This window comes from Callithrix jacchus, chromosome 6 (assembly GCF_049354715.1).
Source record: "Callithrix jacchus isolate 240 chromosome 6, calJac240_pri, whole genome shotgun sequence".
Classification (NCBI taxonomy): Eukaryota; Metazoa; Chordata; class Mammalia; order Primates; family Cebidae; genus Callithrix; species Callithrix jacchus.
Genome location: NC_133507.1, coordinates 78,658,521 through 78,892,515, shown reverse-complemented (window position 1 = coordinate 78,892,515; position 233,995 = coordinate 78,658,521). Strand labels below are relative to the sequence as shown.

The following is a 233,995-nucleotide window of genomic DNA, read 5'->3' as shown; positions in this document are numbered from 1 at the left end:
TCGTCCCACCATCACCAGCGCTTCCTCTGCAGGACCAAGCACCTTGGTGGCAGCCGAAGAAAAGCTCCATAGTTACAAGAAGAAAAAATTCACAACAATGAGGTAAACAGTGATGTTGAAAAACTATATTAGTTTCCTAGTGTTGCTGTAACTACCATAAGCCTAATAACCAAACAAATGTCTCAGTATTGAATGGTAGTGTTCTGAGATATGGTATCAGCGGGGTTTGTTCCTTCTAAGCACTGTGAGGAAACATCTGTCCCATACCTCTCCCCAGCTAGCTTTCTGGGGTGATTTGCTGGCCATTTTTGGCACATAGAGGTATTTCCCCAATCTCTCATCTTCATATGACTTTTTCCCTGTGTGCCTGTTTATTTGTCCAAATTTCACAAATCCAACAAACACCAAAGCTGTTGGATCAGGGCCTCATCTTAATTAACAGCTCTTTGAGGATCCTATTTCCAAGCTTGCATTCTGAGGCCTTGGGGGTTAGGACTTAACATGAATTTGGGGGGGCGGGGGAGGGTGAGACAGCATGCAGCTCATACATTTTAGTGAGATCTGGTTGAGATGTAACCCATAGACATAATTCTCCTTTTTGTAGTTTCTTGAAGATGGCTCTTTGTAGCCTGCGTGTTAGTGGAGATACATACGAAGGACTTCCCTGTTATCGGATCAACTAGCACAAGCAGATGGCAGGAAGATTAGAACATTGGATATTGATTGCCAGTTTTTAAGGTGTGTTAATTTTGTTGTGATTAATGTCGTAGGAGTCCTTTATAAGATACACACTGAAAGGTGACTAGTAGGATTCACTAAGATAATGAGAGGAGGGCATTGGTAGGGTGAAGAAGAAAGATTAACCGTTGACCATTTTTGAGGCTAGTTGGTGAATGCAGGATTCTCTACTTTTATATATACAGTCATCCCTCAGTATCCAAGGGGTATTGGTTCAGGACCACCCCCACCCTATGAATGTTCAAATTTCTAGTGTAAAATGATGTAATGTTTGCATATAACCTATGCGCATTCTCCCATATACTTTAAATCAGGGTTCTTCAACCCACTGGCTGCTGAGTGGTACCAGTCCTTGGCCTGTTAGGAAATAGGCTGTACAGCAGGAGGTTGAGTGGCTGGTGACCAAGCATTACCACCTGAGCACTGCCTCCTGTCAGCTCAGTGGCTGCATTAAATTTTTCATGAACTGCATATGTGAGGGATCTAGATTACGTGCTCCTTATGAGACTCTAATGCCTGATGTGGAGTAGAATGGTTTCATTCCCCACCCCTGTCCCCGTTCTATGGAAAAGTTGTCTTTCATGAAACCTGTCCCTGCTGCCAAAAAAGGCTGGGGACCTGTGCTTTAAATCATCTTTCTGTATAATACCTAATATAATGTAAATGTTACATAAATATACTGTATTGTTTAGGGACTAATGACAAAAAAGTCTGTAGCTATTCCGTACAATGTGACCATCTTTTTTTTCTGAATATTTTGGATTCATGATTGGTTGAATCTGTAGATGTGGAACCCAAGGATATTGGAAAGCCAGCTGCACACTGAACATTTTCCAAGCTTTAAAGAAAAGTCTATGAGGCAAAAGTTCTGTTTTTCTTTGCAATAGCAACTGCAAAGTGTACCTTGGCAAACTGATAAATAGGAAATTTAAAACTAAACCAGCCAGGCCAGGTCCAGTGGCTCAGGCCTGTAATCCCAGTACTTTGGGAGGCTGAAGTGGATGGATCACCTGAAGTCAGGAGTTTGAGACTAGTCTGGCCAACATGGTGAAACCCTGTCTCTACTAAAAATACAAATATTAGCTGGGAGTGGTGGTGCACACCTATAGTTACCTACTTAGGAGGATGAGACACGAGAATCACTTGAACCCAGGGGGTAGAGGTTGCAGTGAACCGAGATTGAGCAACTACACTCCAGCCTGGGCGGCAGAGCGAGGCTGTCTCAAAACAAAAAACCAGCTCATTGTAATGGAGATAGCATATACTGTAGTGTTCTGAAAGATTGGGAGTTGGAAATCACACTGGGATTGTTGCCTAACTTGCATTTTTATCCAGTTTAAGGCAAGATGGAAGACTTGGGAGCAGGAGAGTAGCAATCTCTCACATTGTTACCATGCTTAGGCATAGTCTGCCTTTTCTTGGGTCTGTAAATTCCCTAAGGGCACCAGCTGTCTCTTGTTCTTCAGATGAGCTTCAGCGTCTAACCCGGTGCCTGGTGTACAGGTGTATTTTGGTCATTTGCAAGTAAATGCACTCTTCGCAAGATGATTTTCTCCCTGTGAATCTCATGAGACACACAAGCTTGTAGACCGCTTTACCATAGCTGTAAAGTTACAGGGACTTAGCTCCCTTCTAGGAAGAATAGTCTGTAAGCTTAAGCATTAAGCCTACAAAGGTTGTCTCTCCTCCCTTTGCCCTTGCCACATGCTGCCATCCTACTGGATACAGATGGGAAAGCTCCCTTGAAGTTAGGATTGGAGTCCACAGATGTTCTTAAAACTGTAAGAGAAGCTTGCTGAATGCAAGTATAGATAAGAGTTTTGAGACTGTCTACTCTTGTGCATAACACATTTTTTAAATTTAGGTAATTTTTTGTAGAATTTGATCCATTGGATTTTTATAAGTAGATATTGAAACCATTAAAAATAATGCTCATTCCATCCACAGAGTGTTGCATATTTAGAGGTTTTATTAGTTGCTGGTTTGTATTGACTATAAGTTTTATAATTTCAGAACTGAATTAGAATAAGCATAAGCAATCAGTAGGCAAGGAAAAAGTGACTATTTCTGCTATTTTTCCTTTAATGTTTTGGCATATTCAAAAATCTGTTTTAGAAAAGAAATGTTAAAACATGTTTATAATGGAGAAAGACTCTAGGCACAGAAATAATATTGCAGAAGCTTTAAAAATGTCTATTCTGCAACTTATTTTCAAACCCGAAGGAAAAAGGATGGTACTACCATGAATCACATTGACACAAAAACCATAGGCAGCTTGAGAACTCAGGTTACAGTGGAGAGTCTAAACTGAAACATTCACTGCATAGGTCCTGCAGACAAGTGTGATGCTTTGAAATGTCTAAATAGCTTCAACGTAGTTGGCTGGGAGCATTCCGGTCCTGCCAGTCCTCTGCACAGTGCCATACATCCAACCTTCATCAATAGCTTGAACATTTATAATAGCATCTCCATCTTTGAAGGACACCTCATCTGCATCAGCAGCCATGTAGTCATACATGGCACGAAAGATTTTCTATTCATGGAATGGAAAAAGGGGAAATATTATATGTTGGATTTGTAACAATTAACACATCTATGTGTAAGATCTCTCATGACTTACTCCACAAACTTAAGTTGAACAAAAGTAAAAGGAACCCACAAAATAGGAAATACTTGCAAATCATATATCTGATTGGTGATTAATATCCAGAATATATAAAGAAATACAACTCAATGCCCGCCCCTCCCCACCAAAAGAGACAAAGGATATGAATAGACATTTGTCCAAAGAAGATAGACAAATAGCCATAAAGGACACAAAAGGATGCTCAAAATTTTTAGTCATCTGGAAAATGTAGATTATTTTTTTCTTTTTCTGTTTTTTTTTTTTTTTTTTTTTTGAGACAGGGTCTTGCTCTGTCGCCAGGCTGGAGTGCGGTGGTGCAATCTCGGCTCACTGCAACCTCCACCTCCCTGGTTCGAGCAATTCTCCTGCCTCAGCCTCCTAAGTAGCTGGGACTACAGGCACCTGCCACCACACCCAGCTAATTTTTGTATTTTTAGTAGAGATCGAGTTTCACCATGTTGGCTGGGATGGTCTCAATCTCTTGACCTCATGCCTCGGCCTCCCAAAGTTCTGGGATTACAGGCGTGAGCCACTGAGCCCAGCCAGAAAATGCAAATTGTTAAAACCACAATGAGATACTGCTTCACACATGCCAGTACTGTGATAATAAAAAAGAGACAATAACAGATGTTAGGATGTAGGAAAATTGGGTCCTTCATAAACTACAGGTGGGAATGGAAAACAGTGCAGCTACTTTGGAAAAGAGTTTGGCAGTTACCACGTTAAATACAGCATTACCATATGACCCAGCAATTTCACCCCTAGGTGTATACCCAAGAAGAATGAGGACATAGGTCTGTGCAGTAATTTGTACATCGATGTTCATAGCAGCATTACTCATAATAGCCAAAAAGTGGGAACAAATGCCCACCAACTGATGAATGAATAAGCAAGATGTGGTATATTCATACAAATCTATTATTGGATAGTAAAAAGAATGAAGTACTAATACATGATATAACCTGGATGAACTTCAGAAGTGAAAGAAGCCAGGCACCACAAAGTATATTGTATAACCACACAATTAGATGAATTATTTATATGAAATGTCTCAGCCAAATATATAGTGATAGGAAATGGATACCTAGGATTGGATGGAGCAGTAAGGGATAAGTTGGGGATGGAGAATGAATGCCAGTGGGTACCAGCATTTGTTTGTTTTTAATTCACCAGAAGAGTTTTGAATACAGCTTTTTTTTATGGTGGTGAAAATACTCTAAAATTAGATTATGGTGGTGGTTGAACAAAAAATCACTGAATTGTACACTTTAAAGTATGAACTTCATACTAAGTTATGCATCCATAAAATGTGTGTGTGTGTGTGTGTGTGTGTGTGTGTGTGTGTGTGTACTGACAAAATAATCTCCTAATTTGATTTGTGGCCTTTCTCTCCCATTTGAAGAGGTCAGTCTTGTACTTTAGAGAAGAATTTGAAAATCCATAGCACTATTGCATGTCATCTTTCACTCTGGGAATTTGGGAGGGTACCAGTAGTAAAAGTTCCTCAAAACTATCCTCCACACTGTTAAAACTGTAATAATTTGGAGGTATATAAGAAGTGATAATAACAAAAGTTTCTTCGTGGGAGCAGCCACTGGTTAGTAGTTTAGGATATAACCTATGTTTTTTCTCACATTCTGAAATACACATGCATATATTCATATTCACAGATAGATTTCCTTTCTCCTCTGCATAAGTGGAACATTAATACTGTAATTTCTTCTTTACATTTAATATAGCTTGGAAGTCTTTTAATATAAAAATATCTGTTTTCTTTTTGACTGCTACAGAGAATTTAGCATTTTAGTAATATGAATTATTCAGTCATTTTCATTTTTCTGGACATTTAGTTGTCACCGTATTATAGTGTTCTTACACTATAATAAGCATCCTAGCGTTTATCTTTGGGTGTATAATTTCTGAAGAAAAAGCTTTTAAAGGTGAAAGTCTTGGGTCAAATGATATGTGTGTTTAAACTTTTTTTAATATATAAAAAAATAATTTTACAAATAGAGATGAGGTTTCACCATGTTGCCTTGGCTGGTCTTGAGCTCCTGGACTGAAGCACTCTTCCGACCTCCGCCTCCCAAAATGCTGGGATTACAGGCGTGAGCCACCATGCCTGACCTAATTTTTTTTGTTTGCTATTAAAATGTTCGAATGTGATACAGTATGATCATATTTGATTCAAAATGATACCTTATGTACTTTATTACTTTTATTTGCATATACCTGGTTACTAGTCATGGTAAACACTTTTTTGGCCATTTTTTTTTAATTTTGCCATAAATTATCTATTAGTCTTCCAGGACTTATTTTGAGGGGGAAGGGAATAATTTATCATTTAACTTAAGGTGCTTTATTCTTTTTCGATATTAATATTTTTATATGTATGCTGTAAATGTTTTCTCCCAGTCTGACATGTTTGTATTTATTATAGAAATATTTGAAATTTTATGACCAAATTAGCCAGTCTTTTATACTTCCAAATTTTGGAATTTGCTTAGGAGGGCTTTCCCCTTTATATTTTAAAATTATTGTGGCCGGGCTGAGTGGTTGATGCCTGTAATCTCAGCATTTTCAGAGGCCAAGTCGGGCAGATGGCTTGAGCCTAGGAGTTGGAGACCAGCCTGGGCAACATAGTGAGCTTCTACTGAAAACAAAAAAAATTAGTCTGACATAGCACACACTCCTGTAGTCCTAGCTACTTTGGAGGCTGAGGCTGGAGTATTGCTTGAGTTCATGAAGTCAAGACTAATGAGCTGTGATTGTGCCACTGCACTCCAGCCTGGGTGGTAGAGGGAGACCCTGTCTCTAAATATAAAAGTATTCTCTGTTATTCTTTATACTTTTACAGTTTTGGATTTTACATCTAAATCTTTGGTACAATTTATGCCTTGAGATGGGTATCTAATTTTATTATATTACTAAATGGTTAACTAGTTACCTCAGATAATATAATTAAATAACATCCCTTTCCTGCTGATTTATAATTCATTTAGGGTCTATTTCTGGACTTCATCTATTTTTGTGTCTATTACCATGCTAAATCCATATTTAATTTTAATAGCTTTATTGTATGTTTTGCTCTTTTTTAGTGAGTCCTTATCATTTTTGAATTTTACTTGATGATTATTGCATGTTTTTCCACATACATTTTAGGATTAGCAGAATTTTTTAAGTGCTATTGGGATTTATATTGGAATTGAATGTATTGGTTTATTTCAGGGAAAATTAGAACTTTATAATATTCCCTTCCGTAAATATAATAGATCTCAACACTTAACTTAGATCTTCTTTCATGTCATTTAGTAAAGACAGTTGTCTTCATACAAAGATTGTTCATATCAATCCTAAAGTATGATGTTTTGGGGGTATTATTAATGGGATCTAGGGTTTTAAACTAAGAGTTGTAAAGTAGTCTGGTGAACTGCGAAGATGATCTGGCTTACCTTTTCAATTTATACTAATAGGCGAGATCTAAGATAAGGCATGTAAATATTTGGGCACATTGCATACATTTGTACGTACTTATTTTATTTTTGAGACAGGGTCGCCCACTGCAACCTCAATTTCCAGGCTCAAGCAGTTCTCACAACTCAACTTCCTAAGCAGCTGGGACTACAAGTGCACCATCACACCCCGCTAATTTTTAAATTTTAATAGAGATGAAGTCTCATTGTTGCCTAGTCTGGTCTCAAACTCCTGAGCTCAAGCAATCCTTTCGCATCAGCCTCCCAAAGTTCTGGCATTATAGGCATGATTCACTACACCCAGCCTATAAATAATTCCAGGCAGCAAATGTTTAAATAAGCTAGTAGGTGAGTCCAATGAGCCAAAACTGATACCTTGCTCTAGGTTTGTTTGTTTTTTTTTTAATTATTGAAAAATGCTTTTCATTAATTTGAGTTTGGTAATGAAAGTTTTCTGATATTAATATGAAACGTGTAATAAAAGAGCATTATATAAAATAGGAGGTTTGGTTTAAAAAGACCATAATAGCTATAATCATGTTTACACATAACAAAAATTAAGAATAATTTAAGTTATTATTTACTTACTCCAGCAGTAGATGGATGAGATGGGATGGAAGATACCGTTGTCTGTTGGGTAGCAACTGAAGATGATCGTTGTTGTGGGAGCACCGTGGTTTTTGCATGTTTGTAAGCTGAAAAGAAGGGAATAAATTGTTTACAAGAAGAAAAATGGCTAGTTATCCTTTAATCTGTGTTTAGCAACTGAGTGATATCTTTTTCCCCAATTTAGAATGATTTTCAAGAAGAGAAATCAAGGAAAATGAAACATCTAACTTCATGCAACCCTCCATAACTCTAGTCTTTTTCTCATTTAAAAGGATCAAGATTAAAAAATGTTTTTTGTTTTTACTCAAAGCATCTCTTTAGTAACTGTCACTGAGCTGGCTGCATGGGACTGCCAGCGTCAGTGCCATCCATTTTTACCTGTTGAGGCTGCGAAGACACCCCCGTCGCTGTAAGTTGAAAGGTGGTGGTCTGGCGCTTCTGAATGCTCAGACTTCTCCTCACCCCCACTGATGCTCAGTGCACTGGCAGATCGTGACTGCTCCCGGCTTCGGCGCTGAGCTTGGACTGGGAGAGATGCAGTTGGGAGAGATGTAGTAAATAAACACATTTCTATGGTAGTAATGCCTAACAGTGAGTGAGTATCAGTTATCGTTATTTTTTGCCAAGCATGGTTTTCAGTAGTTTCCCATGGGTCAAACCCTCACAATTATTCTGATATAGGTTTGTCTTCTTTATTTTGCAGATGAGAGCTTAAGCAAATGACCAAAGGTCATGGAACAGTTAACTAGTACAGCCAGGTTTCAAATCCAAGAGTCTATTTGTAACATCTCCCCTCCAACCTGCCAATTTTCCTGGCTCGTCAGAATGAATAAATAGTAATATTGACATTCAGTCTTTAACTTCTCCAAGGTCCTCCCTAACTGCAAATCAATTTAGAGTCTTTCTCTGTGTTCCCAAAATACCATTGGCAGACCTTTAAAATTACACGTGTCAAGATGCAACCATGGATTTACTTCTCTCTCTTAAGAAATCTAGGGTACACATCCTTTCTGGACTGTCTCTACATGATATTGTTGTTATTATTATTTGAGATGGGGGCCCTGTTGCTCAGGCTGAAGGCAGTGATGCAGTCATGTTTTGCTGCAGCTTCGACCTAGGCTCAAGCCATCCTCCTACCATAGCCCCCTGAACAGCAGGGATTACAGGCACATAACACCACTCCTGGCTATTTTTTTTTTTTTTTTCTATTGTAGAGAAGGTCTCTCATTCTGTTTTCCTGGCTGATATCCTACTTCATTCTGTTTTCTAGGCTGGTATCCTACTTGTTAACATGAATAAAAGGCATAAAGTTGTGCAGCCTGCTTTGTTGAATGAATAATCTTTATTGATGGAATAGAGCTCAGGCAGTTCCTAAAGCTTAAATCCTTTCTCTTCCCTTTGCCTGTGTATTTTATTTTTATTATTTCTCCAATAGAAAGATTTACTATCATTTTTTCTTTGGAAAAAAAATAGAAATAATGGGCCTGAAGGAGACATGCACTGAGGCATGAAACAAAATTTTTCTTAACTTGAACTTGTTTAGAAAGTAAGTTTTGCTCACTATTTAACAAGGTTTTTTTGTTTTTGTTTTTGTTTTTGTTTTGAGATGGAGTCTCTTTGTCTTCCAGAATAGACTGCAATGGCATGATTTTGGCTTAACTGCAACCTTCACCTCCTGAGTTCAAGCAATTCTCTGCCTTAGCCTCTAGAGCAACTGGGATTACAGGTGCCCACCACACCTGGCTCATTTTTGTAATTTTTTTTTTTTTTTAGTAGAGATGGGATTTCACCGTCTTGGCTACACTGGTCTTGAACTCCTGACCCTGTGATCTATGTGCCTCGGTCTCCAAAAGTGCTGGGATTACAGGCATGAGCCACTGTGCCTAGCCAACAAGGTATTTTTATGCCAAATGGGCAACTCAGAAAATGGAAAACCCTGGAGGGAAGGAATTTCAGAGCCCAAATAAAAATCATTGACTCTAGCGTACTAAATGGTGATGTTTATGTTGTAAGCCTTTTTCAGCATAACACACCATTAATCATGTGTAAGCTTCGGGACTGGATGTTGTCTTCTGCTGGATCATAGTCAAAAACTGAACCAGGATTAGTACGCCAGACACGTAGACCTGAAAGGGAAAATAATGATCAGAACAAGTGTTCCTGGACTTTTCCAATAACTTGAAAACCAAGGAATGAATTTTAACAACCACCAGAGGATTGAATCACATTTATGCCAGCTTAGGTTCTGGGTCATGTCTTTTCACAGGAGAACAAAGGTAGAAGAGATACCAGCTTTGTAAACTGTGAAATAATAGGAGCTTTCTTGCATCCCTAATTAAAACATTAAAGTCCTTTATATTTTGACTTGATGTAGATAATATTACTTTTCATCTACCCCTCAAAGTTAATCCCCTTCCCCAACCCAGGCTCAGTTACCTGTAATAGTCTCCTGATCTTGGTCATTCCGTTTTTGTTCCATTTCTACCACTTTCCTCTGAATACCTCTGTAGTTAATGTCACTGAAGTCCTGCATGTTCTTCTTTACTCGTTCAGTGATAGGATCTGTCACCACTGGTGTGAAGGAACCCTTGTGTTTCTCAAAGTCTTCATGATATTTCACCTGAAATGTCATGAATTTGCTTTATGAAAATATGATGGTGTGACCATTTCCCTTTTTAAACATTCCAACAGGCAGCCAGCCCATCCTAAAGAGGTCCTGACTCACCGTTGAAATGTGCCGTTGGATCTCCCTCACCCGCCTCATCTCAGGGGTATCCAACACATAGGCAGCTTTGCCTTGTATTTGTTTCCGGAAGCTATCAGAATAAAGAACCTGATCGAGGAGAGACCATGAATGAGTGGTGCTGTTCTAAATCTGAAACCTCAAAGCTTTTCCAGCAGATGGAGATGGAAGAAGCTGGTGAGGGAGACTTGTCAGCTGAAGGGGCCCAGTGAGACACTTGACCAACTGTGGATCACGCTAACCTGGGGACCAGGAGGGCTCTTAGAAGAGAAAGGACTTGTTTTGACTTTGAAAATGAAACTCATTTTCAAAGAAGGGGCATAGTATAATTTTGAAAAAAAGAAAATGACCTCTTGAAATTTGCTAGGAATTACAGCATCAACATATTCAATGGTATTTGGCTCTACATCTGATATTGAAGGGAATTTGAAACAATGTCCTAAAAGAAGTGATCATTTTCCTTAGGTTATGTTCAGATTTCCTAAACCAGTATGCCAGTATAGAAATCAAAGTCCTCCAGATACTAAAACCCCAAAATATAGCCAAGAAGACATCTGTTTCAGTGTATTACCCATGTCATAAAGTATCTTTAAAGGAGAGAAGATTGAGGATGTTAGGAAGTAAATTTGTTATAGTTGGTTATGTAGAACTACCTCAAGTAAAGTGAAAGGGGAAGGAAAACATTGGCAATTAACTTGTTTAGTATGATGGTTTGGAATATAAAAGCACACTTAATGGCAATTTTAGTGTAAATTTTCAGTTGAATAAGAAAGTGCACATTTTTACGGTGTTATATAAAGTATTACTTTCCAATATGTTGCATCTTTCTCTAAGATTTTAGTGTGTTTTTCAGTTGCATAAGAAAGGCGTGTTTTTATGATGTTAAGATGTTATTTTCCAGGTTGTTGCACTATTTCTTTTTAGTCTTAGAAAATACCGAGCTAATGTTTTCTTGGTTGCGCTTAGCTCTCTCCATCTCTGGAGTAACAGGTGTCGGAGTTGCTTTTCTCATGTTCTCTTTGTACAATACCTAGGGAAGCCAAAAGAGCATCCAGGCATCAGACAGCAGAAAACCAGGTCTGAAAATCATCACTTAGCTGGTGTTATGGCTCAATTATATCACACCAAAGGTAAAGCCATTAAAATGTTACAGTAGGAAGCAAAAGTTTAAGAAAGAAGTAAAATCACTGTAATCTGGTGGGGTAGGTTTGTTGTTTTTAAGTGGATAGGGAAGAATTTTTAAGATACACAAAACGTTTTGGAAACGCTAAGATAAATTAGTGGTATAACCATGTGTGCCAGGCCTGTTAAGATTTTAAGGATTTATTTTTCCTTTCTGAAATACCGAGCTAAAGATTTCTTGATTGCGTTTCACTCTTTCCATCTCAGGAGTAAAGGGTGTGGGGGTTGCTTTCCCCAGGTTCTCTTTGTATAACACCTGTGAGATACAAAGTTACACCCAAAAGTCACTATGAAGTAATAATCACTGTTAATTATATTGCAAGTTGGAAGGAAACGCTATGTTTATTACTATTAGAACATCTATCAAGAAGCTTAAAAACAGTTAATAGCTACAGTAAATACAGTGTGATATTCAGAGCAAATGCAAATATAACTGGCATTTTGTTTGTTTTTAACCTGAGATAGGGTTAGGAGCAGGCCAAACCGCAGGAGTTATTTTGCAAAATTAAAAGCACTTCTGTTTCTCAAGACAATACCGAGCTAATATTTTCTTGATTGCGTTTGACTCTCTGCATCTCAGGAGTGACAGGGGTTGGGGTCGCTTTCCCCACATTTTCTTTGTACAAAACCTATGCGAGTCCAACAGATCCAAAAAGAAAGAGAGTTACAGTTACCAAAAATGGAAATGGTACAGATAACTTTTGATTATCCTCAGGGCCCCAAACCATTTGGGCAATAAGGTTAGATGGAAAGCAGGATGTTTTTCAAGGAAGTTAAGTGTAGTTACAGGAAGACACAATGTGTCTAGGATAGGCCCCTGCCCTGAAACCCTTGAACACTGCAAGAGAGATCTGTGGTGTTCCTCAAAGTGATGAGAGACCACCATCATTTTACTGCTAGTCTTTGAATGTCAAGCCCGAGAGATGATTTAAACAAGAATTATAGGCATGAGTGTCAATCACACTTGAGAAGGTTGAGGCTGCTCCTGATACAGCAGCTGGTTTTTTACTGTTTTGCAGCACTTAAACTCTCATAGATGCATCAGTAAAACTGTAGGCCCTCAGATAAGGCAAAGGGTTTCCCCTACTCACTTTTTCTTTGCTATCCTCTATGCTCTGCCTCTTGCTTTAGTTTAATACCACATCAAGCTTATCATTAAGGAAAAATGTTTTTGGCTCTTATATCACTATCATGGTCAAATAGAAAATGAGAAACATAGTAACAAATCGTGATAAATCTTCAATCTCAGTATCTTTTCTCAGTATCTTTTCTCAGTATCATTCCTTGAAACATTGGATGTTTAGGAAATGACATTCAAGAGGAAGAATTCTGCTGAAGTAATGGTTCTCAAATTGGGGTCCCTGAACAGCAAGGTCAGTACTGAGAACTTGTTAAAAATGCAAATCTCTGCCCCTCTCTGTACCAGACCTACAGAAGGAGAAACTAGAGCAGGATCCTGCAATCTGGCTTCACAAACCCTCCAGGTTATTTTAATATGTGCTTATGTTTTACAACACTGCACTCAAGTACTGGAGAAACCTAATGAGAGTGGAAACATGGAGGCCACAAGGTTGTTTGCTACTGGAAGCTGAAGTCCCCATGCAAACCTCAGTCCCTGGTAATTTACAACCACATACAATGTCATAGAGCACAAGTTTACAGGAAATGGTTTACTAAAGTTTGCAGTTAAAGACTACACTAAAACTAAAGAACAAAAATGAAAATCAGTAAAACAAAAAGCTATTCTGGTGACACTCAAGTTTTAAGTTGACAATCAATTGCCAAAACTACTACTGGATCATAATTTATATCATTATTCTTGAAGGAGGGGATCAGGAATCATTTTTCCCAAGGTCTCTTTGTCCAGATCTGACAGGGTAAATTAGAAACTGAAGTCATAGACACAAAAACAACAAAATCATGACTAATATTCAAGAAAGAGCCCCATTGGGCCTACTCTACCACCCCACATATACCCATCCTAAATTCCCCATTGGACCTACTCTACCACCCCCGATATACTCCATCCTAAATTTCAAGCACATGTAAAACAAAGAGACCTTGGGGGAAGTGGATAGAAAGTTTGAGGAGAGAGAAGCAAAAGGATGTTTTATAAGAAAATCTGTTACTTGTTGATATTAGAACTTCAAATTATAGATTAAAGCAATCTTGTTGTTAAGGGGTTAGGCTAGAAGTAGCCCAAAGGAAAAAGGATAAATTTGCTAAAGAAATTCACAAATTTAAGTTGTCTTTTAAAAAGCAGGATTAATATGTATTATTTTAAATCATGGAAGTAGTTTTTAAAATCATTAAATAGTTTTTTTTTCTTTTCTTGCGAAAGTACCGAGCTAATATTTTCTTGATTGTGTTTGACTCTCTCCATCTCGGGAGTGACAGGTAAAGGGGTTCCCTTGCCCATGTTTTCTTTGTATAACACCTGTGTGATGAAAAAGCATCCAGAAAAACAACCATGAGTAACATTTCATTTGTTGAGAGGTTTTAAGGGTGAGGGCAACTTCCTTGTTAAGAAAAAACAAAGTTGTCCTAGGAGCCAGAAGTTATATGCTGACAAAATGCCACCAACTACTTTAGTGGAAGTCACTGTTGGGTTGGGGAATCTGCACCCTCTAGAGAAGCAGGGACCTCAGCTATTGGGGAAAGGCTGTCAGAGTTATCCATGTTGTTATTTTTTTTTTTTTTCATTTTTGTGAGTATGGTGCCTTCTAAACAATCAAACGAGGATTTGAGACTGTTAGAACTTGGTGGTGTTACCCACGCAAACAGAAAAACTTATTATTTTTTAAAGAATGTTTAAAAATACCAGATGAAATAAAAAATCGAAGTTAACTGTATTATAGAACCGGGAATGGTGTTAGGCTAGAAGTACGCCAGAGGAAAAGGATAAATGTGCTAAAGGAATGCACAAAATTCAAGTTGTCTTTAAAAAGTAGGATTAATATGTATTATTTTAAATCATGAAAGTTTCTAAAATTATTAAATGAGTAGTTTCTTTCTTTTCTTTCAAAAGTACCGAGCTAATATTTTCTTGATTGTGTTTGACTCTCTCCATCTCGGGAGTGACAGGTAAAGGGGTTCCCTTGCCCATGTTTTCTTTGTATAACACCTGTGCAATGAGAAAGCATCCAGAAAAACAACCATGAGTAACATTTCATTTCTTGGGATGTTTTAAGTGTGAGGAGAAAACAGTCGTCCAAGGAGCCAGAAGTTATTTGCTGACAAAATGCCACCGAATACTTTAGTGGAAGCCATTGTTGGGATGGGGAATCTGCACCCTCTAGAGAAGCAGGGACCTCAGCTGCTGGGGAAAGGCTGTCAGAGTTATCCATGTTATTTTTTTTTTTTTTTTTTCATTTTTGTGAGTATGGTGCCTCCTAAACAAACAAGGATTTGAGACTGTTAGAACTCGGTGTTGTTATCCACACAAACAGAAAAACTCATTATTTAAAAACATTTTTGAAAATATCAGATGAAGTAAAAAATCGAAATTAATTGTATTATAGAAATGGGAAAGTATGTCATTTTGTAATATAAAATATATTAGAAGCAAGGGAAGGGAAATGAGTTTAAAACAAAAGATAAATGTAAGGATCAGTTTAATTCTGAAGTTAAGTGGCATTTTTCCCCTTTTCAAAATACCAAGCTAAGGTTTTCTTGATTGTGTTTGACTCTCTGCATCTCAGGAGTGATGGGGATTGGAATTCCTGTCCCCAGGTTTTCTTTGTATAGCACCTGTATGGTAAGAAAGCATCCAGAACAAAAAAAAAAAGCAATCAATCAATCAATCATTTTTCCCCTGCTTTGGAGCAGTTAGGAGTGGGAAGGGAGGAAGAGAGTGAATTAGAGGAAGAGAAGAACCAGAAGCTTTTAGACTCAACCTGTTTGAGCCTTTTAAAAACATCTTCAAAAGCAAAGGAATGCAGGAAATAGCAAAAACTAAGAAATATGAAAATAAATTTTTGTTATTTTCCTTGTTTGAATTAATCTCTGCAGCACCGAGCAACCATGAAAGAGAGGAATTAGTCTTTCCCAGCTTGTTACACGGAAGGAAAAAAAATAGAAACAGACAAGAGTCAGAAACAAAACCAAGGAAGTTATTTTTGACTTGAAAATGCTATTAATAAATGACGTAAGGATATTTGGGTTTTACAAGCATTTTATATATGGAGATATATACACACAAACCTTCTTTTGTTCACTTTCAAAAGAAGTCAAAGTATTTAACTTTTAGTTTGGGTAAACATATTGGGAAGAACAATGTTTAAGGCAAATAGAGAGCAATGATAAGGTGCTTAAAAAAAAAACTTCAAAATATCTGTACAAATACCAGTAGAGACAGAAAAGGTTAGAATAATAAATGAGCCTAATAGTCGGATCTTTGCAGAATACATTTGTTTTAAGCTTTAGGTTCAGATCAACTTTGCCAAAGCAGAATACGTGTGGATGCTTAGACACTGAGAATGTTAAATTTGTAAAAGCAGGAATATAATCATGAACACTTTAAAAAAAATTAAGTTAAATGATTGTATTAATTTTTACCAAAATGGGGAAAGCCGATTCGTGGGAAATGGCAGCATTAAGTTGGGAGAAAGAATGACAGGTCAAATTATTTATTGGAATGAGTTGATTAGATTTTTAAAATCTAGCCATTAATATTTTTTAAACTTTTAAAAAGTAGTTAAAGGGATTTTTTATTTTTAAATACCGAACTAAAGTTTTCTTGATTGTGTTTGACTCTCTCCATCTCTGGAGTGATGGGGATTGGAATCCCTTTTCCAACGTTTTCTTTATACAACACCTGTATGACACAAGAAAGGATCCAGAAGAAACAAGAGCAGTCAAAACAGCCCTTTCGTCTACCTTGTGGAGAATCTAGTGTGAAACTACAGACATCAGACAGAAAAGACAAATTCAACAAGTCAACCTCTCTGTTCAGGCACAGATCTGGGTGAGAACATGTTTTGTATTTCCTTAGTGAAATATTACTGTATTTGATATTCATCTTTTTAACTGTAACTTGAATATAAGTATTTCCTGTGCCAGGAATTAAGGAAAAAAATACAAATAATTTCCTAAGACCATTAAAATAGTCGGTGTACAATAGAAAAATTGTTTAAGTTAGATTAGCAAATATTTGTTTTCTTTACAAAAGACATTTGTTTTACAGTATAAGAAATATTTAACAGGCCAGATCTATGCAATATGGCAATTTGGTCTTTGTCATTAAGATCAAATTGTAGAGATGGTCAAGTCTAAAAGTCAATATATGGCATTGTCTACTTTCCACAGTATCTAACTAATAGGCTTATCCACCACTTGACAGTTTTGCCTAGGTGCAATATGTGTAAAAATGCAAATGGTTACTTTAAAAAAAGTCCAGAATCATCAGGATCATTAAGGTTTCAAATAGATACAAAAATAATTTACTTATTCTAATACAGAAGAAAATAATTAGAAAGTAATTTTGAAATTGTTGCAAGCCTTTCAATAAAAGGAATAATAATAATGAGCCCACAGGGAAAACAATGAATATAACATTCCAAAAGACATACTAACTTACATTGAAAATTTAACAAAATTGAAGGATTGTTAGTGAATAGTAATTAAAAACAAAACGGAACAAAAAGACAGTGGGACCAAAGAGAGTTACTGATCTAATTATGTCAAAGAATCAAACTTTTAGAATATATTTAAACTGACAATTAAAAACATTTTGGATTAGTTTCTACTCCCCCCCCAAAAAAAATCCAACTAAATTTTCCTAATGACATTTGATTCTCCATCACAGGTCTAAGTGAACCTAAGATCTTTATATAGAAGTTTCAGAGTTTTGTATTATTTTATAATATACAAATAATTTTTGTCTTGAGTTTTTCAGCAACAATATTAATAAAAGAAAGTAACATTAAATATAAGCTTATGATATGATTTGTATATTTAAAAAAATCAGAAGGACTAGATTTCTATTCATGAAATGGCTAGTTTAGAACAAGTATCAAAATAAGATTTCTTTCTTCCTTTTTTTATTTTTACTTTTTGAGACAGGGTCTCACTCCTGTCACTCAGGCTGGAGTGCAGTGGCACAATCACCACTCACTGCAGCCTTGACATCATGGGGCTCAGACGATCCTCCTACCTCAGCATCCCGAGTAGCTGGGACTACAGGCATGCACCACCATGTTTGGCTAATTTTTTTCTATTTATAGTAGAGATGGAATTTCACCATGTTGCCTAGGCTGGTCTCAACCTCCTGTGCTCCAGCAATCCGCCTGTCTTGGCCTCCCAAAATGCTGAGATGACAGGCGTGAGCCACCACGCCTGGCCCAAAATAAGACTTCTTTTGGTTTCAATATTAAGCAATTTTCTTTCTTGGTGCTACTGTTTATCTGAATAGGGTCTATGTTGAGATGATTCCTGTTCCCAAGCAAGAGCCATCATTTCTACATGTGGCTTCAAGTCCAGTATCTTTTCTTGCATCTCTAACCCAGAAACATTAGATAAAAAGAATTCAAAGTAAATAAGAGCTTTAGTGTTTGGTTTTTCTCTTCTGGAAATCAATTAACTTCAACAGTCCCAATAGTAACAAAGGTGAAAAGAGAAGGAAAGAAAAAATTTTAAGGGACTATTATAGAAGTATAAAGTGTTAGAATCAAATGGTGAGTAGGAGATCTGGAAAACAGAAGGATTCAGTTGGTGTGACTTTAAAAAATTTTGTTAAATTGATTATTATAAAGGGATGAATAGTGAGATGTTCTGTTTTATAGAAATTATTATTTTTTTTAATATGGAGTTAAAGAGCTTTCTCTCAAATACCGAGCTAATGTTTTCTTGATTGAGTTTGACTCGCTCCATCTCAGGAGTGACAGGTAGGGGAGTCCCCTTGCTCAAGTTCTCTTTGTACAATATCTGTGTGCACAAAACCAACAAACAAATCAACCTGGACCCATCTTTTAGGTAGATTTAACCTAAAAAAAAAAAAGAGCCTAAAGTTATTTTTGTTGTTTTATGATGAAGTAAAATAGACCTAAATAACTTTAAAAAATAGAATAACTATAGATCCCCTTTGGACACTTAGTCACACACAGGATGTCTGTCTCTAAAAGACATCAGTAAAACACAGCTGCCAGGCTACCGGCAGGAGTGGCTTGACTTATGTAGGCCTTCTCTCAAAGACAGGAGTACAAACAGCATTCAAGCTAATTGAAATTAATATCCATGAGTTGTTGGTAACATTAAATTAGGGAACCAAAGCAAGAAAGGAGAGAGAAAGGCAGGCATAGGGGAACAAAATAAAGAATAAATACTGAAAGCTAAATAATATTAGCTTTCAATGATCCTGAAGGCTTTCCAAAGGAAAAAATTTATCTTGCATAGCATACAAAAAAAAGCTGAGAAGTAAATTATATTTGAGTTACTGTGAATTGCTGTGTTGTCTTTGAATGAAAATGTTTAAGAATGACATTCTTTTAAGAAAAGCTGCAAACACAGTGACCTCCAATGAGATTGGAGACTATTCTTCTAAGTGAAGTAACTCAGGAATGGAAAACCAAACATTGTGTGTTCTCACTGATATGTGGGAGCTAAGTTGTGAGAACACAAAGTTGTTATAAGAATGATACAATGGACTTTGAGGGAAGAGTGGGAGTGGGGTGATAAAATACTACAAGTATGGTGCAGTGTATACTGCATGGGTGGTGGGGTGCACCAGGATCTCACAAATCACCACTAAAAAACTCATGTAACCAAATACCACCTGCAACCCCAAAACTTATGGAAAAATAATAAACATCTAAACAGAAAAATCTTCAAGAAAAGCTGCAAACACAGAATACATCAAAAAGCCACAATAAATGCAAATAAAATTCTAATTAACATTGTCCTTTGAAGGGGTGTTAGGTTTTCCTTTTGACTTGTGCCACACCAGGTAAAAACACCTACTGTTATTAAAGGAGGGATGGAGGAAGAAAACATTGAGTGTTACAGGTTTTTAAAGAAAGTGAGAAATATCTATGTTTTAGAGAAAACACAGTTAAAATTTCACACCAGAACTAAATACTAAATTAGATTTGGGTTGAAAACTGAGGTAATATTTGGTACCATTATTTTCATTATATGAATTTAGTAATTTTAAATTTGTAAGGTGTTATTATTTTAAATAAAATTGAGGATTTTTTTTTTTGGTCCCCTAAGAAATACCGAGCTAAAGTTCTCTTGATTGCGTTTGACTCTCTCCATCTCTGGAGTGATAGGTGTTGGGATTCCTTTCCCCAAATTTTCTTTGTACAAAACCTGTGAGATACAAGAAAGTATCCAGAGGACATTTAAAACAAGCACAGAGAGTAAGGAAGGGAGGAAATTGGGGGAAGGGGTTGTGTGTGAGGAGGCAGTTTTTTAGTAAGTAATATTTAGTAAGGATAATGTTTTTACTTTTTTACTTCACAGTTTTTAGGATGAACTCTACAGTGCTAATTCTGGAAATGAAAAAGTACAATGGAAAGCATTAAGTTATAGGACATAACGTTGAGGAATCTTGTTAATTCTACTTAAAGTATTTCACATCTAGTCAAGTCACTGAAAATATTAAAGCATAATTGGAAATGTGAGTCATTTTATATTAAGATGGCTTTGGTCAGGTAATATACGTCACACACAGACACACACAGAATTGTTAAGATGTTACTTTCTTTAAAAAAGGTGGGTTATTGTGGTAAATTTTTTATGGGAAATAGTTTTTTATGTGATATATTCGTAAATACCGAGCTAAAGTTCTCTTGATTGCGTTTGACTCTCTCAATCTCTGGAGTCACAGTGGTTGGAATGCCTGTTCCCAAGTTTTCTTTGTACATAACCTGTAGAAAATAATTAGAATACCCCAAAAGGTAAAAATGACCATGAATCCTTTAGATAGCAGCTACATCATGTGGGCTATTTGGGGGAAACTCATAAAAACAATCTAGCTCTCAAATACAACATGCAAGGAATGGGGGAGAAATTCCATAAATATTTGTTCTCTTTTCAAAGGTAGTAAAAACTTTTACTACTTTGAAAACTGGGCACTAAATTAGCATTTTCTATAACCACTTGGTACATACCTAAAATGCATTAAACAATAATAAATTTACCAATGAAAAAAATCCAGCCATTCTGTTGCATCTAGCATTGGTTCCTTGAATATAGCAGGCCTGTAGTAGACTTGTGCTTAATGAATAGATTGCTTGGTTTAAAATTTTCAAATCATGGGATACTCTTATTCCTTCAGGCTTATTGAGAATTTTGTTTGTTCTGTGTATTCTAATGAATGTTCCTAGCTGGCTCCTCCTCTATAGGAGCCTAGTCCCTGAATATGAGGAGGTTTAATCAGTTTATTTTTCAGGAGGAGCATCTTTACCTGAAATTTTTATTGCTGATTGCTGGATGAAGTAAACTAGTGTTTCCTGAATTGGGAGAAGTCCATTTTTTTAGTAGTAGCATCAAAGGACTAGGAATTTTAATGAAAATGGTAAGGAACCTCCACTTTCCAAGCTTCTTGCCTCCTCCTCAAGTTTTCAGCCTAAAGGACTGAATGGGTTCTTTTAAATGGATGGATTCCCTGCTGTGTTAGTGCATGGGATGGGGAGCAACATAATCAGATTTTAATTCTTAAAAATCAGTGACAAGCTAGGGGCCATAGTATTGTTTTGCAAGGAAACTTTTAGGAACCTTTGAACATCTACCTTCTTGGTAACAAAGTTGCATTTCTTTACTCTTTACCCAACAAAGCAACAGAATTGATAATGGACAACAGCACAAAACATAATTAAAAGCAAGAAGTTGTAATGCAAAGTGACAAAGGAGCCTGGGCTAACTTTCTCATATTACAGGACACAAAACTCTAAATGAAATTTGGACCACAAGGAAGCCAGAGTATAAGCAGGGAGTGAGAAGGGAATGAGATCTTAATAATATGAACAACCTGCAAGAAAAATGTCAAGTAACTCTTAAAGAAAATCAAGAGTTCAGTCCTCCAGTGACCAGGGAAATCCCAAGTCTAAGGTCCTCACCTTTTCTTGGCGACAAACTATTTCCCAAACTTCACAGTCTCTTGCTAGTAGCCAACACCTGCCTAGAATCTGCCTACGGACAGGAAAGCGGGGTCGGGTGCAGAGCCAGGGCTTGACAAAAGCTCAGGAGAAACGTGCTGATACTTCAGGTGTGGGACACCTGACCCTCAATAAACTGTACACAGGTGCCTGGAATTCCCATGAGAGCACAGGCTTAATGTATTATATACCACTGTAGGTAGATCACAGCCTGTACCACTGCATTTACAAGATGAAGACAGCAGAGAATACAGGATAAGAAACCTTGAAATTGAGGAGGGAGAAGAGACTTCACAAGTCTGCGTAGGGTCTTTTTTCTACACTGGGGAATCCTGTCATTCATGTGATATATCATACATACACACACACACACACACACTTTTTTTATATATACATAAACCAAAGTATGCTATACTACTTATATGTATATGCTTTGGTTAAATTACTTGATATCATCCCAATAACCTTATTACCACCATCAAAAAATTTTACTTTGGAAACGAATGGCATGATAATTAAGAAGCCAAGTCCATGAGCTTCAAGTAAGTGACAGGTGAGGAAAAAAAGCCAAGTCCCTTCTCCTTTATTATTAGAAGAGAGGTTTCTTATCTACTTTTGCAATCAGTAATGACCCCATCAAGTCTAAGGAGGGTTCACAACATTCCCCAAGGCATGGAAGCTCTTGGTAGGAAGCAGAAGGGATGAGAGAGAGCAGGATAGCAATTGGAAGATGGCCAGTCACACAAATGCAAGCGGAGAGTATGGCCACTACCGAGCTAATGTGCTTCTGCGTCTCCTTCACACGTTTCACTTCAGGCAGGTCAGGGATTGGAGTTCCTTGTCCTATTGCTTCCTTATACTTCACCTGCAGATTTTAAAATGGGAAAAGAAAGGTATTATTACGTGCTGGACAGTTACTCTTACCAACATGTATATATGTTTGATTAGTATTCCCCAAATTTAAAAAAAATCACAATTTAAATAACACAAGCTTTATACTTAGTGTGAATGGGACCTCATTCTAATATTGGGTAAGAGGAGAACAATTCCGAGGACAGGGACACTTTGTCTCTCTTATATCTTTGGGGCAGAGGTGGGGCCCCTATATAGACTGCAGCCCTTTCCTGTATACATCAATGTGTTTATGCCCAACAGGTCATTTGACTAGGACAAATAGATTCACATACATGTATCTAGCAAGTTTGGTTCTTTGACTGTACCGGATTTTACCTTCTCACAAGCCTCTCTGTTTTTCATATCTAATCTCTCCCTCATGAAAACCACCAAAGCACTGCACTGAATATGAGATGACTGTAGCCACTGGCGCACACTGTGTGTTGGTGGTGGCACACAGGCACCTATTTTAGCAATATAAGCTGTTTCTAGTGACAAAGGCTTTGAGTACAACTCAGGGGTCACTGTAAATTATCAAAGGGAGGCAAAAAAATGTTGGAAGTGCACCCACTGTGTCTTTACCGAGCTAATGTGGTCCTGTGTTTGTTTCACTCTCATCATCTCGGGTGTCTTTCCAATTGCCGTTCCTGGTGAGACATCCTCTTTATATAAAACCTGGGCATTCAGAATTATGACAAGGTTACAAAGAAGGGTAAACCCAGCAGTTTCTGGAGAAAGACTAGGACACACGACTTCTGTGAAAACAAGACACTAAATGATGTTCCCAGGCAAATGCCAGAGCATCACACCTGACATTTCCACATCGGTATCAGTGACTCATACCAGATATGCAACGTGGATCATCTTCCAGATCTTAAGATTTCTTTTAAGATTATGGTACCATACTAACACAGATGAGAAAAGCCAGGAAATGTTGACTAACAACAACAAACACAAAATCCATTAAAGAACTGCAAAGTCAGTCAGTTATTTGGGGGAAGGATAAAATCACAATGTCAAAAAGAAATCCATCTTCTTGGAGCAAGACAATACACGTTTCTGCTCTGGGATGAAAAAATTTAAAAAGTTACTTTGTTAGCAGATTTAAAGTTATTTCAAATGGTCTCTGGAGAGATGAATTTGGAGCAAAGTATGGGGAATTTTGACAAGTCACTGCTGGTATTCCTGAGGAGATTAGATGTTAATTGTCAGTGTAAGGCTAGTATATTTTTAAAAAGGAGAGTGAAATTACTAGGTTAGCATTAAATGGAAAGTAAATAGTAAATATACCGAGCTGAAATTCTTCTGATTTTCTTTTACACGCAGTATTTCTGGCGTGTCTTGAACAACTGTAATTTTTCCTTTACTGTTTTTAAGGTCACACTGGTATTGGAGCTATAAAGAAAGAGTAAACATCTTGTTAAGATTTCAATATTGTTTTATTTTCTTTACTTGTTCTATATTGTGTAAAGGAAAATAAAATCCTCTATCTTTAAAAAAAACTATGCCACAATAATCATGCTCTGGTAACCCAAGGGAAATTATTTGATAAGAGTTTTCTGGAAAAACTAATTTTAAAAAACATACAAAGCTAGGGGTTTGTATTTAAGTATCTCTTGCTTAGATTTAACTTTGAAAAAGATAGATGTCACCACTAATAGAAAGCGATGATAGTTCACATTCAGTAAAGGAAGCCCACTGACAGGGTTTAGGATACACTACCCCAAAATATGGCACCTTGGCATTTCAAACAACAGCAGAAGCAGGAGGGTCTCTGGTCTTCTCTCACCATTTTTTCCTAAAGCAGATAATAATTCTCTGACCTTCCTCTAAAGTAGGCGATAAGCCTCTCCTTCCCCAAGGGTCCTTTCTAGACCCAGAGGAAGGAGACAAAGACACAGACACTAGGAGAATCTGAACAAACAGCCTTGCTAACCCTGTTTATTACCATTGAATCATACCCTCTCTGTCCAATCACTCTCTGCATCTCTGTCCATAAAAATACAAGCATTTCCCTGTTTCTTTGGGTCGTCATTTCTGAAGGTTTTATTAAATAAATTGTATGTGTTTATCTTGTTCATTTCTTTTTTTTACAGGGGTTTTAGCCATGAACCTTGCCATGGGTGAGGAAAAGATACTACATTTTCTCCCCTACACCACCAAGGAAGTAACAGATGAGTCTTTCATGCTGTGATTTGGGATTAATACAGAAGGTGAGCACAGAGATGAATTGAGCACACATTTCCTGGGTCAGGATGGGAGTTGTAGAAAGCTGTACAAAGCCCCACTGCAGGCCTGGGGCATCCAGAAACATCCTCCTCAGCACCTCCAGGGGCCTGTGAGCTGTGCCTTACATTTAATACAGACTTACAAGGCTGAAGTTCTTTTGGTTCTCCCGGACTCTCTGCATCTCTGGGGTATCCAAAACGGTCTCATAATATGACATGGACTTTTCAGCATCTTCCTTGTACTTTTTCTGGGAATAGATTCCAAGAAATAAGGAGGGTAAACACCACAGGGATATAGGCCAATGGAACCTAAAATAGCCCTTCCAGCTCAGCAGAGGGAAAGTCCTTTGTATTTCCTTAACTGTCCAAGGATGTTAGGGCATTGCAAGGCAGAACCCTTTCAGTCAAAGAGCACCACACTTTTTCTTTCTAGGAAAGCTGAGCCCAGACATTGAATAGGACCTACTGTCATGGCAAAGCTGGCAGAGGGGGAACCTTCCTGGCTGGTCCACAGAAGGGAAGTCACAGCTAGCAAAGCCCAGGAAGGGAGATGGGGATGCCTGCAGTGGCAGTAGTCATTGCTGGTCTGGATGAAGCTATGTAGTTGGGCTACTCAACAGGCCGGCAGAGAGAAGCTGGAGGGTTAAGAGCCAAAGACATGAACTCTATAAAGTCTTAGCTGGTGACAAGGAGATGTTCTCTAAGCCATGAGCAGGTGCAGTCACGGCTCCCCTGCAGAACTGAGCAGGCAAGTAGGCCCAGAGGCATTTCCAGAATATGGCTCTGAATATGCTGCAGAAAGCAGCTGACAGGACTGGCAGCTCTACTAAACAGACACACCTGGAGCAGCACTGAGGCCAGCTGACTGGCCAAGAACTGCTCAGAGCCAGACATCACTATCCCTCGGGCTCCCCTGTCCTGCCCCAGCCTTTGGCTGGAGAGACATGTCCATAGGCGCTGCTCTTCCAGACACCAGTAGGCAGTCAATCCCACCACCAAACTGATTGTTTTTATTCTCTGCAGCAGAACACTTACTGTGCCTTTAGAGCCTTATTTTTCTTTCATCGCTTGTCACTATGTTCTTTCACTTTTCTCTCTAGCTTAACTTAGCTCCAGTTTCTCCTACTTTTCAGGGAAGTTTGGGTTTATAGGGCTGAGGAAAGAGACTAGCCGTTATTACAATGGGGATAAAATTATTCTATCTATCTCTATTTACATTGTTAATATAGGAATTACATTTGTAAGTATTGAAATTTTTAATCCTCCCAAAGACGACAAAGAAGCAGTTTCAGCCAATGAGAGATTTAGGCCTAGATTTGTTCATCTAAATGGAAGCAAATTAAAGCCAAGATTTTTCTGGAAGGAAATGGTAGTTCACAAGAAACAGATGTTTTGTTCATGAAAAAGTCACCTGGATGACGCTTCTTAGCTATGTAGAGGTAAGGAAAACAGTTCTCATTGTCCTGGGAAAAAAATAGAAACAATCCTCCTTTTCTTCTGTTTTTCTTTTATTTTTTTCGAGATTAAGCAAAAGCTGCCTTTGCCGAGCTGGTGCTATTCCCTGAGAGGGGTGATCAGATTTGGACATGGACTTGGACATATTCTGGGAGAAAGGGACCCGAACTCCCTGCTGTTCCCAGACCAAATTGAGGGTTGGGCTATTTCTCATGGCCCAATAATGAGATGCAGATGAACTGGGGAGGAAGGTTTTTTTTTTTTTTTTTGAGATAGAGTCTCGCTCTGTCACCAGGCTGCAGTGCAGTGGCGTGATCTCGGCTCACCACAGCCTCCGCCTCCCAGGTTCAAGTGATTTTTCTGCCTCAGATTCCTGAGCAGCTGGGATTACACGCACACATCACCACACCCAGCTAATTTTTGTATTTTTAATAGAGACAGGGTTTCACCATGTTGGGTGGTCTGGATCTCCTGACCTTGTGATCTGCCTGCCTTGGCCTCCCAAAGTGCTGGGATTACAGGCATGAGCCACCAAGCCCAGTGGAGAGTTTTTATTTCTGTAACCAGTTATAGGGAGAAGGCTGGGAAATTATCCCCAGACCAACTCAAAATTATAAAGTTTTTCAGAGCTTATATACCTTTTAAGCTATATGTTTATGCATAAACATTCATCTAAAGACATAAGTGATTAACTTTATTAGGTCTGAATTCTGAAGGCCTTCCCTTGGAGCCTTAGTAAATTTACTTAATTTAAATGGGTTCATGTGCTAGGGTGATCACCCTTAAGTTGTCTCCTGCTAAATCAGGAAGGTTTGAGGAGTTTCTTCAGACCCCCAACAAACTTGCTTGTGGAGGCCTGGGGAGTTTTCTTAGACCCACAATAAAACTTGTTTAATTCTAAATGAGTCCTGTTAAGAATTCCTTCGTTATTTTGTTACGCTTTAAGGCCCAGGAAAGGTCTAGGCGAAACTTTTGGTGGGCTTTTCTTAGATCCCAGACTCTGTATAAAGGTCGCTGGCTTTTAATATTTAACTTAACCACTCAGGTAGTACTGAAGCAATTGTTAGTGAGACCTGGCCTGCCACACTGGCATTAAGAAGTATTCAGTACAGCAGTCCCCACTTATCTGAGGTTTCACTTTCCACAGTTTCAGTGAACTGTAGTCAACCTCAGTCAAAAATAGGTGAGTACATTACAATAAAATGTTTTGAGGGAGACCACATTCATGTAACTTATTACAGTATATTGTTCTATTTTATTAATCTCTTACTGTGCTAATTTATGAATTAAACTTTATCCTAGGTATATATGTATAGGAAAATAGAGTATATATAGGATTGGGTATCGTCTGTGGTTTCAGGCATCCACTAGGGGTCTTGGAACATATACCCCTCAGATAAGGGGAGACTACTGTATAGTATCCTAAATTTGTGAGTCAGCTCACTTTCTTGCATTAACCCCCAAGTATGAGGTTTAAGAGTTATAAATACAGATTCTCCATTGGAAATCGAGAGGCAAGTTTGTAAAAACACAAGCACCATCTCACCAGTATTTACCATTCTACTGTAAATACTGATCTGAATTGGGGAGGAAGTAACTTGCCTGGCTGTATTTTAGGCCTTGAGGAACCAGCCAAAAAGAGCTGCAGGAGAGCAGAATAAGTGACTTGATCCCACACTGGGATAGACCCACATACTGAAGCTTTCGTTAAAGATCAGCCATGTCAAAAGCAGAAGGCAAAAGGCTGGTGAGCCTCTCCTAACCCAAAGAATGTTGGCCTCCCTGGCTCCCTCAGTGAACACAACATGGTAATTTGGAGCTCATATAATTTTGATAATTTTTTAAAAGCTAATTATTCTTCCCCATCCCTACCCTTCAAAGAAACATTTCTCCCATTTGAATACACCTGTTTCCTAATCAAACCACTCTCTAGTGATAACTATTATTTTTCATGTGTAATTTTATAACATACAACTAACTATGTGTTGCTAATCATGGTTGAAATAACTGATTCCTTAATCTGATTGGTCATTAAGAGATTATCTGTGAAAATTAAAAACAAAAATAGATTTCCAGAGCCTAACACAGATTTACTAGCATCAAAATTCCAGCGTTGGACCAGGGAATCTACATCCCCAGGTGTCTATAAAGCACAGCTGGGGAAGGTTAACTACTTCTCTGGAGCTCATTGCTCAGAAGACAAGCACAAATTCTAATCTGGTGCCATTCAAATTGCAGACTCTTGCCCATCACTGATGATCATTAATACAAATGAGGGCATATCCTGGGGTGTGAAAAATAGCCTACTTTTCTTCATCTCTCTCTTTGTAGGAGGATGGAGAGTTATTCATCATGGAGGAGTCAGGGTTAGACTATGTGGTCTCAATCTCAGAGATTAGTAATTCAAATGTGGGCTGTCTACTTTGTTTCTTCCAGATTTGCACACATATTTTAAAGCCACGTTATAAAAGATTTTACATATTAAAATATTGATTCATTACTTATGGGTTGTACCATGTAAGAGTTCTTTAGGACCTTAAAATTCCTGCATCATAGGTGAACCTCTCTCTCCTCTCTCTCTCTCTCTCTCTCTCTTGAGACAGAGTCTCAGTCTGTTGCCCAGGCTGGAGTACAATGGCATGATCTCTGCTCACTGCAACCTCCGCCTCCCAGGTTCAAGCGATTCTCCTGTCTCAGCCTCCCAAGTAGCTGGGACTACAGGTACATGCCACCACACCCAGCTAATTTTTGTATTTTTAATAGAGATAGGGTTTCACCATGTTGGCCAGGATGGTCTCTATCTCTTGACCTCATGATCTACCCGCCTCGGCCTCACAAAGTGCTGGGATTACAGGTGTGACCCACTATGCCTGTATTCTCTCTTTTTTTTTTTTTGAAGAATCTTGTTCTGTCGTCCAGGCTGGACTCCAGTGGTGTAGTCAAATCCGACTGCAGCCTCGACCTCCTGGGCTCAATCAATCTTCCCACTTCAGCCTTCCTAGAAGCTGGGACTACAGGCATGCACCACCACACCTGGCTAATTTTTGTAGAGACAGGGTTTAGCCATGTTGCCCAGGCTGGTCTCAAACTCCTGGACTTAAGTGATCCACTTGCCTTGGCCTCCCAAAATGCTGGGAATACAGGCATGAGCCACCGCGCCTGGCAAATCTCCTCTTTTTTATTGGGAAAAATTGATTTGAAAAGTCTCTTAAGATATTAATGGAAGGACTTCCATTCTTTCATGATTGAGGTCTGTGAGTGATGGCATGATGAATGTCCTTACCTGGCTTGAAAGATTCTTGACTTGTTGGGCGTGAATGATCTCTGGAGTATCAACCACAGAAGTGAAATTGGCTTTCTCCATTTCTGCTGATTGCTTGTACTTAATCTGTAAAAGGACACCCAATAGTTGGGTAAATGTTTACAATGTGCACAATGGTTGTTGGCTTGATTTGATTAAGAGGTGATCTGTATTTCTTTTCCAAGAGGGACTCATTCAACATTCAACAGACATTTCTTCCTAGTGTGTTCATAGTTGTATACCAAAGAGTGAGATTCAGCAAGAAAGGTCAAGTCCTAGCTGTTGAGAGACTATCTAGTTGGATGCAGGATGGGGCATGGGTAAGGAGGGATCATCAACAGATAGAAAGGCATGGATTGTTTACATAAGAGCTGGGAGGATGACAAGTAAGCAAAAGACCCATACCAATGAGCATTAGACAAGGTAAGATGCCTAAAAATGGTTGTAAACTTAGGGCTTGAAAGGAGAGAAAGAACTCCCAAGATATTCTAACCAAGGAATTCTTGGTTAGAATCAAATGAGGAGTGGATTGACTCAAAAACAAGGCCAGGATGTCAAGTCTGCCCCAACTCCAAACAGCTACTTAGTTCCTTAACTTCTGCCCTTTGCTCTGAATGTCCTCAGTGCCTATAAACTCAGAAAGGCAGACAGCAACAAGCCTGGCAAAGGGTCCTCCGTCCTTTCATTGGGGTGGATTCTTCCAGGCAGATGTTCAAGAATGCCATTTTATGCATGTGACTGTCAATCAGATTTTATTAATCAGATGGCAGAGGGGCACATCATGTCCTTAAACTTACAACCACTTTCCTGAAAGATTGACATGGAATAGCAGCACTGACCTGACTGGCAATATCAGTAGCATTCCTGGCCCTCACAAAATCTGGAGTTTCATTGGCCATGGCATTCAGGCCTCTTCCTTTGACTTCCAGTTCCAGGTCTCGCTTATATTCTTTCTATAGTAACATTAAAAGAAAAAAAAGGTACCTAAATTATACTACTAGGTAATGAACGTACAGAGTGAATATAAATCCACATAACACGCCACCTCAGTTGTCACATATAGTGTCTCTTACTACTGTTCACCTTCACTCTTCCATGCAGTAGGATAAAGTGGTGTCTGCAGAAGACCCCTGAAGGAAACTATTCTATGCAAGTCAATATGAGTCAAGAGGCCTCCTTTTGAATACTTTCAGCATTCTCTGCTTAGAAAATTAGAGTGTAAAATAAATTGTACATCTGGTTCGGTACATGACCAAGATTACACTTAGGTGCATACCACTCTGGTGTAGTGTTTTTATATAAATGAGCACACCAAATATATCAAGTTAAATCAAATAATATTATATAATAGGTTATGATAACCACTACAGAAACATACTGTTGTAATATCCATTCATCAGAAATTGAGATATATTTTATGTAATGGTTAACAATTATGTTGGATATGGAATCTGAAAATCAAAAGCTCTTTTTCTCTATTCTCTGTTTTTGTTTTGCTTTTTTTGGTGTAACGTGGCTAACAAAGCAATGATGCTCTATGAATTATGTGCAGTCAGTCAACTGTGGGCCTACCTCATTGAGGATCTGAGTGGCATTCTTTGCTCTTAGCATGTCAGGTGTATCTTCCATTTCAGTGAGGCCCTTCCCACGGATGCTTTCCTCTAGATCTTTCCTGTACTCTTTCTATATCATGAAAGAAAAGCAACAACACTGAGAAGAAAGCTCAGATTGATCCTCTTAGGCAAAGGGGAGACAAAAAAAAAAAATAAAAACAGTTCCATTTTTAAAGGGTTCACAGTTTAGTAAGTAAAAAAATGAATAAAGGCAGGGTATAAGCATGATCAGTTAACACTAAATATCAAATAAAAACTTGAAGTTAATAGAATGCTAAGGTAATATTCAAATAAAAAAGTAGAAGAATTAACATGGGTAATAGATTAGGTAGTAGTATCAAACACTTGAGAACCCAGTTTGAAACCCACAGTTAGATGGTGATGCAAATGGTGGGAGGAACACATTAATGAGTGTCATTAGTGCAATTATTTAGATTAAGAGGGAAAGAAAAGACCAAGTGGGCACTACCTCGCTTGCTATTTTGGTTGCATATTTGACATGTAACAAAGCTGGCGTGACCTCCAGGCCAGTCAGGTTTCTGCCTTTAATGGACTCTTCATAATCTTTCCTGTATTCTTTCTAATTGTAAGTAGGAAGGAAAGACAAGTTAAAAAAAAAAGAACCTTTATTACAATTTATCTCTCAGTCTCAGGAAGAAAAAAAATTACAGCATTTTCTACGTATGGGCTGTTAACTTGATCATAGTTCTGCTAATGGTCACACATTTGAAACATGCATGATTGTTCTTGAAAGACTTTGTCTGGAGCAAATGGCCACAAGGAAACTCAGAGACTGAGACACTTTGATGGGCCCCTCACTCATCAGTCTAACATTGTGACTGGGGCAGGCCCTTCCCAGAGCAGAAGGATGGATGTACCGTCAAGACTCTGAATCTTCTGTCGTCTCGTCTGAACTTTCCCACACCTTTGTTAAGGTGACAAAAGATTTTATTTCAGAATTATGAGTCAGTGACACAAAAGGAAAAAAAATCCCAGAGGAAGGAGAGCCTAAGGCTACCAATTGCTAACTTTTTTTTTTTTTTTTTTTTTTTTTTTCATAATCATGACCTATTTCTTTTGAAATGGGGTCTTGCTATGTTGCCTAGGCTGGTCTGGTCTCAAACTCCTGAGCTGAAGTAATCCTTCTGCCTCAGGATCCTGAGTAGCTGGGATTACAGGCACATGCCACCACACTCAGTTTTGAGCTATTTTTTTTTTTTTTAATATTCACTGAATAGACAAGGTGGGCAGTGAGGCACAGAGGAATTCTGCGATTTTGTCCACTCTGCCTTCCTGCCCCATCTTCTCTCCAGTCTCCAGACTTGGCTGACTCACAGAGGGACTTGGAATAGATGTTGGAACTCTACTTTTGTAATTTTGTTATTTTAATAGAATTTTAAATTTACAGAAAAGTCGCAAGAATAGTATAAGAAACTCCCATAGATCCTTTACTCAGATTCACCAATTGTTTGAAACCATTTTAAAGTTTTGATGATCAGGCATTCTTTCACCAGAAAGCTCTACAAACTGCTACTTTTACTTAACCCATTTTTCTTTGTAGCTGGAGAAAGAGAGGCAAATAGAAATTCCAAATAAGCCCATTTCCCATTGAAAACAGACTTCTAAGATTTAAAATAAAATTCAATTATTCTCTACTTTTGGTTAAAAATGAAAAAAAATTAATGCTTCTGTTTACAATTCTAGAATAAGAAATATGGCATCTTAACTTTTGATTATCTGGGGTCTTGATAAACATCTCGATCATGGATGCCGTTTTGGCTTGGGGCATTCTACTAAGAGTAGAGCATTTCAAAGTCAAAGGGGTATCTGTGTGGAGGGAAGTTTTCATTCACAAAGGAAAATTCAAATTACATTCAGTACAACTTGTTTGTGTTAGGAATAGTTTTCCATGTTCTAATTTTACAAAAATGGTTGTTGAAATAAAAACATATGGTAAGTATCTACTACCTAGAGCATTTTTAAAAAATAACTGAACCATGGGATTTCTGAGATGGAGAAGATTTTAGTGATCACATGTTAAGTTTCATCAGCTACCACTTTTGGATGACAGGAAACTGGCTTACGTCATGGGCAGAGCTTGTGTTCATTAGTGTGACAGAATCATTGTTGTGTGGTGTGTTTTTTTTAGGACTTACTCCACTCTGCATCTGCTGAGACTCTTTGGCAGTGATGTAAGTTGGTGTTTCAAAATCCAGCATTGGCTTTCCTCGTTCTTTTTCATACTTTTCTTTGTATTTCACCTGGTGATAGAAAGCCATGTTAGATATCTCTCCTCTGGTCAATTCCTAGACAGCAGTTTAAGGATAGTACTTTTTAATTGATACATTCTAACTGTTGGATGGCATCTCATTGCCACTCAAAACAGTTTCCTGTTAAGTTTCAGATCTAGAACATTTTTGTTGTTGTCTGGGTGTTGAGGGGATGGGTACCATTACTGTCTGCAAGGCATAATTAGGATTTGGATTCAATTCAAGGAGACAAAAGAATCATTGACAAGAACCAGTGAGAGAAATGCTGATGTAAGAAAATGCATGGGGAAAATTACCCATAGATGATGTAGGTCAATAATTGATGGGTAGCTGTAAACACTTTAAAATTATTAATGCTATTAGCATTAATCAAGATTTCTGATAAAAATACTCAGTTTTTCTTTCATGAGAACTTTTTTTTTCTTTCATCAGAACTAGATTGAATGGATAACACATGGAGCTTTATTTATAAGTAAACAACTCTATCTGGGTCCTGACTGGTCATATATTTTATCGAGCCAATAAATTGGTATAAAAATGAAAACTAGTTTACATATTGACCGACTTGTTAAAAAACCGTACATTCTGAAAAGACCCTCAAGGCTGTTGTATACATAAAATTTCCTCATCCTCATAACATGTGGTTATTAGGAAAGAGGGGAGCCACATCAATGTTCATATGTGACAGAGGAGAACTGGAAAGACAGAGAGGCGAAGACCATCATGCATGCAGCACCTTGATGGCAATGCTCAATCTCTGAGCTCTTGGGTTGTAACAAGATGTTGGAATAAAGGCCTGGAGCATGTACTGCTTCACAGAAGATACGAAGACATTTCTAACAGGAGACCTAAATAATGCTGAATTTGTGATATAGGAGGCCATGTGATAGCAAGTTCTTCCCTCTGAGGATCTTTAATTATAGTCATGAATTGCTTAACACCAGGGAAATGTTATGAGAAAGGCATTGCATGCAATTTCATCATTGTGTGAACATCACAGAGTGCACTTAAACAACCTAGATGGTGTAGCCTATCACACACCTACACTACATGGGATAGCCTATTGCTGCTAGGCTAGAAACCTGTACAGCGTATTACTGTACTGAAATCTGTAGGCATCTGTAACACAAGAGTAAGTATTTGTGTATCTAGGTATCTCTAAACATATAAAAGGTACAGTAAATATATGATATTAAAGATTTTAAAATGGTACACCTGTATAGGGTAGCTCCATTATAATCTTATGGGACCACCATCATATGCGGTCTGCTGTTGACCAAAACATCATCTAGTATATATGTCTGTATCTGGGAATTTACAAAATTACAAATTTAGTAATTTTGTAAATTCCCAGGAATGCTTTCAGTAGATCTGATCATATCACTTCTCTGTTTGAAATCTTCCTGATAATCCTCTGTAGTGTTCTCTAACCTGGGACACGAATCCATGGGGCATATGGGGATTACCATGGGAGATTCATTCCCTCATAACACACTCTTTATGCTTCCAGCCCCTGTTAGTACATATACAGTTGCATGTATATCTCTTATCTCTCAACTATAGGTAGATGTTGCTATAATGTATAACATAAGAATTTGTTTCAACAAGTTACCAAATTCAAAACCCCTTATATCTTTGTGCATTTTCTCAAACAATGACTATTAAAAATAATACACCTCCTATCCTGGAGGGAATCTATGAGATTTTTTTTTCACATTTTTCATACTGTAGATGAATGTGTGCCAGGGGAAAAATTGGTCTTGATCCACTTACTATACTCTGTAATTCTGTGGCCTCTTTTAGGTGAAGCTGCTCCAGATTATCGGGTATTGTGTGGTAGTGGCCTTTACTCTTCTCATACTTCTTCTTGTACTGGTACTGAGGGGAAGGAGGCAAAAAAAGGCACATTGGTGGAAAAGCTTCTCAGCATTCCTATTTTTCCTCTTCAGATTAGACATTTACACAGCAGCATTGTCAGGATCAAACAAAAATTGGCAAACACTAACCAGGAGGTTAAGAAAAAGCTTTAAAAGATGAGAATCCAAGTTCAGTATTGTCAGTTAAGACATCAACATTTAGGTTACGTAGTTTGTTCAAAGTAGGTGTTATAAGTAAAAAGTTAGAAGTGAAAGAAGCTATTCCAGAGTTCTATGTCTTTAGAGAAAATGCGATGGTTAATTGGAGGGGAAAGTTAAATTTTCTAAAAAAGAAGCGTTTATACATTACGAGAGATACTACAATCAACGGAGAATTGGTAGATTAATGTTGTCATTGCGAAGAATACACACAAATAAGAGAACAGTTTTGTAATAAATCTAGTGTTTTGATAGCAGAGAAAAAGATGCATGTGGGCTCAGAGAAAGAGTTTAGTTCCAAATTGGTGAAACAAGCTGTTTCTGGAGTAAATGACTGAGCTTACAGAACTGGCAAGTTGGCTTGTATTCAGGACATGATTCATGATCAGAGACTCCTTCATGTCAGTCACAGGTTTGTGAAGTTTCTTTAGGTCAGCCTTATATTTAACCTATGTGTTAAGGGGGAAAAAAGGAAATCACATAAATAGGAAATGGAACCACAGTAATGGAAATCAAAGTGAGATGGCCCATCGTCAAACAAACGCTGGAGATGGTGATGAAAAACCACACTTTCTTTACAGTAACCAGAAGGCAGAAACAACCCCAGTGTTGGTCAGCAAATGAATGGGTAAACAAAATGTGGCATATATACACAATGGAATATTATTTAGCCATAAAAAGGAATGAAGTTTTGACATATCCTATAACATAGATGGACCTTGAACATATTATGCTAAGTAAAATAAGCCAGACACAAAAGGACAAATGCTGTTTGATTCCATTTATGTGCACTCTCTAAAACAGGCAAATGCATAGAGACAAAAAGTAGGTTAAAGGTTCCTGGGAGTTGACAGAGGAGGGAATGGGGAGTTTTTGCTTAATGGTTATAGAGTTTCTGTTGGTATAAAAACATTTTGGAAATAATGACAGTAGTTAGATAACATTGTGAATATTATGAATGCTACTGAATTGCACACTTAAAAATAGTTAAAATGACAAATATGTTATATGTTTTACCACAATTTTAGAAACATACCTCACTTGCAAGATTATTAGCATCTTTCATGACTTTGTAGAGCTGGCTGTCCTTTGGATTGTATTTTGGTGTTTTGCCCTTTTCTTTGTCGAAATTTTCTCGGTATTTAACCTAACAGCAAATGAAAACACCCAAATTATTCCTGGATATCAGTCAATTTGGGAATTGGGGAATAGTAGAAGCACAAAGGCCAAAGAATATGCATTGTACATGGAGCGATCATATGATCTATTATCCAAACTGGGACATTTAAAGAAGACACTATTAATAATTAAGAATGACAAGACAACAGGCATTCAAATATACAATCATGTGATATATATTGCATTGGCTTTGCTCACTTTTATACTATTCAGAGGTATAAAAAATAATCATCTCTTTCCAATGCAAAACAAAATATAAATGGAAAAGGCTTCAGGCTAAATTCAGAGACATGATTTAATGTACTTGATTTGGAGCATTTTGTCACTCCTAAATAGCAAAACGAACAGCATTTTAGGTCTACTGTAAGAAATCCAGAGAGGGGCTGTAAATGATCAAGAAGGTTGAGACAGAAGGAATCTGTTAAATTAGGAGAATTTGTTATTTTAAAATATTACTTTGGATATATTATTTAAACTTTTCAAACTTGGCCCAAAATTGTATAATTTCTGAGTAAACAAATATTAGAGTTTGGGGTTAATGACTTGAAGTGTGATTTCACACTAGAAGTAGGAAAAAAGTGAGATATTTTAGAATAATGAGGAAAAATAAGATTGAATATACTTTTAGTATACATAAAAATAAGTTTAGATATGCAAAGGGCTAAATAACTCCAATTTAAAAAATAAGCACAATGCCTTGCACGAACAGTTGCTCAATAAATATTATTTGATTGAATGAAAGGAAGAGATGGTCATTATGCCAAAGTAAAATATCTAAAGCAGATGATAGCTGGGTGCAGTATCTTACGCCTGTAATCTCAGCACTTTAGGAGGCCAAGGCAGGCAGATTGCTTGAGCCCAGGATTTTGAGACCAGCCTGAGCAACATGCCAAAACCCCACCTCCACTAAAAATGCAAAAATTAGCTGGGCATTTTGGTGCACCCCTGTAGTCCCAGCTACTCAGGAGGCTGAGGCAGGAGGATTACTTGAGCCCAGGAAGTAGAGGCTGAAATGAGTCAGGACTGCACCACTGCATTCTGCCTGGGCAACAGAGCAAGACCCTGTCTCAATAAATAAATAAATAAATAGATAGATAGATAAATAAAATTTATTTATAGAATTCAACAGAATAATGGAAAGTGACAGAAACACCCCCTAACTGAAAAACAAACATCTCTTTGTCAACAATATTGTAGAAGTAAGGCCAGAAGTAGAATTCCACTAGGTATTCACTCTAGGAAGATTGAAAACTGAACTGTTTCTAGATGTTAGCCAACTAAAAGGGCAATACTTGACCCTCAGGGAATTCTAGAGTTTCTGTTGTTTTGAAGATGAAAGACTCACTAACACCAGTACCCCTCATGCTTCATCACTGCTCTTCACCTCCCCCAACTTGACACATCCTGCACAGCAGACACAAAATGAGACCACTCAAATGCTAAAAACAATGAAATTTGCCACATCAGAGAAAATGCATTCACAATGCTGAGACTCCTTTACTTTGAATAAAATCCTCAGTGGAAATGCAGAGAAAAAATAAGCATGCAGAACAGTTCAGCATGATGCAGGCACACTGAGACAGACACACAAAGTAAAGGAAAATGCAAGGTAAACAAATGCTACAACGGCTCTTCTCTGAAAAAGTTTCACTCTCAACATAAAGAAGTGGAAGGTCTGCGAAGGAAAGTGTGAGGTGTGAGCTGGCGTCTGGACCAAAGGCAACTTTTCCTAAGAGATACAGAAGTCCATAAAACTAAGAATGTTTCCAAGAGCCGTGAAACAGAAAAACAAAGTAAACCAGATATGCAGAGTCAGAGTAGGGAAGAAAAGATGCAAAAGCCCATCTCAAATGAGAATAAAATCTTCTTTTAGAAGCATGCTAAAACTCCTCCTATCTTTTAGAAGATATTTGTTTCTGAAAAAAAATATTTTTAAAGCAGCAATCCCATTGGTTCTACCTCAGTTTCTTTTTCTTCTGATGATTTCAAGTTAATTTCAACTTTTTAACTGAAAAAATTATGGCTTCCTTCTCCACAGGAAGTCCTCTAAATAAATGCATCTTAGTACAACTATTAATATGAATCTGAGTTCAGCAGCTTTGGCCTTCCTTTTTGACTGGATCTTCTTAACACTAGTATAGTTTGAAAGGGAAGGACGCGTACCAGATTCAGGACTCCAGGAATTCTGGGAAGTGTTTGACTAGGCAGTAATGTAGTAAAACTACATATACTGGCATTAAGGAATGGTGAAGCTTTTTCCCGTTAGCCATGGAAGCCAAGAGGCAACTCTGCAATGCCATGTATCAGCAAGTGACAGCCCCCAGGGCTTATAATCCCATCAGGCTCAGATATTGGGCCTATTATGGATGTAGTATAGGAAGTTGATTTTGAATTAATTCTATTTTTAGGAGTTTAGTTGTATTTAAAGTTAAAGATCTAATTGTTCAGCTCCTTTTTACTGAATTGACATGTATACTGGTGCTTCTAAAGACTGAAGAACAGTCCCAAGTATTAGAAAAGCTATTAGAAGTTTATTCTGTTGATTCATAGTAGGCCTGAACTGAGAAACTATATTAAATACCAATCTTCAGTGTATTAAAAATCAATAATGGCAGATAACTTCAGAAGAAGCAGAGTTTTCTTTGGTTGAAGATGAGATTCTTTGTTTTCATTCCATCATTTAATCAGTGTCAGCAAACTAATATACTTTGGGAGGCCATCACCATGTCTAGTCCACCTTCCTATTCCAAGTGGTATGTTCCAGATGGAAAGTTTCATGCAGGAAAAGAGGGATGTGTGCAAAAGTAAATCCTTTGACAAATGTCCACAGCAATCTACACGTTCCAACACAAAATCAACAGAAAAGAGTACAACCTGGTCAGTCCCCTGACCAATGCCAAGAAAGTAGGTAAGAATCAGAGAAAGACAGAGATAATGGCTTTCTGTTCTCAGTCTTACATCACTGATGAGTATATTAATTTTCTTAAGATGTCTCATCATAGGGGTGTCATAAGATGCAGCGCCGTGCCCTCTCCTTTGGCCTTTCAGGTATTCCGCCTAGAGTACGTAGTAAGACAGCAAAGTCAGAGCAGGGAAAGCTCACACACAGCTGAAGCTCCCTTGGGCGAGGGGCCATACTATGAAGCTGTCAATCCGGAGACCAGCCTTTCACAGGAAGCTGAGCTCATAAAAGGATCTTGTGGGGTCTCATTCTCCATACCATAGGGTTCACTTAGGATTAGAAATAGGAGCCTCTTCATTTTCAAAAACATGAAAGTTTTCAAAATTTCAATATCATAGTTTCTTTGCTTTTAAATTATAATGATATGACATTGTACATTTAAAAACATTAACTTTTTGCATTAATAAGTCCTTGTTACATCTTATTACTCTTAGAGATTCCGTTTGTTTTTTTGTTGTTGGTAATCTATCTTGGTTTCAAACATTTATACAATTCCATTAATTTATAATAAAATATGTCACATGAATTTTAAGTTTAAAAACTTTTAAAAATAGTATTTGCTTTTCATCAGTCATCTAAACCTTTTGTGTTTTCATAATTCTAACTTGTTCTATCACTTGACATTACTGCATTATATCTTCCAAAAGATTGGAATCTCATGTTTGGTATTGCTGAAGTCAGTCATTCACGAGGACCAAATTTATATCCCAAACCTATTTCTTCAAACAAATACCTGAGAGAACAGACAAGGAAAAAGAAGGTAGGATCTGTAAATTGGAGAAGAAATAAGATATTCTTAAGCTAAAGTCCTATAGGATCAAACTTGTACTCTACGGATTTGGTGGTAGATGATGGGTTCTCTGAGCTAAAGTCTAAAAACCTCTCAAGCCTGTAATCCCAGCACTTTGGGAGGCTGAGGCGGGTGGATCACGAGGTCAGGAGATCGAGACCATCCTGGTCGGCATGGTGAAACCCCGTCTCTACTAAAAGTACAGGAGATTAGCTGGGCATGGTGGCGTGTGCCTGTAGTCCCAGCTACTCAGGAGGCTGAGGCAGGAGAATTGCCTGAACCCAGGAGGCGGAGGTTGCAGTGAGCCGAGATCGCGCCATAGCACTCCAGCCTGGGTAACAAGAGTGAAACTCCGTCTCAAAAAAAAAAAAAAAAAAAAGTCTAAATACCTGTCATAACTTGGGGAATTTTACATAATTGGTCTAACAAGGGAAAATAAGTCATGTGGTAACTGGGTTTGGGCAACACGTATCTGAGTCCATTTGCTTCTCAATAATATGAGATCTGCAAGAATGTGGCATTCTCCGTTAGCACCTGGTGTATACATTAATCAAACACTTGCCAGACCGAATTTTACATTATTTATCCATGGACAAGTAATCTGAAGACATGTGCTCATCCCTACTTCCTAGTCCAGGCTGTTAATATATGTATATTTAGTGAAAACATATGAATATTTTTATTTGGTTGGATTCTAGAAGTCAGAATTACCTGGCTCTTCATGTTAAATCTACCCCAGGTGACTCAAGTATGAATCAGACCCCAAGGATGAAACTCTTAAGGCCTGGGAGAAGTTCCAATAGGACCTCATAAGCTGATGTTTTTGTCACATAAAGATAGTTAAGCACACAAACACCCAGACAAATGCCCATAAATGGAAAAGTGGAGAACAAGAAAGGTCTAGACAGCTTAGAGGGAAACGAGAAAAGGTCCTCAGGGTACTTTTTATAACTCTTGGAAGCTTTGCAATTTCAATCTGGAAATCACTTCTTCCTGCAAGGTCTGTATAGTCTCACATGAGAGTCACCAGTACACCCATCTGCATTACCTGGCTACTCAGCTTGGCTGCCTTCTTGGCCATTTCTATGTCTGGGCGACCGAGCATGCTTAAGCCATGGCTGCCTTCCTTGCGGTGCTTGGCTCTATACTCCACCTGAGTCAGAGAAAACCAAAATGGGCAATAGGTGATGGGTGCCCGGCATGCCTTGGCAGTGGCCACTGAGGACTGGGGACATTTTAATGACACCCTTACCTCACTGGCTTGTTTGGCTGCCTGTGTGGCTTTCTTGATGTCTGGTCGATCAGCCACTGTGGTGTAATGCAGGTTCTCTTTGGCATCTTTTCTGTAAGCAACCTTTATTGGGGAAGAAAATGTTTACTCAAGAGATGCACTACCTTCTAAAAGTCCCCATTAAGTTCAATCTTTTTGCACTTAATTTTTTCTTTAAACCCAACCCAATTCTCACCACTAACTTTTTGAGACTACCACCTGGAGGAATTAGGGTGACCACACACTGGAACAGGAGAATGCACCAATTTGGGATCCACTGCTTCAATTGGATGAGAATGCCGAGAGGGAAACTTACATCACTTTGCTTCTTGGCCACTTCCATAGCATGTTTCACCTCTGGTGGCTCCAGCATGATGGAATAGTTGGATTTTCCTTTCTCCTTAACAAACTTCTTTTTGTAATTTGTCTAAACAGAGCCAGAATTACTTCTATGAGCAGAGGAAGCTGGGAACAGAGTTGGTTTACTGGAAGAACTGTGAAATCTCCAGGAAAATCCATGCTCCTTTTTTTGGGCATCAGTCTGAGACTTAGATCTCTGACCCATATTCTATTTGTTTTCTGTCATTTGTGTCCTGCAGCCCAACACTAGAACCACCTGCAATCTTTGGAGAACTGGGTACAGGCAAATTAAGCTCCTTTATTTACCATTTCTACCTTTTAAAAATATATAGGACCATATGGGACTCATGTAATACCAAGGTTACTACAGCATTATTGATAAGGATAGAGTGGACAGAGATTACTGAGGCCCAAAGAGGTGGTTTTACCTTTCTAGAATTGTGTAGCAGTTTAATAATAGGAGAGGCCACTCCTAATCAGCAGTGTTTGCTCCTGTTATTAATAGGTTAGTAACATCTGATATGTCTAGATTACAAGTCCTGTAGCAAAACCTGCATTTGCTGTAATTGCCAGAAATGGAAAGCCAAGAAATACTGGGTCATTTTAAAAATCAGAGTTTAAGATTCACATGTAGATATTGATGGTAAGAGTGAAGCTACATAAAGGAAGCAAAAGGCAGCTGGCAATATTTCACCGAATTCTGTGGTCAAGTGGTATTGTTGCTGCCAAGAGACCTGCAGTTGATCACTTACATCACTGACATGCTTGGTCACTTCCTTGACGTGAACAGTATCCCGGGTCTCTGGTAGTGTTGTGTATGAGCCCTGGGCCAAGTGCTTCTTGACATGGTCCTTGTACTTGTTCTGGGGGAATCCATAGAGAGCTTGTTAAGGCATCTGCCTAGGGAGTTCTCCCAAGAGGGAAGCAGAGATCATAGGTGGCTGGGGAGTTACCTCGGACACCAGGTTGCTGACAGTCTTTGCCAGCAGGATCTGAGGTGTGTCAGGTACAGCCTGGCAGGTTCCTCTTTCCTTGACATGTTTTTCTTTGTATTTCAGCTGTAGGGACAGGAAAAAGGACATTTATTTAGCTTCTCTGGGTATCCTACATATTTTTATTACACCCCCAAACCACTGGAACAGCATCGTTGACAAATAATACTAAACTCAATAAAAGATTTGATGCTGGCAAATCCTGGGAAATATTCAAGAGGGTTTTTTTCTTTATCTCTAGCAAGTTGTGGTTTTAATAACAAAGTAGATCTCATGATGAATGTTTATACAGTCAGACTTATGTTCACAGCATTCTCAGATACATGGTTTAACCCTCCCATAGGCCTTGGGAAGCATTATTATTCCTTTTTTACAGATAAGGAAACTGTAGTGAAGGGAAAGTATGATTCCATAGAAAACAAATCATGGAGTTTCCATAAAGAATCCAGCCAGGACTTCAGGGTCCTAATTCCTGCTGTGTGAACTCTGGTGGTGCAGTATAAATCGAGGACTGTCACCTGGATTTAATGGCCCTTGCACTGCTGCTGCCCTGCTTGACTGCTGGTGTCCATCGCAGGATAGGCCATATTTCAGGACCCATACCTGAGCCCTGATGGAAGCACTCTTCTCCATCCTTCCCTGGGTGTCCCTGGGGACTGTACCATAGAACACGGCCCTGAGTGAGATTTGGCATCATGGAAGGAACTAGATACTTACATCACTTTCTATTAAAGTATTCCTGAGGGCCAGCACCGTGTTTTTGTCATCAGTGACAGAAAGCTTGCAACCCTTGAGGAACTCCCGGTCCAGCTTATATTCAAACTGTTAGAGAAGAAACACAGAAGGAAAGGGAAGGGTCACAGCACAGGAGGAAGCTGGGCATTTGATTAAACCCACAAGGAGTCCTCTTAAGGAGAAGACAAAGACTTGCTACCAGAATGAGGGGAAGGGCTTCTTGGTCCCTCACTGCATTTTAGGTTCCTTCTTTCTAGCCCAGCTGCCAGGACCAAGCCCCTCCATCCCCAGTCTTCCCCCAGAGCCTCCCAGCCCGTCAGAACTCTGAGCCATTGGTGTCCAGGCCAAGCCTTAGGAAAATAGGGTCTGTGGCCACGTTTGGGTACTGAGCTTGCTTACTGCTCCCCCAACCATCCTCCTCTCCTTCTTGGGTCTCAAATGAGCAAGGGTTAACACCCATGACAGTGGTTATTATAAATTATTATTCATTGTATTTCTCAGGCGCAGCATGTAGTTACGATCATCTATGTCTCTCCTGTCTTACATCACTTTGCTGCAGGGATGACTTGGCAGCCTGGAGGAAGTCCGGTCGGTCAGGGGTCCACTTCCAGTGGGCTTTGTTGGCTTCATACTGTTTCTTATAGTCCAGCTGTTTTTAACAGGAGAGAAAGAAATCACTTGATTCATTAGGCTAAATTCATAAACACATACATGGCACAGAGGGGCTCCTGCATTTTAAAACATCTCAAATCATGATTCCTAATGCAAGAGGGAGCCCTAATTAAAATTTCTGTACAATTTATGCAGCTAGTCATCCACTCAGAGGTCATCTGTTGGGACCTTGTGATCCAAAAATAGAGGCTAAAAATTTTAAAGGCCTCCAGGTGAAATGATTCTACAGTCTCTCTAGCTCTTCCAGTCCAGCCTAATCATCTTCAGAATCGATTACTTTTGATTTCTGACTAAATTCAGATTTAATTTTTAACAAAAATGATCAAACACTAGATATTTATTTTGTGCCAGGCACTTTTCTAAGTTCTTTACAAATTACAAAATTAATTAAATGAATTATAAAATTTTATAAAATTAATTCATCTAATCTTCCTAACAATTGCATGAAATAGACAGCTGAAGAACTGGATAGAACGGTTAAGTAAACTTCCCGAGGTGAGGCTATTAACAATTGGTGGAGCTGGAATTTAAACCCAGGCAGTCTGGCCTCAGAAGTGCTTGCCCGCTTCCTACACTTTTGAGGCCTCGAGAACTGGCTGCCTTGGGCCAAATCTGAGCCACAGACATGTATGTAATTTAATTTGAGTGTCCATGGGAGGGCCCTATACTATCAAGGCCCTCTTTCACATTTCTTTCCTCATCCTTTCTCTTTTTTAAATTGAGGTACAATTTATACACAATATAATGCACATGCTTTTATGTAAACTATTTGATAAAGTTTTTTCCCTTATTGTGAAAAATTTCAAATACACAAAAAAGTTACAAGAATATTACAGAAAATACTTATACAATCTGGATTTTGCAAGGTACATTTTACTGCATTTGCTTTATCTCAGGTCTATGCTATCACTCTACCCTCAATCCAACCTCAGGATACCTGCAAGCTCCTTGCCAGCTCCTGCAGGCATTCCAGTTTGCCAGCCCTCATAAATATATGTCCCCTCTGGCACTAGTGGGTACTAATTGGGTTATAATGGTTTCATTGTATAACCATTGAATGTATTTTTAAGAAGCTGGTGCTCATCTAAATGCACAAAATTATTTCTGTAGTTGAGGCCTTAAGATGCCACACCCAGGAAAACAGTCAATGCAGGGAATATCTGAGCAGGAAGAAGGTCTAGGCCAATGCCTGATGGCACCAAATGCCTCAATGTTTTCATCAGATGAAGCAGATTATAGCTTGAGGCAGGAGAGCACAGGGGAAGAGAATGAAAAATGCTCAAGCACTTCCCAAAAATGCAACCTACATTTCAGAATTCAGTGTCCCATTTCTCAGCCACCCACCACAATGGCTGGGTGAGTGTAGCATCCATGGCATGGGATGAGGCCACCCTTGCTCTTCCCCATGCTCCTTTGTAAGGACCAAGGCAGGATTTATATTTTAGCATCATTGTTCCTGCTCCTGGGGCCTGACTCTTGCTTTGGAATCAATCACTAGCGCTCAGTTGCCTGAAGAGATGTGAAAGAGGCCATGTGTCCTGCAGAAGCTGGTGAATCCCCCACCATGCTTGGGGAAGTTTCTGGAACTTACATTGGTGTTGACTCTGTAGGCATCTTTGGCTGCTTTGATATGAACAGCATCTGGCTCAATGGTGCAGTTGGATTTATTTCTTTGGTATACTTCTTTGTATTTCAGCTGTGGGAGGAAACACAGTGACAAAATTAATTTTTTTTATAGCAGCATACTGAGCATCTTAAAAAACAAGAAATTAAATCCATGCATGACTATAATACACAATGCTCCTTCAGACAGAATTTTAAAAATCTGCTGTGGAGCAAGGATATAGACATGCAGAAATGCACCTTCCTATCTCAGATCAGGGCACACTGGCTATGGTCACTAGTGTTGCCATATAATGTTTTTTTTTTTTTTTTTTGAGATGAGGCTGTCTGCCATCCAGGCTGGAGTGCAGTGGCACAATCTTGGCTCACTGCAAGATCTTCCTCCTGGGTTCAAATGATTCTTCTGCCTCAGCCTCCCGATAAGCTGGGACTACAGGTGTGTGCCGCCACACCTGGCTAATTTTTGTATATTTAGCAGAGACAGGGTTTCACCATATTGGCCAAGCTGGTCTCAAACTCCTGACCTCATGATCCACCCACCTCAGCCTCCCAAAATGTTGGGATTACAGGCGTGAGCCACTGCACCCAGCCAAAATTTTTTTTTTTTTTTGAGTCTCTCTCTGTCACCCACACTGGAGTGCAATGGTGTAATCTTGGCTCACTGCAACCTCCGCCTCTCCCAGGTTCAAGCAATTCTCCTGCCTCAGCCTCCTGAATATCTTGGAACTATAGGCATGCGCCACCATTCGTGGCTAATTTTTTTTGTATTTTAGTAGAGGTAAGGTTTTGCCATGTAGGGCAGGCTGGTCTCAAACTCCTGACCTCAGGTGAACTGCCCACCTCGACCTCCCAAAGTGCTGGGATTACAGGCATGAGCCACTGTGCCCGGCCTGCCATATAATTTATGCTTCTGTGTTTGTGCTGAAGAATGAGTTGGACGGCTATTCATTCAGCTTTTCCCTTCCCCAAATCAGCAAGTCCTAAGTTCAGAACATCTTGATAACTGCTGATAGAAGAGAAGCCTTCCTCCACCAACTGACCCAGACAGAATGAGTCTTGCTCTCCCTCTATGCTCCTACAGTTCTAGCTGTCATCATGTCATGTTGTGATTATTTGTTTATCTGACTATTCTTTCCATTAAAAAGAACCCCTTAAGGGCAGAGACTGTGTCATCCATCATCTTATTCCTAGTGTCAGGCACATAGACACTCAATAAATATTTGATGAATGAATGAACTGATGGATATAGTCATCATTCTGCCTTTTGAAAATATATGGAACCATATATTGTCATTGTCATTGCTAGAGACATGCCTAGCAAGTTTGGATATGTGCGGGTTTGGATAGGAGGGAGAAGCACAGGGAAGGCTTAGCCTCTGCAGGCCCAACAGGCGGTTTTTCCATCCTGAGCCTGGGAATTCCAGCTTCACTCACTTCTGCTCTTCTTACATTTCAGGGTTGAGGGTGTCGATCTGTACTCTCTCATTAATCCTTGGGGAAGGATCCTAGGTTTTAAAGTGACTAAGGCCAAAGTAAACTGTTCCAAGGAGGCCATCATGGGGTTTACTAAACTGATCATAGGAATCACAGTTTTCTGGGCTTCACCATAGACTTAGTTTACTAATTTACTGATCACTATATTTAGGAGAAAGTCATGGAAATTCAGTTTTCAAAAGTTAGTACCTCAGGATACGTTTAAGCCATGTGGAGAGCGATCTGGGGAGAAGTCCAAGGCATGTGGAGAGGCCACATGAAGGGGTTCCTGTCTCATCTGTACAATAGCCCAGCTCCCAGCCCACAGCCATCACCAATGGCCAGCCATGGGGGTAAGCCATCTGGATGTCCTGGCTTGACTGAGCCCCAGGTGTCTGCCAGCAACATGGTGAGTAGGGCTACTCAGCTGTGTCCAGTCAACTCAAGGAATAATGAGCAAGAGATGACTGTTATTTTAAGTCACTAAGTTTTAGGGTGGTTGTTACATAGGAATAGATAAGTGGACCAGGGTTTGTTATATCACGTTAGAAAGAGGTGAAGATGAGTGAGACTGCTAAGCCATTCTGGTACTTACATCACTGACTTCATCTTTAACCTTGCGGACATGCAGCAACATGGGCGTGTCGTGGATTGTGGTGTAGCCTCTGGGTTTGGCCTTGTTGTATTCCAATTTATAAAGGATCTGAAAGAGATTAGAAAGCAGAGAGACATCATGTCATGCTTCTCAATGAATAATATCAAAATATAAATGCAAAGTGTTTTTCTGAGTGGATAAAAAGGAGAGAATTCTGTGAATTTGACAGGTGCTTTGATGCTCTCTGCTAAGACCTCAGTGTTTCCATCTTGCATGTGGTCACAACAATTCTTTTTTTTGAGACACTCTGCCACCCAGGCTGGAGTGCAGTGGTGTGATCTTGGCTCACTGCAGTCTCCATCTTCCAGGCTCAAGAAATTCTCATGCCTCAACCTCCTGAGTAGCTGAAACCACAGGCGTGTACCACATCTGGCTAATTTTTGTATTTTTAGTAGAGGTAGGGTTTTGCCATATTGGCCAGGCTGGTCTCAAACTCCTGGTCTCAAGTGATCTTCCTGCCTCGGCTTCCCAAAATGCCGGGATTACAGGTGTGAGCCACTGCACCCAGACATAACAATTCTTTATTGGGAAGGAGACTCCTGTGCATAGTAGGACATCTCACACCCCTGCCTTCCTCCCACTAAATGAGAGTAGTCTCCAATGACAGTAGTCTCCCAGACTTTGTGACAACTTAAAATACCCCTGCATGTTTGCAGATGTCCCCTGAGTCTGAAAAGCTATACGGTGTTTTTTGCACTTACATCGCTGATTTGTTTGTTGACTTTCGTAGTACGCAGGTGTTCTGGGGTGTCCACAACTGAGGTAAATTTGTCCTTTGATTTTTCATAGTTTTTCCTATATTTGATCTAAATTGTGGAATAGAAGAACGAGTTAGCTCTAAGAAGTTGTAGAGAGGGCTTTAAGGTATCTAACCGTCCGTTGAAAAACACTAGAGTGGGAGGTGGGGTCCTGGTAGCTGTGTCTTTAAATCCTAACTGGAAATGTTTAATATAAATTTGTGTCTTATAGCAAAAATGTAATGGAGCAGATAATACTACTAATAATAATTTCCAATATGTTTTATACACATGGATTCGGAGGTCCCCAGAGGTTACAAGACTGATCCAAGAGCACATTTAGAACGAATCTCAGAGCAAGACTAGAACCTGTTCTCTGGAGTCTGACAAGTGTTATTTCACTCACAACATATTGTATTGAATATGTACAATCTCTAAAAGTGTTTTGCCATATCAAAGATCAAACAAGCGTGTAAAAAATAAAAAATGAATATATATGAAGTATTTATCATTAAAAAAATTCATTTGTGTTTGCAATTATCAAGTCACAATTATTTTCATGCACATAAGCTGTTGTAAGCAGGACAGATACAGACAGCATTATAAAATTTCATGCACAACTATTTGATGGTCATATAAAGACAAATGAGGAAGTTCAGGCAAACAGGATGTTTACAGGGAGAGCTTAACCTCTTCATTTCACATATGGATTTGACGGTAAACTAAAATGACAAAACAAGTTGCTAATAGAAAAGCTTGATTAATAACTTTTTTTTTGGTCTGGGAAAATGGCATTTTACTAACATTGTGTCTGGTAGTTAACCAATTATCACTGTTTATTGCTGAGTCAAATTTACCTTTGAGCATATGCTGGAAAGTGCATGCTTCAGCTGGCCTTCTAAAAAGGCATGATTATCAGAGACACTGTTAACAGGTGTGTGTGTGGGATTAGATGTGCTGGAAATAACCTAGCAATTTAGCTTCAAAGTCAAGAGGCACCAGGAATATATACAATATTCATAGAGCTGCACAGCAATCCTCATTTCCCCACAACAGTTGTAGTGATAATTGAACAAGGGACACATTAGAAGAAAATATTAAATATTCAGACCTTTTACATTCTGTTGAATCTACTTCTATCTTCAATCTAAGGAATCTATTTCTTTGAGGCAAATTCCAAAAAGTATAAATTAAAGTTAAACCAATTTGGAAATAACACTTGAAAGAGTTGGTTGATTTTATTAAGAGTTCTGAAAGCATTAGACGATGTACAGATGACTGCTGTCCCATTACCTTTGGCCACATTCAGAGGTCATTTACAAGGAATGAATATTTATGTAGCTTTACCATGTGAAGCCAGCATGGGCAGGGAGTGGGAGAGGAAATCAATGAAAGCATACAAGGGAATGCACCCAAGATGTCTAAACCTCCTTCTTCATATCCCATCAGACATTACCTGGCTCCACATGTGTGAATTGTAGAGAGCAGTCAACATATCTGGACGTAGAATTTCATTACATCCATGTTGCAGAAACATCTTGGCACTAGATTTATATTTTCTCTGTCCATGCAAAGAGCAGTGAAGCACAAAAGAGACTCATGAAGACAGAAAAGAACATGGCTCTATATCCCAGTCACCTCTGAGTGAAGAGATGTAGGCATACACACTTTATGTACTCACATATGTGTGGGTGAAGACATCAAATACATTATAATGTGAGGCAGAATGATTGCAATGCTTGTTGTTGGCCATTCATAGCCCTTGTGAATGGGGAATGATATAGCTAGTTTCACTTATGTTACCACCAAAATACTTGTATAGGAAAGAAGACATCTTTGGAATAGAAGGATATATAGTAAGGAGTTCTGTCTTCCTTCCTTCCATTAATTTTTGTTTGTTTTTTGTTGTTAATTTGTTTATTTTTTGCTTTTACAACTCAATCTACAGTTTAAATTGCAGTTTTCAAACAGGTTCTCTGGAAGAGTAAAGGATGAGGGGACTCAGCTTTTCTTTTCATCTTCACCACAGCACAAGTGAGAACACAGAGCATGGACTGGCGCACTCAAATAGCTGACAGGCTTTTTGGGTGGCTAGACAGATATTTTGAAACAGAACGGCCCAATATCATAGGCAGAACCTATGACATCCTTGCAGCAGACGGGACGACATCTCATGAGAAACCGGGAGCACAGTCCTGCCTGGGCCACCGGCCAGCCCCATCACAGTACCTGACTGATCTGGTCGCCTGCAGTCTTAGCCAGCAGATGTCTAGGCTCATCGACTACCAGGTGGTATTTATCTTTCCGCTGCTCATAATCAGCTCTGTATTTTTTCTGCTCAAACATCATAGCATATTATAGCAAGAGTACAACTTCAAGGCTACACAGAAATATCTCAAGGTAAACACTCCAGAGAGCCAGAATATGTCATCTCTAGAGGCGGGCTCCCAACATACCCAAGACAATAAAAACAGGGAAGCAAAGAAGGCTGGAGTATGGGATAGGTCAGATTTATGACACTGAAATTGGAGTTTCTTGTGCCTAAACATTTTCCATCTTTATATATGATGCCATTAGCAATGTTAGGTTATGGCATCTAACGGTGTATTTAAAATAGGGTACTGATAAGCTACAGGTTTACTCTCTAAGGCTGTGAGAATCTGAAAGCATAACTGATGCCAGAATATCCATGGGAAATTTGTAATAGTCTTCTAATGCTAGTTAACTTATTGGATTATAAAAGAGACCTGGAAATTCTTCATGAAATAGAAAAAAAGAAACAAAATATATCAAGATTATACTCATATGAAGCTACTGACAGTAATTCTTCAGGGTGGTCCAGTCTGGAAATCTACTGAAATTTAACTAAATCAAATGTAAAGACAACAAACAAAAAAGTCATACATTTAAGCAAATATGCCATTGCCTACATTTTCATTTTTAGGTACATTTTACTAATTTTCTAACATAATTTTTGACCTTATATAAACCTGTGAAAACTGTGTAAATAGGAAATTAAATACAACTTTAACTATAAAACCATCCCAACGTTGTAAAACCATCCAAACTAAGTACATTCATAGCTTGCTTATTTCAGCCATCTTGAGCTAAATTTAAATTATTGCAAAGATAATTTACAGAAAGGCTAGATAAAATAGAAAAAATTTAGGTGCAAATGGATACTTCTGTGCATCAATATATGTGGGAGTAACCATGGCAAGAAATTTGAAGCATGAATCACAACTATCCCTTCAGGGTGGCTCTTCTAACCACTGACATCTTGGTGCCTCAGTAGAGGATACTAAATTAACCTTGGACTTGTGTGTCTGCCAAGTCTATACAATATTCTATATAAGGGAGTTCCACTGACAGTCAAGAAAATCCTTTACCTCCCTGGTCCTGTCACCTGCAGGGCTGCACTGCCCTGCGTTTGTGCAGAGGTACTGATGTTTGCAGGGCTCTCCCACCACTGAACGGTCCCTTCACGTGTTTGTAGTTCGGCAGAGCTTGTTGGACGGTAATATCATAGAATCTTTTCCAAATCTTTAGTTAAACTGAAAACTTAGGATGGCTTTTCTGTCATTCTCTGTATTGAGCTTTAATTTAGAAACCTCAAAGACTTCTTAAGGAAATGAGTAGACTTAATTGGAGCAGTTCATACCTCATTCATCAGTTGAGTTGCATACTTGAAATGCCTGTTGATCGGACAGTCTGCAACATACTTGAAATCTGACTTTGTCCTTTCAAATACTTCTTTATACTTATACTAGAAAAAATGGAACATGTTTACTTGATAGCAGGTAATTGTGGTAATTCAAAGAGCTAAAATATGTTTGTCTTGAGACAGGATTTCGCTCTGTTGTCCAGGCTGGAGTGCAGGGCACAATCATAGCTCATTGCAACCTCCACCTCCTGGGCTCAATCAGTCTTCTTACCTCAGCCTCCCAAGTAGGTGGGACTACAGGTGGTACACCACCATGCCTGGCTAATTTATGTATATTTTGTAAATATGAGGTTTTGCCATGTTGCCCAGGCTGTTCTCAAACTTCTGGGCTCAAGCTATCCACCTGCCTTGGGCTCCCAAAGCACTAGGATTATAGGCATGAGCCACAGAAGCCAGCCAAGCTAACATGATTGCTTACTCTGCTTCCAAGGTAATGAAGGGCCTGGATGTCTTGAAAACTAGCCCAAAAGTATACACTAGAAAACACTTCCACTGAATAGATGCCAAATAGGTTTATTTTCCATACTGGGCAAAAATCTAAATCAATGTTAAGTTTGTTTCTATACAATTATTATTTAACTTTGAAAGTATTTTTATGTACACTTGAAGTAGGTTTTTAGTACATTAATTTGAAGATAGTTTTCCAGTACTTAATCAGATAATCATAATCTTCTAGAGCAGGTGTGGCGTATGACCCATCTAGCATGCCACCTGATTTAAACAGCTTCATGAATTAGAATGGGTTTCACCATTCCACGGTGTTGTAACAAACAAAGAAGAATATTCCCTAGAATGAATTTAGCCCATGTCTTCTATGTTCTATTTACTATTTGGCATTTAAAAAAAATTGCTGGATTCTATTGTGGAGCTCAAAGGAAAGTGAACTGAATTGCTTTATTTTGTAAATAGGAAAATGAGGCCATAAAAACTAGGTGGTCTGCCTCATGTCATATATTATTTGTGGATTAAAATAACCCCATTTTATATTGGCTATCATATTATCTTTAATAGGAGAAACCACCCAGAGACATATTAATAAGGAGAGAGTTCTAGAAGGATCATGAGGGGTTGTCCTGAGATGACTTTTCATCAAATTCAAATAAATGCCTTTGGTCAACGAGGTTAGCATCCAAGAGTTTCCTAAGGAGTGAACAACTCAGCATGTACTCAAACTATGAGGTCTAGAAGCCAGGATAGGGATGGAAACAAGAAACACTATTTCTTCAGTGCTAATTCTCTCTGTGGGTACAGGTATATGTTGAATGGATGTAGCCAATTCTCCTTGAATATATATATATATACCTTGCTGTATAGAGTCTTGTTCTTTTCAGCCAGAGTGAAATCAGGGGTATCATAAGCATAGCAACCAATGCCTTTAAGCCAGGTCAAGTCTTCTTTATATTTTACCTGGGAGAAGAAGAATATCATCAGAGAGTTCTAAGAAGCCACCTCTAAACAGCAGCAAGTTAATATCTATACAAGTGGAAAAAACAGAAGCCTTACCCCTTGAGGCATATGAAATAATAAAGTATTAAAACAACGATTTAAAAGAAGTTTCCGGTAATACTGACCTCTGCTCATTTTATGGTATATTGTTTTATAACATATGGAAGTTTTCCATTTTTGATACTAATTAAAGCAATTCAAATTTAACAGGCATACTTTCCTAGAGAGTATATCATTAGCTTGGCAGCTATATTTTCATACAGAGAGATGAACTTTCTAAGTGAGCATTGTTATGTATCTTAATTGCTTCATGAAGTTGTCACTTCAGTGGATCAAAAATAGGCTATTTCCTAGATGATGTGTATCACTTTCAGTCCTGTAATATGATATCATACATATAGGAGAAAAATTAATTTATAAATTTGAATATATATTTCCTCCTCCCAAATTGAAATTCACTCACTTAGCAATTGTTATGATTTAAACATTCACATACAAAATCTAAAATCTAGCCAAGTGTTTCTTCAGTTGTTATGCAGTGTATGATTTCAGAGCTTATATAGGAAGATGAATGAATGAATGAATGAATGAATGAATTTTTTTTTTGAGACAGAGTCTCGCTGCAGGTGCCAGGCTGGAGTGCAGTGGTGCGATCCTGGCTCGTTGCAACCTCCACCTCCCAGGTTCAAGCAATTCTCCTGCCTCAGCCTCCCGAGTAGCTGGGACTACAGGCGCGCGCCACCATGCCTAGCTAATTTTTGCATTTTTAGTAGAGATGGGGTTTCACCATGTTGGCCGCGATGGTTTCGATTTCTTGACCTTGTGATCCACCTGTCTTGGCTTCCCAAAGTGCTGGGATTACAAGTGTGAGCCACCGCGCCTGGCCGGAAGATGAATTTATATGTGAAAATAGAAAATGTCAACACTCACATCACTGACTGCATCGGTGACTGCTCGGTGATGGAAATGCTCCGGACGATCAGGAATGGACCTCCAGATACCCAACTGGCTCATGTAGTTCTCCTTGTATTTTATCTGTTATAAAAAAACACAAAGACAGCTGTAAGTCTTACCCATAGTTAATGTAAATATGCCTACTTCTCTCTGGAGAATTTTAGAAGATGGAGATTGCTAAAAATATATATGTATATGGTGAGGTATTGAGCGCAACACAAGTAGAAATATTTAGGGACATACTTTACTGATGTCATCAGTGACTTTGCGATGGTAGACAATGTCCAGGGCATCTTTCACCGTGTGGTATTTCCCTTTGGTCTTTTGAAATGTTTCTTTGTAGCGTAGCTAGAAAGAAAAAAAGCACATGAATTACAAAAAACTATCAAGTTAAATAATTGAGCTCTTTTAAGCTTGAACTCTCATCTTCTCTCTTTGGTTTTCCCATGAATACATTAAGGAAAAATTTAAAAGCTTATTTCAGATCCTAGAAGAGAAAAAAAAAGCACTAGGGAAAACTAACGAAATCCAAAGCAACTATGGAGTTTAACTGATAATAATGTATCAGTTTTGGTTCACTGGTCATGACAAATCTATGATGGCGATATAGGTGTTGGCAACAGAACAGGGGTGTTCCCTGGGTGTGGGGCATGTGAGAACTCTACTATCTTTGCCACTTTTCTATAAATCTAAACTACTTAAAAAGTTTATTTAAATGTAAAACATAAACCAAAAGCTCATTTGAGAGGAAAAAAAACCCAGACAAACTCCTAGTCTTAAATGCCTTCTGCACTAAGCAGTCTTAAAACTTTATTTCATTATAATCTTTATTTTTGTGATATTTCAAGAGAAAACAGCTCTGATTCTAACGTGAGAATATCATAGAAGAGTCATTTCATCTACACAAGATGACAGCTTATTTTCAACCTCAAACAGTTCTTTTCTTTTGGGATAGATGAGCAAATACACAATGAAAGATTTTCTTTTCTTTGACTTAGTAATTTTGTTCATCTCATAAGATTGCCTAGATCTACTTGTGGGGTTAGCCATGCTTAATACACTGAATTAAATGCCAGATACTACCTGTTACATTAGACTATTATAAAGATTAGAGTTACCAGATTTGCTACTGATAAAGCCCTAGGGATGGAGCTGTGCAGTGGGGCATAATGAATCCCAGGGCCAATTTCAGTGTGTGGCCACCGCTCTACAATATTAATTCAGCTTGGTTCAAATAAATATTCAACAGTAACCTTGAAGTGATAATGATGAAGGATATCACAAGAAGACAAAATATCCTAGAAGGTAGACTTTGAGGGGAGTATATGATTTTTTCCCAGCTTATATTTTAAGCACTAACTGGCTTTTAAAAATTGCCTTTTTCTAATTAGTAGGCTCTTCTCTGCTCCAGATAAAAAAATCCTAACAAAATTACGGAACTGAGCTATTGTTCAGATTTGCTGTACCTGTTCTTTTCTGCTTAGGGCCTACTGCAATTACCGTAAGATGCCTTGAAATCCTAGAGCTATGTTGCTAAGTTGGGTCATGAAGTTGGCTTGATTTTTTGCTCAGTTTAAGTCCCAGCATATCTAGTCCTATAAGGGTGTGGTTCTGGTAATGGGTACAGTGAATTCCTGGTTGGGTTCTGAGACACAAAACCCATAAGGAATGGCCATTTACCTCGAATTCACTATTTCACATCTTCATTAACAGATAATTGTTTACCATTAAAAGGCAATCTTGCCCTCAGTTGTGTGATATAGAAAATTAACGTCTGTCCCCCCTAATTTTAACCACTGTGTCATGCATCATTCAGATGATCTATATACAATTAAGAGAAGAAAGGGAACAAACATCTTCTATGTGTCAACTAGGAACCCAGCAGCATGCTGGACACATACATTATCTTGTTTGGTTTCATTTAATTATCACAATTCTCATGGTCATTCCACATATAAGAAAAGTGACTTGGAAAAATCAGACAAATGATATAGAATCATACCACAGGCAAATAACAGCATCAGGATTTGAATCCATGTCTGGCTGACTCCAAGACCATAATTTTATGGATAAGTAAATTAACTGTCAAGTATCCCCAGAAAATGCTACCGAAGAATTACAATAAAGGGTCCTATTTTTGCTCAGGAGAGAATTGAAAAGGATAGGCTTCTGGTATCTCTCAACTCTTTTGCCTGGCTCATATTATTTGGGCCATATTTTTCTCTTTAAAAAAATTTGTCACTTATTTTTATTTTATTTTATTTTTTTAGAGACTGCATCTTGAGATGTTGCCCAGGCTGGAGTGCAGTGACTATTGACAGGTGTGATCCCAATACTGATCAGCATGGGAATTTTGACCTGCTCCATTTCCAGCCTGGGCCGGTTCACCCCTCCTTAGGCAACCTGGTGGTTCCCTGCTCCCGGGTGGTCACTATATTGATGCCAAATTTACTGCAGACACCTGACTGGCATAGCGCACTTCAGCCCAGGACTCCTGGGCTCAAGTGATCCTCCCACCTCAGCCTCCCAAGTAGTTGGGACTACAGGCACACACCACCTTGCCCGGCAAAATTTGTGGTTTTTTTCCTGGGCCATGACTTAGAACTATGGATATGACTGAAATACGTTCTGTCTTAGGTACTTCAACTTCAGCTCTCCCTATCACAACAGAATTAAAAAGGAAGGGATGCATACGTCACTGGCATTCCAGTAAGCCCTCTTGGCTCTGATGAGGATTGGCGTATCTGGAACTGGAGTGTACTTGTCCTTCATCTTTTCATATTGAATCTTGTACTTTTTCTGAGAAATAAAAATAGAAGAGAGAGAGACAAGCTTGTGTCTTCCCAATTCCCAACCAAGCCACAGGTCTAGTGGAGGGTCACAATGTATTACACTCTTTAAGAGAATAGCTCTCTCTTTTGTGCTTTGATGATGCTGAACACCATTTATAGTAATGAGCTCTCTGATCGGAGGTGGCAGGGGAAGGTTTTAACAAAGTATTTTTCCTTTTACCTGGTGCCTCAGTGCTGAATTCCCATCTTACCTCACTGACCATGTCCTTCACGTCTTTAGCGTGCTTCAAGGCTGTGGTCTGGTTTCCAGCGTGATGGTGGGGTCTCTCTTTGGTGGCAAGTTCAACATACAGATACTGAATAATAAGAGAAGAAAGTGAGGTGTCATGGAGATAAAACGTTTAGTATTTAGCATTCAGTCCACTTCATTTCTAACCATTCAGTGGCTAGGTGGTATCTGTTTATAGTCCTGATGTTTGCTTGTTTTTTTCTTATACAGTTTCTGTTAATTTGCTTCTCCCTGTGTCTCATGTTTGAAAACATATATACATACCCCAGTTATCTAATATGCCTACTGCTGAGTACAATCCAATCAAAGCCATGTGATAAAGAATGCTAAAAGAGAGAGACAGGATTCCCATAGATCCCTCAACATATTTTCCTCTCATTTTTGCTTGAATGAGTGAAATACAGCTTCATTTATTTGTGGATAACAGGAAGATCCCACAGAATGATCAAGCAATCATTTTCATTACTTTGAGTCCACAGACTCCAAAACACAAGTTTTATAGCATGTAGGAAAGATGTGGCATCCCTTGCCTGAGTAAAACACAACCATAATTATCATGACCCCAAAGAGAACTGCTTCTTCAAGTGCAGAGTTAATGGGCATGAGGTTGCAGCCAGGACAACCAAGTGTGTGTCTGCCACTGGCCAAGAGAGGCCAGGCACACATAGTAGCCCCCTGTGATGCCTGACTGGCAGGTTTATGAACCTCTCAGCTTACCTGACTCTGAAGTTTCTGTCCTCGCTTGGCTCTTAAAAGATCAGGAGTATCAGGAACTGAAGTAAAGATTGACTTCTGCTTCTTGCCTGCAGCTCTGTAGACGAGCTAGACATAAACCAAGTCATCAGCATCATTTCTGCTTCATGGCCATGTCATGTTCTCTGCAGATGCCTTCACTGCTTTTCCATAGAAAAGGCAGGGGCCCTCCCAATGCAACAATTGCAGTTTCTTTCCAATAGACCAACCTTTTATTTATCCCCTGCACCTTTCCTCTCTTTTTTTCCTCTGTATCAAAACAAGAGACATTCTCTAGCCTATCCAAAATGCAAGCCTCCTGCTGTGTTCTTGGTCCCATTCTAGCACCCTATTCCAGCAACTGTCTGCTTCTCTTCTGTATCATTTATCCTTCCTGTTTTCCCAACCCTCTCTCCTCATTTGCAAACAGACTCAAGACCTCTCTCTACACCCCCTGACCTCTGTCATTAATTAAGCCTTTTCCAGCCTCCAGCCAGTGGACTTCATTCTTCTTTTCTCAGTCAAGTTGCCTGTGTTTCTTCTTTGCCTCTATTTTAATTAATTTCTCAAGACCACAGTTTGGCTCCCACCTACTCACATCAATGAAGTCACTCTCGTTGAGACTACCAAGAACTTCATGATTGCCAAATACAATAACCCTTCTCTGTAGCAACTGAAGCTGCTCAGTGTTCATTCCTGAAAACTCTCTTCTCTGGCTTCCATTCCAGCATGCTTCCCTAGGTGGCCTCCTGTCTTTAGGTCTCCTCCTCAGCCTCCCTCTATGGTTCTGCCCTTATGCAAAGGCTGCTGTTGGCTGGAGTGAAGGATTGGCCTCTTTTACCCAGTATATTCTCCTGCAGTGATCTCATCTGTACCTGTGATCTCAAGCATCACTTTGAGATTGATGACTTCCAAATCTACATATCCAGTGCCTCTCCTGAGCTCCAGATCCAACTTCTCAACAACTTTCTGAATTTGGGTGATTTACCATGTTACAATGTATAGTTCTTTATATTGCCTCCATCTCTATCTCAAATTACTGCTTCTCCTATTTCCTCTGCTTTGCTAAATGACTCATTGATACCCCAGTTACTCAGGCCAGAAACTGGGGGAGTCATCCTAGGCTCCTACATCAAAACGGTCATGAATCCTGGGCTCCTAACTTTGTGATTTTCCTGAAATCTGATTGTTTGCCAACACCTCTGCCCTAGTTCAGCCTTCCATCTTACTTTCTACATGTCAAAACCATCTGCTCAACTCCTCTATTGGACCACTCCACGGTTCACCCATCTTTCAAAAGTCTGAGACACATATTTTCTTAATGCTCAAATCTATTCTTCCTAGAAATAATTCTTCAATGATTTTTCATAAAGTCCAAGGTCATTTACATAACACCTACAAGTCTTTATAACCTGGCTCCAACCCATGTTTCTATAATTTCCCAGCGTTCTTCCACAGCCCTCGTGTGCTATGTAAACAAGTCCCAGTTCCTAGAACTCATTATGGCTGTTTTCACACACTGTTCTTCCTGCCTTGAGTGTTCTTCTCCCTCTTATTTGCCTGGAAAACTCCAAGAGTCCATGCTGTTTTGACTGTTCCTACCTGAGACCATTTATTACACTGTTGCCTGTTTCTTCTCCAAGACTAGGGTATGGCTGTTTAGTGCTATGATCCTTTCATCAACTAGAGCTCAAAGGGTCTAAAAAATAGCAGTTCCCTAATAAATGTTGAAGCTATTTAACATAATGAAGCAAATGAGAAAGAACAAGTGGATTCCAAATAGGTTCTAATCATGGATATAAATACCAGTTGAACAGATTAAATGTAAGGAATATTTTAAACACACACACAGAGGTCAATTTCTTTAAATCCAAATTATATACCACTGCAAGTTAAAAGTGTAGCTCAGTGTTTGGGGCTTTTTTGTGTGTTACTACTGAAAAAAAAGAGATACACTAAATGAAAACTTAATGTTTCTTCATGCTCAATTTTTAGTAAAGTAAATCAACAACTCAGAATTTTATGGTTAAAAAGAGCTCAAATCATCATTTACTTCAATTCTTTAGGAAATTAGGGTGCTAAAGTTGTGAATTACATAAGGTCATATAGCTAACTGAAAGTAAATCTGGGACTAAAACCCAATTCTCCCAAGCCATTTTTTTCTTATTTTTATTTTATTTATGTAGTTTTAGAGACAGGGTCTCACTGTATTGCCCAGGCTGGCCTCAAACTCCTGCACTCCAGTGATCCTCTGGTCTCAGCCTCCCAAGTAGCTAGGACTACAGGTGTGTACCACAGTGTTTGGCCTCTATGCCATTTCTAGAATTATACATTTCTCTGTGTATTTTATTTCTCCTGTACTTAGGTATGCATCGTTTATCTTCTTGAAACAACATCCCTGCTTCCTAGTACTACAAATGTGTACATGTCAAGAATCTATACAATTGAAAGACAGCTCAGAAGTCAGTAACTTGAACTTCTTTTGGCCATCAAACTTTTTACTAACTCGATGTTTTCCAAACATTCCTGATATTAAAACCCAGCAAGGTTCTTATTAAAAACAGATTTGTAGGCTCTATCCCAACCCTTCTGAATTCAGCATTTTATCAAGCCTGGGTCATTGTGATGAAGAGACAAAAAAAACCCTGCACTACTGAAAAGTATCTATTCTTCTTCCTCAGTGCTGATGCACAATTGGCACAAAATCCCCCTAGGAATTGAGAAGAGGAGAAACTAAAGTTTTAGATAATTCTGAACCCTGAAAGCCAAAAAGAGTAAAGGTATTTCAGAGTTATCTTTACTCTGAAGCACTGTAAGTTACCAATTTATTATTATTATTTGGTAGCTGGAGAAGAGATGTGGTGCAGTGGTTTTCAACACAGGCTGTGTATTATTAAATAGAATCTCTGTGGAGCATCTAAAAGTGTACAGACACCCAGACACAGAAAATCTCAGTCTGGTGTGGAACTAGGGGTCAGAGCCCTCTCTGGGTTGTTTTTAAATATTCCACAGGTGATTCTCATACTGAGCCGGAGTGGAAAAGCACAACTTTACTGGGATAAAAATAACATAAGTGTTCAAGTCTGAGTGTAAGCACTGGCTGAAATGACACAGAGAAGCTTTCAGGAATGCAAATGGGCGCAATGTTGCATTTGCAAAAGCTGAAAAGTTAGTCATCCTATGTCTGGCTCACTGAGTATAGGAAGCTGCATATCCCCTCCACTAAGGGCAACATGTGGTATTCCAGGGCATCGCTAAGAGCACACATTCCTAATCAGCAGCCATCAGAGCTACTGAGAAGGGTGAAATGGCCTAGAAGCCAGTGCTCAGCTGGGTGAAGCCACAATACAGAATGGTGAATGTACAAACTGATGAACAGAGCTACAATACCAGAGTGACGTACAATGGGAATGGCCAACTGACCCATATGAGGAGCAATCATTTATACTTGTGAAATGCCCTTTGGTAAACATGCACATCTATTATAGCCAAGGTACTATGGGACACATGTAAATAACATGGGGTCCAGTTATCAAGGAACCAGCAGTCTAAGGAGAGGATCAGATCTATTCACAAATAACTGTAATGTATCAGGAGCCTCAGGGCCAGATGAAAATGAAACTAAGTAGCCTACAGTGTATTGAATGGGCAGCAGAGCAAGGAGCTATTGAAGACTTCTCCTCCAATGGCACTGCCGTGCTCAGGGCTCCTGATGGCGGAAATCAACACGAAAGAAAATTTTGAAATAAGATCGGTTTGGAGACAACAAAAATAGGTAAGAAGGTCTTTCTAATCTATAAAATCAAGTAAAACACCTCATCAGCCCTAGATATAGGAAGAGCAAGTATTAATATGCATAACTTAACAAAAGGGACAAAATAAGTAAAGTGAGGTAAAGTGCAGTTGACTTGCCTAGACATGGTAGCCATTCCACACTTACGAGGGGAAATATCTTACCTGCTGCAGCTGCCTGAACAGCGATCACTTGTGGAGTAATTCAGTTTGTACTGGTCAATTTGGTTGACTTTAGTGACAAGTAAGGTGTCCTTACCTCACTCAGATGTGTCTTCAGTTCTTGCACTTTTCTGTATTCTGGAGTGTCAAGCACCACTTTGTATTTGTCTCGCATCTTCCTTGCCTTATCGGTGTACAGGTAATTAGACTTGAAAAAAAACAGAAATACAAGTTGATCAATCACTTAAGAAATTCATGTCATACTGTCTTTCAAATGTCTGGCATGTGTAAGCTGAGCAGGGCCTTCATGTGTCCTGGGTGACTTCCCAGGCAGAAACAACAATTGTCATTTAACTAAGCTCAGCACTTTTCACAGGAGGCACAGATCATAATAAGCAGGTGATAACCTGCTCATGTGGGTTAATGGTAAATTTCCCCTTAAAAGTAGCTGCAGGCTAAGATCCCTTCTGCCTAGGCCTGGAGGCTGGATGATGGGCACATCCAGCTGTGCAGGGTTAATTATGCACTGTGACGATGTGCACTCACCCAGAGCTTCCGCAGGTGCCGGGAGCGGACCATGTCAGGAGTGTCATACAGGAAGCAGCCAAGTCCCTTCAGGACCTGCAAGTCCTCTTTGTATTTAATCTGACAAGCAAACACAGAAATATAGCTGGTCATAAGCAAATGTAAATCAGGAAACACAAAAGATAGAGTAGCAACACTTCTTTATTACTGTATCTTTCATTTTGGGTCATCTCCTTTTTTTTTTTTGAGACAGTTTTACTCTTGTCACCCAGGCTGGAGTGCAGTGCCAACACTGAGCTCACTGCAACCTCCACCTCCCAGGTTCCAGCAATTCTCTTGCCTTAGCATCCCAAGTAGCTGGAATTATAGGCGTGCACCACCATGCCCAGCTAATTTTTGTATTTTTAGTGGAGATGTGGTTTCACCATGTTGGCCAGGCTGGTCTCAAACTCCTGACATCAGGTGATCCACCCACCTCAGCCTCCCAAAGTGATGGGATTACAGGCATGAGCCACCATGCCTGGCCGCCAGTTCATCTACCTTGTACTCTTAGTTTATTTGCGTCCAAATAAGTCACGTTTGTTCATTAAAGTCTCTAGCCCCGAGCTGAGGAAGGAACACTGCTATTTTATTACTATAATATTGATTGAAGAAAAGAACAGATTGAATAGATTGGTTTTTTAGAAGGAGAGAACATACAAGGAGAATGAAAAAATGGCAGCAAGAAATTGCTAATGGGGGTTGGAGTAGGGATGAGTCAGAGGCAAATACTCAACATGACCTGGGTTAGAGGCCACTTAGGGAGTGAGGAGTTGGAATAATTCCATGTTGATCGTAGAATGGTGGTCACTGGGTGATCAAAAATGATGGCAATTCTGTCTTCCCCAAGTGGTCCTCTTATGACTGTTTCCATAGATGGAGAACTGTGGCATCCTCCTTCCACACTGCCTTACCTACAACTTGTACTCTTGGTTTAGAAGTGCTTATCAGAAAAGGCTGTTCAAAGACCACTGGTTGCTTTACTTGCTGAAAGCAAGCATGCCTCTTGGTAAGACTACTCCAGAAAGACCCCTACGAGATGCTTACATCACTGGTGATGTCTCCCACATAGCGGCAGTGGATCACTTGGGGTGTGTATGGCAGAGAGATCATGTGACCCTGCATCTTGAAGAAGTCTGATTTGTAGATCAACTAAAGAAAAAAATACCCAAAAACACATGCATTAGAGACTAAACGATTGACATTCATCCCAGGTCTCCACTCCCTGTCTTTCTAAGAAAACACCCACCTCACTGACAGCCTCTTGTGTCTTCTTGACTTGGCGGATCTCAGGGGTATCGGGAGTTGTGTGGATCTTGTCTTTCAGTTTGTGGTACAATTCCCGATACAGTCTCTACATTGGAGAAAATATCATCACAGGTATTTAGTAGGGGACTGTTGAGAGCATCTACTGACTAATCAACAACAAAATATTTTACATAAAGAACCAGGGGAAGAAATATCAAGGGTATAGAAAATAATTTGAGATTAGGAAAAAAAGGAGAAAATGAGAGTTATTTCATTTAGGTAAAGAATTCTGAGCACAAAGCCTTCCACTTTCTATCGGATGGTTGCACAGCAGGATCAGATATGCAAACCAATAGTTGGTATAGAAAACCAAGGTCATGAGTCAGACTAAAATGGAATCTTATTAAAGATTTTTGAACATGAATGTCAAAAGAAGAAATTGTTTCTTTAGAAAAGTTTTGCATTGTAATCTATGAAACTGAGTCTCTGCAAGGCAATGCCAAATACAAAAACAACAACAAGAAAACACTGCCAAGAAATACCAGCATCAAAATGTGACAATAAGGACTTTCTTCCTTTATGATGGTATGTAAGTTTACAATGGAAATACAATTAATTCTTTTTTTTTTTTTTGAGACGGAGTTTCACTCTTGTTACCCAGGCTGGAGTGCAATGGCGCGATCTCGGCTCACCGCAACTTCCGCCTCCGGGGTTCAGGCAATTCTCCTGCCTCAGCCTCCTGAGTAGCTGGGATTACAGGCACGTGCCACTATGCCCAGCTAATTTTTTGTATTTTTAGTAGAGACGGGGTTTCACCATGTTGACCAGGATGGTCTCGATCTCTTGACCTCGTGATCTGCCCGCCTCGGCCTCCCAAAGTGCTGGGATTACAGGTGTGAGCCACCATGCCCGGCCCAATTCTTAATGCATTTCAAACAAAGCCATGGCCATTGAAACGCAATATGTCTCTCATTCAGATACCTCGCTGGTAACGTTGTTGACTCTCCGGACATGGACAAATGGAACATCTTTGGGGCCGAGTGTATACCCATATGCCTTGGTGTGTTCATAGGCTTCTTTGTACTTGAACTGCAAAAGCAAAGTCAGAACGAGATCAATGATGGGTAAACAAGGAGCGACATTACATTTCTCCAAATAGAAAAGAGATATCACCTTATTTGAAAGATTGCTCTTTTTAAGAATTAAGTATGAAGAAAAGCATGAGCAAAATTTCAGTATTAATCCAGACCTTGAAAATTATATGCTGAAAAATAAAACCAGTCCCAGAAAGGAATAAAATTCAACCTTTCCTAGGTGAAATCTGTTTGTAGAGAGGTATGCAAAATGACAGAGAAAAATCTGTATTTTTAGCCCCAATGTGGCTAGAAAATTAGAAAATACAAAGAAACAAGAGAATATATTTAGGACTGATGAGTGGCTTTGTGGATTGATTTTAACACATCCTTTAGGTGTTAGATTATTAAAGCTGTGACTGTCTACTTTGGAAGTACATTATTGAACCATAAGCTATTGGGTCCTTTATGGCCAGCAGGTTTGATTTCCAGGACTATGAAGGGTGGTGTGGAGGGAGAGCTGATTATTTACCAGTGGCTGGTTGTGGGACACAGGCCAGTCTTACTGGGATGGCCACAACTTCCCTAAGCCTTCTCCATGTGGTAGATGCATCAAGTCCCAATTGGGTACTTGTAAAAAGTGGAGAAGGGCAGCATGAGTGTCGTTATCTGAGCAAGCTGAAGGTAGTAAGAGCCTATCTACCCGTCTAGTCTTCTATGAACTGGTCACAGAGGATAAGTACTGAGATAAGTATCAGAGCCAACAGCTAGGAAAGAAGTCTTCTTTTCGAAGGAACACATGGGGACGTTATAGCTTCTGCAGTTAAACATAGCAGAAGGAAGACAATACTATCACCACACCTCAGTAGTACGTGTGTGAAGTTGCATTTCTAGTAAATGGCTTGGGATAATTCAGGGTGCTTCTGTGCTAAGTAAGGCCAGCAGAAGCAGAAGCATCATGACAGCCGTGCACCCTCAGCCAAGGTGCCCACAAACATCCTATTCTAACCCACAGGGCTACCCAGGCACTGCTGAATTGCAGAGGTGGTCAATTCCACAGCACCACTAAAAATGTGCTGCCTCTCCTCCCCAGCTCCCATTATTTTACCAGGTTGAACCTTTAGGGTATGACTGGAGAATTAGAACAGGCTATTAATATGAGTCTCCTCCTACCCCTCCTTCAGACCCATCTCAACGAGGAGACTACTCACATAACTGCTCATGTAACGGGTATCCTTGATGTGTTTGAAGTGAGGAGTATCACCTGGAAGTCTATATCCAGTGGGCAGGGTGCGCAGGCTGGTTTTGTAAAGATTCTGCAGGAATGAGGAACAGCAGGTTAAATGACATCTGGCATGAAGTAACTGATCTGAGCTCAACAAATCACATACAGCTCATGTTAGGTTTTGGACTAGATACTTAATATACTTATGCTCACTGAACTGATTTCAAGAAAAAATTAAATACATTCTAACTCATGAAATAAGTCAGTTTACTCTTCACCTATTGTTTTGGAAAAATAGAACAATGGTTTATTGAAAGTAGTTCCTGGCCAGGTGTGGTAACTGACATCTGCAATCCTAACACTTTGGGAGGCCAAGGCAGGAGGATTGCTTGAGATCAGTATTTGAGACCAGCCTGGACAACATAGCAAGATCTCATCTCTACAAAAAATTTAAAAATTAGGCATGGTGTGTGCCTGTAGTCCCAGTTACTTGAGAAGCTAAGGGAGGAGGATCGCTTAAGCCCAGGAGTTTGAGGTTGCAGTGAGCTGTGACTGCACCATTGCAGTCAAGCTTGGGAAACAGAGGAGACCCTGTCTCAAAAAAAAAAAAAAAAAAGTAATTCCTGTATGCTTCTGAACATATGCCAAGTTGACTGTATGGCATCTAGCAAGAATTTGGGAACTGAAGAGAAGACAGGTAAGTGTCACCTTTGTCACTGCTCCATATCAGGTGATGATATTCAAGCTATCACCAAGATACAGTCAGGCACATGTTTGTTTGTATTACCCTTTCCTGCCCCCTCCAAACACAATGTCTTGACATCAGGCTGTGAAGTGGTCAGGATGCACATGTTCATGGCGAAAGGGAGGACAAGAAGGAGTGTCTGTCTGTAACCTTAAATAGTCTGTCTCTTGGAGTTTAAGATTGAGAATTACATTTAAAATATGAACAACCAAATTATTTTTATTTTGTTTTTGAGACACGGTCTCACTCTGTCACCAGGCTGTACTGCAGTGGCACAATCACAGCTCACTGCATCTTGACTTCCCTGGGCTCAGGTAATCTTTTCACCTCAGCCTCCCAAGTAGCTGGGACCATAGATGCATGCCACCATGCCTGGCTAATTTATTTATTTTTGTAGAGATGGGGTTTCACCATGCTGCTCAGGCTGGTCTTGAATTCCAGGCTCAAGCCCTCTCTGCCTGCCTCAACCTCCTAAAGTGCTGGGATTACAGGCATGAGCCACTGTGCCTGGCCAAAGTAATAATAATAATAATTGTTGTCATTATTATTAGTTTGAACAGACTTTTGCTCGTTACCCAGGCTGGAGTGCAATAGTGCGATTCGGCTTACTGCAACCTCCACCTCCTGGGTTCAAGTAGTTCTCCTTCCTCAAGTAGCTGAGATTATAGGCATGTGCCACTATCCTCAGCTAATTTTTTGTATTTTTAGTAGAGATGAGGTTTCACCATGTTGGCCAGGCTGGTCACAAACTCTTGACCTCAGGTGATCCGCCTGCCTCGGTCTCCCAAACTGCTGGGATTACAGGCTTGAGCCACTGCGCTTGGCCCAAAATTAGTTTTAATGCTCAAGACGGGAAATCTTGAAAAGCTGAGACCAAATCAGCACCATTGGGTAACATAGAATAGGTAGGTGGGATCTAGGTTCTTTGTCTTCTGAATACCAACAACAATTTCTAGTTTATCTCTTATTGAGGTTATAGGCCTTATCTCTGTCATCTTATTTTCAGCTTTTTGAAAGCTGAGAAGGTATACTGGCTTCCTTCTTTGTAAATTGTAAATATTGCTGAAAAATGCCCATTTATGTTGGTTTGATTGCTCCACAGGAGGATCCTGACAGCCAGGAGGGAAGACAGAGTATGCTCTGCTTGGTGTTTTGGTTTTCTTCACCTCATATGAATGGAACAGCATTTATATTTTACAAGGACACGTCAAGAGGAAGCAAGCTCAGCTTGCTTCCACAGAGGCTGATGGAACGGATTTCTGCTGGGCACTCTCTAGCTCTCACTGCTCACCGCACTCTGGAGCTTGTATGCATGAAGGGCCCGGTCCAGATCCACAGTTTTGGTAGTTGGAGCCACTTTGCCTCTGACACTGTGCACATAGTCATAGTGGTAGACAGCCTGGTGCAGGGAGAAGCATTATTAGAAGCAAAGAAAAGGGAAACCCAGATCTCTCTTTAAAAAAATAATGGTAGCCTGCTTCCCTTTGCCTGGAGAACTCATCTGACATATTACTGTGGCTTGTCCAATAGGATCAGAGCCAGGGTGTGGACACTCATACTGAGGAATAGAAGAGATGGCCCAGGCACAAGAAGAGGAAGGGTGAGCATTTTACCACTAGAAGTTCCAAAATACTAGGTCTCAATGTTTGCTTTCACTGGTGGGATCCGATATTGACTTATCATCCTGTAGAGTTAACAAAGAAAGAGCAGCTTTGTGCCTGCCCTGCCTGCTCCACGTCAGGCATCACAGTGGGTGCTTCCTTATGACCCCATCTTATGCATCAGGATGGGAGGCTCAGATGGATTCAGTGCTTTTCACAAGCCTCATAGATAATGTGTGGTAGAGGCAAGACTGCGCTCCACATCTCTAACCTCAGAGACTGCCTGCTTCTTATTCTACCATAGTTGGCTCTAATTTATTAAATGGCTTAGACAAAAATAAACTTGCAATGACCCAGGGCACAGAAAACAATGTTGGAAGCGCTAAGGCCCAAAGTTACTTCACAGACTCAGATCACTCACAACTCCACCCCAGCAAACTGCTAGAACACATCACGTTTTAGGAAACAGCAGCAGCAGCATCAGTACCTTCAAAGGTACCAACTCTGGTTTCTCAGTTAGAAAAGACTTGGCACTGCCCAGCCTGTGGTTTTTACCCCTCTGCTTGAGTGGTGGCCCTGTCTTTATTACTGTCCACTTAACTTCCCCAGGGAGCACTTACGTCACTTAGCTGTTTCCCACTTTTGACAGCCTGCACGTAGACTGGTGTGTCTGTGACAAGCTTGTAGTCATTCCTTGTTTTCAACATGTGAGCTTTATACTTGATCTGCCGAGAAGAAGAAAACAAGCCCATGTTGGACCATTCCTTATGCTTGAAACTGCTGGTTTTCGTAGAGGGTTTGGTTGCTTTTAACTCATGAGCTTTATGTTCATCCGCACTTGTTTGACAGACCAAGATGCATTTGAATTTTATAACAGCGATATGAGGCTTCTGGCATCTTATAGGACATTTGACAACTAGGAAAGTTTAAGCTTTCTTACTGAAATCCTCATTACAGTATTTAATTTGCCTGAAAATCCTCTCTTTACAAATAGATCTTGTCTATAGCATTGCAAACACTAACAAAAGGCACTTTCCTAAAATGATAATTAAGGGCTTGTTAATATATCCAAAATAGTTTAAAAAGTAGAAAGAAGAGCCAGCAGTCCCTTCTCCACCAGAGGACGATGGCATACCTGGACTGCATTGTTCAATAAGAGTGCCATATGCTTCCCCAAGTGATAGTTGCTCTGCTCCTAGCATCCTTCTTCAGCTCAGCCACTCCCACAGCTGATCTGTGACAATGTCCCTGTTTTAAATAATTTCCTCTTGACTCTAGACTACGCAAAAATAGAAATATACTAAAAACGAGGCAGACTCACATCATCACGTAGATCATAAGCATGCTTGGCATGGAGGATTTCGGGAGTGTCCCAGACATAGCAACCAATGCCTTTCAGCCAGTTGAGGTCATCCTTGTACACAATCTAGAGGGTTTTGATAGAGAGGATCAGAAAAAAAAATTGACCATAATAACTTTAACACTAAAAACATAGGCACATTCTGGACCCAGAAGCCTTTGTAAAATGATGAGCAAAGACATTATGCAAAGAGGCTCAGGGAAGCCACAGAAACATCCATACACAGAGCCCTGCTTCCAGAGATGGCTCCTCAGTCAAGTCAGACCATGGACATAGAGAAAAGAAATAGTGGGAAAAGGCTAAGGTAAAGAAATGGGTAAGACTGTTGCTCTTTTGGGTGGGGGCGTGGAGTAGGGCAGTGGAGGGGGCTTCTTAAGTCACAGGCTTACGTCGCTGATCTGATCTGTGACTTTCCTGACATGATCATTGACTTGCAAGTCAGGATGGCAAATCCATTCGTGGAGATGCAGGCGGTAATCAATCTCACTGACTTTCTTCTGAGAATCCTTGGCGGTAACCATCTCTACCATGTCGGGGACGATGTGGATTTTCATCTTGTTCTTTTCATAAACTGATCTGTACAGGCGCTGTGAAGTTAAAATCACATGCCAGTTATACAGGAAATTGTGCCAAGGCAGCATGGCCAGACATGAGAGGTCAGGCTAACCAACTCCCAGCAAACAGCTGGGGGCAGGGCAGGGACTGGTATTTTCTGACATTTCCTACAGATTAATACCAGGGAAAATTTTTAAAAAATAAAACATTATAGTTGAAATAATGTGTAGTATTTTTACATGTGTACAATCAGTGTCATATGCCTTGGTAAACAGAAAACGTTCAGTCTGGGCACGATAGCTCACATCTGTAATCCCAGCATTGTGGGAGACTGAGGCAGGAGGATTGCTTGAGCCCAGGAGTTTGAGACCAGAGTGGGCAACATAGTGAGATCCCATCTCTATCAAAAATTAAGACCTTAGCTGGGTATGGTGGTGCATGCCTGTAGACCCAGTTACTCAGGAGGCTGAAGTGGGATGATTCCCGGAGCCTTGAAGGTAAAAACTGCGGTGAGCCATGATTGCCCTATTGCCCTCCAGCCTGGGCAACAGAGTGAGACCCTATCTAAAAAAAAAAAAAAAAAAAAAAAGAAAGGAAGAAAGAAAGAAAGAAAGAAAAGATATGTTCCTATTAATAATACATGGTTATTTTACTTGACTTCAATTTGAAGTAAGGTCTTTGGAGTTACAGTCATGTGTTACATAAGAATGTTTCAGTCAAAATATTATAATACTGTATTTTTACTGTATCTTTTCTATGTTTAGATACACAAATACTTCCCACTGTGTTATAGTTGCCTACAGTATTCAGTACAGTAACTGTGCTGTACAGGTTTGTAGTCTAGGAGCAACAGGTTGCACCAACGAGGTATGTGTAAGTGCACGCTACGATGTTAGCACAATGGAATCCCATCACGAACGGCACAGTTCTCAGAAGGTATCCTAGTGGTTAAGGGACGCAGGATGGTACTTACATCGATGTTAAGCTTGCCAACTCGGAGGCACCGTGCTGTGTTCGGATCGTCTTCAACACTTCTTGGTAACGTATAAAGAGCTTTGAACTTTTCATATTCTTCCCGATATTTGATCTATAGAGAAAAGAAAGAAAGAAACAAACATAGTTTTAGAGAGTAATAGATATATATTGCTAAAAGAGTGTAAGATTTAATGGGAAAAACAACTCTGAGATCCACCCAGCACTGGGGACACTACTTCTCTGAGCTCATTTCCCCACCTGTACAAAGAGGTACAGCATCAGTGCCTGCCATGGGGTTATTGTGTGGCTGAAATCAGACTGTATCAAAAGTACTTTTAAACTGTAGAGGACTCTGAAATTTTAGAGTCCTATGCCAATACTAGCACTTTTACTGTTACTACAAGTAATTCATTTTAAAGAGTATGTAACTTAAAAATATTGTCTTGTGGTAATGGCTTTGTTTTTCTCACTACTATGAACACAAGATTAAAACTGTGCTCAGGAATTTCTTTGTTTTTAATAACTGAAAAGTCTGCTGCTAAGAAGACACAATCCTTGGATTTCAGTTTCTACGAGGCTTTCAAAAATGCAGTGCAATCAACTTCTGTGGGATAACAATTAGTTCTTAAGTCATGTTGCCTATTAATTAGTGTTCCATGATTACATAAACCAGGTTAAGACAGAGACTGAGATCCAATCTCATAACACATGATAATAAAATAACAATTTCCCCACAACTCAGAGACCTGCACCTCCATAACAAAAGAGAGATCAAAGTACATATTTGTATCAGAATTTCAGCAATGCCTTTCATTGACTGGAGACCAACCAAATTTTCCACCAGATTTTTCCAGAACAGAAAAGCAGCTTCTTATATCTAATCTATTTCTCAGCTTCAAAGATGATGGCACTTAAAGGCACCCTTTAAAAACAACAACAAAAACTTTTTTTTCCCTTAAATAAGGTCAGAATACTTCTTTTACAGGATTAATTTCTCTATGTTTTACCTTGCTCCAAAACCAATTTGCCAAGAAACTTGCCTCTATAATTTTGTTCATGACTCAAGGAAAAAGCATCTATTAAGTTATGTAAATCTTATCTATAACACTTTTCTTCCCAAATGAAAAGTTTTCTCCTTTTTTCAATCTTCCAAATAGAGTTGGGTCTGGGTAAAATCATATAACTTACTTTTTCCTCCAGGTAAAAATTAAATCACTCCATAGGTTGTCTAATGAATGTTTTTTCTAAGCTGTGCATCTCTAAGCCCAGTAGAGTAGTGAAATCAATTTACTGTGTCACCAGCATTTAAATGAGTAGAACAGAATAGAAATGATCAGAGTACATTGTCTCTAGCATAGCAGTCACTACTCTTCTGTGAGACAATTATGCCAGAAGAAACTCACATAAACTTCAGGGGTGTGTGTGTGTGTGTACTTGAAATAAAAAAATTTCCCACTGTGAGTCATGATCAAAACATGTTTGAGAAATGCTAATTTAAAGTGTTATATAAAATGTTCACAATTAGGAGATCAAGTCTCTAATTTTTTGAAAGATAACTGGGCCAGGAATTACAATAAAGGTTACAGGGATTTTTACAATAAAAGGTTTTACTTTAGTGCATTAATGGATAGAGGTCATAAGACATAGAAGTGTAAAGAGTTAGAGGACATATGACCTTCTACTATATTTAAACAGCTCATGAAATTTAGGGTTTATTTTTTAATACAGTTATGTTTATATCTAAGAAGAGTTATACCTTAAAAAAGTAGAATTAACATTTTTAATGTTTTCTATTTCATTGCTATAATTTATATTAACTGGGCATGGAGTAATAACCAGTTATATTCACTGGTTTATTTTTGCCCTACGTCCAGGTAATTCTACTGAAAAAGTCTACTTTTGTAGGGTGTGTTATGTCTTCAGCCCATCCTTACTTCTGGCTCTAGCAGAGACTATCCGTGCAAGTCCTGTGCAGACAGGCAGCCTGAAAAGTCACATCCTGTCCTTGCAAGTGCTTGTGATTCTCTCCAGGCAGCAGAGAGAGAGGCAGTGAGCACATAGACTCTAATGACTGAGCATTTAGAATTATTTCCTGGACATGCCTATGGGAGTGCTGGGGATACTTCTGGACAACATATGAATCAGGCTGAAAGATTCTTGGAGTGGAGAGCAGGGGAGAGGAGGGGAGGGGAAGGAAAGGGAAGGAAGGGAAGGGAAGGGGAAGGGAGGGTGGGACAGCTGTCATGTTTTTGCTTGACTTACATGGCTGGCCAGATGCTTCTGGTTCTTGGCGTGTGTCAGGGACAAGGTGCTGGTGGGCAGGAGGTAGCTGGTGGCTTTCACTCTATCCCAGGCCTCCTTGTACACGTTCTGCAGGAATTAAAGACCTTCTTGTGAATATGGGAGAATGCATTCTGGTTAGCTTCTGAGTAGCAGGTTTTCCTTATGTTTCTGTCCTCCTCACACACTCCCTACTGACTCCTGGGACTCCTCTTTAATTTGGGGCTTAATTAATTGTGCATACTAGAATTTCATGAGGTAAAGTAGGATCAAAGGTCCAGGAAAAACCATAGAAAAGCCTCTGGGGATAGAAGTCCATCCCATTTATTCTCTTACTGTCTCGGAAGAGGGAAAGGTGGCTCATATATAAGAGGGAAAAAAAAAAAAAACTCAACTCACACTGCTGTACAGATTCTTCAGGTTTCTGGTTCTGTCATGATCCACTGTCTCCAGAACTGTTGTGTATTTGTCCTTAATCTGATGATAATTCTCTTTATATTTCACCTACAGACAAGCAACAACAGGTTATTCACCCCTGTTGCTTTGAAAATATATAAAGACAAGAAATAGTTTGTCCCAGGAAGAGAAGTATAAGACGACGCACCTCACTGGCATTAATGCCACTCTGAACAGCAGTCATATAGAGGGGCGTGTCTGTGACCAGATTATAGTTTTGTAGATTTTCTTTACCTGCTGCTGTATATTGTAGCTGTGAAGAAAAACAAAAGTCACCAAAAATGGTAACATACAGGTCTGTCATCAGCTTTAGCTGCTTGTGCCAACTTAGATGTGCCTTTCTTTATTTCTGGATTTCTGCTTTACTCCTAACAAACAGGTTGTCATTCTAGAGTCCTGCAGACTTTGAACAGCTGCCAGAATTAACAGTTTCACTTGACCAAGACTGGGGTCAAGATTGTGGCCACTCTGTTGCCTTTTCCATGTCTATCCTCCACCCCTGACAGCAAGCCCCTCACTTCTAACATTCTATTATATCTGCCCCATCAGAGCTGAACCATGTGCTGAAAAATTTTCCAGATAGTGATTTTTTCCTGTAGTCGAAGGATGCTTTTGCATTCTACTCTGTAAGTTAACCTGATCAACTAAAGTACAGATGCTTGAGAGTAGTTCACTACGAAACACCTCCTAGATAAACTTCCAGTTATAAATGTTCACTGCCTTAAACTGCAGGAGAGACTCATATGGGAAGATCCAGCCCCAGAGCAGGCCACTAGAAGAGGTTTGACTAGGAGAGGAGGGTCTTCAGTCAGTCAGAGCCTACACTGTTACAGCAGCTTTCTTAGCCTGACCATCAGTCCACTGGCAGCACCATGGATTCTGATGACCCATGGAGAGCCAGTCCTTCTAGAAAGGTGGCTCACCTGACTCTGAAGGTCATATGATTTCTTGGCATGGAGGATTTGGGGTGTATCCCAAACGTAGCAACCAATGCCTTTCAACCAATTCAGGTCATCTTTATATATATTCTGCAAGAAAGAGAGAACAGTGAAATGTGGAAGGTATTCTGAATTTACAATTGAGCATCTGATAATTTCCTATCAGTCGTTGGCTGTGCTTATTGCTTAGAGGACATAGGGTACACCTTTCACCAGCTGGAAGGTCTTTAATTCCCAAACCTAAAGAAGCTGGAGCTCAATATCAAAGTCTGAATCTAGTGTTAAAACAATCAAATATTTAACATATATGTTCTATGGCTTAGAATGGATTCTTACACCAAAAGGTGGTTACTCATGCCACGTTGTGTTGAGAAGCAACACAGTTTATAAATACAGGGACAAGGGGAACATGGTGGTCAGGGTTGGGGGGGTGGCCAAGACAGCGTCATGGAAGCTATAGCTAAGTCAAGCTGCAGAAGGGACATCATACATCACTCAAGATCTCCTGGGCGTTTCGGACGCGTATAACATTAGGTTCTTCCGGAAGAGAAGTCCACTGGTGGAAATAGTGTCGATACTCCAGGTCACTGAGGATGTATTGGCACTTTTTAGCCAGCACATGATTCATCATATCGTTAGGGATATGAACATTTGCTTTGGTATCCTCATAATGTTTCCTGTAGTTCAACTAATACATTAAAGACAAAAATAAGAAAGGAATTTAAATGTAAATTATTCAGATCAATCTCTTTTAGATCCTTATTCCCCATATAGATCAGTATCTCTAGAATAAACTGAGGTTAAAAAATCATACTTTAATATATTCTTGTTCTTTTGAAATTTCCCATCCCCCCCCCACCTTTTTTTTGAGATGGAGTCCTGCTCTGTTACCCAGGCTAGAATGTAGTGGCGTGATCTCCACTCACTGCAATCTCTGCTTCCCAGGTTCAAACAATTCTCATGCCTCAGCATCCCGAGTAGCTGGAATTACAGGTGTGTGCCACCACACCCAGCTAATTTTTATATTTTTGGTAGAGATGTGGTTTCACTGTGTTGGCCAGGCCAGTCTCGAACTCCTGACTTCTGGTGATCTGCCTGCCTCGGCCTCCCAAAGTGCTGGGATTACAGGTGTGAGCCACTGTGCCAGGCCTGAAATTTCCCATCCTTTTATCACACAGGGTAAATAGTCACCTAGTTGATTTTCCCATTTCCCAACACAAAGCAGTCACAGTATTTAGTAATGGGGAGAAAGTGGCAGGGAGAAAACACAGCCACCAAGAGTCCACAGGCTGACTGGCAGGGGAGAGGAAAAGCTCAGGAAGGACTCTACACCACTCCATTTCCCAACCAAACTGAACCAAGGGCAAATTATAAATAGGCAGACATGACAGCCCCCTTACAGGGCACAAATCCTGTGTTAAAGTGGACATTTGCTTACCGCACTCCTCATCTTTTGGAAATCCAGACAGTGAACCACACCAGGGAATTCACCGATCACTTTTCCAGCCAGGTAGTGACCTTTCTGCTTCTCATATGTCTCTTTGTATTTAAGCTGTAAAGTGGGTTCAACAGTGAGAATCGCCGGAGTTTTCTAACCAGTCCCTTGATCCCCAATAAAGACTCCCAAACTTAGGAGAGGAAAAGGTCATACTGACCTCACTGTTCACCAGATCGGCATGCTTGGCTCCAACAATGGGAATGTAGCGCTCATCCAGGGTGTAGCCATAGGCCTTGGTGCCCTCCCACGCCCCTTTATACAGGATCTAGCACAAAGAAATATGTGGCAACAAAAGTTTGCATCCAATTTATTTCAGATGCCACTAAAACAATGGGTCAAATTAAGGTGAAACATGTATGTTCAAGGTAAGGCTGAAATCTTTATCTATAGCCGTTAGTGTGGCTACCTAGAACAGGGCAATTATTTAGTTTATTGCAAATTAAATTTACAGACTCTAGGTATTTTATTTTAATTTTTATGTTTTTTTTTTTTTTTGAGATGGAATCTTGCTCTCTCACCCAGACTGGAGTACAGTGGCATGAACTCAGCTCACTGCAACCTCTGCTTCCTGGGTTCAAGAGATCCTTCTGTCTCAGCCTCTGGAGTAGCTGGGACTACAGGTGCATGCCATCATGCCCAGCTAATTTTTAGTATTTTTCATAGAGACGGGATTTCACCATGTTAGCCAGACTGGACTCTAACTCCTGACCTCAGGTAATCCACCCACCTCGGCCTCCCAGAGTGCTGGGATTACAGGCGTGACTCACCATGCCTGGCCAACTCTAGGCAATTTGTAAGAGTTGATTATATTTGCGACCCTAGTAAAAGTGACAACAAATTTGCACACAGAGAGAGAACTGGCAAAGATTCTTTCCCATTGGGTGCACACATGCACACCGTCGTCCTCCTTTAAATTAGTTGAATGAAATTTTGGAGGGCAAGTTTTCCTCTTGTTGGCTAGAGATGCTAGCGCATGATTGCTAAAGAGGGACCAGGCTTTTCTCCCTTTTCTCCATTGATAGGTGCTCAATCATACGTGCACACAGAGCACTTGTTAGATTATTATTCTATCAATTTAGTCTGTTCCTTGCCTGGGCTCACTTGCATGGGCTCCTGCAGGGCTTGTCTCATTGAGCTTGAGGCTCTCAGTGCCTCCCGAAGTGCCTGGCACATCACAGGAGCTCTACCCAAATAAACGCAATTTGCCTTGAATAACATGCTACTTCTAATAAACAAGACTAAGAGCAATGGGAAAATAAATAACAGGTTGCCTTATAAGTTCAGCAGTTCATAAAATCAGCCAAGAATATGGATGCAACAAGAGCTTAAAATTAGAAGTTGAGTGGTTATTATATAAAAGAGAACTTACAGTACTGTAGAGTTTTCCCATGTCTTTGGAGTGGGAGATATGCGGTGTGTCTGGTGAAAACGTATACTTGCCCTTTGCTTTATTAAATGTTTCTTTGTATTTTACCTAAGGAGAGAAAACAAAAGCAAACCTTTTATTACTAGAAATATAATTAAATTTTCATAAGATTACCTAGAAATATAATCAGTCCACGTTTAGAGATTAAAATTGACCAACTGGTTGAATTTTAGTCCATTTTAACTAAAATAACAGAATAATTTGGATAGGAGTATAGACAGCCAAAAGTAGATACAATTTACCACCTACTAGATTTCTTTTTTTTTTTTTTTTTTTTTTTTTTTTTGAGAGATGGAGCTTTGCTCTTGTTACCCAGGCTGGAGTGCAATGGTTTGATCTTGGCTCACTACAACCTCCGCTTCTCGGGTTTAAATGGTTCTCCTGCCTCAGACTCCTGAGTAACTGGGATTACAGGCATGTGCCACCATGCCCAGCTTATTTTTTCTATTTTTAGTAGAGACAGGGTTTCTTCACATTGGTCAGGCTGGTCTCAAACTCCCGACCTCAGGTGATCCACCTACCTTGGCCTCTCAGAATGCTGGGATTACAGGCATGAGCCACTGTGCCCAGCCTACTAGTGACTTTTAAGACACCCCCAAAGATGATAATTTACCACCTCCCTTTTTTTTTTTTTACAAGCAATTATCTAAAGTTAAACTTATCCACTCAATGATACAATAAACTCCCCAGTCTATGCACTTAAGCATGCACAAAGCAAACTTACATCACTTTGATTGACAGAATTAATCTTGGCTAAAACAATCTCTGGAGGATCCACCACACTTGTAAAGTTAGGATAGTTGTCAAGGGCATTTTTCTTATATTTTATCTGTAAAGAAATGGAGACAATTAAGACAGGTCTACCACTATAGGTTATCTACTCCAACATGGCAGGTAGCAGGGCAGGCATTAGGTTAGAAGGAGAACAGGCTTTGCATACCTGATTGACCATTTCCTGGTTCTTAGTAACCCTCACATGGTCCACAGAATCCAGGGGAATCCAGCCAATGCCTCGGAGCCATTCCAGGTCAGCTTTGTAGACATTCTGAGAGCAGGAAGAGAAACATAATGGAGGAATAAATGACTGAGACACAGGCTTACAGATGGCAGATTACATTTTTTTTTTCAGAAGCTTTTTAAGGATTTCTCTCTAGTAGTTGTCGTCTCATTCATTCAATAGTGATTTCACCTGAGCAGTATTTCTTGACGCTATGACTGTGCAAGAGGCACTATGCTTGGTGCTTTGATGAATAAGTATGAAGAAGGAGTTTTAGGAGTCAAGATAAGTAATTTATAAAACAGGAAGTACTGTTAGATCAAGTGCTCAAATGCTATTGGAGTTGAGGGGAAGGGGCTGTTATTTTTTGCTACCGTCATAAGAAAAGGCTTACCTAGGAGGTTGTACTTTTAGATGGATTTGGTACATTTAGTCATGTAGGAGTATGCGGGTAAATGAGGTAAACTACACAAGTAGATGTTCATGTATTGGGAAGAGGGAGGCATCTCCTGGGTTCCGGCCAAAACTATTCTCGCCCTTACTGCTTCCAGCACCTAAATTCTCCCAGCCTATCCCACACAAAAATAAGAGGAATTGCTATTCTGATTAAAGTTTCACAACAGCTATTTTGCTGCAGCAACCAGTGAGGTGGGATATTCAAGTTCAATATCTATGCTACAGCAGTCTTTGACTTCCAGCTTCCCTTTTGTTAATAGTGAGAAGACCCAGGTAGCATTAGCTTCACTGGGCAACTGAGCAGCTAAGTTGATGCTGCAAGTTACTGTGCCGCACAAACAGAAGGCTGGTGGCCTGATTCAAGCAAGATCTCGATTCAGGCTTCAGTGGGAGGTGGCTTATGTCATATTCTCTACTCTAGCTTTATCAAAGCTCTGCATGAGGCATACTGGGTCCTCATGCAGCTTAATCAGTATTTTCTCTTTTGCTTTGGAGACAACTTCATTGAGGAATGAGATGCTTAGCAAAGCAGGAATAGGGCATGTTTAGGTCTTTAACTGTGCTATCATCCAATATTGTTAAAACCTCAACTCATTCTCAGTTCCCACTCAAGCAAATTATTATTTTCAATCAGCTAACACTTTTCCATGTGAATGCAAGTGAGGAGTTGCTGATTGCCAAAATAGTACAAAAGCAGATTAAAAAAAATTGATTGAAAGTTATTCAGAAATGCAGTCAGTGGGCAAATCTATCAGTCGGTCACTGCTCCTGATCTTTCTCTATTTCATATCCGGCCTCAATTCCCTTCAGGAATAAATTAAATATCTGTGGCTTCAAATTTCAAGCACTGGTGGATCTGGGATGTTGCTCATCATTCCAGAATGTACCATGCGCTTCTAGATAATGAAGAAACAAAAATCACTTACATCGCTCTGTAGGTCATAGGCCTTTCTTGCCTGAATAACATCGTTCTGGTCAGGATGACATGTCCATTGATGCAAGTAATTACGGTAATCAATATCACTGACAAGGGTCTGCCCCTCCTTGGCAGCCAAGACTGACACCATGTCAGCAGGTATATTGATTTTGGCCTTTGTTTTGTGATAGTCCTCTTTGTATAGTCTCTCATTCTGAATCTGGCCTGCATGCTCAAACCAAACCAGCTTAGGATCATCTCTCATTGTCGGGACACCAACATAATGACCTTTTTGCTTCACGTGTTCAGCTTTGTATTTCAGCTGGTGAGAAGAGCAATACAAATTACATCAGTTTTGACAAGCACACAAGGCAGAGGGGGCTTGACCATCTATCTACTCAGGGGTATCAGCAAATTCCGCCCCCACCCTCCCCGCCAAGCTTTTTGTTTGACACCCACCCCCACACCCTGAGAACAAATAATAGAAAGCAAATAAATCCATGTGAAGACACAGCTATTTAAAAACAGAAAAATATTTTGCTGAGATTGAGATAGCCCTAAAAATAATAAAAATAAATTTTTAAAAATAAAAATAGAAAAAATATACTTGTTCTCCGATTCTTGATTTTTATTCAAAGGCCTAAAGATTTTAGGAAAGGCAGAGAACATAAGAAAAAGTGAAGAATCTGAACAATTGCTTTTAAAGAAGCCAAGCAGGGGTAAAGAAAGAAGAAAGCCTAGAGCCCATGGAAGAAGGACCAGTAAGGAGCAGGTCCTCCAACCATCACCAATCCTGGCCAGCTCTGCCACACTGAAACTGGACACCTGTAAGGTAGTATCTCTGCCTTCAGCATAACTGGAATCCCTGTGAGCAAGGTTCCCCTTTTGCAAAATGCACTCCCTTCAGGATAAATTACCTCACTCTGAACGTCACCAGAGTGATGGGCATGAACGAATGGCACAGCATCTGGAGGCAAAATGTAACCTGTGGCTTTTTGTCTCTCCCAGCCTTCCTTGTAGAGATGCTGAAAGACAGAGCCACAATAAAGGGTTAAAATGAGAAGTCAGAAGGGAGGGGTATGTTGTGTGCCTAATTATCCTACAGTTCTATTAAGGTCCTCCACTCCTACACAAATACTAGGCATTCGGGTGAAACCCATACCTGATCCAGTATCCTAGCAGCCTCCTGCGCCGTGTGCAGCAGGGGGGTTTCTGTGAGAGTGTACTTTGATTTGGTGGCATTCCAGTCTTTCCGGTATTTAATCTAAAAAAAAAAAAAAAAAAAACGAGAGGCAAGGGGGCAAGTTACTTGCTGGTAAGAAAACGTCGTGTTGTCCAAGCAGTTGTTAGCATACATCGTTTCACTGATTAAAATCTGTATTTCAGATGATCGCATGCTGAGTGTAAGTAGATGGAAAAGCTTTGGAAGTCTTATCTGCATGATTGTGAGACTTTCAAACAGCCATATTCTTACATCATCAAGGATCTCGCCACTTTGTTTTGCTGTCACATAATCAACTCTGTCATCCACAGGAGTAAAGTTGAGAGTTTCTATTTTGGTGCGGTACTTTTTCTATGGGAAAGAAAGCATCTTTTAGATAGTTGTAATTCCTGGACGTGTGTGAGCGGAGAAATACACACTAAATTTAGGGTCCTTCTCTACTAGAAACATACAGTGCCGCATTTGAATAGCATCTTCTTGGGAATTTGGCTTTCTTTTTAGCATTTTATTTTTTAAACAAATGCATTGGCTTCTTATGCCTCCCACAGATTTTAAAATAGGAAGTCTGCTTAGTTCTCAAAGTTATATACTGTATAATTATGTGTATCATAATATACATTTTTCCAAGGGAACAATCTTTTCCCACGTATATTGTTATTGCTCACAAAGGGATTTTTCCATTTATGCAATCCCAAGTATTGGTGAGTGTGCTGGATATTATATTACAGATGTGGTCCCACAATGTGATTGGGACAGTACATTTTCAAAAATATATATGTCTGGTTTAAATTACAGCAATCAAAATGGTTAAAATTGCTGATATTAGATGACTACGTTTTAGTTTGTGTATTTTGTCACTTTCTTGGGAAGTGTACTGAATGTCAGGGTAAAATCTTGGAATACCTCACTGAAGATGTCTGCAGCATGTTTGGCATGATTGACGGACACAGAGTCATTTGGCATCCACCCAATTCCACGCAACCACTCCAAGTCAGCCTTGTACACATTCTGTGAAAACAAGGCCAGAATGAGTTCAGCAACCCTTGTCATGTGGTCCTAGTTAGCCCACCCATTGGTCTGATGAAGAAATACAATGTAAATGCTGTATAAGCCAAGGAGGACATACTCAAGCAGCCACACAGGTAATGTAGGAAAATTAACTAGGTGGCCAGGCAGTGTGACAAACCAGTGCATATATTTTTATTTAAAGGGGGTTATCCTCAATTCTGTTCTGGTTATTGTTACTAAAGGATAATTCAGAGCTTCACTGTCTGAATTTTCAAGAGAAATGGGAAATCCTATATTTGTACACAAAAGTTTTTGGATTTTAAAAACTTGGCAATTTAATCACTTGAACCTGAGAGGCATGTATTTCAAATGTATCAATTAAAAAAGCATGTCTGTGCCTGCAACCTGTCCATGGACTGTCTGTGGGCTGCTAATATCTTACTGGCTATAAGCCTCTATTACTACCTAAATTCTACAGAAAGAATATTTTCAGTTTTCTTTAACTGATACAATTAAGACCTGTATTCACACTACCATTCATTTCTTGATATAAAGTCTAGGTCCTTCTTGGATTTGATGATTTTGATACCATACTATAAGGTCTCACTAATACTAAATTCTTGGTGATATGAAGTTGTAAAATGATGACAAAGGCTTTAGTGTCATAAATTCTCTGTGAGTCATGGCCAAGTGAGAAAAGAGTTCATTTATCCCCAGATGCAGCCCACTCACGTCACTCTGCAGTTCGTAGGCCTTCTTGGCCTGAATCACATCATTCTGGTCGGGCATGCAGGTCCACTGGTGCAGGTAATTGCGGTAATCCACATCACTGACCAGAGCCTGGGAATTTTTCGAGTGCAGGATGGAAAGCATGTCCGCGGGGCTTTGGATCTTGGCCTTCCATTTGGCCCAGTCCAGCCGGTACTCCCGTTCATTCTGGAGCTTGTCAGCTATGAGGGCCCAGCGGATCTTGTTGTCATCCCTGGCTGTGAGGGTGCCCACGTAGTGTCCCTTCTGCTTCTCATGGTCAAGCTTATATTTATACTGGAGATGCAAAAATAAAGCAGATGGGTCACAGCATGTCCTTTTGATATACCTAGGGCATTGGCTAAAAAAAAAAAAAAAAAAAATTGAGAAGTTAAAAATGGCCACTCACGTCACTGGCAATCTCCCTGGAGGCCTTGGCAGCCTGGATGGGGATAGCATCCAGCCGGACATCACAGCCTGCCTTCACTTCATCCCAGCCCTCACGGTAAAGTTTCTGAAAAGGAGAAAAATAAGGTATCCTCCTAGATTCAAATTTATCAATACCTTCAATGGCTCAAGTGAAATTAATATCACAGGGGCACAGTTTTGAAGCCAAAGGACTTGAGTCTTGAACTTCTGGTCTCAAGTGATTCACCCTCCCTGGACTCCCAAAGTGCTGGGATTACAGGCATGAGCCACCATGCCCAGCCATTTTCTCTCTCTATATATATATTTTAACTAACAACAACGAATAATGCTGGGCCTGAGACCCAAGGTTTTTTAGCTACTAATAACTTTGAGAACATGGGAAAATTTCTTAATATTTAAAAATCTCTATTTTAAAAATCTGAAAACAAAATAACAATATCTTACTCATATAGTGAGTGTGAAGATTAAATGAGTCATTTTAACATGAATTTGCTTTGTTACCCATAAAATCAAAAACAAATATTCTGCTAAAATTGTGCTTTCTAAATCATGGCAGCAGTTTTAAATTGTGGATTTAATCAAGATTGCAGTAATGGTGATACGCGTGTAAAGAAAATGTCTTTACAGTTTAGTTAGCATTCACATGGGTTGTTTGATTTCTTCCAAAATGGAAGTCATTCTCATTAATATCTAAATAAAGTTAATCATTTTACTTTTAGCATAGTTTTGAATATTGGTCTTGCTTATATAGGGTTCTGGTGTTTTCAGCTGAGAAATGTATCATGCAAGAGAGCATATGAGACTCCAGATTTCTCCTGCCACAGATGCCTATGGATTGAGTGGGAAGAGGAGTCTATGCTGCAACAAAGAACTGACTAACCCTTGATTCAGCCTCTTGACAAGAATGCACTGCACCATGATATTAATATCTGGTCCAAAAGAGAAAATACATCAGTGCCCTAAAATTGTGTTTTCTTCTTAAACATTGGAAAAAATTGGTCCCCAAGTGGCTCATTACAGTAGAATTATAGAGCTGTTTGGCACATGGTAAGGAATCTTTGCTGGCAGCCTCCTTCTTTTCAAAAGACTTATTATTCTTTTGAAAGAAGGCAAAGTTCCAAGCCTTGGCAAATTGTACTAAGGTAGTATCCTCCTTCTGAGGTCATACTATTCTACACACAAGCAATCTGTGTGATCCATGAAGATGGCATCTTCCTTGAACTTTCTTGAATTGTGTAGCCAGCCATGTAATTGTCTTGTACTCACTAATAGGTTTTTTTTTTTTCAGTTGATTCTCTTGCTATTTTAAGGCTTAAAATGATATCTTCTGCAAATAATAATAATTTGGCCTCTTTCTTTCCAATGTTTATCTTCTGTTCTTATTCTTAAATAATTATATTAGCATCAGTGAGAGGCTTGCTCACTTGGCCAAAACTTTCAGGAAGTATTAAATCATGATGACATTAGGGGCATCCTTGTTTGAATCCTGATATGAATGTTTGCTCACTGAGGATGAGTTGGCCTTTGATTTGAGATTTATTTTTCAGTCATGTCAAGAAAATATTTATTCTTTCTTAACTGAAATTTTATTAAAAAAATAAGAGTGGATATTGGATTTTTGTCAAATGCCATTTAAATTTAATAAAATTAGGTCTCTGAATATCGGGCCCTCTTGGCATTCCTGCATGAACCCCAGTTGATTTTACCATATCATTTGAATGTAAAGCTGAATTTGATTTGTTAATATTTTATTTAAGATTCCCCCCATAACTACTGGCCTACAGTTTAAATTTTATTTATTTATTTATTTGAGACAGGGTCTTGCTCTGTCACCCCGGCTGGAATGCAGTGGCATGATTATGGCCCACTGCAGCCTCTACCTCCTGGGCTCAAGTGATCTTCCCACCTCAGGCCCCCAAGTAGCTGGGACCACAGGTGCATGTCACTGTGCCCAACTAATTTATTTATTTTTTATTTTCTTGCAGAGATGGGATCTGCCAATGTTGCCTAGGCTGGTATTGAACTCCTGGGCTCAAGCCATCCTCTGGCCTTGGCCTCCTGAAGTGCTGAGATTATAGGCATGAGCCACCATGCCCAGCCAGTCTAGGTTTTTAATTTGTGACTCTATCTTTGTAAAGTTTTGGTAATTTCAATGGATTTTTTTCTTTCACTAGGCTCCTGGTAATTTATTTATCGAAGTTTTGAAAACATCAAGAGGACTCTGACATTTGAAAGTAAGAAGCAAAGTGTTTAAATTTTCTCCTTAATTTCTCAATTAAGAAACCTCTTAATTTCTTACAATATGTTTTTTGTTTTTTTTTTCCTTGGGTCAGTATTTGTCACTTATAATTTTCTAGAAAACCTCCATAGATCCACATTTTAAAATTAATTCATATATTTTTGCAAAGAATTCTCATAATTATTTTGAGTTTATCTGAGTTTTATTTATTTGAGTTTATCATAATTAATTCTCCTTACTTGTTTGTGCATCTCTTCATTCCTCTTTCACCTTCTTTGTCCCCTTATTCAAAAAAAGACAACTCGGGAGACCTTTGTCATGGAGATATTGACTTACCAGTAATTGGCCTTGCTCAGTTAATCACCAGGGATCTCCTTGCCTCACTCCTAGTCAAGGCTGACTGCAAGAGTCTTCCCCATCCCACCAAGTCCATCTTCCCTCCCTTGGTGATCCAGAGTTCCATGGTCATAGTATAGCACCGACTGGGAAACTTTTCAAACAAAAGGGAGTCTGTTGTGGTACTTACACTGCTCACATTGAGAGCATTTGCTCTAGCGAGATTAATTTCAGGAGTATCTGGCATTATGTGGATTGAAGTTTTATCCTTGTCCCAAAGCTCTCTGTACTTTGGCTATGGAAAGAAATAATGATAAAATTACAATTTTCATGTCACTAGCCCCGGTATGTAACTTTTAAATTTTATTTCAGATCTGATCCAGAATCTTTTCATATTAGGGCAAAGATGTCTGGAATCTTTTCACATAAGTTACTCAGATTTGATGTAAGAGCTATTATTATTCCCTATTTTTAACACTTTGAGTTTTTACTTAAAACTAATAAGCAAACCAAGACAATACTATCAGTATTAATAAAATTTGTTATTAACAACATTATTATTATTCTATAATAGATTACTAGGTTTATTATTTCTCATTTCTTTATAGCATGAATTCAATTTTAATACAGAAGAAAACTGACTTACTATACTAATATTTTCAGCATTAGCTTTAGCGAGGACCACTTCAGGAGTGTCAACAATGCTTGTGTACTTAAGGTTCACCACAGGCGTCCGATAGACACTGTCACAAAGGATCTCCTGGGCATTTTTGACTCTCAGTACTTCAGGAGAACCTTGGGGCATCCAGCCAATGCCACGCAACCACTCCAAGTCAGCCTTGTAGAGGGCCTGAAAAAGAAAACACAGGTAGAAGCAGGATTTGTGTTTTATTGTATATGTGTGTGGTAAAATGAGTAAGGTTTTATGACATACATATATACATAATTTTTTTTCCTTTTTTGAGACAGAGTTTCATTCTGTCACCCAGGCTGGAGTACAGTGGCATGATGTCAGCTTACTGCAATCTCTGCCTCCTGAGTTCAAGCGATTCTCCTGCCTTAGCCTCCTGAGTGTCTGGGACTACGGGCATGTGCCACCATGCCCAGCTAATTTTTGTATTTATTTTTTAAGTGGAGATGAGGTTTTGCCATGTTAGCCAGGCTGGTCTCAAACCCCTGACTTCAGGTAATCTTCCCACCTCAGCCTCCTGAAGTGCTGGGATTACAGGCATGAGTCATCATGCCCAGACTCTTATATTTTATCTTCCACAAAGAATAATTAAAACAGAGCACTAGCCTTACAAACATAATACTTTAAATGCACAAAGGCATTTTATTTTGCTTATTTTCTGTGGCAAGGGTCTGTGTGGAAGTGTCCACATGCATTGTAAAAGGCAAGGTGATGTAGCAGCAGCTCCCCATTTGAGAGAATGCATGGAAGACTTTTGAATAATGTTTAGGCAGTCATCACACCATAACCAAAGTGGACTTTAAAGCAATAATAATGGGCTTTCTAGTAAGTTTTCCACACAGCAGCAAAAATGATCTTTTCAAAATTCAGAATTCAAATCAGCTGTCACAACTTTCTCCCTAATCTGTGGCTTCCCATTGGTCATAGGATAAAGGTACAAATCCCTGACGCAGACTAGAAGGGGATGAATGGTCTGGCAGCAGCCCCCACGTACTCTTCCAGCCTTGAGTCATCTGCACTTCCAATGGCCCTGTGTGTCCTGATGACACAGCCTAGCTTTCAATTTATAATCTCATCAGCCCTCTTTGCATATGTTGGTCACCCTGAAGGAATGCCCCATGTCCTCCTAACTGACCCGACTCCTAATTTTTTTTTCATATCCCTGTGAAATTGGTGCCTTCTCAGAAGAACTTTCTTGATCTCTCTTCATAGCACCTTGGATCACTCTCAGTCATTCCACTTTTATTCTTTGATGAACATCTAGGTCTCAGTTATCAATGTGAACTCCCTAAAGTCAGGAGCTGTGTCATGTTTTTTGTGGGGTTTTTTTTTTTTTTGCTACGGAGTCTCACTCTGTCTCCCAGGCTGCAGTGCAGTGGCGCAATCTCAGCTCACTGTGACCTCCACCTCATGGGTTCAAGTGATTCTCCTGCCTCAGCCTCCTGAGTAGCTGGAATTACAGGCACGTGCCGCCACACCTGGCTAATTTTTGTATTTTTAGTAGAGACAGGGTTTCACCATGTTGGCCAGGTTGGTTTTGAACTCCAGACCTTGTGATCCACCCACCTCAGCCTCCCAAAGTGCTGGAATTACAGGTGTGAGCCACCACGCCCAGCCCTAAGTCATGTTTTCTCTTCTTCTTTTTTCACCATTGTATCTTTAGTGCTTACCACATGCCTGGCACAAAGTGTGTTCAATAAGCATTTTTTTAAAGGATGATTAAGAATTTGATCACTAGTTTTACAATTTTGGTCTTAACTGAGTTTTCTTTTTCTAAGATAGCACTCCTTTTTGAATTGTGATTTCCACATTCTTAGTTATCTAAACATGCTTCCTCAAATATAGGCAAAGTGGTTAAGGAGATAAAATTGTTATATTTTAAACAGTAGTGTTATGGTTAATTTAATTTTTCATTTTTAATATTTAGAAACAGGGTCTTGCTATGTTGCTTAGGCTGGACTCAAGTGATTCTCCCACCTCAGCCTCCTGAGTAGTTGGGACTACAGGTGTGCACCACCACTCCCAGCTTGTGATGCAGGTATCAACTTGGCTGAGCTTACCATACGGCTGGTAAAGCATTATTTCTGGATGTGTCTGTTACAGTGTTTCTGGAAGAGATTGGCATTTAAATCAGTGGACTGACTGAGGAGGATCCACTCTCACCCAATGTAGGTGGGCACCACTCAACTGGCTAAGGGCCTGGATAGAACAGGAAGGCAAAGAAAAGGCAAATTCTCTCTCTCTTCCGGAGCTGGGATACCCTTCCTCTTCTGCTGTTGGACATCAGGACTCCAGGCTCTCCAGCCTTTAGAATCTGGGACTTACACCCATAGACCCCCAGGTTCTCAGGCTTTTGGCCACAGACCGAGAATTCTACCCTTGGCTTGTCTAGTTCTCAGGCCTTTGGACTTGGACTGAGCTATAGTGTGGACTTCCCTGGTTCTCCAGCTTACAGATGGACTACTGCGGGACGTCTCAGCCTCCATAATCACATGAGTCAGCAACACAAATAAATCCCCTGTTACATTGTATTGGTTCTGTTTCTCTGCAGAAACCTAATAAACCAGTTATGCATTTTATAAAAAGCCATTGTGGGCCAGGCATGGTGGCTGACACCTGTAATCCCAGAACATTGGGAGGCTGAGTTGGGTGGATCGCTTGAAGTCAGGAGTTTGAGACCAGCCTGGCCAACATGGTGGAACCCCATCTTTACTAAAATACAAAAAATTAGCTGGGCACAGTGGCAAGGGCCCATAATCCCAGCTACTCAGGAGCCTGAGGCAGGGGAATCATTTGAACCAGGAGGTGGAAGTTGCAGTGAGCTGAGATTGCTCCATTGCACTCCAGGCTGGGCAACAGAGACTCCTTTTTTTTTCCTTTTTAAAAAAGCAATAGTGCTGCTCAGCTCAGAAATGGTATTTTGATAGCTAGTTAATAGGATAGCTAGTTAAAAATATCAGGGGAAAAGTATAGTATGAGGAGTAAAAAATGTTGAAACATTTCTACCTTAATAAAATGACACTATATGTATTAATGTTTAAAGTATGATGAATACTTAAAATTCAAAAGAACGTATTTTCAATGAAAATTACATATACATCCTGAAATTTCCCTTTCTTATTCTTTAAGAACTTAATTGATGTATTTATCTCTATACACTAATATGGTCCAGGTTAATGAAGAGACTATATTTCTCCAGAAACTGTCTTAAATCCACCACTTGTCAATGCATTTTAAAGCATGAGCATACTTTCCTGTAATGAATTCATTCATTATTTTAAAAAAAGTATCTCTAGAAGCTTAAGGGAACCAAGGTCAGATAATTTTTAAGTTATCCATTCTATACAGGAAATAAGTAACCTTCTGGAATCCATCATTTTTAAAAGTTTGAAGGGGCCGAAAATATGAGTAAATCTAAAAATGCCTTAGGTGAGTTCATGAAAGACTACAAGTGGTCTGGAGCGTGCTGCTAACTTTTCTTTTCTTTTTTTTTTTTTTTGGAGACAGAGTCTCACTCTGTAGCCCAGGCTGGAGTGCAGTGGCGTGATCTCAGCTCACTGCAACCTCCACCTCCTGGGGCTTGGTTCAAGAAATTATCCTGCCTCAGCCTCCTGAGTAGCTGGGATTACAGGCATGTGCCTCCATGCCCAGCTAATTTTTGTATTTTTAGTAGAGATGGGGTTTCACCATGTTGGCCAGGCTTGTCCTGAATTCCTGACCTCATGATCCACCTGCCTCAGCCTCCCAAAGGCATAAGCCACCATGCCCGGCTGCTAACTTTTCAAATTAAGTTTGAGGAAGATGGTCCTGCCCTTCTTCGATACATAGCTGAAGGACCATGGATGTTCCAATGTTTAAGAAAAGGCCCCAGGACTTTGGGAGGCTGAGGCAGGTGAATCACTCGAGGTCAGGAGTTTGAGACCAACCTGGCTAACATGATGAAACCCATCTCTACTAAAAATACAAAAAATTAGCCAGGCGTGTTGGTTGGCCTACAATCCCAGCTACTTGGGAGGCAGAGGCAGGAGAATTGCTTGAACCTGGAAGGTGGAGGTTGCAGTGGGCCAGGATTGCACCACTGAACTCCAGCCTGGGTGACAGAGCAAGACTTCATTTCAAAAAAAAAAAGAAAAAGAAAAAGCACTTTGGGAGGCTGAGACAGGTGGGTCACCTGAGTTTTGGAGTTTGAGACTAGCCTGGCCAACATGGCAAAAACCTGTCTCTACTAAAAATACAAAAATTAGCCAGGCGTGGTGGCGCATGTCTGTAATCCCAGCTACCCGATGCAGGAAAATCACTTGAATTTGGAGGTGGAGGTTGCAGTAAGCTGAGATTGTGCCACTGCACTCCAGCGTGGGTGACAGAGCAAGCCTCCAAAAAAGGAAGAAGGAAGGACGGAAGGAGGGAAGGAAGGAAGGAAGGGAGGGAGGGAGGGAGGGCGGGTGGGCGGACAAACATAATATACATTAACAAATTTATAGCAAAATTCTGGTAGCATCTTTAACAGTGAAAATGAAAATGAAAACTTTCTGAAGAAATCTGGCTGTGGGTAGGCCATCAATAACTCTGATAAAATACTAAAATGGAGTACTTTATGTTTTCAGAGCTGTAGAAGGAGCCATCAGGCAAAGCAATGGGGGACTGGTTTCCTGGGGGACACACTTACGTCACTCTGCAGGTCGTAGGCTTTCCTGGCTTGGATTACATCATTCTGGTCAGGAAAGCAAGACCACTGGTGCAGGTACTGGCGATAGTCCACATCACTTGCTAGTGCCTGGCCTTCTTTGGCAGCGTGGATGGACACCATGTCCCCGGGGATGGAGATCTTGGCCTTGTGGTCATTGTAGGCCTTTTTGTATAGCCTGTCATTCTGCATCTTCAACACATTTGCTGCCCAAACCAGTTTAGGGTCTTCCTTAGCATTGCGACATCCAATGTAATGGCCTTTCTGTTTCTCATAAGCAGTTTTGTACAGATACTGGTAGATGTGAACAGAGAAGAGTAGTTACTCCAAACTCACTTTTTCTAGAAAGCCTAATCAAACTCCATCTCCCTTAGTTTACCTTTTTCTTTTTTTTTTTTTTGCGGGGGTAGCGGGGGATGCTGTTTTTATTTAAATTCAAGCCACAGCCGGGCGGGGCGTGATGACTGGCGCCTGTAATCCCAGCACTTTGGGAGGCAGAGGCGGGTGGATCACTTGAGGTCAGGAGTTCAAAACCAGCCTGTCCAACGTGGCATAACCCATCTCTACTAAAAATACAAAGTTAGCTGGGGATGGTGGTGCATGCCTGTAATCCCAGCTACTCAGGAGGCTGAGGCAGGAGAATCGCTTGAACGTGGGAGGCGGAGGTTGTAGTGAGCCAAGATCATGCCACTGCACTCCAGCCTGGGCAACAAGAGCAAAACTCCATCTCAAATAAATAAATAAATAAGTTCAAGCCATAAGTTTTGACACATCGGTTTTGTCTTCTGTGTCTATGTGCATGAAAACATTGAGGGCACCTCTTAGGCAAGAACCTTGTTGGATTATCTCCCAGTATAACCTGGCCACCTTCAGATGTTTTGTCACACACAAGTACCAATTTTACTCCTTATTACTTTAAATCAAATTAATTATTTATTGAAATATATTTTTTCTTTCTTTTTTTTTTTTTTTTTTTTTGAGATGGAGTCTTGCTCTGTCACCCAGGCTGGAGAGCAGTGGCATGATCTTGGCACACTTGCAACCTCTGCCTAAACAATTCTCCTGTCTCAGCCTCCCAAGTAGCTGGGATTACAGGTGCCCACCACCACATCCAGCTAATTTTTGTATTTTTAGTAAAGATGCAGTTTCACCATGTTGGCCAGGCTGGTCTTGAACTCCTGATCTCAAGTGATCCACCCACCTTGGCCTCCCAAAGTGCTGGGATTACAGGCATAAGCCACCTCACCCAGCCTGAAATAATTTTTAATTATAAGCTTATTTTAAAATTATACTTAAAAATGTATAACCCTATCTAAATGGAGAAAAAAAGTATTTTTCTAGAACACGTTAAAACAACCATATAACCATTTAAAAAAATATTTGTGCACATATTACATAAAATTATACAGGAACCACCAGTAGCATGCAGGCCACACTTTGAGTAACAACAGAATTCTTTGTACTATGAAATTAAATCCTTTTAGTACGTGTAAATCAAGTGACATTGTGAAGATATTGAAAAGAAAACCAAAATCTGTGATTAAACATAAGAGTTGTAGAACCAAACATAGATGCAAAAGGATTCTCACATTGTAAGAGTTGTTCTTGAATTTAGGATTTTAAAATATACTAGTAACAATGACCCAATTCTATTTAAATATAATTTATAGGGCATTAAGTTAAACTCCCTCTGTGTCTACTAGGTAGTGTTTGTTCCGGTTAGGCAAGGAGGAGCCCTTACATCACTGGCAATATCCCTGGAAGCCTTGGCATGCTGGATCCCAATGGCATCTGCTCGCAGGTCATAACCAGTCATCTTGACATCTTCCCAAGCTTGCTGGTAGTGTTTCTGCAAACAGAGTGCAATACCACAGTCAATCTGAAAAGGGAGCTACTGAGTCAGCATTACCTATGAGTTTAAAAACAGATATTAACAGTTACACTGAACATTAATCTCTCCTTAAGATTCATAAAATAGTCTGGTTTCATACTGAGCTTGAATTTCAGTAGATTTTTAATGACATTTAGTAAAGCTCTCTCCCAAAAATTATTTTTTGAAGTAGGAAACTTAGGAGATAATAAATCATGTAAAACCCAGTAAAAATATATATTGTTTGGCTTTTAAAAGGAAAAAGCAGTGATGGATGGCCTACTAAAAAATGAGAACTAGATATTACTCTACATGTCTGTAAGTTTTACACTGTGTTTTTGGAGAAACCATTCCATTTCTCCTTCCAACAAACATTGAGATGTACGTTATATAGACAGACACAGACCCACACAGCTACTTATCATTAGCTTACAGCTAGAAATAAAAGGAATGGGAAGAAATGCCTTTTGCCAAACTCCCTTTGGGGTATATAATAAAAGGTTTGGTTAAGCAGAGAGCACTCTGAAAAGCAAATGATGTGTGTGTGCTGTCTTACATTGCTGATCTGCAGAGCATTGATTTTGGATTGCAGCATCAGGGGTGTGTCAGCTGGCACGTTGACATTCACCTTCTCTTTCTCCCAGGCATCGCGATACAATGGCTGGTAAAAATGAAAAACAATGGGATGATTGATTAGTAAAGTCAATTACCATATGAACAAAATTATAAAGTCAGAAAACATACTTGAATAAATGGATGATGAATAAAAGTGTAACTGAATTTTATAATTAAAACAAATAATAAGTAAATTAAAAAATTTTAAGTAAGATTAAATAGGTAAATCTAATTTTATATTTAATTAATAAATAAAATGAAAAGTTCTTTTTGGATGTTCTCTGACATAAACATAGATCACATCGTCTACATTTGCCTTATTTTTTTAAAAACAGAGATGGGTCTCACTATGTTGCCCAGGCTGGTCTCAAACTCTGGGGCTCAAGTGATCCTCCTGCCTTGGCCTCCCAAAGTGCTGGGATTACCGGCCTAAGCCACTGCACCTGGCCTCATTTGCACTTTTATTTAAAAGGTGCCAATAGTGACTTCAGTAAGAACACATTCATGTGTGATACAACATAAATTTAAAATGAGTCAGAAATACAGTAATAAAATTATGGAAAAGCATATAATACTTACCTCACATCTAATTATCTGACAGGTAAGTACACATTGCAGATAGCTTTGATAATCCCCATTGCTAAGCAGGACCTAGCTTTTTTGGGTACAAATAACTGCCATAAGGTCTAATATTGGGGTTGTCCCTAGACTTCTCAACCCAATAAAAAAGTGGCAATTTTGTGAGTATAGTACTAAGTGGTGGGCCTGTATTATGGTCTGGCTCCCTAAATGTGATCGAAGTGTATATCAGGGTGTGTAGAACATAAAGATGCTCACCACATGTGCATTGACCAAAGATTTATCAAAGCAAATGAAATACAGAGGCTGCTAACAGACTCACTACACAGAGATCTATCTAGATACATGCGTGTTTCAGATCTTGATGCTGACATGAAGAGTCTAAAGTTCATATTTATAATTCTTCTTGACTGAGGAGTCAATTTGTGTCAATTTGTCTGAAAACATCATCCACCTGGCTTACCTCACTGATCTGGACAGCATTGATCTTTGCCTGGATTACTTCTGGGGTGTCAACAATGCTGGTGAATTTGAGGGCCTCCGGCTTTATACGATACAACCTTTCATTCAAGAGATTCTGGGCATTCTTCACTCTCATCACTTCCACAGAACCCTCTGGCAACCATCCGATACCCTTCATCCATTCCAGGTCTGATTTGTACAAGTTCTACATGAAAGAGAGAAACACAGAGTGGGGACGAGTCACAGTTGCCCATAAGAGTTTGATGCTTGCACACCACGCATCACCTCTATTTAAATCAGTTAGGTGGCTAATCTCATAAAACTCAAGGATCTATACTAAATGTTAATATTGGATGTTATCTCTCTGGCACACATGACAGAAGTTCAGAGTATCCTGTAGGAATTGGAACAGGGCTCACTCACAAGTGACACTTGGTGAAATGACAGCCAGCAATGGCACCTAACTTTGTATACTTAGATTAGTTTTTACACTCACCACTTGAAGTCTGCCTTTTATATACCACTGGGAATAACATCAGTAGGATTTTAGGAAAAGAGCCTTAGATGTATGCATAATGAGAAAAAAAATACATACCTATATCTATATCTACTCTGCCCCCATCTCTCTCTTTTTCTTTCTGTGTCAAGTAAACATGAAATTCGACATTTCCTTATACTTACATCTACTTCTGAAATATTCATCTTGATTTTGCAAAGGTAATGGCTCAGAGCAGCTGCAAATTTTCTACCTAATTACATAGAATAAGAGACTGATTTTCATCTTGGTGAATAAGGTCTTGCTATCATAAGCAGGAGTCCTCTATAAGATAGAAAATGTTTGGGGAAACTCTGCTATCATGAATTGTACAGAATATGTTAGATTCTATTAAGATTATCATTTAGATTATGCCTCTGGGGAATGCACTGGGATTAAACACACAAATACACATCTCCCTGGTTCTAGTGACAATATACTCACATCGCTCTGCAGGTCGTAGGCTTTCCTGGCCTGGATCACATCATTCTGATCTGGCAGACATGTCCACTGGTGCAGGTAATTGCGATAATCAATGTCGCTAACTAGGACCTGGCATTTCTTGGCTTGAACAATTGACATCATGTCCAACGGTGTGTTGTGGATTCCTTTAGACTTCTCATAAGCCTTCTTATATTCTCTGTCACTCTGGATCTTGGCAGCATGTATAGACCACACCAACTTGGGGTCGTCTTGTAGGGTGCGGAAACCCACGTGGTGGCCCAGTTGCTTACGATAACCTTCTTTATATTTGTACTAAAGTTGTAAGAAATCAGATTTAAAAAATACATATGGAAATAATGTATTAAGACGGGCTTCTTTAAATGGTTTCAGAATGATTTCTTAGCCTTGGTATAAATTGGCTCAACACTGGCAGTTGTTATATATTTCAGTTCACTTTAAAGAAGTTAGATAATACTATTTTAGGTAGTTTCAGAGAGGACATGAGTAAATCAGGAGGGAGATGGTATGGAGAACAAGAGTAATAAAAACAATAGCTAACATTTACTAAGTAATTACTCTATGCCAGACACTATTACGACTACTTCACATGTGTTTGGTAGATCCATATGAAACTACTGTGTTTTTCAGTCAAAAATCATTGACTAGGGGCAATTACAATCACAATTAATCCCCACAATGTGTCTATAAGGCAGATACCATTATTAACATATATTCCAGATGGGGAAAACAAGGCACATGTAATAATCTCCATCACCAAGGTTGCCTGACAAGTGCAACATTAGGTCAAATGATCTCCTAAAAGTACTGAAGGAACCTTAGGTGGGGAGAGGGCATAGGTGTGTGGTTTTGGAAACAGGTAAGAAAGACGCATGTTTCAAGGATGGAAAGCAAGATTTTTGGCTTGAATCAGAAGATAACAACAAATGTTCTGTGGACAAGAGTTTTTGTCTGATGAGTGTCTTAGGACTAGTAGAAGACGCTTTCTGCTTCTTTCCTATGTTTGGATAACATAGGCAAGTTTGAACACAGAGAGAAAATTGGGAATAAAGCAGGGGGTAATGTGATAATGTGGACCAGCTATGGTTATGCAAAAATAAATGAGGAGGAGGAAGCAACTGGATACACGAGACAAAAAGCAGAGAAGAACTCAGATAAAGGGAACAGGGTGGCTTAAAGAGTTGGAGCTGTGGGGAGGGTGGGCTTGGTAGCATAACTATTTTATTTTTATTTTTTTGAGATGCAGTTTCACTCCTGTTCCCAGGCTGGAGTGCAATGGCATGATCTCTGCTCACTGCACCCTCTGCCTCCCAGGTTCAAGCCATTCTCCTGCAACGGCCTCCTGAGTAGCTGGGATTACAGGCTCCTGCCACCACACCCAGCTATTTTTTTTTTTTTTTTTTTAGCAGAGATGGGGTTTTACCATGTTGGCTAGGCTGGTCTTCAACTCCTGACCTCAGGTGATCCGCCCACCTCAGCCTCATGAAGTTCTGGGATTGCAGGCATGAGCCACCATGCCCAGCCAGTAGCATAATTATTTTGACCACTAGTAAGTTTTAAACTTAGAATTAAATGAACTTCAAAAGATTACTAAGAGTATTCTGCATAAGCCTCCAGTATAAAATCTTATATATAAATGTGATAACAGTCTTAAGTCTTATGTGAAACTATTATCTGTGATTTATATTTGTGGAGAATGTTAGAAATATTTTAGGGACAAAATGACATTGTATTGGGTCCTGAATTTTCCCAAGAATTTCATACAGACTCTTCATAATGTTTTATTTTACTTTGAAACAGCATCAAAGTAAGTTGACACATATACCTCATCTATGCTAACTTTAATGTTTTCCATTCCACTTTAAAGGAAACAGAAGGAAGCATACCTCACTGGCAATTTCTCTGGAGGCTTTGGCGTGCTTTATTTCAATGGCATCTGCCCTTATGTCGTAGCCTTTCTGCTTGGCCTCGTTCCAGTCTTTCTGGTAGAGTTTCTATAGAGGGAAAATATAGGTTTGTTTACTCGAATGGGGAAATAAGCAAATATACTCAAATTTATCATAATAGAATTCATAATATAGTCAGTATAAGAAAAAAGCATTCATTTCTGGGCTCTTTTAATTGTTGGCTATTTCCTTTGTGGTGTATAGGATACTTCTGGTTAAAATTTTAAAGCTAAATGCAAATCTCTATGAATGTTTGAATATCTATATTCATTACAATATGGTATGCATTTGAAAATATCCCCCTACAAGAATATGGAAGCTAAGGATCAATGGGAAAGCCAGCGAACTTTATCAAGGTACCAGAGAAGATCTGCTAAGATTTTTCTACCCCCAATTTTGCCCTTTGACTTTTCAGAAGTTTCTGCTAAAGCATTGTGACATAGATATCATACATCACCTGCTGTTTGGATGTAATTAAAAAATGGTCTTTTGACTTTGCTATGGCCTTGAAATGTCAAATGAAAAAGTCCTGGATCAATTAAAAAACTGAAGGTGATAACAGAGACTGTTAAGAGTGAAGGAGGGCACCAAAAGGATTCAGGTGTTCCAACTCCTGCAGTCTAGGCGCCCAGCCATGTATCTAACGACACATTTAAAAGAGAGAAATTCCATTCGTATTGCATTGGGACTGGTAGCTCCAGAGAAAATGTCTAGCAGCAAAAGCCACAAATATTCCAAGGTAGGTAATTTGTCTGTTACAACACACTCCATGAGCAGAAAGACGTTGCCCATAAAGGCTTTTGCACTTCATGTTCGTGCCACTTACATTGCTGATTTGCAAGGCATTGATTTGGGCCTGCAGCATCACCGGAGTATCAGAAGGAATGCTGATGTTGACTTTATCTTTATTCCAGGCTTCTTGATACAGTTTCTGTAGAGAGAAGGGAAATAGGAAATCAATATCTGAAACATTAAGCCTTAGCAACTATTCAATCTGGAAAAATGCTTTTACATATGTTTGTAATAGTTAATTTTATGTGTCAACTTGGCTGGGGCACAGTACCCAGATATTTAGTCTAACATTATTTTAGGTGTTTCTGTGATAGTATTGTTAAAATGAAGTTAACATTTAAATCAGATGTGGGTAAGCCTCATCTAATTAGTTGAAGACCTTGATAGACAAGCTGAACCTCCCCAGCAGATGGTCTTTGGGATTGAATTGCAGCACAGCCCTCAGTCTCCAGCCTGCTGGCCTACCCTGCACACTTTGGACTTGCCAGCCTGTACTATCTCATGAGCCAATTTCTTAAAGTCTATCTCTCTCTTTCTGTGTGTGTGTGCGTGTGTGTGTGTTTGCACACACATCCTATTGGTTCTGTTTCTCTAGAGAATCTGGACTGATACAATGTTATATTATTTATTATGTAGCATGACACTACATGTCTTAGTATTTAATATGACATCAACAAATATTTGTGTTCCTGAGTTGTCATGGAGTGACATTTTCATTGCAGTGCTTCGAAGTGTGTATGTGTGATAGAAAAAAAGCCATGTTGGTGTTTGTCAGAGTTTTATTTTCAATGTAATGTATCTTCACTAGTGAAGACATTCTTTTTTTTTTTTTAAGACAAAGTCTCGCTATGTCACCAGGCTGGAGTGCAGTGGCATGATCTTGGCTCACTGCAACCTCTGACTCCTGGTTTAAGTAATTCTCTTGCCTCAGCCTCTCAATTAGCTGCAATTATAGGCATGCGCCACCACGCCCAGCTAATTTTTGCATTTTTAGCAGAGATGGGTTTCACCATATTGGCCAAGATGGTCTTGATCTTCTGACTTCGTGATCCACCCACCTTAGTCTCCCAAAGTACTGGGATTACAGGCATGAACTAGTGAAGACATTCTTAGAGTTGCTCCTCTCACTAGAATTCTTTGAGGAAGAAGTCTAGTCTACATGCTCAGTTTGTGTGGTATCATCGGAAAAAAGAATCCAGAACCAGGAAAGCTTGATAGTAGGATGGTTCTTACCTCACTTATTTGCAGAGAATTGGCTTTTGCCAGGACAACTTCTGGAGTGTCGACAATGCTGGTGAATGACAGAGCTTCTGGACGTGTCCTATAGAGTCTTTCATTCAGGAGGTCTTGAGCAACCTTCACTCTGTTCATTTCCACTGAGCCTTCTGGCATCCAACCGATGCCACGCATCCACTCCAGGTCTGCCTTATATACATTCTATAAAGATGTCAGACAAAAATACCATTTCAAGTGTTAGACATACCACCCCTTAGCTGAAAAATAAAGCACATGGGGTTGAAGGGAGGATAAGCGGAGATTGCACTTCCAAAAAGTAAGACCTGAGACCTCACATGATTCAGGGTTTTTAATACTGATGACAGAAGTAATTTGTAAAAACATAATTATTTATACTAGCCATGAATAATAATATATAGTAATAATGCTGATTTCCGTGATATAGTTGATATTTCAAAAAATTTTATAATTGAAAATTTTTAAGGGAAATTTTGCTAAATCAAATTCCATTTTAATCCTGTGATAATTGATCCAAGGAAATGCTGTTTAGTGTTTTGGATCTAGCATAATAGCAGCAATTTTTTAAAAAACATTCAGATGATTTCTATTTGTCTGAAATATATTTTCATTGCCAGAAGCTACAAATGACATGGGAAAAAAAAAGTCTAAACTAGGCTGGGGAATAAAGGACATGACCTCACTAATAGAAATGACCTCATGTCATCTCTACTTTTGCTTCTCACAACATAACTACTAAAGATGGATTTTATATTAAACAATGTAAATGGTTCTCCCACATCCCTGCCCCCAGGTTTGTGCAGTACACAGCCCAGGGGCTTGTCCACAGTGGCACTGACAGGACAATTAACAAATCTACATCTTCCCCTTCCCCTTTTCCCAAAATTCATTTTACGTACATCACTCTGCAGGTCATAGGCCTTCTTTGCTTGGATAATGTCGTTTTGATCAGGCATGCATGTCCAGTAATGCAGGTAATTGCGATAATCAATGTCACTGACCAGCGTCTGACATTTCTTGGCCAGCAAGATGCCCAGCATGTCCACAGGGCTAGAGAACTTGGTCTTCCACTTCTGGAATTCCTTCTTGTACTCCCTTTCACTTTGAATTTTTCCTGCATGTATGGCACACATAATCTTGGGATCATCTTCAATGCTCTGGGCTCCAATGTGGTGGCCTTTCTGTTTCTCATAGGCTTCCTTGTATTTGTACTAAAATGCCAGAAATACAAGTGTAGACATCCCATTTTAAAACCATGCTCATGCTGACAATTACAGGTAACTTTAAAAGTGATGTTTTATATCATGATAAAAATAATTATAATGTAATCATTTATCTTCATTGGTGGAAACTTTCCCTGCAGTAACTCTAACTATAATGCCAAAATGTATTTTTATTCTCTGTAACAACAAAGGGAAAGGTCTTGGGAGGTAGAAGGTAGGACTGGAAGGTACATGTGGCAGTAACTATAGAGTGTGGTCCACCAGCCACCCTCTGGGTTGTTCAGCTTGGTGGAGACCACAGAGAGTTAGATGGAAGGTACTCACATCACTGGCAATGTCCCTGGAGGCCTTGGCACTTTTGATGGAAATAGCATCAGCTCTCAGATCATAGTCCTTCATCTTTGATTCATCCCATCCTTTGGTGTAAAGTTTCTAGGGAAGAGATAATAGATGACAGAAAATAAAAGTGTTTGAGGAAGGCAATAGGCCGATTCCAGAAATGAAACTGTTAAGGTGAAAAAAGCATTTTAATTATTCTTAGAAAGGTTTAAGCAACGATTAGGAAATCTCTTACTTGGCTGATATTGGCAGAGTTGCTCTTGGCCAGCAGGATTTCTGGGGTGTCTGGCATCACATGGATGGAGGCTTTGTCGGCATCCCAAGCTTCTGTGTATAAATGCTACGGGGCAGGGTGGCGGGGGTGGGAGAGGGAGAGTAAGAGCTTTTGTTAAAGCCAATCACATCATTACAGTTAACAAATATAACTCACATTTAACTATAAAATAGCTCCTTCTAATGCTTTTAGAAGGAGGTGAGGAAAACAAAAGGATCATGGGGAAAATAAAATATAACAATATTTAAATAGCTGTACAGTGGTTTCATAATTAATATGAAGCAATATAATGGTGGCTATTATTAATTCTTTTCATCCAATGAATCACAAGCTTATTCAGACATCCAGAGATGGAGCTCAGTTATAGAACTACGAGACAGTAGAAATCCCTAGACTTCAGAGTCCATCCGAAGTGCAAACCCAACTCTACTATTTCCAAGCTGTGTGATCTTGAGAAAGGTATCAGAGATACTCCTCACATTCCTCCTTTCTGAGAGGAGGATAATCATTCTTTTTTATCGAGTATGTTTTGAAGATGACCCATAACATATATAAAATGGCCAAGTCATAGCTGATACTCAGATATTTTTATGGTGATTCCTATTGCTGTTATCATTGTGGTTGCTGTTGATGGATGTGGTATAAAAGAGTTTCTAGAGTCGTATACCCCAAACTCTGGAGTTTGCGGTCTGAAGCCACTTTCATATTCTGCACTGAGCACTCAGTTGTACTAGCCTAACGACTGGAAGGCTTCTAGGCAGGTGAGGGAAATTCAAGTTCAAGTCAATCTAAAATATGCATATTAAGGGCTGACTCATTGGATTAAAAATAAATAGACTAATAGAACTTTGGATGAAACAAATGATCATCTATCTTGTGTAATAAAACTGAAAGCAGAAATAGCAGCTAGCTTTCAAAAGTGTATTTCCATAACCTAATGTGGAGGAGCAAACCCAGCAACCAATTTTAATGTATACCAGCACCGCTATGAAACAGTATGTGTTTCACAGCACTCAGAATGAAATATAAATGGCTTATATTCCTTACCAGATGGCTAAAGACACATCAATGGCCTGAGTCTGCTCTGCCTAGGAGAATGTGCAAGGAAAGGTAATGTATTTGTGCTATCTCCAGGTCACTGCTCAGAAGGGTGGGTGCATCACTCCAGGGAAATCATCCCAGGCTCTGTTCCCACATGCACATAGAGAATCAGGGGGCAGGGTGTTGAGAAGAGCACACAGCGTCACCTTGAATTCAAGCAGATTCTCTGTAAAAGGCCTACATGAGAATCAGGCCTAAGACATCTCCTTTCTCAGCCGACACTTAGAGAATTTCCTACTTTATGAACCAAATCTGTGGAAGGTATGTTTCTGGCAACAGGAAACAGCTGGAGACTCACCTTGCTCATGGTCAGGGCGTTATTCTTGGCAAGGACAATTTCTGGAGTGTCTGTAATGCATGTGAATTTGAGCTGGTCTGCAGGCTGGCGGTACTTCCTTTCACTCAGAATTTCTCCAGCCCTCTTCACCTTCTCGACCTCTACAGAGCCAATGGGAACCCATCCGATGCCTCTCAGCCACTCAAGATCAGATTTGTAAAGAGCCTGAAAATGAAATAACGTTAAATATTTATAGAGTTACTGTTTTCAAGTTTCTTAGAAAAATTGTCTCAATATGTATAATTCATTTTTAAATTTCCATTCAAAAGTTATAATAGATATGTCCTATGAGTTAAATAGACACATAATTATAATGAAATTGATTCATTTGGAAAATTAAGTTGTTTAAAACAGGAATTTTTTTTTTTTTCTTTTTTCAAGACAGAGTTTCGCTCTTATTACCCAGGCTGGAGTGCAATGGCACTATCTCGGCTCACCGCAACCTCCGCCTCCTTGGTTCAAGCAATTCTCCTGCCTCAGCCTCCCGAGTAGCTGGGACTACAGGCATGCGCCACCATGCCCAGCTAATTTTTGTATTTTTAGTAGAGACAGGGTTTCACCATGTTGGCTAGGATGGTCTCGATCTCTTGACCTCGTGATCCACCTGCCTCGGCCTCCCAAAGTGCTGGGATTATAGGCATGAGCCACCGCGCCTGGCCTAAAACAGGAATTCTTAACCTGGCATCAGTGAACTTGGAAAGAAAAAATATACAACATCCTCATTTTCATTAACCTGTAACTGAAATATAGCATTTCAATCATTATAAGTATAAGCAATAGATTATAGTAGTATTGCTACTACACCTGAGTTTGTCAGCGATAGAAATCTCAAATCTTTTTATATCCTATTATAGTTTGATATAGTTTGGTTCTGCATCTTCATCCAGATCTCAAGTTGAATTGTAAACCTCAATGTTGGATGAGGGGTCTGGTGGGAGGTGATTGGGTCATGGGGCTTGACTTCCCCTTGCCTTGCTGTTCTTTTGACAGTGAGTTCTCATGAGATCTGGGCATTTAAAAGTGTGTAGCACAACCCCCTTTGCTCTCTCTGTCCTGCTCTGCCATGTGAAGATGTGCCTGCTTCTCCTTCACCTTCCACCATGATTGTAAGTTTCCTGAGGCCTCCCAGCCAAGCTTCTGGAACATCCTATGGAACTGTGAGTCAATTAAACCTCTTTTCTTCATAAATTATCCAGTCTCACATAGTTCTTCATAGCAATGTGAGAACAGACTAATAAAGAGTTGTTGCTGATGTCTTGAAATATTTATGGTCATCACTTCTTTGAAATTAGTTATTACAGTCACTGCTAGAACTTTTTACTTAATGTATGAATAAAAAGCATATTACAGGTTTCGTTTAATACTTTCATAATGATATTTCAACATGATTGGTTTTGTTTGAAACTAAATACATATTTTATTTTGTGCATTTCAGAACATTATCCTAAAGAGTTGTCTGTAGGTTTCACCAGACTGAGGAAAGATTCTATGGCACAAAAGAGTTAGAATGCTTTTCTAAACCTTGTCTGAAGATTTTAGAGCCACTCACATCACTCTGCAGGTCATAGGCCTTCCGAGCTTGAATGACATCATTCTGATCAGGCAGGCAGGTCCATTCATGCAGGGGGTGCTTGTAGTCTATGTCGCTTACAAGGATCTGGCACTTTTTGGCCAGCACCACCCCCAGCATGTCCACTGGGCTGCTGAACTTGGTCTTCCACTTCTCGAAGTCCTTCTTGTACTCCCTGTCACTCTGGATCTTGGCCGCATGGATGGACCACATCATCTTGGGGTCATCCTTAATGTTCCGAGCCCCAATGTGGTGGCCAAGCTGTTTGCGGTAGCCTTCCTTGTACTTGTACTAAAAAAAGAAAAAAGATACGAGTCTAATGACAAGAACCTCTTATATACTCACGTTTCACAGGTTCACACACACATTGTTTCTTTTTCTTTTCCCCATCACTATCGCAAAGGGGAAAGGTGAATACCATCAACCCTATTTTTAAAAGTCAAAATGTGAACCTAGCAGGGGTTTAGTGATGTGTACAGTCACACCACAAGCAGGTGGCAGCATGAGCCTAGAATGAAGAGCTTCTCGTTCTTAATATTTTTCCTCCTCATTATACTACATTTCTTAGTTTACATTTGATTCCTTAACAAGTAGAGGCAAATATATTATACAATCTAATGGAGCATCTACTTAAAGACATGGTTGTTTTCCCAAAACTGTTTGACATTAAGAATATTTTAGAATATTTCCCTTATTAGAACTTATAATAGACATCTCAGTCAAGGATATGTGTTATATTTAGATGGAGTTTATGTGCCGCCAGGAAATGGTCCCCTTATTAGCCTGCCAACATCACTGAGCTTTCACTGCGAGTCAGTTTATCTACCTTTAAGATTCAAGAATAACACATTATGGTCCATTTCACCATGAAGCGATTATGAAATGATTATGGTGTGGGCTTCTCCCACTTAACAGCAAGAAAAGTTTTGATAATAGGGTGTGTATCCTTAACCTTGACAAAATGAATTTCTAAATTGATTGAGATCTGTCTCAGAGAGTTTTTGGTTTACAGAAGGATTGAAGCATATGTGTAAGGCAGGGGACCCTTCCAGAGGAGGGAATGTCTGGATTTGAGTCCTAAGGAGGCTTGTTGCAGAATGAGGACACTAGGCACCCTTAGGAGGTGTTTCACATGTGAAGAAAAGGAGTAGAGAAGAGGCAAGTGGGCGCTGAGAAAAAGCCTTGCTTACTTCACCATCTGTTCTTGTGTCCACTGAGGGACATCTCACTAATTAGGAGTTACAAAGGACAAAACAAATCTCTAAAACATATGCATCTAGTTTGCTTTTAATGCCAGAATAGATAGAAGTAGTAAGGAAGAATTTACATGTATATTGGCTGTTTCCCACATATTAATTCCCACAAACATCTAGGTCAACTGCTGCTCAATTTCCTATTTTTTTTCTTTTTGGAGACAGAGTATCCAATTTTTGAGGCTCAAAAATATGAACCCATTTTTGGTGTCCATAAAAAACTCTTTTAAAAATAGTATGTCTCTATTTTTGATTGACTGCCAGGTACATCGGGTCTAGAATTTCATGCTTTTCTTTTTTCCATTTACAATTCTATATACGGGAAAATCACTAAAGGGAATTGAGACTTGTAGGGGCAACTAAATTTCTGGCAAGAAAAACTCTAAAAGCTTTTGTTTGTCAACATCTTTGAGTAAGAAATGTCTTTTTCAAAAGCATCCACTTACATCACTAGCAATTTCTCTTGAAGCCTTGGCTGCTCGGATTGGAATGGCATCCAGACGCAAGTCATAGCCTTCCTTTCTGGACTCTTCCAAAGCAAGTTTATAGAGTTTCTGTAAAAAGAAATTAATTATTCATTACTTCTTCCATAAAAAATGAATCTGTTTATTATTATATTTTGTCTGTCCTAATTTAAACTACAGACATAATCCACAAAGTCAGGCATTAGGGTGGGTTTATAGATAGCTTTGTCTCATGGGTGCTTAAGGATTTTTAAGGCACATTTCCAAACTTCGGGATTTTTATTGACTTGTAAATTTCAACAAAAAATGTGGGAGAAAAAAATCAACATTTGGTTGACAAAATTTTATTTGCCAAACAAACAGATGTAAAAAAAATTATTTATTGGCCAGGCATGGTGGCTCACACTTGTAATCCTAGCACTTTGGGAGGCTGAGGTGGGGAGATCACTTGAGGTCATGAGTTTGAGGAGAGACTAGCCTGGCTAATATGGTGAAACCCTGTCTCCACTAAAAATACAAAAATTAGCTGGGCATGGTGGTATGCACCTGCAATCCCAGCTACTCAGGAGGCTGAGGCAGGAGAATTGCTTGAACCTAGGAGGCAGAGGTTGCAGGGAGCCAAAATTGTGCCACTATACTCTATTCTGGGTGAAAGAGTGAAGCTATGTTTCAAACAAAACAAAACAAAAACAGAACAAAACGAAACGCTATTTATTATTGTCATCGTAATATAAAAGACGGGCCATCTTAATACCAAAGAAGGACAATATTTTAAAATGTAATCATTTAGTTTTATGAAAAGCAATGCCTCGTGCTTATTTTTTCTTGTTTTGCTGTGGACTATTAGACAATGATCCCTTTGTGGACTGGGATTTTAGGATCATTCCACATATGAAAATGTTAGTTTGGACAGAGATGCCTGGAAAAATGTTTGCAAGTTAACATCAAATGATAGCAGAGCCTACTGAAGCAGCAAAATAATATGTGGCTTACTAACTCACCAGATTCCAACCCACTCCTTACCTACTCACTAGCTGCTGAAAAAATAATGACTTGCTATCCACACTGACCTTCAGGGGGAGGCTTTAAAAGTATAATTCCTACGGGAATATTTATCCATAATCATTCAGTTCCCGAGAACCTGTTAATAAAGAGGTAGCCTACTTTGTGGACCCACCACAAAGCTTAAAATTGAATCAAACGAGAACTATGTCTTCTGCTGAAAATGGTAGTTTGGAGTATGTGTAATAAATTAGTCAAAACATTTTCCTAAGAAAACAGCTACAATAGTTCATTTTCTCCTTTGTGTTCATTCCAAGACCAACAGTTTACTCACATCACTGTAGTTTATTCGGTTGAGTTTGGCTAACATGATTTCTGGTGTATCAGGCATGACATGAATAGTCTTCTTGTCATTGTCCCAGGCTTCAGTATATAAGCGCTGCATAAAAAAATTAGAAAAATATTTTGGTGTTCACAGACTTTATTCTTTTGATTATGCGCCAGTCGTCTCTCTTGTATTCAAGGTAGAAATAAAATTATTAAAGCTGCATGAATTCCTTTGTTTCTTACTAAAATTCTTTCAAGAATCTAATACTTTAACTGTTAAAGGACTTGTCAGTTATGAAAAGTATAATAGGATTGAAGTATTTAAAATAATTTCTAGGAAAGAGTTATAGCACACATTATTTTTTTTAACAACCTGCTATTCCAATCGGAAGCACACAGTACTTTTAACATTGGTTTAATATTTTGAGGTATCACTAAGTAACAATGGCATTATAGTGGGAAAAATCATTTTAAAAGGTATCATGATTCTTATTATAATCTTTAAAATGCAATAATGCATCAGAATTTTTGCAATGTTCTATGGTAACTTTCGGTATCCAACAGTGAGGATCGAAGACTCACCTTATTCATGTTTATAGCATTGTTTTTTGCCAGCACCTGCTCCGGAGTGTCTGTTATACTGGTAAATTTCAGTGTGTCTGGATGCTGACGGTAGATATTATCACTAAGTATTTCTGCAGCTCTCTTGGCCCTAACAACTTCCAAGGAACCAATCGGAACCCAGCCAATGCCTTTCATCCATTCAAGGTCTGACTTATACAAATTCTGCAGATGAACATATAAGAAACACATTTATTAATTAGCATTTCAAATTCATAGTTACAAAATGGGTTATCCTAGAGAAATACAAAAGTACTGAATAGATAAGATTCCCAGCATAGTCAGTCACTCACTACACACATTATTGAATCCTAACACTACACACATCATTGAATCGTAAGCATATTTTTTCCTGAGCATTTTTTGGGTACAGAGGAGTACACCAAGATTGGTTTTTTTTTTTTAAAGTAAAAGACACGGTCCTGCCCATGAGAGTATTACAAGATTTTTACACAGGAGCATGCTTTCTTAGCCTTGAAAATGTATTCTAATAGCTCCAAATAAAACCACATACTCAGACTGATGATGTGTGAGCACTGCAATCAAAAAATTCTGTTATTTCCATCTTCAAAAATCACAAAATTTCAAATGTATAAAGGAAATGTGATGTTGCAGAGATCTGTTTGATATTTACCTAATTATTCATTTTCTTTTACTCTCAATAGGGCATGATAAATAAGTATTAGATAACTGGACTGGTTTTTAAAAACATAAGAATGACAGAATTTTCTCATTGGTAAGTATAAAATGTAAATTAAAATAACTTAGCATAATATGCTTTCCCTCTTATTATCTCTATACTACCCTCTGCCAACATGCACACACACTTTTTACCTCCTTAGCCAAAAGTTTGCAGTGATGCATCTTTAAGGGTTAAATTTCATCTGATTCAGACAGAGGAAGCCTGAATCCCTATGAAGACTTATACCTGTATAGAATTGATAATATTTACCTTATTTCCCCTCCTACAGAGAACTTTTGGAGAAGAAAACAAATTGTAGTACTTCCAGTTGAAAAGTCCTTTCCGACACTTAATTGTAAATTATTTGAAATACACAAATAAATTGCACTTCATTGGCAGTAGTCGGAACCCACAGACACGTTTCAGACCCACTTTTAACACTCAGAGCTAATATCAAGAAAACTCACGTCACTCTGGAGGTCATAGGCTTTCCGTGCATGAATGATGTCATTCTGGTCAGGCAGGCAGATCCATTCATGAAGAGGATGTTTATAGTCCACGTCGCTGACCAAGGTCTGACACTTCTTGGCCAAAACGATACCAAGCATGTCCACTGGGCTGCTGTACCTTGTCTTGTATTTCTCAAATTCTTTCTTGTACTCACGGTCACTCTGCACTTTGGCAATGTGGAGGGACCACATTATCTTGGGGTCATCATGTACTGCTCGGGCACCAATGTGGTGACCCAACTGTTTACGATATGCTTCTTTGTATTTGTACTGAAAGAGAGAATCCAGTAAATAAGGAGGAGGCACAAAGGGCCATTCCCTGTCGTTCTTTCTGTGGTGGTGCTTTCTACGAAATCTTTAAGGCAACAGAGGAGTTTCACTGGTCATGCTGCTGTGATGCTGCTTATTGGACTGTTGTGTTCATTGGCACATTCCCACAGAATAACTTCACAATGGTTCTTTTACATATGCTAGAGAATTATATGTTGGCAAAAAGTGATAAAAAGTGAATACTGAAACGAAGAACCCAATTACAGTAATAAACCATGACAGTGTCTCAGAATTCCACCATGTGAGTGAGCCTATTTAAAAACATACCTGGGGTGTGTGTTTACATGGATCATTAAAATTTTCTAACGTAGTCTGAGAAATAATTTCCTCTTCACAAACAATTTGGGAGGGTTAGTTTAAAAATAAAAATATTCTGTTATTTAATAGATGGAGAGTTTCAGTTTTACAAAATGAAAATCCTGGAAATCTGTTGTACAACAATATGAATACAATGAACCCTACCAAACAGTATACTTGAAAATGGTTAATATGGTAAATTTTATATTACATATCTATTTAATCAGAATTTAAAAATTTAAAAACCTATAAAAATGGACAATTTTATTACTCTTGGATTAATTTTTAGGATGTCCAGGCATATGTTTTCATTTTTAGGGTAAAGAAATACTGATTCTGTGCACCCCATGGCAAGAAAACTTTTAATTTTTTTGCTATCCTATGTTCTTTTTCAAGCTATGGGGCAAACTAAGTTAAACCTCCTTCTTTTCTGGCGTTTTTGCCTTGAGTATATTCCAAGGAGAGCTTCTGAGATTCTGTGAGTAGCTCAGCATACATACATCTAACTTTAATCGAGGCATTCACTCCTATTGAGCAAAGATCAAAAATAAGGAGTCAAATGAGCCACATTCCAGTCTAGGCTATGCTTCTGTGGTGCTTGTGATCTTGGGCAAATTATCTGTGTCTCAAGCCTCAATATATTTGCCTATGCACTGAAGGGACTTAAGGTGGATGATGACCAAAGAGACGTCCAGCTGTATTCCCTGTGTGGCTGGCCTGATGGTAAGAAATGTTAGGACTTGATCAACTCTTACATCACTGGCAATATCCCGAGAGGCCTTGGCAGCCACAATGGGAATGGCATCACTTCTCAAGTCATAGCCTTCTTTCTTGGCTTCTTCCATGGCCTGACGATAGAGGCTCTAAGGAAAGAAGTAGTAGCTTTTAAATATAGAATTCACATTCACTCGAGAAATACATTTTTGTCAAAGGACGACCACTTTTGGGTGCAAAACTACACTAGTATATTCAGCCTTAAATCAGAAAAAGAACTCTTACTTTCTGTTTATCCTTGGATATTTATTTAAATGAAAATTTCATATTCAGCAAGTTTTGACAACACAATCTCTCTTTGCACAAATCTTATACATTCCATACATTAAATGAACAGCTCTTAGTGTGTTTAGATTGTTCACTACTTGCTCTTTTCATGCAACAACTAAGAAATGTTGATTTATTTAACTTCAAATTTGAACTGGGAACATTTTTACTAGCAGAGAATAGTATCACATAATAGCATATAATAATACTACCACTAGGAGGATGTGTCCATAATATAATTTAGTGCTGAACTAAGGATGTATTACTCTTTCTGAACTCTGTTAATATTGATTTGCTCCCTCTTTATTATTTCATCAACTTCTGGAAGTTGTTAGCAGACATGAGGGTAGCAGGTATCAAAGATTTAGGAGTCGAAACTGCAAAACAGATAAAATTCTATTTATTAACGTCTGTGAATTGAGAAAGCACCGCCACTGTTCAATTTCTGTGGCAGGACAGATGTACACAGAAGACAAAACACAAATGTTATATGGGAATGTCATTTGAGAACCAAATCATCTATACCAATGGTTTTTAGCCTTTTTTGTTTGTGAACCAGTGATGAAAATTTTGACTGATTCTGTATCCTCTTAACAAAAATTTTAAATAACTGCAAATATCAGTATTCAATAAATCGGAAAAAGATAAGTATACGGTTTGATAACAATTTTTAAACATAAAAAAATAAAAATTTATTGGCTTTCTTAATGAGACATGACTTGTAGGAGTTCATGGTGGCTTGATTGACAAACTTTTGATGGGCAATAATGAATTAAGTTTCCTGGTAGAGTTTTGTGGGGTTTCTGTTGTTGTTGTTGTTATTTTGTTTGTTTTTTGAGAGAGTCTCACTCTGTCACCCAGGGTAGAGTGCAGTGGCATAATCTTGGCTCACTGCCTCTCAGATTCAAGTGATTCTTGTGCCTCAGGCACCCAAGTAGCTGGGATTACAGGTGCATGCCACCACGCCCAGCTAATTTTTGTATTTTTAATAGAGATGAGTGTTGCCATGTTGGCCAGGCTGATCTCAGACTCCTGAACTCAAGTGATCCTCCTGCCTCAGCCTCCCAAATTGCTGGGATTTCAGGTATGAGCCACTGCACCCAGCCATGTTTGGTAGAGTTTTAATACTTTCACACATGCATCACAGTAACTACTAGGATAACTTTTTTCTTTTTCTTTTAAAAATGAAATCTTTATATTATCATACTTAAATATTTTAATGTACATCTTAATATTTTAAAATGTATTATTTCCACCTTTTGCAAAACTTCAAACCTACAGAAAAGTTGCAAGTTCCAACTATCCAACTTATTAACATTTTTGCCATATTTGCCTCCTCTTTCTCTTTATGTGTGTATGTATTTCTTCATTTTACTTATTATTATTTTCAATTGTCAAACTGATTAAGAGAAAACTGTATACAACATGGCCTTCATCCTTGAATACTTTATCATGTATCTCCCAAGAATAAAGATATTTTATGTAACTACAATATATGTATCAGACTCAGGAAATTTAACATTGATACAGTATTATTGTCTAGTTCTATCCTCTTTCATTATCAAATAAACAGTCAATATTCAAATCTCATCAGTTGTCCCAATAATTACCTTTATAGCAATGTTGCTTTCCTATCCAAAATTCAATTCAATAGAATGAGTAGCATTTAGTTCTCTAGTTTCTAACTAGAATAGGTAAATGAGAACTTAAGAGGAAAAAAATAGATGGATTTGCTTACTTTTACATTTATGGAATGAAGGTACCATAGGCAATGGGTTGAGAAGAAATTCAAGTGGGCCATTCTGAAATCTAATCTTAGATTCCTCAGGGAATCAACATGATCATTCAATTTTATTTTTACTTCTTTGTGTGTATTCATGGGACATGAGTGCAATTTTGCTACATTAATACATTGCACTGTGGTGAAGTCAGAGCCTTCAATGCACGATCATGCAATTTTAAAGAAACTAAATCCAGCTGAAAATTTTAGAATTAAAAAATAGCCCAATTTCCTTGCAGCAGTCTGAAAAAAAAAAAATCTACCTCAATTCCCCTAATGCAAACAAATGAGAGAGGCTTAAGAGCTTCTTTACAATCTGGAATAGAAATTAACTTCATCTTCCGAGAAGATAACCCAACTGAGAAGCTCTGTGGCCAAGAGAAAATGGCCCACTCAATAGTGACTGAAGCCAAGGCCAATCAAATATTTATAATCAAGCTTGTCAGTTGGTCAGTTTTATAATGCTGGAGAAAGCGAAATCATACCCTCTTCACTTTACTGGTCGTGATTATTTGATCTAAGCATGTTTCCTCTTTAAGGCTTCCTTATTATAAGCAAAAGTAATTAATATGGGTAAAATAATAAATTTGGTCATCTTTAAAATCAGTAAATTTTCTAGTGCTGTCAAACTGAAGAAAACTCTGCCTTTCTAAAAGAAAATGAAGACACATAAACATGTTTTAAAAATTAGTAGTCTTCTTAAATCAACCATATAAATTCTTAACTTTGGCAAGAACAATTGAGCAAAACACTATTTATGCAGCAGTATTTCTGGACTGCAAAGATGTGCAACGACACGTTTAGCAAGGCTGGAGATAGTTCATAAAAGAATGTATTTTACGTTCTCAGGCCGTATGAAATGCGTGAATTTAAGCATTCTCATTTTAGTTCTTGCAAATAAAGCTCAAGTTATTTTGAGCATATTAAATATACCTAATTTTCACAGTGAGTTGAGTGTAAAGGAGAGACATGAAAGTTTTGCACCAATATATTGCACCAGGTTCCACACCGGACATGTTAAATATTTTACCTCATTTAGTCATTCTTTAGAAATTCTTTTGGATAGGCATTTTAATCCTACTTAACAGATGAGGTAAATGAAGAAAAGAAACTTGCCAAATAAATTTAGAAGCAGGTACTACATTGATTAATAGCAAGAATTAGTTTTAATTACAATTATGTTTTAGTCATTAATAGTTGACTTAAGATATTAACCCATCCTAAAATGAAGATACTTTTGTGTCTATCTCTCTCTCTTTCTTTCTCTCTCTCTGATCTATCTACCTTTCTATCTACCTATTTTTTAATACAATGATATGTATATTCAAGATAGAGTAAATGGCATAAAAAGCCAACTAAGCTACCTGGCTTTCACGAGGATTAAATCCATAATTCTGACATTTTTACATCAGCAAAAATCAGTGTGGCCAGACCAAAGAAATAAAAAAAATCTTACCTCACTGTAATTTATTTTATTTTGTCTTGCCAACATGATTTCAGGCGTATCAGGCATAATATGGACTTGGGTCTTGTCTTTGTCCCAGGCTTCTGTGTATAAGCGCTGTGAAGGATAAAAAGGTTAACAAATTAGAAAAATAGTTTGTTGTAAACATGAGTTTTCAATTAAGAAATCATGACAAAATTGAGAGGCAGCTTTCTTGCTGTCTGTGCATGTGCTGTATGTTAACATTCTTTTCAACCTCTGATTTTACAATATGCTTTTTGTAACAAAATATAAATGTATACTCAGATATGAAAAGGAAAATATATATGTGGCATATATATATATAATCAAACACGCACAGGTGTGTTTGGTAACCCCCCACCCCAATTAAATTAAAAGCAAGTATTTCCCAAGCATATATTCACATCCATATTTGTACTATGGCTATATTAAAAAATCCTTCCCACAATTTTATTTCTTTGATGCTGTTTTTTGTTGGTTAATTAACTGCAAATATACCTAGATATGCTATCTCTAGATTTCTTTTTGATAGATATTATAAAGATTTGCATCTTTTTTTTTTTAAATGAGACAGAGTTTCACTCTGTTGCCCAGGCTGGAATGCAGCAGCACAACCATGGCTCACTTCAGCCTCAACCTCTCCAGGCACAGGTGATCCTCCCACCTCAGCCTCCCAAGTAACTAGGATACAGGTGCACATCACCACACCCAGCTAATTTTTATATTTTTTGAAGAGACAGCGTTTCGACATGCTGCCCAGGCTAATCTCCAACTCCTGAGCCCAAGTGATCTGCCACCTCAGCCTCTCAAAGGTGTTGAGATTACAGGTGAGAGCCACCACGGCTGGATTGCATCTTTCTTGTTTGTTCTGTACTCACCTAAATATGTATTCAGCAAGAAAGAAATCTTCATACCAAACCATTAACTCTTACAGACTTCAAACAGTTTGAACCCAAAATAGCTGTCCTATTCTTAACTCTATTTCACAAGAGATGTCAAAGCATGTATTGTTATCTAACAGAATAGAGAACTCAACTGAATCACTCTACATTGGATAGCAATTTAACTGGATTAAACAAGAGACTAACTTAATTAACAATAGGTATCTTAAATGACACACAGCCCTGACTTATTTTCCCACAAATTGGGGGCTCACCTTGTTCATGTTGAGAGCATTGTTCTTGGCCAACACTTGCTCTAGAGAATCAGTGATGCTGGTAAATTTCAGCTTGTCCGGAGGTTGGCGGTAGATGTGATCACTCAGTATTTCTGCAGCTCTCTTGCACTTGACTACATCCACAGACCCAATGGGGACCCAGCCAATGCCTTTCAGCCACTGGAGATCAGATTTGTAAATGTTCTGGAGAGATTAAACACAAAAGCAAGTATTACTGAAGTTGTTTTAACATGATTTCAAAAATAAACAATTAACACTAGAAAAGCTTGGGTAGTAAAATTTCATGTATATGTCCCTCAGTACATGAAGGCTGAATTGAATAGTCTCATGGTATTTCTTTCTTTCTCTCCAAGAAAAAAGGTAAGAAGAGGTGACTAAAAAATGAGCAGAGAGAAGACTGTCATCCCTTCTGAGAGTTCTATCTAATCCTAGACCACTGTCTTAGTATTTCTATGAATTACTATCATGAACACAGCTACCATGGATCTTAAGTACTCACGTCGCTCTGGAGGTCATAGGCCTGCCGAGCGTGGATGACATCATTCTGGTCGGGCAGGCACGTCCACTCGTGCAGGTAGTTCTTGTAGTCCACGTCGCTGACTAAGGTCTGGCACTTCTTGGCCAGCACCACCCCCAGCATGTCCACTGGGCTGCTGAACTTGGTCTTCCACTTCTCAAAGTCCTTCTTGTACTCCCTGTCACTCTGGATCTTGGCCACGTGCATGGACCACATCATCTTGGGGTCATCTTTAACGTTCCGGGCTCCAATGTGGTGGCCGAGTTGCTTGCGGTAGCCATCTTTGTATTTGTACTAAAATAAAGGTGGTCATTTCAAAAATAAAAATGAATAGAAAGGCTTAGAAGTCTCATTAATTTAAAACTTTATTATTTTAAAATTGCTAATTCTTGTAGAGAAATGAAGGAATCTGATGATCAGTTTTTCTCCCCATCCTAAATTCTGATTAGACTTTACAGCACTAATCTAACAGGCAGTAATTTAATGGAAGTCTCATAAATAGCCTAACAGCAACAGTCTAATAGGAATAGTCCAGTGGGAAGGTAAGCCAAACTACATGGTCCTATGGCTTGTAGACATTAAGTCCTTGAAAATAAAGGAAGCTACACTTTACAGAAGATCATTTGTATTGTGTACTGCCATTTCTTCATCTTGGGCCCATGAAGTCACTAACCCAAAACTCTTACATATGATTTTGAGACGGCTATTCCTGAGTCCACAGATAGTAATTTAACCCTCCACCGCCATCCAACATACCCACACTCACTCCCAAATTTGGCTTTGCTGACTTTCATTGGGGCACTGACTCTCTGAAGTGAACTGGATTATGTTTCCATCCTAAAAGCCCTGCTCTGTTGGAGATCAAATTTGACTGAGGTTTGTTGGGGATTCCTCAAGTGAGAAAATGGAATGTATGTCTACAAAAAAAGCATTTTGTTGGTCGTGGTGGTAAGGGGTAACTGGATATTTTCTGTTTCAGACACCACACCACACAAATATTTACAGAATATTCACAGAAGTCTGAATTTTCAGCTGGGTACAGTGGCTCATGCCTGTAATCTTAGTAGTTTGGGAGGCCAAGGCAGGCAGATCACCTGAGGTCAGGAGTTTGAGACCAGCTGTCCAACATAGTGAAAAATATAAAAATTAGCCAAGTATGGTGGCAAGTGCCTGTAATCCCAGCTACTAAGGAAGCTGAGGCAGGAGAATCACTTGAAGCTGGGAGGTGGAGGTTGCAGTGAACCAAGATCATGCCATCACACTCCAGCTTGGGCGACAAGAGAGAGACTGAGACTGCATCTTAAAAAAAAAAATAAATAAATAAAAATGAAGAAGTCTGAATTCTTCACCAAATAACCCACCTCTTTCAGAGATGGCAGGAACAGAATTATGTTCACCATTTTGTTGTTTTCCTTGTCTTTGTCTTTCTGTTTTCATTTTAAAAGAACTCAAAACGAAACACTTAAGATAATTTTCCAAAAAAAAAAAAAAATGAGCTGGCAAAAACACAGAGCAGATTTGGGGAAAGGTGGATTTCCTACAGCTCTTTTTCTGAGGTTGAACCAATACATGTAACTAAGTTATTTTCAACACCTCTTCTGCCATTTTCGGTTTTCTGTAATGCTCCATGCTCAAAATATGGAGACGAATTTCTCATAATTATAGACATGAAAAAATGTAGAATCACATCCAATTTTATACTGAAATGAAGTATACTGGTTTAGGTCATCCTCTTCCTCCCTAGGACTTAGATACTGAAGTCTTATGAAGCTTAAAATCTAAGTTTTTTTAGATGAAAAACATTGATTTGATTTAGAAAAGTAAGTCAATAAATATGCTTACACTGGCCCCTAAATGTTATAATAGTAATGATCCTGCCTCTTCACTTCATCCATCCAGGTAAATATCAAGGGTGTTGCTACTTACGTCACTGATGATGTCCCTGGAGGCCTTGGCAGCCACGATGGGGATGGCGTCACTTCGCAAGTCGTAGCCTTTCTTTTTTGCTTCTTCATTGGCAAGTTTGTATAGACTCTAAAGAAAGAAAGCCAAAAAGTTCAAGCAAAAGGTTTGACATCAACAATTCAGAGTTTATTAAGTGACTTATAATAAAATTTAAAAAAGGATAGGAATTGGAAACAATCCAAGTTTCTGGTAATATGTAAAGGAAATAAATTATATTCCACCAAAAATACTATATAGCATTAAAAATAAATGGGACATATCAATGAATATTAATATGTATTGATATATTAATTTATGGTATATCATAGATTAATATTACACATAAATATATACATATCAGCATAGATTAATATAATCTAGCAATACAGATTGACGAGCAAAGCAGCAATCCATATATACCACTAAAAAGACAGAACAATGTTTAATATTATCCATTTATGTGTATAAATATATTTTTATTCATTTTTCATTACCTACAATTTGTATGACAATCACATAATATTTTATAATGTTTAAAAGACAAGACAAATTTAAATCTAAAAAATATAGTTAACGACTACAACCACAACTTTCTAAATTTTGGTTATATCATATTAGTAAACCAAGTGTCTATAAAATTGCATTTTACTTTTTAAAAAGTCAATAATCAACGTTGTTGATAGAGAACAGTTCTTCCCCATGTCTAAGGTTTTCTTTCTACAGACAAAGCTCAATTATTTTAACTGCAGCCTTTTCTGTCCCTTTACTCTGTCTGCCCTGGAGAGGTGCAGTGATTTACTGATGTATCTAATTGGTAGGGAGGGCATTAGTGGGCATGCTTGGCTCAGCTCTGCCCTTCTCCCTCTAGGAAGGAGCCTGGTATCCTCCTCTGTTTCTCTGTTCTCTAAGCAGAGCCTCACCTCTGAGTGGGGAGAATCAGGGCAGATCATCTGCTCCAGAACAGCCTGCCTGGTAGGAAACCCTAATTCTGATGTTCAGTTAGCATGCTTATTGGGCTCTCATACAAATGGATCCTTTAACCTAACTTCAGTAGGTTTTGTTTTTTTTTTTTTTTTGAGGCGGAGTTTTGTTCTTGTTGCCCAGGCTGTAGTACAATGGTGCAATCTCAGCTCACTGCAACCTCTGCCTCGTGGGTTTAAGTGATTCTCCTGCCTCAGCCTCCTGAGTGGCTGGGATTACAGGCATGCACCACCACACCCGGCTAATTTCTGTATTTTTAGTAGAGAAGGGGTTTCTTCATGTTGGTCAGGCTAGTCTTGAACTCCCGACCTCAGATGATCTGCCTGCCTTGGCCTTCCAAAGTGTTGGGATTACAGGCGTGAGCCACCATGCCCAGCCATGTTAGTAGTTTTTTAAAAAGTGAGATTTTGACTTCTATTTCTACTCCTTTGTTTTATTTATTAATTTTACTCAGGGCCCAGGTAGGGAAAAGGTGTGCATTATTAGAGGCCTCCTTGGGAGGGGTGGCAATTGAGTAAATAAACATATAGCACACCCAGTAGAACTTGATTTTCAGATAAACAACAAATAATGTTTTGGTGGAAATAATGGGCCAGTATTTTATCTGACAGTCCTAAGAAATGCCTAAAATACTGCTTAGTCCCACTGACTCACATTGAAAATCGCCATGAACAGAAAAGACAATGCGACTTCAGTTTGCCAGTAGAATCTCATATAATATTCAACCCGGAGATGAAAGGTTGGATGGGCAGAGTATTAAGTGAAAGACCCACATGCACCATGATAGCTGAGGCCCAAGAATCTCCATAAAACGAATATAGACAAACACCACCACCACTATAATGTAGCACCATGGAATTTTGCCCCACCTCACTGTAGTTGATTTTGTTCTGCCTTGCCAACATAATCTCTGGTGTATCCGGCATTATATGAATTTGAGTCTTATCTTTGTCCCAGGCTTCTGTATATAAACGCTATAAAAGAAGATAAGATGTTGATTAAAAATCATTTGAAATAGAAATGACAAAAAGTTCATGTAAAACTGTTTTTATGGGCCTAATGAGGAAAAATAAGCCAGACTTGAACATAAAGTATTCCACTGGAAGCATGAGTCTTATTACTAGTTATCAAGATTGAAACTGGGAATAATCGAAATTATTTAGAGGATTTCAAGCATGTAATTTAAAAAGCAAATTCAACCCCATGGCTTCATAGATAATTTCACTCCATTAGTCATTAAAGTTTAATAATATCCTCTGGCATCTTGTAGAAGCTTGAGGCAGCTGGGGCTCACCTTGTTCATGTTGAGGGCATTGTTCTTGGCCAGCACCTGCTCCAGAGAGTCAGTCACGCTGGTGAATTTCAGCTTGTCTGGAGGTTGGCGGTAGATGTTATCACTCAGTATTTCTGCAGCTCTCTTGCACTTGACTACATCCACAGACCCAATGGGGACCCAGCCAATGCCTTTCAGCCACTGGAGATCTGACTTGTAAATATTCTGAGAAGAGGAAAAAAGTCAAAAACTCTTCATCAAGATCAAAATATTTTGGGTAAATATGCAAACAGAACCAGTAATAAAGGGCAATTGTGTTTTCTATTTACAAAACACAATTTAGAAGAATTATGCTCAGAAATGACCCAGAAATATCTTCTAGCTGTAATAAAATCTTATCAAATGTCTCAGGTTATTAGGAGAGGAGTGATCTCAAGTAATATCTTCTGTCAGTTGGTTCAGTGAACATTATCATAATTGTAATGTGTCTATGCGGGGAAGAATACCAACCCAGAGTGACAGAAACCACACACCTCCAACAACAGGCTCTTAGTGACTGAATTTTAGGCCTAGCTAAATGAAACACTCCAAAGCCATTAAAAGTTTCACTGTTTAAGAATATTGATGACATGTAGAAATGTCATTAATACAATATGAAATTTTAAAGTAGCACATAAAACAGTGTGGGTAAATTACACGAATAAGAGTGGGTTTTTCTAGTGGTTGGATTGCGTTGGATTATTATTCCCTTTGATGTATTCCTCCATATATTTCAAGATACCTGCAATGCCTTTAAAAGCACAGTTAAAATACAACAGTGATGTAGAACCCCTGAAGCCCTGAGGCAGATCTTTAACAGCTGTAACTCTGTCCAAGATTCAGGGCAATAAATAAATATTTAGTTGTTCATTTATTAAATGAACAGTTTCATTATGCAGGGTCCCTGACTTTTCCTCACCAAGTCCTCAGGACGGAAGCACAGACACCTATATAGAATCATCTTGCCATATTTTCAGTTCTCATTTTATTTTAAAACATTTTTTTGCTAAAGATTTTTATGTACCCATTAAGTACTCATAACTACTTCACAGTCATAGTACTGGATCTTTGCTTGGCTCATTAGAAAGATTTCCCCTGTCACAGCAACTACATAGAAAATAAAAACTCATATTTTGTAGTCTAGATTAAAAAACCTATTAGAATTGGCCTGTGCTAACTAGTTATTGCCCCATAAATAAAAATAGCAAGAGTGAAAACAGGATAGGCATGGTGGCTCATGCCTGTAATTCTAGCACTCTGGGATGCTGAGGTGGGCAGATCACCTGAGGTTAGGAGGTCAAGACCAGTCTAGCCAACATGGTGAAACCCCCATCTCCACTAAATACAAAAAATTAGTAGGGCATGGTGGCGGCGGTCTGTAATTTCAGCTACAGAAAGGATGAGGCATGAGAATCACTTGAACCCAGGAGGCGGAGGTTGCAGTGAGCCGAGATCACGCCACTGCACTCCAGCCTAGGCAACAGAGGGAGACTTGGTCTCATAAAAAAAGAATGAAAACATAACAGTTTATGCCTCTGGAATGCTTTTTTTAAATTGCATTTTAGGTTTTGGGGTACATGTGAAGAACATGCAAGATTGTTGCATAGGTACACAAGTGTCAGTGGGATTTGCTTCCTTCCTCCCCATCACCTATATTTGGAATGCTTTTTAACTCCCAAATACTTCCCATAGTATGAAGGTCATATTGAAGGGTGAGGAAGGCAATCCAGAGAAGGTACCCACCAAATAGATGGCTAGCAATCTGTCAATGTTGTCATTGTACGGGTGACATCAACCCTTTTAAACTACCTTTTATGTGCAGACAAAGACTTTCTCTTTGGAAATAATTGCTAAACACAGGGTTCTGTATGTCAAAAGCTACAGAACAGACGTGGGAGTTTTCTCAGGTAGGCTGTAAGGTTTTAGGAACAACCAATTAAGGTATAATTATTACTAATTAGTTTTAGTCACCAAAACTTGCTAGTGCTTTAATTCCTTCAAAGTTTACAAAATTCAGAGTGCAGGAAATATGCCTCTCACATCCAGGTTTGAGATAGTGCATCTGCTTCCAATAGATAGTAGGTTCTGTCATTACCATGTGGCTACTCCATAGAGAGCCACGCTAGGAGGAAGTTTCTGTCAAAGAGTCCGATAGTGTACAGACACAGAGGCTTCTTTTATTTCATAAGCATAATATTTAGCATTGCAGTAGGCAGAATTCAATAATTCATTTTGCAAAGAAGCCAAAAACTAATTTCAAAGTAATTTCTTTTTAAAATAAAAACATTTCTTCCTTCCTTAAAAGAATAAAATAAAATGTCTCCCACTAGTGGACCCTGAATTCCAACGTTACTTAATTCCAATTTTGTTTTTTCAAGACCAAGTCCACCACTTTGTAAATTTTACTTCCTTATGAAGTCTTGTAATGTATTCATGATACAGCAATAAAACTGTATTCTGATTTAAATCTTATTCATAGACCAATCGATTTTAACTTGAGTAGGTCAATGGATTGTATATAAAGGATAATTTTCACATAGTTTAAATTACTTCTATGAACAGCTCCTTTTATAGATGCTGTACTCACGTCGCTCTGGAGGTCATAGGCCTGCCGAGCGTGGATGACGTCATTCTGGTCGGGCAGGCACGTCCACTCGTGCAGGTAGTTCTTGTAGTCCACGTCGCTGACTAAGGTCTGGCACTTCTTGGCCAGCACAACCCCCAGCATGTCCACTGGGCTGCTGAACTTGGTCTTCCACTTCTCAAAGTCCTTCTTGTACTCCCTGTCACTCTGGATCTTGGCCACGTGCATGGACCACATCATCTTGGGGTCATCTTTAATGTCACGTGCTCCAATGTGGTGGCCGAGCTGCTTGCGGTAACCATCTTTATATTTGTACTAAAATGAAAGTGCACAAATCAGGTTTTTATTGTAACTCCCTTAGAGGCCACAAGTCTGTACAAAATCAACTTGCTTACATCATAGTTCAACTGACTTTTGTTAATAAGCACTAACTGAAGCCAGTATCCTGCCTTCATCCTGGAAGCCTTTATAGAGGTAGAAAAATAGATGGAATTCATGTAACTAGGTATACCCCACATCACCTACAGCCTGGTACTAACGAATATCTCTGAAAACAGGAAGTGCGTATGTGGGGAGAGGTCACCTGTGGAAGTCAGGGAGAGAACATTTGAACCAGGTAAACCAGAGAACTGGATTCTAAACACTAAAAGCACGTCAGGAAAAGGGTGCACTTGGTGGAATGGTGTCTTTAATAAACAGTAAAATAAGTGACTGATTTCTACAAGTACCACCTGTAGTAGCAACAGAGGAGAATTTATTATGATTATTATTTACTGAATTCATGCATTCAATGGCAGTGGCAAACTTTTGGCATCATTTTGAAAACGGATTGTACTTGTAAAACTGACATAACGACCCAACTGGTTAGATCATGCTCCTAATAAGGTCATGGGTTCTAGCCTCACATGGGCCAACAATGTTTTTATTATTTATGTCCAATGACATCATTCTGAAATCTAAGCCAATTATCCAGAATACATGCTTTTAGTCTCAGAGACAGCTGACTAAGTGTAGGTGAGTCAGCAAGAGGCAACATGGTACAATGGAAAGGAATGAGATTGTCTGGAGTCTCAACTCTACCACCCACTAGGAGTTTGATTTTAGGCAAGGTGCTTGAACAATCCACAAAATGGGGATAATGAGGATATCTACATTCTAGGGCAATTATAAAGAATAAGTGAGACAATGCATGTAAAGCACTTAGCAAAGAGTTCTCAACTGGTCATGATTATTTTATTATTTATTATTATTGTATGAGTCCATTTGCTGAGAGGGTCCCACATACATAAAGCTGAATCACTAACATAAGATTCCAATATAAAGGACAGCAGTGGGCCTTGATTTTTAGAACAGTCGTTTGTTCCTCAAGAATCCCTGAAATACCAGGAAAGAATGTCAGTTTTACTCTGGGAGACACTATAAGACTAGGAGGTATTGTTAAGAGTGTGACCTTAGCTGGGCATGGTGGCTTACACTTGTCACCCCAGCACTGGGGGAGGCTGAGGCGGGTGGATCACCTGAGGTCAGGAATTCGAGACCAGCCTGGCCAACATGGTGAAACCCTGATGCTACTAAAAATACAAAAATTAGTCAGGCATGGGGGCGGCCATCTGTAATCCCAGCTACTCGGGAGGCTGAGGCAGGAGAATTGCTTGAACCTGGGAGGTGAAGGTTGCAGTGAGCCAAGATCATGCCATTGCACTCTAGCCTGGGCAACAAGACCAAAACTCTGTCTCAAAAAAGAGTGTTGACCTTAGGTCAGTAGCCACCTCTGGTACTGATCAGCTGCCTTCTTTTCATGAGGGTGAATTGCAATAGCAAATGCCATATGTGTTTTAAAATACTATATATTAAAACGTTACATAAAGGCAGGCCCCGAATCACACTGGCAGAACTTATAAGCTTTTTATAAGTCTGGTGATAATTCTTACATAAGCAACTCCAAGCCTGCAGCTTCACTCTAACAGTGTACACATTAATGAATCTTTCTCTGTTCTTGGTTGACCAGTTTTCATGGAAGACACTGTGTCCTACAGGTTACAAATCCCTTTGTAAACATCAACATTTTCATTTCCCTTAAAACTGAGGTTTTGAAAAATTCCACACAAATATATCAGGATATATTTTTAAAGGTCCAGGAAAGGTTCTTTTTCAAGATTTAGTTCAGTGAAAATGCCACCATTAGCTTGATCACATTCTCAGAATGGAATTGACGACTCACATCACTGATGATGTCCCTGGAGGCCTTGGCTGCCACAATGGGGATGGCGTCGCTTCGCAAGTCATAGCCTTTCTTCTTTGCTTCTTCATTAGCAAGTTTGTACAGACTCTAAATTTGGGCAAATAATAATAATAACCAGCTAGATGCTGACATTTATATCTAAAAACTGACAGAGGACTATGACAATTCACTAAGTTCTCCACAGACAGTGCCTATAATTATCTTACTTCTGAGAGTTCTAAGCCTTCTGCATGTTTGCTGAAGTGAAGATTCAAAAATAAGGGTGGGCACGGTGGCTCATGCCTATAATCCCAGCACTTTGGGAGACTGAGGTGGGTGGATCATCTGAGGTCAGGAGTTTGAGACCAGCCTGACCAACATGGTGAAACCCCGTCTCTGCTAAATACAAAAAAAAATTAGCCAAGTGTGGTGGTGCATGTCTGTAATCCAGTTACCAGGGCGGCTGAGGGAGGAGAATTGTTTGAACCCAGGAGGTGGAGGTTGCAGTTAGCTGAGATTGTGCCATTGCACTCCAGCCTGGGCAACAAGAGCAAAACTCCGTCTCAAAAAAAAAAAAAAAAAAAAAAAGATACCCATGAATACCAATGCACCTTTATTTTTTACTTTAAAAACTATGTTGAATTAAGTATATATACATACTATAGGTTGTTTTAAAAATTTTTAATTAAAACAATAAATCTGGTTTAAAAATTATGGGAAAAATTAAGCTGAAACTCATAGGTCTAGTGTGGTAAAATGTGGGTGGGAGGGAAAGACTTAACTGTTGATCATGGCAATCAATTCATCTCACATTTATTCTGCCCTGACCCTGTGTCTCTGACTGTGGTGAGTACTTGGGAATCAAAGATGAGGTTGAGGCCCCTCTCAACCTAAAGTTTCCTGATAGAACTGATGGAGAGACCAATAATCTGTGAAACCAACTGTTGAAAAGTCCAACCACATTAATAATGAAGAGCTCCAGAAAGGAGTCATTTATTCTGAATTCAGAGTTAAGGAAGTTCTTGCAGATGGGGTGACCTTTGAGTTGGATTTGAGCAGAGTTTCAATAGACTCGGGTAGCATGAAGGGCAGAGGTGCCACGTGAATCAAGGCACCACCGTGGAGAGGAAGCAGAAGGGTGTAGAAGAAGGTGGGTGAGGCCCCAGGGAGAATGGCAGGAGAGGGCTGAGAAGAGCTTGGAGTCGGACTGTGAATGCCTGATTCTAAGTTGGTGTTTAATTCTATAGAAATAGGAAAGCAGCCAAAAAGTTCTCTTCTTTTTAACACCAGAGGGGAGTGCCCATGGCAATGTCCCAGTCTGGGTGGGTGGAATAGGGGATCACAGGCAAAAGGAGGAAGAGCACCTGGGCTTCCTCGAATGGGCAGCGGAGCAGCTCGCTGCACTAACACATCTCTGAGCTTTTTCAGCAGACAGAGTTGAGAATTCCAGAAATGCTGCGTGGTTAGATACAGGGGGCGCTCTTTGTTTCCTGAAATTCCTGCACATACAATGCATGCTTTCCTGTAACGAGACCTATCTTACAGGTTTAGCTAAAAATTCAGTCCTTTCTGACTGGGGAGTAAGACTTGATGTTTTTAGTTTTTGGTGACAATTAAGAGCTGGCTACACAAGCACTAAAATTACAGTCAAATTTCCAAAATAAAATTACTCAAGATGGTGGCAATTCCACCTAAACTCTCTAAATTGTGCTCTTTAGAAGAAGAGTAATACATTGTTGATTTATGCTGCCAAAGAAACAATATCTTCCTTGCTGGTGGCATAAAGCCAGGTGAAATGACTAACACATCAGCTGCCAGAATCCTAGATTCACAAAAATCTCCACAGGCTTATACCCACAAACTCAGTGTAAGAAGAAACTGCAGAGATAAATGCCAATCTTTGAACAGAGATAAATTACCAAATGCATAAATGCAGGATGGAAGAAACCTAGCTTTGGCCCACATAAGATGTCTTAGAGTTTAAGTTGATCTCAAGTTCTGTGTGCACCAGTGATGACAGCTGCCGATGTGCCCTGGGAGCACAGGATGCAGATAGAGGTCAAATGTCCAGAATAGAAAATACAATAGTTAACCATATTCAATGCCAGTCATTCTTCACTCATAATGTTTTGCTCAGTTCTGAGAGTCTCATTTTATGATATCATGTGAGGAATGCTCAGGGACTTGGGATATTTGGATTTGAAAGTGAACCTGGGGTGAGGGTGGCAGGGGAGGCACCCTGATGCTGCTCTCCATCTCTGAGGGTTGGCACAGATTTGTTCTGTGCAGCTTCAGAGGACTATGGGAGTTTTCAGAGGGAAATGTTGTGACTCAACACATCAGAAGCACTTTCTCATAAATTTTCTATAACAAATGGACTGATTTGTGAGATTACTTCCTTGCCATTGGGAACCCTTAACCAAAGGCAGTTCAACAACCTATTTGCAGTGTGGGGGCACCTTTGCACTGGTGTGGATGCTTGGCTCTGTGCCTAAGTATCTGTGATTCTGAAATGGTGGCACGTGACCGTGTGCTCACTGAAAGTGAAAAGGAAACGGGCTTGCTAATATATACACTGACAGATATTTCTCTCTCTCTCTCTCTCTCTGTGCATACATGTGTGTTTTTGTGTGTGTGAATGTGTGTTTCCTGGTGGTACTGTGGATTTTAGTTCCTGCCTTTAATCTTATACACTAAAAATCTTAAATTTGGATCCTAAACCACAATTTAGGAACAATATGTGGAAAATATGTTTACTCCAGTTATGCTTTAGCATAAAGGGGAGATACACATATAGGTTAATTGCTGACTTCCTAACTTTAAAAATTAATGAAAGAAAACGGTCTACATAATCTCATGGTTACAGCTTAATTAGTTCTTGTCATTTGTATTTCCTAAATGATAATTCATTTGCATAAAGTTTGACATTTATGCTGGTGATTGAGAAATGCAAGAGTTGTTACTCACACGAAGCACAAAAAAGATTCTTTATAAAGCTGTCATGTGGCATTACATCACCATAGAGTAGATCAATTGAAATAAGCAGCAATGTGCAAATGTCGAAGAATCTGCTCTCACCTCACTGTAGTTGATTTTGTTCATTCTCGCCAACATAATTTCGGGTGTGTCTGGCATTATGTGGATCTGAGTCTTGTCTTTATCCCAGGCTTCTGTGTATAAACGCTATAAAAAAAAGACAAATTCATCAGGAAAAAAGTTCTGTGTATAGTTAATACGAATTTTAGAACCACAAAAACTCTATAAAAAAAATAAAAGGTTATGGGTCTTATACAGAACTTACTACTTGGAGGTGTTTTATGCACACCTCCAAGTAGCAAGTTCATAGTGGAACATGTATTTATAAATGCATTCTAATAATCTGAAATGTATGTTAACAATTAAAAGAAAAATGAGAATAAGGATATTTTATGCAAAGACTATTTTTTCATAAAATATGCCACTTTACTAAGCATTAAACAATAACTAAAGTAAACATAAGAATATACATGATATATATCAGTTATTAATAGATAGATGACAGGCTGATAGACATATAGATAGAGGCCTTTTGTTGCTCGATGCTCTCTTTCTTCATTAATGCTTCATTATTGTAGGTTCAGCTTTATGAATCCCACTTTGGTTCTTAATTTTGAAGTCTCACCTTGTTCATAGTGATGGCATTATTTTTGGCCAACACTTGTTCCAGAGAATCAGTCACACTGGTAAATTTAAATCTGTCTGGAGGCTGGCGATAGATTTTATCACTCAAAATTTCTGTTGCCCTTTTGCATTTTTCCACATCCAAAGAGCCAATGGGAACCCAGCCGATGCCTCGCAACCACTGAAGATCAGACTTGTACATATTCTGTTGACACAAATAGTCAATAAATATTTATCTCTGTATCAGCAATGCATTTTCATCTAAAGGATAAGAGATCAAGTAAAATCACTCTCAAAATATAGTTTGGTGGACAAGCCAGGTATCACACAATATTCCATTTTGGTCTGAAGGGTTAAAGGGTTAAAATTCCTAAGGATAAAGGCATGCTATTTGCCTCCTCTAGGGGGAGCTGGCAAGCGTGTGCCATATATTTCCATTTTCTCCAAGGGGTATTAACTAATTTCCCACCTCAGCCCATTATTATGACTCTCATTACTCACGTCGCTCTGGAGGTCATAGGCCTGCCGAGCGTGGATGACGTCGCTCTGGTCGGGCAGGCATGTCCACTGGTGCAGGTAGTTCTTGTAGTCCACGTCGCTGACTAAAGTCTGGCACTTCTTGGCCAGCACCACCCCCAGCATGTCCACTGGGCTGCTGAACTTGGTCTTCCACTTCTCAAAGTCCTTCTTGTACTCCCTGTCACTCTGGATCTTGGCCACGTGCATGGACCACATCATCTTGGGGTCATCATGTATAGCTCGGGCACCAATGTGGTGGCCAAGCTGCTTACGATAGCCTTCTTTATACTTGAACTAGAAGAAGAAAAAGACAGAGAGTCATCTGTTTTAACTTTTAGTAAAACACAATTACTAAGCCTAAACTTTTCTATTTACTTATAGAAAAATTTTCCCTGAATATATAAATTATATATGATACATCTATCTTGTAAACCATTTAGAAAATGAAATATATGTCATATCATCACATATTAAATATATATCTTATATAAAACATATCTCATATAAAATATATATCATATAAATGACATATATTCATACATACAGGAAAAAAAGAAAAATTAAGATATGCTGCAATTAAGAAATAATTTTTTATGATTCATGTGTGAGAATATAATTAAAAGTCATACTGTATATGGGTTTGTGCCTGCTTTTTTCAGTTATTATATAAGCATTTCTATGGTCATTAAATAGTCTTTCCATACTTAATTTTTTTTTTTTTTTTAACAGAGTTTCGCTTTAGTTTACCCAGGCTGGAGTGCAATGGTGCGATCTCGGCTCACCACAACCTCCGCTTCCTGGGTTCAGGCAATTCTCCTGCCTCAGCCTCCCGAGTAGCTGGGATTACAGGCACGTACCACCATGCCCAGCTAATTTTTTGTCTTTTTAGTAGAGGAGGGGTTTCACCATGTTGACCAGGATGGTCTCAATCTCTTGACCTTGTGATCCACCCACCTCAGCCTCCCAAGTGCTGGGATTACAGGCGTGAGCCACCGCGCCCAGCCCACCCCCTTTTTTTTTTTTAGAAAGCATCTCTTTTTATTGCCCAGGTTGAAATGCAATGGTACAATCTTGTCTCACTGCAACCTCCAACTCTTGGGCTGAAGTGATCCCCCCTGCCTCAGCCTCTCAGTAGCCAGGACTACAGCTACATGCCACCATACCTGGCTAACTTTGAAGCTTTCTGTAGAGACAGTGTCTTGCTAAATTGACCAGGCAGGTCTGGAACTACTGGCCTCAAGCGATCCTCCCACCTTGGCTTCCCAAAGCACTGGGATTACAGGTGTGAGCCATAGCACCTGACTTATACACATGATTTTTAATGACAGCAGGTATTTCATTATATGGTATTTAACTCTTCTGTGATTGTTGAACATTTATTCTTAAATTATTATTACTTCCCATATTTTGGAAATAAAGAAAAAAATCTAGAGTTTTTTTTTACTTCATAGACAAAAGAAATGGAAAGATAAAAATTTTTAGAAATGTGAGCAAATCCATCTTTTAAAGAAAGCAAATATTTGTAGCCCATCATTGGATGTAGAAACAAATATATGTTCCACATGAATTGTTGAACTTTGAATAATATGTCCGATAATTCAGCCCTTGTAGATTCATTGGTTCATACAGCATAGGCTGGTTTCTGAAGGAACCCTACAATAAGTTCAACTGCATATGAGAAATATCTATCATTAGAAAAGCCAAGAAAATTATCTGAACTATAGTCAAGTATACAATACTTTTGTTCGGCAGGAAATGACATGTTTTGAAATGCATGTTGCTATGTACTCAACCACAACTGGAATTTAGCCTTTGTGTTCATAACTCTATTACCATTATTTTAAACCACTCATTGAAACAACAAACTTAGCAACAGCTTTAACCTCATGGCTTATTTGTGCCACTATAAATCCAGGAGAGAGAAATAAATCTTTGAGCCAAAGCTAAGGCAAAGAACTTTTCATGTATACTTACTTCGCTTGCAATATCTCTGGAGGCCTTGGCTGCCTTGATGGGAATGGCGTCTACTCGCATATCATAACCTTTCCTCCTGGCTTCTTCTAGGCCAAGCTTATATAATTTCTAAAATAGACATAAATACTAAGTTGGATTTATAAAGTGCATGGTAAGGAAAATGTATCATGCACTATGAATATATTGCTTACCTCACTGTAATTTACTTTGTTTTGTTTAGCTAATAAAACCTCAGGGGTATCTGGCATAATGTGGACAGTGGTTTTATCTTTATCCCAAGCTTCTGTATAGAGGCGCTAAGAGAAACAGAAAGACATGACTAGTACAGACTAGTAATGAATGGACACATGCAAACAGTCTGATTTTTAATGAGAATAAAGAAATTCAGCTCAGTGAACTGGTATTTTGTGACATTTTCAGGTCTAGATGTCTTGTGTCAGTAAAAAGCACAATACTTTAAAACCATATTAGCATCAAGCAAGGGAATCAAAAATAAGTTTTCTTTTATAGAAACAGATTTCAGTGTTTCCATAAACAAAAAATTAATAACCTCCTCAAACAAAGATAAGACTTACATGATTCATGGTAATAGCATTGCTTTTTGCCAAAACCATCGGTATGGAATCCATAAGGCTGGAAAACTTGAATTTATCTGGGTGCTGACGGTAAACATGGTCACTCAAAATCTGGGTGGCTCGTTTGTTTTTCTCATCCTCGAGAGAGCCAGCAGGCATCCAGCCGATGCCCTTTAGCCACTGAAGGTCTGACTTGTACAAATTCTGAAAGTGTAAGTGACAAAGCATTAAATGATTTGTCATAATTAAATCGTTTATCATGATTTGTCATAAGTTGTCATAGTTAAATCATTTGCCCCTAAAGAAATACAAGTTCGTATTATATTTTTAATGCTTGAATTCTTAGAAAATTCTAAATTTTTGTTATTAATTATAAATCAAAATATTCAAGTATATTTTGAAAAATATTTTAAACAGAAGCACATAGAGAATGACTCAATCCTTTGATTGTCTAGCTCGACAATCTAGAGGCTTCCTCCAAAGTAGTGAAGCTTTGCTCTTTCTCTGTGGAATAATGGTGCCTTCAGATGTCTGGGTGACTAGATGGGGTTGGGCATTAGTCCAGGGAAGTGGAACTCAATTGTGTAAACTCAATTCCTCTTACTATGGGACTCTGATTCTTTAAAAAGCAGACATAATGCTTTGTTGGCCAAAGGAAATCCTTAGACTCACATCACTCTGGAGGTCATAAGCCTGCCGAGCATGGATGACGTCGCTCTGGTCGGGCAGGCACGTCCACTGGTGCAGGTAGTTCTTGTAGTCCACGTCGCTGACTAAGGTCTGGCACTTCTTGGCCAGCACCACCCCCAGCATGTCCACTGGGCTGCTGAACTTGGTCTTCCACTTCTCAAAGTCCTTCTTGTACTCCCTGTCACTCTGGATCTTGGCCACGTGCATGGACCACATCATCTTGGGGTCATCTTTAATGTTCCGGGCTCCAATGTGGTGGCCAAGCTGCTTCCGAAAGCCTTCTTTGTACTTGTACTAAAGAAAAAAATTATATCTCATTCCTTTCAAAATTAACTTCTGTTGCCACCTTTGTGGCAAATTACAAAGTGCACTAACTCTAAATATTTTACTAAGCCCAGAGAGCCAAAGACTTCAGTCTTTTGATAAGAAAGATTAAAGGCTAAATTCAGCTATGAAATTCCATACATAATAAATGCATCCTTGATCTTACCCTCATCCCACACTGCATGGGATCATTTTATTCCATTGTAATTTGTTACCTCTTAGATTGTGTTCAATTTAAAGTTAAATTGAGACTGCTTTGAAGTGATAACTTGCAATCAAATCAGTATCAGCAGAGGATGAAGTCTTACTTGGCTGGCAAGCTCCCGGGAGGCTTTTGCTGCTTTGACTGGTATGGCATCAACAGGAAGATCGTAACCTTTTCTCTTCAGCTCCTCATAACCCATTCGGTAGAGTTTCTGTTAAGAAATGATCACTTTGGGAAATACTGTTCCCCACAGACAAATACAGCTTAATGATAAAATGTGCTAAATATTTTGACTTCATGAGAATAGCATCCGTGCCCTAAAATACTCAAAATCAGAAACTATGCCCATTGATTGCTAATGATCCTGTTTTAAACTTCAAAGCTCTTTGATGTTGCCTAGATCAGCAAAATTGTCAGCTCTTCCCAAATACAGTCATGCATTGGCTAATGACAAAGATACATCCTGAGAAATGTATTATTACTTGATTTTGTTCTTGTGCGAACATCACAGAGTGTACTTATGCAAACCTAGGTGGTACAGCCTACTACACACCTAGGCTATATACTATAGCCTATTCTTCCTAGGCTACAAACTTATAGAGCATGCTAGTGTAGGCAACTGTAACACAATGGGAAGTATTAATATTTGCATATTTAAACATAGCTAAACATGGAAAAGATACAGCAAAAATACAGTATGATTATGTTATGGGACCACTGTCCTGTATATGTGCCATTGTTAGCCAAACTGTTGTTATGCAGTGCATGTCTATACTTGCAAGAATCTGGCAGAAGTAAACAATAGAGAAATGAAATGGATTATTATTTAGGTGCTGTTTTTCAATTAACATTGACTGTTTCCTTAGAAGTTTTTGTTAGAAAAGAGCTATAGCTTTTCATCTAATTCTTCTAATGGGGAAAAATCATGCCTAAGGGGCTGTCTCTTTCATGTAGCTGATGTATTGTGAAATAGTCTGTCTCCCACTATGGGACCATCGAAAATAGGATCCACATCTATAGGTAAGCTATGAGTCCACCATAATTTCTAAAACTTAAGATGTTTGGAAGAAAGTTTAAATTACAAATTTTAAAAGCTTAAGTGAAAGAATGTGTTCTTTCAGATCTGTGACATAATTTAAAAATTTAGAATATAATTTAAATGGACTTTTATCCAGAAACCAGATTATTGAAAGTGCCTATTGATCTTGGACTTGTGTTTATCTGCTAGTCCTTCATGGCAGCACTTTAACACATTCTATAATGTTCAAGTCATTCTATTAGAATTTAGAGTTTGTTTTAAAAATATTTAATTTTTACAGGTATAAATTTCAGGAGATTATGCTGCAATAACAATGACAATAAAAATAAAATTCTCTTGCTGAGTTTGGATGCTCACTGATCCAAAATTTTATTGAGTATCTGCTATGTGTCAGGCATGGTTCTAGATAAGCACTGCAGATTCAACAAGAATTGTCTTTGCCTGCAAACAGTGCCTGTCCACACGGGGGAAAGCAATATAAGCCATCACATTATGAGGATATGTATAAGAATGGACTGCAAAGAACAGAGAATACGACTCCTCATTCTGCCTGACCCAGCAAGTACTAACATTTCAATGTTCAATCTAAATCCACTAAATAAGAAATCTGTCATATGTAGTTTATTAATTAAAATAATTCAGGGATTCACAGAACTTCCAGACAACCTCAGTGATTTAGAAACAAAACGAGCTTTCTGAAAACACATGCTGAATTTGAAAACTTACGTCACTTGTGTTGATTAAGTTTGCTTTAGCCAGAACAATGTCAGGTGTATCAGGCATGATGTGGATCTGAGTCTTGTCTTTGTCCCAAGCTTCTCTATAAAGTCTCTAAAATAAAAAATAAGAATTTTTCGGTGGTGTTGTTAGATGAGTGAATGACATAGGTGGCTTCAAACAGAATTGTTGAATTTATCTGAATTAAACATTATACAGAATTGACATCATAAGCAGAAAATAGATGCATTATTTCTAGACTTATCCGGGACATAACTGCCTTTCAAAACAAGAGATTATGGGTCACATTTTCAAAGTTACAGATAATCCTGCCTACGAGAAATCAATCTAGGTCATTACAGGCTTTGCCAATATTATAAAATAAAACAGGGTTCTCCATCTTTTTGGGTTGTATCTCAGTGTTTAATTGAGAGGCAGCCCTCAACTTTTCATAAGATGACTTATTCAAAATGTGCCTAGAAATTGGGGAGTTTTATTTCCTATGTTTATTATTATTATCTATGTTTATCTATTTTATTTCCTATGTTTATTATTATTATTTCCTATATGGCTTATTATCATCATTATCATGATTATTTTGAGACTGAGTCTTACTCTGTTGCCCAGGATGGAGTGCAATGGCACAATCATGGCTTACTGCAACCTCCACCTCCTGAGTTCAAGTGATTCTGGTGCCTCAGCCAGAGGCACCAGCCACTTGAACTCAGGAGGTGTAGCTGGGATTACAGTCATGAACCACCATACCCAGCTAAGTTTTGTATTTTTAGCAGAGACGGGGTTTTGCCATGTTGGCCAGGCTAGTTTTGAACTCCTTACCTTAGATAATCTGCCTGCCTCAGCTTCCCAAAGTGTTGGGATTAGAGGTGTGAGCCACTGTGTCCAGCCCCTATGTGGCTTATTAGTTACAGTTATACCTCATAATCACTGTGAAGGATTAGGATTCCCAAAAGGATTTTGTTTGGGAATTTATCAAAAATACTTGGATGTCCCAGAGCCATCCTTGTGTTTCTTTAACAGAAGACAAAGGGATCCAAACAAGTTTCACTGATTTACTAAAATGAGGAATTTTTTTTTAGATAGAGTTTCACTCTTGTCACCCATGCTGGCATGCAATGGCACCATCTCTGCTCACTGTAATCTCTGCCTCCCAGGTTCAAGCAATTCTCCTGCCTCAGCTTCCCAAGTAGCTGGGATTACCAGCACCCAATACCATGCCTGGCTAATTTTTTTATTTTTAGTAGAGATGGGGTTTCACCATGTTGGCCAGGCTGGTCTCAAACTCCTGACCTCAGGTGATCCACCTACCTCAGCCTCCCAAAGTGCTGGCATTACAGGCATGAGCTACTGCACCTGGCTAAAACTAGGAAAATTTGATGAAAAACAGAATATTTACACAGGGTCAGAAAATATCCCTGCCAGATAACTTATCCATTACAAAGTATAAAATGGTTACTTGATAGTATAGCAACCTGGCAATATCACTTCAGCCAAGTGACCAAAGTTTAACTTATTAGTAATAGAACAAATTAATATCCTGTGCCTTCTGATATGAGGTACTGAGGAGGATACAATGTGTGATCTTTTGCTGAAAAGACAATCTGAGTCTAATCACAAGGACCCACCAGAAAGCTCAAATGGAGGGAGATTCTACAAAGTAACTGGCCTATGTTCCTCACAAATGTCAAAAACTTGGAAGACAAAGAAATAGTGAGGAACCAGCCTAGAGTAAAGAAGACTAAAGACATCACAAGTAATGCAACCCGTGGTCTTGGATTAAATCCCGGGCCAGACAAATTTTTTTCCTTTTCTATAAAGGACATTAGTGATAAACCTGAATAAATTCTGTAGACTAGCAGACTAGTGAAAACTAGTTTTGTGATTTTAATCACCACAATGTGGTTATGTAAGAAGGTTCTTATTTTTGGGAAGTACACATAGAATATTTAGGCATCATGAAGCAATTTACTTTCTCAAATAAATATATAGATAAAGATATAGATCCTAGAGAAAGAAAGGGAGAAAAAGAGACAAAAAAAGCAAATATGGTAAAATGTTAACATTTGGGGAATGTGTGTGAAGATATATATGCATACACACATACACACATATGTGAATTACATGTACTAATTTTTCAACTTTTCTGAATGCCTCAAATTATTTCAATATAAAATTTTTTAGTCTCATTGATTCCTTAAACTTGTCCATTTCCCTTTGAGGTACACAGTATTAGATGTGTGTGTGGTACTTTTCTTTTTTCTGCACACTATGGTACATATAACCCAGAGAAGCCAATTAAGAACCTTAGCACCAAAACAAAGCAAGGCTTGTTAATTTCCATATATGTGTATCCCAGTTTTGCACTACACTTTTGGGTTTAGTAACACCAGAGTTTCTCTTTAAATATTTTTTTATTTGCATATATTCGTGGGGCACAAGTGCAATTGCACTGTGGTGAAGTCAGGACCTTCAGTGCATCCATCATTGGAGCAACATGCGTTGTACCCAGCAAGCAAACAGCAGAGCGTCTCTACCTCATAACACTGATATTGTGTACTGGATGATTCTCTGTAGTGGGGGTTGCCCCGTGCATTGTGGGGTGCTTAGCAGCATCCCTGGCTTCTACCTGCTAGATGCTAGCCAGTAGCATGTCACTCCCCAGTTGTGAAAACCAAAAATATTTCTAGATGTTGCTAAATGTCCCTGTGGGACAAAATTGCCTCTGATTGAGAGTCACTAAGTTAGATTATTTCTTCAATGGCATGTACCACTTTCACCTCATGGAATGCAGAGAAAACCCTAATATTATTTACACTGGGATGGATATATTGATCTATTCAGAAGGAGAGACAGTAGGCTCAAGGACCCCAGCTGGCCCGGGTTTTGTGTGGCTGTTCTGAGGCCTGAGAGCTCCATATTTCAGCATTCTCCAAAGTAGAGCACGCTGCTGGGGAGTCCTGTCCTGGGACATGTATATTGATAAACTTCGTGATCTAGGGTTTCTCTCTTGGTTACCTTATGAGTTCAGAGCTGTTTCTCTTATGTTTCATGAAGAGAAAAGAAACTTGCATTCCAAGAAGGGCGACATATTTTGTACAAATTTGTTACTTTCTCAGTCAGTTTGTTGGATTCTGATTGTCATCATAAAAACAGTTAAAGAATAAGTAAATGCTTAAACATTCATAATGCAGTTGACAGGTCAGCATTGACTACATGTCCTGGAAATCAACATTATAAAAAGCTTGTGAGGGGTTAGTTGGGAAAAGAGGAACTCCAATTTATCAATGCCCACTCTTAGCTGATTATGGGTTTATATTTATAGAACTTCTGGTATATATATGATATATGTAAAGTGTATAGCATATTACATATAGTATAAATATTCAGATCCTCCTAAGACCTATAGAATATATATTTAGATCCTCCTGAGACCTATAGTATATATATTTAGATGCTCCTAATAATGGATCTAAATATATATACTATATATTTACTATAATAATGGATCTAAATATATATACTATATAACAGATGGTTATTATATAAGCATTTAAAGTTTCTTACCAATTACAGAATCTCAGTGCACATGGTTCAATATTCTATAATGTTCAGGGTTAGGCTTTTAGCTGAGCAGTGTTGAGTAATCTTTTCCTTCTTTGCATATAATTACTCCACACTGCTATATTTTATTTATTTTTTTCAATGAATATTAATTGAGTACCTATTACATGCTAGACACTGGTGTCAGAGCTGGCAAAGAAAGTAAGTTGAAGATGAAATATGTACTTACTTACAGTGACAGAATTATCCATTTTTCTTGAGTCAGCTAAACTAAAAGCATTATAATCATTTGGCAGGAAATATACTCTTTATTACACATCCATTGTGCCTCTGTAAGGTACTCAGAATCTTTCCCCCTCATACACTCTACCCCAGTAAAAAACATCTGGGTGTTTCATGCACTCAAGTTTCAAAGAAAAAAGTTTGTTGAATCATTTACTTATTACATTTTGGTTAAATAATAAATAAATACGCTTTGGGTGACAAAAACTGACACTGACCCATTTTTACATGATTCAGTGTAGGATAGTTGCTAATTCAAATAAAGTGACCCAATATAAAATATTATACAGTGATGTATGAGGCAATGCTTTGCTGTTCTCATTTATTAAGCAAGTGCTATTGAGCAAACACTAGGTAGCAGGCACTATAATCTATTTTATTTATTTTCAGAGTGCTACTCACGTCACTCCTATTTTTGGCATTTGTCTTTGCCAGAACTATGTCCATGGCATCAGGAATGCTGGTGAACTTGTTTCTGTCTGGAGGCTGACGATATTTCTTCTCACTGATGATTTCTGAAGCCCGCTTGTTCTTTTCTGCCTCTAAAGAACCCAAGGGACTCCATCCTATGCCTCTCAGCCACTCAAGGTCAGACTTATACAGATTCTGTGAAAAAACAGAGTAAGCCATCAAAATCTCATTCTCACCTGGACTCTTGATTCAAGTGATTCTATGCATCACAAACAGATTCATTTTAGATTTTCATGATAATTCCTCTTTCTAGTTACTGCTTTTCTTTGACTAAATAGCTACTCATATAAAATATGAATTAATATACAAACTATTGGATTTAATAGAAACTGACCTCACTTTGAAGTTCATAAACTCTCTTAGCTTGAGTAACATCATTCTGATCAGGCAGGCATGTCCACTGATGTAGGTAGTTCCTGTAGTCCACATCACTAACCAAGGCCTGACACTTCTTGGCCAGTACCACTCCCAACATGTCCACTGGGCTGGAGAACTTAGTTTTCCACTTCTCAAAGTCCTTCTTGTATTCTCTTTCACTCTGCATTTTGGCTACATTCATGGACAACACAAGTTTTGGATCATCTTGCAGATTCCGGAATCCAATATGGTGGCCAAGTTGCTTTCGGTAGCCTTGTTTGTATTTAAACTGAAATCAGAGAAGACACAGTTCTTTTAGTAAAACAAGCAAAGGCCAAGGTAAGCTCAACTTGCTTTTCTTTCCTTCTTTCATTATTTTGAGACAGGGATCTCACTATGTTTCCCAGGCTGGTCTTGAACTCCCAGGCCCAATCTTCTAGTTTCAGCCTCCCTAGTAGCACATGCCACCCCACCCAGCTTCAATTTGTTTTGTTTTAATGTTTGTTTTCTAAAACTGAAATGAGAGAAAGGTTGTCTATGCTAACTTAGTATGGAATGTTTACTTACTTAAATTAAGCCTTGTTTACATGGAAGCTTCTGAAGAAATCTAATGTAGTTGAGTATCAAGAGGTTATGAGAAGAAATTAATTCTAACTAGATGCAGAAACATATGCTTGGTTGTGCTAGATATTGTGTATGCTGACTTTGGGGTTGTGTTTAATAAAGCTCTTGTGATGTTTTTATAGAAATGACATCCTCATGGGTTAAATGGCAGAAAAATTAGGAAGATACATGACTCAGTAATATGCCTAAGAGTGCAGATTAATTTCTTAAATAGCAGGATTTTTTGTGGTTTGCCATGTGGTTATGTTATACAACCTTGTCCTGTTTGGAATCTATATCTTGCATGTACAGATGGCTAAAAATAACTAAATATGTTAGATTAGAAAGAAAATTCCACAAGAGCTCAGCATACTGGATGGGTCAAAATGATTACATAAATGTAAGACAGTAAAAGTAAAATTTGGTATTTAGATTCAATTGGGAAAAATCACATTAGTACTAGATGGCAATAACAACAGTGATAATAATGAGTATTATAACAGCATTTACTTGATGTTAGGTGCCGAACACATGTTAGACCTCATCGGATATCCAGTTTCATTACTACACATATAAAATACTCAGGGGTTTAAGTGGACTATAACTTCAACATGAGCAATCTGACAAAATTGCTTTTTAAAAAGTAGTGTCATAGATTGTGAATGGGGCACAGATAAGCTCTCTGTCCTGATCTCCTGTATCAAGAAAGCAACACTAAATTTTGGGGGATTCTATTTCAACAGGAGTTTTGAAAAAATAGTATAAGTTACAAATAGAATAATCAGAAAATTGAAGAATTCATAAAACTGAAACCAAAGGAGGGCAAATATGAAAATGTTTGAAGCGATATCAACTGGAGGAGGAAACAGGCTACTTTGTGGTGTTACAGTACAGAGAGCTAGAGCTTATCGGTAAAATACTTAGATAAAAATAAGAAAGTATATAATGGCAATTGGAAATGATCTAATGAAGAAATAACCTGCCCTGATGGACTCCAAAATTCCTTTAAAGAATTTTTTTATTTTTGAAACACCGTCTTGCTGTGTTGCCCAGACTGGAGTGCAGTGGTGCAATCACAGCTCACTAAAGCCTCAACCTTCTGAGCTCAAGTGATTCCCCCACCTCAGCCTTCCCAGCAGCTGGAACTCCAGGAGCACATTACAATGCCTGGATAACTTTTTATTTTTTGTAAAGAAAGAATCTCACTATGTTGGCTTCAAGTGATCTTCCTGCCTTGGCCTCCCAAAGTGCTGAGATTATGGGAAGGGGCCACTGCACCCAGCCTCCAAAATTCTTATATTTTTAAGTATCTACAGACTGTTGGAGATGGAGACAAGGTAGGATACTAAGTGTGAGATTAGATTAAATGTCCTTTATGCTATTTTCCAACTCTAAATTCTATGATTCTGATTCATTAGATTAATTACTTATATAGTTCTGATTTTCTGAAATTTTATGAATACAAGGACATTTGAAATTGAGAGGAAATACATCTCTATAATAGTGGGAAAGTTTGCTTTAGTTCATTTGAGAGTAAGATTTCAAAAGGTTCTAACGGGTTCACGCAAAAAGAAATGAGGTACTATCAAACGTTGAGTTGTTAGGAAGTGATTCATGTTATTTCTTCAATTCCTAGACTATCTTTCACATAGCATTAAATAAAAATGAGTTTACACATCATTATTGCTTTAGGTTTATCACCTCATTGATTTATTTTAATAAGGGATTGACCTACAAGCTGGAGAGTGGGTAATAATATATCATTGAATTAATTTTCCAACATTTCTGGAGTGCCAGAAATTAATGGAATTAAATAAAATCTTCCCTTATATTCTTAGAATTTATTCTCAGATTCCATCTTCAGGCACTTTCTTTCTCCACTCTGTACTTCAATCTGCATATTAACCAAATCACTGTTTTCTTTTAACGATTTTGATTAAGAGGTCCTGCTTTCCTATGAAATCCTGGTAATTTATTCTCTGTAACTAAGACCTTCTGAATTTTTGCGGCTAAGTTTTGGTATTAACAAAATGATATTCAAGCTAAATGCAGAATATCTAAGTAAAATGCTTGTAAAAATTAATTAATCAATAGAGATTATATCTAGTTTTTCACAAGATTTGCTGCCATTTATAATCATACTGGAATCTACCTTTGGGAGAGTGAGTCTATGAAATTTAGACCAGATTTTCAGCAGAAAGAAGAGTTAAGTAAGCCCTTGGCACCTTAAACATAAATTTCTGGACCTTTTTGGATTTTTTTATATCCCAAGGTAATTTATTACAATTAGGTAAGTGCAAAATGGACTAAATTGAAATAATCGACAGCCTATTTTCAAATTTGTGCATATAAAATCTATCAGCATCAGTTTGTTGAGGTTGATTTATTATCTGGCACTTTGAATTTGTCTAAAATAGACAAGTAGAAAACAGGAAAATTATTATATTTTCAGGCAAAGTAGGGAAAACCTACAATCTCTGGGTCCTTTGTAATATCCCCAAGTAAAGCATCTTATTCTAGTACATCTTAGAGGTCTTCTGGCCCAACCTCTATTCAGGAATCCCCTTTTGACATATGAACAGTAAAAAAGAAGAGTGAACTCTGGATAAACAAAGAGGGTAGGAGAAAATGAAGGAAGCATTATATTTTGAAAGGTAAAGCCTATCCATAAAAATAGTTACCAACATTAAGCTACCTGATTCAGAAAACAATATATCCTTCTAGAAGTCAAACTAGTACTCACATCACTAGCGATGTCTCTTGAAGCTTTAGCTAGCTGTACAGAAATCGCATCAACTGGGAGATCATAGCCTTTCTTCAAAGCTTCTTCCCATCCAAGTTTATAGAGTTTCTGAAAATTAAAGATATTCTTCAGCATTATTCTGTCTATATAAAGAATCCCAATAGATTATTAGGGGGAAAGTTTACCTACAGAATGAATATCAGATCGAACACCATCTACCTTACCTTGAAAGATAGGGATAAATAAAACGAGCTGTTTCAAGGAATAGAAAAAGCACTGACTCAGCATCATATGACCCGGCTTTAATCTTTTTGGCTGTGAGAATCCTGGTGGTATATATATTTTATCACAGCCTCTGCTGCTCAGAAACAATATGGTCATATCAGGCATAGCAGGTACCTTTCTCACTGCTGTTAAGTAAAGCCTGGGCTTACTATTTTGTAGATAGATATTAAGATAATTGCTAATGAAAAGAAAAACAGGTCATGACATTTTAATTAGCTAAGTGATAAAAGCAATAAATGGTGAAATGCCTTTTATAAATTGCAATAATTTAGTTGTAATCTTTCTGAGTTGACTTTACTGATTGAACGGATGTATGTGTGTTAAAACTGGGTAATAATAAAAATAGCTCATAATTATCCAGTACTTTCCATGGGCCAGGCACTGTGTTGAGGGTCTCACATGGAATATCCCATTTAGTCCTTATGGTAATCCAATGTCATAGGCACCTTTATGGTCCCAATTTTAGGGATGAGGAAAGTGAGATTTAGAGAGGTAACTGAATTACTCAGTATCATACAACTCAAAAATGGCAAAGCCAAAACTCTTACCAAGTTGGTTTGATGCAATTTTTATTTTATTCATGTATTTATTTATTAGAGACAGGGTCTCCCAATGTTGCCCCAACTGGATTCAAACTCCTGGGCTCAAGGGATCCTCCTGCCTCAGCTTCTGAGTAGCTGGGAGTACAGCTGCATGTCATTGCACCTGGCTGTTTGATTTCCTACTTGGTACCAAGCACAACGAGCACAGAGATGAACAGGCACAGAACCTTCCTCCATGAAGCATATAGTGGTGGCTGACGCCTTTGCTCTTAACCACTCTATTTTGCACTATCCTGGGCTAATCACTTCCAAATTTTCATCGTGTCAACATTTAAATCAGTATTTACTATTACATTATTTTATAAGTTCCACAAGTTTCAATACAAAAATTAAAAGTAATTTTTATGTAGCTTTACCTGACTATACATTGTTTGATTCTGCTTGGCTTGTAAAATATCTGGTGTATCAGGCATCACATGAATCTTGGTCTTATCTTTATTCCAATCAACGGTGTATAAATGCTAGGATGTAGGGGAAAAAGATATGAAATTTGAATAACTGTTTGAGACAAGAAGGAAAGAAAAATATATATTTATATAGTAGTACTTGAATGCACTCAATTTGAAGTAGCAAATAATAACTAAGGTAGCATATAATTCAGAAAAATCCCTAAAAACAAACTCAGATTTTAAAAAATAATCTGTTAATTATTTTCAATTCTCTACAATGGATTGAAAGTATTCAAGATATAATAATTTAAAACATACATAATTTCTAACACAATTGAAGGTCGAGAGAAGAAAAAAGTAAAGGTGGGCAGAAGAAGAAGGTGTAGAGGAATGATCTGGAATGGTTTGCCACAGCCTAGGAGTGATGGACCTGAATTAGATTTCTCCAAACAAGAACAAGATCCTGCTATTCTTTCCTCACATGGGAGCTGTGGAGGGCCACTGTTGCCTCTACCTTGTTCATGGTATGTGCATTCTGCTTGGCGAGTACCATGTCCATGGAATCAGTCAGTTTCTTAAACTGGAAGTTGCTCGGGTGCTGGCGGTATTTCTGATCGCTGGCATATTCAGTTGCTTTCTTGGCCTTCTCCACTTCCAGGGAACCTGCTGGACTCCAGCCAAGCCCTTTGTACCATTCATTGTAGTCTTGCTTATATTCATTCTGTAAAGGAGATAAGTAAATTCTACTTTATCTTATCCATTTAGATACAAAAGCATGGCATGTAAACAGATTGTGATCTCCCTTCCCATTCTAGGATTCCAAACCATCACCGAAGTAGAAGAGAGGCTTACATCACTCTGTATGCGATTCATATTCCTCGACAGCTCAATGTTCATTGCATCTGGAAGGAGGATGTACTTGTGAATCAGGTGCTTGTAGTTAGTGTTGGTGATGTTGGCTTGGGCATCCTTGGCAGCCGTGACACTGAGCATGTCAGCAGGCGTGTGGTAGCTGGTCTTTGTGTTCTCATAGTTTTTTTTGTACTCCCGATCAGATTGCATCTTAGCCACTTGCATGGAATGGACTAATTTGGGATCATCCTCAAGACTGCGGAAACCAACCATTTTCCCCTTTCCTTTTTCATAATTGTACTTGTATTTATACTGTGAAGAAAATAGGAGTTTTTACACAGAGCAATTCCTTTGACTCAAAATCAGTCTAGTGTCAATATGCTGTATTTCATTAAAATTATATTTGTATAGAGCTCTACAGTTCAAAAACAAAAAATTTTCACATTTATTGATGTAACTTAATACAACTTTCCCTTGATGGTAAGGTTCTTATTACTGCCCTCATTTTATAGATGAATAAGCTGAGACCCAGAGAGCTGAGCAACCTGCTGAGGCCACTGAGAATTAGAACCCAGATCTTGTGATGATGCATCATACTGACTTACATATGTAATTTCCTGTTAGTGCTAAGAGGACTTTAGTAGGTAATAACACAAAGTTTGAAAAAGCAAAAAACAGAAAATTTCTCTTAGTGTTGTCCTAAGAAATCATCCTGTCAGTCATTTACTGGTGAGAATAGGTTCAATTATGAGACACACTGTGTAATTTTTGAATAGCTTTATATTTGTGGAGCTCCTTTTCCTTTAAGACTCTCTAAACTGCTATAATGGGGAAGAAACTGTACTATTTATCATCCCAACTTTCTTCTACAGAGGGGAGATCTTGATCCATGAAGAGCTTCTTTTTCTGCCTATCTCCTTGTGGGGTTGAGTGTGCAACTTGATGGCAGAAGCTAGTAGAGCCAAATTACTCCAGTATAATAGAGGGGAGAAGAATTTGGAGTTCTCAGGATAATAAGAGAGAGTGGGATGGGCTGGATAGGTAGGGAAGATGAAGAACAGAGATGGAAGAGGAGAGAAAGTAAAACTGCTGGGTGATCAAGTGACGAGTGTTCTGAAATGTGCTCCTCCCAGGACCTCCAAGTCACTAAATGCTCCCTGTGAGTGGATTTCTTGTGGAAACAACCAAATGAAAGAACTGAGTTTCATATAGGTGGCATGTTATACCAGTGATGTGCTGGTACACCTGCTTTTTGCTGGGGGCGGGGGGAAGCCTCACTTTGTAGTGTTTGCCAGTTTCTGTCGTGTAAATATACCCATCATAGCCAATATCAAGCTACCAATGGTTTAACAACTGGTTTGCAGAAATTCCTGATTATTTACTCATCAGCTATCATGAGCCCAAATGATCAGCACCCTTGCATACATGAGCATCCTGTTAGGAAGTCAGATCTGAAGAAGCAGGAGGCAAGAACAACACAAGCCTTTCACCAAGAAAGTTTAGTAGATGACTTTGAATTTCTACAAGCCATAGCCTTGGTGACAGATTCAAAGTAAGTTTACCTAGATTTCATAAGTCAGGGAGCTGACATCTGAAATCATCTGTGAGGGTCGTAATGTGGTTAGCTTGGTGTTTTTTCAGAAATATCAGAGAAAACACAAAAGCAAGGTTAAGAAGCATTCACAGACAGTGAGATCCACTGCTTTTCATACTGTGTCCACTCAGTGTCTCCAGAACTCAGCCCTTATTGTTTGGGTTCCTTAGAAACCCCGAGCCAGGTGACCGCTTTCCTTTGTACTTACATCACTTGCAATATCTCTTGACGCCTTGGCAGCTTTGATAGGAATTGCATCAGGCCTGAGATCGTAGCCTTTCTTTCTAGACTCTTCCAAGGAAAGTTTGTAGAGTTTCTGTAAAGAGAGGTGAAGGGAAGAGTTTTCTTCTAAATATGAAAGCCTGGATTTATTTTAGAAGAATAAACTAGCACTGTGGTGTCTTTTTTTGTTTTGAGCAGAATGCTTCATTGGTGGGTCAGTGGCTGAATGTTCCTACGAGTAACATATCTGTGTTTGAAGAAAAATCTGTAACAAACTCAAACATATTTTCAAGAAACTACCAGAAAAAGTAAAAGTTACTGGTCTCTAATAAGTTGTAAATATACTTTAAAAATATGAAAATCCCAAAGATTCTCATTGATGCAAATAAGAGTTAAAAGAAGACTACAAAACAGCCATGTTCTTCTATCAAAAGAAAACTTCAGTTTCATAATCAACACTTTTATTTGTATAATAATGTGGAAATCTATATTTTTTTTAAAAAGAGGTCAGCTATTCTACATCTCTGTGGAATTCAAACAAAGATAAAAAAATGGGTAGGATTAGAGGATTTTCTAGCAACTATGATTAGGACAAAAAAGGAAATGAAATAAACATCAGTGCATTTTCTAAAAAGTGTTGCACATTCCTTGTTTTGGGGTTTGCCCCAAATTTTTCAAAATGTTTTTCTTCCCTTTCCATTTAACCCCTTCTTTAGAACATCTCAAAAGTTCAATGGAAAGGCTCTTTAAGAACGAAATCCTAGGACTCTCATTTCCTTTTTCTCTTCTCCTGGCCCCTGAGCCTCTCTTCTTTCTACCAAATCTCTCAATTTAATGAGTGCCTGCCCCTAGGACACCACCACCCTTCAAATTTTTAACTGCTTGGCCCAACCCCATCGACAGCCCTACTCCAACACCACGAAGTAAGATTAGGAAGAGAAACAGTCTCATGTGTGGATTTCCACCATTATTTTTTGAACGTTCACTCTTATAATTGAGAGAGATGTTAGTTCATTTGTTCTTCCTGGTTCAAATCTGCTGGAGAGAAAGATGAAAACAGGGGGAACTATACTTACATCACTCATATTAATTGCATTTGCCTTTGCCAAAATAATCTGGGGGATATCAGGCATGATGTGGACTTTGGTTTTATCAGCCTCCCATGCTTGTTTGTAGAGATGCTAGGAAAAAAACAGTGTAAATTAGTGTTTAAAATCTTAAAAGAAGCTCACTTAGTACATACATATCATTGTACATATATAGCAATATCTCACTAAGTATTTATTTATTTATTTGAGACAGGGTCTTGTGCTGTCACCCAGGCTGGAGTGCAGTGGCACAGTTATGGCTCACCGCAACCTCCACTTCCCAGGCTCAAACAATCCACCCTCCCACCTCAGCCTCCTGAGTAAGTGGGACTACAGGCATGTACTACCAAGCCTGGCTGATTTTTATATTTTTCATAGAGATGGGTTTTTGCTATGTTGCCCAGGCTGGTTTCAAACTCCTGAGCTCAAGCGATCCACCTGCCTCAGCTCCCCAAAGTGCTAGTATTACAGGTGGGAGCCACTATACCTGGCCCAAAAAATTTTAATGAAAGAGTTCCTTGTTAAAATGATACAGCAAAGAGGATATAAGATGGAAAGTAAAAATGCTTTTTCCCCTCATCTTACAGCATGGAGATAGCTTTTGCCTCCTAAAATTTTCTGTGCATATTAAAAAACACATATGATCCCTTTAAAATATAAATGAAGCCATGTTCTACATCTTGCCTTTTAATTTAATAATATAGGTTAGATATCTTTGAAACTTCTTACAATAATTTGCTTCACTCATTTAGAGATCTACATAATATTTCATTAGGAGGTATAATCTAATTGATTTAATAAGTTAGTTCTCTGTTGATGAATATTTAATTTATGGTCTCTAGCCTTTTTCTACTACAAGCAATGTCATGATCCTTGTGGTGGACATGGAGATATGCCACCAATATACCCATTCAAGAAAGGACCTGATGCCCCAGCTTTCGGCAAACAGTCTGTAGTCATCAGCTGTCTCACTCAAGAGCATGCCCTTCCCGGATAACCACATCCAACAACTCATTGAAGTGGAGGTACAAAGATCTAGCCACTTCAGTTCAGTGCATGTCTCTACTGACAGAGACACTTGAGAGCCCTCTGTGGGACTGGCCAAGACTTTGTTATACCAGCATCACTGTTCAGCTTCTCCACCTGCCTCATCCTTTCCTCCCAAGGACTAGAATCCCTAAAAAGTACTCTGTACCTCAATTTTCATCTCAGCATCTCCTTTCAAAAGCCCTAAAATGCAAAACATAGTCTTGTGAATATGTATGTCTATGTATCTCTGCACACATATATAGGGATTTCTACAGGGTAATGATACCTGAATTTTTAATTTTTACAAACATTAACAAATTGCCCATTAAATGTTTACTTTAACAGAAACTCCCTTACAGATCCTGTGTGTAATACAGCTTTCTAATTTTTGCAAATGCAATAGATGAAAAATGTTATCTCTTTGTTTTAGCCAGTCTTAATTAAAATAAGAATAACATTCTTTTGGACTAGAGGTTGGCCAATTTTTTCTGTATAGACAGAAATTCGTTAAATTTCAGGCTTTATGGGCTGCACAATCTCTGTCATTAGCTCCTCAACTCTGTTGTTGTAGTTCAAAAGCAACCAGAGACCATATGCAAATAAATAGCTGTGGTTGTGTCATTATAAAACTTAATTTACAAATACAGTTGTTTTCTGAACCTTGTTTTAGACCAGCACTATACAACAGAACTTTCTGCAATGATGGAAATATTCTGCATAATCCAATGTGGTAGAATCTAGCCACATAAGTCTACTGAGTACTTGACATGTAGCTAATGTGAATGAGAATCTGAATTAATAATATTATTTAATTAATATAAATATAAATCAACATATGTGGCTAGTAGTAACAGTACTGGACAGTGACATGCTAGTGGAAATAGCAGTGCCTAGTTATCAGAATCCCTGTTCTAGTCCAGACCCCGCTGTTGACCTGCTGTGTACCCTCTGGGGAGGTGCTCTGCTTCTCTGGCTGTTCTTTTCTTGATTTTGCAATGAATCTGCAATTCAACCTGATGATCACCAAGATGTCTCTCAGTACCAGTACATGCTGGTTATACGATTCTCATCTTGGCATCATTATCCTGAAATGTTAATCACTAACACTAAAAATATCTATATCCTCATGATAGTTTAGATTCTGAATCGTAGAAGAGGCACAGAGATTTGTGCCTTGTCTTTTAGGCAGGTCTCTTTCAAGGAGGTTGATCTGCACAAATCTTTCAATTATCTGAAGACTCTAGGGGGTTTACTCCATGACTTAGCATAATATAGCTTTATCTTTCTAGCACAACTAGGGCTATTACTTTCTGCAGCTGTTTCATGTTTAGATCTAAATAATATTTTCTCTATTATGCTAATCAAAGGCATTTCTGATTTTGATCCACCAGTGCTGCTGCAGTTATTTTATTACTTTTAACTTCAAAAACAAATGTTCAAGGTTGATTGTACTTGTTGGTCTTGATCTCTTATTGCGAATCAATGTAAAAATAGAGCAAGCCTTTTCTAAAAGCTGGAATAATTAATGAACCAAGGAAATACTGATGTAGAACAACTGCCTTCAAGATTGCCCAGAGAAGGTCCTGGTTTGAAATGCTGCTACATCCTCCATTAATCTTGGAAGTTTCTTTGATCCCATCAAAGCAGTAAGGAAGCTGGGGTTGGGAGGGTTGGTTTGCAACAAAAGCTGTCACCAGGGTGACATGAATGTCATGAATGATTCAGTGTCATGAATGTCTATTCAACCTCACCTGATACAAACAGGACTCATTTTCAGCGGTACAGCAAAAGAAAGAGTCCCTATTTAATTATGTCAATGAGATAGGATGGTTCATTGAAATATGAAGACCACTCGTTAGAAATAATTCCCATCTTTTTTTTTTTTTACTCCAAGACCATTTTTCTAGGTAAATTAACCACAAGTATAATGCCCTATAACTGTATTAGCAAAACCTTTGGATTAAATATAAGTTACACCTGGATTCTCTCTGATGCATATGAAACACTGCATTATTGAAAGACTTACTTCGTTCATAATTTTTGCATTATTCTGGGCCAAAACCATGTTCATTGAGTCCATCAATGTGGAATACTTCAAAGTGTCTGGGTGCTGGCGGTACTTCTTTTCACTAATAATCTCCATGGCTTTCTTGTTTTTCTCTGCTTCCAGGGAGCCCAGAGGGAGCCATCCAATGCCCTTCATGAAGTCAGCATAGTCAGCCTTGTACTGATTCTGCAAAAGAGGAAAAATTAAATCATGAAACTTCTCAAGGATCCCAAGTGTGTGCTTAATATTCTGTAACTTCCACTTCATTTGTAACTTTTCTGTAAGTTTTCCACTTCAATATTTGGTGGAATATTGGTATTCAACCAATAGCATGTTGAATTTCAACCATTTCCTCCCTAAGCTTTTATCTTTTTTTATATTTCCCTGCATGATAAATTAAAAATAAGCAGAAATATCTTTGTGACTTGGTTTTTCCAATGTCTTCATAAAGAAAAAGTACTAAGGAAAAACCACATAGCTTCATCTGCCAGGTGACTGTTATTTCCTTGAGAAAGGTGACAATGCTGACCTTTCTTACAAAAATTCCCAAGTCCCCTGGGTTAACAGATGACCATGGAAACCCCATGTTTCTCTTATGCCGTCTTTGATCACCCACCACTGTTACAACTCCCTCAGGTATGCCAGAAACTTTCCTGGTACTTTGTGTAAATCTCATTTTCTTGCCCCTCAGCTCTGACATCTCTCTCTAAAACTGTATCATGGTTGCTCTCATTTGGACACTATGTAAAGACTTAGCTTTGTCTTAAATGAAGAGTTTTAGAGCCACTCTAAAATTAGATAGTGAGGCACTGGTGAGGGAAGGGAGGAAACTCTTTTTGTTCCCTGGCAATTGATAGCTCAGCCTTCACATTCCCAAAGAGAAATGTAGGTTTGGTGGGGTCTGCTTTGGGTTTGTAACTTAATTCACCTCTCCAACAATCAAATAGCCTCTTTACCTAAATTCTTGGCTCTATACTGCCTTTCTTACATTTATTACCAAAACTGCCTCAGCTGTCACCTCCTCAAAATTTCATCAGTAAGATCTGCAAAGTTAGAAGCAGTGGAATGAAAGCCGGTTGACGGATTGGGGAGGGGGCCTGAGCTATCAGGTTATCTGATTTCTTTTCCTTTCACTCCTCTATTAAAAGCCTAATATGCTTTTGACCATCTTTGCTAGACATATGTCCTTCACTACATTCTTTGTGAAACAAAGTTCCATTTGCTGTTGTGGAATTCAGAATCCAACAATGTTCACAGCAACAACAGTAGAAAAGACTTTAGTTTCTAGAATTGATCTCCTTTTGCTAAAAGACATGAATTCAATCTAAGGTAACAAATGAAACACTCTGTGGGAAATTGCAGAAGAATTTCTTTCAGGATTTTCAAAATGTTATTACTTATGGTCATTCATGGTTGCTTATTATCCAGAGTAAATGCTCTGCAAATGTTGTGGCTTTCACATACATCACTTTGAATCTGCATCATATTTTTGGCCAGTTCAAAGTTCATGGCATCAGGAAGCATGTTGTAGGTATGGATCACGTTTCTGTAGTTGGCGTTGGTGGCTACTTCCTGAGACTTCTTGGCTGCCACCACACTGAGCATGTCCACCGGGGTGTGGAAGGAGGTCTTAGATTTCTCGTATGCCTTCTTGTATTCCCGGTCTGACTGCATCTTGGCCACTTGCATGAAGTGCACCAGCTTGGGGTCATCTTCCAGGCTCCGGAAGCCAATGTGTTTCCCTTTGGCTTGTTCATAGGCTTGTTTGTATTTGTACTGTGGACAGAGAAGAAAGTGTGGCAATGAAAACGGTGAAAGAAAGAGAACAAAGTACCATTCGCTAGGGGACATTAGCTTTGTCTTAGGTGAAGGGTTTTAGAGCTACTCTAAAATTAGACAGGGAGGCACTTGTAAGGGGCAGGGAGCAAACTATTTTACTTCAATTTTTTTTTCCCCAGACTTGAGTTCATGGAAAGAAAATAACCTCAGAGTTATACGAAGAGATCTGAAAATAAATTGCTTTAGAAAGATTTAGAAAGCAGATTTCCCCACTCATCTGTCTGAACAACAAAAAAGGCTGCAGGCATGAATTTTCATGGTTCATCTTTAAATTCAGGAGAGAGCCTGGCCATGAGCCTCCTGGATAAAACATGTAGATTGCATCTTTACATTTGCTTAGAATTATCTGTAAATAATTTGAATAGACTCTAAAAGCTACTTATTTTAACAAGACTCAGTCACTATGTATATTAATTAATGAACAGATTATTAGAGGGCTTATTTTAACAAGACTCAGTCACTATTTATATTAATTAATGAACGGATTATTAGAGGGTGCTAGGATGGGGTGAAGGGAGGTGTCTTGTATGTCACACGGGATGGCATTCCCACCAACCCTGAGTAAAGCTGACCACAGCTCCTACATGCACACAAGATTGGCACATTTGTTCTTACTTGCTCAACCCCAAAAAGGTCCAGTGGAAGCACTTACATCACTGGCAATGTCTCTAGAGGCTCTTGCAGCCTTAATTGCAATGGCATCAGGCCTTAGATCATATCCTTTCTTCTTTTCTTCTTCCCAGCCAGCTTTGTACAGTTTCTAAACAATAAAATAGAAAAACAACAGCATCTTGTTATTGGGGTTAGAATAGAGGTCCTGACTACAAAGAGGTTGGCATGTAGAAGACAGACATAAGTATAAGTTCCCTTTACCCTTCTCCCCAGCTTTTGCTGTCATTAGTCTACTTACATCACTCATGGTGATTTGGTTTATTCTGGAGAGTAAAATATCTGGTGTGTCAGGCATGACATGAATGGTGGTCTTGTCCTTGTTCCATTTCTCAGTGTAGAGCCTCTGCAATGAGAAAGTCAGGTGCATGATTTTACAGCAGGACAAGTTTACCTCAATGCTAGCAAGAGAAAGAGATTTGCATTTCCATGGTAGAAGAGGTTAAATGTGGTATTAGAAAAATGGATGAAATAACAAAAAGATGGGCTGAGTAAACTAAATATACAATGAGAAAAAAACATTATTGAATAAGGGAACCCTTTACCACCAAAGCATTAAATACCATCTTGCCTCCTCCGCACAACTAGGTAGAGTTTTGTGGTTCTGTCACATCCATAACATGCTATTGGGAGACGACCTGAGGGGGGGTCACTATGAAAGAGAACACTCTCAACATGATGGAAGCAACAGAGTCCTCCTCCTACCAACACCTCCAAGATGAACAGAAAGATAGAAACACTGAAGGAGATGATGGGGGCACTTCCAGGCTCAATGGCATGAGCACCATGAGGGTTCCCTGGGCGAGGCTAGCAGGTGAGTCCTTACCTTGTCCATGTTCAGTTTGTTACTCTTGTTAAGTGCCTGTTCCATTGTGTCCATGGCGTACGTGAACTTTAGCTTCTCGGGGTGCTGGCGATACTTCTTCTCACTAAGAATCTCTCCTGCTTTCTTTGCCTTCTCCACCTCCAGGGACTCTATGGGGACCCAACCGATCCCTTTCATCCAATTGGTGAAGTCAGATTTGTACAGATTCTTTACAATGAAAAAAAAAAACACTTTTCATTTCAGAAAGAGTCAGGGCTTGGGTTTCTTTGGCTACATGATTTACTTACAATCAAAAAGAAAAAGGGAAGATGGGTAGGGGGAAAAATCTGCTTTTTACTTCCTACAGTCTTTCAGAAGAAATTAGTTATAAAAGTGATTGCATTCATGGTGGTTTTGAACAGGAAATCCTGACCCAGCAATTCCTTTAAAAAGGTAACTTTCTTGAGGAAAAGAAAAATTAACAGAATTTTGCCCTGGAAGGAAAATTATATAACACCTATTTGAGCCTCCTAATTTTTCATAGACAACATCATATGTTTGGGCCTAACACCAATATTTTAATTACATACGTATGCATATATAAAAAACTAACAACAAAGCTACGTATAGTTCAAATGAGTGAAATCCTAAAACTCCCAGTTCTGGAAGGGATCCTTAATTACAGTGAGTATGGCCAGGTTTGGGATGGAGTAAGTGGTTCCTATTTTCCCCTCCCACCCATTAGAAATGGATGACAACTTGATAACCAGTACATACATCACTCTGAATCTGCATGGCATTCCTGGAGTGCTCCACATTCAAGGCGTCAGGCAGGAGAGTGTAGTTGTGGTATGACTGTCTGTAGTTGGCATTAGTAGCAACCTCCTGAGATTTCTTTGCAGCTGTCACACTGACCATATCCAGAGGTGTGTGGTACTTGGTCTTGCTGGCTTCATAGCCCTTTTTGTACTCACGATCGGACTGCATTTTGGCCACATTCATGTAGTGAACCAGTTTAGGATCATCCTGAAGGCTGAGAAATCCAATTTGCTTGCCTTTGGCTTTCTCGTAGGCCTCCTTATATTTGCACTATTTGAAAACAAAGGACAAACAAAAGTTGGATAGCATAGCAGTTTGATATAAACTGAATTTATTCAACAAATTAAGCAGAAGCTAAATTCAGTCTGAATCTAGGTAACATCTAAGTTTTTTTTTCATATTTTAAAATAAACAATTAGCAAAATATTTTTAATGGCTCATCTTGAGACCTGCTCTAGAGGGATCATTAAGAATGGAATAATGGAATAGTTTATATTTATATTCTTCATAAGTAGATTATTTGAATATACTCAAAGTTTCCTGAGAAGTTTGCTTATTAAGCATTTGATGTACACTTTTATTTATTTTTTTGAGACAGGGTCTTGCTCTGTCCCCCAGGCTAGAGTGCAATGATGTGCACTCATGACTCCCTGCGGCCTCCAACTCCTGGACTCAAGGGGTCTTCCCTCCTCAGCTCCCCAAAGTGCTATGATTAGATGTGTGAGCCACCATGTCTGGCTAATGTATGCTTTTTTATCATACTTCCATTATTAATTTGTATTAACTTAAAAAGTATTTGCATAATTATGAGTAAATTTCAGCCCTAATACAAATTAGTGTATTAATCTTGAAATTAATGTGTTTTTGCTCTATCAAGGCATTTATTATGCCAATTAATATAGGAATATAACTTAATTTATATAAAAAATTAAAATCCTGTTATGTAATTAACTAAAAGTAATTAACTAAAATCCTGTTACATAATCCATGGAACTAGAAATATGGAAAACTACAAAGAATTAGCAAAATATTTTTTCTGGTTTTCCATGTTTCTATTTCCACGGATTTTTTTCTTTGTGGAAATTATAAAATTAAAACATTGTATTTTAAAATAATACTTGGAGACTTTTCTAATTTAGTGATATTTTAATATATCACGACTTTCTTTTGACAAAATCAAAATGAAAGTGTTTTTTAAGTTCCTAATGATACTAATGAAAATTTCAAATACTTCACAGTTTAAAAAAAAGAATTTTCTTCATTGTAACAACTTTATTAAGCTTTCAAATACGTGAAAAATACTTTAAGTGAAGTAATATAAACAATGTAATTGGCAATTAGGATTTTAGAACATATTTTTATATTATCATTTCTTTACTTGATTGCTTATGTAGTTGATACAGTCTTACATGTCACATATATACATTTTTTTTTTCTTTTTTAGAGACAGGATCTCACTTGGTCACCCAAGCTGGAGTGTAGTGGTACAATTACAGCTCACTGCAGCCTTAAACTTCTGGGTTCAAGAGATTCTCCCATCTCAGTCTCTCAGATAGTTGGGACTATAGGTACACAGCACCACACCTGGCTAATTTGTTTATATTTCTATAGACACAGGATCTTGCTATGTTGCCCGGGCTGGTCTTGAACTCCTGAAGTCTTCTAGATAGAAAGTTTCCTACTTTTAAATTAGACTTACATCACTAGCAATATTCCTTGAACTTTTTGCAGCAACAATTGGGATGGCATCTGGTCTCAAATCATAGCCCTTGGCAAGAGTTTTCTTCCAATCTGCTTTATAATAAGCCTTCAAAAAAGTAGAGGTTATTTGATTATTTGACAACATTAAAAGAGGAATGAAACAGAATGCCAAAATATTTCTTCTAAAACATGTCATAATAGATCCATTTCTATTAAGACAGTCTACGAAGTTAGGACGATTTGTCTTTTACATATATATTAGATTTTATTTCAAAGGATTAGTAAACTGTTTACACAGTATAATCTCAACTGATCAAAAAATGTATATTTTTCATAACAATGCAACAGAAAGGTAATGCTTTGACTGTTGGATAACAGAGGTTTTCATTTATTTTTCATAATTTTCTATATTTTCCAACTTTTCTATAATATATAATACTTTTGGGAAAAATTTTCTTGCAATGAAGTATTTCAAGCTTATAGAAAGATATGAACACTAAAACTAAAAGTCCAGATGTAGTACAACTCAGCTTTGATTGATCTTACTGCTTAAATATTACTTATAAAATTAGAAAAAAATGTAAATGAACCAAAAGCATAGGAATGTATAGGTGGGGATGAAACGAAGCAAAAAACATTGGAAAGAATGACTAAGCCATCTTTTAAGAAATTAACAATTTTATCCAAGTTTGATTATATTTTTAAATTAGGATTCATCAATATCTTTTTTTAAAAAAAGGAGACAATTCATAATAGTGGATTTAAACATTACCACCAATTAGGTGTCTAGATTACTCAAGAGAGAGGCCAGTTATATACAAAAAAAGAGTTTGTGAAGAAAACGAAACTTTTCTGGATGTTTTCATAAGTAATTAAAAGTTGTAGAAAGCAATATTTTCCATACTACAGACTAGGCACTCTTGCATTTTCTAATCTTGTCTATCTCATGTTCCATTTTTTAAAAAAATTGGACACAATGTACTTGAATGACTTTACAACCCACTAATGAGTCACAGCCCCCAGTTTGGAAAAGTCTGTATTAGGCAAAATTGTATTGTGGCCCCAGGCTCATGCTGTATGGTTAAGGGTTTAACGTGGAGGCTCAGTGTTCACACTCAATTTCCCCTCTACAATTCTCAGGGCAAGATTTACGAAGAACCAGAAAGGAGAGGCTTGTGTAGGCAATATTAGCACTGGGCCAAATACTCACCTCACTCATGTTGAGGGCGTTGACCTTGGCTTGAATAAACTGAGGCAATTCAGGGTCAATAGTGTACTTGTGCTTCAGTTTCTCTCCCTCCACCTTATAGTTCAACTAAAAGCAAAAGAGGCAGCATACACATATCATTAGCTCACATCATGTAAGTTTCATCCAGCACAGACGCCTTTGAAAAGGAAGGCTATCATTGTGTTTTCCATTTACAAAACACATGCCTACTCTGTCATAAGGGAGGGGACCCTGGTAGATGCAATTATGTTCTCATTCTACCAGTATTTACTGGGCAGCACTGTGGGCCAGGCAGGATGGTACATTCTGTGTTTAAAGAGATGAGGAAGGCATATCTGTCCTTGTTGGAGCTTATTGTCCAACGAAAGGGACAGACAAAAAAACAGGTAAACTACAAACTACTGCTAGAATTTGTGATGTGTGGTCAATGGAGTAATTGTAGCAAAGAAACAAGGATGGTCAGTAAAGCCAACCTGCAGAGGTAATATTTACGCTCAAACTTGGAGACGGGGCAGAGGAAGAGCATTCGGGACCTGAGGCTGGAAATGGCCTGGCCACCTTGAGGAACTGAAAGCAGTCTAAGTCATGGGGCTGGAACGTGGCTGGGTAGAGATGTGGTGGAGCGGTATTAGACAGGAGGTGCAGAAGGGTCACAGAGAAGAGGGTCTTTTCAGTGAAGTTGATGAGTTTAGATTTCACTTCACATTCGAGAAGTTTCTAAGAGGTTTTACACATGAAAGGGGCATGGTTGGATTCGTGTTTTAAGACAGGCTTTTGTGGTTGTTTGAGACCCCAGGCAGGGAGTCAAGATAACAGGTTATTACAGTTGTCCACATGAGCCATACGGAAGGTGGAAGTAGGGTTGGTGGCCGTTGGGAGCAGGCTGGTTGAGAGCTATTTAGGAAGCTGACTCAGCAGATGCACTGGATGTGGGAGTTCACACGGGGAAGTGTTAACAGTCACTGCCAAGTTTCCAGCTTGAGTAACGAGGTAGATGTTGATGGCATTTGTTGTGATGGGGAAGAATTTATATAGTGAGTGTACAGTTTGCCTAGCTAACTGGAAAAACACCACGAGAAGCGACATCTCGCTCAGTACAAAATAAATCAAAGAATTTATACCATGTATTACCCCTAAAATAGAATTAACCCTTAGACATCTGTGATAATGTGGGGGCAGAAGCTAAAATCCACAGATACTCAAATCCAAGGCAAGGAAAGCATTCCCCACCTTCCAAAATCTGGGGCTAAAAATACAATAAGTCTTTCTTTCTTTGCTTTTTACTTACCCCTCTCTTGCTGGTGGAGGCATTTTAACAGAACTCTAAAATTAACAAGTCATGTGAGGCCCTGAGCATTGTAATTAGCTTCTGACAGAAAGAATAAGAGTCCATATAGATGTGGTCTCAGAATGAGATCCCAGATGACTGCAAATAAACTGCTTATCTCCTCCCCAGAGGCCTCATTCTAAGATTGCCTCTCAGAACGTAGAGCTATTATGCGAGGGGATTAGGATATTATGTCTCTTCCCTTTATGGCTAGGTAGAACTATTGCAATTAAAGCAATAAATAGCTTCTTTTGCAATTCAGACAGAGCCACAGGTAATAATAGTAATAATGTCATTTCATATGTATAATATATATCTGCTTATGAATAGCACAGGCTCTCTACATTTGGAAAACAAAGCAAATTTGATATAGCCCTTCATTTTCACCTCCCTGTTTTTCCCATGTTCAAGACCCCAGTTGCTTCAGAAGTCAGCCCTTTCTCTCGTACCTATGAAAGCAGTTTATTTGCTAACATAGATGTATCCTCACCCATTGAATTATGAAGGATGATGGAGCGTCTCAGACACACGGGGTTATTTATGGACAAATCCTTTTGAAAGGAAACCTAACTCACATCACTTAGCTGCTTTGTGTTCTGCTGAGCCAACACCATGCCCATGGAATCAGGCACACTTGTAAATTTGATGGTATCTGGGTGCTGTCGATACTTCCTCTCATTTAATGCATCGCCTGCTTTCTTGGCCTTCTCAACCTCCAGGGAACCAATAGGGATCCATCCGATGCCTTTGAAGAAGCTGTTATACTCGTCTTTATACACATTCTGTAAAAGGGTAAGCTCATATGAGACGATACCCTGGAGAATATTCAAGGGATGTTTCTGGGATCTGCAACTCTCTAGCCAAGGGAAAGGAACAGCAACTCTTCAGCATGCTCATGTCTGACTGTCACAGAGCTTATCTGGAGGGTGGTAATAAGAAGCAGCTGCTCTGTTGTTACAGTGCATTACACAACACAGAAGGGAATCTAAGTCACATATTTTTATGGGTACTGCTAAAAAATTTTTTTGTCATTTTTGACAATAAATTGGTACTTTCCACGATGGTTGTTTGTCTTAAAGCAGGTTTTTTCAAGTCTCTTACTCTATTATGAAGCCTGATAAAATGGAGAGAAATGACCATGATTCAGAATGCATTATGCAACACAGAAGGGAATCTAGGTCTCTATGGGTACTGCTAGAAAATATTTTGTCACTTCTGACAATAAATTGGGCTTTCCTTCTGATTTCACTGATGACTCCAAAACTAAATTACATCCATACTGTCCACCTAGACTATGCTTGAGCTCATCTGGGAAGTAATATTTTCATCCAGTGACAAGAAATATGTAACACTTCTTCCCTTTACAGAGGACAATTCTAACAGAAATCTGGCTCCTGCAGAAGGAAGCACCCTGATTGTTAAACACCTCTCTGCGCAGCTCTCCATGAATCGTGTTCCAAGCACAAAGCATTCCTGGTTCATTTTAGATGACTCATAGATTTACATGGAAGACATTGTGACCTTGCGTTAATAAAGAAAAAAAAATAAAACCCCACCTTTCCCAAATTCAGGAAGGATAGAAAATTCTTCTATATTGCATTTTATGTCTATCACCATTGCAGCCAACCCATCAGGAATGCCCATCTTTTCTTGCTGAGTATCAAAGTGGCTCTCATAGTTAGTGGAATATACTTTTATCTTTCATTCATAAGTTATTAAAGACAACATTAATGATTTTGATACAAGCATAGAAAGCAGGCAAAAACAGCTTGTCTACTATGCCTTTAGTAGTCTTTCAGTAACAGTTGTTTATTCTAAAATGAATTTTTCAAATGTCTTACTGTAGTATGAGGTCTAATAAAAGAGAGAAATGATCATCCTTTAAGTGCAAACATCTCTGGGTCTGTTGTTACACATACTTACATCACTCTGAATTTGATTGACATTCCTCGTATGCTCAAGACTCATGGCGTCTGGTAGGTACGTGTAATGATGCAATGGCTGTTTGTAGTTGACATTGGTGGCGACATCCTGGGCCATCTTTGCAGCTGTGATGCTAACCATGTCCCCAGGGGTATGGTAGCTGGTTTTGGTGTTCTCATAGTTCTTCTTGTATTCACGATCGGACTGCAACTTTGCTACATTCATATAGTGGACGAGCTTGGGATCATCCTGGAGGCTTCTGAAACCCACATGTTTTCCCTTTGCCTTCTCATAAGCTTCCTTGTATTTATACTGTGAAGGCAGAATTGGGTTAGCAAAGTCCTAGGCATTGATAACATTAATGCTACAATTACATTCACATAGAAAGACACTCAGAACATTGTGACTTTCTCAAGAGTGTACAAAAAATACAAACCACAACCCCCTCCAAAAAGTTCAGTGAAAACATGTATTGGAGTTTCAAATGAATGTCATGATACATTTGAGATGAGTTTATTTTCTTTGCGACGACTCCTAGATGGTTTGCATGTGGAATTTTATTTAAAACAAACTGAATTTTCACACTTAATATGAACGTGATACATTCTAAGATAACAGTAGTATCTCTTGGTTTCATATGGATGTGAATGTTTTCAATTTAATATGTTCTTTTACATCACAAATATGCGTCCCAGCTGAAAGACAGCTGGGCCTTCACCAACTTCTTTTATCAGCAGCTGCTTTCCAAGCTCACTGCTGAAACAGCTGCAAATGAATTAAGGAGCCATAGTAAGGACAGGACCTGCTGTGGGGTTTTCCCATCAATAAAAACCTAAAGGACAAAGTTCTGCTGTCCACTGTCTTTTGCTGCCGTAAGCAGCAATGGGATATAGATTGAGCAATCCTGTAACAGGTCAAAACCTCAATTGTTATGCAAGACAATTCAAATCCACTTAAACCCTGCAGACTTTCAGCTCCTGCAATTTAAGCCTTAATTCATAAACGAGAGTTTAGCAGGCAAAAGGAGTGAAGTAATTTCTAGGCATGTGAAAAAGCACTGTGCAGTTGCTAAAAATAAATAAAGTTGTACCATAGACTTTCACTCCCTTCTTACACTAGAAATGTATTTCATAGTGTCGTGCACTGTGTGCAGATCTTTGAGAAAGACGTTTTCAGTACCATTCCTCCAAGGAAAGCAGTAGCGTTGTTACACCCCTATCTCCTACGTGGTCTGTACAGCTGGTTGGTTTCTTCTCTTTTCTCAAATCAAGATTCTAGCCCCTGCGATAGCATGTAACAGTGAACTCTGCAGGGCATGCATGCTTTCTAAAAATTTTGTTTTTCAAAGATGGAAAGGAGTAGAAGTGTATACTTTTTCTGGTACAGATGAAATAGACATCAATTTACATAAACCAAAATTATATCCTAAAAAATAGACTTTTTCCCCTTTGGTTTATAAAAATCTGTACATTTTATATAACATTTTTTCAATGTTTTTAATACAATTATAATGCAGGCAGTCATTTGAATTTAACATGGTAATACAGTCAGGATGTTCCCACTGAAAATAAATGTGGGCTGTCAGAGAAATGTCAGTGAAGGTAATTTGGGCTGTGAATCAAAGGAGAAAGCCACTGTCAGATTTATGACAGCTCTGCCAAGTGGGGTCAACTGAAAAGAACCACAAAAATATTTCTAAAAGCGACAGGTTTTCCAAACAATATTTTGAGAATTTAAATGCCATTAATTTGACATATTTCTTTCAATGAAGTATCAATTTAAACAAGCATTTGGTTACTTTTTAAAAAGGCAAACATCCAAATTTCACCTGAAATTTTTACTCACATCACTGGCAATGTTTCTCGATGCCTTGGCTGCAGTGATGGGAATAGCGTCACCCAGCACATTGTTGCCCTTGGCTATTAAGTCATGCCAATCCCGTTTATAACAGACCTGGACAGAAAAGCAAACAGGATGTCAGCATCTGCAAATGCATCAGCTTAAGTGATTCCTCAACTGCTGGGATTGTTTTGTTCTTTTCCAGACAGAAGTTAAAGGAATCCTCCATAGCACATACTGCTTTAGGAAATCACACTGGCAAAGCGTCACACTTTGTGTGTAGCATGAGATCATTGGACTCTGCACTAATTATTGACCTACATCTGGTTTTGACACATATTGAAGAGAGGAATATTGAAAGAGTGGATCCAGAGAAAATGAACAAGGTTTTGGAAACCATGGTATGTGAGGACACAATGAAGTTGTTCATTCTCACGAAAGGAAGGTCAAGAGAAGACCTGGTGGTCAGCTTTCAAATTAGGATTGTTATTTTAAAAAGAATCTCATTTATTCTTCTGTTTCTGGAGGATAATAACCTCCCCCACATGCAAAACTAGGAAAACTAAGTAGAAGTTTTAGGCGAATAGATGCTGGGCTCTACATAAAGAAGAATGTTACGTCCTTTAAAGTTGTCCTACACTTGAAAAGGTCAACTGAAGAGGTAAAGGATCATCCTTATGGGATATCTTCCAAGGGGGGATTTGTGGGAAATTGACCTAAATAAATAGTCAAGGCACCATCCTACTCTTAAAGTCTATGATTTTATTGTCAGGTCTGAATTTCACATCTCAGCGAAGATCCTACTTACGTCACTTATATTGTAAGCATTGCACTTGGCCTGGAGAAACTGAGGAAGGTCAGGACTCATAGTGTACTTATGTTTCACATCTTCTCCTTTAGCTTTGTATAAGATCTGCAATAAGATGCATTTCACAGAGTGCAAAAAGGAAATTCTATTAACTGCTTGCTTTAAACAGTTATTTTTAGCACAATCACCCATGATTTTCTACTGTTAAAAATCATCAAAGGCATTTTTCTATTTTTTTTAAACAAAACAAGCATCTTATTATCTTAATACCAACAACTCTGTGTGTTAAAATAGAAAGAGAAAAAATTCTTAAGAAAATACAAATTGTTCACTGCCAGAGGTGAATGGAAAGGTAAAATTCAACCATGAAATCCTAGCAAGAATAATAAATTCACCAAAGCCAAACAAATTTATTCTTTGCCTGTGAGTTAATAGCTCTCACATTTTTGTTGTTTTTTTATCCCTAGAGAGAAAATAGTAGTTAGAATAAATCTTTCACTTCTGCTAAAAACTTTCCAAATTATAATTGTATCAATAAAAGCATACAATAATTTCCTCATAATGTAGAGGTGCTTGTACATGAATCTAGCATACTCAAAAGGCTCACTATTTCATATTTACCCTATGTTGTTATATATAAAGAATTGCATATACTTTTCACTGAAAGGTGTCAAAATATGTGATGCAGAAATCTTACTGCATCCTCCTCCTTATCAGACGTATCCTTATTTCCCTGGCATGCCTATGTGGAGCATGACAAGTAAACTGGTACACATGCAGCCTAGATAAAATCTGACGTGGCCAATAGCTAAATTCATCCCCAAACACTAAATAATTTCTTCTAGGACCCAAAGAGTTACCTCTAAGTCCTCACTGCCTTTAAGAACAATATCTAAGCAATCACAGATTCATGAATTCAACCTTCTACACAGCTCCTTCTCTGCCATTGCTACTGCCTTAGCTTCATTCCAATTAAGAATTCCTTGGATTTCAGTGACAGCCTTCTAATTCATCTTGCCTCCAGTCTCTCCTCTTTCCAAAGTCTCCACACTTGGTCCAGCATTGTCTTTTAAAATACAAGACTGATAATGGGACTCCACAGATTGAACACATTCAACATCTCTTTTTTATCTACCACATAATATTCAGACTCTAAAAATTAGTACATGAGCCCCTTACTAATCAGGTTACAATTCTGAGCCTTTTGCATCTATCCTGTTTCATTCCTTGTCTACTGCTATTATATTGTTCCTTTTGCCAGGAATGCTCGCTTCTCTCACTTGCCTGGGAAACTCAGGTAGGCAGTTACCCTTGTACAAGGCACTTCCCTTGCTCTCAACATTTTCCTCTCCTGCAGCATTTGTCTTTCTGGATGACAGTGCCCTGTTTGTAGCCATGTCTTTGTCTTATGCTCTTGTGAATTTCTATATCCCATGAATCCTCATCTATGTCGTCTTTTTGCCATCAGCAGGTACTACAGTGCCTGGCACACAGATGTTCAAAGAGCATTCATTAAACAAATTAACGAATGAATGCTTTTGATCTTCTATAAACCAGACTTTTCTTTAGAAACTTTGACTTTAGCCACAGCATAGACGCTGCTCATGCACAGGCAGGCAAACAATACTCGTCTCAATCAGACGTAAGTTAAAAAGTCTATGATAATTGTGTATGCTGAATTCTTAGGAGCAAAGTCCCATATTCATATGTATTACTTCTCTGTATTAATGTTTTATATATGAAAAGAAAATGTGAGAAACTTAATATAGAATCAAATACAACAAATCTGCCAAAATAAAGTGTCTGGGATTTAAGCTTAAATTCTGTGTATGTTTATGTGCATGTGTCTGTATGTGGAGTTCTAGAATAGAATTTTTCCACCATGTCACAATATTTCAAAGATTTAAAAGGAAGATAAAAAGCAAGAGAGAATAAAATGTTAGTGCCCAAACTAAACATAACTGTAATTTTAAAAAAAATTAAATAAGCAAAATAATAAATTTAAAATGGAAAGATATTGCCCAGAAGAATAAAAATATTGGGCTGCTGTTGACTTTTCTAAAAAGCTTCCTCCATATCCTCTGTCCTCTCTGTTTTGTTGCACTCACATCACTGACTTGCTTCGTGTTCTGTTTTGCCTGGACCATAACCGGGGAGTCCACGATGCTGGTAAATTTGAGGGTGTCTGGATGTTGCCTGTACTTCTTTTCATTCAGAGCATCACCGGCCTTTTTAACTTTTTCGATGTCAAGACTCCCAATAGGAATCCAGCCAATGCCTTTCATCCAGTTGTTGTAGTCTTCCTTGTAGACGTTCTAGAGCAATGAAGAAAAGAGGAGTGAGGGCCCAGGCCAGGGTTCTTTTCATGGCAGACCCTGAACCTACAGGTGGGTTTTCTTGAGGAGTAAATGACACTTACATCACTCTGTATCTGCATCATGTTCTTAGACAGCTCCAGGTCCATGGCGTCAGGCAAGTACGTGTAATGATGGAGAGAATGCTTATAGTTGACATCGCTGACCACATCCTGAGCTTTCTTAGCTGCCACGATGTTGAACATATCATGGGGCGTGTTGTATTTGGTCTTTGTCTTCTCATAGTCTTTTTTATACTCCCGATCTGACTGTATCTTGGCCACATTCATATAATGAACCAGTTTAGGATCATCTTGAAGACTTTGGAAGCCGACCATTTTCCCTTTAGCTTTTTCATAGTCTTTTTTGTACTGAACCTATTGTAAACAAAGGTGGGCATAATAAAAATGCAGCTTTGAAGGTATTACTAAACAATGAGGTCATGATTTGAAGTAATTGAGCTTCTCTGAAATTCCTGTACTTCAATAACCGAACAATTAGTAATTCACTTGTATATGCTTTGAAATGTATATGCTTAAAATAAAAATGTTATGTATTGTAGAACCCACTTGATTGTCTGTAGCTGTTTCCAAGAGAGGTTGAGATGGGGACATTACCATAATTTGTATCAGTAACAAAATAAATCTCTATAGTCTCTCTTTGCATTTAGACATTGGTAAAGAAACATGAAAAGATATAGATTTCACAATCTCTATCAATTTTATTGTGTTACTAGAGTGCAAGTAGCAGGATATTTGATTAGTTTTAGCATTTTTTTTGTAGTAGCAGTAGGATGTTAATATTAATAACAGAATTTTAGTAAGTCCTTGGATATTCAAAGTGAGACCCAGAGCCACGAGTAGGTAGACACTAACTACCTACTCCTACAGGTAGGCTCTGGATAACATAGTGAGGGGGACTGAGCTTTCTTGGGGAGATGTGGAGGGCACTGTGAGAGACTAAGAAGCAGAGACATGAGGGAAGGTTTGTGGTATGTTGGGGCAGGGGTGGCTGAAAGCCACAGAGAAAGGCAGTCAGTAAGAAATTCTGGGTGGGACAGGGGCATTTCAGGATGAGGACATTTGTTATTCAATCATCACATATTCACACTGCAGTGATGGAAACCTAATTTCAAACAATCAGTAAAGTGGTGTTTGGGACTCTAGGAAGTCAAATGGAAGGGGCTGTGTTTCATTTCTGGGTCATACAGAGCAGCAAGAGGAGACCCATAGGAAGATAGCCCAGGTGAGCTCAAGCCATCCAGGAGCCAGAGGTAAGCAGAGAAATAAAAATCTCAGAGATGCCACAGAAATCTTGGGGAGGGGGATTCCACTTCCTATAGAATAACAGATGGGGGCTTGAGCCAGTTTTATTTAAATCTCAAAGAGCAGAGTGACTTTAGTTCACATCTTGGTTATAGATAATTAGGATAAGGAATAAAATTCTTAACTGTAATAGAACCCAAAGACTGGCTACTAGGGATGGTGAAATTAAGGCCAGTTTACCTGTCTGCAGAAGTAATGAAGGAAAAAGGGAGAAGAAAGGGAAAGAAGGAGATCATATCAATTAATAACGTTTTGAGAAAATTTTACCATTAGGAGGCAATTATGACTTAAATGGTATCTCCACAAGAGAAGTAATGTTAGTCAGTGTAGAAATATAAATGAGAATTTTAAATGAAGGCGCTTAATTAGAACTGATCAGTAGAAGGTAACACAACTCCTTTCCCCCCCAAAAAAAATTTAAATCTATCTAGGGAACTTTATTTCCTGAGTAGTTTTCAATCAGATTTGCTTCCGACTGGGGACCACACCCATAGAGACATTTGGGTCATCGTCAGACCCAAGCCCACCCACCCACATTTTCTAGTTGCCCACGTATGACCACAGCTGGACTTACGTCACTTGCCGCCTGCCTGGCAGCTTTGGCAGCTCTGATGGGAATCGCATCAGTTCTCAGGTCATATCCCTTCTTGCTCAAGTCTTTCAAGTCTGCTTTGTACATATTCTGAAAGAAAAATGTCACTTAAGTACAACTCAGAGACCATATTAGTAGAGTCTGACACATACATCAGCCCGAGTCTGCCCATGCACCTCACTGATATTGTAGGCATTAACTTTAGCTTGGATGAACTGGGGCAGGTCTGCCGGCAGGTTGTATTTGTGAAGAATTTCCTCTCCTTTGGCTTTGTAAGCGATCTGAAAGAGATAAAAGTGCATAAACAAACAAATAGAAAAGTTTAATGCACTGGAAAATAATTTCCTAATGGATCCTATTTAACAGAGGTGGTTTTAAGGAGGACACTCTTGTGCATTTGCATATTCATGTGCAAATACCTGTAGGCATTCAAGGTCTCACATGCAGTTGCCTAGGATCCTGTCTCAGTGCTTATTCAGTTTTGCAAAGATCCCTTGGAACTTGCACTAGGAACTTCTGGGCCTAGGTAGGGGCACGTAGTGGCAATTAGCCCAGGGAGGTGGCCTGATGAAAATGGTCACCTGCAAACACTTTCCTGAGCACGGGAAAGCATAATAGGGTAGAATACACCAACCACCTATATTATATTTTGTGGGCAATTAAAGATAAATAGGATAAGAAATAAAATTCTTAACTGTAATAGAATATATTACAGTTAATATATTTTTTGTTTACATGCTGACTTAAAATATAACTGCTCCCCATTTGATATAGTCATTCTTTCTGGTCTTCCCTAGAAACAGGCTTGTAGTTTTTGTTGTCACTAAGAGAAGTCCCTCTTACCTTTTCCTTGGAAAGCAATGTCAAATGGCTAAAAGGACAGTCAGCACAATATACATTACTGTAAATATATTAATTAGGAATTCTTTATTAATGAACAGCTGGGGAATTGCACAGCTGCTCATGTAATTGGGTCTCTTCATATTGTATAATAACTACAGGTGATCAGTCCATTTGAAATACAAATATGTTTGTATTAGCTAACATTTATTAACATATAGAGAGGATTAACACTTACATCACTCCTCTGGGCCTGGTTAATTTTAGCCTGTACTGTAATTGGAGCATCTTCAATTGAGGTAAACTTGAGTGTGTCTGGATGTTGGCGATATTTTTTCTGTTCAGCAAATCAAAAAGAGAAAAACAATCTGGTTTTTCACTGAAGGCTAATATGTTAAAATCCCTGAAATTTATTTTGTAGCAAGAAGGAAGATTTTTTTATGATTTTAAAATGTAAAAATACTAGATTCTTGATTGGCTTGATGAATTCAATACAAAAGTCAGTATTTTAAAAAAATCCATTTAATTGTGGATGTTTTGGGACAGTACAGACACATATACTGCTCTCAGGAACCAGACTCCCTTCTTAATTACTTGCCTATGACATGAAAGAAGATACCCTCAGCTAAGCAGAAAGCAGAAACATCACAGAGTTTTCTAAAGGTTTGACAGAAAAGCAAGCAAGGAGATTTAAAGTGTCTTTGCAGGACACAAGTTATCTTTTTCCCTGTTACTCCATCAGCAAATGGCATCAAGAAGCTGTGCAGTTGAGGAAGGAAGAATTGAGGAACTAGAGCAACAGCTAGGAATCATTATTAATAGAGACAGGACTTTTGCTCTGCAAGTCTTAATGTGGTTAGCACATAAATCATCATCAAAGCACTTAAGGGGCACTACAGAGCAGACCCTGGGGAGGTGTGCCCACTGGGAGCTGTCAACTTCTAGCTACCTTATTCCTGTATTCATCTCTTATATATTTTCCCAGTCCTCTTCCTTTGTGCATATTGTATATCCCACTTAGTAACAGCCCTCTTTCAGCTTCAGACTTCTAAAAACCACTAACCCAGAAGAACTTTTTTTCTGGAAGATCTTTGAGTAGACAAAATGGCTTTCATCAAAAACAAAGCACTGAACAAGAAGTAAAACTCGAGTGTGGAAAGTAACCTGCGCACAGCACCTCTGTCCTTTGTGTTGTCTGACCTCCTTGAGGATGTACTGGCCTGACAGCAGTGAGACTCTTCAACTGTCACAGAGGAGGGACACATAACCTTGCTGCCTTATGAGGCTCAAATCATCACTATTTTTTCTTACACTGAGTTATAATTTATATATTACTTCAAAGCCAACCAGAAGATGACATAGGGAAGAATTCTTCAAAGACGATTTCTTTAACAGCTGCATTATTCATAATCACACACAAAAAGGAAACCATCCACATATCTGCAAACCGGTGAAGCAATAATAACAACAATGTGGTACGTATTGTGCTAGGGCAAAAGTAATTGTGGTTCTTGCCATTGCTTTTAATGTCAAAACCACAATTACTTTTGCATCAACCTAATAAATCCATACAAAAGATTACTACTCAATAATTTAAAAAAATTACAAGCAGAATCATGGATGAATCACAGAAACATTACATGAAGTGAAAGAAGCCAGATACAAAAGAAATTTCTAGAAAAGAGAAAACTTTAGAGACAGAACGCAAATCAGTGGTTGCCTGGGGCTGAAGATGAGAGCAGGAATTTAGGGGGAAACTTTTTGGGGTTCTAGTAGCATTTTAAAATCTAATTGCAGTGATGAGTGCAGAATCATATGAATTTATTAAAACTTGTCAAGGCATACACTTAATTTTATTGTATGCAAATTATACCTTAATAAAATTGTTAAAAATATTTATCATGAATGGTTCATATAAACGATTTTGGTTTGTGCTGGTCTACCTGGGTAATTTATGCACGTGGTAAGTTTTTTCCTCAGCAACAGCGACTGGAGAATGAAGCAATGAAGGAGGCACTGTCCATGGTTTTGAGAGCTTTAACACAACACAGTCACCACTTGCCCTCTGACACACCCAATGGCTTTACCTCATTAAGGATGTCTGAAGCTCGCTTTGCCTTTTCCATTTCTAAGGACCCAAAAGGCACCCAGCCACAACCTTTCATCCAGCTGTTGTAGTCAGCTTTGTATTCAACCTAAAACACCAAGAGAAAGGTTAAATTTCTTTGCTGTGTCATCTTCATTATGTAAACTCCAATGTTTTATTCAAAACAATGTTTTTGAGATTTCCAATCAGCTTCCTTACTCCAGACACTAAGGTTATTGTATCTATTTTTTTGCTGAGAGATAGTAACAGCTCTTACATTTTTGCTTTCCTTCTAACTGGCATATGTTCCATTTCATCCTTATTTCCAACATAATGGAAGTATGTGGTGCTCTAATTCCAAACTGGAAAATGCTTAAGTCAAAGCTGCCCTTCAAAGAATAAGTGAAATTGTCAGGTAATCAAATGTGAGACATTTGTTTTCTGGAACTTTAAGTATTATGTTTCTATCAAATTAAAATAGAAGGCCACATTGAAGGTGGATTTCCTCATTTTCTAGCTGTATAAGACTTAATGGAATTGTTTGTACTGTTTGCACACATGGCCCTTCATATGTACTGGTCCACTTTGGAGTGTTTCTACATTGGCTAAGAACAGTTTAAAATAGTTGCACTTGTTAATTTGCATAAGGGGGCAGTTATTATTTGGACTTGGTCCTAGGTGAGGCACAATTACTTGATGGTATTAAAATCATGAGCTACTTTTGTTGTCTGACCATCAGTGGTACCAAAATTGTACATTTTAGATACAAAATTCAAACTGTTGTTCTTTACTGTGGGCCTTTTAAATGGAATGGAAAACCAACAAAGCATTTAGTTCTTGTCCTTCAGAGGCTTATGATGTATTTGGGGTGAAAAAACATAACAAAATCAAACTAATAACAAGTAGAATAACAATACATAATATAGAACTGGTAGTGGCAGGAATGTAAAATTTTGCAGCTGATATGGAAAACTACTTATGATGGTTCTTCTACAGATAAAAATTAGAGTTACCATATGATCCAACTATTCAACTTCTGGGTTTATACCCAAAAGAATTGAAAGCAGGATCTCAGAGAGACATTCACATACCCATATTCATAGCATTATTATTCAAACTAGCTTAAAGGTGGAAGCAACCCAAATGTCTACCAACAGATGAAAGGGTGAATAAAATGTGGCATATCCATATAATAGAATATTATTCAGCCTTAAAAAGGAGGGACATTTTAACACATGCTACAACATGGATGAACACTGAGGACATTTTGCCAAGTGAAATAAGCCAATCACAAAGAGACAAATACTGTATGACTTCACATCATGAGGTATCTAGAGTTAGTCAAACTTAGAAACAGTGCATAGATTGGTGGCTGCCACAAGCTAGAGGAAGAAGGAAAAGGGGAGTTGCTGTTTAATGAATATAGAGCTTCAATTTGGGAAGATAAAAAGGCTCTGGAGATTGGTTGTACAATGATGTTAATATACTTAACACCACTGAACTGTACACTTGAAAATTGTAAAGGTGGCACATTTATGTTATGTGTACTTTATCACATTTTTAAAACTAGAATTGTTAGGATGAAGTATTCGCTTGTGTAGTTCAGACAAATTAATTTGCCTAAAGAAGTTTTGATCTGCAGAAAAAAATAGTTATAAATATTTGTTAAATGATATATTTTCTTTTCAGATAGCAATCTATGTAAAAATCATTGATAATGATGAATATGATGATTATGATAATAGCGATGATAAATACTGAATGTTTATTGAGAACTCACCCGGGCCTAGCACCATGCTAAGTATTTTGCATGCATTTACATCCTCCAAACAATGTTTTTGATTTATTTCCATTTTGCAGAGGAGGACTCTGGACTTAGCAAGGTTGATAACTTTCCCAGAGGGAAACAGTGATGGGATGCATGCCAGATCAGTTCTTCCTAACCTTGACGGACATGTTCTTAGAGAATCACAGGGTTGTTTTGCTTACATACACAGGACAATGCAGATACCTCTGAGAAGCGAAAAAACCTCACTGAACTTTGAAGTCCATTTAAGTTTCCAGTTTTTTAAAAGAGGCTAGAGAAACCCTAGTTACTCACATCGCTCTGTAGTGCGTACGCCTTCTTGGCGAGGTCCACATTGATGCTATCGGGCGGGTAGCTGTAACTGTGTAAGATGTGCTTATAATCAACATCACTGGCAATTTCCTGAGATTTCTTAGCTTGAGTGACTTGGAGCATATCAAGAGGTGCAGTGTAGACAGTTTTTGACTTTTCATAATCTTTTCGATATTCACGCTGTGAATATAAAATTATCATTTATTATAACAAATCTTCTATGGATTTCCAGAAAAGACAGATCTTTCATTAACAGGAAATACAAGTTAGAGAAAGATTCAAATATCTGAGTAGTTATTTTGCCCAAAAATGTGTTCATATGTTACTGTTGAAATCCCTCCAAAAAGCACACGTGGGCAGAACTTCTCAAATCAATGAGAAACCATCAGAGTCACAACAGACAATGGGCCACAGCTCCTGCTCAGTCAGGAACAGGAATGCTTCTATTCTAAAACAGGGTTTCTCAAGGACCACTAACAAGTGTTACTATTATTAATGTAATTTAACCTATGAAGAGTTTTCCAGTAAAGAAGCGTTTTTTAAATGTAATGAAAATCATATGACAATTTGATTTTACAAAATGGCTACTTCATACACAGGGCTGTAGACTTAGTTTCTTGGCGTATAGAGTCATTTTTAAATGAACAGTCAACTGATTTTTAACCTATTATTGACAGGAGATAAGCCCTACTGAGAATCTCAAAGGTTTTCATATCAAGTTCAATGTGGCAACAATTTAAAAGAAACTTCAGAATGCAGCAGTTAAAAGAGTTCATGGGAGAAAAGTTTGGGAAACTGAGCCATTAAAATAATGTTGGTCCTTCTGTACAATGTTCTCATAAACTAAATGTCCTGACTTGGCCTTAAGGGCTGCCTTCGTTATCTGGTTTTCTGGAATGGTTAGACAAGGTGCTAATTAGGTCAAATTCCCAGTTTCATCATATCCACTCATGAATTACCTTAACAGACAGAAAAATTTTGATCTACGGCCTTTAAGAAAATTAGAAACTCATCCTAGTTTCCCATGGTCACATATAAATTAGAGACAGTGACCCAAGCTGGTAAGTACAGATGTGCATTATAAATCTTCTGTAACAATTCCTTTTGCAAACCATCTGATCTTTTGGCTTTTAAGGGAACTTGATCTTCCTTCTTGTATTTTGTGGGTATTCACTTTCACTGAATACATTTATTACTTAACTATAAAATTGAGACCCTGGTTTATAAAAATAAACTATGGAAACTTCCTGATAGTTTGCAACAACATTGGAAACAACAGTTTGTCTTAATTAGAAGTAAACTGATAAAGCAATGTTACAACAGTTGGTATGTGGAAATATTTTTGAAGACATTGTTGTTCCTGTTTTGTTCATGTTCACACCAGCTGACACATACCAGCACATATAAAATGTTGTCAAAGATCCAAGTGGCTTTAAAAGATTGTTTTTAAAAAGTCATGCATGTTCTGTATCGGCGGCTTAGCATTTTGCCTGGATATTTTGTGAGACTGACTCATTTGCTATGTATTTTGGTCATTTACATCAATCGATTAACAAATATTTATTGGGCATACTACAGGGTTATGTGATAAGAATAAAAACAAAAATAAAAATACACATGCTATCAACGGGGAGTCATGCTCTTCTTGAGCTGAGAGGACTTAACTAGTGAACAAGATAGTAATATATGTGAGCACTATATAGACATAATTCACTGTGAAGTTACTAGAGAAAATTATGGAATTGGAAGTTTTAAAGTGCTATGTGATGACACAATAAATGCAACATGAGTTAAAGAGGTATGTATAGATCATCATATAAAAGCATGGTTAAAACTAAATGATACAAACACCCTTCTTCACCAAAAAAAAACTAGTATCTTCAAGCTGCACTGAACATTCTCAGTACTCTTAAGGGATTCTCTAAACACTTTATACACAGTATATACTATAATTTGCAATAGTAGATGTTTGTCTCTCTGTAGTAAAAATTTTAATGGGAAAATGTTACATGGCCCATAGACAAGCCTTAAGGAGCCCATGAGTTCACCAAAATTCAGGCAAAAGACATGAAAATAAATGTTCATTTTCTAGATAGATGATTCAAATCTTTTGTCAGCGTCTCAAAGGGATTTGTAATCAATGGAGTCTTTTTCCTGGATCTAGACCAAACTCATTACTAAAACCAATGAAGAACAATGATACTCTATTAAGATTTTTTATTTGTGATTCATAAACATTTCCAAAGTAAAGACAGTTCTAAAATTTTCATTAAAAAATTTTTTTTAATTAGAATAAAATGTGAAAACATCTAGTGATGTTTTCTAAAAGGTTTTAAGAATACAATCGGGCCCTGACTCAAGATGGCACTGTGAGAACAACCCAGGATTGGAGATCTCGTTGTGTCCGTGGAAAGGTGAGTCTGAGCTGCATTTCCAGACTGATCTTTGTTGCCCACGGAACGGGGAAATTCCCAAGTGAAGAGGAGATGCGGGACGCCAGGCAGAACCTCCGCCTGGTGAAGCCGGCAGCCGGGGTGGCGGCGGCCGGCCCTACCCAGCGCTCCCCACAGGGCGCGCTTGTCCGGGTGCCCTGTTGAACCGGCAACCGGAGACGTGAGAGGGCTGGACTTGAGACTGAGCTAGACTTGGACAGTGGGCCAGCCAGGGGATCGCAGGGACAGAGCGTTAGGTTTGGCCCAGTGGGATGAACAAAACTGCGATTTCAAACAAGCCCCGGGCAGAGGGCCCGAGACGCTCTGAGGGGGAGGGGCGTCCACCATTACCGAGGCAACCCGCCCCAACTGAGATACACGCCCATTGCTGACGCAGCCTACCGTTGCCGAGGCAACCCGTCCCTACTGAGATACACGCCCACTGCTGACACAGCCTGCCGTTGCTGAGGCAACCCGTCCCTACTGAGATACACGCCCACTGCTGACGCAGCCTGCCGTTGCCGAGGCAACACGCTACAACAGAGAGACTCCGCCGCAGGGTGTGGCGGAGACCACAGCAGAGCCTGCAGGAACAGGGCGAATCACACAACAGCAGGGCGGAGCCTCGGCGGCCAAACAGTGGCTAGTCTGCGTCCTAGCTGGGCAGGACCTCAACGGACATCCAAAAATAAAGCCCAAACCCCTCAACACAGAGCATTTGAGAAAAAAAAAAGGGTTTTATAATGAGCTCTGTTGCTGCAGAATCAAACATAGCAGCCTAACAGCCCTGAATGAACAACAGAGCTCACAGCTCAGCAATTAAGCCCCTATAAAGTACAAACTGTCTCCTCAAGCAGCTCCCAGACCCCTCTATATCCAAAAGACTGACATTAGGCAGGCATCATCCTGGGACAAAGATAGCAGAAAAAGAAACTGGTAGCATCCCTCGCTGTGCCACAGCAGCTAGAGGTGCACCCCAGAGAAGCAGGGTCTGGAGAGGACCTCAGCAGTCATACAGCGAAGGGGCTAGACTGGTAGTAGGAAAACCAAGCAACAGAAATACTTCATCATCAACATTCTGGGTGTCCACTCAGAGACCCAATCGAAAAGTCAGCAACTACGCAGACAACCAGTGGACAAATCCACAAAGATGGGAAGAAACCAGCGCAAAAAGGAGGAAAACACCCGAAACCAGAACACCTCGCTTCCTAGAAAGGACCAAAACTCCTCACCAGCAAGGGAACAAAGCTGGACAGAGAATGACTGTGACGAAATGACGGAATTAGACTTCAGAAGATGGATAATGAGAAACTTTTGTGAGCTAAAAGATCATGTATTAAATCAATGCAAAGAAACTAAGAACCTTGAAAAAAGATTTGAAAAAAGATTCGAGGAAATGATAACAAGAATGGATAACTTAGAGAGGAATATGAATGAATTAAAGGAGCTGAAAAACACAATACGAGAACTTCGCGAAGCAAACACAAGTTTCAATAGCCGAATTGACCAAGCAGAAGAAAGAATATCTGAAGTCGAAGACCAACTCAATGAAATAAAACGAGAAACCAAGATCAGAGAAAAAAGCGCAAAAAGGAATGAACAAAGTCTCCAAGAAATGTGGGACTATGTGAAAAGACCTAACCTACGTTTGATAGGTGTACCAGAAGGGGACAAAGAGAATGAATCCAAGCTGGAAAATACTCTTCAGGACATCATCCAGGAAAATTTCCCCCACCTAGCAAGACAGGCCAACACTCAATTGCAGGAAATACAGAGAACACCACAAAGATATTCTGCAAGAAGACCAACCCCAAGGCACATAATCGTCAGATTCAACAGGGTTGAAATAAAGGAGAGAATACTAAGGGCAGCCAGAGAGAAAGGTCAGGTCACCCACAAAGGGAAGCCCATCAGACTCACAGCAGATCTCTCGGCAGAAACACTACAAGCCAGAAGAGAGTGGGGGCCAATATTCAACATTCTTAAAGAAAAGAACTTTCAACCCAGAATTTCATATCCAGCCAAACTGAGCTTCAGAAGTGAAGGAAAAATAAAATCCTTTGTGAACAAGCAAGTACTCAGAGATTTTGTCACCACCAGGCCTGCTTTACAAGAGCTCCTAAAAGAGGCACTACACATAGAAAGGATCAACCAGTACCAGCCATTCCAAAATCACACTGAATGCTAAAGAGCATCAACATAATGAAGAATCTACAACAACTAACAGGCAAAACAGCCACTTAGCATCAAAATGGCAGTATCAAATTCACACATAACAATATTAACCCTAAATGTAAATGGACTAAACGCACCAATCAAAAGACACAGACTGGCAAATTGGATAAAAAGCCAAAACCCATCAGTGTGCTGTATCCAGGAAACCCATCTCACATGCAAGGATACACAAAGGCTCAAAATAAAGGGATGGAGGAAGATTTACCAAGCTAATGGAAAACAAAAAAAAGCAGGAGTTGCAATTCTCATCTCTGATAAAATAGACTTTAAAGCAACAAAGATCAAAAGAGACAAAGAAGGCCATTACATAATGGTAAAAGGATCGATACAACAAGAAGAGCTAACGATCCTAAACATATATGGACCCAATGCAGGAGCACCCAGATACATAAGGCAAGTTCTTAAGGACTTACAAAAGGACTTAGACTCCCACACAATAATAGTGGGAGACTTTAACACTCCACTGTCAATACTAGACAGATCAACCAGACAGAAAATCAACAAGGATATCCAGGGCTTGAACTCAGACCTGGAGCAAGCAAACCTGATGGACATTTACAGAACTCTCCACCCCAAATCCACAGAATACACATTCTTCTCAGCACCACATCATACCTACTCTAAAATTGACCACATAATTGGAAGTAAAGCACTGCTCAACAAATGCAAAACAACTGAAATCATAACAAACAGCCTCTCAGACCATAGTGCAATCAAAGTTAGAACTCAGAATTCAGAAACCGACCCAGAACCGCACAGCTTCATGGAAACTGAACAACTGGCTCTTGAATGTTGACTGGGTAAACAACGAAATGAAGGCAGAAATAAAGAAGTTCTTCAAAACCAATGAGAACGAAGACACAACGTGCCAGAACCTCTGGGACACATTTAAAGCAGTCTCTAGAGGAAAGTATATAGCAATAAGTGCCCATATGAGGAGAATGGAGAGATCCAAAATTGACACCCTATCATCAAAATTGAAAGAGCTAGAGGAGCAAGATCAAAAAAACTCAAAACCCAGCAGAAGAGAAGAAATAACTAAGATCAGAGCTGAGCTGAAGGAGATTGAGACACGAAAAACCCTCCAAAATATCAATAAATCCAAGAGCTGGTTTTTTGAAAAGATCAACAAAATAGACCACTAGCCAGATTGATTAAAAATAAAAGAGAGAACAACCAAATAGATGCAATAAAAAATGATAAAGGGGAAATCACCACAGATTCCACAGAAATTCAAACCATCATCAGAGAATATTACAAACAACTATATGCGCATAAACTAGTAAACCTGGAAGAAATGGATAAATTCCTGGACTCCTGTGTCCTCCCAAGCCTAAACCAGGAGGAAGCTGAAACTATGAATAGACCAATAACAAGGTCTGAAGTTGAGGCAGCAATTAAGAGCCTACCACACAAAAAAAGCGCAGGTCCAGACGGGTTCACAGCCGAATTCTACCAGACACACAAGGAGGAGCTGGTACCACTCCTTCTAAAACTATTTCAAACAATCCAAAAAGAGGGAATCCTTCCCAAATCATTTTATGAGACCAACATCATCCTGATACCAAAACGAGACCCAACGAGAAAAGAAAACTTCAGGCCAATATCCATGATGAACATAGATGCAAAAATCTTCAATAAAATATTGGCAAGCCGATTGCAACAGCAAATCAAAAAACTTATTCATCATGATCAAGTAGGATTCATCCCAGGGATGCAAGGCTGGTTCAACATACGCAAGTCTATCAATGTAATTCACCACATAAACAGAACCAAAAACAAAAACCACATGATTATCTCAATTGATGCAGAGAAGGCATTTGACAAAATTCAACAGCCCTTTATGCTAAAAACCCTCAATAAACTCGGTATCGATGGAATGTATCTCAAAGCAACAAAAGCTATTTACGACAAACCAACAGCCAACATCATACTGAATGGGCAAAAACTGGAAGCATTCCCTTTGAAATCTGGCACTAGACAAGGATGCCCTCTCTCACCACTCCTATTCAATATAGTACTGGCAGTTCTAGCCAGAGCAATCAGGCAAGAAAAAGAAATAAAAGGTATTCAAATAGGAAAGGTGGAAGCCAAATTGTCTCTATTTGCAGACGACATGATAGTATACCTAGAAGACCCCATTGCCTCAGCCCAAAAACTCCTGAAACTGATAAGCAACTTCAGCAAAGTCTCAGGATATAAAATCAATGTGCAAAAATCACAAACATTCGTCTACACCAATAACAGACTTAAAGAAAGCCAAATCAAGAATGAACTGCCATTCGCAATTGCTACAAAAAGAATAAAATGCCTTGGAATACAACTCACAAGGAACGTAAGAGACCTCTTCAAGGAGAACTACAAACCACTGCTCAACGAAATCAGAGAGGACACGAAGAGATGGAGAAACATTCCATGTTCATGGTTAGGAAGAATTAATATCGTGAAAATGGCTATACTGCCCAAAGTAATTTACAGAATCAACGCTATCCCCATCAAGCTACCATTGACTTTCTTCACAGAACTGGAAAAAACCACCATGAACTTCATATGGAACCAAAAGAGAGCCCGCATAGCCAAGTCAATTCTAAGCAAAAAGAACACAGCGGGGGGCATCACACCACCGGATTTCAAACTATACTACAAGGCTACAGTAATCAAAACAGCATGGTACTGGTACCAAAACAGAGATATAGACCAATGGAACAAAACAGAGGCACCGGAGGCAACACAACATACATACAACTATACAATCTTTGATAAACCTGACAAAAACAAGCAATGGGGAAAGGATTCCATGTTTAACAAATGGTGTTGGGAAAACTGGCTAGCCATGTGCAGAAAGCAGAAACTGGACCCCTTCCTGACACCTTACACTAAAATTAACTCCAGATGGACTAAAGACTTAAACATAAGACCTGGCACGATAAAAACCCTAGAAGGAAATCTAGGCAAAACTATCCAGGACATAGGAGTAGGCAAGGACTTCATGAACAAAACACCAAAAGCATTGGCAACAAAAGCCAAAATAGACAAATGGGACCTAATCAAACTCCATAGCTTCTGCACGGCAAAAGAAACAGTCACTAGAGTGGATCGGCAACCAACAGAATGGGAAAAAATTTTCGCAGTCTACCCATCTGACAAAGGGCTGATATCCAGAATTTACAAAGAACTCAAACAGATTTACAGGAAAAAACAAACAAGCCCATTCAAAAGTGGGCAAAGGATATGAACAGACACTTTACGAAAGAAGACATATATGAGGCCAACAATCATATGAAAAAATGCTCATCGTCACTGGTCATCAGAGAGATGTGAATCAAAACCACATTGAGATACCACCTCACGCCAGTCAGAATGGCGATCATTAAAAAATCTGGAGACAACAGATGCTGGAGAGGATGTGGAGAAAAAGGAACACTTCTACACTGTTGGTGGGAGTGTCAATTAGTTCAACCATTGTGGAAGACAGTGTGGCGATTCCTCAAGGCCTTAGAAATAGAAATTCCATTTGACCCAGCAATCCCATTACTGGGTATATATCCAAAAGACTATAAATCGTTCTACTATAAGGACACATGTACACGAATGTTCATTGCAGCACTGTTTACAATAGCAAAGACCTGGAATCAACCCAAATGCCCATTGATAATAGACTGGATTGGAAAAATGTGGCACATATACACCATGGAATATTATGCAGCAATCAGAAATGATGAGTTTGTGTCGTTTGTAGGGACATGGATGAATCTGGAGAACATCATCCTCAGCAAACTGACACAAGAACAGAAAATGAAACACCGCATATTCTCACTCATAGGTGGGTGATGAAAAATGAGAACACATGGACACAGAAAGGGGAGTACTAAACAGTGGGGTCTATTGGGGGGAAAAGGGGAGGGCCAGTGGGAGGGGGAGGTGGGGAGGGATAGCCTGGGGAGAAATGCCAAATGTGGGTGAAGGGGAGAAGAAAAGCAAAGCACACTGCCATGTGTGTACCTACGCAACTGTCTTGCATGCTCTGCTCATGTACCCCAAAACCTAAAATCCAATAAAAATTAAAAAAAAAAAAGAATACAATCAATATTTTATTAAATATTAATGCATACATTTTTCAAAGTGAAATGGACATCAAGTACCAATCAGTAATTTCTCCCCTCAAACATGGGAGATGCAATAATCCAGGGCATTATTCTAAAGTTTTCTACAGCAGTACTTTTGTGAATGTGAGAGAGCCTATGCTTATGAAATCCTTTTCCACATGACTACCTTGGGCATCATAACAGGAAGTCCATCTTGAAAACAATACAGATTCACAAAGACACTCACATCACTCTGGTGTTTGGCTGTCTTCAAGGAGTGCAGCATCTTGGGATCATCATTAATGCTGAGGGCCCCAATCATTTTCCCTTTGCTTTTTTCATAGTCTTTCTTGTACATCACCTGCAAAGACATCACACGTGCCAGATCCCACTCACCAGGAAATGTCCCCGGGGCCACCCTGTCCAGGTCCCCAGGTCCCCAGGCCACACTCACATCACTGGCGTTCTTGGTGTTGGCTTTGGCTGCCAGCAGGGGAATGGCATCCACTTTAATTTCAAACTTCTTGGCTTTGCTCTTCTCCCAGTCTTGCTTATAAAGATTCTGGACAGAAAAATTCAGCAAAGGAATGATAAGAAGAACATTAAACACAGTGTAATCCAGTAAAAAAATAAAAATATTTTCAAAATTTGTGTATACATACTTATTTCACCTATAAATACTATATTTATCAAATTGTAGCATACGTATTGATTTATCCATCACCCGGTTTCTTTCTCCCTACCAGTAAGTAAGTATAAACTACTCTTCTTAATGTTCTGTAAAGACTCTGCTACCTTGATTTATATAAGGATGCTATAAAATGACAATGACTTGGAGAAGGTGAAATGTGACATTTACATGGAAAAGATGTTGTAAAACTGCAGGGAATAGCAGAAGGGTAACTGAGAGATCTTCTGATGGTAACAGAGACTGTGGAAAATGAAATCTGATAGCTAAGTAGGAGTCTTAAGAACATTTCGACCTTAAAAGCTCTACTTACAATCTGGTAACAATCTTAGTACTTGTTTATTTGTATAATTCCTAGTCTTGTCTTTCAAAATTGATACCATTTTCTGTTTCCATGCACAGCAAACATAGGCTTCTGTGGCTTTGGTACTTACATCACTCAGATTGTAGGCATTGACTCTGTGTTGGATGAACTGTGGAGCATCTGCTGGTACATGGCACTTGAACTTCTCACCTTCATGTTTTGCTTTGTAATTCAGCTGATAAACAAAGGATGATTGAACAGTTCAGGGGAACTTCTTTGAATTTATTTAGGACAGTTTATATAGCCAAGGTGTTAGTGCCCTTTTTAAAAAAATGCCTCAAAGAGATACTCAATTCAGTCAAAGTCTCATTCCCTATTTCAGGGACTGTGGTACAGTCCCTCTTTACCCGTGGGCGATACTTTCCAAGACCCCCAGTGGCCACCTGAAATCATGGATAGCACTGAACCCTATATATACTATGTTCTTTCCTATACATATATACCTGTGATAAAGTTTAATTTATACATTAGGCACAGTAAGAGATTAACAATAACAACAGAAAAATTATAACAGTATATTGTAATAAAAGTAATGTGGATATGGTTTATCACTCTCAAATATCTGTTTGTTTTTACCCTTCTTTTTCTTGATAAAAAAAAAGGACAAAGGGGGATGGTGTGAGATTTCATCATGCTACTCAGAACAACATGCAATTTAAAACGTAGGAATTGTTTGTTCCTGGAATTTTCCATTTCAGATTTTTGGGCCATGGTTGACTGCAGGTAACTGAAACTGTGGAAAGCAAAACTGAATAAGGGGACTGCTGTGTAACTATACTTTGGGCTACCAGCTGCCATTGCATAGATTCTGTTGCATACATGGGAATATGATCTGATCTACACTGCTAGGCTGTATCTGGAGAACATGAACTTCTGTAATCAAAGCACTAACAAAAACAATAATAATTCTAAATCAAATACTAGCGCAGGTAAAAATATATGTAAACAATTCTTTCTTCTTTTCTTTCGCATTCTATAGGGTCTGGCTCCATCACCCAGGCTAGAGTGCAGTGACACAATCTCAGCTCACTGCAACCTCCACCTCCCAGGCTTAAGTGATCCTCCCACCTCAGCGTCCTGAGTAGCTGGGACTACAGACATATGCCACCATACCCAGATAATTTTTTTATTTTTTTGTAAAGACAGGATTTTGCCATGTTGCCCAGGCTGGTTTCAAACTCATAGGCTCAACTGATCTGCCTGCCTCAGCCTCCCAAAGTGCTGGGGTCACAGGTGTGAGCCACTGCACCAGGCTGTGAATTCTTATTTACAATATTAAACATAGGATTGTATTTTTTTAAAAGGTGGTGTTAGGTGGAATGAAGGGAGTATAAAGAACGGATGAAGCTATTGAATTTTGGAGCCAAAAGCAAAAATGCACAAGATTGAGAATTCTGCAAGAAGCAATTCTAAGGCAGAGTCGATTGCCTACCCAAGCCAATAAAAAGAGTGATTGATAGTGACTGTGACCACATACAGTACTATATTTCTCTGCAGCTTGCTGAGTTTAGCTAAATCAGCAGTGTAGGTGTTTAACTGTTCTTTATTGGGACACAACATATTAAGATGCTCAGAAAAGTGGCACATGAGCTGAAATGACTTCTAGGTTATACTGATGCCATTCTCCTCTTTAACAGCTGCATATGAGCTAATTTGTATCCTTAAAACACATTTTATTGCAGGAAAAACCGTATCTTTCACTTTCCTATCTCGAGACTGATGTACTACTCTCCAGGACTTAGCTATGTTAGCACCTTGCTGTTCAAAGAGTAGCGTACAAATCACAGCATCAGTATCACCTAGAGGCTTATGAGAAAGTCAGAATATGGGCCGGGCGTGGTGGCTCAAGCCTGTAATCCCAGTACTTTGGGAGGCTGAGGCAGGTGGATCATGAGGTCAAGAGATCGAGACCATCCTGGTCAACATGGTAAAACCCCGTCTCTACTAAAGATACAAAAAATTAGCTGGGCATGGTGGTGCGTGCCTGTAATCCCAGCTACTTGGGAGGCTGAGGCAGGAGAATTGCCTGAACCCAGGAGGCGGAGGTTGCAGTGAGCCAAGATCGCACCATTGCACTCCAGCCTGGGTAACAAGAGCGAAACTCCGTCTCAAAAAAAAAGAAAGTCAGAATATGGAGTCCTCCAGATGTACTGAATCAGAATCTGTACTTCAACAGGGTCAGTAGGCGACTGCATGAATGTGGATGTTTGAGAAGCACTGCTGCTTTTCCCCTGATCTTGGCATGTTTGGACCATGCCTGTCTTAGACATTCTTTGACCACTCAATCTAAAGTGCCCATCCATTTCTTTCTCTGATGTCATCCCACTTTAATTCTGTAGCATCATTCTATATTAGTTTTCTTATCATTGTTTGATGTCTGTCTTGCTACGGTGCCCTTTCTTTCTGGAAAGTCTTTGCTAGCAAATTCAAGAATAGGAAATATTTGCCATGTTACCTACCCAAATAGATGCTTTTGTTGTCAACTGTTTATTTAAGTTGACATGAAGTTTTAGGGCACATGTGACAGATCCTAATGAATAAGATAATCCCACTAAAAAACAGTGAGTTGTTTAAAAAAAAACAGTAATTATTTTTATTATTGTCTAACACAACATTCCTCAGGCTATACAATTCAATCTAGCAGCCTCATTTGTGTTTTAATAAAAAAATCTTGAAAAATAATAATATTAGAATGGTAGATGAGCCCATGAAGATTAAGCATGTAAATGCCTAAGTTTTAAATGAGCAAAGCACTCGGGGTCACCCACACTTGCATAAATCAAAGCACTTACATCGCTAAGCTGTTTCGTGTTGAGCTGGGCTTGCAACAGTACAGGAGTATCAGTGACTGCTGTGAATTTGGTCTTATCTGGATGAACTTTGTAGGTATGCTAGAAAAGATGTTCTTTATGAAATTTATAATGTATTTATACGTTATAATTTATCAATATAGTCTTGGTTATACATACACTAACATAAAAAATGGTTCCAGGTCAAAACAGAGTTTATTTTGTTCCTAAAACTTAGTTGATGCATTTACATTCTCTCTCTCTCTCTCTCTCCCCCCACCTCTTGAATCCCCACTCCCCAAGTTGCCTCTGGTCTGCCTACAGCAACTCAGTAACCAGAGTAACCCTTCCCCCACTGAAGCCTTACAATGACTCTTTATTGAACCTGGTATTCAGTCTAAACTACATGTTGGTTTACGATCCCTGCAGAAACCATTCCCTCCTCATCCCCTGTCATTTCACCTCTTACTACTGCCCTCCTCCCCAGTATATTCTAGCCACCCCCCATCATTTCAATTCCTTAAATGCTGAGCTTGTTCTCTCCTTAGGCTGCTCTTGCCCTGACCTTGGCCTGGCTGGTCATGCCTGTTTTAGACCTTCCTTGATCACCCAGTCTAAGATGCCCACCCAGTCACTCTCTCACACCTTGTCCTATTTTAATTCTGTATCATCATCCTATATCATTGCTTGTTATCTTTCTTATTTCTGTGCTCTCTTCCTTTATTATTTGTTTCTTCCACTCCAGTGGGAGCACCTCAAGAGGTGGCCCACTTTTTCCTTGTCTTTCTCGGCACCAAGGAAATTGCCTGGCCCAGGCTGCCTTCTCATATGAATTTGTTAAATAATGAACACCTATCTCAAACCTGCATGTCTTTCTTTTACCCCGAATTTGCATAGATATAAACTAATGGAAATTAAGATTTATAAAATCTGAAATTATTTTGTAACAAATAGCCCTCTTCATCATAATTGTTGTGTTTCCCAGTTCCACCCCAAAACCAAATGTAAAATGTAATTATCTCCTAATTATTATACATTAGCATTTAAATTCCTGCTAAATTTACCACTAGATGTCACAAGAATCCCAAACCCAATTTCAAGAATTCAGGGCAGCTAACTTACATCTTTACACTGGTCCAGCTTCTTGATTGCTTCATATTCTTGTGTTATTGTCTGAGGGAAATAGCATTTTCCTTTATCTTCTTCATACTCTGCTTTGTAACTTTTCTATAATGAGAAAAACCAAAAATAGATTGTGATTATTACGGCTCTCAAACAATGTCACCGTGAGGCATGAACCACTGTCTTCAAACTTACGTCACTGTTTTGAGCTGCAACTTTCATGCAGTGTGTGTGATACGGGTCCTCAAAGCTGCCTACATAATGCCCCAAAATATTCTTCACATATAAGTCTTTATATTTAGCCTGAAAAATAAAATAAAGGTAATCCAAGTTAACAATCATTTGTCAAACAGTAGGAATGCCCTCCAACCCAAGAGGTAACCGTGGTTTTTCGAACCTCACTGAAGTTTTTCAGCTGAGTATCAAGTTGATACTTCGGGGTCTCGCAGTAATTCATACTCTTCGCCTTTGTCTTCTCATAGTTTTCCTTGTATAATCTCTGTTAAAGGAAAAAGAAATTAAACCAAAAAGACAGAAAAATATACCCCATAAAGTAAAAGCCACGTCACTGCTACACTTTAACTGAAGGGGCAAAATTTACGTTTTCTCAGCATCTATTTTCCACAAAGCAGAAAAAGCAGAATTAGTGTGATAGAGGCTCATGCCTTATATAATCTCACCTGCTAATAATCACAAATATGTTTATGTTACTTGTCCTAATATTTTTTCAGACTGAATAACTTAAAGCACACTGATGCTGCTATTTAAGCAAATTTTTGTCTTAAAATAATTCATTTGAATATGTTTAAAGAAAAATGAGTTTGGCTAGATGGCAGTGGCTCACACCTGTCATCACAGCACTTTGGGAGGCCAAGGAGGGCAGACCACTCAAGACCAGGAGTTTGACACCAGCCTGGCCAACATGATGAAACCCCACCACTACTAAGAATACAAAAATTAGCGGGCATGATGGCACATGCCTGTAATCCCAGCCATTAGGGAGGCTGAGGCAGGAGAATAGCTTCAACCTAGAAGGCGGAGGTTGCAGTGAGCCAAGATCGTGACACTGCACTCCAGCCTGGGTAACAGGGCAAGACCCTGTCTCCGGAAAAAAAAAAAGAAAAAGAAAAAGAAAAAGAAAACTGAGTTTTTTAAAGAGCTGATGCAAAATGACATATAAGATATAAGGTGAACCTTAGATAAGCACAGTCCTGGAAGCGTACTCTGTTCAGCACTTGGTGAAACACATTTTGTAACACCTCTATATGAAAAGATGATTTGTCTGTATTTCTTTTTTGCTGGGAATTAGGAAGGCAATTTCTGTGAAGAGTTTTATTATTTTTTGATTTCCAACTTTCAAGTTCAAGGGTACATGTGCAGGACGTGCAGGTTTGTTACACAGGTAAACGTGTGCCATGGTGGTTTGCTGCACAGATTGTCCCATCACTCAGGTATTAAGCCCAGCATCCATTAGCTCTTCTTCCTGATGCTCTCTCTCCTATCCCACACCCCCGCCTTCCAACAGTGTGTGTTGTTCCCTTCATGTATCCATGTGTTCTCATCATTTAGCTTCCATATAAAAGAACATGTGGTATTTGATTTTCTGTTCCTGCTTAGTTTGCTGAGGATAATGGCTTCCAGCTCCATCCATGTCCCTGCAAAGGACATGATCTCATTCCGTTTTATGGCTGCACAGTACTTCATGGTGTATCTGCACCACATTTTCTTTATCCACTCTATCACTGATGGGCATTTAGGATGACTCCATGTCTTTGCTATTGTGAATAGTGTTGCAATGAACATACACATGCATGTGTATTTATAATAGAATGATTTATATTCCTTTGGGTATATATCCTGTATTAGGACTGCTGAGTCCTATTTTATTTTTATTAAGTATGTTAAAGTCTTTAAAATAAGATCAGTATTCTACAAATTTCTTTAAAAAAGACTTTGCTTTTGAGTTTTTGCCTCATGTACTTTTTCTTACTTCGTCCTTTAACCTACTTCTTGCTTTTCATTTTTCTGTATTTTTGCAAACTACCTTAATCAGTTGTGGGCATTGGGTGAATACCTACATGTGCATGTACCTATATTTACACATATGAAGCTCATTTCTAGGAAAAACAATAAAGGCAATGATATTGCCAGAATATTTTTCCTCCTAATAAAACAGCAGGCATTAAGGAGAGGAAGGAAACTTCTGCAGTATTCACTGGCATTGAAGACATCCACAATAGGGAAGTCCATCTTCCTTTACCACCTGGGTGAAGCTTTCACGTCCTGAATCCGAGATTTCAGTTAGGCTAATGTCCATCCAAGCTCATCTTAAACAGAGACTTTGCGGCCACATCTGAACATAGGGGTGAATTACAAACACACTCACATCACTCTGGTTTTTGGCCACCTTCAAGGAGTGCAGTATCTTGGGATCGTCATTAATGCTGAGGGCTCCAATCATTTTCCCTTTGCTTTTTTCATAGTCTTTCTTGTACATCACCTGCAAAGACATCACACGTGCCAGATCCCACTTACCAGGAAAGGCCCCTGAGGCTGCCCTGTCCCCAGGTCCCCAGGCCACACTCACATCACTGGTGTTCTTGGTGTTGGCTTTGGCTGCCAGCAGGGGAATGGCGTCCACTTTAATGTCAAACTTCTTGGCTTTGCTCTTCTCCCAGTCTTGCTTATAAAGATTCTGGACAGAAAAATTCAGCAAAGGAATTGGCAAAAGTGATCTGTATGTCATCATCTTTAAAGACCAATGGGTAACTAAATACCTTGTCTCAATATAAAATAAATGGGCCCTTTTTATTGTCCAGGAAATCATGCATATTTTAAATATTTCTTCTCAAGCTGAAGCTATTAATTCTCTAGGTTGGGCTTCTCTACTCTCCATGAGAATTTTTTTATCAAATTTAATTCTAGCTATTATACTAATATTTGATTCCTAACACTGAATGTTTTACAGAGTAGCACAAACATTCTACAGTTAACTTAGTTTTTATGATACAAAGGCATCACTTTCATCTGACCTCTAAGTTCTCTGCAAAGGTTATTTCATAAATCATTACAATACTCATTGATACCAGATAATCTTAGTACTCATTTACAGAATTATTGAAGAAATTGAGAACCCCAAGGGTAATTAAACTTTTCTATAAAATTAAGTTTGAAAAATTAAAGATAGAAATGGATATCTGAACTTCTGCCCTTTCTATCCCCTATATCTTTATTTATGCAAGTCCTCACACATGTAGAAATAAGTATCATTTATGTGAAATAAGGGACATTATAAGCCCAGGGAATAAATGAATAATAGTATAATTTAAATAAACATATGGCTAACAGATCTACCATTAAAATTTACAATTAAGCATAAATGAGTGGTAGCATTTTAAGGGATGGTTACGATAATTTCATACAATTATCCAACTGTATGAAACTACTTACAAGATTGCTACACACATTTTGTAAGGTGAATTCAGTAATAATGGCAGAGGCGTAAGAACATGATACAAGTGTTAACTGTTCTTCCCATTTTTAACATTGAACTATTCATTGAATTGTAATGAAGCAATTCAAAAATAAAAGCAGAGGTTGTCAGTATATCACATGGTACAGGGCATGAGGAACTTACATCACTCAGGTTATAGGCATTGACTTTGTGCTGGATAAGAGCAGGAGTATCAGGGGGGATATGGCACTTGAACTTTTCACTTTCATGTTTTGCTTTGTAATTTAACTATGATGAGAGAGACAGACAGACAGACAGAGAGAACATCAATTAGCTCAGAAGAGTTGTTCCAGAATACAAAAATTCTTGTGTGGTACATTTTGCAAAATAAGTAACAACATTGTTGAGAGCAGAAGAGACTTCTAGGGCTTGGGTAGGCCACCTGCATGACTGAACCTGTGTGTGGGACACTTGCCAGCAATGATCACATCGGTCACCATGGTAGGACCCTAAGGGAATGAGGTAGCTCTGTCAAACACGCCTCTCTCCCTGCATAGCGCAGTTGGCCCTGTATGTTCTGGGTAGTGCCCCGTGCTGTCTTTCTTGCCACTGTCAGTGCTCACATACTGGAGCCACTTTCCTTTCATCTCATTAAGATTCCTCTCACAGACATCAGGGCTTTTGATGCTCTTATTGGAGCCTTCATTTCTGGACATAAATCTACTGAGGTTACTTTTTTTTTTTAGTTCAACGTAAGTTTGGAAGTCCACACTTAAAGTTCACATAATAAAATTTGTCTCAGAGATTCCAATTTCCAGAAACTTACTAGGGAGAGAGAAACTCATGTACTGAATACCTGCTCTTGGCCACGGTATGCACAGTGTACATTCTCCCTTTACTTACTCTTCAAAACAGCCACAATTACAAAAGGCAAATATCAGGCAGAGGGTGGTTAAACCTTTGCCCATCCAGACTTCAATGACAGAGCTAACATTTGAATGCAGTTTTGTCTGACTCTAGAACTCACGTTCTTTCCATTGCTTTAAGCTACATTTGTTTCCTTTACAGAATCATTTCATTGTAAATGTTATCCACCCCACAAGATGCAGAAAAATATTTTATACAAATATATAGAAATACATACAATTTAAACTTGCTAATACTTACCCTGCCTTTTGAATAAACTTGTAAGTGACTGGATTTTATGTACAGGGTTATGAAATGTTATCTCGTATAATTAGATGTCCTGGGTAGTTAGAAGAACTTACATCACTCAGTTGTTTGGAATTGACTTGGGCTTGCAGCAGAACAGGAGAGTCGGTTACTTGGGTGAACTTTGTCTTATCTGGATGGACTTTGTAGGTGTGCTGTGGGAAGCAAAGGCATTTGGTTTAGCAGTATCACCTGTCAGATCCGAGGTGGCCCATAGGCCAGGCAAATAGAACCTCATGCCCCACAAAGCAAAGAAACTTGTAGTTAATAAAATATATATATTTTTCTAACTAGACTGCAGTTTGAGAGATTCTTCATACATCTGTATTAGAATCTTCAGGTTCCTGATAATGCTTCTTTGGGAAAATGAGCTAGAATTACCTCTTAAAATGCAGGGATGCCAACAAGGGGAAAATAGAATATTTACTACAAAATGGATTTCATTTCTTGCAATTGCCTGGCTTACACTTATTTATAAAAGTGTCAGCATTTTAAACATATCTTGACCACTAGATGCTATGGAAGGCAGTCACATTCAAAGTTCAGACTACAGACTTACATCTTTACACTGATCTAGTTTCTTAATTGCTTCATATTCTTGAGTTATGGTCTGGGGGAAGAAGCCTTTGCCTCTGTCTTCTTCATATTCTGCTTTGTAGTTTTTCTATGAGGAGAAGAAATCAGGCATAAGATGTAGCCATTGCATTCATGCCCTAAGAAAAATGTTATTTGAAAAGTCAAACAATTATCTTAGAACTTACATCACTGTTTTGAGCTGTGACTTTCATGCAGTGTGAATGGTATGGATCCTCAAAGCTGCCTACATAATGTCCCAAAATATTTTTTAAGTAGGAATCTTTGTATTTGTTCTGAAAAACAAAACATATTTCATTTATTAGTTGGCGAAATAATAATTCCTTTTTAACAGAAGGAGTGACCGTAAGATCGCTTACATCACTACTGAAGTTCTGCAGAACAGTATCGAGCTTAAATTTGGGGGTCTCGCAGTAATTTATGCTCTTTGCCTTTGTATTTTCATAGTTTTCCTTGTATAGTTTCTGTCAAAGAAAAAAAATCAGTTAAAGTAGATTCCTGTCACTCCCACACTGATTATAACACCTATATTTTCTAACAGTAATTGAAAGATGAAGAAAAGATATCATCTGTCTGTCAACTGTCTTAAAAACTGACAATTGAGGCCAAGCACAGTAGATCACGCCTGTAGTCCCAGCACTTTGGGAGGCCGAGGAGGGCAGATCATGAGGTCAGGAGTTTGAGACCAGCCTGGCCAACAAAGTGAAACCCCCTCTCTACTAAAAACACAAAAAATTAGCTGGGTGTGGTGACGTGCACCTGTAATCCCAGCTACTTGGGAGGCAGGAGAATCTCTTGAACCTGGGAGGCGGAGGTTGCAGTGAGACGAGATCATGCCACCGCACTCTAGCCTAGGTGACAGAGCTAGGCTCAGTCTCAAAACAAAACAAAAAACATGACAATCAATCATGGGGTGTCATGAATCATAAGACTGTTCATTTAGCAATAATTATAAAGCCTAGGTTTCGTACATTCCAAACTCTTAAAAATTAAGAAACCAATATGCTACCTCTGACCAAGCCCTTAGTAGCAGGGATTTGTGTGTATTTCTGAATTACTGCCCTCTCTGCCTTTCAGCTCCCATACTCTTTCCTCACTGATAGTACCACAGCAAACATGGAGATTTTGACCAACTGCAAGTTGTTTAATTTTTTTAAACAAACTTTCATGAAAAAGTTATATAAGTTAAGAAATATACAATCTCCCTCCTTATAATAAAATCTCTTACTATACAAACAATTAGCCTTAAAAATAAGATGTACATATATGAGAACTGGTACTATGAATTATTACTAACTCTTCTCTGTCAGCATTTACCTTTAGCTTGAAGAACAACAAGAAGCAATGGTTAGTTTAAATATGCCACTGATAGAGCAGATTACTGTCACTTTTTCATTCTGGGTTTTCGAAATTTAAATGATGCTATTCCTATTTAAGATTTTTAGATTCCTATCACACACTGGGGTCTGTGGGGGGACTAGGGGAGGGACAGCAGGGGGGTAGGGAGGATGGGGAGGGATAACATGGGGCGAAATGCCAGATATAGGTGATGGGGTGATGGAGGCAGCAAACCACATTGCCATGTATGAACCTATGCAACAATCCTGCATGATCTGTACATGTACCCCAGTACCTAAAGTACAATTTAGAAAACTACACACACCTACACACACACACACACACACACACACACACACTTAATTATTTATAAAGATTTTTAGATTCCTGTCTTTATCAACAAAGGAGATTTGAACTGGGGCTGTTCGATGTTTAATAAGGATTTTTTCACTTAGAGAGCACAACTGCTTTTACACTATTGGTGGAAATGTAAATTAGTACGATCACTATGGAAAAATAGTATGGAGATTCCTTAAAGAACTAAAAGCAGAACTACCATTCAATCCAGCAATCCCAGTACTCGGTATCTACCCAGAGGAAAAGAAATTATATGAAAAAACACTTGCACATGCATGTTTATAGCAGCACAATTCATAACTGCAAAGATATGGAACCTAAGTGCCCATCAACCAAGAAGGGGAGAATGAAAACATGGTGTATATACAACATGGAATGCTACTCAGCCACAAAAAAGAATGAAATAATGTCTTTCGAAACAACTTGAATGGAGCTGGAGGCTATTATTCTAAATAAAGTAACTCAGGCGTGAAAAGCCAAATGTTGTATGTTCTCACATACAAGTGGGAGCTAAGCTATGAGGACACAAAGGTATAACATGATATAATGGACTTTGGGCACCTGAGTGGAAGGTTGGAGTGGGAGTGAGGGAGAAAGGACTAGTATTGCTTACAGTGTACACTGCTCAGGTGACGGGTGCAGCAAAATCTCAGCAACCAACGCTAAAGAGCTTTCCCATGTCACCAAGAACCTCCTGTACCTCCAAAACAACTGAAATAAAATGTTTTGAAAAAGAAAGCAAAAGTGCTTTGCATTGATTTTTCAGCAGAGCTATTGGGTCAGATTCATTTATACTCTCTCACTTGCCACTTTACCCCACCTGCTCCCCAATCACACACACGTATTTCCTATGCTGCTGAGTTCAAGGGACAAAGAAAACATCACTAACCCACACAGACGGCTGCATAAAATCCACAAATATTAGGAAAGCTTAATGCAAACCTAACCATAGGAGATAAACTCAAGCTATCACATATTCAATCTCTCTCTCTCTCTCTCAGGCTGTCTTTTAATGCCTAGCCCAGTCTCATTTGCCTCATTTGTTTTAAATTGAATGGCTTAGTCGGGCTCTTAATAATTGCACAATTAGAATGTCCTGTGAAGACTTAGGGGCCCATCTTTTAAGTGCTGGTGTTGGCAAATGATGGTTTCTGAGGCCAAGATCTGTCTTTGAAAGTCTCCTTCTGCCTCTGTGAAAATCACAACACATCTACAATGTGGAGGCCCAGGTGCCCAGCGCTCACAAGCACATGAGAATGTCCCAGCCCATTGAATTAACCCCATAGAACCACAAACATTAAGGCACCTTATACTCGGAGGGACTCATGCCTTTCCGTGGTTAGACAGTTCCAATGAACCTACCACTCCATAATCTTACAGTATTTGCAAAGTTACATATGCATTTAGTCATTAGATGAGAAAGTTTTCAACTCTTTTGCAGCTAAGGTTTAAAAACACTTCTTGACAAAAATATACTTACATCACTCAGGGCATTTCCTGCCGCCTTCAGCTGCCTAAGCAGTGGGTTCTCTGAAGCAGGAAGCACATTATAATCTGCTTTTCCTTTATTCTTTTCATAGTCTTCTTTGTATTTTACCTGTAGGAGTGAAATAAAATGATAAAGTAACTATTTTTGCCCCTGTCTCTATTATGGATATTCTGACATACTTCCACAAATCAATTTTCTCTTGAGAAAAATGGCAGCTTGACATTTTATAAACAAAATACTCATAGTAACTCATAACAGCAGAGGAGAAACTGCATAAATTTCCAGCATGCTTTTTCTTCCCATTCCTTTATTCATTCCAAATTATCCACAAGGTATCAATTCTGTGCCCGGCGTGAGGTCAGATATAAGAAAGAACAACACATTGTTTTTGCCCTCAAAGAGAGAGATATAGAAATAATGGGAGAGAGAAAAAGATGAAAATAGTGACTGTGCAACATGCCCCAGATACCTATGGCGTAGAACCTTCACTCAGCTCTTCACGCCCAGCTACCTATCTGCCAACACGCTCCTAAAGAAAGGAAGCGAGAAGCACCACTAATCTACCCTTTTATGCCTCACCTGCGACTGTACGTGGAGCACACATGTATTCAATGTACAAGTAGGAGGATGAGAAAGGAGTGGGGAGAAGGAGCCTAGCTTTCCCTTTTGCCCTTCCCATTTGCAACTTTAATTCCAGCTGTGGCAGCAGCAGCAAGTTGAGGGGTATTGGGGGAGAACAGGGAAGACAGGGTTCACAAGCCCCCACCAGAACCCTGTCCACAGGGATTAGAACAAGAAACTGATTCTGGTTCCCACCATAATCCCCAGTGTAAGCCCTTTATTCAGGCAATATCACCACAGAAGTTCAAGGAATCCCAGATAAATCCAAGACATGAACCTCAGAAAACAAAAGCAATCAGCTTGATATCCAAGGGCAAGAGACATACAACAGAAGCACAGAGGCATCCACCCCACAGCCTCCAGAGAGCATCACAGGGGTGAGCTACAGGAATGAGAGACTCAGATCGCTTTTCTACCTTAGAGAATTAAGTTTCCTTGAAAAACAAAAACAACTAGAAAGCAGATTCACAAACCGTACTATCCCCCTACCTGCAGCTGGGATATGCAGCCTTCTCCCCTGTTAAACAGATGAACTGCCAGGGATTGCGGCAAAGCCATCACCGCCTCTTGAGCACCAGATCTCTTCCCCTTCCACCTACTCTAGGATATCACCCAAGCCATTCTTCCCCCTTCTAACATCACCAAATCTTCCCTCTCTACTGGATTCTTTCCATCAGCATGATGTTTTGGGTTCCTACCTCAAAAAGTCCCTCTTTACCCACTTTTTCATCAGCTACTTGCCCATTTTCTTCTTTGCCTACCAGGAAAATACTTAGAGTGGAATATACTTGTATCCTCAATTTCCCTCTTTTCATTCACTCATGAATCCTCTCCAAGCAGACTCAACCAAATTGCTCTTGTTCAGGTGACCAGAGACCAGACATTGGTAAATCCATTTCAGAGACATTTGACACAGGACATTGATTCAGAGACAAAGGAGTCAATGACTCCCTTTCCCCTTCACTTGCTTGTCAATGCATTTCCCTCTCCAGTTTTGCTTCTCTCTCATCTCAAATATAAGTTCTCGTGGAAAAACCCACAGTTCAGTCCCTACGGTTTCCTGTTTACACTCACTCCCTTGATATTCTCCAGATTCATGGCAGGAAACACTGTATGTGGATAACACCCCAGTTTATACAACTTTCCATATATCTCTCCTGAAACTTCAGGCTCATGTAATCAACTGACCACTGACACTTCCACGTGGATGTCTAAAAGGCATCTCAAATCTACCATGTATGAAGATGAGCTCCTGTCTGTCCTCAAAAAATTACTAACTTCTTCCATAGTCTTCCCTGTCACAATAAAGGGAAACACCATTTACCTAACTGCTTAGACCAAAACCTGCATCCTCCAATACATCAGCAAATCAGGTCAGATCTGCTTTCAAAATTCTTCTCGTCACTTGCCCTGCTACCCTCCTGGTCCAAAACACTACTGTCTTACACGTGGAGGCTATGATAGCCTTCTAAGTGATGTAATCCTGCTTTCTCTCTTCCGGTACAGCCAAGGCCAGAGTCAGAACCAAGTGTATTTGGCTTCAAAGCTAATGCTCTCTTTAGTAACCATAGTGCTTTAGAATGCCAAGGATTCAGACTATTCACCAAAGTCACTCGATAGAGCATATGGAAATATCTATGGATTTATGAACCTGCGACCAGGTTTTTCTGTAGTCAGTGGGAAATTAAGAAAAATAATGATAGTATTGCATGTAGGAGTGCCTATCTTCGTATAAGGCTACCAATTGCCTCTTTCTGGGGGAGAAGTCCTGCTCTCTAAGATTACAATCTTTCTACTTCTAAATAGCAAAAGGCCTTTTCAGTGAGAAGACACTACATCAATTTGATAAATGTACAGTTTGGTTCCTCAGGAAAATAATAATAAATTACTCCAGGAAACACTGAAGATGGTAATTAGATAGTATTAATGCTCATACATGGCCAAACATTTTTAAGTTGCCCTATGATAATTCCAAAGTACTTTTGTTGTTGTTCTTGTTGTTTCAGTTCTACTCTTCTTCAAACACCTCGCATCCGCTGGTCTCAACCCTGGTATTTCCCCCAAGAACCACCCCTCCCCTTTTTTACTAATTTTATACCAGAGCCAAAGTTATAAGAAATCCATCCATCCTCAAACCATCAAGATAAATGGGATGATTTCCTCGTACCTTGCTAGCTGCCACACCAGCTTGTTTATTCACTTTATACTCTGGTGTTTCAGTCTGCATGAAGTAGATCTGGTCTTTCATGTTTTCAAAATCTTCCTGGTATTTCCTCTGTAAGACATTAAACAAGCTAAAGAACTGCTGAGAAAACAAACTATACAAGGGTTTACATGAGAAGACACAGGGATTTGGAAAAGTTACCCAAAGCCACCATGTCCTTGGTTTAGGCTGATCAGATTACAATTAGAGAATGTGGTACCATTGCAAAAAATGATTAGCAACTTAACAGAGATTTAGAACAATTAGAATCGGCTAAAAACAGGATTAGAAAGGCTTTTCTTGGCTACTAAGAAAGAGCTCTTAAGAGCCAGGAGCAGGAAACGTAAAAGGAAAGAAAAATAATAGTTAGATTTATGTTTTCCAGTGACGAGACATTAAATTAATCAATTCCATAACCATACAGTTTGGCACCTCAGGCAAAGAATAAATTAAAAAGAGTCCCTTTAACTTGTACTAACTGCACTTTGCAGTCAGTAAGAGGGTCTCACCATAATGTTCCTGTGAAAATTGAGGTAGAAATAATGGCATTTGGCCAAAATAATATTTCTCAAAAGGAAAGAGAGTTTGTGAAATTTCTTTCTTAACAGGAACTCTATACCAGGTCTTGCCCCAAGAAGAGGGGCCTCAAGTGTTCTGGAACCACTTTAGGTAGAACAGGTGGCCAGCAGTCACTAAGGAAAGGGGTCTCCCTCCCAGGACGACTGACCCTGGCCAGCCCTTCCCACTTACTGTGCTGATGTTTTCAGCATTCATTCTGGCGTTTGCAACTTCAAAGCAAGGTGTCTCACTCCATTTGCCTTTGATTTTATTTTCATAGTCTTGTTTGTATTTTTGCTAGAAAAAAGAAAAAGGAAAAAAGGAAAAGACAAGCACAACTCATGAATTGGCAAATAAGGCAGCAAATTAAGAAATAATGATTAACTTTAAAAAATATCTTCAGCAAACCATTCTTAGGTCCTTAATAAATGTCTTTTAAAAAAAATCTTCCAATGTTGTGTCAATTTACCCAACCAGGAAGTTGGGTGAGGGGGGATAGAGAATGGAGAAAGGGTACTAATGCCCCCTTCCCTTGCTGAGTTTGGGGACTTCATTTATTCAGAACTTGCAGATGTCCCCTGATGTTTAAAGAAATAGAGTCAGAAGTCATCCTCTCTTTATATTTCAGAGTTACAATACAACCTATCAACCTGAGATTTCTATGTCAAATGAACTCAGCCATTGATTTCTAAGCTTTACCAAAACCCCTAGTTATTCAGAAAGCAATAGCTACAGTAAAATTCAACTTGCAGGCTAACGAGTAGACCTTCTAGAGTTAAATTTAATAGGAACTAGAAAGTAATTCAAAAATTGAATTATTGCCCCAATTGACTCCCAAACCCCACTCCATCTGAATCCCAGGCTGCACGCTCCTCCTGGAAGAGAGAGGCACCGTATCTTCTTCGCTTTCTTATCCTCAGAACCCAACATAAAATGCAGCACGCAGAAGTTACCTCATAAATGTTTGTTCAACTACACTAAACTGAGACCATGATATGTGGTTTGAAATATTTTGGCTTAAGTGTTCTTGGTTAGCCAAGCCAACCCCAAACCTGGGCTCATGAGCCAGAGCCCAAGCTGAGTTAGAGCAATTCTCCCTCCATGGTTCATAAAAATGTGTTAACAGACATAACTAATAGGTCTCAAGGCACTGGCACGTGCCTGCATCCCCTTAATTCCCATTGAGGAAAAAGAAAGTGTCTTTCTGGTATACCTTTAACAGAAGAACTAAAGGTGAATGATGTGCAGAGTCGACGAGCTTGGGTTAAAGGAAGCTTTGCCATCATTCAAATGCCTAATGTCTTTTCTTCTCAAAAGGTAAATATGCAAAATAATAGCCAACTGGTTTTCGTAGCTATAAATTTTAGAGTCTTGGGCCTGGGTTTAAACTCTGGGAACAAGACCTGACTTTGTCATGACCAAATGTGTTATTTAGCCTCTCCAAGATTCTGTTGTCTCAGCCACAACTGCTGGTGATAATATTTACAGAGAGGCCTGCTGGGAAGTTTAATAAGATCATTCACTGAAGAGTGCTTTGTAAACCCCACAGTGCTAAGAAAATACAGGGTATAACAATTGTAACAATAATAATAGCTATTATTATTGTTATCATCATAACAGAAAGTCAGAAACTCCATAAGAAAAAAAATTGTATGTGCATGGAAGGAAAAGTTCTTCAATGGAAATCTTTTCTAAGATAAGATGCATGTTATACTGCTGATTGATTTACCTGCACTTTGTTTTGAAGATTTAAAGAACTGAAGTCAATAAAAGTGATTTTTGGATTTTCTAAGACTACTTATAGAAATGTTTCTAATCTTTTTTTGGAAACAGACCTTTTCAAGAAATTGAGAAAGCTATAAAATGCTCCCAAACAGTTACAATTTCAGAGGTTCTTGATATACCTATACCTCAGGTTAGGATCTCCTAATCTATCATTTTTTGGAGGGACGTGGCCCTACCTCCTGCTTGAGGAGAAAAGCCTTAGGTTTGGGAAGGGGCAACTGGACCTGATCCCCAAAACTGAGATCCAGAGAACTTTGAAACATTATTTAAAGTTGAGAAGGTAGCAGATATTCTTAATGAGGTCTAAATGTTGGACATTTATCAAGAAACAGGCATTGCATATGTAGATTTGTTAAGGATAATTGAGCAGGAGACTAATTCTCACAGTGAGAGATGGTTGTCTGGTTTTCAAGAAGATATTAAAACCAGATGCAAAACAAGAGTGTAAGATCACTCAACCCCCTCATCCAAAGTCCTTCATCTTTCTTAATCTTCACAGACCTATCCAGGTCCGTAGGTATTTCCTCCTACCCAGCAGCTGAAATGGGTCAGGGTGGAGACAGAGGTCTCACAATCCACTCCTGAGCAGGGCCAAGTCTGGGAAGATTTTCATGACACAGGAGGGGGCTGGAGCTTGCTGACCACTGAGGAAGTTATGGCCTTCTGTCTCATTTGTGGGTAGGAGAGAAGTTGAAAGGACAAAGGTCCGTAGGTGGAGGAGTGAGAGGAAGAGAAAGGTATGTGTCCACATGGGACCCTCTCTACCAGCCAAAGGAGTCTCATTCTGCATATCTGAGAGTGAGGCCAGAGTTTTTGTACAATTCATGGAGATGGGTTACCCATGTTAGGGTCCAACATCCAACCTTCCCAACATCCAAACGCAACAGAGTTGGAGAGAAAGGTTAGGGGGAAACCTTTCTCTTCAAACTCTGTTGTATTTGCAGTTGATGGAAACTTGGAAGAAAGAGTCAGTTTAACTTCTCTAGAAATGTTTGGTTTGTTTAACAGAGGAAAGTATGTCAGGTCAATTACAAGCTCTGGGATACCTTCTCTGGGTAAGAGGGTGACCATGTGTCCATAGATACAGTAAGCTTGTTTTCCTCCTCCTCAGAGGTCAGCTGAGGGGACTTCCATGGGGCCATAAACTGGGTACCCTGGTGTCTTGCTTAAACACATGGCTTCATTATTTACTTTCAAAATCCACATCTGTAATTTTTATGTGGTTATCAAATGGAAAGGAATATGAAGGCAGTTAATTACCCTTTTCTTCTGTGAGTAGCTAAGCACTGGGACTCCTGATGGTTTCATTCATAAAAAAGTCATCCCTACAGAAAGGGTATAAAGAACCCAGCTGGTATTTTTATTGCCCACAGTGGGCCCAATGCCATCTGCTTGACTCAATCAAATCTCTTCTAGTGAAATCAATGGAAATCTTCCGAATTCTATGTGATAGAAGAATTTCCATGGTATTAGAGGACCAGAGCCTGGTTTCTTCATGCTGTGTAACAATATGTTACTGAAAGATTATTCTTTTTTAAATTTAGGTTCCAGTTGGTATCAATGGGAAATTCCAACCTGAAATCTTCTATTTTTTCTTTTGTGGATCTGGAAGGGAGCAGAGAGGCAGGTACAGAGAAACTAAAGGGACTTCCTCATCTTGTATTCAGGGCCTCACTTTCAGCTGGTTATGGGGTACATAGCTTCCCCACCTGGAAGGCCCGTTTCTATGAATAATTCTGCCTGTTCATCTATGTTAGAGCTACAAAATACAGCTGAGACAGAAGGAAGTAAGTAGCTGATGGCTTTGGCCAAAGACAAAGGTGAGAGAATTGATTCTGACAGGTGTAGTAAGGAAGGCTGGCAAATGGAATGTAACATTAGTGTAATCACTGCAGATATGCGATTATTACCATCTGAACTGGGAGCTGTAAGAAAAGGATGTGAGGATGTGGAGAGAACTCCACCCAAAATATGGCTCCCTACTATAATGAGCATTTTGAATTAAAGGCCCTTAGAGATTAATGGAAGCTTGGAAGCTAGAAGAGACTTTCTATCTACATAAAGACCAGACAGTCCCACTAAGGAGAACAATTGTTTCCCCCTAATCTTCCCCGCCCCCGCCTGCTGCATGCTATCTCTCCCCTTAGTTGATACTATTACTCCACAGGGCAAAGCCAGTTCTGGCAATGCTTTCAATGTATCCAACATTGTCACCTTGCCCACCTAGAATGGTGCCATCCAATGCATATATAATGCAAGTCATTCTCATAGCCACATTTTTAAATCCTCTACCTCTCCCAAAGCACAGGTTCAAGTTTTCTTATCTGCCTAAGGTCCAGACCTACCAAAGAAGAAACCAATTGCCTCTGACCCCTTCCCTGAGTTTTCAACTGAACGTATATTGCAGGAAGGAAGGCTAAAGTTTGTCAACAAACCTGGACAGACTTCTGTCAAAAAGTCGTTGTTCACTTTGTGAGCCCAACAGACTTCACTCCAGACTACTATATGTTCTTCAGACCCACTGAATTCTTCCTAGTGATCATTTCTTGCCCCTCAGCAGAATTCTTCTTCTCCCCACTCCCCATAATCTATTTTGCCAGAATCCACGTTCCTTTCTGTAACTTCAAGATGGTATATAAGCTTCAGCACTTCCTGGGGAGCTAGGGCTTCATTCTGAAGGCTCCCATGTGTACATGTTAAATAAATTTGTATGCATTTTCTTCAATCTGCTTTTGGAAAGTCTGTTTTTCAGCCAACCTTCAGTGGGCCAAGGAGGACCCCTTGGCCCCAACAGATGGATCTCAGCAACATGATTCAACAAGGGGATATTGAGTTTAAATGCATGCGAGTGAGTAGATAAGGAAGACTTTAATCCTATTTTAGGGAGGAAGAGGACATGATGCTGCTGCAACATGGGTCATAGCATCTTGAAGTAAGGAGGGAAGACAGTACCAGAGGTAAGTCACTTTGAGAAGTCCTGTGCCTCCCTCGTGGGATAGTTTGTTGTTGGATGGACTTCTACCAATCCCAAGCATTTCTGCCCAACACAACTACTACTTTGGATGCACAAGGCATTAAGAACTCAGAAATCTGGGTAAAACTGGGAATAAATAATGTCACCACGGCCAAATCTAGTGATTTTTTTCACAGCCACCTTCCCCTTAGCTCATATTATTACTCCACAGGGCAAGGCCAGTTCTGGCAATGCTTTCAATGTATCCAACATTGTCACCTTGTCCACCTAGAATGGTGCCATCCAATGCATATATAATGCACGTCATTCTCATAGCCAGATTTTTAAATGTAGAAAGAAACATGTGAGAAATAACTTTTATAATATAGTTTACTGAACCAAGTAAATCTGAAATATTAACATTCCAACATGTGATCAATATAAAATATTAATTTGAAACATTCTTTTTTTCATAATTAAGTATCCAAGATCCAGTGTCTATTTCTCACATATTGGACACTAAGTGTTATGGAATGAATGTCTGTGTCTCCATCCCCCAATTTCATACGTTGAAGCCCTAACTCTCAAGTACCATGTGATGGTACTTGGAGGTAAGGGCCTTTGGGAAGCAATTAAGTTTAGGTGAGGTCATGAGGGTGGGAACCCCATAATGAGATTATTGTCATTATAAGAAGAGGAAGAGACCAGAGTTGCTCTGTGTCTCCACTGTGTGAGGACACAATGAAAAGGCAGCTCTCTACAAGCCAGGAGGGGGTCTCTCACCAGGAACTGAATCCGTGATCTTAGACTCCCAGCCTCCAGAACTGTGAGAAAATAAATGTCTATTGTTTAAGCCACCCAATGGATGGTATTTTGTTGCGGAAGCCCCAGTTGACTTATATGCTTAGTTTGCACTGATCAAAGTCAGATGCTTCCTGGTCACATTTGGCTAGTGGCTTCCGTACTGAAGAGTACAGCGCTACACCAACTGGCAAGTCTAAATTGGTGGAGAGAATGATTATAGAGGAGTTCAAAAGTAATTTTCCAAAATCACTTTTAAGGCAGGGGAATTCCTTGAACCAGGGAGGTGGAGGTTGCAGTGAGCTGAGATTGCGCCACTGCACTCCAGCATGAGACTTTGTCTCAACAAAACATACTTAAATAAGGCATTTGATAAGGCGCAAAACATACTTAAATTGCGCCACTGCCCTCCAGCATGAGACTTTGTCTCAACAAAACATACTTAAATGTTTCTTTAGTAAAGAAACATTCTTTTAAAATAGACTTTAAATAAAAATTTAAAAATAGATTCCTTTTTATTTCTAAATGACCACTCGAAACATTTTTTTTATTTTTCTTCCAAGAAGATAAGTTATCCTTCTCCTCTATCTTATTTACAATATCAACACTTTTTTTTTTTTGAGACAGAATTTTGCTCTTGTTGCCCAGGCTGGAGTGCAATGGTGCAATCTTGGCTCACTGCAACCTCCACCTCCCGGGTTCAAGCAATTCTGTCTCAGCCTCCCTAGTAGCTGGGATTACAGGCATCCGCCACCATGATTGGCTAATTATTTGTATTTTTAGTAGAGATGGGGTTTTACCATATTGCTAGGCTGGTCTCAAATTCCTGACCTCAGGTGATCAACCCACCTCAGCCTCCCAAAGGGATTACAGGTTTGAGCCACCCCACGCGGCCATTATCAACAGTTTCAGTGGACCATGTATTTATATATAGTTCTAAAGTTAATTTCTTCTTAGCCTTGAGCAAAATTTCAGATTGGTAGTATTCCTATTAGTGAAATTTTACTATACTTACTAGATCCTTTATTCAAACAGCTCACAGTTAGGTAATCTGCAATATCGAACACTAACAAACATCATTGAATAGACATCATCTTCCATACTATTTTATCCTTCTTCACTACTAGATACTTTACTCAGAAAATGCTTAAGATAAAAATCCTGAGGTTTCATCAAAATTCAAGCAGAAGAACAAACTGCTCAACTCCACAGAGGGCAAGATAAAGTATTTAAAAGCAGCAGTAGCCCAGGAGAAAGTGGCCTGATTTGGACCAATTTAAAATAGGAATTGAGCATGGGCCTATTCATCAGCGGAGCATCTGTCTCTCTGCATTCCTCATCAGAGCCACATTCCCCAGAGCGAGTTTATTAGCCTAAATATAGGCAGACTGAGCTGTTTGCTAGGGCCTTAAAAGTTATGAGGTCCACTGCCCACTGCTGTTAACTAAGGTATGTCTGAGACACATTCTTATTTTTATAAGTCTGACTGATAGGATAAAACTATACAAGGTTGGCTGGGTCCGGTGGCTCATGCCTGTAATTCCAGCACTTTGGGAGGCCAAGGCAGGCAGACTGCCTGAGGTCAGGAGTTCGAGACCAGTCTGGACAACATGGTGAAACCCCATCTCTACTAAAAACACAAAAAAATTAGCTGGGCATTGTGGCACACACCTGTAATCCCAGCTACTCAGGAGGCTGAGGCAGGGAAATTGCTTGAACCAGGGAGGAGGAGGTTGCAGTGAGCCAAGATTGTGCCACTGCACTCCAGCACGAGGCTCTGTCTCAACAAAGCAAAACAAAACTATACAAGGTCTTCACATGAATTTAAACCAGCTCTTCAAGGAAGTGTGTGGTTATATGGTGACTCTGTACTATTACTGCCATAAGTGAAAATGTCAAGTGACATTAGGATGTAGCTTCTGGGCCGGGCGTGGTGGCTCAAGCCTGTAATCCCAGCACTTTGGGAGGCCGAGGCGGGTGGATCATGAGGTCAAGAGATCGAGACCATCGCAGTCAACATGGTAAAACCCCATCTGTACTAAAAATACAAAAAGTTAGCTGGGCATGGTGACGTGTGCCTGTAATCCCGGCTACTCTGGAGGCTGAGGCAGGAGAATTGCCTGAACCCAGGAGGCGGAGGTTGCAGTGAGCTGAGATCGTGCCATTGCACTCCAGCCTGGGTAACAACAGCGAAACTCCGTCTCAAAAAAAAAAGAGATGTGGCTTCTGTTTTTAAAAGGTGACATTCATTCACATTTATCAATCACTGAGTCATCAAGCTGGCCAAACATTCATTAACATAGTTCATGACATTTATGGATGTTTTGCTTTTGCTGTAGAGTTTTTGGGGATCATATGTAAAAATACTCTGTGTTTCATCTTCAGGCTCACCTTTAGTAATCTTCCCGATGGCTAAAATGATTAAACGGAGTTTTCAGGAGAGGGAGAGTCCGCCTCTATTTACTTACCTTGCTCACTTGATTGGTTACTTTCTTGGCAAATTCTATATCTGGAGGATCGGCCAGAGGCGTGAATTGAGCTTGCTGTTCAGCGAGACCTTTTTTGTAGGCAACCTGATGAAATAAAAGACAGGGATGTATTTTAAAAATGATTATGCTTTCATCTTTATTTGAAGTCTTAAATTTTAGTGTAACATGTTATCATAATTTGTCCTTCTAAATATCACATACCCTTGCTCTCAGTACTGCTAGTGATTTCTATTTTGTTTAATTTTCTTCTCTCCTCCTCAGGACTCATGGCCCTAGATCTGCTTTCTTCCCTTTGTTTCCACACCATAGTTCACAATTTCAATTATTCTCTTAACCAGCATCTTTAACTCTCAACCCCTTGTCTTTTTATCACACCCACTTAATAAACCCCCAGCCTTGGATCAACTCAACCATATACTTCCTCTGTTCTTATGCCTAGGATGCTGAATGCCACAGAAGAAAACGGGTGCCTCACGCCTGTAATGCCAGTACTTTGGAAGGCTGAGGCGGGTGGATTGCCTGAGGTCAGGAGTTTGAGACCAGCCTGGCCAACATGGTGAAACCCTGTCTCTATTAAAAATACAAAAATCAGTCAGGCATGGTGGCAGGTGCCTGTAATTTCAGCTACTCGTGAGGCTGAGGCAGGAGAATTGCTTGAACCTGGGAGGCGGAGGTTGCAATGAGCTGAGATTGTGCCACTGCACTCCAGCCTGGGGAACAGAGTAAGACTCCATCTCGAAAAAAAAAGAGAAAACCCACAACTCCATGGATCAGGCAGTGCTAACAAGGTAAATAGGGTTAAGAGGGACACAGGAAGAAGTTACAGGGCGGGGTGCCTCTGAACTCCAACACTTAGCTTGAAATCTACGTGTCTGCCCAGTGGTAGGTTCTGTGAACAACAGCTTGCTTGGGGCTCTGTACCCAATACTCTATGACCTTATGGTATACAAATGCCACTTTGTTTTCAAGGAAACTTGCACAGCTCATTATGAGTCTCTGGTTAGTTCCTATTCTCAGGGGCCAGTCTAAAACCTCAACACTGTCCTTAAGCCCACAGTCAATTCCTCCTTACTCTCAGCTTCCTCTTTCATAGAGTAAAGAAACGCTACACAATTATCTTCTCCGTATTCATCCCTCCTCTCCCACCCCTGCCCTGGCTCAGAGGAGAAACATCCCTCACAGCGAATGACTCCTGCACCCATGCTGCGACCCCTTCCAGTACATCCTTTTGCACCCAGCTCTCTCAATCATCCCTCCTCGTTCTCACAACTCCAACCTCTCCTTCATTAGCTCCTTCCCTTCAGCCTATAAAAGACTTCTAACACCTTAAAATAAGTATGGTACCCATGAATCATGCATATCATTTTCTCTTGCCTTACTTTCTTTCTTCATTACTGACTCCTCTGGCTTTTTATTCCACCAGACTTGGCCCCTGCTTCCAGCAATGCAGAACTAGTCACAGATCCCCAGACATATGAGGCCCTCAAATGCTTCAGGACCTCTTACATGCTGTTCCCTCTTCCATCTGTCTGCAAACCGCTGTTTCCTCTCCATGGCTCAGGGCAAGCATGACTCCCCTCCCAAACCTTCCCTGATTCCTGAACTAGATGCAATGACCTCCTGGGACCTCACTCAGCTTGGCCCTTAGCTGCTTTAAAGGGGTCATCAGATGACTCTGTAATTTGTTGTTTACATGTCTCTTTCCTCTTGGACTGTGAACTCTAGGATGGCAAAGAAGATGTCCTATCCTTAGGAACCCTTGTGGCCTGCATAGTTTCTGGCTAGAACAAGAGTCAATGACTGACATCTCAATGTGTGTCTTATACACTGAGGTCATGGGGGGGATGCCTCAAGAGGAGAATTATCCTCGTACTTTTCCATGACACAACTGTGAGATTTCTACAGATTATTTTCCCTTCCACATGGCAGTATTCTTATTTATCAAGCAAAGCAGTTGAATAATCCCAAGGTCCCAATCATCTTTATACTTTAACCAAGTCTAACTATATCTTATTTCAATAATAGCCACCTAGTGCCTATAACAAAAGCTTCCATGGGCATCAAATCAATTGGGATACAAAAGACAGATTTTGAAATGTATTTACACAAATTCTACTGTTTAAATTCTTTTAAATACGTTAAGCCAGTCACGGTGACTCATGGTTATCCCAGCACTTTGGGAGGCAAAGGCAGATAAATTGCTTGAGCTCAAAGGTTCAAGATCAGCCAAGGAAACATGGTGAAACCCTGTCTCTACCAAAAATACAAACATTAGCCAGGCATGGTGGTGTGCACCTGTAGTCCCAGCTACTTGGGAGATTAAAGCGGGAGGATTGCTTGAGTGTGGCAGGTGGAGGTTGCAATAAGCCAGGATTATATTACTGCACTCTGGCCTGAGTGACAGAGTGAGACCCTGTCTCAAAACAAAACAAAACAAAACAAAACAAAACAAAAACAAAGACTGAAGACTTTATTTTAGGCATAGGACAACAAGATTTTTCATGGCTGGTTAAGTCCTTAGGGAAAAAGCAACATTTGAACAGGAGAAATGCTTATTAAGTCTGACATTCTGCCAAGAAGTTTCAGACAAATCAGATCTAGAAGTCCTGATTTCTCAGGAACCTTCTTCAGAATTCTGTTTAGTTAGAATTCTGTTATTATGGAGAAAAACAACACAAGTTAAAAAAAAAAAAAACTTCTGTATTCTGCATCAGCTTAAAGACTCTAAGTGTGTGCAAAGTAGTTTGTCTCTACTTAGGTAATAAGGAAAACATGATAATTAGGGTTAAGAAAGACACAGGAAGAAGGTACAGAAGCAGTAGGGACAACCTCTAAACCCAAGCTAGAAATCTATGTGCCTGCCCAGTGATATGTTCTGCAAACAACAGCTTGCTTAGGGCTCTGTTCCCAATAATTGTAGAAGTTCACAGTGCTGACAGCAGTATTAATAGGCATGTCAGTAATCTGACACTGAGTGCATATTTGGTCTGCAATAAAAGTAAAAGCTATGCCTTAACTGCCTCATCTTTTTGAGGAATAGGAATAGCGAGGAAGACTTTACTTCATTATTGTACATTCTCTTTCATTACGTCTTCTGTAATTGCTGAAAACACGTGGCCAACTTTAATTGTTTAAAGTCTGTAGCATTAGAATGGCATGAAGGTAACCCTTCATCTCTCCATTTGATAGATGAGGGGAGAGAGATTAAGTGTCTTCTTGGAAACCTCTCCCAGGCTTACATGACATGGCATTTCCTGGTTCCCCTTCAGCTTTTCTGTTTGTTCTCTCATGCTTGTGCTGGCTCCTATTCAGTCCTAAGTGTGGGTGTCCTCCAAAACTCTGCCCTTGGCCATGCGCTCTTCTGCTTCCCTCATAGATGTTCATGTCTTCAGCTATCACTTTGTTCTGATGACTCTCAAATATGAATTTCTTGCCCTGGTCTCATACCTGAGCAATGGTACTTTCTAGTTTATCCATGGGATACCTTGATCGGAATGTTCCTTCAACCATCTCAACTCCATTTCTCTTTCAACAAATGCATCTTTAACAGCTGTGCCTCTACTCACCCAGACCACCAGTCTACAGCCCGAAGCTCCTCTATGGATTTTTTCTCTTTTTTGTCTCCAATATCCAATGCCATTCATGCTTATTAATACTTATCACTCTCAGATTCCTTTCTTCCTCCCCTTTGCCCTAATTATTACTAAAATACATTTTTCCAAGTTACCCAGTTTTTCGTAATCTCAATCTACCATATTGCCCATCAAAATTACTCCAGATTCTTTTCTTTTTTTTTCTAAGACAGAGTTTCACTCTTGTTGCCCAGGCTTGAGTACAGTGGTGCTATCTCAGCTCACTGCAACCTCCGCCTCCCAGGTTCAAGCGATTCTTCTACCTCAGCCTCCCAAGTAGCTGAGGTTACAGGCATGTGCCACTATGCCCAGCTAATTTTTTGTATTTTTAGTAGAGATGGGGTTTCTCCATGTTGGTCAGGCTGTTCTCGAACTTCCAACTTCAGGTGATCCACCCGCCTTGGACTTTCAAAGTGCTAGGATTACAGGCATGAGCCACTGCGCCCAGCCCCCAGATTCTATTTTTATCATACTGTTTTCCTCTCCAAAATCGTATGATGCTTCTTATTTCTTACCATTCCATGTCAAAGCGATTTTCTATGCCTTTCAAGGTCCTGCTCCTGGCATTCTCACAAGTGCTCTCCAAATGAGGCACTCACACGATTCACTTTTGCGATCCTTCAAAACTCAGACCTCATTTTGCCTGTGTCCCTTTGTTCAAGTGCTCCCTCTACTCAAAATGCCTTTCTTCTTCATCACTACCCATGCCCTCGGGGACGCCACCTCCACATGGCCTTCTCTGATTACTCACATGTGTCCTTTCTTGTAGCAAGTATTAGACTATTGGGCTCTGTTCCATTTTTAACTTTTTTTCTTGTTGTTTGATATATAACACTTTCATTTGACCAGCCTGATGATAAATTCTCAGAGGAAAGGATGAAAACTGCCTGTAGCACTTTTCTGTCCTTCCAGGTATGCATGCATAATAGACTTTCAATAAACAACTATGGATCACTTGATAACAGCCACACAAGAATATTGTGAATACGTGAGATACAGAACCACAAAGCTAATCTTGAAAGAGAAGCAAGAAGTACTCACACATTAAAATTGGTACCATGTGCTAGATGACTTCAAAATTTTGTTAGACCTTCTCTATTTCCTAACTTACCTATGGAAGGATAGAAGTATATCTTTGTTGTATTTGAATCAATTACATAGAAAGTGAAATAGAAAAGACATCCACTAAATTTGCAGGTGATATTAAGAGGGTGGCATTAAAAATTAGACCTGAAAAGTTAGAGATGCCATCAAATCGGTATGTATTATTTTGATTCAGGCCAAGATCAGATCCTAGGAGCCATTAGAAGTAAATCCCAGTCAGTCTGAACTGACTTACTAAGTCCAAATTGAGCATATGAGGTTCCAGGGATCTAATCGACAACGGAATGTTAAATAACCTGTCACTTTATAATACCGTGCTCTACTGAAGACTGGAGTCGCAGTCTGGGTTTTCAATACGGCCTCTGGCAAACCCAATGGTCATGCGAGAAAGTACCTGAAAACAAGGGGGAGTGCTAGGCCCAAGTGTGTCTCTCTGCTGCTGCTGCTGGTTTCAAACCTAAGGACTCTAGTAAGCCTTTTAAGTTCTTCTAACACATGGTTTTCAAGATCTAGGATGCCAAAATTCTGGCAAGAGGGCTCACTGATTTTTCACTAACTAAAGTATCTTCCGATAGCAAGAGCTCTTTGCAGGATTATTACACAAATGTGTTTTTGGTTTGTTTGGTTGTTGGTGGTGTTGTCATGGTTTGTTTATTTTTAAGACGGGGTCTCGCTGTTGCCCAGGCCGGAGTGCAGCAGCTTGATCATAAGTCACAGCAGCCTTGACCTCCTGGGTTCACGTGATCCTCCTACCTCAGCCTCCTGAGTAGCTGGGACTACCTACAGACATGCACCACCACACTTGGCTAATTTTTTAAAAATATATTTTGTAGAGATGGGGGTCTTGCTTTGCTGCCCAGGCTGATCTCAGACTCCTGGCTTCAAGCAATCCTCCCACCTTGGCCTCCCAAACTGCTGGGATTACAGGGGTGTTATCACACCCAGCTGCAAATATGTTTTAACAAGGACACTAGTCAGGTCCCACACACAGAAAAAGGGAGACATACCACAATTTGGACTGGATGATTAGGATAGCAAGGCACAATCCTTCCATAACATTGTTTACTTAATAGAATTGGAGAGGTGGCTATGATTACAATAGGTTTTTTTTTTTTTTTTGAGACAGAGTTTCACTTTTGTTACCCAGGCTGGAGTGCAATGGCATGGTCTCGGCTCACCACAGCCTCCGCCTTCTGGATTCAGGCAATTCTCCTGCCTCAGCCTCCTGAGTAGCTGGGACTACAGGTGCGCACCACCATGCCCAGCTAATTTTTGTATTTTTAGTAGAGATGGGGTTTCACCATGTTGACCAGGATGGTCTCAATCTCTTGACCTTGTGATCCACCCGCCTCGGCCTCCCAAAGTGCTGGGATTATAGGCTGGAGCCACCGCGCCCAGCCTACAATAGGTTTTTTAAAATTGCCACTCTGTTGTCACAGAACAACTTCAACCAGAGCCAAGGGAAGGATTCATTCTATAGCAGGAAGAATGCTAGTCTTGGGCACATAAGCCTGGGCTCTGCACTAACTAACGTGACCCCACATTCAGGTTTACCACCTATAAGAAGAGGGAATTGGACTAGATTATATTTAATATAAAGTATAAATTATATCTAATTTAAATGAGACATCATAAAGTATAACAATTCTAGATCTACTCCTCTGAAATGTAGCATTTAGTCTCTTATAAAGAAGAGTTGCAGTGACCAACTGTCCAGAAGATGTAATTCAAGTTCCCCTGACTCTGCACATCTAAATGGTGCTGCTTGCATTTCACTTACATCGCTGAGAGCTTTCTGGGCCTGGGCAACTCTCCTCAGTTCCGGGCTATCATTGTAGGGGTAAAACAAACTTTTGTCTGCTTCCCAGTCTTCAGTGTACAGTTTCTAAATCAATAAAGAGTGAAAAGTTAGGAGGAAGTAGGGTCACATTTACACAAAATACATAATTTTGAATTCATCCATCAATGACCTATAGAACCAAGGGCCAGGTGAGAGCAAAGGTAAATGAAATTCACAAGTAACTTCCCCCTTTCCACCCAACTTGGGTCATTTTTACTGATAGCATGGCCTGCTTCTCTTTCTTACTTTGAGAAGGGCAGATGGGTCTGATTTCATTTCATCTCTTCTCTGTGACTCTACCTGCCTTCTTGTTGTTTTTTTGTTGTTATTGTTGTTGCTGCTGTTTCATTGTTTATTAATAGCACTTACAAGCACTAACACAATGTAAGGAGCCAGGAAGCACTAGTTAAGGGCAATATAGTACACTTGCAAGATGGGTCACAAAATAAACCTCTAATTAGAGTAATAGCCAGGGATATCCAAAGAAAATTTTGAGATATTACTTTGTGGCTCTCTTAGCTGGTTCTCTAGCACACTTTTACTCTCCACAGACACTCCCCTCTGCTCCCAGGTTGCTCAAGTTCTCAAAGGACCCTCTCCCCACTCTGCCTCTCGGTTCCTTTTGTTAAGCCCCACCCCTGCAGTCTCTCGTGTCTCAAGGCTACTCATAAAAATATTGGAGAATTGTATTCCGGATGATCAAGAGTTCACCAGGCATTACATAAAGTGTATGATGGGATGACATAGGGAGAGAGAAGTGGCAATGGAGCAGGCCCTTACCTTACTGAACATGGCTGTGTTCTTAACAGCCTGGACAAGTTCAGGGGCATCAGGAGGAAGCAGGTACTTATCCTTGGTGTCTTCCCAGTTCTGCTTGTATAAAACCTAGACAGAAGGAGCAGAGGACCTGTGGCTTGAGGTCTCACCCAAAGGCATGAGGATTTAAACAACAAAGGGAGACTCAAGAAGGCTCCTAGCTCAAAGGCTGCTGATGTGTTACTAGGAAAACATTGACCATGCCAACATCCTATATACTCTTCCTACAATAGTCAGCTTTTGATTTAGAATTCTAATTTCTTTCAATTAAAAATTTATCTCCTCAGCTTCTTTGGCGACACTGGGACTGTATTCCATGCAGCAACAGCCTGGAGCCAAGTCACAGCTGCCCCTTTGGCAGGAAATGGACCCTTCCAACCACCCATACATTCTACAGGCCACTTCAGTCATCTGTACAGCCTCCCTGATGAATGTGGGTATTGACTTCATACTGCCTATGAGGCTGGTGAGCGGGATCAGGCCTGTCCAATTTTCTCCTCTAAGACCATGCAGACATGATGCATATGCTACTGAGTACCCTGGCCATCAATACCGTTGCCTTACCTTACTGACTTGCTGCGATACTTTCTTTGCATGTTCAATATCCTTTGCTTTTTCATCTACGTGACAGATAGTCTTAGCAACATCACCATCCATTCGATACTTAACCTGCTCAAATAATGCACAGTTAGAATTCATGACAGCCGTGGACATGTGAGTATATTAAGGAGTTTCTTACAACTGCAGAGCATTATCCCAATGACTAGGTCTGTATCACAAAGCATAGTTTCTGCATTTTAGCTGGAAAATTGTGATCTTCAAAAGAGGACCTGCATTTGCTGTTTGTCTGCTTTCCTGGCTGGATTTCCAGACTGCTTCTTAGCCTTACTGTGCTACAGGGTTGAGGACCACAGTGAGTTGGAGCTTCCATCTCATAGTCTCCTTTAAGCTAAAATTGCTAAGCCAAGCTTTTAAAAGTCTGTTTGGTTTCACATTTACAGCAACATGATCTATGGCTGATGCTTTTCTAGATTTGTGACCTAGCTCACGGTAATTCAACTCCTTATTCTCCCAGCACATATTTGGAGCCCACAATTCCCAGTAGTAGGTATATTTTGAAATGTCTCTCTCTTTTATTTCAGCAATGCAGCCCACCTCACTGAGTTGATCTTGTACTTTTTTGATTCTGCGAAGTTCTGGGGTATCTGTTGTGCTGGCATATGGCTGTCCTTTTGTTTTCTCAAACTTCTTCTTGTATTTATTCTGAAAAGAATATCTGATATTAGCCTAACAAGACAGCAGCAAAAATTTCAGGCAACATACTCACGTCATCTGATTTTTAAAAAAATCCTTCAAGTTACAACAATTATCAATTGTAACAGCTTTCTTTTTGTCCCCTACCCTAACTCTCAGCAAAACCTAAAATAGATTTGATAGTTGCTTCTCCTAAACATGGTTGGATCTTGGAGACAATACAAACTTATTACAAACTATTGTCTTGGAAATATTCTAAAATGATTCTTTCAATAATTTTTTTGTCTGAATGCATATATAAAAAGCCTGAACCTTAATTATTTTAGAAAATAAATATAGAAGTTGAGTTAGTTAATTCTGAAAAGATTTGATTGCTAATACAATGCAAAAATATTCAATTCACAAGTTGCCGCTAAACTTCAGTAGTTCAGACAGCTGAGACATCAACTGAATTAATGACAGATCTGAATTATAGAGTATTCTGAAAATTTAGGAATGCCATTTCATTATTTCTGCTGAATACACAATGAATTCTTGCTTTAATAATAATGTGCATAATTTATCATTATAAATGTTTTGGGAATACTCTTAAGTGTAGTAGGCAACAATCTAAATTATACTATTGATTCAGTTACTAGCCACTTAAAAACTATTATAGATCTTTGCTGACATTCTGTTCAGAACATCAGAAATTCTAGGTTCATAGGATCTGAATTAATAAGAATTTATAGCAATATATTGACAAAAATTCTATCCTTGCAGAATACTGCAGCACTAAAGAAGGTAAGAAAATCTTGTTTTTAGAAACCTGTCTTAGATTATTCAAGGCTCTCAATTAGAAATTTACCAAATAATGAGTTGCTCCCACCCAAGTAAAAGTGAATATTTATTGGTCAACCTCAATAGGATGGTTTTGACATAAACTTTAGTCTTACAGAATCCAATGTTCTCTTAAGCTACATTTTATTTTTTAAGCCTCCAGAGGATGTGCAATCAAGCCACCTAGTGAGACCTCAACCCACCACAGACAATCAACAAATGAGACCCATTGAAATGCATCTAAATCTGCTGTCAGTCAGTATACCTTGCAGAACTGTACACGGGAATTTAAGGACCAGGAACCATTGAGAACAGTGATTCTCAACCTGGGCTGCACTGGAATCATCTAGGCAGCTTTTTAAAACCCTTTTGTGGCCAGGCGTGGTGGCTTAAGCCTGTAATCCCAGCACTTTGGGAGGCCAAGGCGGGTGGATCACGAGGTCAAGAGATCGAGACCATCCTGGTCAACATGGTGAAACCCCGCCTCTACTAAAAATACAAAAAATTAGCTTGGCATGGTGGCGCATGCCTGTAATCCCAGCTTCTCAGGAGGCTGAGGCAGGAGAATTGCCTGAACCCAGGAGGCGGAGGTTGCGGTGCGCCGAGATCGCACCATTGCACTCCAGCCTGGGTAACAAGAGTGAAACTCCGTCTCAAAAAAAAAAAAAAAACAAAACAAAAAACCCTTTTGCACAGGGCCTGGCATGGTGGCTCATGCCTGTGATCCTAATGTTTTGTGGGGCCAAGATGGGAGGATCACCTGAGGCCAGGAGTTTAAGACCATCCTGGGCAACATAGCAAGACCCTGCCTCTATGAAAAAAAAAGGAGATCTCATTTCCACAAAATTTTTTTTAATTATCCAGACATTGTGGCATGCACCTGTAGTCCTAGCTGCTAGAGAGGCTGAGGCAGGAAGATTGCTTGAGCCTAAGGGTCTGGAGCTGAAGTGAGCTATGATCAAGCTACTGCTCTCCAGCCTGGGCTACAGAGAAAGATTCTGTTTCTTTAAAAAAAAAAAAAATCTTTGTGCACAGGCCCTAACCCTGAACCAATTACACTAGAATGGCCTGAGCATCAGGAGTTTTAAAACTCCCAGAGGATTCCAGTGTGCAGCCATGGTTAATAAGATACACTGTTCTAAGATACAGTCAAACATTTAGATCCTCAATTTCAAATGAGTTCTTAGTCTGATCTTGGTTTTTTAAAATAAATGTTCTTCTTCGTTCTACAACTCTTTATATTCCTTTTTATATACTGTTGGCTGGTCTACTTAAGAAGCTATTCTGCTGACATAGTTTAAATATGTTATGTGGCTTCTGTGAACTGACCTCAATTCAATCTATATTTATGATTTCATTATTCTAGATTGGCTAATAGTGATTAAATACCAATAAATGTTTTATGATTGGCCTTGTGCTTATCTTGCAAGAATGATTTCAGTAAGAATGCTTTCTTCTGCTGCAATGGTAAAAATGAATTACATAAAATAAAAATGTAACAGTCATAAGAGCCTATATTTTTCAAAATAAGTTTTTGTTTCATACAAGTTTGAGAAATAAAATCCAGCCAGTACCCAAAGCAGAGTGGGCTGAGATCAGTAATTTCTTAATAATCAAACGAGGTTAGCAGAAATTGTTTAAAACTTACTGGGCTAAAAAGGTCCTGCATTTTCTGACTGTGTGCAATGTACGGGGTCATGAACTTTGAAGAATCCACTTTCTTCCGGATGACCTTCTTCCTCTCCACCGGCTTTGCTGGTTCTGGCTGTGCCAGAGCTGGTTTGGAAGTTTCTGATTGCTCATAGTCAGACGTCCTTGTTGTCGTAGTCTCATAAATTTCTGTTATTGTCTAAAAATTTGATACGGAGTTCAACATTGTTGTGAAAGTAAAAACTGTGCTACCATGATCTCAGTATACAATATTCTAACTTCAAGTCAGATTTACATTCCTGGTGTTACTTTTCCATATCTAAAGTAAGCCAAAGCAGAAAACCACATACTATAGCCATATGAAGGCACATTATGTTACATAAATCTGAATGCTGATTGTCAGAATTGTGTGGAGTAAAAATCTTACTCCTTATTACTTTGCAACATTGCCTTAAGTTTGCATTTGCAGAAAGACACCCAAATACTTCAAAGTAGGGGGAAATATCAGCAATAAACTATTTTTTAAACAGTTGAAAATCAAGTTGTCTGGGTAAAGTAAAAGCAAACTTGAGATTGGGGAACAAAAAAGTTAAGATAATCAAACAAAGCTCAAATTCTTGACTTTAATATTAACTTGTAAATGACTAAGGGAAGATCGGTCACTTGTTCGGCAGGGATTTAGGCATTCTTCACTGTAGTAGAAGACAAAGAATAATGAACTTTAAAAAAATGAATCACATCAATATTATAAGAGATTTTCATTCCCTTGGCTTAGTCAGTTAATTAAGGTGAACTGGAGTACCATTTACACTAATAAATGCTTGGCTGGACAAGAATAATGATGACAACATAATGGGGTAATTATCCTCACAACAGTCCAATCTATGTAGTAGGTGGGAAATTACTATTTCTTATATCAGGCTGTAGTGGAAGACACTAAGACTCAAAGTTTGGGTCTAGTCCAAGGTTAAAAATAATGCATGTAAGAAAAAAAGATAAGCAGCCAAGTCTTCAATCCATCTCACAGTATCCTTCTCTTCACAACTAATACTATCTGTACCAAAGAGAGAGTTCTAGCATCAATTATGAAAAGAGAACCAAGTAGGGAAATTGTACATTTATAAACCTCCCCTCTAGTGTTGTCACATCATTGCTAATAGGTTGTTTTCTGCCCATGATTACTAAGGCATGGTTGACTGTGAGAAACCAATTTAAAGCATCTACAGATGTTAGTTTCTGTGCAGTCACAGGTTCTCTGAACAAGCTTCAGGATTAACCATCCATTTCACTGTTTGTCATGCTCAAAGAGAAACAGCTCCATGAAGAAGATAAAGCATGAGATAGGTATTTCGCCTCGGAAAAAAAAAAGAGCTTTAACTTGGAATATTTATGGTAATAGCTTATTTAGAATTCCTAATGTGCTAAAATCTGAGCAGCATTTCAATGCGTCATCAGGGACAAAGCCTTGGAGGCACTATCCCTGGTGGCAGAGATGGTGTCCTACAAGTTACAATACTACGCCACAAAACTGCTTGTTCCTATGCCAATCACAAAGCCAAGACCATCCCTTCTGCTGCATTGGGTTAATGGTGATAGCCACTGACATTTTAATTAGCATCACTACACAAAAAATCCCACACGAGCAATAGGGGGAACCAACCCCTGCCGTCTTGGGTTCGTTGAATAGCAAAAAAAAGGTGAAATAACTCATCAAATAGGTAGTTTGTGTTTTCACACCAGCTTCTTGGGCACAGGTAGGTGAGTGAACTTCTGTCAGGTAATCCCTTTTGCCATCTTTGTGGCCCTGGGAGTGTGAAAAAGGAGAAAGCTCTTCCTGCTTTAATGAGAATGCAGTTTATGCAGCTGTGGACTGAGCCTTACCTCTCCTGGCACCTCTTCATAAACCACTTCTTCTGTGTAGTACTGTAAATAGAGCACAAAGGCATTGGCAAGAGAACCAAAGCAGAAACCACCTCACCTCTCCTCAGCTGAACCACTTACGTGACTGCACTAGTTCAGTTTGGAATGTTTGTGGGAAAGCCTGTTCATACTTTGGAACCCACTTTCATCTTGTAATGCTTGAGGAAAGCGAAAGTGGATGCCACCCGAATGGACAAAGAGGAGCAGAGGGCTGAGAAAAGTGTGTCAGGCTGTTTTTTAATTAAGAGAAGCTATTTTACTTTACTGGGACATGTAAATTTTTTTCTTATGGCCCCCAAGATAGAATTTGCTGAGAAGAGAATACAATAAAAAGATCCTGAGGTGTGTGGATTGGGCAGAGAGGAACTGTGATAAACTCACTGTTTGCAAACCAACAATAAAATAAAACAGTAACTCGAGTGTGAATGCATTTTTAAATGGATGGTATTACGGGAATCATAAGATTCAAAGTGTATCCACATCTCAATTATTCCTATACCACCCTGATTAGTAAGTAATCAGTTTCTTCTGGAGTGATGGGTGAGCCCCTTTCAATAGTGTGATTGTCCTAAACAGAGTGATGCTAATATGAAAATCTGTAAATGCTAAGAGATGAAGGGGAAAATGAAAAGATTCTTCATCATGAAGTGTGGGAAAGGTAGGCTGCAATTTGCCATGGTGGCTCTAAGGTCAACGTGGCCTGCATGATGGATCTGCAGCCTGGGTCTGAAACCGAGTCTACTTTTGTTCTGCTTCTGACATCACCAGCAATAAATAGATGTGGAAAGGAACTGGTTGACATTTTGTTTCAGATGTGTAAGGAGAGAGGAATCCTATCCTTAGCCTCACCCTGCTCTGTAGGGTGAACAGGAGAGGCTCATTTAGGCCAAGCACAAGAGGAAAGGGATAAAGATGAAACACTTGGCTCATTTCTCAGTCAGAAAATGGATGTATAACACTTTATACTTCATTTTCACTTACCTCTGACACCAAAACATATACAGTACTCAAGGGAAGGGAAAACATTAAGATGCAAAGTTTCCCTCAGTGGCCTGCTTTCTTGGTTCAGTGAACTGTCATCAAATTATTTAACCATTGTCAATAGGCTGCCTGCTCTATTTCACCTGTGTTAACAGTCGTCTAAAACTTGCCCTAATATTCCTTATTCTTGTGCTTTCTTTACTCTTGCTATTCTTTTAACTTACAATGTAATTCTGCTTGTATGTTGTTACACATCACAAAAAAAATCACAAGCACTGACAGGACAGAGAATTGCTTTTTTACAGTTGTGATGTTAGCATATGAGAAATACCATTTGGACACTCTAGGAAATATTATTTGATGTTGATGCCACATGGAGTCATTCCTATGGTCACAAAAAATATCAGTGGCTTTGGAAGAAAGATTAAACTAAAACAGAAGATTTGCAACTATTTTGGATTTTCTCAGTACCCAAGTAAAAGCAGCTCTTTGGAAGCCATTCAATTTTACCTTTGCTGAGCTCTCACCCTTCGTAAATCCATCCTAGAAATACACTTACAAAAGAGGCAACATTATTTAAATGGTTGGCATTAATTTGTATTCCAAATCTCACTCTTTTTAGAGCTGTGCCACTAATTACATAGTACATCCTTGCTTCTTTCTCTTTCTTTCCAAGTTTAAGTTTGAGTAGAGAGAAGAGTAAAACTTTATTTCAGATGTTCAAGATCCCAAGGAGATATATTTTTAAAGGCAGTTCTTCTCTGTTTTCTGCATATTTTTAAAGCTAGTTCCTCTCTCTTTTCTAAAATCTTCCCTGGCAATGTTTTCGAATGCACCACCCTCCCATGCTCATGATCTTTTTTGAGGTCAAAGAGATCTCAGTTCAATATTTTCTGGCAGGCAGTCTATTCGTTTGTCACCTGCTGGTGAGACCCAGAAGCTGTAATGGAAACAAAATGGTAGGGTTGGGATGTCTAAAAATAGCTCCCTCCATTTTTATGACATTTAGTTAAATCAATCGAGTCTAGCACTAAGGACAATTTTTAGTGGCAAAGGTATAAAATTATTTTAAGAAAGACGGGATATTTAAGTTGGAGACTAGAAACTGCTACTGGCATTATTATCACAGGGAAAATAATTTAATTTATAATTGTATTAGTGTTTGATAGTGATATTTCTGACCCTTAGAGACATAAGCAAAATGCACACTAGTGATAATATCAGCATGAAAGATGTCATCAGCGTTTAACCCAGAGAGGTTTAGTGTTACATTGTATGAGATTCATTCTATTTTTCCCTCATGTCGTTCAGTAATAAAAGCAATTTTATTCATAGAATAAACAAAATTTTCTTCATCTAAATATAGACTAGTCACTAAAATAATTTCCCAAAGACAAGTTTTGGCACTGCCACCTGGAATTTGGTTCTGGGTAGCTCTTACAGTTAATTTCAGTCTTATTAAAAAGCACAGATTTTCAGAACTGCCTCCAAGTGCCTTAGGCATTTAGAGATTTTCATATGTTTAAATCATCATCATTAATTGATAATTAGTAAGCACATTCAGATTCATGGCACTGTATTTAAGTGTATTATAGATCCAAGTCTTTAAATTTTATTTCCTAAATGTGAAACTAAAGGCAAGAGCTGGTGAGGAAAAAACCATAAGATAATAAAAACAAAAGGATGTAAAATAAATATAAAATAAATGATTAATAGCTTTGTAAAATGTGTTAGCTGTCCACCAAGAATTGGAAGGAAAATTTTCAAGATACCCACTATAGTCTTTGTTCTTTTTCAAAATTCAAAAGCAAAAGCTAGTCTTGTTCACTTAGGTAAATAAATTGAAGTTGGTGGCAAGGTGTGGCTCCAACTGTCACTGTGACCTTCATGCCTTTATTTATATTTGCGTGTGTGTGTCTGTGCACATGTGTACGTATTATGTATAAAGTCTCACATGCGCATATAATTTCATACATATGATTATTCTGAATATCTAACCCATGTTACCCTATAGATAATTAGCTAGTTGAAGCAAAGATGAAGGAGTAGATCTTTTCCTCTATTGCTACGCAGACACTAAGAGACAGAGTTCTGTTCTCACAACTTTTTCTTCATCGTGCCCTTTGAACACTGGGGTTGGGAACTGGGGAAGAGAGTAGTTTTAGAAGATGAATTAAAACCTGACTTTACTCCACACTTAGTTTTTTGAGAGCTTAAAGATAAGCAAAAGTGGGAAACAGTGCTATTTCCTTTCAATTCTAAATCCCACATAATTACAGTGAAACTGAACATAAAATATTCCTTTCTTATGCTTTAAATGGTGACTCTTTGTGAAGTTATAATAGGCAATGTATTTTTCAAATGATTAATTCACCTACATGGCTTTGATTGTCACTACATAAAATAGTTTGCTGTCAGTGTTTTTTAAAAAAATCTTACCTCCACCACCTCCTCATATTCTTCGTCATCTGCCATTTTTCCAGAGTAGTAGTGGCACCTACAAACTTTTCATATTCCATACAAATTAAAACACATTAGAGTCTATCCCCAGCACTGAAATTACTTTATGACATTATAAAACTGGTATTTGAAGCTAAAGTATTGTGTAAATTCATATATTGTTGCAGGCTCAGGGAGAGAAGACATTTAAAATACAAGTATAAGCAGCAGAAGCTTCAAATTTCTTTCTCTTTATTCCTTCAGTGTTAGAATTGCTACTTCTACATAATCAATTTAGTTAAAATTGCAAAAGGAAATTGAGGAAAGGGAGTGAGAGAGTTTGGACTCAGGGAACAGAGAATTTAAACTTCCAAACACTTAGAAAAAGGACACTTTCCATCAAAAATTTTGGTCAAAGAAGGTCAGCTTGGCTTTCAGAAGAGGCTGAAATTCTTCCCCCCAGCACCAAAATTCTAAGAGGGCCGACCTAGTTTTCTATACTGCCCTGATCCACTGTTTGCAGTATATCTTAGACTTCATATTGGAACCCATAAAAATACATGTCAATAAATTTTAAAAGAAAAAAAGAAACCTCAAGGCAATGGGGTTATTTTCTTCCCGAACACCATTGGCTTATACAGACTTTCTCTTTTGTTTCTGTAGCTCTCGTTCAAACCTGAAAAATAACGAAGTTGTAAAGCATTGATTGAAGTACATATAGGATTGTCAGTCCTTAGCCTAAGCTTCTAATGCAGAAAATAGCAAAAGGATCTCTCAAGGCCTCTACAGTTTGACGCCAGAGAGTGAGACTCTTGATATGAAGTGGATGATGAGTCGGAACAGCTGTCCCTTCATCTAAAGATGTTTGCCGTGTAAACCAATACCCTGCAGTGGCTGGTTTTGTCAAGCTAGCGAAACTGCCACTCCTCAGGCCAATGAAGCCCAGTAGAACAGGATAAATATAGGAACATAGGGACATATCTTCTTTTTCATATAAATATATTTAGGGAGAAATATCAAAAATGTTAGACAAGAGAGCCAATTCAGTCGAGCAATAAATCGGTTAGTATAGGACTTGACTCTAATCCCACACTGTACATAGCAGATAATAGTAGGGCCTCAGTAGGGCAATGGGGTTAGACTTCTCTAGTCATATTTCTACCACTAATCTCCTCAGTTATGGCCCAAACGTTCAAAAAATACTTCAAGGGAAGTGGTGAAACATCTCCTGAAAGAATATTACAGAAAAAGTCATAAACTGGCCTTACCTTCGATCTACCAAATAAATTTTCTCAGCAGCAAAGCCTCTCCCAACTCTCCCCTCCTGAGAACCCCAGGCAAAAGCCAGTGTGATGCCTGGGCTCTGAATTATCATGTGGCAAGAGCAACCAATCAGATCTTGAGTTGCTCAAATTTCAGAAGCTAAATTTACCAAGTGATCTTCTGAAAACCACCTGTTCATCAATTCCTCTAAAGGATAAAGGGTAACAAATTGCTTGCTTAGAACTATTCAAATGGAATCAAATTTTACCTAACTTCCAGCCTATGTAGTTCAATTTGAGGTTGAATTTCCCATTTACTGAGTCCCCATTCAACGTCATGTTCATGCAAAAGAATTTAGTGGAAAATAGCATGACTTTGAGAGGCTTTGACGCTTCCATAACTGCTTTCTTCACATCAGCTGTCCAGTCTTCATGGCGGCAAATGCACTCACCCTGGTAAGATTCACCATGTGAGCTACAGGTAAGTTACTGCTGTTAGTGTGAGAGAAACTGAGGAATAAGACCCAGTAAACATCAAGTTGGCAAAAGCAATTTTTAACAATGTGATGAGTGAAGTTAAAGGTGAAAACATTTGACTGTGGCACTAGATAAGATATCCACAGGGTGTAATTAGAAAGATTCAACGCCATCATTTTTCTGTGACTAAACCAGGTGGGCATACCACAATCCCATTTAGCACCTTCTCCCTCCTTAGATAAGGCAAGCTGCTAGGAATACAGAGCCTCTCTGGTATGCAACTGAGTTAGTGATTTTTCTATTAATTCAGATGACTCCTGGCTCCCAGAAGCAACGTGTGAATGCAGACACAAACAGGCTCAATTTCTGAACAGGAAGAGCTGATAAAATGGAGATCAGTAACTTACAGAGAAAATAATGCCCTATTTGGCAAATCCAAATGCAAGACACTTCCTGTGTAAAAACTGTCTAACAATTTTCTTCAAACTTGCTTAATGTCTCTCTTGCACTTTCTTTGTTCCTGAATTATTTTTTCTAATTTAAAATCTAATTCTGTCTGTATGTCTGTATATCCTTACACATAGCAACAGAAATCACAGGCTCTTACATGACAGAAAACTGCTCTTTCTCTGGGTTGTTCCTGTACTGAGGCAAAAACCCTGTGAGTCACCTATATCTTGATATGGATTTGAGACTAAACGTATTACAATTTTTTCATTAAGTTAAACATTAGGAAGTAATCTTGCCAAGTGTGGTGGCTCACACCTGTAATCCGAGCACTTTGGGAGGCTGAGGTGGGCAGATTGTTTGAGGCCAGGAGTTAGAGAAAGTAATTTCATATTTTAAATATATGTACCTCTTCCCTTTCCATGATTCATATGGTAGTAAATAAAATCTAATATAATTTTATCATCTTAACTAATTATACCTGTTCATCTTGTATGTTCTCACAGGTCTTATGACCAAAGGATATTTACATAATATGAGATCACTCACTTGGTAGCTGCAAACTAGAATTGTGATTTACCAGTCATTACATGCTGTAAAACATGTTGTTGAATTAAAAAATAACACAGGCCCATATTTTAAAAACATAGGGTACAAAATTATATAAAGTAAAAAATGAGCATTGACCTTCTTAAATCTAGTCATCGTTAAGTTTCAGGTATTTTCAAAATAGATATTGACATAAAGTGATACATTTAATAACATGCAATAGACATCTTTTATGAAACATCACATAAACATATCCTACTCTAATTTCCACAAATAATTCTATTGATTGGATAGAGTATAATTGTTTAATCATTACTTTATTAATGGACATCTAGATTGTTTCAAGGTTTTTGCTATTGCAAAATAAAGCAAAACAAAACATACAGTAAGCATCTCTGTGCATTACCTTTGAATACTCATATGAAATGTATCTGTAAGGTAAATTTCTAGAAGCAGAATTACTGAGGTAGAAAATATATGCACATTTTGAAAATTGATAGATATCGTCAAGTTGCCAGTCAAAATCCTTACACTATTTTACATTTCACCAATAAAGAATGAGGGTTCCTACGTATATACATGTCAATATCTTTAGGGATTATTAGCCTTGAAAAATCTTTACAATCTGGGTTGAATGTATCCCCCCAAAATTTATATGTTGAAATCCTTCCCCTCAACGTGTGGAAAGTGATTGGGTCATAAGGGTGGAGCCCTCATGAATGGGAATAGTACCCTTATGAATGAGGCTCTAGAGAGAGCTGCCTTGCCCTCTCTGTGCCATGTGAAGTTACAGGGGAAAGATGGCCAGCCACAACCTGAAAGAACATCCTAGTACCCAACCATGTCAGCACCCTGATCTTAGACATCCAGCCTCTAGAACTGTGAGAAGTAAATTTCTGTTTATAAGCCATTCAGCTTATAGTATTTCTGTTATAGCAAACCAAATGGACTAAGACACTCTTTATACATTACTTTTGAAACTAGTATGATAGTAAAAGAAGTACGACAGATGAGCAGAACCCCAAACTCCATTCACAGTGAAGTATGCATCCCAGGAAGAGGGTCTAAAAAAGAGTGGGGGCAAGAGTGAGTTCACACAAAATTACCCTGGCTTAGACCTCTCGGGATAAATTCTTCCTGAAAGAAAGCCCCAAAGACCCTGCTAAAGTGGCCTACTGCAGGTTGCCTTAATAATTTGCAAAGCACATAAGAAGTAAGAGACTCACAGTAGAGCTGGCTGTGTTCCCACCATGGCTACACAGGGGTGAGTGTACCAGCGAGCAGCTTACATTTCCCTCCTAGACACACAGGAGGAAAACACTGCCACCTCCTTACTAAATCTTGCAGATTCTAATCTGGAATTATGCCCTCCAGAGATGAAAGAACAGCTCTATTTTACTGGCCTATGTATGGAACGAGAGTACACTGACACCCTGATTTATTGGTAGGTTCTTATTATATGCCTTGCACATAGTAAGTGTTCAGTAAGTGTTAGCTACTATTATTTTTACTATTACCATTTTTTTTACATTTGATTGGAAGGGTCACTCCTTATTCTGTATTTAACTGAAATACCAAATATCTTGAAGCTCCTAAAATCAGACAATAGTCTAAGAATTTATGAATATACAGGCATTTGACTAGAAGCGTGTACAACTGGCTACAAACCAAAGCCAGGGCAGTTATGTGTCAATAGCAGAACTTCGATAATGCTTCCCTAAATATGAAAATACAGAAGTGTCATGCCTGGGGACCAAAAAAGACATGATAAGGAAGATGGAATTGTAACAGTTATTGTCGTTATTTCTTTGATTCATTATTTAAATCAACTGCTATATGCACATAGCTTAGGAATCAAGCTTAGGTTTTGTAAGACTTGCTATTAAATCAGCACTTCCTGTTTCCTCTTTTCCTTTTTTCCCCTCCCTGGAGACATCACTTAGACTCTTTTAGCTGAATCTTTTGTCATGTTCCTTTACACACACAACAAAATGTCTACATTGCTCCTTCCTGATTTTGTGTTCATAGGCATCATTAACTAAGCTCCCATCTAGGAGGATGAGGCTTTAATTCTCTTTCATCTAAACCGCAAGCCTCACCTCCTGCTCCTCAATAAAATTCTACATATGTAATTCAGAACTCAATGTATACATTTTCATGATTGGCCAAAGGCTATTCACAGCTGAACCCTATATATTATGATTATTTTTCATTTCCTCTACAAGGGCTTGTTTTTCTGGAAGTTGATATTTTTCTCCATTTCTTTTATTTTCTTCCTTGGCTTAATTTTTTTTAGACAAGTGGTGTCTGAGAGAGCTTTCTGCAATGGTAGCAATGTTCTATACCAGCACTGTCCAGTACAGTAGCCACTAGCCCCATGTGGCCATTGAACATTCAACATGTGGTTAGTGTGACTGCAGAACCAAAGTTTTAGACTTTTTATTTGACTTAAATTCAAACAGCCACATGTAGCAGGTGGCAATGGTACTGGGAAGAACAATTCTAGACACTTTTAGCACTAACACCTCAAACTTTCTAAGTCTGCTCTTGGTGTTTTCAACGTCTTTAAGTACCGTTCTATAAGTCTACTCATTTCCTCTTCTTAGATATCTCAGGGTGTCTTTTCTTCCATCTGGACTAGTTCCAGTGCAGCTGGAGCTCAGCTCTTTTCTTGAGCCCCCTCCACTGTCTTTCATTTTTGGGGATTCTCCTCTTCTCTCTTCTGAATTAGACCTTAGGTTTCCTGGATTCCATGTCTTTCTCTTGCTTAACTTTCTTGATTAGATGGAAAACATCCTCCAGTAGTTTCCTGAGAAAGGATACATATAAGGTATGAACCTGAAAGTATCTGAGACAGGTCTCAATAAATTTAGGAAGTTTATTTTGCCAAGGTTAAGGACGTGCCCATGACACAAACTCAGGAGGTCTTGACAACATGTGCCCAGCATTTTAAATAACTTTTCATCAAAGTATAGTATACATGTAGACCAAGACGTTCAGAACTGAAACCAGATGCGCATCCAAAGACTCCCTGCTGGCTTTTGAGCTGAGAGTGTGGGACTGGATGCTGGAGTGTGGGACTTGAGATTTGTTGCTGAGCTTTGGGGCTGGATTTGGCCTGCAGTACATGGCTCCATTCTTCTTTTGCCTTACATGACTATGGATGTGAACTAGATGAATAAGGCCTTGTGGCAGAAAGACAACAATGTAGCCCCATGATAATCCCTGCCTCCTGGTGATCACACTTTTGTGAAATCCCCTCCTCTTGAGTGTTATGGAGCCTGTGCTATGCTGCTAACCAGAAGAATTTGGCAAACTTGTTGAGATGGCACTCCTGTGGTTACATTCAACATATAAGACTCCATCTTGCTAGCCAACTTGCTTAAGGAACTCTTCCTGCTGGCTTGATGAAGCAAGGTGGCCTTGGTGGGGAAGCCCACCTGGCAATGAACTGCTGTCATCCTCTAGGAGCTGAAGGCAGTGTCTGGAAGAAGCCAGTAAAAACCTGGGCTTTTAGTCATATAGCTGCAAGGAAATGATCCTGCCAAGAGTCAGAATAATCTGAGAAGGATATTCTTCCCAAGTCCAGCCTGCAGATGAGAACACAACCTTACCAACAACTTCTTTGCAGCCTTGTGAGATCCTAAAGAGGGCCCAGCTAAGCCATGCCCAAACTCCTAATACTCAGAAACTGTGAAACAATGAACATGTCTTGTTTAAACCACTATGTTTGTGGCAATTGGTTATGCAGCAATAGATAACTAATATATCCTTTGTTTAATCAGTAGAAAAGAGAGAGAGAGAGCATTTTCTTACTTTCTGGAACTGCAAAATGCTCCAGGACTCCAAATATAAGTATGCATTCGATCTATAAATTTGAAAGTCATATATGTTCATTGTAAAAATTTCAAGCAATAAAGGTTCATGTAGTTTATAATATAAAATAAAGGTTTATATACAATATAAAAATTCTGATTCACTCATTTAACTATTATTTATTATGTACAATATATGAGGCTCTGTTCTAGACGCTCCCCTCATGCAGCAGAAATCATTAGTTGCTTAAACAATATACAGCTCTTCCTCAGTGGTGTCCATGGAAGGGTGGTTCCTGGACCCCCAGCAGATATAGAAATTTAATAGATGCTGAAGTCCCTGATACAAAATGACTTAGCATTTGCATATAACCTGTGCACATCCTCCTGTATACTTTAAATCATCTCTAAAACACTTGTAATATCTAATACAATGTAAATGCTATTTAAATAGTTGTTATACTGTATTGTTAGAGAATAATGCCCCCCCCAGAAGTCTCTATAAATTCAGAATGTTTTTTTCCAAATATTTTTTATCTGTGGTTGGTTGAATTCACAGATACAGAACCCATGGATATGAAAGGCCAACTTTGTGTGCTTCCTTCCCTTCTTGTCTATTAACAGAACCACAATTTAGTGTGGCACAGAAATATGCCCATTTAAAAAATACACTCCTCAGATTCCCTAACAGTTAGGGGTAACTTATGACACAGTTTTGCCAATAAGATCTAAGTACAATTCTTGGTGCTGAGGCCTGTGGGAAAGCTCTTATTTGACTGATGAGCAGGGTCAGACTCAGCTGGCATGTACTAGTTTTCTTTTGCTGTTCTTCCCTTCTCTATGCCTGGAACACAGATGGAATGCCTGGGCCAGGGCAGCCATCTTGAGACTGTAAGGATATGGATCATGTGCTAAGAAATGGTAAAGCTAGGGCCAGGCGTGGTGGCTCAAGCCTGTAATCCCAGCACTTTGGGAGGCCGAGGCGGGTGGATCACGAGGTCAAAAGATCGAGACCATCCTGGTCAACGTGGTGAAACCCTGTCTCTTCTAAAAATACAAAAAATTAGCTGGGCATGGTGGTGCGTGCCTGTAATCCCAGCTACTCAGGAGGCTGAGGCCGGAGAATTGCCTGAACCCAGGAGGAGGAGGTTGCAGTGAGCCGAGATTGCGCCATTGCACTCCAGCCTTGGGTAACAAGAGCGAAATCCCGTCTCAAAAAAAAAAAAAAAAAGCTAGAGGAGTCTTAGCCTTTACTGATTTTCTTAATTTGTGTATTTTTATTTATTTTAAATTTAATAGTGTTAATATATAATTATACAATTACAGTGATTATATTACTTCTCCCTACATACCACTTTTTCTATTTTTACTTTGCCAATTAACAATAAAGTTGGTTATTTTTTCCATATGTTTATTGACCATTTATAACTTTTATTCTATGATTTGCTCATATCTCTACCCCACATTCATTTCTAGGCTATTCATTCTGTATTATAGAAATGATGATTTGCCTCCTGTGTATGATAGTATTTTCTCCGAGTTATTTGTGGTGGCTGTGACCACAGAGATGAGTTGAACTTTATCTTCAGTCAAATCTGTCAATCTCTTCCTTTTAGTTTCAATACCATTTATTGACTAAATTGAATTTGAAATACTGCTTTTAACACACATTAAATTAAGATGTATTTCTGTTTCCAGAGTCTCATGTCTTTTCTTGTTTTCTTTGCTTTTCTTTTTTTTCTTTTTTGGGACAGGGTCTCACTCTGTTGCCCAGGCTGGAGTGCAGTGGCCCAATCTCAGCTCACAGCAACCTCTGCCTCCTGGGTTCAAGTGATACTCCTGCCTCAGCCTCCCAAGTAACTGGGATTACAGGTGCAGGCCACCACACCCGGCTAATTGTTGTTTTTAGAGAGACGGGGTTTCACCATGTTGGCCAGGCTGGTCTCAAACTCCTGACCTCAACTGATCCACCTGCCTTGGTGTCCCAAAGTGCTGGATTACAGGCATGAGCCACAGCGCCTGGCCTTCTCATTTTCTTTACTTCCTAGGGTTTTTGTTTCTGTCTTTGACTTCATTTGGTTTTGCTTTCTTATGAAATGTAACACACAGGAAGTTATATAAAACTTTTGTGTGCAGTTTAGTGAACGGTGGTAAAGGGGGAAAGCCTGTAACTATTAATACTACACTGGTACAGAAAGGTTATCTCTTGATCTTGGCAGTAATAATTTCCTTGCTTTTTTTAAAATCACATATGTATGTACTTCTAAACAATATAGTTTCATTTTGTCCATTTTTAGATTTTATATAATAGAATCATGCTATATGCAATTTTTGTAACTTTTTTCATGTTTGTTGATTTTTACCAAATGGCCATACTTATATCTACACATTCTATTGTAGAAAGGGAATTAAGTTTTTTCAACTTTCATCATTTAAGAACAAAGATGAAATGAACATTCTTATACATTGTATTCTTGTGAGGAGGGGTGGAAAACTTTTCCTCTACCCTCTTAGGTCCTGCGGCTTGGCTTGAGAATTAAACTGACAAATAGACAGATTAACAGGAGAAAAATAAATAAATTACACTTGATGTTAATATTCTTATATGTACATAGAGGACTTCATATTTAAGAAAAGAAGACCCAAAGACATGGATAGGCCTGAGAACCTACACTGCATTTCAGTAAAGAAGAGTGTGTGGTGGAGACATGGCAAGACAAGGGAAAGAGTTGGTTTGGGCTATGGGTGATAACCTATGGGAAAGTAAACAGGAAATATATGGGAAAGACTAATGCAAGATAAGGGTTATTATATCAGGTTTGTTTGTACAGATTCATCTCAGTGTTGACTTCCCCATCTCAAGAGATAAAAATGTTCTCTTCCTGGTATAGGAAGGACACCTTTATCATAAGAAATTATGCTCCACTTTTGGTTAGGAAAGGGTTAGTCAGAGAACCCTTCCTTCATCTGCTTTTTTTCAATTACCTTCAATTCAAAACGATCAATATGTGCCTGGTGCAGTGGCTCACACCTGTAATTCCAACACTTTGAGAGGCTGAGTGGGCAGGTCACCTGAGGTCAGGAGTTTGAGACCAGCCTGACCAACGAGTTGAAACCCTGTCC

General features: G+C 39.0%; 1 protein-coding gene and 1 long non-coding RNA gene across 45 annotated transcripts; one reads left to right on the top strand and one right to left on the bottom strand.

Moving 5' to 3' along the window:
- Nucleotides 1–2,687: 2,687 nt before the first annotated feature.
- NEB (nebulin) lies at nt 2,688–225,668 on the bottom strand. Of its 44 annotated transcripts, XM_035304952.3 has the most exons (166): nt 225,591–225,668; nt 224,915–224,998; nt 224,323–224,387; nt 220,864–220,905; nt 218,981–219,181; nt 216,415–216,522; nt 215,824–215,928; nt 215,224–215,328; nt 214,384–214,488; nt 207,847–207,951; nt 200,032–200,136; nt 199,246–199,353; nt 196,449–196,565; nt 193,633–193,737; nt 193,441–193,548; nt 193,239–193,343; nt 192,736–192,834; nt 191,651–191,755; nt 190,601–190,708; nt 190,400–190,513; nt 188,411–188,512; nt 188,209–188,316; nt 188,014–188,118; nt 186,895–186,993; nt 184,173–184,277; nt 183,505–183,612; nt 183,298–183,411; nt 174,281–174,478; nt 172,181–172,288; nt 170,332–170,430; nt 169,430–169,534; nt 169,236–169,343; nt 167,402–167,713; nt 167,091–167,297; nt 164,983–165,087; nt 164,181–164,288; nt 162,336–162,647; nt 160,988–161,194; nt 159,068–159,172; nt 157,856–157,963; nt 156,115–156,426; nt 155,359–155,565; nt 154,774–154,878; nt 154,516–154,623; nt 153,489–153,800; nt 152,004–152,210; nt 148,937–149,041; nt 147,847–147,954; nt 146,045–146,356; nt 145,707–145,913; nt 145,160–145,264; nt 143,917–144,024; nt 140,548–140,859; nt 140,145–140,348; nt 135,891–135,995; nt 134,229–134,336; nt 133,579–133,890; nt 132,907–133,110; nt 132,523–132,627; nt 132,332–132,439; nt 130,340–130,651; nt 129,840–130,043; nt 129,257–129,361; nt 126,179–126,286; nt 123,961–124,272; nt 121,356–121,559; nt 120,931–121,035; nt 119,063–119,170; nt 117,119–117,430; nt 116,599–116,802; nt 115,434–115,538; nt 111,912–112,019; nt 110,488–110,799; nt 109,300–109,503; nt 108,725–108,829; nt 107,371–107,478; nt 105,651–105,962; nt 104,063–104,266; nt 102,625–102,729; nt 102,375–102,482; nt 101,727–102,038; nt 100,807–101,010; nt 99,608–99,712; nt 98,722–98,829; nt 96,818–97,129; nt 95,840–96,043; nt 94,739–94,843; nt 94,054–94,161; nt 92,295–92,606; nt 87,584–87,787; nt 87,128–87,232; nt 84,343–84,447; nt 83,919–84,230; nt 83,082–83,186; nt 82,431–82,529; nt 82,119–82,220; nt 81,874–81,981; nt 80,967–81,278; nt 79,528–79,632; nt 79,312–79,416; nt 78,531–78,635; nt 77,319–77,426; nt 77,102–77,215; nt 76,154–76,351; nt 75,649–75,753; nt 74,874–74,978; nt 74,669–74,773; nt 74,252–74,359; nt 71,988–72,101; nt 70,849–71,046; nt 70,421–70,525; nt 69,720–69,824; nt 68,790–68,897; nt 66,740–66,844; nt 65,437–65,544; nt 64,457–64,561; nt 64,255–64,359; nt 63,190–63,288; nt 62,741–62,851; nt 58,675–58,779; nt 57,920–58,024; nt 57,571–57,675; nt 55,120–55,224; nt 54,853–54,957; nt 53,779–53,883; nt 52,414–52,518; nt 50,982–51,086; nt 50,209–50,313; nt 48,717–48,821; nt 47,956–48,063; nt 45,856–45,960; nt 44,137–44,241; nt 43,575–43,679; nt 42,819–42,923; nt 42,618–42,728; nt 41,822–41,932; nt 41,488–41,589; nt 41,284–41,388; nt 36,341–36,451; nt 35,649–35,753; nt 35,003–35,107; nt 33,116–33,220; nt 31,429–31,539; nt 30,919–31,029; nt 30,186–30,299; nt 29,329–29,433; nt 24,734–24,838; nt 23,653–23,757; nt 22,945–23,037; nt 22,241–22,333; nt 20,146–20,238; nt 19,586–19,678; nt 18,203–18,295; nt 16,095–16,187; nt 15,029–15,121; nt 14,403–14,495; nt 13,716–13,808; nt 11,908–12,000; nt 11,535–11,627; nt 11,127–11,219; nt 10,172–10,279; nt 9,883–10,066; nt 9,480–9,572; nt 7,825–7,971; nt 7,426–7,532; nt 2,690–3,271 (listed from the first exon to the last, which is right to left on the bottom strand). In XM_035304952.3, exons 3-166 carry the CDS (start codon nt 224,356–224,358, stop codon nt 3,098–3,100), a joined length of 22,659 nt encoding a protein of 7,552 aa, XP_035160843.3. In that variant the 5' UTR covers nt 224,359–224,387; nt 224,915–224,998; nt 225,591–225,668; the 3' UTR covers nt 2,690–3,097. The 44 variants fall into 44 exon arrangements, with proteins under 44 accessions (XP_035160796.3, XP_035160795.3, XP_078183877.1 ...); XM_035304905.3 differs by lacking the exon at nt 50,209–50,313 and having other exon boundaries at nt 2,688–3,271; XM_035304904.3 differs by lacking the exon at nt 50,982–51,086 and having other exon boundaries at nt 2,688–3,271.
- Nucleotides 16,198–20,020, top strand: LOC144576659 (uncharacterized). The gene is made up of 2 exons (XR_013518932.1): nt 16,198–16,337; nt 19,832–20,020. It is a non-coding gene; the product is annotated as an uncharacterized LOC144576659 (long non-coding RNA).
- Nucleotides 225,669–233,995: the final 8,327 nt, after the last annotated feature.

What these genes read in the sequence shown, in the direction of transcription:
- NEB (XM_035304952.3), bottom strand. Translation starts at nt 224,358, where the DNA reads ATGGCAGATGACGAAGAATATGAGGAGGTGGTGGAG. An exon ending in CAAGAGAAATTGCTAGTGAT is followed by an intron (nt 105,963 to 107,370) that starts GTAAGTGGATGC and finishes TTCTTTTTTTAG; the next exon opens with TACAAGTACAAGGAAGGCTA. An exon ending in CAGCCAAGCTGAGTAGCCAG is followed by an intron (nt 36,452 to 41,283) that starts GTAATGCAGATG and finishes ATTTGCTGTTAG; the next exon opens with GTTAAATACCGAGAAAATTT.